Below are 288,358 nucleotides of genomic sequence, written 5' to 3'. Positions count from 1 at the left end.
GAAGTTTAGTGAGGCAATGCTTGCTATTTGATTTGAACCAAACATGTGCTCCCAACACCGATTTCAGCGTCAGCCCCGCGGGTCAGGCATTGGGAGTTGGAAAACACAATTCTGGAGCACCTGGGAACAATGCAAAGAAGGCTGCGGGGAGGCGGAAGATGCTCGGTGGGGGTGCCCTGGGAAGTGTACACACTTTGTGTGCTCAGCGCCTTTCTGAAACGCGTGCCCTCAGTCACTCCGGGGTAAATACTTCGAGCCAGGAACTCCTGAGGGCGGCGGGGGCAGCTGAAAGTTTGCCAAAGCCCTCGGAGGGGCCGGTCTCGGGGACATGATTGGCAGTCAGGAGAGAGAGGAGGGCTGGAAGCCGAGTGGAGGGAGAAGGCTCTCGGGCGGCGAGAGGTCCTGCCCAGCTGTTGGCGAGGAGTTTCCTGTTTCCCCCGCGGCGCCCGGGTGAAGTTGAGTGAGTCACTCGCGCGCACCGACCGAAGACACCCCCGCGCGCGCGCTCGCCAGGGGCAGGAGCCGGCCTCCTGCGCAGCTCCCCTCGGCCGCCGGGGGCCTCCCCGCGCCCGCCGGCCTCCAGGCCCCCCTCCCGGCTGGCGAGCGGCGCCACATCTGGCCCGCGCATCTGCCCGGCCGGCCGGCGCGGGGTCCCGAGAGGGCGCGGCGCGGAGGCGCAGCCGGGGCTCCGGGAGGCGCCGTCCGCTGCGCTCGGGGCTCGGTCTATGACGAGCGGCGGGGGCTGCCATGGGTCGGGGGCTGCTCAGGGGCCTGTGGCCGCTGCACATCGTCCTGTGGACGCGCATCGCCAGCACGATCCCGCCGCAAGTTCAGAAGTCGGGTGAGTGGCCCCCAGGCGGGCTCGGCGGGGCGCCGGGGGTCCCCCGCTGCGCTTGACAGTCGGCCCCGGGCGCCCAGCGCTCGGGCGGAAACGGGAAAGTTCCCTAGGCGGCACCCACGCAGCCCGGCTGCCCGAGGCGCCGGGGTGTGAGTTTCTCTTTCAAAAGAGGAGGAAAGTTACAGGGGAAGGGGCGCGGGGCACGTCGGGCCCCCTTTGTGCGGGCAGGAAAGGCGTTGTGCCGGCCGCGTTCGAGGCGAGCCCCCACCCCCGGAAAGGGAAGTTTGAGAAGTTGCTTGGGTATCTGAAGGAGGCTGGGGAGCCGCGGCCCGGAGCGGAGGCCGCCGAGGCCGCCACAGCAGCTGGCGCACCTGGGGTCGCCGCGGCCCGGGGCGATGCTGTGTGCCCACCCAGGTCTCGGCCAGCCAGCCCCTTCAGTGGCCGGTGATTCCAGCCTGGGCTCCGGGGAGGCGCCGCACGTTCCCCCAGGCCGGCTTCTTGGCCCGGAGTCGCTGTATGAAAGTTTCAAGCAACGAGGCAATTTCCAAAAGAAAGTTATCTGGCTCCACCGATGGCTGGGCGTGGGTGGGGAAGGAGCGGGGATTGTCAGGTGGCAGGCGGGGAATTATTAACTCGGTGCCTACTAGGTGCTGGGTGCTGGGTGCTGGAGATGTTGCCCGGAGCGAGACAGCCCTGCCTTCCCGGAGGTGATGGTTCTCTGCAAGTGTCCTTTGAGGGAAACGGAAAGGTTAAATTCGTAACTGTCCCTGAGCTCCCCATCTCTGGAGGTTTTCAGAGGTGAAAAATGCAGGAATTGAGTTCTTAATTATTTGTTATGGAAAGTACCAAACCCCTGAGACCTTCAAAGTTATTATTTTTTGGCAGCAGTGATCCACATAACTGAGTATCTGCAGCTGGGGTCTGGGTTAACTGAGCACTTGGACCTTGAGGGCCTCAGCTTCCTCATCTGTAAAATGGTAGGATTTGGACTTTACATCTCCTTCATCCGTCACATCTTGTCGCACTCTTCCCCCTTTGGTGACTTGGAGATGCCCTGATAGCCCACATCACCCTGAGGCAATTGCTTTATTTACCAAAGGCCATGGACAGGCTTACCTTTAGGTTTGCCTAGAAGAAATAAGCACCAGGTTCTAAATGGTACCTTTCAGAGTATTTTAGGGGGATTGAGACATTTTTTAAATGATGTTTCTTATTGAAAGTGGCATGGAGATGGGAGTTTTGAATGGAATGAGGAAGAAGCACTGTTGTAAACAAAAAATCCTAACACAAATTTGACTTTAATAAAGTCCTAGTGTCTCATTCTTGGATGTTTTCCTACGTTGCAGTACCAGCATGTTCAAGTGTCTCTGATTATACTCCAAACACTTAAAAACTGAGTTATATGTCGTTAATAAAGGTTTTAAATGGCACCCTTAATTTTCTGAGTATGTTAAAAAGTATTAAAACTTTTGTTTCAGGTTACGAAAGAAGGAAATCAGCAGACGCTGATTTCATTAGATTTTGTTTACAAGGATAAGATTTGTGAATTTTCGAATTCCAGACTCAGTAGTTCATGAGTCAGTTTCTTTTCATCTATATACACATTTCTAAACAATTAGCTTAAAAGCCTAGTGGCTTTTTATTTGGGCTTTTGAACAGCTTTTAAAAAACCCACAGATTTCATATTTTGATGGAATTCAAGTTTCCAAATTTGAACTAAGGAATCATTTTGGAATTTGCATTCATTTGAATTTAAATTTTCAAAGACACTAGAAGGTTGAAGGTAGCTATAATGGAAACGAGAAACCTACTTCCACTTCTATTTTAATTTTTCCGTGTAAGTAACTGGTTTCAGGATTTTTCTAAAATAACTGGTAAACCGTCAAGATATTTTTCAAAATATCTTCCTGTGTGATAAGATATGAGGAAATGAGATGGCTAACAGCGTCCTATTAGGCCCCTTAAAAAAGTCCGTCTTCTGTTCAGTAGATTGATAAGTGGGCAAAGGATTTCAGTATAAGAACAAACTTTACCAAGAAATGTACTTAAAGCCTTAAAAAAATTTTTGTTTTGTTTTGTTTTGTAGATCCCCCTTTCCTAAATGCCCCAAATTAAGTAATTACTCTTTAGGAGAAAATCTTAAATGTCAGAAAACTCTTGTCAGATCTGAAAAATGTGACTATTACTTTTCAAATACCTAACAAGAGATTTCTGTTGAGGACTCAGTGTTGGTAAAAGTGTCATACAGATAAACTTCTTTCCTAAAATCATATTAATGCTCTGCTTTTTTTTGTCAAGGTCAGAGACTAGAGATCACTAGGCCCAGAATTTGATCTTTGGTCTATTGCTTTTCAAAAAACACAATTTTACCTCCTCGGCCACTTCCTTTAATAACACCTTATTTTTCACCACTTATGGTCTATACAAAATACTCATCCTATTTTGGATTTATGGCCTTTTTTCATGGTAGCACCCATGGTGATGCGTCCTCGTTATTGTCTGTGAAGCTACCTTAAATGCTACATGGATTCCATTTTAGTTTGCCAGTCCTTAGTTATCAACACAATTTTAAAATTTTTCTTTATTTTTTTAACACCATTTTTCCAATTAAAAATGACACGCCATTGGCGTCATGGTAAAAAGCGGCCATTACTCATTCGTTCTTTTCAGCGTATTTATAGAGCATCTCCTACCAGGCAGGTAGCTCTGACCTGTAGACAATATCCCGAATGAATAAGACAGTTTAATGTATGGGAGGGTGTTAAAGGCAAAGACAAGGACACATAGTTTAACCCTGTGTACTTGGGGGCATAAATGAATACTGGGGGTTTATTTTCTAGACCCCCTTTTCAAAAGTGTCTTGGTTGTTGAATGTACTTAGAAGGGTGCAAGTTGAATGTTTTTTCTCTTGGGGCATTTTTCAGCCCTTCTGAATGTCTTTCTTTTCATTGATTTGTTCTTTTCTATGCCCACCATGATGTAGGCCCCCGCTTGGGCCACCCTAGTCCTTCTGTAGCCAGTGTAGTGGACCCAATGTGCCCCTCCAGTCTTTTGAGGAGAGGCTTCGAGATACAACCTTTGGAATGGAGGCCTTCTGGGTTCCAGATGCACCTTCCATTTTACTGGCTGTGTAAGGAGACTCGGTCCCCTTCCTTCTCTAACCCCCAAACCCATTTGTAAATAGGGATTATGGAGTTATGGTGAAGAGTAAATGAGATAATGCTTTCAAGTGCTTAACCCAGTGCCTGCAACATAGTAAGTGCTCAGTAAATACCAGCTTTCATTATTATTATTAACTCCTTAGTCAGGCCTCTATAGGGTCCTCCATGACCGGGTTGCCGTTTGATTCTGAGACTTCACATCCCACCAAGGCTTACACATTTCCGGTGTATCCTTGTCATCCTGCATACACATTCCCTGAGCAGGTTAGGCCTTTTAGTGCCTTTGTGCAAGCTGCTATCTGTCTGGAACTCCTCCTACCCGAATAGAATAATCTTTCCTTGTCTTTCAGACTTAACTCAAGTGTCATCTGCTTAAGGAAACCTGTTTGAATGCCTGGGGTTGAGCTAAACGTCCCCTCCTGGGGACAGGCCTCTCTCTTAGCTTGTAACAATAGCCAAAATTATATCTGTATATGACTCCCTTGCCAATCAAGCCTCTCAAAGGCAGGATGTGTATCTTATTAATTTCTCCATACCCACGGTCTCCGGAAGGACCTGACACATCACCTAGCACCCAGGAAAGGTTGAGCTGAGCTGCTGGTACCATCCAGGGCAAGCATTTTAACACCCAGGCAGTCCTCGTCCATTGGCAGTTTGCTCTGAATGGTAAAATCTTCCTTTTAGTTAGAATGGTCTTGGCTCTGATCTCAGTGGGCAGTTCGGCTGTTTTTATAGTATGTAATTGGTGGGTTTTTTTTATTATTACTCTGATGAGATATGGAAAAAGATGCTTCAACTTCTGAAAAACATGCTGGAAAGTTCTCATCCAGCCTTTTGGGCTATAGATTTTGAACTGGTATAAGGCATTCTAAGCCATTCCAAAACTTTAGGATTTCACCAAAGAAATTTTCCAGTAAATACTGAAGTCTCTCTCTCTCTCTCTCTCTCTCTCTCTTTTTTCTCTAGAAGGTTGTCAAAAGGAGACTTTCGTTAAAAATGAAGTGCTGAAATCTAAATTTAGCTTTTAAATTTCTTTTTTCATCAGGGTTTGATGTTTTGGTTTATAAGCGGTGAAGCAGAGTTGGTGGAAGGGAAGTGTAGGCCTGTAGCAGCTTCTGTCTGCCGCACAGCAGTGTGGACGTTATTTAGGTCTGATGCAAACCACCAAAACAGTTTAAAATAGGGTGCAGAGGAAACGTACTTCCTGGCTAGAGCATGGCATTATTTAGCCAATTTCCACATAAAAGCATAACTCTCTCACCTTGTTAGCTTCTGCCCTTCAGCTCCTCACGGGTAGCTTTGGCCGATTTAACACATGATTTTCAGTGGAACTGACTTAGCAGATAGGCATTCACAGGAAGAATGTTCGCGACTTATTCCGTGCTACCTCTTTTTCACGTCATATTTTGCTCCCCAGGTCCCTGTTGCTTCTGACTGAGGCAATACGGTGATTCTCCTTCCTTGCCTGGCATGTCAGAAGGGTTTAGCATGCCGAGCAGACACATGGGCTCATCTCAGGGAGAAGTGGGGAGAAGGGAAACTAACATTTGAAAATCTGCTCTGAGCCAGCTGCTTGACATTACTTATCTAATTTAATCTTCAGAAGAAGCCTGCAAGATACGTTTTATTATCTTTATTTATAAATGGGGAAGATGGGAGTCTGCTCAGGGTCACTTGAGGTTGGCCCGTGTTGTACGCGCGTGCGTGCGTGCGTTCTCAGCTTGCCCTGCTTGCATTCTGCTAGGCTCTGTTCCTTAGTAGATCTGTGAGTACATACGTTGAGATGAAAGTTACAGAGCGGGGTAAAGAGTCATCGTGTTTGAGAAGGGGAAACTTACCATCTGATACCATCAAGTCGGTGCTCCTGATTTCACGATTTGCTTTGCTTGCGTGATCTGCCTCCTTCCTGACTATCTCTGTACCATAGAAAATCAAGATAAGGCCGTCTCTTTACAAGGAAGCTCTACTCTTCCTAGTCTGATCACGGAGTCCTGGTGGTGGGACCCACCTCATGTGACCCGTGGTTCGACCACGTACGGCAGTTGGGCAAGCACCGTTCTCAAAGCTGTGTATTATACAGCTCAAGTTCCAGGCACGTAGCACCAGCCTCTGTATACAGACCTCCAGCAACTGCTGGTGAAGGCAAAAGAACGGAATTTACCCAACATAACAAAGGCGGATGATTTGACTTTTGAGGTTCCACTAATTTGAAAACTTGTGGGTGGCGAAGGTTCTTCTCATGATAGGATCTGGCCTTTCACTTGCTATGATCAGCGTTTTAGGTCTTGGCCCTCAACATGAAGCTACCGCCTCCTTAGATGTAGTCAACTCAGGATCTCCCCCTTAGGCTTCTAAGGGTTTCCTAGCATCTTTCTTTTGTGTACAGGGCTGAAGCTGAGGTCATTGGAATGGGTTTAGCTGCAGAGTAAGTGCCCAGGACTCCTGAGGATGTAGGTGGGAAAGGCTGTCTGCTGTCAAGACATGTAGCTCTCTTTCTCTCTCTTCCTTTCTTTCCTTTTCTTTCCTCCTTTTCTTCCCTTCCTTTCCTTCTTTTTCTTCCTTCCCTCCTTCTTTTTCTTTACTTTCTTCTTTTATGATGAGATTTCCCCCCCTCCCGCAATTTTTTCAGCTCAATTAAAATATAGGCCTAATATATGGGCAAAAGGGACCTCTTCCCTGGGTCTTAGAGAGCACTGCATTTGGTCTTCTCAAGTCAGACCCCTGTCCATGGGGTGAGAAGACTCTGGACCTCTGAGTCCAGACCCCTCCCTTTTGTAGATCACATTTCAGGTACCCGGGAACCACTCTTCACTGTCCAAATAGCCTTGGGTTAGCTTTTATATGGACCTTTGGGTACCTCTGTGAATCTAAGGGGTGGCTAAGGGGGAGCTGTGTATATGTGGGGTGTGTGCTGGGATGCGTTACAATGTAGTGTCCATGCATATCTTACAAGGCCCCACTTGATACAGGATGGAGCGGACAGTGGAAAGAGGAAGGCATTTTATTGGCCAGTCCTGGGACAGTGTTTACCCAAAACACCCCGTTCTAGAAAGGGACTTGAATAGTTCAAGAGTTTTGCAAGTATACTTGGTCTTCCAAAGTGTTATGAAGATACATTTGTCAATCAAGGTAGGACAAAACCTATTTTATGGAACAGTTTCTCTACTTGATTTATGACTTCCAGTATTTTGATCTATGGTACGTGGGCCTCCATTGGTCCTCACCTTGGGTCTTCCAGAGCCAGGGATGCATCTGGCATCAACGGCATTCCTTTGCAAAGGTGTGGGGCACCAGGTTAGGTTTTGTTGATTGCGTTGTGTTTTCCCTGGAGAGACTGGTCATTAATGAAAAAGCGAAGCCTCTGTAATCACAACGTTGTTCTCTTCTTTGTGAAATTCAGTTTTTCATAGTTTGTATTTTCTTGAAGGAAACCTTCATTCTATTAATTTGACTTGTTCTGTCTGCTTTTTCACTTACACATTTGTTTAAAGATCTCCCAGTGCTCTAGTGGCATTCCCTCCATGTATTAGGAACACTAGGGCAAGGTGAAACTTACCTGGATGTTTTTTTCTACTATTGTAAATATTTATTTGAGTGATCCATGGCCTTCTCAAGCCTCTGTAAGGAACACACGAACATTCCAACAGTGTTAAGAAGTAAAAAGCCCATGGGGCACCTGGGTGGCATAGTGTCTGCCTTCGGCTCAGGGCGTGATCCCGGCGTTCTGGGATCGAGCCCCACATCAGGCTCCTCCACCATGAGCCTGCTTCTTCCTCTCCCACTCCCCTGCTTGTGTTCCGTCTCTCGCTGGCTGTCTCTATCTCTGTCGAATAAATAAATAAAATCTTAAAAAAAAAAAAGAAGTAAAAAGCCCTTCTGATACTATAAAAGGTATAGGATTGTCAAAACTATGCATTTTAGAGAGCCAGGGAGTTGGCAGAACAAACATGATCGGAGGGAAATATGGCGTCAGGTGCATACTTTGAGCATGTGCCAGAGCAGGTCTTATCTGTGAAAGCTGTAAATCATTATAGAAGATCCACTGATGTTGGAGAAAACTCACTCTGCTGCTTTGTGGGTGACTACTGGTCACCCTAAAATTCTGTGAAACGTTGCCACGTAGGGAAATTGAACTGGCCTCATGATGCCTGCGAGTGGTGTCCTTCTCTTGAGGAAGCTTGATTCATGAGTCTTCACAGACAGGTTTCCCAGTAATATATGGAGCCCACTTATCGAGCTCTTGCTGCTGCCTGAATCATGCTGAGCACGGCATCTCTGTTCGTTAACCTTTATTTTTTTTTTTAAAGATTTTATTTATTTATTTATGTGACAGAGAGACAGCCAGCAAGAGAGGGAACACAAGCAGGGGAGAGGGAGAGGAAGAAGCAGGCTCTCACCCAAGGAGCCCGATGTGGGACTCGATCCCAACGCCAGGATCACGCCCTGAGCCGAAGGCAGACGCTTAAGGACTGCGCTACCCAGGCGCCCCTGTTCGTTAACCTTTAAAACAACTCCATCAGGTGGATTTTATAATGCTTATTTAAGTCCATTGGAGTTTAGAAAACTTAGCAAAGGCTACCCAGTTAGCACATGCTTATGCTGGGGTTGGAACCAAGATGTTCTGGTCTACGGACCTCACCTCTGATTGTTTTATTATATACTATACTGAGACAAGGCTGCCTTAATTGACATAAACCATTCTCTATTGTAGCATGGGTGGTGGGGGAACATAGGGGTCAAGAAAACTATTGGTAATATCCAACATATTTCTAATGCTTTAATGTTTTTCAATTATTATCCCATTTAATTTCTTTAGCTAAATAAAATAACGTTTGGTTCATACACCAAGTAATCAAACATCATGCCTGTCTTGTGTTGACCTCACTGGGAAAATGAAATGTATACATCAGTTGATGAATCGTGGAATATTTATGCCATCAAAGAGTTTTTAGGTATTCTGAGCAAAATCAGCCCTTTATTTGGAAGGACTGGGGGAATTCAAGGATGGGTAATTTTTTGTGGGGGATATATATGGTATGCCAAGGTAGATTCACCATGACGTGAATGGAATGTAACTTTCAAGGCTTATCCCTGGTATAGACCCATCTCCTGGGTCTGGAAGGGAGACTGGCAGTGTGGTTAGTGAGTGTCAGTCAAGTTCAAGAGTATCTAAGAAATTTTGCAGTGCCTTGAATATCATAGCTCACCATATAAAAGAAACTTGATAGAGGTTTTCCCAAATTTAGAGGCAACTCAGAACATTTATAGGATATCACTTAAAATGAAGGGTGAAGCTGAAACTTTTTCCAAGCTATTCACAAATAAGTTACAAATTCTGATCAACAATTCTAGAGGAAAGATTGAATTATTTTTCTGCTCTCTCTATAGAGAATATTACAAAATATCATTGGAAGAGGCAATCAAAGAGTATGAAATCAAAAAAGATAGTAAAAATATTTCAGAGGTACGTCAGGCAGTTAATTAATAAAAATAATTATTTCTTTTTAAATTTTATGTTTGTGGTATGTGTAGCTTTTTAAAATTTGCAGTGTTTAAGATGGCATTTTAAATTCAAATAATCACTTTCATACCTGAATTTCTATTCTTACTTTTATATTCTTTTTCTTAAAGAGTGCCCCTGAAATTTAAAAGCTTCAGCTTTCGCAAGACCCGACTCTATGCTTAATGGTAGGATTTGCTTGTTGGCCTAGAAAATAAATAAAAAGGCTTCTCCTCTAGCCCCACCCCCACACAGAGACTGAAGTCTGCATTGCTACGTCACCAAACCCAAACTTTTTTTTTCCAGGTCTAGCTAAACCCTTCATTATTTTCCTAGTTTAGAGGCCCCATGCCAAGTAGAGAAGAAGTTGCAAATATGTAATTATCACAGAACCTTGATCTTGAATGAAACCCAGATCCGACCCTTAGTTTGAGATGAGGACTTTGCCTGGGAGACAGGTGGTGAAGACAAAAACATGGTATACTGTCAACTGACGTGTCCAGGTGTTCTAGCCAAGGCCCTTGGCCCTACTAGTTCTCCTTTTTTATTCTAGGTGCAGTGGCAAGAATTGGACTAGAGGAGATTTTCAGTTTTTTTCTGTTCTGAAATGTTTCATTTTGTAGCTTAATGGAGGAAGCCATTGAAGCTGACTTAAAAACATAATCCTTAACTAATCGAAGTAGAAAACTCAAAAGTGGTAACAGGTGAGAACGGACACGTACCTCAAGCCTCCACTTGGAGTTTGTTGGAGATGATTACTATTGGAAAAAGAAAAAGAAACCATAGTTAGTTGGAAACTTTCCTGGTACAGGTGCCCAAGCACCCACCCTGACTAAATAGCATGTTTACTTGAGCTGGCAGTTCTTCCTTGCTGAAGCAAAGGCTTACTTGGTTTTGGTGGTAATACCATTTCTCTTCCGTTAATTATGGTGTTCTCATTCTCCCTTTCCTCCGAATTGGTTGAAGTGTCTGTGAAGGTTTTTTCCTGAGGAAGAGAATTATGAAATGCTTTGCTATGTCTAGGAAAAGCAAGTCCTAAAGGAGCTTCTGTGTTTTTTGGGAAAAGAAAGGAAACTCTCCTGAATATAATTAGTCTTCTCTTGCCTTTCAAAGATTTCTCCACCACTTCTTAAAATATTCTCAGAAAAGACAAAATTTTGGTACAGAGTGGCAGATTGCAGACTGCTTTTTTAGGCAGGGGACTAGCTATGAGCCCCATAATTGCATTTCTGTATGGCCTGCATACACCAGTTAGCACAGCGAAGAAATCTTCTAACTATTGCTTTGAATGATATCTTGTTACTACATATCACTTTCACGCTTTGTTCTCTAAAACCCATTGTATTGGGGGAAAACGATGATAAAATTTGACCTCAAATACGTGAAAAGGAAAACAACAACAGCTACAACGACGAGCAGTCACATTTTGCATTCACTATTCTGGAATCCCTAAAAATCACATTGTCGTAAAATAATTTCTGACAGTCTCAGCCCTTCCTGGGCACTCTTTTATTCTTACAGTTTCTATTATAATTAATAATATAATTTGTATTGCCTCTCTTATCACCTATTTATTTATTCCAAGGAGCCCCAAACCAGCCAGTCTTTTCCTTTTCGCTGTTTTCTGTTTTCTGTTATCTCCAGCAGGCCCTGCGTGTCCTACCGTCTTACCCTTTCACGAGCCTCATTTGACATCTACCTATCATGAGTTATATCATGAGCACCAAGGTTCAAATCTGGAACTCAAGCATTCTGACCCCCAACGATGCTTTTTTTTTTTTTTTAAAGATTTTATTTATTTATTTGACAGAGAGAGAGACAGCCAGCTAAAGAAGGAACACAGCAGGGGGAGTGGGAGAGGAAAAAGCAGGCTCCCAGTGGAGGAGCCTGATGTGGGGCTCGATCCCAGAACGCTGGGATCACACCCTGAGCTGAAGGCAGACGCTTAACGACTGAGCCACCCAGGCATCCCCCAAACGATGCTTTTATATCATCCTCTGGTAGCAGTAGCTGAGGATGTCCTACTACCTTGCTCCTCAAAAGGGGGTCCAGAGACCAGCAGCATCAGCATCACTGAGAATTACAGGAAAGGCAGAATGTCGGGCCTGCTCAGAATCAGCATTTTAACGGGATCCCCAGGTGATCCATGCACCTATGCCCTGACAATTGAGAAGTGCTGCAATAGCTCCCATAGCACTAAAGCATTTGCCACAGAGGAATCGAAGGCTCTGCCCTGGTGTTGGTGGATCAGATCAGACTTGTTTCCGTCGCCGAGGAACAGAAGGATTCCAGGGAGAGTAGCTTCTAGATTTACGAGGGTGTTTTGACTCCTCCCTAGCTCCCAGGCCCCCTTTTAACTGTATGTAACTAACACACTGAGGCCAGCAGAAGCAAACGCTCTGACAGCAAGTCAAGTCAATTAGTGAGTCAGTGTTATCCTGTCTGTTTACCCAAAACATCTTCCATGGCTCATTCCCTTGACCAACAGCAGTAGATCCTAGAGATCCGTTTCCCTGCATTTAACACGTTTACTCATTAGGCATTTAATCATTGGCCGCCTTGACATTTGTAGGCCTTAATTAAGAGCTATTATACCTTGGCATTTCTTCAAGTATGTAGCACTGCGCTGTACACAAAGTATGTACCCAATAAATGGATGAATGAATGTCAGGGTTTTTCAGGACATGGTTCAACTCTTCAGCATTAAAAAAAAACCAAAAAACAAAAAACCTTTTGCCTTGAGAAACTTATTTGGTTGATGCCGAGTGAGAACTCACTCAATTTTTCTTGACTCCGTCAACATGTATTTTAGTCTGTTCTGAGAATGCCACCAATGGCTTTTTTCAGTAATTGGCATTTATTCACCGTAAGGCAACTTTTTGCACCTCGGTTACTTTCGTCTTTAAGAATTATTGGTCTCTAGCACTTACAGCAATCAGTTCTCACACCTCTTTCTGATTTTTTTCAAATAATTTTATTTCCTAATTTTTTTTCCTTTTGACATTGTAACTGTACCCGGCAAAAAACAGAACAAACAAAAAATAGAAAAAAACTTTCCATAGAAACCTGTATCTCACGTTGCTGCCTTTTGCATCAAATCTCAACTTATTCATCAGAATAACTGTAAATCTTATTCGCTAGAATCTTGTAATCAGACACATTTTTACAAGAGGAACCTAGTTACATGAAATGCATAACCATTTGGTTTCGTTTTTACTCTTAAATCGTGCTACCACAACGCAAGTCTGGACTCGTGTTTTCTGTCCTCTGTGAGAAGCTCATTGGTTTCTGCCCGTGGATACCCTTCGTCCCTTTTCTCTTTAACACACATGCAGGGCCATCAGTTCAATCTTCGCCCCAGACGTCATGTTGAATAGGTGGCTTCTGGATCTTCTCTGTGGATCCTAGGTGATTGCTTACATGGCCCTTACTTTCTCTTTGAGGTCAGGGGCCATGTCAGTATCTTTGGTTCCTAAGAGGCACCGATGGGTTACAGGACTGGGTTGATGACTCCATGCGTGCGTGAGGCCAGGCCTCTCCCCTACTGCCCTTTCTGCTCTTGCGCATGCCTCGGGCCCTGGTTCCATTCGAACTAGGCATCCTCACACATCCTTTTGCTCTTCGATTTTCTAACTGGTGGCTGTTCTGCTTCTCCCAGTTTTCCCATTCTCTCTCCGTGCGCTAGGGTATCTCCACCATGCTGACGTAATGCCTGATCAAATGCCAGTTCCTTTCTTGGGTCTTCAGTTAGTTATCCCAGTCAGATTTCCCTTCTTTTTCTTGTTCACCAGCCTCACTAACAGGCCTGGCTCCCCCAACTCAGCTGGCTTTGGCCACCAGGCTACCTGCGGCTGTATATGTGTGCTCCTTATTATAATGAAAATTCTTGGAGGGAGAATCTTCTGTCTGGTTCTTCCCTAGCACTCACTGTGAATTCTCACTGAAATATTGTTGCCGTTTAGAATTCATTACTTTTAAAGGCCAGGGAAACTGCTTATAAATCCAAGATGGGATCATAGGAGACACACACACACACACACACACACACGCATATATATATATACTTATATATTTATATTGATGTATTCATATATAGATTTGTTTATGTATATATTTTTCTAGACTGTTTACCTTCTCACCACCAAGTGTGTCATCAGGGGGTTTGTCATTTATAATAAAGCCACCTTGAGGGAACCATGGGCTTGTGGGAAATTTCGAATGGTCTGAGACGTGTAAGTTGCTCTTTGCAGGGGAGGTTCCCTCTGCCTTCGTCTTTAGCTTCTGTGAGTTTGGGGGAGCTGCAGTATGTGGGTGTTAAGACCTGTTGCTTTTCCACCCGTCACAGACTGCCTTTGATTCATTTATCCTCTTGGGTGTGAATCTTTTGTAGAGGACCCAACGTGTTACGACTTCAGGCGCCAGGAAAAGTCATAAAGTAAATCCCATTATCTGACTCAGAACAATTTTTTTGCCACTCCTGCCTTTCATTTTTTATGCATTGTAGGCTATCTTCCATCATTGGGATAGTCGGAGAAGGGGCAGATGAACGAAGGGGTCTGGTGCAATGGAGAGAGTCTGAAGACACCCTTCTACCCGGCTGAGGGAAGACATCCCCTATTGCAAAGATGACTTCGGGTTTCGACAGCACAGCTTCCAGACATGGCTCCTTCCCCTCTTCCAGCCAGATTGTCACTGATGGAGCCCCTCCTCCTCCTTGGGGAGCTGCCCCTGACTTCATAACATTACTTAGGCACGGACTAACCATGCCCTACCTGCCCTACCTAGGGGAAAAGATGAAATAAGAACCATGTCTTAATGTTCTGTGGCTCTTGGGGGCAGTGGTTGAACTAGAATACTCTTCGTTGGATGTATTGTTGGTTAGCTTTCACAACGGCTGAAAACATTTCTCTTTCAAGATCTCGGTGATGCTGTCGGTGAGGATGTTTGTGGCCATTACGTAATCACTTACGTAGCCCTGGGCAAAGCATTTGGTCAAACTCAAGAGTGTCTCCTGTTACCAGTTTATTAATGAAATACTTATGGTATCTTCAGGGCCAAGGAAGGAACCTAGTTTCTTAATACTTCCATTTTCGCTTCTTGCCTAGCTGTTGGAACAGCAGTTACTTCTGCCCCAAGCTTACTGGCTTTGTTACTCCTCAAGGTATAACTCCTTCTTCAAAGCAATTGACTACCTGTTAGATGTCTGGCTTACTCATCTTCTGCCAGTCGAAACAGTTTTGTTCTTCTCTCTCTATTTTTAGTCAGACATTCATCTTTAAATTCTGGGGAAGGAATCTTAACCTTGACCTCTGATACAATGTACTGTTTTTATTACGATCAGCACTTTAATAAAATTTATGTTAAAGTGAGTCATGATGAGCATTTTATAATTACATAATTATCAAATCACTATGTTGTATACATGAAGCTAATATAATATTGTATGCCAAGGGTACTGCAATTAATAATAATAATAATAAAAGAGAGTCTTTAGAGGGAGCCCCTGAAAATCTTGGGAAAATCTGATTGACCCAATGTCACTTCTTCCCATGTTACACGAAGTGACCGTGGAGCCCACCTTGGTGCTTTGCTCTCTGAATGGAAGTGCCTTGAAGTTAAGACCAAATGAATGGGTCCGAGATGGTAGTTGATGGTCGTGCTGGCTGAAAGCAGCCACTTGTGTGCCCTTTATCAGCAGTGACCAGGGCTGCAGTGGAAGGTCGTGATTTTCGTGAACATTCCTGCCCACAGCCCTCTCTGGCACATATCTCCTGGGAACATATAAAATGTCCTTTGTTGTTAAAATGGCTGTTAAATGAATACGAAAAGCACAACAAACATCGTAAAAATAGTCATTTGCCGGCTTGTCCAGGCAGATAAAAAACTAGTGTCAGGAAAACAGAAAAGAGCAGGGATTTGAATAACTTTATTCTTTTTGAGGCTCATGGGGGAAAGAGCACCGGTGGGAAAAAAGTCTAGTGTGATAACTCTGAAGGAAACATGTTGACCATGTCTGGCTATAACAATTTTTTTAAATAATCCCTTACGTTCATAGAGTACTTTATGTAAAGCTGTTTCACTGGATGTCATATTTAACTTTGGAAACAATCCTCTGAGTGGCTCTAATTACCCTGTTTTACAGATAATTCAGAAACAGAAGCCCAGAAAGATGAAAGCATCTGAGACATTGTAAAGCATCACAAATTTGCGTTTCTGTCATTTTGCCATTTTTTGGTCTTCGTGCTCCCTTGCTGCTTAATTTTCTAAGTAAATGTAAGACGAACTCTATGGTCTCATCGTGTTTGTATATTTCCGTAGCTAACTTGTAGGAGAGGGGACGGTCGGGTTGATGTCAGAAGCCCTGTTCTTTGCCTCAGAAATCGGAAACCATATTTAGGACAGGAGAATTCCTTCCTTCAAGACACACTTCTCTGAGGGCTTTGTCCCCCAGTCTTACTAGAGTTCAAGCTATGTAATGAGTCATTTTTCTTTTTCTCCTTTTCTTGTGGGGCAGTTTTTCTTTTAAAACACTATGCGGTCGGCTTTCTTGAGGGTTCTGTCATTTTGCCAACGGACACAGGTTGCCATTTATAAAAGACTATGGCTGTTGCCATAGTCCTGTCGTTTTGCTCTGCTCCAGAGTTTCAAGGTCCTTCATATAATCAGGGAGAAGGGCATCTTTACACAGGAAGGGTGTGTTTTCGCCATGTAGGCCTGGAGGTCAAGTGTCGTCTTTGGCTTCCTTTCCCAGAACTTCCTAAAGATGAATGTCTGAATAAAGATACGGAGAAGAACAAGATTGTTTTGACTGGCAGAACACAAGAAACACAGGCATCTAGTATTTATTTAAATTACTTTTATATAAAAGAACTTGTATCTTGAGGAGCTGCAAAGCCTTCTTATTTGACTGACATTTTCCAAGGCTATGGTAAAGAATCACCTTGACGAGCAGAAATTGCATTGCTGTTTGTCAGCCACACAAAGCTGATACCCCTGCTTGCCTGCAAGTCGTTCAATAAAATGCCATTTCCCCAACGACATACAAAGAGAAGTTGAGTCATGGTATCGTTTACTTCATTTGGGTTAAGGAAACACGTTAAATCTGCTCCCATAGTATGTAGTATGGACTTCTTTCTCGTCTTTTCCAGCATCATTCATCAGGATGATTTTTCCAGTGGACTTGGGACTAACGATTATTGTGATCCTTCCGCCTCTGTGAAAATTTCCTAGAAGAGATCAGCTTCTTTAAGGAATGACTGGGTTCGTGAATTTATGTGAGAAGTGGAGAGATCTTCAAATTAGATTTCAGTGTTACCTTTTTACGTACTTCTTGTTTAAAAGGGATGCCAGAGTAAATCTTCTAGAAGACTACCTTTTATACAGTCCTTTAAAAAATGGTAATTTGTACATACCGTTCCCTGTTAAGGCAGATGTAATTATACTTAGAGAAATGTTCAAACTTTGAACATTTCAGAGATAGTCCTTCTTCAGATCTGGTACAGAAGTGGTGCTCAATATATATATCTGTTAAATGGAGTAAGAAAGAAAAAAAATCAGATGAGGAAGAGAAATTAAATTGTAGGACTATATTGGCTTAAAAGTTATTTTTTTGTGTTATATCTATTTAGCCTCGTGATTTTCTGAAGGAAAAGCTTATCCACAACTGTTAACGGTGATCCGAGGAACTATGTATCTTACTAATTTCATTGGTAGTTTATCTAAAGGGAGATACACTTTTTTACGTTGGACTTTTTTGAAGTCATTTTTCATTTTGCCATGTGGGGTCAAAGCCCTTTAAAAACTCAGCTTTCTCAGGAAACCTGCTTCTCAGGTCTTCATGCAGGTCTTCCTTCAAACTCATTGTGCCCTTGGAGATTGGCAAAGGATTTCCACCCTTGAAGAAGATGGGAATTTGTAAAACTTCTACTAAAAAATTAATCTAAAAATGACCTTCCAGGGAGAATTGGTACAATAGCAACCAAATGCCGTGGCGACAACTGTGTTGATGATCCCTGCCCCATCCCAAAGCATTATTAGAGTTTGAGTCACATAAGAAAATCATTGGGGGGGGGGCGCCACTGTGGCTCAGTCGGTTAAGTGTCTGCCTTCAGCTCAGGTCATGATCTCAGGGTCCTGGGATCGAGCCCCACGTCGGGCTCCCTGCTCAGCATGGAGTCTGCTTCTCCCTCTGCCTCTGCTTGTTGTGCTCCCTCTCTTTCTCTCAAATAAATAATAATAAAAAAAAACTCTTAAAAAAAAAAAAAGAAAATCACTTGGGTTGGGCTTCACCCTACCTGTATCCATTGATAAAAACGTTCTGTTATAACGCAGTTTGCGACTTTCCTAGCAGCCAGGCCAACTTGGGAAACATGGTCTGTAAGCCTGCCCTCCTCTCTCTGGGACTGCCCCCTATCTCTAACCCCTGAGTTTGTTCCTGTTTAGTTCTTTGCTCCATACAGAATAAATCCTTTCCTGAACTGTATTTATTTATTTTTTCCACTTCTGGCTACACATAAGAATCGTCTGGGGAGCTTTTAAAATCATCCAGTACCCCAGCCAAACCCCCGAAGTTCTGATTCATTCCCCCTGGGGCGGGGCTCTGGCATCAATATTATTTCAAAAGGTCCCCAGATGGTTCTGTTGTGGAACCCAGGTTGAGAAACGCTGATGGCTACAAATGGAGAATCTGAACAGAGAGGTCAGGGTATTCACTTAATGTCCTGCAGCGAAACAGTACCATTGATTAGGGTCAGACTGCCCCATATTCTGACTCTAAATCCAGTATAACAAATAAGAGCAAGGCTTTGTTATAGAACCATGGGAGAATCAAAATCCCTTTCCTTCTGGAAACTCACCAGCAGAGTGGGGCTAGCTACCATCGAAAACCCTGTCTCACAGTACAGGTGGTTGAAAATCAAGGCCAGAGAAACTGGAGCACGGTGGGGTGGATTGCAGGTGGGGGACTACCCATAGGAGCCAACAGTTGACCTGGCTTGGACAGGCTGGGCACCCCTCCATGGTACCATCCATTGTCCACGCGTCAGCAGCTGTGTCTCTGCACTTGCTTCAGGGAAACTGAGGCACAGCTGGGGAGATGCCTGCTTGGGAGGCACACCCACCAGCCACACAGAGGAGGTGTCCAGCTCTCCCAGGCCGCAGCCGACATGGACAGTCAGCACACTCACTGTCTTGGCCTCTCCTCATGGAAGATGGCAGACACCACATCCCTGGAGAAGCCATTTTCTGAGTCCCTCTCCAGCCAGAATAACGCCTACAGCTGCTGGCAGAGATACTGGGCTCTTTCTGAGGCCTGGGCAGACCGCCCTGGGGATGGGAGATCTTGTGGGGAGGTGGAATGCTGGGGGTGAGGAGGGCAGAAGGAGTTAACATACCATAGAGTTTCTGATAAGGGGTTGTTTGGCAGAAAGGTAATCAGACTATGGGGGCCTTAAATACCAGGCCGTGTTGTGTGGGCTTAATTCTCTGAGTCACTGGCAAATGGTAAGTAGGGACACGGCATAATAGAGCCATCGCAAGGCCAGGAGTTTGTGATGTGAAGACTGTGAATGCCTTTCTTCTTTGCCCCCAGTGCCTGCCTCTGCAGTTAGCAGAGGGCAGGGGCGCCCATCGCATCCTGCCTATGCACCCGGTCAGCGCCTGAGCCCTTCTGGCTTCTGATCCCACGTGAGGGCTAGGGGTCCACCGAGAGCACCTCATGATTTTTCAAAACAACTGTTCCTTCATTGTACCTCAAAAGATATATGGGGAAGCTCTTAAGTGTCCCAGAACTTCTAATATCTCCACTTTCTCTTAGGTTCTGTGCAGATCTCACTCCATACAAAGTTGTCTGCTGACTCCTCTGGAATGAGGTGTGAACAAACCAAACAAGGGCACAGATTCGTTAATTCCAAGGGGGTGCTTTCTTTTGCCGGGGCCTCGCTCGTAGACATTTTCCTGACATGTTCACACCCCAAGTATCTCCAACATATGCTCCATACTTTTAGAAATCTGAAGAATTTAGAGTTTCAGTTGGGTAGAGCCTCAATGGAATACTTTTATTATATCTAATGCCATTTTAATGGGCTTGAGACTAGGAAGGTTGGGTTGATTGGACAACATATATAAACCATTGCAAGGAATTTGCTAGAGTGGAGAACGATGCCAGTAGCCCAGAACTGTGGTATTTAGGGAGCTTTTTACTTTGTAATCACCATGACAACATCGGGACAAATTCTGTACCCTCTTAGAGAGCAGCACCGTTTACTAGAACTTTCTGCAGCGGTCACAGTATCTTCTATCTGTGCCGTCCACTGCGCTAACCATTTGTCACATGTGGCTTGCAACGTGGCAGGTGCAACTAAGGAACTGAGTTTAAAACATTATTTTTTTTTCAGTTACACTTAAATGTATATGGCCACACGTGGCTATTGGCTACCATACGGGACAGAGCAGTTATAGAAGATCCTTAAAATCCTCCTTCTCTTCAAGTCCTCTGAACGAGCACAGTCAGGTAATTTCTTAGCACCTGTAGTCCTAGTGGGACCGATGACATTATTTATATCTTTCCATCCCTGTACTTGAGGACTGTAGGCTGTTTCTGTCCCGGACACATGGTATTCTAATGTTTATGGAAATAGTCTTCAGTAGTACACTTTAATTATAATACTTTGTTCTGGGAGGATCCAGCCAGGCCTCTTTTATCATCTGTGTTTTTAGTTTTAATCTTAAAAGGGATGTAAAAATAGTATTGTCTTGCAAGAAAAAAAAATATGCCTAAAGTCGATGCCCATGGAGCACTAGGGATTATAAAACATTCAAACTTCTCCTGGAAATATTGGCTAAAGAGAAGTTAAAGAGGCAGGTAGAAGTCTCCAAGGAGAGAACTTGCCCTGGAGGAATGCTTTTAATTAGATTTAGCTTCTCTCAGAAGAGTCTAGCAAAGTGGCTTTCCCTGAGGGCATCGGGATTTTCCCCTGTGAATAAATTCTCTTCCCCATCGGTGGGTCATCTCTCTACTATGTTCTTCTAGAAACTCACCCTTACTTGACATGCCTTGACTTAAACCCTCCAGAAAATCTTGGAAGAGAAGCCAGTATTTTTTTCTAAAATGCTGATTTCCTTGCTTTAGGCTTATGTAGGCTTTGACTGGAAACTTAATCTGTGTGCCTCGGCTCTGCATTAGGTTTCAGTCATTGAAATGGGGCTTAATAAGAATTACTGGGTACCTTCGGAGTCAGATGAGCCTCACTTTTTTTTTTTTTTAAACAGTCTTTTATCTTCAGCACAGGGATTTGCAGTGCCAGCTGACTTGAGCCCCCACAGGTTTCAGCTTGTTGCAAACCGAGTTTGGTCCATTCTTCTCACTTCTGGAAACTTCTGTTGCTGCCACTCATGGTTTATGGGTTTACTGGGGAACTCTAGTCCTAGTCCCTAATTGTCTTCTGTCCCTACCTCAGCAATAAATACTACAGTCAGTTCCTACATCACGCATCCCTTAAGAAGTCAGGATGGAACGTTAATTACAAAGGCCATTCAAGCCAGTAGGCAAGTCTCTTTCCCATGGGACTTCTATTCTGGCTCTGTCCTATTTCTCCTTCCGTGTCCTTTCTAGCTTCTGATTTCAGAGCTCCCTGGAAGCTGAGGAGCCCAGGTCTTTTAGGATTTCTTCAGATCAGTGTTGCCCAATAGAACATTCTACTGTGACGGAAATGTTCTAAATCTCTTCTGGTGACACGTGGCTCCTAAGCACTTGAAAATGGCTAGTGTTACTTGAAACTGAATATGTGATTTTATTTTACTTTAGTTGTTTATGTTTACTAATTACGTTATTTAAATTTAGAAAGCCATGTGTACTTCTGGCTACCATATTACACATATTACATATTACACATATCACACAGTGCAGCGCCAGACCCTTGGCTTCAGAACAATGTGCCTTGACAGAAGCACCTTCTCTTGAGTGCCCCGTGTTCTTCTACCTTTGGGAACCAGCCCCTCTCAGGAAAGAAACTCTCCTCGCTTCTGAACTGACTTCTTTATACTGCTAATTTTGATTCACGGAAACTTGAGCTTTTTATTTTTATTTTGTTAGACGCTGCACAGACTGTTCACACTCTCCGCACCTGGGTTCAACATGCCTTTTTTTTTTTCTATTGTCCTATTTCCTCTGGGGGCATATCTTTATTCCTTGTCCAACAACTGCAAATATGCATTATTATTTGTTTTATTTGTTTTTTTTTGTTTGTTTTTTTTTTTAAGATTTTATTTATTTATTTGACAGAGAGAGAGACAGCCAGCGAGAGAGGGAACACAAGCAGAGGGAGTGGGAGAGGAAGAAGCAGGCTCCCAGCAGAGCAGGGAGCGCGATGCGGGGCTCGATCCCAGGACTCTGGGATCACGCCCTGAGCTGAAGGCAGATGCTTAACGACTGAGCCACCCAGGCGCCCCTATTATTTGTTTTTTTACAAGTAAGAATTTGTCAGAAAGGCAGACGTTTTCTCTAGGAACCTAACGAAGGGCTATGAAACTTGGCATCCCAGGACAGAGGGAAATGGAAAACTGGAAACAAGTGTTTATCGTGTGCCAACTAGCACGTGCCAGGCAACGTTGAAGATTCTAGAGTATAGTAGTGAGCTAAACAAAGTCCATTGTGCTCAAGCTAGCAAACAGGATTCTACTAATACGTAGGGGATGATAAGGGCAGGGTGAGGGGGCAGAGACTGATGATGAATGTAATTGTAGAAAGGGTTGTCATAATCTTATCTGGAGAAGGCATCTATCTGAGGTAAGAATATTCTAGTTGGAGGGAATAGCAAGTCCAAATGTCCTAAAACCAGAGTGTGCTTGTTACCTCTTCACACCCTCTCCACATCCCCATGGTCTCTCATCTTTACTTGTCTTTTTTTTTTTTACATTTATAGATACACATTTTTACATTGGACTCCTCAAGACACGGAGCCAGTCTGCAACCCCATTGCTGTTGGTAAAAAGGTTAGATTAAAATGGATGAGAGACCGTGCAATGTAGTCCAAATGTGCTTTCTTGGTCACCACAAGGGCCATGCAGCATTTTAACACGTCTCAGCTCTCACTCCAGCACTAGGTAGATTCCAGCACTGGGGAGATTGAATGAATCAGATTATTTGAGTGGGGGGGCAAATCCAAGGGGCAGAAGTTCTCTGCCTGTGAGAGTTTGTACAAAAAGTCTTCTGAAGAACTAGAAGGTATTGTCATTTTGACCTCCCAAAGACAATTCAGAACATTTCGAAGGTAGTTACTTATTCCTCACTTAGCCCTAGTAATGAATGTTATTTTCGTATGCAAATATGGCTGTTCCCAGAGATGGAAGGAGCCCACTGTATTCCAGTACTCAGTGGCTAGAACAAGGCAATGCAAGAGCTGTGGGTGTGGCTCATATTTTCTGTTTTGGAATGACTACTGGAGTCTATCTTGACTCATCCATGGCCTGTTGACAATGAAAGCACCATCCTCATGTAAATTCTCTCTTCTCACCAATTTCAGTGAGATTATCACGGCATGGAAGGCGGTTGACTTTTTACTCAGTGGAGGATAGCATCTCACAAATGGCAGCTCCTCTGCCTTACAAGAGCGCTTTCTGCTGTTTACTGCAAATAACATTAAGGTCATGACAGCGATGAGTAATGCCCAGGAAAGGCATAAATCCGCCTCACACTTTCTCATCCAACTGCGCTGTGAGAAAACAAGCAAAGTTGCCCAGTTTAAGGGCAGATTCTCAGATTTCATTTCAAATTTCCTACCCTTTGTTGTCCCTTCTTGAAGGCTTCACAATGCTTAAAAAGTGTTTCTTTTTTATTTCACTTCCTCTGCTTGAAAAACATGAAGGGGAGGTTTCAAAGTATTTGGTGTTATCTTAGAAACCAACGTGAATCTGAATGTGCCTTTTAGTTTTCTTATGCCAACTAGGCAAGGGTAGTTTGGCTGCTACTAGTCAGTTAAAAGTCTCCCCAAATTCTTTTAGAAGTAGATCGCAGTTTTAATATGCTAAAACTATACCAGGAGTGGTTTTTACTTTTATTTCCTTAAAATTGACTATTTCTTCGCCTTAATTTTTACTTCAGGGAAAATCAGCCTTAAATAGATGGCATCGTAGAAGGAGCTCGATTTTGAATTTTTGGCTTTTAATTCAACATTTATTGAGCCCCTATTTGGTACAGACCCTGGGCCGAGGCTATCCACCTTGGAACAAGACAGGTGATGGTCTTACAGCCTGCTGTCGGCCAACCTCAGCAAGTTATTTTAAACACTTCCCTCTTCTGTACAATGGAAGCAATAATGCTAATCTTCCACAGTTACTTGTCAGACATAATCAAGGTATAGATCAAGTAATAGGATGTTTTTGTACAATCATACATGTTATTATTACTTATCGTTCAAGCTGAGCCCAGAATTGGGTTCAGAGTAAACAGAGATGTTTCTAATGCTAGAGGTTGTTTTTTTTAAACTGCTAAAGTGAATGTCTGTGCTCTAAACCAGAATTTCCTCCACATCCCCCATAAAATTAGAGGAAATGCCTCCAAGGGCTGAGTGGAAAGTGATCCTTTGTCATCTGACATAATTTTCCTTCCTTCCAAACTCAGGATGCATGAATATTTGTTTCTTGCAAGATAGATCAGCGGCAGTGATCAGGTTCAAACCTGAGTGTTAACAGCGGATGTGAACCTCCCAAAGTTGCAAAGAGTGGGCTTCTCGATGAGTAGGGAAAACAACACTTAAATCAGACTGCTTGATAGTCCTGAAGCCATTTTTCTTATGAGCTGAGACATAGCATCTCATCCTGTTGAACCGGGGCTTCAAGGTCAATGCTAGGCATGTTTGGACAATTCCGCTCTCTTGACTTTTGGGGGTTGAATTGTGAGTATTTTCCAAAATGAAAGGGACTTGAAGATCGTCATGTTCAGCCCACCTGTTTGACTGGTCAGAGGATGGACACAGAGAGTGGTTGAGTAGCTTCCCGCAGAACCCCGAGGCAGCTCACGGTTCATCCAGAGCCTTCTCTGCTGTAGGCTGCTTCTTCTTTACCCAGCGTGAATTCTCCTCCAGTAGAAATTGTATGGCAATATCACATAATTAATTTTTACATGAGTAAATGGCTTCAAGGAGAAGAGATTAAGGAATATTGCTTTCCATATATCCGAATGGCACAGAACGCTTCTTAACTAGATCCTTAAAAATCTAGTCCAATTGTTGCTCAGATTCTTCTCCGACTTTCTCATCAGCTGCGAATCACATTGTACTGGTTTTATTTCCATGAGCAAGAAGGCCAAACATAACTTCATTTCAACATTTTAGAATTCCATAATCTTCAGGCGCCTCGGTGCCTCCCCATCTCTGCTTGTCAAACTCACTAATTTTATTAGCATGTTGCCAAATAACACACGAGGCGCCTCAAAGCCAAGGCGGATCAGCTCTCCCTGGTCAATGTTGTGCAAGAGTCAGCAGAAGATTCGAAAATCGAACTCGATCCTCAAGTTACTGCCTATTTGCAGACCTAAGCTGGTTATCAACAATATTTTAAGCCAGCTGATGTGGCTCTAGAAGGGTGTTTAAAGACCCCGGGCACTCTTGGGAACTTGAATATCATAGTGGTTGATTCCATTATATCTCTTTGAAAGCTTTGGAGTGTGGTGGTAACAGAAAGTTACTATATTTCAGTTCGCCTATTTACTCAAATTTCCTGAAATATTTTGTGGAAGTCATCAAACTGCTGCATTCTGTTGATGAGTAGGAATAGCTCTACCAAACTCTTAATTATCTTGTCATGCCTTTCCTATAATTTTCTTTTGTGAGAGAGCGTTGCATGCCATGTTACTTTTCTTTTTTTTTTTTTTTTAAGATTTTATTTATTCATTTGAGAGAGAGAGACAGCCAGAAAGGGAACATAAGCAGGGGGAGTGGGAGAGGAAGAAGCAGGCTCCCAGGGGAGGAGCCTGATGCGGGGCTCGATCCCAGAACGCCGGGATCACGCTCTGAGGCGAAGGCAGACGCTTAATGACTGAGCCACCCAGGCGCCACCCGTGTTCCTTTTCTAACCAGAGTACTTGTGTGGCACTTTTTATTGTCCAGATGATTTTCACATGAACTTCAAGCATGCTCTGTCTTCATCCTGACCCTAGAAAGTACCGTTTCAAAGATCAAGAAATGGGGCTTCCAAGAAATTAAGTGGTTTGCCTCAGGTCCCACGGCTCTAATTAACAGCAGAACATGAACTCCAAAGTCTTTGACTTTAAAACCGTTGGACTTCACCAAGCTACCTGCGCCCCAAATAAGTGAAATAATTACAAGGAACCAAAGCTCTTTTCTAAGAAACGTGCTGCTCCCCCGTCCCCACATGCCCCCCTCTCCCAACTCCTTCTGGCTACACTCCCGTGTCTTTGCCTCCTGTTGGAGGGAACATAAAGTTCTGCTGGGGAACCTTCACCGTGGGGATGGCTATGCACTGCTAGTATCAGGAGGGCTGAGGGTTTTCTTGTGACCCGTGGCTTTGTTTCTCATTAGCTGTCTCTCATTGACCTCGGTAGTTATTTCACCTCTTTGACCCTTAATTTCCCCATCGATAAAATGGCGATGACAAAATCACAGGGTGGTCATGATGAGTAAATGAAATGATCGTCACAACACTTGATATTGGACTAGGCATTTGGTCTGGATTCAATAAATGGTGTAGAAATAACTATTATTATTACTATTATTATTATCCCATGTAGATCTGATATCTAAGGTAGAAAATTTTCCTTTTCCTTGAACTGAAATGTGAGTGTCCACATTAGTGAATCAAATACATATTGGAAAATATCCATATTAGAGAGTTATACATGAATTTTTGCACTCCGGTTAAACTTCCAATACTGGAAGAGAGAACTGAATGGACATGTTAAAGAATCACTAATGGTAAAAATTCAGGTGGCCACAGGGGCCGGACAGGGGATAGGAGACGCGAGGGAGTAGCAGGGAGTGCAAACATACGGGTCCTTGTGTCGCCTGAAGGGCCCACCGCTCCTTGCCAGCAGACTGCAGACTGTTGTCAGGGGACCCTGTAGGCTAATGCTGCCACTTCTTTTTATTTTCTTAACTGAAGTTGGAAATCTAGCTTTTCATGTGAAATTTCCTCATTTCCAAACTTGGGTCACATGTTCAAAAGAAAAAAGTTTAGGCCAAACAGAGCACATCTGGGGACTGTACATGGCTCATGCAGTCCCTGTTCCAGTGTCTCCCAGCCTCGTCCCCTCCCAGGTTACTTAGTGGTCAGAAACCAAGCCTCTGGGACAATACCCCTTAAAGAAGTACTTCGCCTGAGTGCTCTTCTATTCCCCGCCTTTTTCCAGGGCGGGAATATGGGAATCATCTGCTTTGACCAGTATTTTCACATACTTAATACAACTGTAATTGAAAAACCTCTCGGGCACCAAGCATGCACCAGGATGCTGCAGCACATTGTGAAGAGAAGGGGAGAAAGCCTCTGCAGAGAAATTTCTAAATGAAAATCCCGATCTCGCAGGAAATTGATATGCAGGCCAAATGCCTTGCTTCGTGGAAGCAAACGGCTCATCTCAAGTGCCTATTTTTCTGATTCTCTAATATCTTTTACCTTAAAAAAAAAAAACAAAACTTCCCAGATTTTCTATTAGTTTTGGAATTTGGCATTACTTTGCCTCAGCACTGCGAGATAAAGTATTGTTTAAATCTTAAATGAATAACTTCATTAAAAAGCACATCTTCATGACGAGCCTCTCCGCTTCCAAGATTCTTTTGATAAAAATCATTTTTGTACATTTTTTTTTCTTTTGGTTCCCTGCAAGAGCGTCAGCATCTTGGGGAAAAAGGGTTACGTCTTATAGTATCCACCCTTGCCGTCACAGTTGAATGTGAGGCCACTCGCAGAGCAGACACGTAACGCATGTTGGTTTATGTCGGCTAATTTTTCTGGTAACAAATTATTTGAGCTGAATTGGAATGCGATAGCACTCCGTAAATCGTGTGCTCATTATCTTGCCTCTATCAGGCTATTTACCAGCGCTGTTTCAACTGCCACCAAGGAGTTAGTTAATCATATTTACTTGCAATAATCTCGGTCCTTTTGCTGGTTGCCACAGTATACCATTCAAGTTGTATCAACTCAGAATTGTTTTCTCAGTTACTTTTTTTGAGTTTACTCAATTATTTTACATAAAGTACCAACTTCAAGCATTTCCCAGCAGAAAAACAGTGATTATTTTGACAGTATGTGAAATAGTGCCAAATTGTACTTCTTAGCTTGGTGTAGTATCCCATTTGTATTGATGTGGCTAAATTTTTTCAACTTGTTTCCTCTTCTCCTCGGCTCCAGCCCCTGCATGCTCCCAGTGTTGGCTCATCTCGAAGTCTCTACAGTGAAGATTTGCCAGATAAACACACTGTGAAAATCAGCTCTCTCAATGATAAACTAAAATTGTCACGTACGGACGGTGGTATTTGTTGCCGACTGCTCACCCCTGCCCAGCTTTCTGAGGGCTGTTTTTGTACTAGATCCCTATTAAAGACGAAGGAGGGTAATTGAGAGAGCTAAAAGTGTTTCAGCTCTTTGAATATGGCAAAAATGCTAGTATTCTGAAATACTGCCTTTGGCAATAATATAGATATTTCCATCTGCAAGAGTCATTTCAAATGTTTGGGTTTTGTCACCTGATATGTGACCTGATTCTGGGACATATATCCCCAAAAACAGAAAGCAAATTCAGCAAGTGTTGGGAGAACTCAAGCTGCACTTCATCCTCAGCGATCCAAGAAATTCAGGGCTAAGCAAGAAAACAGAGTGTGCATATTGGGAGCTATTTGGAGCTCTAGGGGCTGGGGAGTGTTCAACTGAGAAGTTTGCAATTGAAACCCCAGCTCAGTTATTTTATGTTTGTCCCTAGAAAATGCCAATTACTTTTCCATTCAGCTACAGCTTGTTTTATTCTATATATGGCTTTTAAAAATTTCCTTGCGTATCAAATCTTAAAAATCCTCTTTTAAAGACACAGTCAAGTTTTCCATTTAAAGTACCCTTTTGGTTGAATCCCTTTGAAATGTACCTTAATCTTTTAACTTACTTGTTTGCTGAGTACAAATTTCTATGTTTGTTTACGCAGTTTCCTTAAAGCAATCCAGAGTAAGCAACTCAACTCATTTTAGCCAAAAAGGCTAAATTCCTCAGTTGAAGGAGTCAAAGACGGAGGAAACACACACACACACACACACACACACACACACACACACACACACACACACACACACCCCTCCTCTCCAATTCATTCACAGTTCCCTATGTTTGAGTGAAGTTTATTAGGATGGTTGACAGCTGTCCAGCATCATTAGTTTCTTTGCCAGCCCCCGACTTTTGAGTGTTTCAACCAGGCCTTGAGTTTATTCAGTCCATTTCTTGCGTAGAATATTTCTGTGATGAGAGTAGGCGGACAAAGTCTGAGATTCTGTTGTTGGCCCTTGTGCTTCTGCGGGGACTTAATCTCTGCCTTCTCAGCTCTCCTGGCCTTTTGTGCATCTCACTGGGGTCAAGGCAGTCGTACGACCAGCGTACACAGCAGAACACCCGTATGCCCCCAGCCTTCCCCCCTGTAAAATGCAAGAAGCCTATTTGTTGAGTGATTTTCTGTCTTCAGAGATCTCGTCTCTAGATCGTCTGCATGCCTCCTCTGCTCAGCCTCTCCTGGTCTGAGCAGTGTTCTCAGCTCAGAGTGCCCATTTTGTCCTCCCCCTGCCTCTCAAAGCCACCCATTCTTCAAGGACAGGCTCCTCCTTGAAGCTGGGTGTCCCTGTAGCAGCTCTCTCTCCTTTTCCTGACCTCTTGCTTGCATGTAAAGGCAAGTAGCTTGCATTTGATGATTCTGCTTCTCCGACTAGAATGTAAGCTGCAGGAGGGGCGGGGACCAAGCTGAGGTGTGTTTTAAATCTCTTACTCTGGGGAGAATATCCCAGACCCTTGACAAGTCCTTAACTGTTGCCCATGTGGCAGGCAATTTTGGTGTGAAAATATCTTTTCTATTAGGTTTTGACTGGAATGATTTTTCAGCCATTTCAAAAAGAGATTTTAGAGTATTGATTAGGTCATCCTTGGGAGGTTTTTCAAAAGTGTTATTATTACAGAACGTTTGCATGAAGAGAGGAATTGATGTGTTCAGGCTGCTTTTCTCTATTTCTCTCCTCCTCCTCTCTATTTCTCTCCCCCTGGTCTCCAAGTTAACTCTGTGATGGCTGCCCCAGAGATCATGTGGGACCCTCACTTGAAGGAAAGCCCACCTCCCCTGCTCTCAAGATGTTTGTAATTACTTAGACAATGAGGGTTCAAGCACTTTTAAAACTAAGAAAGAACGTACTACATTGTGTTAGAATTTCCAGGTATGCCATAGAGAAGAAAATATTCCTGAAGTATCTTTGACTTAATCGCGAGGTGTTTTTTGTTTGCTTATAGTAATTGGCCGAAGTATTTTACTCACTTGGAAATATCTTCCTTTCGTGAAGAATCATGAAGGGACTCCTCTGAGGCTGACTGACTTGCTGCTTTGTTCTGGAGGGGAGGACGTGTGTGACGGGCCCATACACTTGTCCCACCTGGTCTTGGGGGCCGTGGCGTGTTTGTTGCCAGCATCACAGACCATGGCGGCTGTCTGCCAGATGGTTGCCTCAGTGTCTGACTCTGAAATGCCAACTGCAATTAAAAACCTTCTTTCAGAGAACAAGTCTTTCAATTCTGGGCCCATATGGTGATCAGAGCCTCTGGGCCTGTGATCGTTTAAGAGGCCAGACTCAAGAGAAAAGCAGATGGAAAGAACTGTAAGATGAGACAGGCCTGTAAAAAAAGGTGAGGAATAGTATTTAATTTTGCTGGATCCAGCATGAGGGGAGAAAGGGAAATAATGGCCAGTCAAAAACTGGGGTCACCCCCGCCTTCCCACTTAACACATGAACCAGCAGCATGGACATCACCCGGGAATGGTCTCAACTCCTACCTGTACTGCTGTTTAATGAGGCCTTGGCCAGGTTACAGGGCCAAGTTCTTCCATCAAACATTAACCTGGGTGTTGCTGTGAAGGTCCTTTGCAGATGTGATTAACAATTGCAATCAGTTGACTTAAAGTAAAGGAAGTCACCCCCAGTGATGTGACTGGGCCTCTTCCAATCAGTTGGAAGGCCTTGGGAGCAGAAAGGTGCCCCCCCCCACCCCGAGAAGACATTTCTGTCCAACACTGCCACATTCATTCCTGCCCGAGTTTCCAGCCTGCTGGCCTGCCCTATAAATTTCAGACTGGCCAGCCCTCCCTATTGCATGAGCCAATACACTACCCCACACCTGTGAGTTAAATGTATTCCCAAAAGCTTTGTGTCCCTCTTAATATCTGAGAAGTACAGCTGAGAAACATACCGAGTTCTGTTCTCCAGTCACCATGGATTATTCTTTGAGATGCAGCACGTAGTTGTATCAATGTTCGTGGTCCTGCTCTGAAATATATAGCACGAAGCAAGACAGCCACAGGTGTTTGTAGAATAAATGAATTCTTAGGTGCCCCCCAAAACACAGCACTAAATCACAGTAGATAGATGCATGAACTCAAAGGTACGTGAATGCCTTTCTGGCAAAGTGTTTAAGATTATTTGTGGAGTCTTGAGATTTTTACCTAATAGTTCAGTTAATAGTTGATCTCATTCCAAAGATAACGGACTAAGAATGTGTATCCAAATTTCCTTATAGTTATCTGCAGTAAATCTAAGCCTTAGTAGGCTGCTCATCTCTGACCTTCAGAGACAGCAGTACTTTTCCAGAAATAGACACAGCTAAGCATTGACTTAATTCATATTCTCAGGACCTGGAACTTGTGTCTCCAGGCAATGAGTTTGGGGAAAATGTGCCCTAAAATGAGGAAGGCAGCATGCCCTAGTCTGAAGGGCTTGATATTACTCACGGGTTTGTTTGAAGAGAAGTGAAATATCATGTACCATGTGATCCCATCATATGCTGAAAGAAGCTGCCCGTGCTCACTTCCTTTAGTGAATGACTTTCTAGGTGAGAGACACTCTTAATAGAGCCTGTTTCTGGGGGACATTATGAATAGCTAATTGGCCCGTTATGGGTAGAAAATCCCCGAGGATGGTCAGCTGCGCACAGAGGGCCTAGAGACACTGAAATCACTGCCTTAATATGAGAACATATTAACTAAAGACGCGGGAGAGTAATTTAACCTGAATTGGAAGTAATTTTGAAGTTGGTTAGGGTTTATTCTGGGGTTAATTAGATGGCTTTTGTTGTGCTGTTTACGGTCATATCTTTGGCCCTGGCTATTCACATATATCCGTGAATATATTATTCTTCATGACTTAGGCTTCACGAACATTATTAAACATAAGATGTTTGATAGCCGAGGTCCCAATGGTAACTTCTTTTCCCGTGAATTGGAATGCATAGATGTAATCGTGCCTACAGTAAATAGCCATCACCGCCCTTCCTGCCCCCAGGAACCCTCCACCCCTACTCTGAGTAGTGGTATATACTTAGGGTGTCATCTGTGACCCTAGAGGACACTGGGTTACTTCCTGGATTCTTCAGTGGGGGCTTATGGGTCTTCAGGGAGTCTGTAAGTCAGCCCTCTGCAATTAGGAGCAAAACTTTGTATGTTATGTGTCTCGGCCCCTTCTCCCTAGTGTGACTCCATAGAGTTTTTTATCAAAATTAGGTGACCTCCAACAAGGCTTAAGGGTAGCTTTGCCCTTTACGCTTCACATTATCCTGCCAACACACGTATTCATAAGGGAGAATCCTGGCTTAAAGCAGAGGCTGACCACTGCTGACTGGCTTGTTGTCAAGTGAGTTGTCAAGGTGGGGCGCCTCCTGAGGTCAATTAGTTAGGGAGCGGCTGGCTGGGGAAGAGAGGGGGGAAAGGACAGTGAATATGCCCTAGGTAAAGGCTTTCACATTTTTCAAAAACAAAACAAAACAAAAAGCTGATCAAGCCGACCACTGCCAAGGTGGTCGCTTTTACCATATTAGAGAGAAAAATGAGGCCTCCTCACTGGGTACTTAGGACGTGATATGTGATAACTTGCATACTTTAACTGGCACACAGTAGGTGTTGAATGTGTATGAGCTCCCGCTGTATGCCGTCTCCTCCCCCACAGGCTTGTGACTCCAAGTGTGGAGTGAAGTTGGCTGTTTGCCTTTTTCCCAGAGTTCATTGCAAAGGTCTCCTCTTCCTGGGTCTGGCTGTAGGCAGCAGGCGTCATACACCTGCCCGTCTCCAGGGGCCCCATTTGCAGACTGCAGTCTGAGTGACGCCCCCAGAGCTGTGCAGCTTGGTGGCCCTTCTCTATTCTTTTCTTTTTTTTTTCTTTTTCGATGGCCCTCTTTTGTGTCTTCACTGTTGATTGTGTTTTGTAGGCATCAGATCTAAACCACTTATACTTGTCAACACGTCCGTGGCCGCCACTGTGGCTTCCAACAGCAGACTCACTGTTGGCACTTCTCTCCTCTCACTCCTAACTCCTCTAGCTTTTCTCACACTTCTTAACTTGTGTTAGAAAAGCATTGGCCAGGGGCGCCTGGGTGGCTCAGCCATTAAGAGTCTGCCTTCGGCTCAGGTCATGTTCCCAGGGTCCTGGGATCGAGCCCCGCATTGGGCTCCCTGCTTGGTGGGAAGCCTGCTTCTCCCTCTCCCACTCCCCCTGCTTGTGTTCCCTCTCTCGCTGTCTCTGTCTGTCAAATAAATAAATAAAAATCTTTAAAAAAGAAAGAAAGAAAGAAAGAAAGAAAGAAAGAAAGAAAGAAAGAAAGAAAGAAAGAAAGAAAGGCATTGGCCAGCCCAGCAAAGGACTTCTTTCCATCTGAGATGTAAAAGGGTTCATCACATGGCTTTCGGGCCCTGTTTTTCTCAAGGAAACTCCTTCTAGATTTATTGAAGGGCTGTTCCTTCACTGTCACAGAAATTGTGTGTGTGTGTGTGTGTGTGTGTGTGTGTGTGTGTGTGTGTGTGTTTTGTTTTCTAGCCAGTCCTGTTGTTTTTACCTCATTTCAGGTCAGTGTTCTCTGCCTTGGGTGCACGTTAGAATATCTGGGCAGCTTCAAAAAATTCTGATGCTCACGCTACCATCCAGAATAATTAAATGAGTGTATCTGGAAGTGGGACTCAGACCTCATTATTTTTTAAACCTCCCTAGGTGATTGATTCTAACATGCCCTCAAAGTTGGTAACTTCTAGTACAGGCTAAAATCCTAAAATGTGAGAAGGCTGAATTCCATTTCATGGAGGCTTGATTTTATATTTAAAATCAACAAAATCTTCCCAACCAGCAAATACATGTTTGTGTGAAACATACGCTATACCAAAAAAAAAAAAAAAAAAAAAGAAAGAAAGAAAGAAAGAAAGAAAGAAAGAAAGAAAGAAAGAAAGAAAGAAAGAAAAATTTACATAAACAAAACATGACCCAGATTTTTGTTGTTTTACCCATGTCTTTTAGAGAAACCTGAAGGGTTAAATTAGTTGCTTCACAAATAGTCCAAATCTAACTATTGTAGAAAAATATATATATTGATTCATTGTTGTGTTAGTCCCAGATTGAACACAAAGTTCAGAAAGCATTTTGGCCTGTATTTTTAGCTTAGCATTGAGCTCTTGGTCTGGGAGACAAATTTCAAAATAGTTTGTTGCCTAAAAATACACTTCCTGAAATGAACTTGAGGCCTGAGAGGGATGAATGGTTTTTTGTTTTTTTTTTTACCTTCTATATTTAATGTTACCACAAGAAAGCAAATCTCAAATTTATATGTGTTTGTATTTTTAGAGACCCAGGAAACAGGTGCTATGCCCAAGCGTCAAGGAGGGTTTCGTGGCAAAGTGTGGATGGCAGATATCAAAAATTCACAGGACGGGGAGAGACCGTGGGAGGGCATTGAAGTTGTTTGTCTGGCTTTAGTCAGGAGCGTACTTGACACAGGGAGATGAGGAGGCTGTCCTCAAGCCTTTCCAAGGGAGAAACACACCTCCCAGCTTCCTAATAGCCAGTGGCTGGCCCACTCCTACAGGTGGTCTACGTGCATCATCTTTCTTAGTCTAGCCTGTAAGTGTCTCTAAGCTCATGTTTGTGGACCAAATGCCTCATAGCCTTGTCATACTTCACTTGACTCTCCAAACTCATCCGTTCAATTTCCACTTTTGCCAATAAAAATGGATCTCTTGGAGGAAAAAGATGGGGAAGGCAGTGTTACACCTTTGTTAATGGTCTCTCAACACATAGCACATGTTTTGCTGAGAATGATCTGTCTTTAGTATGTTATGGTTGACTGTGAATGAATATTGCATTTCTAATCACCACCCTCCCCATCTGAGTGAAGAAGTTCTATATCCTTTCCCACTTGGTATAAAGAACCAAATGTGAACTTCTTATAGTCAGTCCTTGTGAATTCACTATTCGTACACTCATTCAACAAAGACTTTGGGGTACCTTCTATGGAGTGGGTCCTCTTCTTGGCACCAGAGACCTGGCATGTAAACAAGGCAGACAAAAGCTCGCGGAGCTTGCATTTTGGTGGATAGATTATAAGCAAGTAAGTGAGTGAGATAGTTGTGCAGGAGATCAAACAGAATCCTGTGGTAGTTACTTGTGGGCTGCTTTGGGTTGAGGAGGTGACATTAACGGGAAACCACAAAGGCGACCAAGGGAATAGCAAGTGAAAAGTTCTGGGGAGGAAGGAACTTGGCTTCTTCCAGGGAAGGCCCATGTGTCCCAAAAGGTAATGAGTAAGGAGTAAATGGGTTGGCGGTGGGGGATGACGTCAGAGAGGCGGCGGGGAGCAGACTCTCAGGGTGGAACTCAGCTTTTCCTCACCTGCAGGACTCCAGTGCGCTGAGCCTCGCCGATGTTTGGGATTCTGTCTCAGAGACACTGAGTGTTGGTTAATCACGTAATTTCCCTCAAGGCAATGGGGCGAAATTAGAACTAGTCTCTTGCAAAGAAGGCCCTTCGAGCTCTTCTGCATGTCAAGAGAATGAAGGCAGTGTCCTGCCTCGCCTAGTGTCTCCTCTGAGTTGGCCAACACCCTTCTGCACTGCACAGCTCCTCTCCATTGTGACCTGTCTCTGCCCCTTTGGGTGGTGACTCTTGTCAGGATCCCATATTCTCTGTGCTTCTCTCTATTTGGGTTACCCTACCCTCATCTGTTTCCTCATCTGTCTACTCAACTAAGTGATAATTTCCTTAAGGTAGCGTTCTCCGTGCTCCTAGCACCCAGCACTATGCAGTGGACCAAATCCGATGGATGTTTCTCAATTGAACAATTGTGTTTGGATTTAGAGTGCCTCACGGTAATCACTGACAAAAGCAAGAAGTTACTCAGACCTCCCCCCGCAACCCCAGCCACACCCCCCTGCAATGGCTTTCATTACCAATTGCCTACATGAAGGAAATTCTACTCTGAGGTGAAGGTATTATTTTGGTTGATTTGAAATTGCATAACATCATCAGGAATTCATCGGCAGGCTGCCTAGCAGGGAGATAACTGATTTAATGTCTTTCTTTTCCCTCCCCAGTTAATAATGACATGATGGTCACCGACAACAATGGTGTCATCAAATTTCCACAATTGTGTAAATTTTGCGATGTGAGATCTTCCACCTGTGACAATCAGAAATCCTGCGTGAGCAACTGCAGCATTACATCTATCTGTGAGAAGCCACATGAAGTCTGTCTGGCGGTCTGGTAAGGTGGCCTTTGAAAACCTCCCTTTTCCCCTTTTGTAGGTGATGCACGCTGTGGTCTACAGAGTCAAGGCTGTCTCCATGCCCTCTCACACATCCCTTTCCTTCAGGCCATCTCTCTTTCAATGATTACATGTAATTTCCAGAGATATTCTTAACGCTCAGATACACACACACGCGTGTGCATCTATATATATGTGCGTGTGACAGTGTATAAGATGACCTTTAATATTTACAATAAATTCGGGCCCCATCCTTGTATGAAGGAGAGAGACATTTGCCACTTGTTGTCTTAATTGACACCTGCTTGGTACCCCAGAGTGATACCAGGAGCCGTGTTCTTCTGAGCCATCTCAGTCTTGTTCTGTGGAAGGAGAGGAGAGGAGAGGAAAGGTGGGCTGTTGGAAGAGGAAAGTCTTTGTCAAAAAAAGGGAAGCTTTTTGGAGATCCAGAAAAACAACCCATTGTGCACTCAGAAGCCCTGGCCGGGTCACTCAGCACCACAGGCTGCATGCAACATCTTCTTGGGGCAATACTGCGCATTTCTCTTAGACCACATTCCCTCAATATTCCCTCTGTCTCTCTCTGTCTCTCTCCCTCCCTCCATATTACCTCCATATTCTCTCTCTCTCTCTCCTTCCCTCCCCCCATATTACCTCCATATTCTCTCTCTCTCTCCTTCCCTCCCTTTCCCTCTCCCTCTCATCCCCCCCACCGTAACAGACACACACACACACACACACACACGTACATGGTGTTCACAAATCCTTTGACTCCTTCACAGTTACAGACTGGGAGTATGAGCAAGAGATAAAAGGAAAATAGAGATTAAACGAGCCCCCATTTTATAAAAATGTGTAAATTCATTAATGAAATATAACATTTGCAGACTTATTCTGATGTTTTGAATTTATCAGCCAATTTTTTTTTTTAAGTAACCTATGTGTCTCCTGGCCAGTTGGCAAATGAGAATATAAACCCAAATCTCCCCCATCCCCCGCACTTTGGGAGAAAAAGTCTTTTGACCACATATAGTTAGCCTTGATGATAGATCTGGAAAGCTTGCGGATTTCCGTACGTACTGCGATGAACTAGTTTCTTAAGCACTAACAGACTGTTTACAGCAAAGAGCTTCGCGACACTTTGCCATACCTGCCAACTTCATTCAGGTCCAATTCTGAGCAATGCTTTTGCAAAAGGGATTTTGACAGAGATGGTGTCCAGAGGCAAAGGGGCCAGTATGATTGCAGGCTGAGAAAGTTTACGCTGTGAGGAATGACCAATGGAATCTGACACAGCGAGTCCAGTAGAGAGAAGATATGGATGGGTTCTGTTGAGAGATGCTGGAAGGGCTCTCAAGTGGAAAATATAATAAACTTGTTCTGTGTCATTCTGAAGGGCAGAAAGAGGATCTGTAAAATTTACCAGGGGACAGACTTCAGTATAAGTTTAAACATTTTCACAATCCTGGTTTCCTAACAGCAAAGCAGGCTTCCTCCTCTGAGGAGTCAAAGTTCAGGAGACGCTGGGGGACCACCCATCAAGTCTAGTGCAAGAAAGATTGAGACACCAGACTGGGTGACCTCAACGCTTCCTTCTTTGCTTCTGTTCTCTGCTGACCATCTTTGCTTGAATATGCACTGCGGCATGAGAGCTTACTTCTGCTAACCCAAACAGGCTCATCCAATAAAGACATTTTTTTCTTGACCCATCGTACAAACCCCAATGATTGAATGTGAATCAAGTCTCTCTGGGATTCCAATCTCTGGAATGAGGCGTTAGGTTACTCGCTGTCTCAGAAAATGTGAGCGTGTAGGGGAGAGGAAACCTCCCTGTCTCCTCACTGTTCCCACCAGGAAGAGTTAATACACTGAAAGTTGTTTTTACCTGTCTCGGCAAAGATAAGTACTCCTGTGGAGTGGAATGGCAGTACGGAGAAAGGGAAGTGAGAGGTGCCATGGCGCACCTCGCTGATGCCCCCTCAGCTCTTTGGTGCTCCCCCTCTCAGTAGCTGCTGAGGGATCACCGTGAGTCCCTCCAGGGGACTACGCCCCCTGCCCCCGCTGACTAGAGCTTCTTCCCTCTTTGGGCCCCTCCTGAAGTTTGCTCCCTCCATAGGCAGCCAGCATCCCATGACTGGTTGATGCCAGGGTCCAAAATGGCTGGCCACTTTACCTCCTTCAGGACAGCTCTGACTGGCCATCTTAGCTTCACGGCTTCCGAGGGATCAGTGAGTCGGTTGCTGTGATCTGCATTGTGGTTCCAGCCCCATGGTGTGGGGTGCTGCTTCCCTTACAGGGGCCTCTCCGAAAACTTTCTGCACATAAATCACACAGCCTTAAGGTCTGTTTCCAGGGAACCCAAACGAACAGCGAGATGAGGAAACTGAAAGACTCTACCCTGGTAGTACATTGCAATGCCTTTATTAGTCTTAGCATTCTTGTCATTCATTCACTGATTCGTTTGTTCATTTAAACCGATGGCAGCTGTGCACCCATGCCATGTCAAATGTGTAAGTTCTTTCCAAGGATTTGTGGAACCAATATTAATTTTATTATCGTGGTTCTTTTGTGAGTGGATGGTGACAAACCTCTTCAATGGCTCAGAGCAAATGTTTCAGGACAAAGAAAAAGTCTGTATTTGGTTCATTGTATTTTCCCTTCCTATGCGCAACCGTATCCAAAGATATTTTGCAAAGTTGGCCCTGCCTGCCATTGAGCTCTATTATAGGAGTGAGTGGAGAACGCAGGAAATTCTAACTGAATTTCCTCTCTGCAATTTTAGTCCTCTAAGCAGTGCGTGGGTGGAAGTCAAGAGGCTCTGGAAGAGCTGCCCAGTGGTTATAGAGCGGCTTTCCTCAGGGCTCACAGTTCCTTCCTCGTTCCATTCTTTGGCCTCTAGAAGCTTCATAAGGAAGAGACACCGTGCTTTTACCTGGGGACACCGAAGACTCAACATGCCTTCATTTTGTTACCCAAACCAGAAAACAACCCTCCTTGGGCAAACACACACACACACACACACACACACACACACACACCCCCCACTGTGGAGACAGGGAGGAAGGTGCTCTTGTTTCATGGCTGCCATTTTTGCCAAGACTTCCCAGGAGCTTTGTGGTTAAGGAGAAGTGAATTTTTAAACATACATAGTTTGTTGTGTCATCATGCCAAGTGTCACGCAGTTCCCTGCTAGCCACGCTGGAATAAGGATTCCGATTGTGGTGCTTCCTTTACCAGTAGAGACCTACTTAGCAAGGGCTTGCTCCTTTTGCACCCGCTGGAGTGTTAGTTCGAGAACCAGAACCCTTGAGCTCCTTCACCAAAGGCACGCATTTCTCTGCTGGAGCCAGCTCTGGGTTGCACGGACGTCAGCCACATTGACTCCATTCCTGGTTGGACTGTTCCATCTGCACCCTCGCTTCTGCTCTTCTTATCCCCTTGTTGACCTACTTGTCCTTTAGTGTCCGGAATGAAGCACTCCAGTGGCGGTGCCCTCAAAGGCACTCTTTCCCTGTGCATGGGGCCTCGCTTGTTTTCCAGGGGAAGGCTATGCTTTCCCTGCTTCTTGCTTCCAGCCTGCCTCCCATTTTGCATGCTGCAAACAGTGAACTTGGGGGGGGGGAGCGGCTGGTGAGTGTGAGCTGGCATGCGGGAGCCAATGGACCCTCGACTGCAGGCACTCAGAATCCTTCCCAGGGAAGATGATGTTCGCAAAACTGGCCGCCATTCAGGCCTGACTAGTCCTTCCCTAGACTCCCCTCCAGATGCGGAGAGGACCATTCAAGACAACAGGCATTTTGTATCTGAAAAGGTCAGAGATGGGAGGAGAGAGGTCAGACTAACTTTGGTGTTGGACAGAGTCATCCTAGATGGCAAGTTTACGAGAGAAGCAGACTGAAAGAGGCAGAGAATGATGCCCTTTTCCACGGATGCCAGCCTTTTGTTTTGGCTTTTGCAATTGTAATAGTGAGCATTTATCATGTCATTTTTAAACATATTCTAAACCTAGAGCCCACTGAGCACTTTCTACGGCCTCAGTGAAATGCCACATGAGAGCTTCTCGAGCCCTTAGCTGGGTTAGGCTTCAGACACATGCAGTGAAGGGATACTAAATGTAGAAGTAACTCGTTCGTGACAGCATAAAAGATTACACTGAACTGTAAATGAAGAAAACCTTGCAGTTCTTTCCCATGTGTTTTCATTTTCCCCCCTTCCGTTCCTTTCTGTGAGTCGGGGAAATTGCCAGTGCTTCGTCTAGGAAGTGTGTTCCGTTCTGTCCGCACAGCCAGCCGCTGACATGGCATGTGCCCCCACACGGAGCTCTCTGGGGCCCAGCAAACAGACTCGAGGAACTGCCACGACGCTCCCAGGAATGCTCTTGGAGCACAGTTTAGCTAGACATGACCCGGATCCTGTGAGATAAACTGGGGATGCCGTGTGAGCCTGGCAGGGTTTTCAGGATGGAAGGTTTAACCCTGAGGACCTCGCAGGCTCCGGTTTACCATGCCTTCCTGTCTCCTGGTTTAATTAAGACGTAATGTGTAAGGTTCTCCAGCCGGACAGCCCCCAGGGAAAGCCTTCATGTTTACACTCATAAGTGGGTTTTGAGAATACACAACAGAAAGAGCGGGATGAGTAGAAAAAGCACAGGAGACTAGAGGACAACCTGTTAACGTGGCAGAACAGGAACCAGCTGCCGTTGTTCGAACAGCTTTGGGAAGGAAAAGAGTCCAGATTGCTTTTCTGCCCAGGAGGCCGTATTTATCCATTCTCCTTTTTTTCTCTTCTCTCCCCTGCCATGAACCTCTGCACCCTAGGAGAAAGAATGATGAGAACATAACACTAGAGACGCTTTGCCATGACCCCAAGGACACCTACCACGGAATCGTTCTCGAAGATTCTGCTTCTCCAAAGTGTATTATGAAGGAAAAAAAGGTGTTGGGCGAGACTTTCTTTATGTGTTCCTGTAGCTCTGACGAGTGCAATGACTACATCATCTTCTCGGAAGGTGAGTTTTCTTCCCTGGAGGGTCAGGAGCCCAGCTTCCTCTGTGTCTGTCCGCGGACTCACGCTCCGGCTTCTGGGACTGGAGAGGCAGCTTACACCCTGTGGTTTAGGAACCCAGTCACCGGGCAGGACGAGGTGGTTCAGGAGTGACAGGGTTGGTTCTGGCCCACAGCCAGTCTGGCTTATAGGGCCCACGTTATTATTCGCCTTCAACCGACAGCGGTGGTTTTCCACGCAGTCCCTGGAGTAGCAGCAGCCGCACCCGAGAAATTGCCAGCAACGCAGAACCTGGGGCCCCAGGCCAGACTATGGAAGCAGAAACTCTGGGTGCAGGCCCTGCAGTCCGTGTTTGAGCAAGCCCTGCAGGTGATTCGGATGCTGCTCAATTTTGAGAACAGCTGGTCTGGAGATTGGAGGAGGCTGTTAGATATTGGAGGGAGACTTACTTTGAATGAACTCCAGTGGCTTTGTGTACTGTTCTTGGGATTTGTCTGAAGGGTACTTGTTCACGGTCCCATCTGAGAGAAGAGCAGAGGGCAAGTAACAAGCCAGGGTTTACCCATGGAGGCAGAGAAAAGCGAGGTTCGATGCTAGCCTCCGTCTTGGACGTGCAGGGATTCACTCAGCTTGAAAGGAGGGCACACACGACTCCTTCAGTTTAAGATGCTATTCAGTGATTTGCAGTTATAAAATAGTGTATGTCCCTTATCAAAAATCCAAACAGTCCAACAGTCTGTAAAAATGTTTAAATGGAAGTCCATGGACCTCAACCCCTCACTCCTGACCCAATAGATAATCAGTATGGATAGTTTATTGGGTGCATACTTGTCTCTATCATTCATTCATATTATCCCTCCTTACCTCCTCTCTTTCCCTGTTTCCTCCCTCTCTCCCTTCTTCCCTTCTTCAATCCACGTATCCATCCATCCATCTGTCCATCTGTCTGTCCGTCCATCTCATACACTCATCCACCTTTCGATGCAAATAGTTGATCATACAGTAAATATTATTTGACAATATTTTTTTCACCCAACCACTTTTACTCCTCCTTTTAAACAAGACAATGCCTGTGGATATACTACATGCCTCTTAATTATTGTCTAGAAATTCCATAGTTTGGATTATTTTCTCTGACTGATTTACCCATTCCCCTGTTGGTAGATTATTTAGTTGTCTCCATGTTTCCACCTAATGCTACGTTGGATACCTTTGTACAAATGTCTTGTACATTTGTGCTAATATTTCTGCAAAATAGGACTTGAATTTCATTTCTAGAAATGAAATTTTGAGCCCAAAGTTATACACATTTTAAATCTGAATAACCACTATTAAATTACTCTCCTCCCCACAAAGATAATCTGAGTGTATGGATTTCCATGTCCCTTCCTTAACACTGGAGATCATAAGCCTTTTAATTTTGCCAGTCAGATAGTGAAAATAATATTCTCTTGGTTTTAGGAATGTAAATTCAGAGTCGGGAAAGATTATTTTAGCCCAAAGTAGGTCTGAGTCAGTAAAAAGTTCTTTTAGAACACAAGCTCTGGGTTTACACACTGTCCCTGCTACTATGTATATCCCAACCGTGGAAAATGATGTCTCAGGCTTTGTGTTTGGTGCTCACCAGCACTGCTGACCTACCTTTTTCCCTCTCTGTGTCTTTTTTTTTTTTTTTAAGATTTTATTTATTTATTCAACAGAGATAGAGACAGCCAGTGAGAGAGGGAACAGAAGCCCGGGGAGTGGGAGAGGAAGAAGCAGACTCCCAGCGGAAGAGCCTGATGTGGGGCTTGATCCCATAAGGCTGGGATCACGCCCTGAGCCAAAGGCAGACGCTTAACTGCTGCGCCACCCAGGCGCCCCTCTCTGTGTCTTTCACCTACTGCCATTTCCCTGCTCTTCTTGTCCAGCCCCTTACCGATGCTAACTTCTCAGTGTACAAAGTCAGACATGTTCATCTTGTCAGCACAACACTTTCTAAAATCACTCCTCCCTCCTATTTTCTCATCCTAAATACTCCATTTCTTTCATTTTTCTTATGTAATTTGAGTTAGGAGGGAAGATGTAACTGTATTAAATCACACTAAAGCATGGTAACACCTGCTATGTTGACTTAACATGCTAACTTTCCCCAAGTAGTTCACCTTTTCAAATAACTCCCAGTTTAAGCCAAAGGAATTAATCTCTAATAGCAGAATATCCAAACAAGCTTATTACCATCCATGAAACTTTTCTCTCCTTCTGCATACTGGCTTATCCACAATGGAAGTTTATTTTGTCTAAGGGGACCAAAGTTAATAAATGGACTGCAAGTTGGAGATATATATATATATATATATATATATATATATATATATATATGCTCTTAAGATAGTCATGACTTCGACTTTCAGTGTATTTCAACTCAGGTGATAATCATGGGCCCGTGTCTATATTTTCCCTCTTATTCATTATCAGACTACTTCTTTCCTTATGAGGCAGGGTAATCAGCATAAAGTCCGTTTCTCATTGTACAGCTCAGGAACTCCAGCGCAGCTGACGCCTCGGTTGCCTGGATGACTTCAGAGTCTCCTAAAATGCTCCAGGGAATGTTTGTTTTTTCGACATCTCCCTTCACTGCAGTGGGATAATTGCCCCACCAAAACACCCCATAATTAGCAATATTTGGGGACCCACTTCCCCTCTTATTGCCACCCTCTCTCCCTTACACCGAGGAATGAAATCTCTTGAAGCAATTTTTATTTCTCCACTCCAAGTGAAATAAGATGTCAAGCACAACCCTCTAAAGTGTTTTATGCTGTATTTTTATTAATACAGTACTCTGTTCTTGTTGCCAGATTTCTGATCTGCAAACACAGTGAATGATAATTACTTACGTCTTCCATTTTTCTTAAACATTTAAGAGAAGGGGCGCCTGGGTGGCTTAGTCGCCTAAGCATCTGACTCTTGATCTCGGCTCAGGTCATCATCTCAGGGTCATGGAATTGAGCCCCGCATCGGGCTCCGTGCGGGGGGAGTCTGCTTGAGATGCTCTCTCTCCCTCCCCCTACCTCTCCCAATCTCAGTCTCTCTCTAAAATAATAAATAATTTTAAAAAAATTAAGGGAAAAAGATGAGCCATGAGATTTTCTTTTTAAATGTGGGTCTTAATTTTCGGTGCTATTATTCGTAATAGCTGACATTGAGAGAGAATGGATCCTCTCTCTTGCCAAAAGGCAGTGTGTAGAATTCTGAGAAGTCAGGGTCCGGACTCACCCAGACCTCAAGATTCCAGCTATAGGAGCGGGTATTTGTGTTAGTCCTTATTGACGGCCTAGTGACAGCTGTTCGTCAGAGGAGACCTGTCAGGCTCCAGAACTGAGCTTAGCATGCGGGAAGAGGGACCCCCGAGCCAACAGCTGCTCTGTTTACTTGCAGATGACATAGCCACTTTGCAAAGACATTATGCAGTTATTGATCTCCCCCTGAACCTTTAAGAATCAAACACAACCGCTCAGTTGTATTCATTCCATCAACGGTTTCCAAGGGTAGCAAAGACCCTTCCTTTGCAGAGCCTTGAGCAAGATGAGTTTTGCTGTTTCAGGAAAGAGAGAAACAGTCTCATGTAATCGGTCAAGAGTGAGAGCCCCAGATGGCTTTCCCCGCATTAAAGGCCCGCCCCGTTACTTACTAGCTTTGCCACCTTGGGCCAGTTACCCGCTGTCTCCCTGCTTCCATCCTCTCATGTGCGAAGTGTAAGTAAATGGGCAGGGTGGGGGTGTCGTGCCATTGTCAGGATTGACTAAATGGATGCATGCAGGGCATTTGCGTCCGTGCCCAGCCCAGCGTGAGGAGTCCCCGCTGGCTGCTAGTATTACGCAGGCTCTTTGTACAGGGCTTGGGACTTTTGTGTGAGCCGTGGACAGGACGGTGCAGCCTTGGTCTGCTCCGGCACTGAGCTCGTGTAGTTGAGTTTCGACCATGGTGTGCCGGCAGAGCATTCGGACCCCGCTGGGTGTCGGAGCCTCACCCTGCACACGCCTTCGCAGAGGCAAGGGGAGCATGTCGAGTCTAGGATTTCTAATCACAGCTAACCACATCCCTGACATCGCCGGATGATATGACAAATGAGGCACCTTGTTCCTGTTTTGACTCAGAATCACAGCAGGAGGCAGCTAAATAAAACTGGAAAGACTCACAAGTGCCTCTCAGATCAGCGATGAGGGCAATCACGCTGTCCTTGCTAGAGAGAGTCACTCCCTCTTCTTTTTCTCATCAGGAAGCTCGCCTCGGCCACGTGCCCCTCTCACTGAATGGCCGTGCCACTGTCGACCCCCTAGTGCTGAGAGTGGGACCTATGGCCCGGGCTGGCTGTGGGGGGCAGGGGTAAAGAAGGTGATGCTGGGAGAACCCGTCTCTGTAGCCAGCACACAGTAGGTGCCTTCTGTCTTACTCCTTCCTCCTTGGGGAAGGGGAGCACTGTGCTGAGGAGTTCAACTCTTCTGAATGCTGAAACCCTTTCATACCCAAAGTCTTGGCTCACCAGCAGTGGCAGCCTTACCAGGGAGCTTATAAGATGTATGCAGCCTCCTGGACCTATCACACCGGCATCTGCCCTAACAATGTCCTTGGTGATTTCTTTGCAGACTGAAGTATGAAAAGCTCTGGTGTGAACTCACCCAGCTGGGCATGGAACCGGAGATGGGTCTTGTTAAGTTCATGCTGCTGACTTGCTGAGCTGATCAGCCCAAGAGGCACACGTTTGGCCTTAAACCTGGTCATTTGGAAATGAGCTAACATTACCGTACCCAGTCCATTCATGTATTGCATAGCAGAACTCCCCAGTGAAATGTGGGTGTCTTCCAACAGTGATAGTAAAGGTCATTCTTTTATATACGCCACACACTTTCACTAGCAGATGCATGTAGATATCAAGCACCTTTTAGGTAACATTTCTTTGGTTTCCATGATAATGTTTATGTTAATTTGTCTGTGGGACTGTCCCCTAATATTTCCCGAAGCAAGAAGACATTTAGGAATGCTTTTAAGACGTGGTTCTGAATCGGGTCTACCGAGGAGCTGTTTGGCAGTCCTGGGCAGCCCCGGCCAAGTAATAGAGTAACATTAAAAAGAGTTTGCCTGAATCAGTTTGTCCCTTAGTTGTCTGTTATGATCATCTGGAGATGGGTATGTGGAAAGCGGGAAGGTGATGTATAGGAACTTCCAGCTCCCAGATGACTGGAACCCTGGCCATCCCACCTTTCCCCTTGACTTGGAGCTGAACTGCTCATTCCAGAAATCGAGAGGCACCATGGCTTGGCAAGAAAAGGGAAATAGCATTAAACTCAAGTCCTGAACTTTGAAAAGTCTGGTTTCAAGGCCAGAGACCCAGCCCCTTCCTTAACTGAAGAGCCAGCAAGCTGACACCTTGTCCAAGGCCCAGGCTGTGGAAATTCATAGAATAATTAGAACAGTAGCCGTGACGATCACTGCCCTTGGTGGAGAGTCTAAGTCGGATTGGTCACCTGTGCTAACCACTTGCAGATACGTTGTCTTGTTTCCTAGAGCTATATATATATTTATTTATTTATTTTTTAAGATTCATTCATTTATTTTAGAGAGGGGAGAGGGACAGAGAGAGAGAAAGAGAGAGAGAGAAAGAATCCAAAGCAGACTCCCCACCTAGTGTGGAGCCCCATGCAGGACTTGATCCTGCGACCCTGAGATCATGACCTGAGCTGAAATCAAGAGTTGGACACTTCACTGACTGAGCCACCAAGGTGCCCTTAGGGTTCTAGTTTTTTCGGACATCATGTTTTAGCTTTTTTTTTTTTTTAAGCTTTATTGAGGTATAATAGGCAAATACGATTGCAAGATGTTTGAAGTATAAACATCAGGGGCACCTGCGTGGCTCAATCAGTTAAGCACCTGCCTTTGGCTCAGGTCATGATCGCAGGGTGCTGGGATCGAGCCCCGCATTGGGCTCTCCCTGCTCAGTGGGAAGCCTGCTTCTCCCTCTCCTGCTCCCCCTGCTTGTGTTCTCTCTGTCAAGTAAACAAATAAAATCTTAAGAAAAAGTATGCACATACACTCTGAAGGGATTCCTCTCATCTAGTTAATGACATCGTCACCTCACATATTTATGTGCGTGTGTGAGAACATTTAAGCACATCTTAGCAAATTTTGATTATACAAGGCCATTGTCAACTACACTCACCATGTTTTACATTAGATCTTCTGACCTTATTCACCTTATAGCTGAACGTTTGTACCCTTTTGTCAACCTCTCTCTATTTTTCCCACCTTCCAGCCTCTGGCAACCACTTTTCTACTTTCTATGAGTTTGACTTTTTTTTTTTTTTTTTTAAAGAGTCCGCACATAAGTAATATCATGCCGTATTTATCTTTCTCTGTCTGGCTTAGTTGACTTAGCCTAATGCCCTCAAGGTCCATCCATGTTGTTGTGAATGGTAGGATTCTCTTCTTTCCCGTAGCTGAGTAGTACTCCATTGTGTGTGTGTGTGTGTGTGTGTGTGTGTGTGTGTGTGTGTGTGTGTATTCCATATCTTTTTTATCCAGTCACCCATTCAAGGACACTTAGGTTGTTTCTATATCTTGGCCGTTGTGGATACTGCTGCAGCGACTATGGGAGTGCAGATAGATCTTCGAGATCCTGTTTTTATTTCCTTTGGATATTTACTCTGAAGTGGGATTGCTGGATCCTATGGTAGTTCTATTTTTAATTTTTTGAGGAGCCGCCATACCCTTTTCCCCAGTGGCTGCACCAATGTACATCGGCACCAACAGTGCAAAAAATTTCCTTTGCTCTACCTCCTTGCCAACACTCGTTATCTCCTGCCTTTGGGGACTCATAATTTTTTTTTTTAAAGATTTTATTTATTTATTTGACAGAGATACAGCCGGCGAGAGAGGGAACACAAGCAGGGGGAGTGGGAGAGGAAGAAGCAGGCTCATAGCGGAGGAGCCTGATGTGGGGCTCGATCCCAGAACGCTGGGATCACGCCCTGAGCCGAAGGCAAACGCTTAACGACTGTGCCACCCAGGCGTCCCTGGAGACTCATAATTTTTTTAATGCTGAAGTGAGTCCCATGAAATAAGCTCATCTACACTTTTCATTTTACTTACAAAGAAATGGGTCTCCGGAGAGTGACATGAGTTTCCCAAGATCTCACCGTTGGTTCTTTACCTTTTGCCCACAGAGAAGCAGAGAATCTTGTGTCTTCTTCAGGGAATGCCCTCACCCTTCCACAGTCAGGTCGGGTGGGGGGTGTAGGCTCTTTGTCAGGCTTACACCCGTGGCGGTTTGCACCCCTCACCTCCGAGGCTGCCTGGTCTGTGGGCACAGGACTGGTCGCTGAACGACATGTAGTACAGACTCACCATTCTGCGAGTCCTTGGCAAGAAGTACCACCTTAGGCTGACATTCTTCAAGGGCTAGTGACAAATGATGCTTATACCGCAGAGGATGACCAGCAAAATGCTCATCTTCTGAGAAGCTCAGGGTCCCCCCCCCCAGGAAGATGATCTGAGTGCAAATCCCCACTAAGCCACTTATAAACTATCCCTGAGTGAACCACTTCACCTCAGGTTTCCCCTCTGAAAAGTAGGGATAGAAATCGTGCTTCTTCGGACAGGATTCTTGCGAGGATAAATGGCTTTTTTATTCATGGAGGGGACTTAGAGTGGTCCCTGGCCCAGGGCAAGTCTTCCATAAACCTTGGCTGTAAATAGTTACTATTGGTCCGCTAGATTCAAATGTCTTCTCGCTGGATTTAGCCAGATGAGCAAGGAGCTTTGAGAAGTGAAATCAGGGTGATATGTTCACTGTAAGGAATGCTGTTGGGGAAACGGTTGTATTGCCCTGTTCTATCCGTGAGGAAGCCAGGAGGAATTTCTCACAGCTGTTCCCCTTAGAAAGAGTGTTTCCCTCATGGGGTCCTGTTCGGGTCTGATCTTAAGGACACGCTGAAGCATATAGAGGTCAGCAAACTTCTTTACCAAAGGACCCGTTAGTAAATATTTTTTGCCTTTGCAGGCCCTAGAGCCTCTCCCTGTCCCAGCTACTCAGCTCTGCCGTGGAAGCAGGCAGAGACGGCGTATAAACAATTGGATGCAGCTGTGTTCCAATAACACTTCATTTACAAAAACAGACTTCAGCCCCTGACGTAGATCGGGCTTTTTGTGTATCCCCCTTCGGTACCAGCTCAGTCGTGCTTCTAGCGAGTACGTGCCTATGGACAACACCCCTGCTTGCCTTGTATCCCACATCGATCTTCTCGTTATCTTCCCTCCACCCCCCTTTCACTTTTCTTGTCTTCCTTCCCTACCGTACCTATCTCTTGGTTACACGAGATTGTTGTTGTTGTTGTTGTTCAACAGGACGGAACTATCAGTAAATACATCAATTATATGCAGTCAACTTAGACACGAGGACTCTAGAAACCACTTCTGACTCCGGGTTCAGCCCATGTGGTTACACAGAGAAGCCGGCCCTCCAAAGCAGGCTGCCGCCCAGTGTGCGTGCCCTGCTGACGTGCCGGCTACGCGCGGACTCCTGCACTTAGCACGCCCTTGAACCTGAGAGGCTGAGAGGCGAGAGGCAAGGGCTCCCAGTAGCCACAGAGTTTCATTCCTTCCTCTCTCATTGTAGAATTTCTTTTAAATGAAAACAGCCTCTTTGGTTTGCAGGCCTCGCTCTGGCAGGAAGACAAATGATTTTTTTACAGTATCAGACGCGCGGTTTCCTGTCTATGTTTAACTTGCTAGCAGAACATCTCAGCCAGCTGGTTCCCCCTGGACCTATTGTGACCTTAATCACATGGCCTCACGCCATCCAGCAAACCCACCCTGTGTATCGATCACATGCCTCGCCACACTCTATTGACTCGTATTGGTTTCGGAGTCAGAGACGACCCAGGAGCGTGGCCCCCTTTCTCTTAAATCCCGCTTTGTGCTGGTTCTGTCCCAGCATCCCAGAGCTGGCTTCCTGGGGGCAACGCTTAGCTCTTGCATGGAAGAAATGGGAAGAATAAGGTGCTTTGGCAGCTCTGGGGCTTCTGGGTGTGCTGCTTTCGAACTGTGCAGTCGCTACCCCAAAATAGCCGGCTCGTCAGCTGCGCGTTTTTGTTTTAGGAGAAACAAACCAGATTGACTTTCCGGTCGAAATGCAGAAGAAAAAAGTTAAGTGTGGAAAGAGGGTTGCGAGGAGTTGTTAGAAGAGGAAGAAAATTATGGATGGAAGTCCCTGGTTTCATTCCTGGGAAGAGAAATCAGTTATTTGAGGTGATGACTCAGGGCTGAAGGGGCCTTGGGTTGTGAATGAGCTAGGTTAGAAAGCATTCTCTAAATCTGTGCATGCGACCCATGTCTGGCCAAGGAAATAACAAAGGTCGTACATGCCAGAGGGCATCGTGACTCAGGCGAGTGAAGCTTAGAACGTAGTTGTAGCGTCTCCAGGCAAACCAACTTGCTTCTGTGGATTCTTTTTTTTTCCTAAGCTCCCCAGTAAGCAAAGATGCTCCGAGGCTACATGTGGTTGCCCGTTGTGACTCTTTGCACGCTGGAACCTCAGTTTAATGTGAATCATGGCAGAGTGGAATCCAGTAAGGGCGCGATCTGTCTGGAATCCCCACCACTGGATGGGAGTGACCAGTTAAACAGTTGGTCTGATAAGGGGGTACGTCTGCAGTCTCTCGTCACGCCCATGACCACCTCCTCGTGTTCTACAAACAACACACGGATGGGTGATGGTAAAAAGGGTCCACGGAGACCCTTTTGCTACTTTATAAGTGTCCCGGTGTCCCACCAGTGGAAAAACACCGGCGAGCTAGCTAACCACCATGAAATTGACTTTCATTTCCGCTCATACTAGACTCCAGAGGCCGTACTTACCACCACTTGGACGTCTGGCTGACATGCTTTTGTAAAACCTTTTCTGATCCTGAAATCACTCCTGCATGGTGCTAATTATGCAAAATATCAAATTTACCAACCATCATTATACAGTCATTAAGAAGGAACCATTTTGTTTATCTTTTGCTTTAGAGAACAGCATGAAAACCAGTAAGTGGATGGAGGGGAAGGCCACTTTGACTTAATTTAAAGAATAAATTGTTAAATATCCCAGTGTTGAGACCTTATCCTCATAGATCTACAGCTAGATTCTCTTGAGATTGGATTATGGAATGATTTACAGAGGAGTGGGGTCCCTCTGTTGTAACATTTCATTACTTCAAGGACATAATTCAAATTTTTACTTTAAAAAAATACACCTCGTGTTGCCTCATTAGGGTATAGCTAGTTCCAGGGTCAAGAACAATCGATCCTAAAAGTAGGCATTAAAATTCCTTCCATTGCTTCTTTTTTCAGGTCCCATCCTATTCAGAATACCTATTTCTCCCATCCAGCTGAAGTCATTGCTCTCTTCCTGGCTATGCTTTGGAAACACCTGAGAATCTTTAAAAACTACTTATTAACTGGGTCTTAGCCCTGCAGTTTCAGAATTAATTGGTCTGAGGCCTGGTATCAGGATTTAAAAAAAAAAAAAAAAAACTCCCCAAGATATTCTAATATGCAGCCAATGTTGGGAACCACTGAACTCAAGACAGTTTGTTCTGCCAAATATTTTTATATTTTTCATCATGTTCCCCGCATAACCTGGAAAAGGATGGTAACAATTAGAGAATGACAACCACCACAGGAAGTAGCTGAAATTCAGCCTCCTAGGTTAGAGGAGAAGAACAACCAAACAAAATAACTTTATTACCACATCCTTGAGGAATAGAGGATTCTTTAATACAGGATGATACTGTGCTGTCCATAACTTATAAGCAGTTACTTCCGAACAAGGCCAAGTGCCTCACTGGGTGGAGGCATCTGAGGCTGTAGAACTGATGAAATTATACATTCAGAGCAGGTGTATGTTAAGCCTCAAAGTGTGATTGGAAGGTTGGATGGCAAATTTGGGGTGTCACTGCTTTGGCAAAGACAAGCGAGGGGAGGTGGTGTGCATAATTATAGGAGGTGAAGATCCTCGGGTAGGAGGATCTGAAACAAGCTATGGTTCACGTGGAAGGCCGGAAGAGAAGTGAGGATGCATTTCAAGTGGCCGAAGGGGAATCAATAGTGGGAATAATTAACATGCTTTTCTAAAGTGGTCTGGTGTCTCTGTTGGAGAAGATACTGAAATACCTTACTATATCTCTGCTTTCAGATTTTGTGAGAGCATGAAGGGCCCCTAGACAGAGTAGAAGATGTCATCCAGACAGGCAGCCCAGAAAAGAATAGAAGACTCAGGGCAGGTAGGGGAGCCTAACAAAACCCAAGCTAAGTGGTCGGGCTGCAACTCTGTCGGTGGAGAAATAGGCATTCGTAAGACATGTAATCATTTCTTGGGCAAAGCCTGGCATGATTTAGGCTCTCTATTAATGTTGGTTGCCCTCCGAAAGCCATAGCAACAAAAGTAGCAAGAATCTCTATCCCAAGGAGGAACATGGAAGATGGTAAGTGCAACGAAGGGAGCGCCTACTACAGCAGAAATAGAATCAGGGTTTTAATTGCCTGGAATGACCAGTGATATGAAACTTAACAGATTCATGGAAAGTCAGGCATGTAGGTGCAGAAGCGTGGCTCATCAAGAGCTGGCTTGGCACATGTTCGTGTGATAAAGCCCCAGGGGTTTACAAGTGAGTTGAGGTCATTTTGAATTCAGGGTGATCTGGCCGAGAGTTTCAGAACAAAACAGAACCAACTGACCAACCAACAATAGTCTTCAACTGCACTCATCGGAAGGGGTGGTGAGAGTCCCAATGTAATCTTTGCTACACAGGTTGCATTCCAAGTATTGTGGCGAAACATGGAGAATCTGGAGTAGCAAGAGTGATTTCAGAGAATAGATCACTTTGCACTTAGGAAAGGGAACTGGCTTTTGGTGGGTGTCTGTGATATGCTGGGCAGGCAGACTTTAGAGTCATACATAAATCTTTTGAAGAGCGATTGAAGGAAACAGAGATGTGCAACCCGAAAAAGAAGTGATTTAGGGAAACAGATGAAATGCTCAGCAAGCGTTTAGGAGCTGTCATCCATCCCCTAGAAGAAGAGGCCATTTTGTTGTCTTTCACTTTAGAAAACAGATAAAAACCAGTAAGTAGATGAGCAGGAAGGCCACATTTGATTTAATATAAAGAGTAAATTTGTAAATATCCCAGTGTTTAGACTTTATCCTAATAGATCTATAACTAGATGTATTGGGATTAGATTAGGGGATGATTTACACAGAAGTGTGATCTCTCTGTTGTAACATTTCAACCAGAAGTTTGATCTCAGGGATATTCCAGAAGAGGTTGTCATACCAGACTGGACCACCTGTAAGGTACTTTTGTTGGGGAGGAGGGTAGGAAGGAAATAACATAAGGTGGGCAATGGAATAGAGTGCAAAGGCTAGGGAGTGGCTTAGTTTTGAAATATGTATAATTGCAACAAAGCAATCACAAGGGCAGGAGGGAAGACATCTTCCATCATTTTGGGAAAAATTATCCTCAAAGTCTGTCCAGAATGTCAAACAGTTCTGTCAATATTCTGGAAGCTAAATTCAATCCTGTATGCCCAGGGAGCTCCCTGTCCTTCTGTTGTTTAATTAAAATGATTTCTTATTGTTTGCCTGAATTTAGCTGTTTGCTTTTTGTTGAGACGGATGATGAATCGTATCTCATTTTGCACTCCTGCCGCAGTTGGTTTTGTAAATTCTCAGGGACCATTTTCTCATTGACTAGGACTGAATACAATTCTACTAGGGTTTTGCAGACAGGTCCCCTACGAATTTTCTATGTGAGAGGGAATCCTCTCTATGGCAGAGAACCAAGGAACTTGGTCCATGTTTGCTAAAGCCCTGCTTCTCAAACTCGACTGTGTAAATGAAGCAACTTGGGAACTTTGTAAAATGTAGGTTCTGATTCAGGAATTTAGGACAGGGCTGAGATTCTGCATTTCAAATAAGTACCCACGTAATGCCTGCTGAGGTTGTTGGTCTGGGGAACACACCTTGGTTTGTTGGTTTGTTGGGTTTTTTTTATTTCAGTATAGTTGATACACGATGTTACATTAGTTTCAGGCGTACAACTAGGGAGCACACTTTGAGCAGCAGGGTGCCAAGAGATTCTGTCTCTATCATGCCACCAACATTTTTACAGGACCCACGCTCTAGCCATTGAGCTGTGGAGCCTTCTCGCCACCAAAATTTTTAAAAATGCAGAAAATGTTGATAAGATATTAGAAATCCCGAGTTAGGGAGCATGTGTGTGTGTGTGTGTGTGTGTGTGTGTATGTGTAAAATATGGTGGCTTGGTGTGTCTGTATGCGTATGTGGTGGGACAAGATCAAAAGAAAACTGATAAGGATACGGGATATAACAGAATCAAGAGAGACAATTTGTTGTGCTTCTTATGAAAGCCTTTATCTCGCTGCCTGGGGATCCCAGCGCGTCCGTGCCTGAAGAGGGCTGTGGTTCTGTAATACTTGCTTTCCATGTGGAATGAACATACGTGAAACATATTCAGTAAATGTCTAGGAGATATCAGTATCTTTGGTTCACTTTCATCAGTTTCTTTCTTGTAACCGGGTCCAGCTTCATTAGGCATATGGTTCAACTGAGTTATGTCCCTGGAAGGACGACATCCACACCAAAAAGCACGTGCCTCCATTTCCCCAGGAGAGCCAGACGACCTCGTGACTTCCCTAAAGGAGCCTTCTACCTTCTAGTTGCTATTTCACTTCCAACTCTTAAAGTATATGCTATCTTAAACTTATTTCCGACAAGGTAAGATATTGCTTCCCTTTTTCAAGAAAGAGAATCTTGCAGCTCAGATAGTCACGGGAAAAATGGGTTTTCTGAAAGCAGCGTTATCATTGGACATGATACAGAAGAGGCCAAGCAAGGCTGCAATCAAACCACAAACCAGGATTTTTTCTTTCTGGGTGGAAATCTGAAATCTGTGAAATATGTTATTATTGAGAATTATTTTTTGTTAGGGTTTATCCCAAAATAATACAAACATTTCTTGAGTGTTTTCTACCATAGAGAGCTGGACAAATACTTAAGAGCTTGACAAATATCTCTTATAAGCCTGGTAAGAGCCCAGTGGGGTTGGTCCTGGGTTGTCTTCATTATGCAGATGAGGAAGGAGAAGGAAACAAAGCTAGATCTAAAAATCAGGGGCGCCCGGGTGGCTCAGTCGTTAAACGTCTGCCTTTGGCTCAGGGCGTGATCCCAGGGTCCTGGGATCGAGCCCCACATCGGGCTCCCTGCCCCACTGGGAGCCTGCTTCTTCCTCTCCCACTCCCCCCCCTCTTGTGTTCCCCTTCTCGCTGGCTGTCTCTCTCTCTGTCAAATAAATAAATAAATAAATAAATAAATAAATAAATAAATAAATAAATAAAATCTTTAAAAATCAGATTCCCAAGTGTTTTAAAAACCAAGTTATACTGCATAAATGTACAGAACATTTTCTGTAAATTTTTTGATCTCAGGGTCTACTTCGTTTTCGGAGCTTCATATTGCCTGGTAAAATGTTACTAGTTTGAATCTAGAGCTAGTGTTTTTTTTTTTTTTTTTTAATTTCCCTGCAAACTGCCAGAAAAGTCAGCTTTTTACTGTGCCTTGCAAAAGTCATGAAACTGGATCTCAGCACAATGTGGTGTCTAGAAATACTACGGTTGGGAGGTAAAGTAGCACGAAAGATACTAGTACCTCACTTAGTCCTGGAAGAATCGAGAAAATTCCCTTCCAAGAGCAGCAGGGACTTCAGGGTTTTAACTGTAGTGGCTGCTGCAGAATATACTGCTAAATAGTTTAAGGGAAGTAAAGAGACCTTAAATCCCAGGCAGCAAACAACACAGCATGGCAAAGAAAGATGACTCTGGGTTATATTGGGAGACTTGGGATAAAAATCCTGCAATAAGCTGTTTCACAAAATCTACTTAGTGTTGATCTGTTTGGAAATGATAGTGTCTACTGAAAATAAGAGTACTTTTAACAACATGAAGTTCTTGGCCTTCCCGATACCTATATCATCGCTTACAAATATATTATTTCATCAGAAAAGAAGCCACATGTCAGTGAATCTGGTTATATAGCAGATGAGGGACATCTGGAGACCAAGAGTCACTGAGACCAGGTGAAAAGACCTTCGCTAGAGGAAGCTGGAGAGTTATAAAATTCCTTATATCGTAATGCGGATTCCTCTGTTTTGTTTCACTAAGCTGGTTAGGATCTCCAATTCATGTTCAGCAGAGATAGCTACGGTTGGCATCCTGTTCCTGTTTTTATTTTATTTTATTTTATTTTATTTTATTTTATTCTATTTTTAAGATTTTATTTATTTATTCGACAGAGATAGAGACAGCCAGCGAGAGAGGGAACACAAGCAGGGGAGTGGGAGAGGAAGAAGCAGGCTCATAGCCGAGGAGCCTGATGTGGGGCTCGATCCCACAACGCTGGGATCACTCCCTGAGCCGAAGGCAGACGCTTAACCACTGTGCCACCCAGGCGCCCCCTGTTCCTGCTTTTAAAAGAAATGCACATGGGGTACCTGGGTGGCTCACTCGGTTAAGCTTCTGACTCTCGGTTTCAGGTCAGGTCATGATGTCAGAGTTGTGAGATCAAACCCCCATGTCGGGCTCTGTGCTTGGCGTGAAGTCGACTTGAGATTCTCTCTCTGCCTCTACCCCTCCCCCTGCTCTCTCTCCCTCTGGCTCTCAAATAAGTAAATAAATCTTTATAAAAATATGAAATGCCTCTAACATTTCCCCATTAGAATATGGTTTGTTGAAGATCATTGGTGTATATGCCTTATCAAGGTGTTTAGGGCATCATACACTTTCTCTGTGTCCACTGAATAGATCATATAGTTTTTCTCCTAAAATGTATTAATGTGGTAAATGGTAGTGGGTCATTTTGTTTGATTTAGTGCTAAGAGATGCTTTCCTGGTAATGTGGTCCTGCTGTCTTATCTTTGTTTTATGTCCTTTAATGGATTTGGCTACTATTTAGTTAGCATTATTTTTTTTAAATCGCTGTACATAAGTGAGATTGTTCAATAATGTTCTTTTCTCATACTCTCCTTATCTGCTTTTGATTGTACTTATTTTTGATTGTACTTATTTTCATAGAATGAATTGAGCCATGTTACATTTTTTTTCTATTCTCTGAAAGAGTTTGTGTAAAATTGAAACGACCTGTTCCTTGCAAGTTTGGTAGCTCTCAGCTTCGTCTGGGACTGGTATGGGTTTGGGGCTGTTGCTCAAATGTTTTGGGTTACTTTTTTCCCCACTTTTTTTATTTAAAAGCATTTTAAACGTGTAGAAAAGTCAAAAGGATCGTGCAGGGTACCATTGTATACCCTTTTCCCTTTCTCAATATTTAGCCTGTGTTAACACTTTACCGCACCCTTGCTTCTCTCTGAATACCTGTGTGTGTGTGTGTGTGTGTGTGTGTGTGTGTGTGCACGCACACGCATAGGCACACCTCTGTGTAAATTATGGTCAGTATTCAAATTTCCCCAAAGCTGTGGAGTTACTGTTGTTTAGATTCGGGATCCAGTCAAGCACTACCCACCATATGTGGTTGTTTTGCCTTATCTCTGTGTTTCTTGTTTTTCATGACATTGACTTGGAACAGGCCAGCTCGTGTATTTTATTTTGGATTTGTCTGAGGGTTCCTGCTTTAATGAAATTCTTTTTGCTTATTGTGATGTAATTGACGTATAACGTTACATTAGTTTCAGGCGTACAACATAACGATTCACTGTATGTATATATTGCAAAGTGATCGCTGTAACAAGTCTGTAACATCTGTCACCACACATGCTTACAAACATTTTTTTCTTGCGATGAGAACTTTAAGATTAACTCTCTTAGCAACTTTTAAAGATGCAATACAGGATTTTTAACCCGAGTCACGAGGCTGTACATTATATCCTCCAGACGTATTTTATAACTGGAAGTTTGTACCTTTCAACCCTGTTCACGGATTTCTCCTACCTCTTAACCCCCACTTCTGGCAACCACCAGGCTCCGAATCTATAAGTTTAATTTTTTGTTTTTTGAGATTCCACATATAACTTCCATGATAAAGTATTAGTCTTTCTCTGTGTGACTTATGTCACCTAGCATAATGCACTCAAGGTCCATCCATGTTGTCATAAACGGCAGGATTTCCTTCTTTTAATGGCTGAATAATAATCCTCTTGTGTATTTATATATTTATATATATATATATACACATCATATTTTCTTTGTCCATTCATCCATCGATGGATACTGAGGTTATTTCCATGTCTTGGCTACTGTAAATAATGCTACAATGAACATGGGGGTGCATCTCTTTCTTTGGAAATAGTGATTTCATTTCCTTCAGATTAATTAGATTCAGACTAAACGTTTTTGTAAGGATTCTCCCGGTGTTTTTATTGTAGGCAAGTTTGGGGAGAGGGATTGACAGTTCTGTAAAAATCAAATTCTGAGATGTGTATACAGACATGTTAATACCAAAGACACTAACTTGACAGTAAAAGGCTTAAAAAAGAGAGAGAAAGGGAGAGAAAGAAAAAATTAAGAAATTAGGAAAATGTTTACTCCTTCCATGTCTTTAATATTCATGAGCTTATTCACGTTTCATAGTTTTTCTTGGGTCAGTTTTGGTAAGTTACACATATCTATTTTTAGGACTTTGACCATTGTTGTATAAGTCTTTCAATTTATTAGCAAAGAGCTGGCCATGATCCTTTGACTCTGCTGTGCCTGTAACGATGCCCCCCGTGCCGTTGCTTTAGTGCCTTAACAATCTCGCAGAGGTTTATGTATCGTATGAGTCACACGGCCAACTTGGGGTGTTGTCGATCCCCCTCTTGTGTCTTAGTTTCCTATTTCCCCGATTTCAACTTTTATCTTTACTGTCTCTTTCCTTCTATTTTTCTTTGGCTCTCTAGTCTTGCCCTCTTTCCAGGGCTCTTTCCTCTTCTTTGTCCTCTGTTCTATGTTGAACCCTGTGCTGGCTGAAGGTCCCAATCGCCGCCATAATCATCCCTCTTCATGAAACTCCACGGCGCCGTCTATACCGCTACCTACCGCACAAGGCTCCTCCGCTTTCACCTCAGCTCGCTTCATGTACCTTTTCCCAGTTTCCATTTCTAGGGCATGGAAATAAATAATACCTATCTAGCAGGGTGGCTACCAGAGTTCAAAATGATCCATGCAAAACAGTGTTTGGCATGAAGGAGCTGCTCAGTAAAATGAGCGCTGTGCTTTTTAACGTTATAACGAACAGTAGGACTTGAGACAGGAAGTCCCCCCACCCCCACCCCCCACCCCAGCCTATCTCTCTTTAGCAGTTTCCTTCTTTGGATCTCTGCCAGTTGCGTATGTATCCTGTTGCTTTAGGTGGTATTGGCGTGTGAAAGCTTGGCGGTTAGACTGTCGCTGCCATCTTCAAGGATCTCTGGGTTGTCGTGCGGTGTTCACGAGTAGACCCACGCACCAAAGCGTGCGGGAACCAACCATCCCTGTCCCTTTCTATTGCTCGGATACATTATCATCTCGCTAAACTTGTGCCCCAGACTCCTTCCTTAAGTGGAAGAATTGCCAAAATGACTTCAAATACTAAAAGTAGGAGCCCATCTCTCAAATTCACCTACGGTGATTTGGCTTTTAATCAAGATGCATTAACTGACCCACCTGTGGTTTTTTTACTGTGTTGGCTTCATTCATTGTCTCTTTTACTGCCTGATTTTTTTTTTTTTTTTTTGAAACTGTGAATTATATAGGTTCGGTTTGAAGCTCCTTTTAACAACCGGTGTTGGATTTGGGCATAAGAAAGGACTTGGGAGAGGCTGGTAGCAACCTGTTTTCATCATCATTTGCGTGTGTGTGTGTGTGTGTGTGTGTGTGTTACTAGGCAACTTGTTTACTTTTAAATCACTCCAAAGGAGTGTATACCATGAAATCTCCCCTTGAGGCTTTTTGCCAGCTTGTATTTTTTTTTATGGCATACTAACATTTATCTTTGACCTTTGTCTTTAAAAAATATTTATTTATCAAGGCTCTGACATTTGCAAACAGTTCCTTATTTGCAACTCGGTCTGGCCTCTGTATGTGGGGCACATTTTGTTGGAGATTTTCAGAATTACTAAATAGACTTCCGAGTTCATTGCTAGGGAGACAACTTGGTGGCGTGGAAAGAACAAAGGCTTTGGGGTCACTCAAATTTGGGGAAAACAGGCTCCCCTATTTGCCCTTGAGTGATTTATCATAACTCTCAATTTCTCTTCCTTCCTCTCTCTTTCCTTCCCTGCTTCCCTTCCGTCTTTCCCTCCACATTCCAAGGTTTCTTGCAGCAGCATCGGGCCTCGAAAGGACCAATAGTGGTGCTTATATATTCAGACAAGGAAATTAATTTCTTAACCCCTAAGATGGGATGAACATCAAATGAGGTTACATATTTGATACATTTCTGGCACATAGTAGGGGCTCCAAAATACAGTTAGTTTTGTCTCCCCTTTCCTTTTCTCCCAAGAGCATCTGAAATAATATACTTAGCCCAGGAGCAAGGCGTGGCCTCCATAATTATTCTTCTGATTTCTCTCTTTTGGAAAAAAAACCAAAAAAAAAACCAAACAAAAAAAAAACCTCTTTTCATTCCAAAATAAAATACAAATACAGAAAAGCACATAAAACAAATGTCCTGCTTAGTGAATAATGCTAACATTTTTGTAACCCCTGCCAGTTCCAAAAAATATAACTTTGCCACATATCCCAGAAGTTGTTGCATGTTCCTCAACTCAATCACAAAACCCTCCTTCCCTCCAGAATTACCACTATTCTTTTATAATTTTCACTTCCTGTGTTTTCTTAAATGGCTGTATCATTCAAGTTTGCATCTGTAGGCACTCCCTTAGTCCTACCTATTATTATTATTGTTATTATTTTGGTAACTTGATATACCTACAGTTTGGGTTAATCTACTGCCCTCTCCACTTCCTTTTTCCCCCTTATAGCACGGCTGTGGAAGAACCCCTCTAACCTGTACTACTTTACAGACTGGATTTTGCCAATTGCTTTCATGGTGCAATTCGTTGCATTTCTCTGTCCCCTGTATTGTTTGCAAATTGGCAGCTGGCTCCCGAGGCTTCTTCAGACTCCGTTTAGATCTCTTTGGCAAGTCTATAGATTGGATTATGCTCCTCCATCGATGATAGTGATGTCTGACTATCTCTTGATTTGTGATAGGAGTTGGCATGGATGTTTGCTGCCTAGATTCGTTTAACTAATTAAGTGTTTAAAAAGGACCATCTATTTCTATCAACTCATTTTCATTTGTTAGCTGGAATCATTGCATAAGGAGATCCTTTCTTCAACTCTGCGGTTACCCAGTGCTATGGTTCTAATGAAAATGGCAGGATGCATGCTTGATGTTTCTCTGCATTTTATATTTTTCTATATAATGAGCTGACATCCTGTTATCCTCAGAAGTTGATAAATTTGTTTTTTAATCATTCTGATATCATAAGCTTAAGCGTACTTAATGGATCTCAGTGTGTTGCCTTTTTTAAATCTTCATTAAACTTCTCAGTGTCCTATCTTGGCCAGTGAGAATCTCTTCAAGATGGTTCTTGGGTCCTTTTGTCATGACCTTCGTCATCTTTCATCGCTTCCTGTTATGTGGTATAACAAAATATTCCAAGCTCATTATTTCCATCCCCAGACCTAGAATTGGCTATTTTGCCAAGAAGCTCTGGTTTCTAATATTGGAAGTGTTCCATTGATGAGATTTTTCCCCCCTCGGTGGGACCAAGAACCATAAACTTTCATAGGCAACTGAGTCTTAGTGAGGCTAAATGACTTGCCTCAGATTTCATGGTAATTAATGACTGATACAGGGATAGGATCTCAGTCACCTGGTTTCCAGTCTAGGGCTCCTTCCCTCACACCACATCCCAAGTACTCATGTTTACAGTGCCCACATGCTATATGCGGTGACAGGGAGACTGGCGTGTAGGAAGCATGCACTTACCAAGCAGAGGAAAGCCTGCTTGTCCGCGGAATTTGGCCTTTGGAGGAAAGCGGGTCAGCTCTGTACGATTATTCCTCCTCAGACTGATTCCTCAAATCGATTCATTCATTCACTCAACAAATTTGACTAGTCTCCTTATTTAGGTGCCAAGCTCTGAGCAATCCGATGGTGAGCAAAAACCTGTCTCTCTAACAACGACAATTCTACTTTGGCTGTGCCAGAGAAAATTGGCAGGAAAATTGATTCTAGGGACAACTTTGATTTCATTTCCTAAGTAAACTAAGTAAACAAGAATATTGTAGAATCCACCAAGGGTCAGTATCTTTCTCTGTAAAACAGGGCTACTAATAGAGCCCGACTTGGTTGTTAGAGAAATAAAGTGAGATGATGCTTCTAAAGTGAATTGCCCACTTCCATAAAGCACATTTTATGTTAGTTATCTTTATTATTGTTGGGATTTCAAAGGAGGGCTTCCCACCATTTTCCATGGCAGACCTCCCTTCATGCAGGACAGAAGGGACAGAAGCTCTGACAGAATTCAGAGTTGCCCCTGGGGGACAGAACACATCATGCCAGGAGGCTCTGTTATTGGCACAAGCTTCCTCCCTCAGTAACTTCCCAGAGACACAGCCGAATCTCCGAATCTCTGCTCTAGGAAATCCTGGCAGAGACTAGACTTCTAGTGCCTTCCCTCTGTCAGGAGTTCTTCGCTTTTTTTGTGCATGTGCCATGGACTTCTTGCAAGTCTGGTGAACCCCGTGGACCCCTTCTCAAAGGGATGTTTTTAAGTGCATAAAATATAATACTCGGGGTTTCAAAGAAAATTACTGAGACTGAAAAATAATTGTCAAATATTTAACAAATACATTTGTGATACAGTAATACGGCTTCCGTAGTCATGCTTGAAATGACAAGATCTAGCGTCAGATCTAAAATATTGAGATGTCTAAGTGATGAGTATAAATGATATACCAAGACATCTGCCACAAATGTAACATGGCATGAAAATATCTGTGGTTTCTACTGGTGACAAATCATAGCTACAGCTACTAATAGGACATGTTAAATTTTAGCTAATGGTTGGGGAAAATAAACAGATGTGATTTTTGCCCATTTACATTCACAGATCTACTGAGTTCCACCCATGGAGGTCAGGCTAATACCTTTTGCTGTAGAGCTTTACTTTTATGAATCTTAGAGAAACCCTACTCTTCTTTGTAATCCTCTCCTCCCAGAACTTTACAGGTGTGCCCCGCTATCCAAAAGGAGAGCTTTCCTGTGAAAGCTTTTCGCAAGCCAAAATGATGTAAAACAAAGAAGCAATTACCATGAATTTATTTGGAAACATTTTTGAGCATTCCCAGACACACACACACCCCCAATAACCGCTTTTAGCTTTCCTGATACTGGGGACACATCTTGCTAACAGATGCGCAAAATAAATCGAGATGTTCCCAGAGTGCAAAGCGATGGCGGCTGGATGCTGGGACGCAGCTCTCAGGGAAGGAGCTTGGCAGGGCCAGTCTGGCCGCTGGGGTGTGCGCTGCCTCTGTTACAGCTCCCTACAAAACCCTGACTGCTGTTTTCTCCTTTCGCTTCCTTTCATGGAAGCGACAATCCTCTTTGGCTCTCTTGCCGTTAGCAAAAACAGGTACTAAGGTCTTTTGTAAGAGCGAGTGACCTAGTAGAAACTTTTAACAAGTGGAGAATACCTGTGTCTGACTCGATGTGACGAAACAAGGGAGCACAACGTGAAGGTCAAGTCTTGAGCACTAGTGACCTGACATCTTAGGAAACCGTTGATGTCAAAATTTAGTGGTTCAGCAATTCTGTCTTGAGCCTCCTGTGCTGTAGGCCCTGGGATAGACTCTGACAAAAGAGATTTTAGGGTTCTTCCTCACGTAAAACTTTTCGTCTCAGGCACATATTTGTAGGGTCACTACTCAATAGTGGTTCTTAGTTAGTAACCAACGAGAATGGTCTGCACACCTAGAACATACCTTTTGGGGTGCATTAGCTAAGAATGGCCGGCATCACTTAGTCAATGGCCATAAAATCACCTAGCCTAGGCCCCAGTGAAGGCAACCAATTTAGCAAGTTGGGAGGTTTTATTTATTTATTTATTTATTTATTTATTTATTTATTTATTTAAGATTTTATTTATTTATTTGAAAGAGAGAGAGAGAGAACAAGTAGGCCGAGTGGCAGGCAGAGGGAGAAGCAGGCTCCCGGCTGAGCAGGGAGCCCACTGTGGGGCTCGATCCCAGGACCCTGGGATCATGACTCGAGCTGAAGGCAGACACTTAATGACTGAGCCACCCAGGCGCCCCAAATGGAGAGCTTATATAAAGTCTTTCTTAATTGGCTGTCACCAATGTGAAGTGTAGGGACGACATGGCATGGGATTAAGAGCAGGATGAATGGTCTGTCTCCAATCAGACAATTCATTTCTGTATGATTTGGGGAAATCATTGAATCTGTCCCACCCATCCGCTTCCCTATCTGTGGAATGGGGCCTGTAATCATAGTAATATCGACCTCATAGGGTTTTTCTGTTGAGCAAATACAAATATTATATAAAACTTGAGCACATAGCCAGGCTCATACTAAGTATTTGATTTCTGAGTTTTTGTGTAATTGGGGTTGTCCAAAAGAAATGCCTCCCATTAGTCTCTGAGTAAGGGAGATGCTAGCTTGTCCATATACCTACAGCTGTTGGTTTTTCTAGCAGCAGCCCAAGGGTTAATATTTCGAGAGGGTGTGGGTGGCTCCTGTTTAGATAAAACCACATCCCAAAGTTCCCTTTTAACCGGGTTTGCTATTGTTAGGGTTTTTCACCACCTCTTTGAAGTTTCAAGATTGACAGCTGTTATTCACTAATTCCCGCCCCCCCAAATTTTTACATGTAGGTTTTCAAAAAGAAATCACAGGAAATTTGAGGGGAAAGTAAAACTTTGGTTTCTGACATTGAACGGGGGGGATTTCTAGAATCTTCTTCACACATAAATTTCAGGGGATTTCTGTGTTTGTGTTTGCCTTAGCCTGAAAAAAAATAGAAGTTAGCTAGGAAGACCCTTTTCATCCATAGCCAGGAATTACAAAATAAAATTATCAGCGATAATTGAACAGTTCATTTGAACGTTTTGCTCTTTTTAACCCATTGAAGACACAGCCAAGTAATTATGCAATTAATATTTTTTATTTTCTGGTAGTGTTGTTGGCATATAATTGAAAAAGAATTTTCACACTGGACCAAAGTGAAGTCTCCCCCCATTCTGCCAATGCCTTAGAGGTTGTTAAAATAACATCTATACAAGAGGGGCCGGCAAACCTTGTCTATGAAGGGCCAGGTAGTAAATATTTTAGGCTTTCTGGGCCTGATATCATCTCTGCTGCACGAACTTCTTCGTTTCTTTCTTTTTCTAAACAACCCTTTAGGGGCGCCTGGGTGGCTCAGTCGTTAAGCGTCTGCCTTCGGCTCAGGGTGTGATCCCGGCGTTCTGGGATCGAGCCCCACAACAGGCTCCTATGCTGGGAGCCTTCTTCTTCCTCTCCCACTCCTCCTGCTTGTGTTCCCTCTCTCGCTGGCTGTCTCTCTCTCTGTGTCAAATAAATAAATAAAATCTTAAAATAAATAAATAAATAAATAAATAAATAAATAACCCTTTAAAACACAGACAAACATTTGTAGCATGTGGGGTGTACAGAATAGTCTCCGGGGCCATGTTTTGCCAACATGAACATAAAGAACATGAGAGGGCTCTTGTCCCGTGTACGTCATCACCCACTCAGCTTCTGTAACCAACATTTGCCGAATACTGTAGGTACCCCATCCTGAGCTAGGCGCTGGGGATAGCATGGTGATCAATACATGTAGATTTACCCTGTAGAGCTCGCTTTCTCTTGGGGGAAACAAGCTATGTGGGGATCAAACTGATTTGTGATTATAAGGCATCTTGTGTGGTTAGACAGGTGGGTGCTCAAAGCAGACACATTCATGAGATACTTCAGATACTAGAAGTGGGGTTAACTGGGAGGGAACCTTGTTTCCTGCTCCGACACCTCCTTCATCTGCCCCTTAACCTTGCTCTCCAGGCTCGAACTTTGCTGAACGATGGGGACAGTCCATACTTGTCCACATGAACTCTTTTGTTTTGCAGTTCCAGTCCCCTCTGTCATTGCCTTGTCCCATTGTCACTTCCACCCCCACTCTGACCACCTGTCCTTTGTCTCATTCACACCTCCCAGCGTGAGCAAGAATTTGGGTTTTCAAGAGTCAGTTACCATCTTGTTTCCTCTTTCCTATTCTTTTTAATGCACTCATAGATCTTTCCCCAAAATAGTGACTATTTTTCTTCTTGGTTGCTGAAACTCAGGTGTTTTTGAGTTTTTTAGTGCCAGCAAATAGACGTAAGAGCTAAGGTTTTCATCCAGAAGAGAGAGGCGGTGGAAGTTGGCATTTCCACTTAGAACTGACCTTAGGACCAGGCAGTACGTCGTGTTAAACCTGAATAACCCCTCAAAATAAAAACCCAAACACCCAGACTGACACAGCACGAGCTTCATTTCTGACTGTGCTTTGTTACGTGATGATATCAAGTATGATCTAGGTAATGGGTTCTCCTCAAGAGGTTGTGGCTCTCTCCCTTGCCACCTGCACTATATTCTTATCACTGTATTCTCATCGAACACCTAGAGTAAGTGAAAACTGCCAATTGAACAATTATAGATACTTTCTCTGACATGATGTCCAGGTCCAGGTCATCCACCCCAATTTGTCCTTTCTGTTCCCTTGTGTGGAGCTGGTGGTTTGGGAAAATTGCTCTTCCTCAAATAGATAATTTATTTGTAAGTTTTCACATAACATTCCCTTTTTTCCTTCTTCCATTGACCAACTCAAAGATAGTTCTTGCTGTTATGGTTCTCTGTTTCTTTAAGCTTTTCTACATTTCACCAACGCGTGTAGACTGTAGCACACATTCAGCACCTGTCCCAGATTGCCATATGTTACGATGTATCTGTGTACGTGTCCTAATCCTCTCCTTGGGTTACAACCTCTTTGAGGGCAGGGCCGTACCCATAGTAGGTACCCAGCAGTCTATGTTTAATGATCGAATCTAGCATCTGCTTGTTAATAGGTACCTTTGAGGGAAAATGAATGACGCATGAAAGCAGAAGAATTCTGGCATTCTTGCTCAGTGGAGAAGGGCTAGCCCAAAGCTCTCACTGAACCATAACTGCCTTTCACTGTCTCCTGCCGCTGACTGTGTCCGTCCATGTTTTTCTTCCCAAAAGGAAAACTTTAACCGGAGCCAGCCAAGGCCAGCACGTGAAGCAAAGTTAGACATACACGACGTGACGTGTGGTCAGATAGCTGGGGCTACGGACTCTCCTCCATCACCCCACAGGACCTGATTCAGCGGTTTAAATTAGAAACCTGGCTGCACTGCCTTCTTTGTACTCCTCTCACCCTTGTAGTAATAGTTCCACTGTTGTTAGTAAGATTTCCTGTTCTATGAAACTGCAAATCACACACACATTAAAAATGGGTGTTGGGCGCCTGGGTGGCTCAGTCAGTTAAGCGTCTGCTTTCAGCTAAGGTCATGATCCCAGAGTCCCAGGATCAAGTCCCACATCAGGCTCCCTGCTCATTGGAGAGCCTGCTTCTCCCTCTGACCCTCTCCCCTCTCCCCTCTCGTGCTTTCTTTCTCTCGCTCTCTCTCTCAAATAAAAAAATAAAACCTTTGGGGGAAGAAAAAGAGGGATATTGGGTGGATAGGAGGTGACTGACTTCCAAAGAGACCCTTTTGCACAGACTCCTACCCCACCCTCTCCCCACCACTTGCTTAAGGGTGGCCTGGATGTCGGTCAGAACAGGACAAGCTAGACTATAGAAAAGAACAAAGACAATGGTAGAACCGTGACCATCTCTTCATTTTTACCTGATACCATCTACACAAGCGTTTCGGAGGCAGGCACTGTCATTCTTACTTTATTCCCGAAGCCTCCCGTAATGCCTTGGGCTTAGCTAACACTCTGTAAATGCTTTGTCCATTTATTCAACACTTACTGAGGACCTGATGTGTGCTCAGCACTGTTTCCAGTAGTGAAAAAGAAAGACATGGCCCCTGCCGGCATGGAGTTGTCAGTCTGTTGAGGGTGGGGAAAGTAGGGAAAATAGGGAAAGACCCCATAACTGGAGTCATGGTGATTTAATTCAAATTGTGCCAAGTTGTCATGTAGGAAAAATGTAGAGTGTGATGAGAATATATAAAATAAAACACTTCCCCACATTTTCCTTGATCTCCTTTAGAGAGTAATATTGAAGCTGAAGTCTCAGGGATGAATAGGAGACATTGAATAGGTGGCCGGGGCAAGGAAGTCTAGACAAGTGCATCCATCCCTGGAATAAAAAGTCACAATTTATTATCCACGAAAACTCTGCAGGTGTTAAAAGCTCTAGATGCCTGAGGTGTGGACCCACTCTCTGACCCCACACACCCACTGATCCCAACTTCTTCTCTCCCTCCTTTTGTTTCCACATCAGAATATGCCACCAACAACCCTGACCTGTTGTTAGTCATATTTCAAGTGACAGGCGTCAGCCTCTTGCCACCACTGGGAATCGCCATAGCCGTCATTGTCACCTTCTACTGCTACCGGGTTCACCGGCAGCAGAAGCTGAGCCCGTCCTGGGAGACCAGCAAGCCACGGAAGCTCATGGAGTTCAGCGAGCACCTGGCCATCATTCTGGAAGACGACCGCTCCGACATCAGCTCTACCTGCGCCAACAACATCAACCACAACACAGAGCTGCTGCCCATTGAGCTGGACACCCTGGTGGGGAAAGGTCGCTTCGCCGAGGTCTACAAGGCCAAGCTGAAGCAGAACACTTCAGAACAGTTCGAGACCGTGGCGGTCAAGATCTTCCCTTATGAGGAGTACGCCTCCTGGAAGACAGAGAAGGACATCTTCTCAGACATCAACCTGAAGCATGAGAACATCCTGCAGTTCCTGACGGCCGAGGAGCGGAAGACAGAGCTGGGGAAGCAGTATTGGCTGATCACAGCCTTCCACGCCAAGGGCAACCTACAGGAGTACCTCACGCGGCACGTCATCAGCTGGGAGGACCTGCGCAAGCTGGGCAGCTCCCTCGCCCGGGGCATTGCTCACCTGCACAGTGACCATACCCTGTGCGGGAGGCCCAAGATGCCCATCGTGCACAGGGACCTCAAGAGCTCCAATATCCTCGTCAAGAACGACCTGACCTGCTGCCTGTGTGACTTTGGGCTTTCCCTGCGCCTCGACCCGACTCTGTCTGTGGATGACCTGGCCAACAGTGGGCAGGTAAGTTAGACCTGGATCCCCTTACTTGTGGGGGCCCACGCCACCTCTCCACCCATCTCTCATGTCTTTTGTCTCAAACAGCCCTACACTCTGAACACCTGTCGAGGGAATCTAGCCGAAGTCAAGGGTTGCCCCTGGGCATGGCCCACTCTCTCTCACCAGGGTGCTTTTCTAATGAACAACATTTCTCTTCCTGTTGCTGCCAAGCCCATCTAATTCAGGACATACAGTCTTCTCCTTGAGTTGGTCTTCATTTCTCTCCCATTTGCAAATTACTTTTCATTAATTCCAACACCATTCGTGCTTTGTCTCTCTCTTTTTCCTCTCTTATGCTTCTACGCAGGCCTCTTACTCTGAACTAGTGGTGGCTACCTTGTTTCTTTTTACCTTTCTAGAAGGCGATCTCCTTGTAGCCCAAATCCACATCCATTTGCTCACATCTAGCACAATGCCTTGAACAGCGAACGTGACCAATAAATATTTGAGTGAGTTGACAGACTGGGTGAATATACAATTCTGCAGTTCCGTTGAAGCATCTCACAGATGAAAATAGGAATCTGTTTGGATAAGGAGCTATTGGAAGGTCACTAGAAATTACCAAGCCATCCTTTATGAATGATGGCGGCCCATGTTTTCACGCACTGGGAGCTTGATGCGGATTACAGTAGAATCTGGAAAGCACCATTGTTACCTCTAAGCAGGTGGGGATATGTGCTTCTGAAGCATTTGGTTACTGCTCGATCTGGCCTCTTGGGTCAGGTCCAAGAGGTCCTGCACAGCCAATGTTCAGATAAACATATTGAGTGAAATATGGACAGATTAATATGGCAGGGAAATGAGTCAGGCACTGACTGACCTATTGAGAAGAAAATTTTCTTCTGACACGTACCATTAAGAAACATTCCTTGGGACAGTAATATCAATTCACCTGACCTTCCTTAGCTTCTTGAAAAGGTAGGACTCCACTGTTATTTAATGAAGCTATCCATGCTACAGGATCAAACATTTAGAAAGAAATAACTTTCTTCTTTTTCCTATGTATACCAGTGTTTTCACGTTTTCCGTCATTGTCCAAACAAAACTACATAGCATATCCATCGAAACTGTAAAATGATCTGGATTTGGGCTTCTACTGTAGAAATACTTTCATGCAGTTTAGTTTACTAGAGATTTTATGAAATGATACTACATTCTTGGCACACTAGAATGTACCATGGAGTAAACAAAGGAGACTGAGACAGTCCTTAAGTGACCGAAACTAATGGCAATGATTCTTATTTTCCTCCATAAATCTTGGTGTTTTGGGAATGAGAAAATAGTTAATTTGCGAAAGCAAAAATAAAGATCTGTGGTATCACAGATGTTGTCTCCCCGGTTATCTGTGAGGATGCTATTGTCTAATACAAAGGCATATATCATGAAGCTAGATAAAGCAGCTCTGGGGTTTGGCATTTCCTTATTGGTATGCTTTGTTTATATTTTTAAAAGTGTTTTCAGGGAGAGAAAGCCTATTTTTAAAAATAATTTCATAATCTGTACCTTTCTTGGCCAGTCTCGTGATTTAAAAGAGCACTGTGCTTTCCAGAGATCATCTGCATGTGTAGGGGACAAACAGCCGCGATATTTTTATAAAATAAAGATGCCACTGGGAATGACACGATGGGCCTCAATGTCTATTATTGCTTTAGGTGGGAACTGCAAGATACATGGCTCCAGAAGTCCTAGAGTCCAGGATGAATCTGGAGAACGTTGAATCCTTTAAGCAGACGGATGTCTACTCCATGGCTCTGGTACTCTGGGAAATGACATCTCGCTGCAATGCGGTGGGAGGTACGTATGGACCACCATCATGGTACAGGAGGTGACGCGCCTTCAAAATGATGTCATGTTGCTTGCCTCAGGCATGATTCCAGGGGTACAACAGAGTTAACCCCACAGTGAGAGCTAGTTGAGATCTGTTAGTACACAGCCATTCCAGAATGACTGGGAATCATGCTTAAAAAGCCTAGATTTTTAAGCTGAAAGCCATGTTTGGAGCATAGAGCTTTTGATCCCCCTTTTAGAAGTATAATTACTTTTCTCTTGACACATCTCGCCACTGATATTTAAATATCTGGCAAAAGATGAACACTGATACAATTTATAAGAATTTGTTGTACTTATCAAATGGAAAATATTACTTAGGAAAATATCTGATTTTGTTTGGTTTTCTATTTTAAGGTTTTTAAACCTTAAGAACTATAAGGTCCAGGTGCTGGATTTGGCTCAAAATTTATTTTCATGGAAATGACTTTCCTTTGTTGGGCAATACAAGTAGAACGATTTGATATATTTGTTTAGCTTTATAAAAATCTAGTAGAGAGGTTATTAAGGAATGCCATGGTAGTCTTCAGGGACGTAGGTGGGATGCCATTGTTTTAGACAGCGTTGTCCCCTGGTCTCCGTGGACATGAGAATGGCCCGGGTCTACATTTTTGCCCTTTTTTCATTCTTCTCAGTAGTTTCCATGACAGTCTTTGCTCTCACCTTAGAAATTTATGCATCTCAGCTTGGTCCTGGCTGGCTGTTAAGTCAAGCCAAGCCAACTCCAGTTTTATTTTTAACTCTTTGTTTTCTAATATTTTTAGACTTACAGAACAGTGACAAAAATAGTATAGGGAGTTCCCATATAGTCTTCACGCAGCTTCCCCTACCGTGAACACTTTACCTAAACCACAGCACAGCTATTGAAGACAGGCCATTCACATTGGCACGATACTCTTCCTTAGTCCATACAAGTTATTCATGTGTCCAAGTTCCCACTAATGTCCTTTTCTGGAGCAGATGCCAGCCCAGGATCCTATATTCCAGTAAACGTCCATGCCTCCTTAGTCTCCTTCACCTTGTGACAGTTCCTCAGTCTGTCTTTCATGACCTTGACACTCAGGAAGCAGTTAGACAAGGTATTTCATAGACGGTCTCTCACTTTGGGTTTCTCTGATGTTTTCTCATGGTTGGTTTGAAATTGTGCATTTGGGGCAAGAAGAGCACAGCATCATGATGCTGTGCTCTCCTCGGCAGCTCGTGGAGGGGGGCACAAGATGTCAGGGTGCCTGTTCAGCTTGTTCCCTGGGTTGGGGTGGTATCTACCAGGTTTCTCCCCTGTGAAGATGCTATTTTTTTCCATTTGTAATTAAAACATATCTTAGAAGAAGGTACCTTGACCTGTTTCTAAAGATACTAAACACCTGTTTCGTCAGGATATTAGGCCGGTTTCTTATCATAACTTTACCTGCTGATTTTAGGATCCATCCGTCACCCTTGTTGGCAGCAATTATCATTGTAATGTTTGCCTGTCAGTGATTTGCTATTTTCTTATCCTTTCTACATGTATTAGTAGGTCTTCTGCTGTAAGGGAGAGCTGTCTTTTCTCTCACCACCCCCGCTATTTATTCTTTTCTTTATGCATTTATATCAGTATGGAGCTGCGAATATTTATTTTATTCTATGGGTATCCAATATCATCAATATTTATCTTGTTGCTCAGATCGCCGCAGCTTCGGTCACTGGACCACACCACCCATGGGTAAAACATGGTGGATCAGCTTGGCACCACGCTGGCTCTGAGTCTTCATCCTGTTTAGAACTTAGAGCTTCCTTAGTGGACTCCCCAGGATGGGTCCAGGTCACTCCTTTCCACTGGAAACCTTAGTGTCCCATCACCTATTTGCTGGGGTTCCTACATGGGGATGGCACTTCCTATCTGACTGTCTTACCTGAGTTTCTTCCCCGCCAGCACTTCCAAAACTAACTTGACTTTTCCTTGCACAGTGAAATTTGTTTAACCAAGTTTCAGCCACCGAGAATAATTTTCTGCTTGAAAGCTTTGACAGTCCCAAGATGAATCCTTAGACGGGTATGAGTTGTGTAAGAGACGATGCTGTTGTCACTGTCGGAATAAATTTACCCAGATTTCGGTATCTTTTCTATCCTTTCAAACCCGTTATTCTATAAACATGAGCTGGAGATTGTGGGTCTGTCTTTCCCTCTGTCAGCGCAGCCAGCTTATTAAGGCCCTATGTGAGCTCCCTGCTTTCATTGTTATCAATGACTGAAGCCCTTTCCTGTTGATATTTGCTGAGTGTGGAAGAATTCGGGCTAATGGGGAAGAACTGAGTTCACCAACTTTTACAAGGTCTAAAAACAGATACAGTATAAACAAGTTTTCCCAAGGAAGGAACAGGATCTCATTTGCTCAGCTAGTCTCAAAAAACCTTTCATAACCTTTAGGATAAGAACAGACGGCTTTGGGGGAACCGGAAAGAGGCCATGCCGGTTCTCATTTTGTTTGATCTTAAGCCCACAGTCCTGTTTCTCCCATCTCCGCTCAGGCTGCAGAAACCCAAGTTATTTATCTGTGCTCATTTTGGTCCCACTGCAAGCCCTTCAGCTGATTTAGTGCGTGAGCTCACGTATTAAGCTCTTTCGTTAACCTGCTTTGGAAAGCATTGTTTTTTGGTTTAGGGATTTTTGGGTTGTTTTTCTTTTTTTTTTTTTTTTGTGGTTTTTTGAGGGGGAATCTATCTTAAAGACATTAAAGACAGATTCTTAGCCTAGTCTTCATTTCAGAGACTTTTCTTCTATATTTCAGGAGTCCCGTGGAAACCATATCAGGCCTGCAGATAAATGCTTTCCCTCCCAGCTGTTGTAGACACACGGCTAGAAGGTCAGGTTTTGCCCTCAGGAAGTTCGTCACCTACTGATGAGACAGACTTTTTTCTTTTTCTTTACCTTTTAAAAATGTACACATGCAGACACATTTCTTACCTTAAAAATAAAATGGATAAGAATTCCCTCCAGTTGACGTTAGGCTTTAATTTTGAAGATCTAAAACAGAGGACAGGATATAAAAAGGCTTTCTCCTTAGGCTTAAACCTTCTTTTCTGCAACCTGAAATATAACGTACAGAATTACTATTTTTCATTGACAGCCTTGTTTCAAAAAAGGAGATGATGGAATATGAAGCTTCACCTAGTCTGATGCTTGTAGATTGAGATTTTATTTTGCAACGTAGGTCAATTAATACTCCTTCGGGTTTTATTCTGGGAAGCAAAATACCGCACTGAATGCAGCAGAAGACTAAGCATCAGGGGACAGTCTTGCAGGGAATGAGAAACCCCAGCTTTCCTGCCTTTAAGTGACTCCATTCTGTTCTTGTGGTTGAGCCCAGACTCGTCACGTGGATGCTAAACCTGACCCCCGCTCGCCCTTCTGGGCTCGTCTCCACAGGCACTAATGTTCGACGCTGCAGGTCTTCTATGAATGTCTTTTAGGTCTCGACACTAGGCTGTGTCTCATGCCATTAACTGGGACTGGACTAGACTTTTGAACAGGCAAGTGCAATTCAGTTGTGACCAGTACGGCAGGAAGGTAAGGCAGGGGCGTGTGGCACTGCAGGCCCACGTCAGCTGAGGAGAGCTAGGCGGTAGGGTCAGGCACGGGGGGTTAGGTCAGCGCTGGAAGGAAGGGGAAGACTCGGGAGTGTCCTCGTGCGTTACTTCTTGATCAGCCTGTCCTCTGGGCGGAGTGGCTCAAGGGGAACAGAGAAAGATAGAGCGCTACACTGGAGAAGTCGCTCTTAGCAGATGAGAAAATGTGAACAGAGGATCACAGCGCTCTTCTGAAGCCAACTGGTACAGCGCCATTCGCTCCCAGAAGCTCAAGAGATGGGCTGTCATAAGTGAAGAGGGTGGTCGAAAAGGAAAGGCTTCCCGGTGGACGCAGGTGTGATAATGAAGAGAGCCACGAAGGAGGAGTAGCCCCCTTGACCACACGCTTGCTTCATGGGCCCGCTCCTCCAGTCTACCAAGGACCCTGAAGTAAGCACTGTTATTAGCCATATTTTACAGATGGGCGAACTAAGGTGTCAGGAGGTGGGTGAGCTGTGAGGCCAGGAATCAGAGCCCACTGTCTGACTCCAGCCCACTGACCCGAACGTTCCTAGGACACTGCCGGCCTGACCGGTGAAGGACATCTTAAGTAAAGAACAGCTTCCATCACTGTTATTATCATTATGATTAAGCAGCCGGTGCTACTTTGTGCATCCTGGCCTTTAATTCGATGCCTTTCCGGAAGTAGCTGGCAAGACAGTCACACGCTTGAGGAATGTTCGATGACGGCCTCACTCGTGAAAGTCTCCAGGGATTGACATGGCTGTCTCCCCTGGGTGCATCTCTGTTAGCCGAATGCCAAAGCTGTTCATTTCTGAGCATGTTACAGGCTCAGCGCCTTAAAGTCTGAGATAACTTTCTTACCCTTTTCTCTGAAGATCTATTTATTCATTCATTCCTTCCCTCAACAAATATTTATTGAGTACCAATTACATGGCAGGCATACTCAAAATGCTAGGGGCACAGCAGTGAAAAAATTAAAACAAACAAACAAAAAACTAGTCTCTGTCCTCAAGAGACAAGGAGTCTCTGAAGAGCTAATCTTCTAGAAAGAAAGGTAGTGAACTAACAGATACGTGATACACCACTGGGGGGTGGGAGGAGGCGCATATGATGAGTTTAGAAAGAAAAATAAAGAGTTAGGGACAGATTATGACAGAGGGCATTATTTCAGACACTTGGATCATCGGAAAGAACATGAAGGTCCAGAAAACAGGTCTCTCAGAGCTGTTCGAAGAAGGAGGTGATTAGTCTGTTGCTGTCTTGTAAAGAAGGAGGAAAGGCATGCAGTCGTCACTCAGCAAGGACAGATGCAGAGACCGGCTCTGTCTGACAAAGAAATCTCTGTCCGGCTTTCGGTTTGTTTCTTGTTCAGGCGAGTGTTTGTGGTGTGTGGGAGGCGGAGGAAGGCGGGGACCCTTTGAGGGCCCCCTTTGGCGAGCACAGCAGGCCCAATAGTCACATCCTCCCCAGCCAAACCCCAGCCAACACAGGCCCACAAGCAAGCCGACTTCCAAATCCCTGGCCATTTAGGCCTTTGACTAGAAGCTGACACACAGCCGCCAGCCGAGCAAGCGTTTAGCAAGACGAGAAGCATCGTCCCTGAGCGCCGACAGCTTGCCCCCGCCTGGCACAGCAGACAGAAGTGCGCACGAATCAAAAAGGAAGGAAAGAGAGACCAAAACAACAACAGCCACAACAACAACAGCAAAGAGGGGAGGGGGGAGAGGGGCAGAAGAGAGACAGGATAGAAGCGCTTCGTTTTCCTGGGCTTCGGGGAGGAAAATCGGGAAGCAGATCTAAAACTTCGGGGAGCCCCGTCAGCAGCAGTGCTGCCCTCTTCAGTTGGCACTGCGTCGAAACAACAGCTGCCTTCCAGATGCTGCCTTCCGGAGACAGCACTGCGTCCCAGAGCCTTGCCCTCTGCGCGTGCGGAGCTGGGGGGGCGGGGGGCGGGGGAGAGGCAAGCTCGGCTTCCCTTCAGAGCCTTCGACAGAAATTAAAAGAAGCTGCAAGGGTCTGGGAGGGCAGGCTGGCTGCCGTCACGGAAAGACTTTGGGGAAAGACTGCGGAAGGGGGGTTGGAAAGGACGAGCGAGTTGTTCCCAGTAAAGAAATTTCTTAGAAAAGAGGTTATTTGAGGCAGTCGGGGAGATCGGGAGGTGCTGGGCCTTGGTGCGCCTGGCCCGGGGAAGGCAGCTGGAGGGGGGGCAGGGACCGGGTTTGATTGAATAATTCTGTTGTGTGAGCGTCTGTCTTGGGTTGGGGGCCTCAGAGCCTGGAACAAGCATTGAGCCTAAGTGGTTTATTTGGGAAGTGATCTCAGGAAATGCCAGTAAGGGAACCGGGAAGTGAGTCAGGAAAGGGAAGGAGGCCAAGAAATGGCGTGTTATCAAGCAGGGCACCACTGCGGACAGCTGGAGCACGGTCCTGCCGGGGACCCCCGGGTGCAGAGTCAAACACACACCTCGGCATCACATCACCTGACTCACGAGGAAGCTGGGGGCTTACCTTCCAATCCCCATCCATCCTGGGTGGAAGGTAGCTCCCGGTTTAGTTTGGGAAGGGGGACACAAGCTGCCCAGCCTATTCCGCATGGCGTGGGGCCAGCAGGCATGGAAAGTTGTGTGGCCAGCTGTCTTCTAGGAGTAGACTGAGTAATGGTGGGGGAGCCTTCTCACCCCTCAATTTGCTTGCTCTAGAGTACTCCATAGAAGGGAGGCATTTGATCAAATGCACAAAGAGGACTCTAGAAAACTCTAGAAAACCATGCATGAACTCCATTGCCAACCCTGCCCTGATCTGGTGCTCGTGACCTAAGTTGTGACAGGCTCATTTTTCCCCACCCCCACCATCCCACTTGTTTCCCTAAACTCAAAATGGACGAATGTTTGGGTTTAATGTCGGTAAATAATAGTAGTTAAGGAGAGGGCTGCTCTTTGTAATCAGTGGGTTTTTGCATAACTCGTTTAGAAATTACAAACCATCACCATTCGATAGGTTCCGTAAGCTTCCCCTTCTCAGAGTCATGCAGCGCGGAGGGGCTGGCCAAGGCAGGGAGGAACACATTTGTCACATCTGTGACAGGCGTGTTCCCACCTGGGGCTGCCCCAGCTGGGCCTGTTCTGGTTGGGGGAGAAAGAGCTCACTGAAATGCTTGAGGAGAGAGGAGAAAGCATGTAGGCTTCCTAAAAAGGCAAAACCATCTTCAGAGTAACGGTAATTTAGCATGCGATTCTGAGTGTTCTTCCCGGAATCCAGGGCACTCTCTGGCCTCTCTTTTCTCAACTGTGAAATGAAGTGTTGGATCACGTCTTTCGAGACTCTTCTTCAACATTCTCTGTCTGACTCACTTGAAAGGCTTAAACTATGCTTAATAACTTGTATTCAGTTCCTCTGTCAAGACGCAACTCCTATTCCCTGCAAAACATTTACAGCAATGCTGCTCCACACGTGGTCTGTGGAAGGTGCTGGTCCTAGGGTGGGTTGTTCCAGATCTGTGATACGATGAGGACAGAGCGGCTGTTTTGTGACTTTAATAGCAATTCGGTGTTGCCCACGACACCCGAGTAGCATTCATTTCTCTTGTGATTTGTTTCTGCAGTGTTTTACTAAAGCTTCAGTCCCCTGTGAACTGGGGGGCAAAACACCTCATCTTTTATAAAAATATAGATTGAGAAGTGCTCATCATAAACAGTAAGGGGAAAATTTAAGTCACCTTTAATCCCAGCATTCAGCCGAAGCCACTTTTGTGCAACTAGGGATGAGGAGTAGGGAGAAAGATTTGCTTTTGCTGTATCCATTTGTTTAGTAATTTTGGGGTTTTAATCACATGCATTTTCTTTTTTTCTTTTTTTTTTTTAAGATTTTATTTATTTATTTGAGAGAGAGAGACAGAGATAGAGAGAGATACCACAAGCCAGGAAGAGAGGGAGAAACAGCCTCCCTGCTGAGCAGGGAGCCCAATTTGGGACTTGATCCCAGGACCCTGGGACGCTTAACCGAGTGAGCCACCCAGGCACTCCTCACGTGCGTTTTCTAAAATAAAAATACTTTAAGCACCAATGTAAAAAATAAGTAGATAAGGATAAAAGATAAATAGGGATAAAAGATATGTAATTTGGACCTAGCAGTTTTACCAGAGTGGATTTTGAAGTGTCTCAGCTTCTAGATGCCTGAAACCATGGGAGAAAGTTGGAGCTAAAACCAGCCCCGGGGTTGGCCAGTCACTACCTCTGCTCGATTCCCCAGGACCATCCGGGTGTCAGTGCTTGATATCCCGTCCCAGGGAGGACCACCGGGGCCCACCTGGCTGGCAGAGACCTCCTGCCCTCAACCACCTGCCCGGAGTTAAGGCCTCAACCCGGGCGTCTGTGGCCACCTCATTCTGCTCAGGCAAAGCAAATGTGCTCAGTATCCCGAGGGCCTCCAGGAGGAAACAGCCTCCAGCATAATGTCTGTCAGCAGTTGTCCTCTGCATTCTGGTGGAGGCCTGAGAGTGGCATTGCCTTAACAGCCACAAAAGGAAAAAAAAAAAAAAAAAAAAGTACTGCCTGACAGTGGTTTTCCTGACGGCCACCATCAGATATTAAAGCTCATGACTGAGAGGCGCTCCCAAACATGGGTCATCTTTACATTCTAGGGCATGACTAAAAAAATAGGTGGGGGTCGTATGTTTAAACTGACGGCGAAGAGCAAAGAAAGAAGAATTTAAAAAATCCGCAATAAGACAAAAAAGCCCACTTAGCTATGTTGGAAAACATATATTATATAAATATGACATCCACTGGGAGTTGAAGAAAGGTCAGCTTAAAACATGCATACACTTTTTTTTTTTTTTAATTTTTATATTTTTCTAGAGAGACAGCACAGGGGAGGGAGGGACCGAGGGAGAGAGAGAATCTTAAGCAGGCTCTATGCCCGGCACAGAGCCCAGGATGGGGCTCGATCTCAGGCCCCTGAGATCGTGACCTGAGCTGAAATCAAGAGTCAAACGCTTAACCAACTTGAACTACCCAGGTGCCCCACTTATTTTTTTTTAAACATGCATGCTTGTTAAATCTCATCTGGGTTCCTCACCTGAAAGACTACTTCAGTGTTAAGGGATTGGGGTGTGCCCGTTTGGGTCACATTAGGGTCGCCCAGACTTGTCTAATTTAACCTTAGAAGGAGACTCATAGATTCACACTCTCCCAGCTCGACTCAGGGCCAGCCGCTTTCAGCCTGTCCTTGACCTCCCATCCCTATGAAATCTCCCACAAGTCACAGACAGGAAGCAGGCCTCATACCCCTCAGGGATACTAGAGAATCTCACAACTTTCCAAGGTTTTAGGGAAAGTAGGAACTAACCCAGTTAAAATTTTATTTGCTCTGGGAAAGGACTATCGCCTTTGTCGTCCTTTCCAAAGGAGCATTCATTACTTTTCCTTTACGCAGAAAAACAAACCCGTGCGTGATGCCCTATGCCGTCCTCTCTGAGCTTTTCCTCATTCCCCATGGAAACCTGCTTTGGTCCCCACAGAACTTACAAAATTAGACACTGTGGTTTCTGTGACTTTGAAGATTAGGACTGGGAATGAAATAAATTGGTCCTGGGTTATAACCTCAACTATGGAGATTTTTTTCTTTGTTGTGTAGGAATCTCAGCCATGAGATCAACACCTGGGATTGATTCTGATCCCGCCATTTTCCTTCCCTGATGGTGGTCATCCCCTGCCCCTTTCTGAGCACTGGGCTATGGGAATTGTTGATGGGTTAGTACATCCCATTTCTCAAGAAGAGGCCGTATTAAGGCTTCCTCAGAGTGGCTTTGCAACTAGGGTCAGATAGGGCCACTTAGCTGAGAGATTGACCTAAAGAGAAAGCACTTCCTTGGCGGCTGTCTTAGGCCAACTTTACTAGAAGTAGTCTGACACAATGTGCAATGGTTTATTGAGGATAAGGTCACAGGAGAAGACAGTAAGCGAAGCAGGAAGGGGAGGAGCTCAGCAAAGCTGCAGTTTCAAGAGAGTTCTAGCCTTGGCCTGATCTCATGGGGAACTCTACAGGGTGAATTGCACCACAGTCAACTCCCTGCAGAGGCAATTTATCATGGGCTGCAGGCTGCCTCTCAGGTGAAGCTTTCTGGAAATCTCCAGGCCAGGCAGCTCTCATCAGCCAAGGGAAGTCCTCCAGAGAAGGGCAGTTGGGGTCTGGCTTGGTAAAGGGATCCGGGCAGGGAGCCAGTGACACCAGCCACGGCAGCCAAAACCAATGGAAATGGAGACTCTGTGGACTGATAGGATCTAAGGAGCACATTATATCATATACAAATCGTAACCCATTATATTGTATTAGAATATACATACCTCAAGTCATGGTGCTCAGAATGCATCATATTGTTCGATTAGATTAGATTACAGGATAAGCCTGGAGGGGAACAAGGAGGTCATCCAATTCAGCCCCTTCCATTGGTAGAAGAGAAGAGCTAGGTCAGAGTAAACTGTACTGAGAACCAGCTCCGATTGTCAGTCCTCTGCTTTAGTTTGAATTCAACACAACTCCTATTTAGTGAATGCCTTGCTATGTATATGGCACAATTTTAAACACTGAGCAGAGCATTGGAAGACACTAGACTCAGCATCTGCCTCAGACCTTAGGAATGTATAGTCTATAGAAGATAAGGGAATGGAAGAAAGAAATAAGACTATTATGCTGATTAAAGTTCAGATCTCACCCCTAGAACAGTAAGGGTTAAGTGTTACGGCACTCGAGGGCAAAAGCGGACACACAGGAGGATGGTTTTTGCTTGTCTCAATGTGATGGGAGGCCTTCATCACAAATCTCCTGAAAAAGACAATATCCGGGCCACTCTTCTGTTTCGAGGGTGCGGTAGCACAGAAGATGAAAATGCAAGTGGGGTTCTGGGAAAGGAGAGAAAACAAATAAACCAATAAGAATAGGCCATCTGTTTTCAAAATGTACCCTGAAAGCTTCTTCAGTTCTTAGCCTGGAAGGACAAATTATCGAAAGTTTTACTCATTGAACAAGATTATTTAGCTAAAGGCCAAAGGCCCTACTCTCTGTGAAGAAGAATGTTGGATCTAGCCCGTCGTCCCTTCCCAGCGCAGACATGGTTTAATACAGGAGTGTTTTCTATCTTTTAGGTGGTCCTGTGCCGTAGTGACATGTATGTTAATCCACCCACTTAAATTAGTGTCTTGTTTTAGTATTCACCTAGAGTTTAAGCATTGCCACTTTGGACCCGATCGAAGACTCATTCACACCTGCGTTCATTCCTCAACAAAGAATGTATTGAGAGCCTCTTGTATAGGAGGTCCTGTCGGGATGCTAGGGATACAAGAATGACAAAAGGGAGTCAGAACCTGCCCTCAGATGTTCGCAGTCTTGTTAGATGAGACAAATAAACATGTGATTATATCAAAATACGACACAGACTAAAATAGAGCTCTGCCCGGGACACCCAGCCGGGAACGGCTGGGGGATATTCAAGGAAGTTTCTGTAAAGAGATTGACCTTAGTTGAAACCCGAAGTCCTAAGGAAGGGGCATATCATCCTCTCTTCTCTTCTTTGCCCCACGTTACCTCTATATCTGTGGCCAACTGCTTTGCTGAATACCCTCCCCTCCTTTCTCCAGTTCTCAAAATCCACCCATCATTCAAGGCCTAATCTAAACATCATCTTTCGTTATCCTTTCCCTGACTTCTTTTTCTTAAATCTTACTGCATTTACTGCTACCACACAGTTTCACACTTACTTGCCCTACGTGTGCTAATTTTATTGCCCTTTCACCCATCCCCCACCCCCACTCCACCCCCACCAGAATGTAGTCACTAAAGGAAAATTACCTTTTTAAATTTTGCTTGTTGATGTGTTGTTAATCTCTCTCCTCCGTGATCCCAGTAAACAGCATTGTTCAACACTTATGCCATCATTGCTATGGTAAAGAGCCTTTATAGACCTCGTTTTCTTTGCCTTTCTTTTTTTTTAAGTAGGCTCCACACCCATCATGGGGCTTGAACTCACAACCCTGAGATCAAGAGTCACATGCTCTACCAACTGAGCCAGCCAGCCACCCCGACATTTTTTTTTTTTCTTAATCAGTACTCCACATCAATTTTTTTCCTTCGTGGAAAAATATACACAATCTAAAACTCACCCTTTCAGCCATTTTTAAGTGTAGAATTCACTAGCATTAAGTATATTCACAGTGTTGTGCAATCATCACCATTATCTATTTCCAGAACTTTCTCATCCCCCTATAATTGAAACTCTGTACCCATTAAACAACAACCCTCCATCTCTTCATCCCCCAGTCCCTGGCAACCACTATTCTACTTCCTGTCTCTATGGATTAGTCAATTTTAGGTACCTCATAAATGCAATCATGCAGTATTTGTCCTCTCGTGACTGCCTTATTTCACTTAACATAACATTCTTAAGGTTTATCCATGTTGTAACATGTCAAAATTTCATTCCTTTTGAGGCTGGGTATCCCCATGAAGTTTACCACCACATATTAAAGCTGCTTATGTACTGGGGACCTCTGTAGGGCTACCAACCATTGTAATACATAAGATTTTTCTGTCTCCCAAGAACCAGTTTTGCCCCCTTGGGCCAACATCACCCCACTGACAATGCCTGCATTAAAATGTAACCTAAGGGGGCGCCTGAGTGACTCAGTCGGTTGAACATCTGAGTCTTGATTTCGGCTCAGGTCGTGATCTCAGGGTCGTGGGATGGAGCGCTGGGCGGGCTCTGAGCTCAGCGCGGAGTCTGCTTGTCCCTCTCCTTCTGCTCCTCTCCCCACTCGTGCTCTTTCTTTCTCTATCTCTAAAATAATTAATCAATTAAAAAAATAAATAAAATGTAAGCTCAGTGACCTTGTGGGTCTTGTTCTTCATCTCCAGCTGTTAGCACAGGACCTAGCACATAGCAAGCCCTCAGTGATTATCTGTTGAATATTTCTCAAGCTCTTCCCACAACCACTCCTTCCTTCTTATTTTAATCCACTATTCTTTAAAATTGCTCTCGGAGTAATCACAGATATATTTTGACGCTTAGTCCCTCAGGCTGCTCAGCCAGACCTCACAACCTGCTCACACCCCCAGCTGCACGTGCCTTTCTCAATGCCCCGTGTTCACCTGCTCTCTTTAACAGAAGTGAAAGATTACGAGCCTCCATTTGGTTCCAAGGTGCGGGAGCATCCTTGTGTTGAGAGCATGAAGGACAACGTGCTGAGAGACCGAGGGCGACCAGAAATTCCCAGCTCCTGGCTCAACCACCAGGTAAGGAGTGGCTGCTTGGAGCAGAGAATAAGATTTATCCGAAGTAGCCTCCGAGGGTGGAGAGAATCTTAGGCTATTGGGCTTTAATCAGAGGGCAGGTCCCTTTGTGTTCTATGATCCTGTTAGGTTTTGTTTATAAAGAAAATTGCAGTCAAGTGGTGTGGACCTGTTGTTCTAAGTTCCAGCCAGCAGGTAGACACGCCATTCAAAGAGGGCTCTCAAAGAAGCATTTGAAGGGCATTTGTCCCACTAGGCAAGCCTGCTTGTTTCTGGGTTAAAATATTTTGTTTGCAGCCTCTGCCCCTCACCCCCAAGCCTTGACATAGAGTGTTTATGTTTTGTTTCCTTCTGGGTTCCAAATATTTTCTCCTGGGAATCTTCAGCTCTAGAAGGAAACACTTAGCAGAGTGAGAAGAAAGAAAGCCAAGAGGAATAGGAAAGTGCAAGTGAACAAATAAGAAATGTGTCTGTAGGGAACATCTTCACGGCTGCTGCTTTTTTTCCTCCGCAGAGATGGTAGGTAACGCCATCTATGGAAGGACAGCGGTTCTGGACTTAATAGGGTGAGGGAGAACTATTCAAAGTCTTTGTTTGGGGGCAGTTCGATGAGGGCAGTGGTCAGAGAAAAAGAAGAAAGTGGCGGGTGGCAGAGCCGTGAGGGAGGAAGGAGAGAGAACAGTGTACCCCTATCCCACTGACATAGCTGATCTTTCTCCGGAGTAAAGTGTTTTATTGCCTCCCTTGGAAGAATTCCCTTAGCCAGTGAAGGCTGGGGCTAAGTCATAGGTTTTCCTCAGGGCCAGGCAAATTGAGATAAGAAACAGAAACAACAAATCACGCACAATCAGGAAGACAGATGGAGCAGGAAGGCCGGTCTGTGCCAGTCCTGGCCTGGAGCCACTTGAGCAGACAGACCCTAATAAAGTCGGCGGAGAGAGCGTGAACCGGGCCACTGCAGCCCAGGGCTTCCCCCGGGTTTCGGGCAAAGCCTCTCTGACTGAAAATGCAAGACTGTTCTGTGTTAGCTCCGAACGCAGAAGGCCCTGGTGTTATTTCTCTCAGACTCTGTTGCCTCCTCCGCTGTACAGTTCTTGTAATGAAGCCATTATTCATGGTGATCAAATTCTGGAAAGAATTTGCATAATACATTTTTTCTCTTTAATGAGATTTGTTGCCCTATTGATTTCAAGTTAATGCTTAATATTTAATTTAATTTACTGCCTGTAATTACAGTGCCAGAGTAAAATAAATGTTACTTGTGTACCAACAATACCACTCCACTCTTAACAGGCCATCAATCAATACCGTCAATTAGGTGAATTATACAATTAATTCAACATCATGAATTCACTCACAGGTCGGGAAGGGAGGCAGAGGCTCCTAGGTGTGTTGGGCAAGTTATTGGTGGTAGATGTTGAACAGGAAAGTGCTGGGATCGATCCAGTCCACCTGGGCCACTTGTGAGAAGGATCACCAGTGACCACACAAGCCTCTCTAATTGCCAGGAGCATGCACTAGCTCTGCCCACCTGTTTAACCCCTGCCTGCCTTAGTGCCAAAAATGGGCTTGAAATGATAAAAATACTTGCAATGCAAAATAAAAATTACGGCTGTGAGAGAAGACCATGGCCACCATACTGGGCAGCATTTACTGGCTGGGCCTTTTGAATGGGGCCTTCACGGGGTTGGACTAAACCCTCTGACATAGCCTAGAGTCTAGCACAGCTGACCTACAAGACAGCGGCTTCTAGAGTGCAGCCTGATGTTGCTGGGGGGCAGTGGGGCCCAGGGGACCACCCTTGGCAGCTGCTGGAAGCTGTCCACAGAACCTGTGACTTTACGAGATGAAACCAGACTAAAGCCTAGACTTCACTCCGATCGTGGTGTTTAATGCTGTTGAGATAGAAATGTGTCTACAGTTCCGACTATAAGAGGCTACTCTAGAAAGGCAAACCCACAGAGACGGGAAGTTCTGTGGTCTCTAGGGGCTCAGGGAGGGAGGAAGAAGAAGAGGTGGTGGGGCACAGATGATTTTTAGGGCAGGAAACTTACTCTGTGGGGTACTATAATGGTGCGTACATGTCATTGTACATTTGTCAGAACCCCGAACATGTACCCCAATATAAACTGGGGACTTTGGTTGGTAGTGATGTGTCAGTGTTGGTTCATTGATTGAAACAAATACACCGCACGGATGCAAGATGTCCGTGATGGGGGAGGAGGTATATGGAAACCCTCTGTGCTTTCCGCTCAATTTTGCTAAAAATTGAACCCAAAACCACCCTAAACAAGAAAACCAAAAAGTGCCCTAAAAAAAAATAGGAAAGGGTGACAGGGCATTAGGGGCCAGTCTTCATGGGAATTTTCCAGTATTGGGGATGCTCCTGTACCCCAGAGGCCTACTGGAGGCGCCTTGTCGTGATCAAACGTGCTGGCTCTCCATTTTACGACCTGTCGTGATCAAATGGCGCCCGGGAGCAAATGGGTACGGCAGGCTTCCAGGACAGTGCACGCCCCTTCGTTCCACAGACAAGCGGCTGCCCCTCCCCCGCCCCAGTGGGTGCTCAGGCGCGACGTGGGCATGCGCAGGCTCCTGCGCACCCAGCCTGCACTGCAGGAGCAAGGTCAGTGGGCCCGCCTGCCGTCCGTGGAGCCCCGCAGAGCCGCAGCTCAGGGTGTCTGTGCCTTCTCTCCCACCTGCAGGGCATCCAGACGGTGTGCGAAACTCTGACCGAGTGCTGGGACCACGACCCGGAGGCCCGGCTCACGGCCCAGTGCGTGGCGGAGCGCTTCAGCGAACTGGAGCACCTGGACAGGCTCTCAGGGAGGAGCTGCTCCGAGGAGAAGATTCCCGAAGATGGCTCGCTGAACACTACCAAATAGCTCTTCTGGGGCAGGCTGGCCTACGTGGAAAGAGGCTGCCCCTGTCACCAAAGAACAGAGGCAGCAGGAGGCTGCCCCTTAACCCGAACCAATGCTTCCTGGAAGCCCAGGGGGTCACTGCCCTCCCTGTAAGCCGGTGGGGATGATCCACCAGCAGCAGGGAGTGGGTGACATGAAGCATTCTATGCCTTTGACGTTGTCATAGGATAAGCTGTGTTAGCTCTTCCTCAGGAATTGAGACTGATTTTTTACAATAGCAATAACATTTGCACTTTATTAATGCCTGTATATAAATATGGAATAGCTATGTTTTATATATATCTATATATGTCTATATCTATATATATACAGCCATACTTTGGAAAGAGACAAGGAAAATAAAATCAAATATCCCAGGAAACTGGTTTGTTTGGAGAGCTCCGGAACCAGGCGCAGAAGGAAGGGATCCGTGACAGCATTAGCACTTGACAATCAACACGTGCGCTGGTTTTCTGCCCGCACGAGGTGGGGGCTCTGCATTAGGAGAGGGGCTCCGAGTCTCTGAGCCTGCCGTGGCCACACTGCACTTGCTTTTGCAAAATAATTCCCTTGGGGGGGGGGGAGGGGGGGGCTTTTCTGGAGCCAATCATAGTCACACTGTTTGGGGACCGGATCCTGGGGCTCCTGTGTGCCACTGTGTCTGCTGGACTTTTCACTTGAGCTTCAAGCCCACCTCTGGTTTGTGAGCCAACTTCCTCAACCAGCTCAGAAACCCTGTCCTATCTCCAAGAGCTTAAAAGTTTAGAGCCCCATTTTTTACCTTTGCAGGCTTCACAGGCATAAAAATCGGGACACAAGTTTCCCCACTTATGAAATTGCCACGTATTCTACTAAGGAGAGATCATTCTTTCTTTTCTTTAATCGTCACCCCCTACCCCCCGGCCCCCAGAACTATGCTACTATACTCCCGTGCTACTTTAAAAATTTGTTCCCTTTCCTTAAAGGGAGCAAATCTCCCCTCCGGGTTCGTTGTGTTTGGTTTGTCATCAGGCTTGGTTTGGAATGTCTAGCTTTCTATGCAAACACCAGTGGGTTCCATCTGCCTGGGCTCCTGAATGCTCAGGTATAGTTTGACCTAGTCAGAAGGATTTGAGCTCACAGCATTGCCACGGTCAGAAGTGTTTCCTCAGGCACTCTGATCATGTGTTTTGCTTGGCCAGCATGGCGTTTGACAAAATTGAGTCACTTTTTAAATATTTGGAGATTTTGAAAAAAAAAAGAAAAAATCTGGATCCCACAAGTGAGGATAGATAGCTTTTCCCTCGTCCACATTATTCACAAAACAAAGGTGTGGACACACTTATAAAGCTGCTTTACTTCTTGATGTAAACATTTGCATTTTCCACTGCCCACCCCACCCCAGTCTGGGAATTAAACCCACCCCTAACCAGGCCTCTTGTAAGAAATGTACTTCCCATCAATCATTCTCTGGCGATATGAGTTCGAGTCCCTCCCTCTTCCTGGTCTGGTGTTAAGATTTGAAGTTGGTCTTTTTTGGGGCTGAAAGGGACCCCTTCTGAGTGGTCCCAGGTCAGCCAAATCTATTTTTGTCTATATATGAAGAGCTTTCCCCCCACCCCTGCATTAGGGAGGGGAGCTCTTACCTAGAAATTTTTGCCACAGTTATCTTTCTCTCCACCATACCAGCCTTCCCGCCCTTTGCAGGATTTGCCAGCAAGGACTTGAATGTGGGACACAAGAGTCCCATCTGCAGTTAGGAAGCCCGTGTCCACATGGGCAAGAACAAAGAATGAGCTTTAATACTCCATAGGAACTTGTTAATCCACAAACAACTGTTAATGCTGCAGAAAACGTCATTTTCTAAAATGTTTTTGAAGCTACCTATTTTCAGCCAAATAGGAATGTAAGAGAGGTCTGGCAGTGAGTACATCAGTTCCGTTTGGATTTTGGAAGATCACATCTCTTTGTGGTTTAGCAGATATGCTGAGATTTGGGATTCGGTGAACCTCGTAGGCAACCTGCTCAGTGGGGGTGGGCTGGGAGAGTTCGGGACAGCTTGCCAGCAGTACCTTGGAAGTGCCCAGAAATTCCATGCACCTTAGGGTTTGTCGATGCTGTCCCAATAGCTGTTGCTCATCGACCTCTAGTGGTGAATTTCTAGAATACTGGTCCATTAATGGGATTTTCCAAGATCGAAAGAGCTTTATCACTTCTGGGTGGTCATCAGCATAAACTGGAATGTAGTGTCAGATGATACAGTGGCTTGTTTTATTTCTTTTTTCTTTGTCAAGAAAAAGACCAAGGAATAACATTCTGTAGTTCCTAAAAATACTGATTTTTTTTTACTACTATACATAAAGGGTAAGTTTTATTCTTTTATGGAACACTTCAGCCGTACTCATGTATTAAAATAGGAATGTGAATGCTATATACTCTTCTTATATCAAATGTCTCAAGCACTTATTTTCATTCTATGCATTGTTTGTCTTTTATATAAATAAAATGTTTATTAGATGGAATAAAGCAAAAATACTCAGGTCAGCTTCCTGCCTCCTGATCCCATTCATTGCAGTTAAGCCATTTAACCTAAAAACTTGGTTACTCTACAGTTTATGCAGGAAAATTCACAAGACACATTCTCTCCAAATTTCCCATATCATCACCTTCAACTGACAGTCTCGAGTCCTTTAAAGAAAAAAAAAAGTAATCACAAAAACATCCATAATATGAGATATACCAGATGCCATTGGTGGTCTGGGCATGAAGTCTCTACATCCCCCGGCCGCCATCTTGCCTGTCCCAGGAACTGCCTCCATCCACATGCCTGCTTCTTCCATGGCTTGGCACAGCCAACGCCGCTGCTAAGAGCTCTTGTCTGTTTCTTCTATCTTCTTCCTTCACATAGCAGGTCGTTGACTATATCTTTTTGACTTCTGTTATGTGTCATGGTTCCTCCCTCTTCCTTTCTACTTAGCCACAGCATCCTACTTGGGGATTTTAATCAGTTTATCTGCATCACCAGATGAATGTGCCTTAGGCGGTTGGTTCCAGGTCATTGCTTGAAGGTTTTCTGGTAACTGTATAGGATTTGCTGTCCAAACTTTGGGCTACCTGTTTTGGAATCTGAGAGATTCTATGGTTTCTTCTAAGTTATCAGCTGAGTTCTAAATAGTTAAGATTCTAAATATCTAATGTAATAATGCTGAGGTTTAGAGACCTCAGCACTACTGATGCTCTGCATTGGATAATTCTTTGTTTGGGGCATGGACCTGTCCCGTGCACTGCAGGCAGTGTTCCTGGCACCCACCCCACAGCTGTGACAACCAAAAATGTCATCAAATATTGCCAAATGCCCCCTATGGGATGAAACTGCTCCCAGCTGAGAATCAGTGAACTAGATGATATCGTTCTATACTACGTGGGCATGAGTTATGGTCCTATCTTAACTAGTAGGTTGGCAATTTCAGTGGTTACCTGCTCCTCCATTTACCAGCTATGTGACCTGGGTAAATTACTTAACCTATCCATGCCTCAGTTTAATTATATGTAAAATAGGATTTTGCAGGCCTCATCTTATACAAGATACCGTTGTGATAGGAATACATGCAAAAGTTTTTGGAATTGTGTCTTGAACTTGGAAAGCCTGCGATGCGTATTGGCCAACATTAAGTTGATTTAGTACACCAATGGCGGCTTTCACAAAGAGGTAGATTTTGAGGTGGACCCTAGAAAGCATTCACAACACAGAAGAGATCTAGGCACATGCTACAGGCCTGTAGAACAGGAGTGTTTCTGTCCTGTGTATTGACAGTCTGAGGAGAACTCTCATTCACTAGCTGCTGTGTCATCACATTTAATCCCCCACTAGCCCCCTGAGGTAGATATTGTGCCCATTTTACAGATGAGAAGTCACGCCGAGAGAACTCAAGAAAGAAGCCTAGGGTCTCACAGATGTAGAATCCAAGTGCGAGGCCAAGTTGTCCCAGAATTTAGAATAATTTGAAATCATAATTTGGAATCATGCTTGGTCCTTTTCTCCACCTCACATTGTTTCCTGAGGGAATTGGCCTGCCCAGTGGAATGAGAGACCACAGCATGATGAAATGTTCTATTCCATCTACACAAGGCATGGTCATTGTTCTCGTCTCCCCACCATGGATCTGTTGGCTCAGTGGAGGCGAAGAAGGTGCTTCTTCAACTCTATTGTCCTCTAGCTCTCCACTCACATGATAAATGTTGTCTAAAGCCTTGATGAGAACGATTGAAAGATGAATATGTGTGGACAGCGTTATCTAATGTGGGAAATGTACCCTGTTTCTTCAGATGACTTCAGATCATGCCAACCCTTAAAAACATGGTTTTAGTGGGTCTATTTTTATTTTAACATGCAATGGGAAAAAAAAAAACTACCTTAAGCCTCAGATTTCACAAATATGAATCCATATTAATCATTAACATATATTGAGTATTCAGAAGCATCAACCGCTATTCTCTCTTTTACCTTCTTTATCTGCTTTAATCTTCACCACAAACCTTCGAGGTAGCCTTACCTCCATGTTAGCGATACACTGAGGCAGAGTGAGCCATTCCTAAGAGTTCCACAGTTAGTCATGGTGAGGCCAGCATTTGAACTGAAGCAATGAGATTCCAGAGCTCTCTCTCCCACCTTGAACACAAGATAAAGCTGGTGTAAGAGAGCATGGGGGGAGCCTCTGGCATGCTCCAGAGCCTGATTCGTTAGCCTAAAATATGGAAGAGGAAAATGCAGTTTGCACTGGAGGGGAGGGAGTTGGCCATAAGGGAGCCCAGGGAGAGAAAGTCATTCCTCAAAGGCACATGGACTCTGGGCTTCAGCCCAAGAGCTTCAGCCAAAACAGGAGCCAAGGTCTTCTGACCCCCTTCGCAGGCTCCGTTTTGCCGGGGCTATTTCCGTGCTGGCTACTGCAAGGTCAGGAGCATTCCCGGTAGGCAGTAAGTCTCCAAGTGCCCTCAGCAGGGACGCGGTCTCTTGCACCCGTGCCTAGCTTTTGAATGCCCAGCAGGTCCTGTTTTGTGGCGGTGGTTTTGTTGTAAGCTCTCTTTGCAGATGACGGTGCGGTCCTGAGAGAAATCCTTTCCCTAGGTGACATTCAGGAAACTTTTCCTTTGAACTGGTGTGTCCACCCTTGTTCACAAAAGTCGCCGCAATTGGCATCTGCTCATTCTGTTCATTTTCTTCCTGAAATAGGCCTTCTAATCGTCGCTTATCACATTTCCAATTACTTTTTTTTTTTTACTTGAGTAATTATAGCTCCAGACTATGGGTTTGGGGCCACAGCTCCCAGGCATTTTGCAAACTGTGCTGATAAAGACGAGATTGTGAACTTTCCCACATGACATGGCCTGCCAATCAGCCTCACACAGCGGAATTTCATTCTAGTACCCCTCCTGATCTTTGCTGCATTTAAAAATAACTTAATAGTCTTCCCATTCTAATTAAGCTAAAATTACATACACTGTGAAATGCTCGCTCTCTTTCACTCATTATGCACATGCGTGCGCGTGCGGGCGCGTGCGTGCGCGCGTGCGCGCGCGCGCACGCACACACACACACACACACACACACACACACACACAAGTGGTCCTTAAAAATCACTTCTGTATGCAGTCACATGGTAAACAACAGAATAACGATAGCCCGTATGCCATCGGGTCATCAAAAAAGATAAAATGCCTTTGAATTTTCATGTTTTGTCTATCAATTCATAACAAAATCATTAAAATCAGGACCTCTAGAGCCAGACTCCTTTGGTTCAAATCCCAGCTCTGCCACCAACTAGCTATGTGACTTTGTGCAAGCCTCTTAACTGTTTTATTCCTCTGGCTTCTTAATGCGTAAAATGGGGAAGTGATAGGAGGTACCTGGGGGAATGGTAAGAATTTTTACAAGAATAGGGTTCCTATTTTAAAAGCGGTTAGAACAGAGGTTGGTGCACATAAGCACTAGTTGTTAGGTTGATAATGATTATTTTTTCCATTCTACTCTAAAATGAAGCTCTGTTGTAATATTTTGCAGACATAGTGTTCCCCAAATTTGGGGGCAAAATGGACTCTTGAGAAAAATGAGTCCTATTTATCTGTAACTGTGAGCAGCCCGCCCCATATCCTGGAAGGGACTGTTTTCTTTTCTTTTCTTTTTTTTTAATAATTTTTTTTATTATATTATGTTAGTCACCATATAGTTCATCCTTGGTTTTTGATGTAAAGTTCCATGATTCATTAGTTGCGTATAACACCCAGTGCACCATGCAATACATGCCCTCCTTACTACCCATCACCAGCCTATCCCATTCCCCCACCCCCCTCCCCTCTGAAGCCCTCAGTTTGTTTCTCAGAGTCCATGGAAGGGACTGTTTTCGTTCAGTGTGCCTGGCGTGGCTGTGATGGTAAATACAGGGCTCTGCAAGCCAGGCAATCTTGGGGTTTAGTCTAGCTTCACCATCCATCACCTTGTTCTCCTGTAACTTCAGTCTTTCACTCTTGTGCCTCACCTGAGACCCCTCCGTGGCCTGCCTACATTAGGAAGCTGGAGAAAAATCAAATGACACGCTAAGTAAAAATACATGGGAAAAGTGCTAGATATCACTGATGCAAGATAGAATGTATTACCTTTTTTGGACATGGATAGATACACTGAAACTTTGCTAGAACATAAGATTCTTATTCATTAACATTATATATGTATATGGTCATGATCCTAGCAACCCTACGAGGTAGGGATTATTTTCCCCATTTCGCAGTTAAGGAAATTGCACAAGTTTACAGTTTGCACGCAGGGGCTCCCGGTACAATCCATCCACTCCTCCGAGCTGTTTTGTCCATATTTCTTTGCTTCATTCACCATATGGTAGCTGAAGGCAAAGCCGTGTACCTTCCGAAAGTCTGCCTGAGTCTTGAAAGCAAGAAAGATGTGTTACCCGGTATTTTATATCAGCAGCTGGCACAGAGTAGAGCACATCCCAATTGTTGAATAATTTCCACGGAGGGAAGAAAAAAAGGCTCTTCGCCTTTAGAAGTTCACAATCCGACTGAGGAGACAGACATACAAATAAACAGTACATGACCGGGATGTCCCCACTGGTAATGACTGTTGGAATGATAGAGCTGAGGCCAAAAATGCCTAGGTTTTGCAGAGAAATTCCAGTGAGAACCTGACTGCTGTCCCATACCTGGCCACGTGGAAGTAATGCTCCAGCCACCATGGTGACCCTTGATAGGATGGCCTTGCTTCTTCAATTCCTCTAGAACTCTCTCCCATGGGGATTATGTTTGTTTGTTCCCTAGGGCTGCTATAACATGTTACCGCAATCTGAACCAACAGAAACTCATTCCTCACAGTTCTGGAGTCTAGAAGTCCAAATTCAAGGTGTCAGCAAGACCTCAATCGCTCTTAAGTCTCTAGGGAATACTCAGGATTAGATCCCATTGGCTCCAGGTGTTTCTTGGCAGTTCTTAGCTTATAGCCACAACACTCCAATCTCCACCCCCATCTTCACATTACCTTTTTCTTTCCTTCTTTCTGTGTCTTATAAGGATGTTTGTCATTTGAGTTAGGGCCCACCTGGATAACCCAGGATGATCACATCTCGAGATGCTTAACTGAATTCCTTCTGCAAAGACCCGTTTTCCAAATAAGGTCACATTCATAGGTCTCGGGATCAGGACATGGCTATATCTTTTGGGGGATCATCATTCAACCTAATACAGAGAATTAGCCAATTCCTCTGTTATAAATTCTTTCAGGATGAAAAGATTTCAAGTCCAAGACTCTCTCCTTTGGTCACTTGAGGCATTCCCAAAGAGGACTTTAACAGATTCACAGATTTTATTTAGTTTCATTTTCTATCTTAACACATACACACACACACACACACACACACACACACACACACACATATGGTATGTTTATACTGTACAATAATTAAAATATCACTTAAGGATTACCATTTATCTCAATGACTTCACATTCTTTTCATACACCAATCATTTTTCCAGCAACATATTCCTACAGAAATATGGGATTGTGATAAAGTTGGCATATCTTTTCCCACTCACCATACCTTCCTTGGATGCCACACTGTGTTTAACAGCCCCTGATACCATGTAGGGAACAATTCATGGTACTCCAACAACATTATGGAATTTCACACCAGTGCCAAACTTAGAAATAAACTATGACTATGTGAAAATATACATATGTCTTATTCCAATGTCCCATCTCATTCCTTTGGAACCCAGAAAGGGTGAGAATGAGAAGTTAGGTTCTAGCCTAAGTCCTGTTTCTCAATCCCTTAGCTCCATGACCTTGGGGATTCTAGTTATTATTCTAACATAGCAAATGACCATAAAACCTAGAGGCTTAAAGCAACCATTTTACTTTCCTCAAATTTTGTGGGTCTGGAATTTGGGAAAGTCTTGGGCTGGACAGATCTCACTTGGGGTCTCTTCTGCCATTGAACTCCCATTTGACTGGGGTTAGAATCATCTAATGGCCCGGCTGAGCTGGACGTCCAAGATGGCTCACTTTGCAGTTAATGTTGGTTGTTGGCTGGGATCTTAGTTGGGACAATCTTCTAGAACACCAAGAACATCTACACATGGCCTTTCCAGCTTCCAGTGTCAGAGCAATAGAGTTCTTAATGGCAGCTGGCTTCTTCTAGGGTGGATGTGCCAAGAGAACCAGGCAGAAACTGCACGGACATTTATGACATTTTCTTGGAAGTCTTAGAACATCACTTCTCCCACACTCTTGAACCAAGCAGTTACAAGTCACCCAAATTCAAAGGAAGGAGACAGGGCTTCAGACCTCTCAATGGCAGAACTGATGAAGCATTTTAGGCAATGCCTAAAAACCACCACAGGTACTTTATAGTAAGTGGGTCTCAGTGTCTCATTTGTAAAATGGAATTACATTCTCCCTAAGACTCCTCTAATACTTAGAGCCTATGAAGTACTTTCCTTTCATTATCTCAATGTGCTAATATTAATATTTGTATTTCTTTTTTTATTAAAGAATTTCCTTATTTATTTGACAGAGAGAGAGGTAGTGAGAGAGAGAGAGAGAGCACAAGCAGAGGAAGCTTCAGGCAGAGGGAGAGGGAGAAGCAGGATCCCCGCTGAGCAGGGAGTCTGATGTGGGGCTCGATCCCAGGACCCTGGGATCATGATGTGAGCCCAAGACAGAGACTTAACTGACTGAGTCACTCAGGCGCCCCTAATATTTATATTTCATTTCCTTTCTTTTCTATTACAAAATAACCATATTACAGAAAATTAGGGGGAGGGGAGAGAAAAGTTTCCATTTCAATAGACTCCCTAGACTTGTAGTTATTTTTAGAGTTGTTTTCTACGTGGATGTTTTTGTGTCTGTGTGTGAGTGTGGGAAACTCACCTGTTCACCATTTTGGAATCTTTTTCTCAGGATTAAGCCAGAAGGACATTCTGGAATCTTATTTTTAAGAGGCACCAGATACCATTATAGTTAAACATGCTATGTAGCAGTAAAATTTAATATCCTAATTGAATTGTAGTGGTTAGTAACCTCAGATTACAAACTCAGGCCTGCAAGAAATGTCACATGTCTTATTTTTCTATAAATCTGCTTAATTTTGATTCTGAGCCCCCATCCGGCTGGACTGGTAGGAAATCCAGCCCTTATTCTGGCGGCTTATTTCCCCACTACCTCTTGAGGCTTTACCATTGTTTAGAGTTTCCTGCAGTAAGAACAAGGAGCAAGGTGTTGGATAGTTCTGGTTCCCTGATTTTCCCCGGGGCTGCCCATTATCCCATTTGCTAGGTTTATTCAGGTCTGCCTCCACTCCAGTCCCTTGCCTTGCTGGGGACTTGGTATTTTTCTTGGGAGAACTTGGGTGTCACGGGTCCAGATTTGCTTCCTGGTGTACCTGGGCCACTCCCTTAAAACCCACCATATCCTCAGGTCCCTCCCCAGGAGCAATACTTGTGGTCACAGTCTATGAAGTGTGACATTTAATTATACATGAATTAACCATCCCTGGAATATTTATTGAGATTCAAGCAGCTATCTATCTGAGGAATGTATATTAAAGTTATTTTATATAATATGTGTATCTCCAATGTAGGTGCTAAAATATTTGAAAGTAAAGTGCAGACTACAATTCACTGTCTGAGGTTCTTTGCGGGTAATCCCCTTTCAATTTCCCAGGGCACTCAGGAATCCTTCAAGTTCGAGTGTGGAGCACTGCGTACCTAGAAAGATAATGGTGGGGGTATTTAGCTGAAATCCTCCCAGCTGCTCAACCTCCACACTTGAACTTGCTTGGGACTGAATGGAATCAGCTGAAAATCTTCCAAAACCAGGCAGCAGTATATTTGCTTCAGCTTTTCCTGGTTGGGGGAAAGACCCTACTTCCGGAACAGAACTGGTTTGTCTAGAATGCCTCCTCACTCTACCTCCCCTCTGGACTATGCTGAGTCATGATTACTGGAAGGAATGTCTCTGCTGTTGGCACAAACAGGACAGGAAAAAGCTGTTAATGTAGGCAATACCTTGTGGTTTTGTTTTATGAGACAAGCATTTTGTTAACAATAAAGATACTGTGTTAGGAAATTAAATCATCACACACTAGCAGTGTGTGAAGACGTTAAATCATTCACAAGTTATACATCTTCAGGAACTGATACTAAAAGTGGTGTCTTAAAATGCTAATACTCAGTTTAAATTCAAACATTGAACATTCAAAAATTCAAAGGTCGGGGCGCCTGGGTGGCACAGCGGTTAAGTGTCTGCCTTCGGCTCAGGGCGTGATCCCGGCGTTATGGGATCGAGCCCCACATCAGGCTCCTCTGCTGTGAGCCTGCTTCTTCCTCTCCCACTCCCCCTGCTTGTGTTCCCTGTCTCGCTGGCTGTCTCTCTGTCGAATAAATAAATAAAATCTTAAAAAAAAAAAAATTCAACAGTCGATATTATAGAAGTGATTGAGTAAATCGCAGTCAGAGGATAATCATGTAGACAAATTATGAAGACTGCTGTGCATAACCTCATATAAAGTTGAGAAGAATCATGGAAAACAAGCAATTTTTATCCTGTTTTAAATTTTTTGTCTTTCACATGTACCTATGCTCATTCATTTAACATTCTGGCATTGATATCTATTACATTGTTCTCGTTTTCCATTTTCCAGGAGTGGGAATATTGGTGTGATGAACACCTTTGCATATGGTAATATTTATACGTTTTTCATTTCCTTAGGATAAATTACAAGAAGTTATGAATATTTTCATGGTTCTTGCCATCTCCGTCCAAATTATTTCCCAGAATAATTGTGTGTCTTTTTATTCCCATCAACAATACATGAGAACACCAGATTTACATATTACCCCTTTTTTCTTACTTTAATATTCTGTGATTATACATCATTGTTGGTATTATTTTCATTTCTTCCATAGAAGCTTGAACTTTTTTCATGTTTGTTTAGAGATTGTAGTTCTGTCACTGAGAATTATCTGTCATGTCCTTCACATGTTTGTCTTTACACCTAAATGATTTTATAAATTATAACAGTTGCCACACTTTCCCAGCTTTTATCTCCCTTGTCATTTTGCTAATGTGTATTTAATATATTCCAATTTATGTATGGAGCTAAATCACTCACTCTATTTCCTTATGAATTCTCCTGCATTCAGATTTAGAAAATAACTGTCTTTCCAAAAATCAAACAAATAACCAATGCTATTTTCTCAAAGATTTTCCATGGCACTCTCTTTTAATAATTATTTATTTTCTCTAGAATGTTTTTAGGCGTATGGCGTGGGCTAGAAGGAAAATCATTTGTATTTTTCTAATTGCCAAACAGATACCCCAACATCATGTAACGGGGGGATGCGGGTGAGAAACTCATTGATGATTGCTGTGTGTTAATGCCTTCAGGACACAGTAGATTTGTCCTTGTAATAGAAACTACTTCTGGACTATTTTGCTCCATTATCCAAATTTCAGCGCAAGGCTTCTATAGATAATGTCACTTCTAACTAATGTTTAGAGTTTCCAAGTCCCAGAATTTTCTTCAACACTATGGCTTGTTGTTTGTTGTTGTTGTTCATGCTTTTTGTTGTTGTTGTTGTTGTTCTCATTCATTTTTTATTAGGAGAAGATTAAAACTTCCGCACATACCCAGGCCTATACCATATAGAGAGACTTCATAAATGTGCTTCGTCATATTTGATTCAAACTTTAACCTTTCATTTAAAAAGAAATAAAATATAAATATATCACCACCATCTGGGTAACTATCCTTCGTTCCTAATCCCTGTTCCTACTGAGCTTCCCAGACCCCACCCTTATTATGGATTAAATGTCGATCCTTCCTGTCAACATGCGTACCTACAATCTGGAGTGATACCTTCTGTGCATGACTGTTTAAAATTTTTCTGTAAGTGTACCTCTATATGTATTGTTCTACCACCTTTTTTCCTTTACTTAATATTATGTTTTTGAAATCTATCTATGTTGATGTATGTCTTACTCATTTTAACTGCCATGTAGTGCTTCTCACATGTTAAAGTAATCAAACAAGAATGCAATTAAATTGAGGTGGCTTAATTGTCTTGGTAGCCTAGTAAGCGAACCAAAACTTAACCCAGAGTTAATTTCTATGAATGCTTCAAGGTTAAGAAGAACAACCAATCACAAACAGCAAGCTAGTCTTTCCCAAACAACGCAGTCACTTACGCTAAAGCAAATCAAATCATTTCTTTGCTCTGCTTCTGTGTCTTCTCTACCCCTTGCCCCTGTTAGTGGAATACTCCTAACAACTTTTTGCTTGGTGCTGCCCAGTTCAAAATGATAGTTGTTCAAATAAACTTCAAAATTTTATTTTTTTTCATAGTTTTATTTATTTTACCAACAAAGAAAGATAAAGAAAATATGTTAACAATAGTCAATCTGAAATGATGGAAACATGGCCATTTCTTTTTTTATTATAATAATATTTTATTATATTATGTTAGTCACCATATATGCTTCAGTTTAGCTTTTAATACACATGAGTATACCACAATCTTTCCATTTACTTTGCTCAGAAACACTGGGGTTGTTTCCATTTTTTTTTTCCTTTCTTTTCTTTCTTTTTTTTTTTTTTTACAATTACAAAGTGCTGAATAGACAGTGTTGATCAATTTTATTAGAAAAAGAAATGATCTCAAATTCAATTAAAAGAAGTAAAATAATTTAGATTATAAAATTCATCAGGAAGTATACGTCATCAGAAAGAATACAGACTGAGCATTACTAGTAAAGAGATAGAATAAGGAAAAATTGCATAATTATGACCCCATCCCCCAAAGTGAGAAAAGGTCTGCCAGTCTAAAGGCTAACAAAATATGTGTAGGATCTGTATGCTAAAAACTAGAATAAACTGATAAAAGGAATATGAAAGACTGTTGAGGAGGAAAACATTTTACTCTGTCCTTCAAAGTTCTTCTAGCTGGTCTAAGAATCAAATAGACATGAGACAGATTAACAAGTGAAAATCAAGCAAAAGTTTAATAACATGTATGTCTCCCTTATACATGGGAAAGACCCAGGAAAACTGAGTAACTCCCCAAAATGGCTGAAACAATCACCTTAAATACCATCTCCAGCTAGAGACAAAAGCTGGTAGTGGGGGTGGGGAGTCAGTATGGGAAGTCCCCAAGAAAAGCAAGGTAAACACAGGGAAAGTTGTTATGCAGGTTAAATCCTTGCTTTCTCCATAGTTAAAGTTTTTGAGATTCAGAGCCATCCCATTCTTCCTGGTACAGAGGGAGAAATTGAGATTTCCCTTATACCTATAATTGTCTCTTACAAAAGTTTAACTTCTGTTTGATTTTCAGAGCTTTGCTTGTGTCTACAGTTTCAAAAAAATGACCAGTTTAGGGGCACCTGGGTGGCTCAGTCAGTTAAGCATATCTGGTCATGATCTCAGGGTCCTGTGATCAAGCCCCAAGAGCCCCAGAGTAGGGCTCCCTACTTAGCGGGGAGTCTGCTTCTCCCTCTCCCTCTGCCCCTTCTCCCCCACCTTGTGCTCTCTCTCTCTGTCTCAAATAAATACATGAAATCTTAAATTTAAAAAAGCCAACTTAAAATAATCAATAGGTCAAAAAGGCATACCTTGAAATGGGCAAAATTTACTTCCACAAGACCAAAATAATTGGAGCACTATGATCATGAATTGGAAGACTCAGTGTTGTTAAGACATCATTATTCCCCAGTTTGAATTGGAGATTCAACACAATCCAATAAAAATCCTACACCCCATTTTTTGTGAATATCAGCAAGAAGATTCTAAAAGTTATATAGAAATGCTAAGGGGGCATCTGGGTAGCGCAGTCGTTAAAGCGTCTGCCTTCGGCTCAGGGCGTGATCCCGGCGTTCTGGGATCAAGTCCCACATCGGGCTCCTCTGCTGGGAGCCTGCTTCTTCCTCTCCCACTCCCCCTGCTTGTGTTCTCTCTCTCGCTGGCTGTCTCTATCTCTGTCAAATAAATAAAATCTTAAAAAAAAAAAAAAAAGAAATGCTAAGGAACAGGACAACTCAAACAATTCTGAAAACAAACTAAGTTGAAGGGCACACTATCTAGTTTGAAGACATACTACAAAGCAATAGTCATCAGAATAAACAGCCAAGAAATAGACTATACAAGTGTAGGTAACTGATTTTTTTTAATTTTATTTTTTAAGATTTCATTTATTTATTCGACAGAGATAGAGACAGCCAGCGAGAGAGGGAACATAAGCAGGGGGAGCGGGAGAGGAAGAAGCAGGCTCATAGCAGAGGAGCCTGATGTGGGGCTCGATCCCATAACACCGGGATCACGCCCTGAGCCGAAGGCAGACGCTTAACCGCTGTGCCACCCAGGCGCCCCAGTAACTGATTTTTGATAATTAATGAGAAAATCTAGTAATATAAATAAAATCTTTTACCAACCCATAAAAACTTTTCCACAAAGGTAGAAAAGAAAAAAAACAAAACCAAAACAGTTTTATTATTGAATAAACATTAAATCAGAATGTGAAGTACATCTAAAGAGATTATAAAGACAGAAAGAAATAACACCGTTTTATATAGCAAAGAAGATACAATCCATTACATACATGTTAATTGTTTTTATCAAAAAGGAAAAATAAATCTTCTCATATCTTTACAACAAACAGAAAGTTACAACTTGGAGTCAAACCGTGAAGCTAAAACTCCCACTGAGACAGAGAGACAAGGTCATCCTTCTTGACCTTTGCATTTCAAAGAGATAGCCCATCATTCTCAAGAAAGAAACCTCTGGAATGTAAAACTAGCAAGATGCTCATTTCGCTCTTAAAAGGACTAAAATGCATTAAAAAAAACAAAGCAAGAATTTAAATTTTCATATTTTCTAAAGAAAAAGGAGAGCACAAGTTCTCTTCCTCTCTTGGCATGAGGAAGAATTTATTTATATTTGTATTTGTCCTAACACAATGTACAAAGGCAATTCAATGGAGAAATGATAGTCCTTTCAACAAATGGCATTAGAAAAACTGGGAGTAGTTATGAAACATAAATGAACCTCAATATATAACACACACTTTATACACAAATTAACGCAAGATGTAGTGTTCTATGATTCACTGTTTGCATATAACACCCAGTGCTCATTGCAATACATGCCCTCCTTAATACCCTTTGTATTATCGTTGCAACTTTCTGTGAATCTATAATTATTTCAGAATAAAAGTTTAAAAAAAATAAAAAATAATAATGCAAAATGGATCATAAATATAAATGGAACACTGTAAAGCTTCTAGAAGAAATCAGGAGAAAAATCTGGGTGACTTTAAGTTTGACATCGAATTTCTTTAAACATGACACCAAAGGCATGACCCATAAAAGAATAATTGACAAACTGCAACTGGTCAGAATTTAAGCTTCTCTTTTGTGGAAGAGTTGGTAAGAGAATAAAATGATATATCAAGGGTTGGAAGAAAATATCTTTTATAAGGATTTTATTTATTTATTTATTTGGGAGAGAGAAAGAGAAAGAGCACAAGCACGGGGGGGGGGGGGGGGGGGGGCGGGGCAGAAAGAGAGGGAGAGAGAGTGAAAAGTAGCCTCAAGCCAATTCTGCATTCAGCACAGAGCCTGACTCGGGGCTCAATCTCGGGACCCTGAGATCATGACCTGACCTGAAACCAAGTTGGATGCTCAACTGACTGAGCCATCCAGACGCCCCTGGAAGAAACTATTTTTAAATCATATAATCGTATTTATGAGAGAGTACTTGTATTCAGAGTATATAAAGAACACTTAACACACAACAATAACAAAACAAAAATCTGTTCTAAAAAATGGGCAAAAGACTGAACAGGAAATTCACCAAATAAAATAAAGGGATGACAAATAAGCATATACAAATGCTCAACATTATCAGTCATTAGGGAAATGCAAATTAAAACCACAAAGACACGTCACTAAACAAGCAGTGGAATGGCTAATTGAAGAGATCAGAATATGCCACCCTAAAATATGCCACTTTGGCCTGAAGGTAATTTTGAGCCGAAGGCAAGTAAGAAATAACAAACACAGGAGGAACACTCTACCCTTTCCCTTTCAGCCAGAAGCAGGACATATGTTTCCCTTTCGTAAAGGACATATATCACATGAAATGATTCGAGTCAGTATTACAAACCTTACTGAAAAATCCTCACTCATTGTATATTTCCCACCACTAACCTTCCTCCCCCCAAAACCCAAACTCTCTTTTCCTTTGTCTAAACTCTTCCTCACACTTTATCACCCTTGGATAAAATGGTCTATAGGCCTCTGGGTCTAATGCTTCTTTGGGTTTTTACTTTTTTTCTATGAAGTCTCCATATGCATGCAAAATAAACCTTTCTCCTGTTAATCTGTCTTTTTTTCAATTAATTCACAGGTTCCAGTACTGAATACAAGAGGGTAGGGGAAATTTTTTTACCCCTTCATTATACACACACAAAAAACCTGACATCACTAAGTGCTAGTAAGAATATCGAGCAACGAAAAGTTGCATACATTGCTAGTGGGATGTGAAATGGTATAGTCATTTTGGACAACAATTTAGGAGTTTCTTGTAAAGCTAAATATATACTTACCGTACTACGTAGCAATCCCCTCCTAAGCATTTACTCGAGTGAGCTGAAAATTTATGTTCACACAAAAACCTATATACGAATATTTTTAAAAGCTTTATTCATAACTGCCCCAAACTGGAAATAACCCAGATATCTTTCAACAGATAAATGAATCAACAAACTACGGTATGTGCATTCAAAGGATTACTACTCAGCGATAAAAATGCAGGAACTATTGGTTAACGTAATAACATGGGTGAATCTGAGGTGCATTTTACCAAAAAAAGTTGCTAGACCTTAAATGCAACATTCATATGATTTCATTTATATGACATTGTGGAAAAGGGAATCATATGAGGTCCTTGGTTGCCAAGGCTTGAAGGTAGAGGAACTGATGACAAAGGGACCACACAAGGAAATTTTAAGGGTGATGGAATTCTTCTCTACTACAGTTTCAGATACCTGACTATAGTATTTTTTCAAAACCCACAGAAAAATACAGCACAAAGGGTGACTTTTACTGTATGCAAATTTTAAAAACTCAAGTAGGATGGCAGGGCAACATTAAAGAAAAAATTACTCTGGCCCTTGTTCAAATGGTAAGGAAGACTTTATTGAAGACTATGGCGATCAAGATACTTCAAAAGGGGAGAGATTAGGCTCCACTTTGATCCAGAGACAGCTGTGGATTTATAGCCAATGAGCAGAGTGAGGGAGGTCAGTGGATAGAAAATTACTAAGAGGCGCCATCAAGGGTAGCAGGTTTCTTGCCTAGCTGACTTGGCAAAATTCAGGCTAATGGCAAGTCAAGATAGACATCAAAGGTGGGGGATGGAGAACTTGGTCAGATATCAAGTCAGGGGAGTCTCTTTAAACCTACTTAGCGGATTCTTACTGAAATGAGACTCAGTAAGGATAAACACAGAAGTCCAAAGTCAAAGCCTAGTTGAGAAGAGGGCTCAGAAGGGTCTATCTAAAGTTTAGGCAAAGATAAATTCTTTGCCAGCAACCAGAAGAGAATGTAGACCATGAAAAATAAACCTAATAACGTTGCAAATAAGTGACATAACCTCACAAGGGGACGGCAGAAAAAGATAGTAACCTAAGTGACTTTGGAGAATAAAGTTTTGTCTGGATACTGTAAAGCTAGGGAAAAAAAGAACTGTTCATAAAAACCATACTCTAGTTGGTAAATTTGTTTCGTTCAGGGGCACCATAATTCAGGTTTGCAATTCTGAAATTAATTTATGCGTATAATGCAATTGAACAAATAACGAAATATATTATAACTAACGAGAGCCAGATTTCTTACTGTTCGAGAATGAAGTTATACATAAGCAGGGCAGGGAAGGCCTGAAAGAATGTTGGATTAGAATTGGTGATATCAGTATGATTTAATATTTATAAACACACTTATACACACGTACATGAAGCATTCACATTATATATGTGTGTGTGTATGTAATATATATAAAGTGTGTGTGTGTGTGTGTGTGTGTGTGTGTGTGTGTGTGTGTGAGTGTACTTGGGCTAGGATACATGCATATATTTCCTAGCTCTGTCTTCTGAGATGACCAAATGCAATAACACCCCAATTACAACCAGTACCCTTAGTGTCTACATATTGGCGTCTACCATTCTCCAATGAAAAGAGCCAGGGCTCCATGGGGAAATGGCTAACTCTAGAGCTGAGTAATGAAAGATGAGCCTGGAGTGTCTGGTTGTGCCAAAGGGTAGGAAGTGCTTTAAAGAGAGGGGGGACGCCTGGGTGGCTCAGTCCTTTTAGCATCTACCTTCGGCTCATGTCATGATTCCAGTGTCCTGAGATCGAGCCCCATGTCGGGATCCCTGCTCAGCGGGGAGTCTGCTGTTCCCTCTTCCTCTGCCCATCTTCTTGTGCTCTCTCAAGCGCTCACTTTCTCAAATAAATAAATAAAATCTTTTATAAAGAGAAAGATAGAGATAGGAACTTGTCAAAACCTGTAAAAGCTCCCAATGGTCAAAGCTGGGAAAGTTTGAGCATCAAGAAAAATAACAGTGGTGCCAGATTATGACTAAGAGAATAGAATGAATATCTGAGTCCAGACTGACCTAAGTACATGACTAAATAAACAAATGGGGGGGAAAGAGACAAACTTTTCTTACAAAAGAATTCCACCTAATAAATATAAAAGGCATGAGGGAAACAGAAAATCACTATTAGAACACCCAAGTAATAATTCTTGTAAGGCAACATGCACTGATGAATGATACAATCAGTGGGTAAAACTTCAAGGAGAAACAGGACATGTGCCTAAGACTTAATGTATCTCCCCCCAAATATTTAGCAATCACTATTGGTGATTTTAACATATGCTGACAAATTCTTTGACACTCTTTTCTCCAGAAAATGGAGTTTAATTCTCTTCTTTTTGAGTGTTGCCTGAATTTTAAGTAACTTACATTTAAGGAATAGTATATGAAAAGGAAGAAAAGAGTCAGTTAGCAGTGGGAAAGCCTGGTAGACACCACTGTAACCAAATAATTGAGGTTAATGTCACTCGGAATAAAGCAGGGAACAACCAGATGTCCAAATCTAGGACTAATTTTGTGCCCTTCTGAGTATTCTACTTGGTGTCTGATAGGAGGAGGCAGGCTCTGTGGAAGCACTGTTTCCTCTAAGCCTTTATAAGGGTTCTTTCTCCAGAGAGAGGTGGTTTCTTCACAGGCACATGCTGATCGGTACTCTGTCAAAATCCTCAAGGGAGAAATTTCGTGGATCATGGATCTCCAGAATTTTCTGAAGCTTTTTTCTATCCAATGTGTTTGACCCTTGAGCAACACAGGGGTTAGTGTTGCTGAACCCCACACAGTTGAAAATCCCCCTACTATTTCTCATTCACCAAAAACCTAACAACTAACAGCCTACTGTTGACCAATAGCCTTCCCCATAACATAAGCAGTCAACTAACATATTTCGTATATGTATTATAGACTGTCTTCTTACAATAAAGTAAGCTGGAGAAAAGAAAATGTTAAGAAAATCAGATGAGAAAATACGTTTATTGTACTAGACTGTGAAAAAAATCTGCATATGGAGTGTTCCCGGTGGTCGCATGGATCTGCCTCTTGCTTCAACTGTGTTTGGACAGTCGACTGATGAACGGATAAAGAAGATGTGAGATATATATATATATAAAATAGAATACTAATCAACCATCAAAAAATGAAATCTTGCCATTTGCAACAATATGGGTGGAGCTAGAGTATATTATGCTAATTAAAATAAGTCAATCAGAGAAAGACAAATACCATATGATCTCACTCATCTGTGGAATTTAAGGAAGAAAACAGATGAACATATAAGAAGGGGCAGAAAAAGGAGAGAGGGAAACAAACCATAAGAGACTCTTAACAACAGAGAACAAACTGAGAGTTGATGGAGAGGGGTGAGTGGGGGCTGGGCTAGATGGATGAAGGGTATTAGGAGGGCACTCGTTGTGATGAGCACTGGGTGTTGTGTATAAGTGACGAATCCCTGAATTCTACTCCAGAAACCAGTATTGCACTGTGCATTAACTAACTAAAATTTAAACAAAAAAAAAAAGAAAAGAAATCCTTCTGTATCTTGAAAACAAATAAATATTCTAATATTTTCTTCTAAAAAAAAAAGTGAGCAGAACAGATGCAGGGATGCCCCTCCTTCCAGCATCCGACCACTCTCCAGCCTCTTTTCCAGTCACAACCTCTGGAGACCATCTTCTGAGCCATCCTCTACCTTCTGGATCAGCCAACATAATTTTTGAGCTTAACTCTTTATTGCCAATCAACTCTGAGTTCCCACATTGCTCAGAATTAATGCGCTGAGGTCAAAGCCGCTTCTGTCAGCTACTTGGTCAACCTCCATCTGCATGTCTAGGAGCCTCTGAAGCCCAGTGGCCCCGGAGGGGTCCCTCTGGCCACCACCTGGTGTCAGGGCTTCTGTTGAGCCTCTCCCTGCAGCCACTAGGCACCTATCTAACCACCCTGGAACCTTCTCCCAACCCATGGACCAAATGGAAACAATAAAACTCTTTCAGAAAAAAAAAATCCCTTTATAAGTCGACCCCCATAGTGCAAACCCATGTTGCTCAAGGTCAGCTGTAGTCTGTCCCACCTTCTGGCTCCTCATTTCTCCCTTAACTAAGGAATTAGCCTCCTTAACTAAGGAGTTGGCTTAGCTAACTGAGCTCCACCTGGAATCCCCTACCTGGGCCGCACTGTAAAAACTCTCAGTAAGCTGTGGGTTCACCTCATTGGTTTCCTGTTTCACAGGAATCACTGTCCTTCATTGCCTGATGTCCAACGTCTTCAAAACTGTTGTTTCATATATTTCGTTCAGTTGTTTGGTTGTTCATACAGATGAGTCAGTCTGGTCCCTTGAACCATGTGAGCTCTTGAGGCCCCACTTCACCACTGAAACTCACAGGGATCAACTTTTCACCAAGTAGGAGACTGATATGTAATCTAACGCAATCTGGAATATGCTTGACTCCTTTCATCCAGAGCAACTGTGGCTGAGTGTTTGTTTAATTTTCAGGATTTAATGGTGATGTTAGATGAAAAAGACAGAGAAGGGATTTCAGGGACAATTACTCTTCAAATTAAGGAAAGTCATCAGCACTCAGTCAAGCTCACGATGGGGTCCAAAGTCATCAACACATACAGCTCTGAATTCAGGAAAACCTTTGATGAATATTCATTGGATCTTTTCTTATCTTGAAAATAAGAACCAAAGGCAACCCATGTAGCTATGATGCGACCCAAGACTGCAAGCCTTTCAATTATCATTACAGCCGACAGCGTCACACAACACTTGGCGTGGAATTTGAGATCGGCCACAGCTGTACAAATGCCAGTCCTTGGTTTCTAATTGCCAGGCACTTTTTAGAAGATGGGTTGGCACTGGGGCTGGTAACCCAGTTTTCCTTCAGTTTTCATAAATAATAGCAATTTCTGATTGTTAGCTTCTTTCCATTTTCTCAATTGTATCACATTGCTCTTCTTGCAAGCTATTTGCTTATCCCAAATCAGATTCACCCACTTTTTTTTGCCAAACTAGCTCCTCTTTAAATTTCTCTGGAAATAACAACTTTTTTTTTTCATTTACCCGGAATTGAAGACTTGCATCAATCTTTCACAAATACCTTCATTCATAGTAGTGCGCCCTGACTTCGGCCCTTTAGGATAGTACGACCTACACACACACACCACCTACATTAAACCACTGACTTGAAAAGGTGAAATTCAAACATCAGCTAGTATGATCTCATTTAGAAGTCAGGCCTTCACAACTCTAATTGTCAGGCTCTGTTAACTGCCTTCTTCCCCATTGTTGGTATCTGGATTTTGTTATTTAGGCTTGACCTCTCCAGGATTCAATCCATGCTTTTCCCAAAGTGAAGAGCGTGTTGATGCTACCAAATCACTGCATTCTAGTTAAAATCTCCTCTTCCCTTCCTGGCCTTAGAGAACCCAGACCTGCTGCCAGCACCTGACCAGCCAAGCCAGCCCCAGTCCTATAAGCACATGCCTTCAACCTATACCCGAGCCCTAGCCTATAACCACACACACACACACACACACACACACACACACACACACAGACTAGGAGTAGAGCCTTTGCCTTAAATACGCTATTGAGATCTCATTTCCATGTTCTTGTAACACCGACCAGTACAGGAAGGGGACACTATTGCTACCGCATAAATATGCAAGATTAGGCACATGAGCGTTTTTCCAGGGGTTTAGCTAGCCACGGGAAGGATGGAACAGACCCAAGTGCCACATAATCTTATGTGTAATCCCCACGATCTGTTCTACACCGTCGATTGTTCCCATGAGGAGATGCGATGCAGAAATTCCCACCTAGACTTTAGTATGTGGCTGCAACCATATTGGGCATCCAGAGCCTATAGATGGCGGAGAATCCCGAACGTATTTTTCCAATTCGTACACTAGATTAAGGGGAGCATGTGTGCTCTTGTCTGGCCTACCAGCAAGTCTCTACAATATGAATGGAAATCTCCCTAAAAGCCATGCAAGTTGGGTTGTGTAGTTCTTCCCAAAGGATGTGAGAAATACCAGAATTGCCCACAGACTCCAGGGCAACGGCTAGTAATCACTGAGTTGAGGCTGTTGGTCTCAAGTTAAGTAAGCTCCTCTCTAGTGGAGAGGACTAGTTGACCCAAGTCTGGGAGGCCTTAGGGAAACATGTGTTTGGGTTTCTGAACACTCGCCCTAATCCTTCAACCAAAAGCCCAACTCACGTGTTGATTTAGGGATGATATGAAAGATATATTTTTATACTTAGCATGGGGGTCTTCAGTGGGACATCAGGGTCCTGTTCTAAGAGCGGGGAGATGAGGAGGTCATGAAGTGCCTCCAAAACATGCACTGCTCATCTCCTTCTTCACCCAGTCTACTAGCGGCAGGGGACCCCACCTGCAGAGAGAGCAGCTGTGTTTCCATAATGGCGGCCTAACAACCTTCTGACCCCTTGCTCTCCCACAGAATGCGATCTGCCCCAGGAAACCTTAAGGCTTCCAAATAACAGAATAAAAATTATTTAGGACTCACCGTTCCCTTGAATGACAGGTAGTGGCTATTTGTGTTGTACAGTTATCCGCGATCAGGCAGAATTGCAGAATATTGCAAATGTGAGCTAGTATTAGGCAGTGTCAGTGAAATGTTAACCAAACCATAACTTGTGATGCCCTACGGTAGAAGTGATTTAGTCTCACCCTCTCAGGAGGAAATATTTCGAAATCAAAAATTGTAAATTATACTTATTCCAATAAGCACATTTGTCTGAGATAAGTCTAAAGTCATTTTTAAAAGGAAACTTTGCTCTTTCTCTGCAGGAGCCCATATACCAACATGAACACTTGACATTTCAGCTCGTGGCATGTGTTTTAAGATTAACGGTGACTTGAGAGTTTTCTCTCAGGCACAGGTTAGTTGTTCTACATTTATGTATCCAAATGTCCCCTAAATAAAAACCCTATCTCTGAAGGCGCATTAAAGCCCTAACTGGCCAACCTTCCTTACTGCCACAATTATTTATTGAGCAATAACTATGTCCTAAGCCCCCTGTGTATATCATAGTCTAATTTTTAAAGTGCACAGAGATATATAATTATAAATACACACAGTTTAAGAAAATTATAGGGAGGGGCGCCTGGGTGGCACAGCGGTTAAGTGTCTGCCTTCGGCTCAGTGCGTGATCCCGGCGTTATGGGATCGAGCCCCACATCAGGCTCCTCTGCTATGAGCCTGCTTCTTCCTCTCCCACTCCCCTTGCTTGTGTTCCCTCTCTCGCTGGCTGTCTCTATCTCTGTCAAATAAGTAAATTAAATCTTAAAAAAAAAATTATAGGGAGCTTATTTATATTCATGCAGATCCCTTTTTGGGGAGGCAGAGAAGGTATCCCTAAGAAACTGAGAATCAAGCTGAGATTTAATTGTAGGCAGGAATTTCCTTATTAGGAGAAGGGGGGAATAGCATTCTAGGAAGAGAAAGTACTACATCCAAAAGTTTTGACATGCAGAATGGGAAGAATACTGACTTTTCCAGCTCTCAGCGGAGGGGAGGTAACACAACATTAAGTTGAAACTGTACGGGAGTTGGAAGGAGGCAAAGCCTTGGCAGCCCCTGGCAGAATCTGATCTTTATCCTGAGAATTGAAATCACTTGCCTCTGTGTAGCTCATAACCACCAGGACGGAGAACGAAGATGACTGTTGTCAACGCGATTTCAATGTTCATTTCAGGAGATTCTCGCTCAGAAAGTTAAGGTTGTAAATCAGTGAAACTCTACTGTTTGCTTTAGGAAATTCCTGCCAACTAATTTATCCAGACAAACATTTGACTCATCTCTCCCATCGTGAACAAAGAGTGCTCACCTGCAGAAAGAGCTTGCTTATCACACAACAGTTTATTTATTAAGACTTACATCGAGACTCTCACCTTGCTGCGCCCAGGAGCCCTAAACTATTCCATGATGGACTGTGTCCCAATTGGTTTGCCTTGGAAGAGCCTTCTTTTTTTTTTTTTTTTAAAGATTTTATTTATTCATTCGACAGAGAAAGACAGCCAGCGAGAGAGGGAACACAAGCAGGGGGAGTGGGAGAGGAAGAAGCAGGCTCCCAGCGGAAGAGCCTGACGTGGGGCTCGATCCCAGAACGCCAGGATCACGCCCTGAGCCAGAGGCAGACGCTTAACGACTGCGTCACCCAGGCGCCCCTTGGAAGAGCCTTCTTAAGCCACCTGAGCACAGACTTGAAACCTGCAAATATCCTCCTCCAACACCCGCCTTCTGAGACACCAAGACTCTTTCAAGCCAGGGCTCCCTGTACTCAGTAGAGCTAAGAAACTTAGCTTTGCCTGACCAACAGGTTTTCTGAAGGTCTTTTTGCAGAGTTGGCAGTGGTCAATCCTAAGAGCAAACAGAAAGTGAGAGATAGGATCAGTTTCGTGTTCTAATCTGGCTGCAGTTTGGTTAAGTAGATCGGACAAAGCCCAGAGCCAATGTGTGGATGCAGCAAGGGGGTTATTGCTATAGTCCGGAGGAGAGGCAAAAGAAGTTTGGAATTTGGATGCAACAATGGGGTTGAGTTAAATGGGTGGATCAGAGACATGTCTTGGAGGTAAATCCAACAAGGTTTTCTAATAGATTGGACAGTGAGGGGGAGAGAGAGGGAGACAAGGTATCAGGCATGAATTATACGTTTTGGTTTGCTCACTAGATAGAAACTGACGTCATTCACTGACATGGAAACATAGGCAAAGAAACAGGTTTGAAGAGGAATGCAGGATCGGAGTAGGAAATCATGAGTCAGTTTTGGGCACGCGGAGTTTGAGTGAGACACCGAGTGGAGATGACGAGTCAACATTAACACAGTGGTCCTGGGACTCACAAAGGTCTGAAAACAAAGCAAGGACCAAATACTCAGAAAATACTTATTTTCACCTCCACTGTGGTCCCTGTAAAAATTTCTTAATATTTCTTAATATTCCAAGTCAAAAGGCCTTCTCTATAGCCCTCCAACTTCAAAGGCAAGAAGGAGACAGGAAAATTCCTGTATTCTGATCTGAGAAAGGCACCAAGACGGTATGATACAACGATAGCCCTCTGAGACCAAGCTGGTTCTTGATGCTTTTGTTTGCCAAGTAACTGGGATGCCAGGCACAGTCCGATTCCTAGGATTCATCCAAGAGGACTCTTTCCTCTCCGTTATAGCAAGAGCAAAATGAAGATGTTTATAGCCCGGGCTCTGGGGGGAGGTGGATTTATATTTGCCTGTTGGATGCTGCTCACTAGGTTGGTCATCTCGGAGAATTTTCTTACACTGTTTGAGTCCCGGGTTCCTTAAAGAAAATGCGCCTAATAATTCCCACCACGGTGGTGTTTCGATGAGGACCGTGTGAATGTGCTAGCTGGCCTAGCACTTGGCAGGTGGCATGGACTCAGCAAATGTTAGATGTTGTTGCAATCATCTTTGGTTCTCCATGTTAGAGGTTTCTCAAACTTGTGGAATCTGACCACGAGAAACACTACACCTGTAGGACTAAGAGGTTAAAGACATGAGACACTTACATTATTTTCTCTAATTTGGGCCTACTGCCCTCCACATACACCCCTCCATCCACAGGCCTTTATTTTCAGGGTCTGGGTATCCAATGTTTCATTTAACAAGTCTCATACCAGTAAAGAAGGAAGTAGAAAACAGAATGAAGATGGAGAGCCCTCATTTTTCCCCGCATGTGACCCCAGTTGAACCTGGGGTTGTCTTTTGTGCTCTTAGGTGATTTTTCTCTGAAAACTCTGGTCAAGTATTCCTTTACAGTAATGCTGCTATTTGAATAGGCTCCCTAAAGCCAGGAGCTTCCTGAAAAGGGAGGCTTTTTATGCATCCAGTTGGATTAAGCAAGAGTAATCCAATTTTTCTTGAACTAAACCATATAAAATAAATCTTAAACAAATTTGAAAAGATCAAACCATTTCTAATTTGTTGGAATGAATCCCCCCCAAAGATCAAGGTAGCTCAAATAGAATGTGATTGAGGTAGGGAGACATAAAATTGCTTCAGACTGGAATCAGGCCAGTTCTAATTATATTAGGTGAGTTCAGACTGGCTTAGGTTGAGAGAAATGAAGCTGGTCCTGAAGAGGTTAAATGGCATCTAAATATATATATATATATATTTTTTTTTTTCCCAACTCAAAATTGGCTCTAATTGAGTTAAGGGGATTAAGACATTTCAAGGGGATTAAGACATTTGCAGCAGGATTACATAACTGTGAATGGGGCAGAGCTGACTTGCTCAGCTTGAACCAGCCAGACCAGATTCCAGTGTAAATGGAATCAAACTTTATCAACTTAGGTTAATTTCTGAACTGTCTGGAAAAGTCATGCTTTCGGTCACTGGTGTCACTCAAGGCATGTGCTACAGTGGCAAAACTACAAGTTGCCTGCCAGTACCCATCCTCCTGCTTGTCTTTACCACTAACAGAACTACTTACATGGTTGTGGGCAGCAACGTAACCTGCTTTGAAAAAACCCACAAAAGGGGCGCCTGGGTGGCTCAGTCGGTTAAGCGTCTGCCTTCAGCTCAGGTCATGATCCCAGGGTCCAGGGATGGAGCCCCACTCTGGGCTCCCTGTTCAGCAGGGAGTCTTCTTCTCCCTCTGCCCACTGCTCATTCTCTCTCTCTCTCTATCTCTCTCAAATAAATAAATAAAATCTTTTTAAAAAATTTAAAAAAACAAACAAAAAAACAGACCAAAAAAATACTAAATTTCTCATTCTTCCCTGATGAGGAGGTGTGGCCAATGAAGGGGTGGTGGGTAGCTTCTGGGTAAGTTCCCTTCTATCTCTTGCTGCCTGAAATGTAGAGGAGATGGCTAGAGCCACAGTGCTCAGATGACACCCATGAGTAAAGCTTGATGATTGAATCCATCTCTAAGGATGGCAGAGTAAAATATGGAAGGCTCTGGGGTCTCTGACGACAGGGGGGAGGTACCATCCATCTGTTACAAAAGCTGTCAGTGCCCTTTCCAAATCTCCTCAACATTCACCAATCCTGGTCAAGGCTTTGGTCAGAAGCACCTGCATTCTCCGCTTGAAGACCTCCTAGGCTCTGCAAGCATGATTAAGGTGGTCAGGGAACTAATGCTCCTGGGATCAGCTCTCATCCAATTAATTCACCAATGCACTAAATACGCCTCCTCCCTCCCCCTCAGATGGGACATCTCTGAAGTACGGTCTACACTCTTTCCCAGAGGTCATGGGCAGGGTTAGGCCTCCTTGGCCACAGCATTAACTTGCTCACTAATGTTCACTATCCCGGTTTCCTTCCTTTCTGTCACTCCACTACCTTCTGAGCAGTGTTCCCTGGGATTACCAAGTGAACAGGCTGCTTGCTCTCAAATCCTTGTCCATGTCTGCTCACGGGCTAACCAAATGTAAGGCACCATCTGCAGATTATCTATGTTGAGACCTCTTTTGAACAGAGAAAAATAAACCCCTCCAGAGAAACCACAATTAATTGGGTTTTCTGTTATATGCTGCTATAGCTCCTCATCTTTGATCCAGTTAGCAATGAGATACATTTTTAACCTCAAATCCCTTTATGTTACTAGCTCTTTTACCAATGAAGAACCATTGTTAAAAATCAAAAGCCAAAAGAAGAATTTAAAAGTCTTTTGACTGAATAAAGTTCTGCTGACTGCTAGAAGAAATATTGAAAATTATGTTTTAAATGCCTAAATTTAGCAAATAAAATTTCAGTGAATAAATGGCCTCTACATTGGCAACTCGAAAGGAAATCTCAGTCTTCACTTGACCCATCCCCAGCATTTGATATAGTTGATCACTCCCTCCTTCCCCAAAAATGTTTCTTTACTGAGCCTGTGGGTGACCAATCTCTTGGTTCTTTCTCTGCCTCATTGGCTGATTCTTTTAAGACTTTATTGCTGGTCCTCTCCATCTTGAGCTGAAGTCCCAGGCCTCAGTCCTTGTCCTGCTTCTTCTTTATATCCATGGACACTCTCTGGATGATGTCATCCAATCCCGTAATTTGAAATAACATCCTATGTTGATGGCTATCAAATTAATAACTTTAGCTCCAAATTCCCCCTGAAATTGAGACTCAAAAGTAGTTACTTACATCTGATCTGGTTGGCTGGTGGAGACAATTCAAATTTTACATGACCAAAACCAGGTAAAACTACTTTTTGCAGTCCTTACCCCAACAGATGGAATTCCTTTCTTATAGTTGCCCAGGATGAAAGTATATGAAATTCTCCTGAATTCCTCATTTCTCCTGGAGCACTCGGCTTCATCGGTCAACCCTATCAACTCTGCATTTATTATTTTTTTTGTCTTGAAAGAGCGAGCGAGAGCATAAGCTGGGGCAGGGGGAGGAGATGGGCAGAGGGCAAGAGAGAGAGAGAGAACCCCAAGCAGGCTCCATTCTCAGCACGGAACCCAACATGGGGTTCCATCTCAGGACCCCAAGATCATGACCTGAGCTGAAATCAAGAGTCAGATGCCCAACTGACTGAGCCACCCAGGCACCCCTCAGCTCTACATTTAAATGCCTCTAGAATCTAGAACAGGACCTTTTTCGTCACTTCCCTCACTGGAACTCTAGTATAAACAAACTGTCATCATTTCTTGTTTGAACTGTTGCAGTTGCCTCCCATTTGGTCTCCCTGATTCCATGCTTGCCCATGGACACCCTATTCTCCAAACGGTAATCAAAGTGATTCTTCTAAGATATGAGTTCAATCACCAATACCGTGTTCAGATTCTCCAGTGTGTTTCTGTCTAAACCTAAGTCCCCACCCACAAGGCCCAGTGTACTGACTTCTGTGACTTTATCATCTGCCACTCACCTCGTGATTCCCTCTGCTCCAGCCTCACTTACCTCCATGTTGGTCCTTGAATATACCACAAATGCAGCTCCTCAAGCCTTTCACTTACCATACCGTCCATCAGGAATGCCCTTCCCCCAGATACCTACCTGGCTCCCTCCCTTGCTTCCTTAGTCTCCCTTCAAATGTCACCTTATTAGAGAGGTCCCACCCCAATCCACTTTTCTCCAATGGCCCACCCCTCTCTCCTTTCCATCCTCTTTCCCTTATTCTCCTTGATTTTTCTTCAAAATACTTATTACCCCCTGACTTGTTACATATTTACTTGTGGATTGTCTGCCTCAACTAGACTGAAAGCCTCCAAAGAGCAGGGACTTTGTCTGCCTCATTCATTGCACATCTCTGGCCCCTGGATAACTGCCTAAGACACCATAGGGACACCATCAATATGTTCACTGTGTGAATGAATTACAATTCACATTTTATCGAAAAACGATTCTTGACCATTCAGTCAAATACCTGATTGGGTGTGGAATATCCGAAGGAAAAAGAATGGAATCTTCAAAGTGTCTGTTAATAGTTGTTCTCTTCATTCATCAAAGAACTATCATCTCTCAAGAAGAGGCCCAATGGGAGCTATCCGGTTATGTGGCTATCCGGTTCCCAAGGCTTTGCCGCATGGAGGACGAAAAACTAAATATGAGGCAAATCCCACCTTTGTTAGAACTGCTTTTTCCATTTTATTCAAGGTGTTACCTCAAACACAGACAGCTTCCAACATGTTCCCCCGATTATTTAGCTAAAATGCCAGAGGAACTGAATTCACTTCTAAAATGTATTGAGACAACCCAGTAATGAGGAGATGACAGGAAAAGAAAAATCAGTGACAGGAAGTGTGTGCTAATGTTGCTTTTTATTTCATGAAACCAGAATTATTGCAAACATCAATTTCAGGCACATTTCATGTAGACATTAAAACAAAAAAGCCACAAGGTATGTAAAACATACACACACACACAAATAATTATCACCGGAGAAGAAAAAAATTCGGAGAAAAATTAAGATATTCTTTGACCAATGGAGATATTGAGAAACCACATATTCTAAAGCGAAAATATGGAATAAAAGCAAACAGTACACATCTGTTCTTTACTCTTCAAAATTTAATCAGCAAAAGTTAATGATATCGTATGAAAGGTTATCCAACTCGCTGTCTAATACTTAATCACTCTTCCATCTTCTTCCAAATCAGAGTTCTCATTAGATTCACAATCTTATCTTGTTGAACTCTGCACCCACACCTCTGAATTTTGTTTATTTCTTAGTCAAATAGAGTTCTCCTAGAAATCCATGACCAGGATCAGAGAGAGAATTATAAGCATCCACTCCCAGGAGAAATGGAGGAGGTGTTTGCACTGAAAGGCCTCTAATTCCCAGATTCTCTGCCTAATATGAACCACTTTATAGTCTACACCGACGTTTCAAAGCTTGAGAAAGGGAATGTTGTATAACCCTGGACTTCACTCTGGTTATTTCCTATAAGCAGAGAACAAGATAAGAAATGGGCCCTTCACGCTGAAACAGGTACACAGTAAGAGACATCTACCTCTAATGTCTACTACAAGCTATGACACAAGTGCTTTGGGAAGTGAATTAGGGCTATTGCTTTGATTGAAAGGGCCATCCTGCAAAGCGTTTGTCTTTATCCTTACCTCTAATTTAAGTAATTTAGAATAGATAATGGTTATTTTTAGCTTTTGAGAATAAACATTCAGCTGCATAAAAGATATATCTTTATAAAGTAAACATCTTAAATAGTCTCTCCTTTTAAAAATAGTTTTGATGTACTTCTGATGCCCCTAAGTATTAGTGCTACAGATGCCACAGCCATATTTTCAGACATTGGCTCAGGTCGCTGAAATATTAGGTATCTCTTTGCTGGAAAAATTATTATTGTTGTTGTTATTATTCGGTCTTTAGAAGGTTTCTAAACCACTGGTTCTCAGATTTTACCTTGCCTCAGAACCTTCTGGAAAGCCATTTAAAATATGCTGAGTTGCGCACCCAGAGTATCTGACTCAGTAGGTCTGGGGCGGTGCTGAGAATCCGTATTTTTAACAAGTTCCCAGGCAATGCTGATGCTGCTCATCTAGGGACCGCCATTTTGAGAACCACTGCTGTCAACTACTAATTTGTATGTTCTTTAAAGAGCAATGGAAGCTTAGAACGCAGGCCCTACGTGGTACTTACTAAATTCTCTTCAAGGCTGTGTCCTAAAGACAGGTCTTGAGAAAATCCCCTTTTCACTTCCTCCTTTACAGCAACAGTAGTGTCCAAGCAGCTAGAGTCCTTCCCACTATTTGCTTAGCATTTCCGTTTGGCCACGCCAGGCCAGGGCGTCTTTCCTATTTCTCCCCAGAAGGGCTGCAGTGTCTGCTGTGTCCCCAGATGCCCTGGATCTGGAAGCCTCCCCAGGACAGGACCCATGCCTCTGGGGAACCAAAAGCCACAGCTACATGTCTCTCCCCAGTCGGTCTATCTCATCCAGGAGGAAGTCCATGTCCTCCCGGCTCACTTGAGGGCTGATCACCACCTGGCGGAAGAAGTTGACCTTCCCCTGGTGGGGCTGGTAGCCCAGCATCAGGCTCCCTTTCTTCATCATCCTCTCCTTAATGGTCGGGGCCACCTGCACGGGGCGAGAGGAGGGAGGCAGTGAAAAGACCAGAGCACATTCCAGTGGCATTCCAGCCAGTCACGTGATACCCACTGCCACCCACTGTGGATCCCACCCCCTCGCACACATCAAGGTCGATGTTCATAATAATCTACTGACAACTCACAGCATATGAAGACTGGTCCAAGGGCTTTAGATAAATATAATTCATTTAATCTTCACAGTAACTTCACAAGGGAGATACAAATATCCCCACTTATGGATGAAGAAGATGAGGTGCAAAGAGATTAGGCAGTCTGAGTTCCCACGTTGGGAAAAAGTGAGTGAAAGAGCAGCAGCCTCCAGTCCAGCACACACTTTGAAACCTACATCATTATGCGGGGCTGTCTCTTTCAAAACAAATCAGGCTTAAAAGTGTCAAATGGTACATTCCCAACTTTGAACTAAAAAATGCTCCAGCTCAGGAATTTTAAATAAAGAAAATTAGTCTTGGTTGGGGAAAAACACATACACAAAATAACAGCCTTGCATTGATAGTTTACCAAGGAAAACACTAATACGGATATTATGCGCAGTTCTGTTTTGAAGACTAATAGTTTATTAGTTTATTAATAGGATATGTGACACACAAACACCTTATTAAGAGGTGTAAAGGTAGGAATAAAATAGGAAGCCCTATTTTTTTAAAGTTTTTATTTATTTATTTGACAGAGAGAGAGACAGCCAGCGAGAGAGGGAACACAAGCAGGGGGAGTGGGAGAGGAAGAAGCAGGCTCCCGGTGGAGGAGCCTGATGCAAGGCTCGATCCCGTAACTCCAGGATCACGCCCTGAGCTGAATGCAGACGCTTAATGACTGAGCCACCCAGGCGCCCCAGGAAGCCCTATTTTAAAGATTTGCAAGTAATATGGGGAGAAGGGGACCTGATAATCCAAATGCACAAATTTTCCTAAAAGTTGAATGTTTGAGGAAATTAGTCCAATTTAAGAACCACCTGGGAACATCAGTCTGTTTTCATGTCGGTAGTATGACCACCCAAGAACTAGGTTACAAACTTAAAATAGTGAAGCCGATCTTTGAAACACCAAGTTAAAAAAATTAAGAGTGAGCTCTTCCTGGCTTGGAAAGGCAAGCAAAGGTTTTCCATTTTCCTTTTAACTCTTTCAAAATTTCTGAATTACACGTGAACATATAATGAGAATAGAATGAGTTTCTGTCCTCATCTTCCCAGAAAGATGAGACTTAGTTAATCCAGAAGGGAAGAATACATACATAAGTGACACCAGCCGTGGTGTGCTTTGAAATTCCTTAGGTGAAGGGCATGCATCCCAGTTCCCACCAGCCCGTCTTGGGTGCGATCATCCCAGTTCCCACCAGCCCATCTTGGGTGCGATCATCCCAGTTCCCACCAGCCCGTCTTGGGTGCGATCATCCCAGTTCCCACCAGCCCGTTTTGGGTGCGATCATCCCAGTTCCCACCAGCCCATCTTGGGTGCGATCATCCCAGTTCCCACCAGCCCGTCTTGGGTGCGATCATCCCAGTTCCCACCAGCCCGTCTTGGGGTGTCTTCATCCCACACCTCTCTAGCTTTTAAACATACCTATGTTTTGCGAGATACCCCCCTAAAAACAAGCCAAACTACTTCATCTGACACTCAACATAATCTTATCTGCTGCAAAGCTTATGGAAAAACTGGGTGTTTTCGACCTCTAGAGGTACTCTATGCCACAGAGCCATCTCAAGGGACGTGCGAGGATAATTTTAACTAAGTACTTTTTCCCCTTATGTACTAATTTTAGAACCTAAATCTTGCATAACATGGACTCCACTATGCCTACAACAGCAAAAACAAACATCCATTAAGCACAACCACATTGCCATTCTAGCAAAATACTGGCATTCTCTCACCGCATAATGAGACATAGAAAGGAAAATCTATGAGCACAAAAGAAAAAAAATGTAGAAAAAGAAGATGAAATTAGAAGTCAAGTTAATGAAAAAATATAGACCATCAAGTTCTATCGATTTCTGGAAACATGTTACAAATTTTATTCTGAGCTCTTCAGAGCTCCATGCTTATCTGTCTGAAACTCTTACATTTGAATGTTCCAAGCATCTGCTAAGTTCCAAAGCTCTTTATTCAGGTATCATTTATTACTGGATTCATAAAAATCAAGTGAAATGATACGTGCGCAAATGAAAGGTGAGTGCAAAAAGAGAGTGCTTTCCATAAAAACTAAGTTGAATTCTTTGGAAAGTCTGGATAAAGGAAGGACTGCTAAACATCACCGCAGGTTAGGTGTGGGAGGAGAATTGGAAAAGCCTTCAAGCGGATTCTAGAGTCCAGACTGGTTCTGCACACAGATGGCCATACGGGTGCCAAGCCCTCACTCTGCTTACAGAAACTCCAGGCTGGAAGGGGCAGATGATTCCTGAAGAGTGTAGTTACCGCAAGAAGAGTAGAGGCCCTTTGATCATCAGACCTCTACCCAAGAAAAGCCTCACGTACTTTTGGAAAGCATTTAGAAGTCCTCACTTGCTGAGAAAAAACAAACAAACAATAGCAACTTTCCACCTAAAGATGGGGAAACGAATGCACATAGATATAGTTTAAGTTAAAATGTTTCATCATGTGTGCATCACATTTTTTTCTAGGATTATTGGCTTTAACTGACCGCTCCTCACCCCCGTGGGTAGGAGGGGTTCTGGTGCGAACATGGATGTGAAGGGCGCACGTGCACATATGTGCGTGCGTATGCTCTGTGTACGCACTATCACATGGAATTTAAACTCTCAACCCACCGTTCCTCATGCACTGCTCTTGAAATCTTCCTACTTTGTCACAAAGCAACATGGAACCATGGTGTGACACAGGCTCATGACAAAGGCACTTTTAATTCAGAGAACGAGTGGGCTCTTGAAGGTAAACTGAAGGTCTGAGAGAAAAACACAAGAGTGCCATTCCTTTTTTTTTTTTTTAATATTTTATTTATTTATTTGACAGAGACAGCCAGCGAGAGAGGGGACACAAGCAGGGGGAGTGGGAGAGGAAGAAGCAGGCTCCCAGCGGAGGAGCCTGATGTGGGGCTCGATCCCAGAACGCCGGGATCACGCCCTGAGCCGAAGGCAGACGCTTAACAACTGAGCCACCCAGGCGCCCCAAGAGTGCCATTCCTGATACGTATAGGAAGCCCCGGTTCACATAAGACAAATGTCTGGCCAGGAGAGTCACAGACTACCCATTGTAGAGTGCACGAAGTGCGGTTCTGCAAACTTTTATTTTTTTAAATAAAAATCCCTTTTCATATTCATCTCCATCTTCCTCTAGGTACCCAGGGTATAACCGGCTCTGGATTATAGTCAATTTTAAATTTAAAACAGGCATGTGCTTGGCTCAAGCCTAATTTGCATTGTCTATTCCCGTTTACTTTTCAATAACCCTATTTCCCCCTCCCCAAATGATATTTTCTGCCTTACCTTTGGAGACCATTAGAATTTCGATTCCAGCTCATAAAGTGTCAGAGGCTCACATGAGGCAATTATCAAAATGAATCCGTCAGGTTTGCATTTCTTGTAAGCAAACCAAAAATATTTTCTAATGGGAGCAAGAAAGATAAAAGAGGACCCCTCGAACACTGTAATATAAAGATTGTTTGATCTTTAAAATTCTTGCTGTTGCAGAATGTGCTTCCATGGGGAGACACATGGCATGGGAACCAAACTCCTAAGGCAAATTTTGCCCCCGACTTTCAAAAATTATAAATACATGACTACACATCTATGTGACTCAGAGAACAAGGTAAGCAAGAGTTTAGCATGACAACACATATTTTATTTACCCATGAATATATGATTCATTCATAGAGGTGCTTACTCCCAGGCAAGGCGGGAAGAGCTCTTTAATCTATGAATCCTTCATGGGAAAAGCAAGCCATAAGCCACACCAGGACTGATATTCATTAAATCCCTATCACAAATTACAATTGTGGTAGTACTATCGGTTCTTCTTGTTGTTAACAAATATTTTACCAACGCTTTACAATTTGCAATGAGCTTTCACATATCTGATTCCCATGAACTCAGATTAAAGCTTGTTTGAAAGAGGGGCGCCTGGGTGGCACAGCGGTTAAGCGTCTGCCTTCGGCTCAGGGTGTGATCCCGGCGTTGTGGGATCGAGCCCCACATCAGGCTCCTCCGCTATGAGCCTGCTTCTTCCTCTCCCACTCCCCCTGCTTGTGTTCCCTCTCTCGCTGGCTGTCTCTCTCTCTGTCAAATAAATAAATAAAATCTTTAAAAAAAAAAAAAAAAAAAGCTTGTTTGAAAGAAAGCCACGTTTACAATTTAGGGACCCAGAACGTTCTCATTAACAGTCTAACAGCCCGCTTATCACATTTGCTCCTAAATAATCAACCATTTTCTATTTCTAAAACTCCAGGCACAATCCAGTGCTGGGTAACCTGGATATTCTCTTTTGCTGATCGAAGCAGAGAAACAGTCCTAATCCGACAGGATGGAATATTCACAGGGGAAAGAAAATATGCACAAACTAAATGTAAGTATCTGAATATCGCCCCTAAATGGAGCATGCATGGAGGAAAGCAATTTGGCAGGAGTGAGATTGCTTTCCAGCTCTCAATTATTTTACTGCTGGTTTTCCTTCAAATTGTAAATCAAATTCTTTTCACATGCCTCAGTGCCCTGGTCCCTGCATCTTAAGTGGGGGAAGATCCTGACATTTCTATTTGGTTGCACAGAAACGTAATCGACACGTTTCTGTAGGATTGCTGCCTCCCCCCTTAAATTATGTTCCAGCAATGATTTAGTCATTTAAACAGAATTTTGTTGTCACACTCTTGCAGCATAAAATAGCATTTGATACTTAAAAGTTGCTTAAACTGAAGGGAAAAAAAACCAAAACAAAACTCTCCCATTCTGGCCAAGTACAGTGATTTGATACCAAGTAACTGACCGGACACCAGCACAGCCTTTTATGAAAATAAAATTTTGATGTCCATAAAATGGTATTTCTTCTGAAATACGTGTAACATATTTAAGGTTGACAACAACACATTCGTTTTCAATATGCAGAGTGTTTCTCAAACCTCTGTGAGGAAATATTTTTTCCAGTGCATTACAGAAATATTTTTGTGAACTATGATAAAAGTGAACTATTGGTTGAAAATGAATTACTAAATAAAAATGAAATTAAAAAGAATAATTACAACAAGCTCATTTAAAAAAAATTAAATTCAACAGCAAAGTTAATCTGTTAAATTGTCAAAGAAGTTTCTGAACGGTAGCCCTCGGGTTCCATATTTTTCTTATTGCAGACTGGTAATACTCAGTTTATGGATCTGCCTGGGGCTGGAGACCACATTTTGAGGACTGCTGCTCTGTTTTAACTCCCTTGGCTTCTTGTGGGTGTATATAATTTTAATTATAAATCTTGATATTATCTTGCTTATTTATTTATGCTTATCGCCATGGTCTCCATACCCCTTTGAATGTAATCCATCATACCACGATGCCTTAGTTTCCTAAGTCATTTCCCCATTGTTAAATCTTGGACCTGCTTCAGTTACAATGGCATTTCAGTGAAACCATGGACCCAATCATGAAAACTCTAAATCAGTCCTTTAAAAGTTAGTCCAGAGATGATAATAGTAAGTGGTTCAAAATGGTCTAGACTTGAAGATCTAGATAACTTTCCCCATTATTTGCTGTGCAGGTGAAATCAAGTCACATTTTTTCACTGTCGAATACAGAGCATTGCAACACCTAGGGTGTCTGCGAGGACAAACCCATAATTAAAAGAGGGGATCCTTTTGCAACAAATTTGAGAGACAGACCCTAGATAAGCTTCTACTCTGACTCTAGTCAACAGTACCATTCAGAGCTTCTAATAAATCCAGACAGAGTTGTGTTTTGCTAAATTCTCCCATAAACCATGAACAAATCAATGCTCCTCAAACTCCAGGTTTTAGAGCTATCGTCTCAATTTAATTAATGTACATTTCGTTTTCCCCAAAGAAGAAAAGATTCTTTAGGGGTAGGTGGCTAAACTCATAATAATTTGCAGATATTGTGGGTAGAGCATAAGGTGGGCAGGCTAATAAGCTGAAGAGTAAATTATGAGAGTTGTATTGTAATTAAAATCTTGTTCTAAGATTATCTTGCCTAAAGAAATTTCTATTGAATGCAGAAAATGACCTACAATAATTTTCTCTATATAAAAAGTCACTTGGAAAGAGTTTTAAATTTCCCTATATCTACACTCCGCTCATACCAAGGCTACACAGTTCCATGGATGGTTAAGCAAATAAACACTGAGAAAGGAATAAAATGGGGGCTCAATGCAGCTGCTATATTTTACTGTTATTTTAGATATGAAGGGCAAACTACTCTTCTTTAAAGGGTCAGATAATAACTATTTCACATTTTGTAAGCCATACAATCTCTGTTTCCAATACCCAACTCTTTCATCTTAGCACGAAAACAGCCCCGGACAATACGTACACAAACGAGCAAGGCTGTGTTCTAATAAAACTTTATTTAAAGACAATGACATTTAATATATGATTTTCACATATCGAGAAATACTAAGCTGCTCTTGATTATTTTTCAACCATTGCAAAATGTTAAACCTGTTCAAAGCTCCTAGACTATACATAAATAGGTAATAAGCTAGATTTGGTTTGGGGCATATGTATGGACTCCCTGGTCCAAGTAGAAAGATACATTACGATATGTAAAATCTACCCCTTCAAAGAAAAAAGCACATAGAAAGTTATGTTTATTGGGTTTTTTCAGAAATTCTACAGTGAGTCAGGAAATGCTAACAGTTTCCTTGACCCTCCTTCTCCAGCCGAGCATGAAACCAGTACACAGATTGGTAGACGGTCACCGCGACTTTCTTCCAGAACTTATTTTCGAGCAATCACAAAAAATAATTTGCTTTGTATCTTCTTCCTAAATAATCTGGGTTCCCAGTAATTTGGGTTCAAATATAAAGCCTTCTCAGTACGAATAGTATGCACTTACCAAAACTCAGAACTATATACCTTAAGAGGTGAATTTTACCTGTGTGTAAATTTTGAAATGAATAAATCAATTCATTGAAAAAATAAAAGCCAGTCTAAGAGGATAGGTAGCTACGTGAGATCAGGCAAATAATTTTTGATTCCAGAGCCCCAGTCTCCTCATCTCCAGGCAGGAGATGATAATAGTATAGTACTCCTTCATACAACTGATAAAATATGGAATATGATATTACAGATTCAGCATGTAATGCTGTGAACAGATAGTACACAATGGAGATAAATATTCTTATTCAAGAAAAGTCAAGAGCACAAACTCCGCAAAGGAAATGGAGCTCGAAATTGGGATGTCTCCTTCCAGTTCTCCCACTCACTTCATGTCCTTAAGTAAATCACTTAATGTCTCTGTAGGCCTGAAATGAGAAGGGTCACGGTAACCACTTCTAGGTGCAAAAGATGTAAAGCTATTTTGGACATAGTGGCACTTGTAGTTTTTCTTCATGGTGAGGCTTTTTTTGAGGTTCTAAAGCACATTGGATCAAACATTTAAATGTCCCCACCATGCTTGGGGCACCTGGGTGGCACAGTCGGTTGAGCATCTGACTCTTGGTTTCAGCTCAGGTCATGATCTCAGGGTCCTGGGATCCAGCCCCTAGTCAGCTCTAGTCTGCTGGGGCATTCTCTCTGTGTCTGCCCCTCCCCCAGCTGGTGCACGCTCTCTCTCTCTCTCTCTAATAAGTAAATAAATCTTAAAAAAATAAAATAAATGTACCCATCATGCTTATTAAATGCAATTCACATACGATTATGGATGATTTCAGGTGAGTTGTGGTTGACTAAGCTAACATCATCTCTTGGGTTTGTACTTTTTCTTTTGCATTTTGAGGCTGTTTTTATATGGCCACCAAATATTTTTATATGTCCCTATTCAATTCGTCTGTCCCCCCATGCTAATTTTGCCTGATGGCTAAATAAACTAGCTCTGTTTATGAGAGTAAGCAATTATCCAGCTTCCTTACAACAGATCAGTTTATACCTGTAATTATCAATAGCATCCCTTCCATTGTTATGAGTGAGTCTAGATGCTAAGTCACAGGTTTAGGATGACCATACAGAGACCAACAAACTAGTTTAGACTGACCTGAGACCCAATTCGTGAAATTCTATGTGACTTCGAACAAATATTTAACTCCTCTGGGACTTACATTCTTCTATCAATAATCCCTTGTAGGATTGTTACGTGGACTAAATGAGATAATACATATGAATGCGCCAAGCATAGAATTTGGCGTCTACTAGACACTCAATAATACGAACTCATCTTATTAATATCTTACAATGAATTTGTTTGTCATCAATTTATATTCATACCTGGTCTTTTATTACACTATTTCATTACTATCTCATGAGAGAGGAGCATTTGAAAGTTCTGTGAAAACATGATTTGTAATTTATTCTTTCTCCCCAAAGCAACTAAACTGTATTTAAATAATTCTTAGAGGTTGTGAGTTAGCAGGTTTAGAAATTAAATCTTCTATCTCATGTATGCCACTTCTATATTAATTTTCTATCTAAGTTCCAGGTTTTTTCCAACATGGGCAAAGTAAGCTCTTTTTTCCTTTAAAAAGTAAGACAGTGGTTGGTCGTCTTAGTGGTTTGGTGGGGGAACGGGGAGGGGGGCAGGAGGCAAAGAAGCTTTCCATTGAAATGTATTGTGGGTAAGGATGAGTTCCTATTGTATGCTAGCAATTTCTCTGTGTTGTATAAGTATTTTGCAGAAAACAGATATTTTCCAAGCAAAAATTTACTTCTTCTTTGGACACATGAAAAGGTCATATACTGAAAAGGTCATTTGTCCCCACATTCATGAGCTTGTGTCCAAAATTGTACAGTCTCCTCATACTGTCCCACCGCTTATATTTTCATCAAGGAAGACTGAAGAGTAGTATTAGGAGCTCCCCCAAATATACCTGAATATACAAATTACCTGGATTGGGCCGGGCGGGGCAGGGGGGCACCAGTCCAGAGCAACTGGTTTTGAATCTCAATGGGTTAGACCTGACGGTCTTTACATTTACCAGGCACTTCAAATGCTTGCTATCACTATGCAAGTTTGGGAACATGGTAAATGACAGTCCTTTTAGCAGGACCTCAGGTGAAGCAAAGGTAGGGTGAGAGGTGAGCGATGTTTTGGACTGGAAAGACAATTTTGAGTGAGGAGGGGAGAGGAGATGAGGAATCTTCCCCTTCTTGAATTTCTTATGTCAATTTTGTAATAAAGACTTCGCCGATGATGAAAAATGAAAAATAAAAAATAAACCGGTGACCTTCAAAGAAATTGCTGGCCAACTTTTCTATTAATCAGAAAACCTGATTAAGTGTTGAAAATACTGAACCATGGCCCAGGAAACAATAAAGCTCTTTCTTTTGATTGCTGGAGAATCAGTTTGCCTCTTTCTATATATTCCCTGGCATTCCTTACCTGTCCAATTCTCTTCTTACTTCTGTGCACAATGCTCACTCATTCCCTTGGTATCTGCCCCCCTACAAGTTGAGCTGAGCTGCATTGGTTTGTCTCCTGAGCTTAAATTATGTAAAATTGGTGGTCTGTAGCCCATGAAATCAGAGGAATCATTTCAGCTTGGCAGAACTTGGAGAAAGAGGCCACACTTAGACTGGACATACCTCTTTTCAAATATGGATTTTTTTATCCTTCTTTTCCTCCAGAGTATCTCTCAAAAATCATACATGCACAAAATAAAAAAGTGTCTCAACTTCAAAGAACTGTCCAGTTTATGCCCTTTCCGATATGGAGGAGCTAAGCTGCAGAAACAGAGGTTAGCATCCTGGAAAGACTGAAGAACACAGTCAGCTTCACACTTGGTGTTTACAACGTGGAAACGACAATGACAACAATTCCAATAAACCTAATGTCAGTCATATATTCAAGGCAGCCGAAATGACCAGTCATAAAAATAAACCAAACTGAACTGAAAGCATTAGCTGAAGAATGGACACAATAAACGTTTTACACACTCTATAAAGCAAAAACTTAATCCTCGATGTATCCCCGCAGCCGTCTGAGCTAATAGCTTCTCAGTAACTGTTGTGGGCCAACTCTGGAGTTTTCGCCCATTTGGGGAGATCCCTATATTGTTCCTTAATTTGACAAGCTATTCAGCAATTCTTTCCTTAAAATGACAACTGCCCTGGGGTGGTCCCACCTCGCTAGGGGCATCCATGTCCAATGTTTTAGATTGTTGCAAAGACTCTTTTCATTTAATGTCAGAAGGTCAAGGGTGCTGAACGCTTCTCAATGCTTGAATTAGACCTGCTCAAGGGAGAGACACGGTGCCCAAAATGCCAATGATGCCTCTGCTGAGAAACTTGGATCACGAGCCCCATGTGCTCCAGGGATCCCTCCCACTCTCTTTCTTGACACCTGGGTCCTTTCAGTTTCTCTCAAGAGCTAGGAACCTTGCTTTGGTCCAGAACAGAGGACCGCAGTTGATGGGTCAGCAAAGTGAATGAGATCTTCGGAAGCCAGCAGTCCCTTCTGTTGCTGCCCCTTAGATTCTTTTCTTTTTGTTTTCATTTCTTCCGGCTTGATCGAGGTACAATAGACAACTAAAAATTGTGGATAATTACAGTGTGCCATGTGGTATCTTGATACACACATACATTGTGAAGTGATGATTCACAGATTCTTTACATATTCCAGAAGCATCACTCCACATGAGAGGAGAAAACAAGTCACAGTCCAGGATTCTCTCGGGGACCTCTGGGCAGTGGTTGCTATTTTTAAATACTGCATCTGGCTGTCTGAGCAGGGACACAGCTTGGAGATTGCCTTCAATGACAGGTGGCTCACACTCCCTGGGTTTTAGCCACACGGAGGCACGTTCATATCTCTCCCACACACTCAGGTGAGGTAAGGTGAGGTAAGGAGCACTGGATAAGCAAAGCCGATGAGAGACTGATTCCCTTTCCCACGGGTTTTCCCCAGGGTAACTTTCCCTGAGAATTCTTTTCCCTTTAGATATTTGGCAATGGGCAATTAGCAGCTGAAATTCTGTCTTTTGATTCCGCCATGCCAACGAGACACAGCCAATGGGGCTGTCTGGGGCATAAATGCCAAAGCCCTACCTGGGGGTCCAGGCACACATGTGGGAGGTGGTCCTCTGCGGGCACAGCAATAATTTTAAGGTGCAGAACCTGCGTGTAGGCTTGGAGGGCTTAGCTTCCTGAGTAGCAGAATTCTTGGTTTTTCTAGTAGATTCTGGGGGACCTCTTACTCTGCCCAGACTGCCAGTGCATCCGAATTAAGCCTCAGTGAGGTGCCCACCGGCCTGAATCACCCACCTGCAGCCACTCTGGTTTCACCCACGCTGCAGCCTTATCTGGTTCATAGATTTGGGGGTTTTTTTGGTGTGTTTTGTTTTTGTTTTGCATTGGTATTTGTTTCTGGAGTAAACTGAAGTCCAAATTGTCTTTTTGATCTTTTTTTAGTCTGGTGGAATACAAATGGCCATTGTCCTCCCTGAAGTTAGCTGTACACACGAGCTGCACTCCTCCCTCTTCGCATGGCTTTTCCTTGCAAGTCTGTTTATCAGTGCTTTTCACATCATTTACTGCACTTTATTAATTGAGCTCCAGTGCACCCTAAAATGCCTGGTGTTTCAACCTCAGAGGCAAAACCTGAACTTTTAAAGACAGATGTTTCATGTACCTTACTTTTCTTTCTTTCTTTCCTTCTTTCTTTCTTTCTCTCTCTTTTTTTTTTTACTAAATCAAAGAGAGGTGCCATGAGGATATTTAAAAATAATTATCGTTCCTGTATTACTCATAAAAATATTGAGAAAATAAGTATTCGGTGTTCCTCACTGAAATCTTTATAAATGCTCCTAAAGGATTTTTTTTTTATAATTAATGCTGTAAATATTAAGCAACAGCTTTTCACAGCAACCCAGACAGTTTTCTTAGGGAACAAAATGCTCTAGGTTTGCACATGTTGTGCACATTAACAGAAGTGATTATCCATTCTTCCTTATGGAGCTCACTGAACACTCTTCATCCAGTGGTTGACATTGGAAGTCGTTTTTTCCTCAAAGTCATGGTGGTCCAGGTGGTTGTCGGGGGCTCCAGACTACAGAGTAATGCAGAGGGGAAGTGGGGCTGCCCCAGGGGCTAGAAGGAGGCTGAGCAGACAGGCCCTTCATGGCCTAAACCAACCGCCACTTGACATGTCTTCTATATTGGAGTTTTGTGCAAGAATTTGACAAAAAAAAAAGGCCCTTCATTTAAAAAGATCCAAGTTTGAATTTGACTGGCAATGTATTTATGATTATTATTCAAGATCAATCATTTTGAGATATCTGAAAAATACTCCCTTGGGATGTTGGCTAAGGGGATGCTTCCTATATGCTGAGTTTAAGGGGAGAGGGGAGTTCTTGGTCTGACATTCTTGACCAAGTTGGGGAAGCTGAGGGAAGTCACAGAGAAGCATGTCGCTTTGCTAAAACCAAGTTTCTTTTGCTTGAGAGTTGAGGTTAAGTCATATGTTGCCCAGCTATGTTAGACTAGAACCACGTGCATAGTAACTAGTCATTTCTCATAAGCGAACCTTAAGTATGTCCTAGTCCAGCTGCATAGCAAAGCTGTATCACCTTCCCACCCGAGGGCTGTTTTGCTTCGCGCAGATGATCATTATTCCATGCCTGTGTTTTTATTCTCCCATAATCCCCCCGGAGTTTCAACGTATCCACTTGCCATTTGAATGGCTTCCTTTCGTAAACTGCTTGTTTCGTGTTCCTTGACCATTTTGGATAATCATCTTTCTCTGGCTGACTTAGAAGAACGCTTTATTACAAAGAACATTAACTATCTGATTGCTTTACGTGTTGCAAGTTATGTATGCATATATTGTTATGATTTGTATAATCAGACCTATCAGCTATCTATATATTTATTCCAACTTTGGCTTTGTACTTAGCCTTTTACGCCAGTTAAATAAGTATTTCTTTCTGATTTGATTTCAATGCTTAAAACCTTTAATTCATTTGAACTTTCCATTTGTACCTTGCACAAATTAGAGATACACTCCCTGTGTTTAACCAGGCGTCTCCACACCACTGATGGAATAGGTCTGCCTTTCCCCAGCTTGTATTGGGAACGCATATGATGAATATTCCTCTGAATACTTGGGTCTGAGCTTTCTCTTCTGTGAGATTGATATGTCTATTCTTAGAATAATCAAGCTGTTTTATTTATTGCAGTCTATAAAATATCGAACTCCCCTTTCAGTATTCACCCTTCTTCTTACCTATTACTACCCACTTGGTCTCCTAGATGATACCGAAAAATACTGTGACAAGTTAAAATAAAAAAAAAAAAACCTTTCCATTAACATGATTAGAATTATATTCATCTTGCATATTAATTGGGGAAGATTAATCTTCTTTAGAATTTTGGTGTTTTTCAGTTTCTAAATGAGGTGGTTTTGAAAAATATGGCTGCATCGTCTTTGGCATTCCTCCCAAAGAGATTTCCTGAATTGGAAAGGATCTGTGGCAAGCCAGTTACCGATAGGATGCAGCAGGTGCTGTGTGGCCTCCAAGGTGAGCTTAGAAGAGGTGGCCCAGTATCCAGCTGGTTCTCAAGGACACTCACTTCTTGAAGTCCAACTATCTGGAGCCCACCACCCTATGATGAATCCCGGGCCACCTGGACAGGCCTCAGGTAGGTGCTCTGGTGGAGAGCCCAAACGAGGTCCCAGCCAAGGGCCAGCACTGGCCGTCAAATATGTGAGTGAAGATGCTTCCAGAATATTCCAGCTCCAGCCATGGAATCACCCTCAGCTATTTTAGTCTTCCCAGATGAGACTCCAGACATCCCACTCCCTCTGTGCTCTGTCTGAATTCTTAACCCACAAAAGCTATGAGCCTAATAAAATGGCTGTTTGAAGCTGCTACATTTGCAATAATTTGTAAAACAGAAATTGTTACTGGAACGTTAAGGTTTTGGGGGGGGGTCCTTAAAGTTTTATAGTTTTACAGTTTTCTTCTATAGGTCCTGTAATTTATTTAACTCTTAGTTATTTAATGCACTTTCTACTATTGTGGTTGATAAAATTATTCTGACTAAAATGCTGCCTTCTGGGGACCCCTGGGTGGCTCAGTCGGTTAAGCGTCTGCCTTCCACTCAGATCATGATCCCAGAGTCCCCGGATAGAGCCCCGCATCAGGCTCCCTTCTCAGAGGGGAGTCTGCTTCTCCCTCTCCCTCTGCCCCCCACGTCACTCTCTTACACTCTCTTTCCCAAATAAATAAAATAAAATATTTTCAAAAAGAATAAAATTAGATAAAATGCTTTCTTCTGATATAAATCTCAATTTTCCAGCTCCTAGATAATAAAAAGCTTTTTGATACTCAACTTTGTACATCTACTATGGCCAATTTCTAAAAGCTTTTTATGTGATGCTCTTGGGTTTTGTAGAGACATAATCACACAATCTAAAATGAACACATCTGGGGCTTGTCCTCTGCCATATTTTAAAGCCCATGTCTCTTTCTGGTCATCGCACTGGTTAGCACTCCCAGAACAACATTAACGTACAACAGTGAGGGCAGGTGTTCCTAATTCGTTACTGAGTTTAATGAGAAGGCTTTTCATGTTGATTTCTGAGGATTTTTTCCCTGCTTCGTTTTAAGTGGGAGAAATAATTTTGGAATACTTTCTTGATTTACTAGTCCAGAGATAGGTAGAAAATGATGAAATTGCTTTTTTAAAGCCTGCTTTTGCTTAGCTTTGGAAATAATGGAGTTCTGCTGAACGGAGCAGTAAAAAACGGTAGGCGCGCGGCAACGCGGCGCGCGACGCTGGCTGGCTTAATCCATCTCCTCCGACAGTTTTTGGGGATCCAAAAAACACGACATAAATTAAGTTTTTCAACCTGTGCGAGTGGATTATTGTGTAGCTCCCTGAACTAATCCTCTCATCTTTTAACACTGTTCTGACCCAGTTTGGGGAAGTATCTTTAATATCTTGTTCTATTTCGCTGACCTCCAGGCAGAAGAGCCAGAAATATCTGCATTTAACAGGCAACTTTCATCTTCAGGCTCACAAAAGGGTCAGCTTTCTTTAAAAAAGGAAATTGAAACTTATATCACGAGGCAGCTTTTTGGGTGATTTTACTTTCTCTTTTATAACCCCGACAAATAGAAGGCAAGGCTTCGGAATAACGGAGGTGCCTCAGAATAGCGCGCACCTACCCGTGGAAGGAAATCGCAGTCTGTTGACGGCATCTGCTTCTACCTCACCATTGATTATTTGTCAAGTCACGGGCACTCACCCCAGAAAGCAAAGCGGAAACACACGTGGGGAAGATGCGATAAAGCTGGGTTGCTAGAACAAAACCCAGAACAATAACCCACCCAGATGAGGAGTGGGAGAGTGAAGGGCTCGCAGGAGGCAATAACTCCGAGATTTCACAGCGCACTCTGGTTACCCAAGTGATGGCTGGGAGAATGGACGTGTTCTGGTGGGCAGATGGGGGATTGATTGGTGGGGTCTGTGGTAGATTTTATTATTGTTCTTAATTATTCATAGGTCCTGCCTGCTCTGAGAATAGGCGTCCTTGTCTGGAAACCTGCAGTGTCTCCCTATAGCAGGAGTACTGGTTGCCGTTCCATTATTACGTGGTCAAGTCTGAGCTGAAACTTTAAGAGCCCGTTGTGTGTGTTTCCACCAGCCTTTGCCTCCTTTCCCTTCGCTGTGAGGATGGCATGTTCCAGAAGGGAGCTCCTTTTTCAGCGTGGGTGCAAGGATCAAGACCATGGGGCAGAACGAAACTGCCACTGACCCACAGCAGACACAGCATGTGATCGAGAAATGAATCTTAGTTACTGTGAACCACTGAGATTGGGCGTGGGGGGCAGGGGGCTCGTTTGTTGCAGTTGTATAACTAAGTGAAATCTAACTAACACAGCTCAAGCTAAGATGTGTTAGGCTAGATCCAGGATGAACCCTACTTTAGAGGAAGCTACGTAACTCTTGTTTGGCTCTAGTTTTCCCTGCATTGGACACGGCTGACCTAAAGCCCTCAAACCCTAAGGATACCACACACTTAGATTTCCATAGGCAAAGTCAAGGCAACAACTGGATGATTCTACTATTTTTGTAGGATTTATTTACGATGACATATAAAGTGCCAGTGAGTAGGCACTCAATGAATTTCAGTTTCTTTCATCTTTCATTTCATTTTTTCATCTTTGTCCATCAGAGTGGATTCTCACTGAAGGCCTATTTAATGCATGCCAAGTTAACGAATGAGGTCAAACAGTAAGGAGGTGAAGAAAGAATCTTTAAGTCAACATCTGCCGAGTAATTGGTTTGATAAGATAAACTTATGATAACCAAGAGTAGATATTAATATATGCCATGATTTACATGTCCATTAATTAGACTTCTAATGATATTGACCTGACATGGAAATGCTTTCTTCTCAATTCAGGGATATATTTAGAATGACAGATAATAATTCTGTGTTTTACACCAAAGCCATACAATTCCTGAAGTCTTGCATTAGAGCTCTGTCCTGCATGGACAAGGGTAGAAAACAAAATCTCAGTGTTATCTGCTCAATTAAACACGAGTCAATTTTGTGATTTCTTGAACTCAGACTAGGAGGTCAAGTTTTCTTTTAAAAAACAATGAATCTTGGGGCCCCTGGGTGGCTCAGTGGGTTAAAGCATTGAACTTTTGATTTCGGCTCAGGTCATGTTCTCAGGATTGTGAGAAAATCATCTGAGGGGCGAAGAGTTTCACACTGGCCATGGAGCCTGTTCAAGATTTTCTCTCTCCTTCTCCCTCTGACCCTCCCCCCTCTAAAATAAAGAGTAATGAATCTTAATATGTTGCTCTATGATCAGTTAAATGTCTTTGATCATAAATAATCAGGGTCAAATGTGCTCAGGAGCCCATGACCAATATCCACCACCTTTGGCACATGTGATACAATGACAACTGTTGAGACAGTTGAACCACCTTTTTAACTCCCTGTAAATTTAAATGCCATCAGAGGAAAGCATATTAATTTTTCCAATACATTTTCTGCCTGACTTCACATTTTAAATTTATCTTCCAATCCTCCTCTTGGAGTTCGCCTTGTTTCCAAATAAAGTCCCCTCTCCTACATTCTTTGCACCTCTTCTACTGCCAAAATAATGACCGATATCATGAACAACTACAGTGTCTGTCCTACCCATGAGGTGGATAATCTGACATGCCTCATACCTATCACAGCTCCCTCCCAAGACACTAAGGCAGGTATGAACACCTTCCTTCTGAAATGACATAAAAAGAAAAGTGGAAATATTATTCTGTAAAATGTGAGTATCTGCTTAAGGAGACTTCTACCTTATTCGTCAAGGAGATTTTTAAGGTAAGTGAAATTCCTCTGAACTGACAGTACAATTCTGTGCTTGAGTAAACATGGGGAAGGGAGTATAGTACAAGAAATGACTTGGTACTCATTTACTCCTGATGTTAACATGAATCAAGTACAGTGGTGGGTGGAGACAGTAACACCTGCACCACGCCTTACCTCACCCTGCCTCGTATGTCTAGAATGTGCAAAAATTTCCTTAGAATCATCTGGAGATGCTTGTTAAAAATACAGATTTTAGGGTACCACTCCCTGTAGACCTTGTAAACCTCCATTCTTTAAGAAATTGAGCCTGGAAAATTGACTTTTACCAAAACTTCGCTATGATTTCCATATAAAGCCAAGTAAAGGAGCACGTAGATCGTGAGAAATGTCATCACCATCAGTATTTACATGGAGGCACAGAAAAGAGCACCGGGGCATTTCCCATTGGGCGATAAGGTGAAGGGTGGGTTATCGTTCCCGGTGAGAAGCTTCTTTCTCTTCCTACTTTGTACTCTCAGCTGACAACAATATCAGATCCTGTGTCACCGGTCATCTCACACTGAGAAACATCAACAAATAAAACTGAGGTCTAATTCAGGGACACAAGACATAAAAGTGTCATCCAAATAATTGTTAATAAAAACCGCCATTGGAGTATTTGAAAAAAAAAATGAGTCAGCTCTACGTGGGGACAAAAATCATCTTCTACAAATTGAGTGTTGTGTTTCGGTGTTTCTGTGGGCCAGCGATGCAGAGGAGTAAAATTGAAATAGTGTGAGTTTGAGCAGTTAAGGGCAGAAGGGTTCTGAAAATTCCCTCAGTGAAAAAAAGCAATTTAGGGCAGGAATTCTCTCCATCCTTCATCCTCACAGGTCCTTTCTGGTTCCTCTCTGGTGACAGTATAGCAGCTCTGTAGGGATGTCTCTACAACATGGCACCTTTCAGGTTCTGGTACTGTTCTCTTTGCCCGTCAGGTGATTTTCATTACCATTGGCCTGGGCCAAGCCTTCCACATGAAGCATATCATCAGACCAGTCTGTTAGAATCCGGCTCTGCTCTGTTTATGTTGACAGTCGAATGATCAGAAGTGGAGCCCGGCCATTGTTCCCCCCCAGGGATTTCAGCATCCAATCCACTGGCTTGTCTAAAAGTTCTTTTTTTCCACAGATCTCGCTCCAGACTTCAAAACATATGAAAAAATTCAGTCTCCTTGACTACTGACAATAATAAATCAACTGCCTATCTGCTGTCGAAGTGATGGTGTGTTTAGCTATCTGAATAATCAAGCAGGGAGAGAAGAGGGAGGAGGAGCTGTGGAACTAAGTAGAGTCTGAAACAAAACACGCTTAATAATTCTGGAAAAGGATGGATTCATATCTATGAATACAGCCTATTGGACAGTTTTGACAGAATCCTCAAATCCAGTTTCTTTTTAAAAGATAGTCCCCACTATCTTTAAGAATCAAATGAATGTCTCAGTATTTAAAAAAAAGAAACAACAGTAATTTATCATTTCCTTTGAAGTGAATACTCTAGATGCGTCCATATCTAAGGGAACATGGACTGGAGACTTACATGCGAGGGCACAGGGATTATGCATTTCCACTGGCCTATCGTAGTCTGTATTTTCTCTTCATTACCCATCTGTCCACCCACTCACCACACTTGGATTTCAGCTCTGTCACGACTGTGGCCTGCGGTTTGAACTGTCTTCACCAGGGAGTTTAAATGAGTTTGTTCCTGATACGTAGCACCAGCTGGATCCCTGGGGCCCCTAATGATGGATCCAGCAAAGCTTCCTGCCAATCACACAAAATCCTGTCAGAACCACGCCCAAAATACTGACAGGTGTGGCCTGCAAAAGGATCTCACCACTACTCAGATAGTGGGGAAAGGTCCAGTCCTTCTTGAAGTCAGAGGACGGCAGTTAGGTCAGTTCCAGAAGGCTCTGTGTACTTGCCCTTCTTCCGGGACCAAAGCAACAGTGTCGAGAGATTATGGATTGATTTGGGACACCATCTAGTGAAGGATTCGAGGAAGTGCATGAACGCAGAAAGAAAAATACCCAAGCCAAATTATGTTTCAATTGCTTAAATGCTTTCTTTCAGACTATTTTAAATGGTTCCAAACTGAACGATGGTGTGATTTTTTTTTTTCTAAGTGAGGGCAAAAGCAAACAGAATGACCAGTGACTCAGGTGTAGATCAAATTCGGCTGATTAACCCACCTGCCTCTTGAGAGAGAATGGACAGTATCCCCTCTTAGCACTTTCCCATTGTCCATGGTAAGGACATAAGAAATGCCCCCACGGAATCAGTTCAATCAGTAGTCTACGTCTGCCGGAAAGTCAGCATCTGGGAATGGCAGCAGAGGGTCTGGGAAGAATGATGCCAGGGCACCGGGTTTTCAAGCATGCCTCTATCCGCTGCCGTGTTTTTCGGTTAAACAGTGTATATGTCAGAGGCTTGAGCTACCAAAAAATTAATTTTTTTCTAGAACTCAATAGCTTTTATCGCCAGAAAATCAGTACCAACAGTACCTATTTCACAGTGCGCTGCACACCAAAAGCTCTCCATAAATATAACATTGTTCAATAACTGAAATTGGCAGCCAGGATTTTTAACTGGGGAAGAAGGCTGAATATAATTCAACTATTACATTCTGAATTCTTCTATATAAAAAACCGTGCTCTTGGCATGGAATAAATGATCTGTGATGGCCTCTACACTTCCCGTGGGGGTGGGGAAGGAAAAATAAAGCAAAACAACAACAAAATTCCCGAGCTCAATATTGCGATACTTTTACTATAACCAGGGATCATTTCTAACGAATCCTCGTTCATCTTACTCTGCCTTTCAGAAAACCTCCCTTTACCATTCTCGATTGGAAGCATGCTCTGTCATTTTTCTAGCTGTTGCTCTGAAGCTCCGTGGTCAGATTGCCACCAGGACATCACCGTTTCTACGAGTAACCAACTCCAGCTACTCTCCGTGGAAACAAATGCTGTATTTGTGTTGCTCATGTTGCTGGGTTTTCCTTTTTAGCTGAAGAAAGTAAGCCTCCGAGAGGTCTCCCAGCACTCAATGAGAGGCCACTGGGAAGATGCCCACCCTCCCTCAGAACCTTGGTCTTGGTCTTCTCTCTTTAATCAGAAGAAAAGAAGACTGTCCCGAATGCTGGATGGCTCTCTCACTTTTCCCTTTCCACACCTTCCACTGTTTGACAAATGGCTAAGTAGCTGTTAGTATCCGAATGCAGCCATGTACCACCTAACCCATGTTTCTTTTTAGCAACAGGTGACTCTTGGGACATTTCTTCAAGAAGCCCACATTTGCAGCCAATTGGACTTAACTTTGAACTTAGAGAATAGAGGAGTTTTTTTTAACATTTCCACTGTGCTTCCCTTTTCTTTATTTGTGGTCCTTTAACTAGTAGGGAGGGAGCATTTTTTGTGGTTTTTTTTTTTTTTTCCACCTGGCAATAAATTCTCAATCTGCAAGACAATACCAGAAAAGCACCTGGGGGCAGGCAGAATGGGGGAGACACTTGCTCAGTGGTTGAGAACTACAGGGCTCCCTAGCACTGGGTACAGGTCAGCACCCCACACAGACAAACCACTGAGGGACTCTTACAAGGAATGGCCATCTCAGGGAAGGGTCAGAAAACATGCAAACGACTATCATGCAAAACAAAATGGGTTAAATATCATGAGTTGTGATGGAGAGTTAAGTCAAGGTGTTTCCTATCCAGCGATCAAGGATGATGGAGGATAAGGCTTTGGGTAGGAGATTTTTGTACTTTTGACAAAGGTCCAGAGCTATTACTGGCACTCAGTCAGCTGGGTGATGTGTGGGCAACTTAATCGGGAGTCAGTGGAGAGCATTTCAGATTATCCGCATATACCATGCCTCTCACTCCTGCTCTGACATGCTTTCATGAATGAGAAAGGGGTGAAAATTACAATCAAAAGAGCACGTAACTAGGGATGCTGGTTTGCTCAGAGGAGTCCTGATTTATGCATGTTCTCTCTGGTATAATTATTAATAGCATCCACTTCACTTTCAAAAGTGTCCTGAGTTGGGCAATGCATGCTCTGGTCACCAGACACATACCAACAGTCTATCTCATAAAAACTACCTAAGTGGATGGAGGGGCCCAAGCGGGCGTGATACATTATCAGCGTGCCCTGGCACCAGGAGCACCGCCTGTCTCCCTCTGCTTAGGCTTCCAAAATGCCATGACTACCGAGATACCAGAATGACATTCCAAAGGTGAGGCTACAAGAGATGTCATAGTGACCACTGAAAGCTTCCCAATGTATTTCCAAATGATGGAATTGCCTACTGGAGAAAAATTCCCATCTCTCCCTCCCTGATTCCCCTGATGCCAATTGTTGGCCACAATTGCTACAACCAGTGGCCAATATTAGCAACACACACTATACACATGCATATTTGTAATTCATTCTGTGGTTTCTTCTTGCTTGATTTAAATTAGTATCTTCAAACGAATTTATTTTCAGCTGCGTCAAAATAAGTGCAATTAATTCATTTGCTTAACTTAGAAGGTCATTTTTTTTTTTAATTTATAATAAGCATCAGGACCTGATAAAGCCTATAGTACACAGGACATTATATAATTGATGTATTTTTGGAAGGACAGGACATCATCCCCAAAACAAGGTGGAGATGTAAAAGGACATGTATTTGGTAGAGAAAGAAGTAAAAAGCTCTTTCTTAGGCAAACTGAATATACCAAGCAGAACAGGAAAAAAAAAAAAATCCCTCCAGATTTGCAATGGAGATATCTATGGAAAATAGGCTAATAGGAAAATGTAAAAAGAAATGATATAGAGGATTATCTTCTTCCCCTCCCCAATCTATTTTATTACAATTGTGTCCCGTAGACATTGAGACGGTGGATTTCTGCTGCACTGGCGCCCCCCAATGGTCTTACCATTTCACCGTTCACAGTTTTAGAGGCCCGCCCCATGGAGACTGTTCACAGGTTTTTGTCAAAGGCTGGAGGAGGATTAAGAGGCTAGGCTAAATCCAGCTTTCCTCTTTATCCCCAACCAATTTCGTTCCCCTTTCTTTCCAACAAGTGAATGGCAAAGGGTAATGAGGCCAAGGATGAAAAGAGGGGAAAAAAAGGAGGCTTGCCGATGGCCGTCGGAATAAGAGAGGCTGAGATTCTGAAATTAAACCCAGCAGGCAGAACGATTTCCAAAGGCCGCCCAGCCCGTCCGCTGAAACCCATTTCATTAAAGCGCTGTTGTGGTTTCTCACTCGACACACAGAAAGGGACCTGACTGAGCACTTCACTGAGAAGCTTGAGCAAAGATGCGACACGGAGGTGGCGCTGCCCACCGGGCTTTCTCGGGTAATTTCGGGGTTATTACCGATAGCTTTTTTCCTCTTTTCCATTTCATGGAGGCACATTCACCAACCGAGTACTAGCCCAGGCTGGCATGAGACAAAGTGTCACTTTCTTTCATTCCAGACACTGTGGGGCCCACCTCTGCCTAGCTGACAGTCACCAGCTGCAGTTTGAGCACAAAATCCATTCAAGTGTGGAGGTGGAGAAATTTATGGTAAAAGATGACGGGAATAGCAGTGGAGTCTGTGTCACAGCCAACCTCAGCGTTTAGATAATGCCCTGCATCTAACAGCTACAAGAGCTACCATAAATTTACCCTAGCCCTGGAGATGAGGACGACACGGAACGCTATTTGCTTTTTTAAATCACCAGAACCACTCAGAAACCCAGTCTCAAGGAGTCATAAGTGACTCTTTCCCTGTCTCTGTCTCTCTCAACCTCTTCCCCCGAAACATCTGACACCTGCAGGGAAGCGATCCTTGGAGCCCACTCCACAGCAGAACGACAGAAGTGAAAGGGCAGCGTGGACTGTTCTAGAAGAAACTTCCCCCACCTCTCAGTTCATTTGTGGGCTTCTAGAGAGTATTGGAGTCCAAAGATGGGTTTGCAAATGCTTCAAAGATGTTAATTATGAAGGGGAGCAGAATTTGTCACCCCGAAATATGCCTCTTTGGCATAGGAATTAGTTTAGACTGAATATTAAACAAAACAAAATAAAACAAAACAAAAAACAGCAGACATAGGAAGAGCTCTGAGAAGGCGTAGGCAGTTAGAAGTTACCTCTTGTAAAAGATATTTAAGCTTAAAGGGGAATCTCCATTTGTAAGGATGTCTCCCTCTCTGCAGCAGGAAAAGAAAGGTGACTCTAAATCTCTAGAATTCTTATCAATAGAGAAGCAAGGACTTAAATCTGTGTTGCAACCTTACCCTTGTTTACTGTGGTTTTCCTGGTAATCTCCCATAACTGGCCTCCCTACACCCCAAACATCTTTGGTCTTTAGCCAAAGATGGTATTTAAGATGATGGCTTGGGCCATTTCAGGGAATTACTGAGTTTGGGGCCTCTCTCATATACACAGGAAGTATACATGTTATTATAGTTCTACTTGTTTTTGTCCTATTAATATCTTTACATCAAGGGTGTCTCAGCCAAGAACCCAGAAAGGTAGGGGGAAAATTATTTTTCCTTCACAATGATATTTACAATGATCCAAAGATTTGGAGATTAGTCTTTGTTCTATTTAACTTTTAATAGGATAATTATTTCTTAAAGTATCAAAACAAATAACCATTTAAAAAGGTAGATGGAAGTCAAACCATTATAAGTGGGTGAGGACAAACTGAGAGGAACTCCTAGTTTGAACTGAACTTGAACTCAGGTGAGAGCTAAGAATCTTCATTCTCACCAACTTCAATCAGATAAGAATGCTCCATATCAGTATGTATTAATTAAGTATTAGATTTTATGTATATTCGGATTTCTAAAGGAAAGCATGATAGACATCTTCTAAAACCAACTTCCCTTTAAAAACAACTGTCACTGCCAACAGGCAAATGCAATGTTTTCTCTTATTGGTGAGACAGCAATTTACTGCCTCTGTGATATCAATCTGCTAAGTTACTTTGTGAAATATTAATCACATTCCAAAGACCCCACCCATGACTGCATGCAAGCAGAAGAAAATTGCCTTCAGATTGCGTGAATGGAGACAGTCCAGTTTACGTTACACGCTCTATACACAATAGCATTTCTTCCTCTGACATTCATTCCTTCGATTCAGAAGTCCTTCCTCAAAAGCAGCCTTTCCAGTTCCAAATACATCTTTAAAAACACCAATGACAGGTTTGCATATAGTATTTTGCATATTTATCTTGGTTAGTTGGGAGGTTTTGCTTATTGTTTATTTTTAACTATTCTTAATTTTAATTTTTAGGGGAAAAAGAATATAATACTCTCTCGGGTTACTCTCTCATTTTTGCAAAGAAACAAAACAACTTCTATTAAGGAAGGATGGTTTTTTATAGAAGGGCGATTAACTGGAGACCCTTTTGCTCACCCACCACCACTGAGCTTGTCCAACAGAACAACCAAAGACCAACAGACCTTAAAGGACAACATGTTTGTCCTTTTCCTTGGCAACACTTAAATGCACCCTGTTAACCTTATATTTACCTGTGGGATGAGGTTTAACAAAAAGTCCCAACTGACATGTGGGTAATAATATGAGGAAACCAATGTGAATCTAGCAGCCAAAATATAAACCACCACTCATTTGCTTCTTAACAATCAAACCTGTAAGGGCTTTAGCTAATTCAGCAATTGGAAGAAAACAAGGCTAGTTTCCTTATACATTTTAATCCACTTATGAGGTTCGTCACTCAGCAACTAATTTTAGTGGGGCCCATGAAAACTGTAACTAGAACCTTCACTAATTAGTGAAGAGAGAGCAATTGTTTAAAATGACATTATTATTCTGTTAAGAGCACAGTAAAAGTCATGGCCACCTGCGGAATTTCTCCAGGGGAACTGAGGGACATTTGCATCACTAATTTTATTCTATACCTTACACCTTCAAGTAACAAACTCGATTATTGACACAGAGCTTCCTATGAACAACCATCAGGTTGATATATGGACTTCAGAGAGGTAAACATCCTTTTTTTTTTTTTTAAAGAAGATTTTATTTATTAATTTGACAGAGAGAGAGAGAGTACAAGCAGGGGGAGCAGGAGAGGGAGAAGCAGACTCCCCACCAAGCAAGGAGCCTGATGCGGGGCTTGATCCCAGAACCCTGGGATCATGAACCGAGCCAAAGGCAGCCATTTTAACTGACTGAGCCACCCAGGTGCCCCAGTAAAAATCCTTTTGATAAAAAGAGAAAAGAAGGTATGCTGGTTTGCTTTTAAAGGATGACGTCACCTTTTTTTTTTTTTTTTTTTTTTGCTTTCTCCATGGGTGACAATTTCAGTATAGTGTAATGGGCAGGAAGTCCACCATTTATTTTTATCAAGACAGGTAAAGAGGGACCTACATGCAAGCCTCTTGGGGTACAAAGGATAATTTTGTCCAACTGATGAAAGAGAAGATACCAAGTAATATTATCTGACAGATTCCTTTAGGAAAGAAAAATGGATTAAGTTGTGACTCTATTTTGGGAATAAATTCAGCCGCAATGAGAAGCATAATAAAGCTGAAATCCTAGAGGGATATGGAAAAGGATAGCTCCAAAGGAATGCCAATGACAAACTTTCGATTCTACAGGCGCCTGGGAGCATCAAGAATATAAAGTCCAGATTCCACAGCTAAGCTGACAGATGATAAAGAGTGTATTACCTCAACGGCTAAATATTTAAGCTTCATGGAGTGGAAGATATTTGACTGTAAATGAGCCAAGAATACAAAATTAGGTGTGGGGGGGGGGACCTGCCTGTGAAATTATACTGCAGACATAAAATCTCCACTTCCTGAGAGCTCCCGTTTTTTTAAAAGCCGTGGTTGACAGAGCAAATTAAGCAGTGAGATGTTTACTATGTTTAACAGAGATAAACCGGCAAATGTAAGAGATGTAATTACCCGCATGTTTTTCTAAAAATGCATCTTCACTCTGTGCTGTGAGGGGGCAAGAGTGCGGGACACTGGGTTCTTTTTCTTTTCTTTCTTTTTCTCGTTTTTCCCTAAAAACAAGAAGTTTCTCCCATGCTTGGGAAGAATTTTTTAAAAAATGTTTTCAGTAGCTAGTAAGATGGTCAAATATCAAAAAGCCCAGGGAAAGCAGACAAAAGGGGAGCGGCTTCCACATTCCGGCACCTCTGAAGGGTTTTCCGGCGGGAAGAATACCCTTTGATCTGTCAGGAGAGCTCGAGGATTCGCAGTGATACCAAGAAGGAACCCTCACCTTACTGTAAATTGTGTCCCAACACGATTTGTCTTATATAGAATAGGAGATAATAATTATTTATTGACCCGAAAGCAGTAGACAGAGATGTTCCCATGCTGAAACCGCCAGCCTGATTTATTAAAGAATCTGGACGTTTCTTCTTGTTATTAAATAGTAACAACAAAAGAGGACAGTCCCAATCCAGCCCTTGGAAGAAGATAACCACTATAAATAATTCTATGGAGTAAAACTTTTAATAAGTCAAAAATGTCTCTAAGCCACCACTGGAATAAACACAAAGATGATTATTCATGCATTAAAAAAATATATTAAGCTAAAGGATAGGTTAAGATTCTTGCTCGCCTTAGGGCAATTCTTGGGCCTGTCCTAGGAGGGCTATCTCCTTACCGATGCTGGTAGGCCAGACATTGTCTGGGATTTTCTTTTTGTTAGGGTGTGGCAGTTACCGAGAATATATACCAGTTAAATTGTGGATGTAGAAACACTTGTCAAGCCTTAAGACACCCTGTAATGTATGTTATAGAGAAGAGTATCTTTGTAGATGATGTCAGATAGACTACTCATTCTCTGTACCTCTACAAGTCTTTGTCATGTGACTTTGAAGTTCCTCTCGTCCAGAGTCTAAACCTCCACCATGCCTCCAGTCTAGCTGGTCTTGCAACTTGCTCTGGCCTATAAGAAACAGCAGAAGGGATGGTGTGCTAGTTCTGAGCCTAGGCCTCAAGGAGTCTTGCACACTTTTCTTTGGTGTCTTGGAACCCCTAGCCCTGCCAGGAGAAATGAGCCCAGAATAGCCTGGTGGAGGACTGGAGACCATGTAGAACGGTGCTCAGTTGTCCCACCGGGGCTACCCCAGTCTAGCTTATGGCAGCAAACACAACCATGATCACCAGAGCGGCCTACCTGACCCAAAGCTGACTGCAGGTATTAGACTGAGCTCAGCCAGGATGAGCAGAGCCACCCAGAAAATCTGTAGATTCATGAGGAGTGATAAAAAAATTAATATCTTACAGCACTGGCTTTAGGGGTGGTTTGTTATGTAGCGATAGCTGACTGACACAGCATAATAGCCTCCTACTGGAGTCCTTGGGGAAATGTCCAGAAAGAAGACCTAACGTAACAAGGCACTATGAGGTCTTGCAAATCAGTGACCATTCTATCTTTCAGCTTTTCCCTTCAGCTTCCTTAGTAGTTTTAACCCCTTTTCCAAGGTAGTTTTAACCACAATTCCTAGCTGACTTCAGGACTAAGGCTGAGCTTCTGCTTTCAGCAAAAAGACTGTCCTTAATTCACAGAACACGACGTGAATAGCTGTGCTTCTGCTTCCAAGACATGATCTAAAAAGAAAGTAAGAAATGGCTTCCTGGCTCCTATCAAATCCCCCTCTAAGTATGCCACCCCAATAAAGAGCCAAATACACAGGCAGGTTTCTTTTTAAATATAGCTTCTGAAATCAACCTACCCAACCTGACATTTAAAAATCAGCTGATACAGGAGAGCAGGAAGGGATTAGTTAGCAAAAGTGGAAAAGGGAACAGATCAGAGGCTAGATCAGCAGAAGTCTGTAAAAACCATAAATGCTCAGGACAAAATTGCATGGGAAGCAGAAAAATAATTTACAAAGAAATGAAAAGGTAACCCATCAAAGTCTTCTTTGTGCCCAAGTAGACCTTGCTCCCAGAGCTCTCCATGTACAGCTAAGACTATGTTATACCACTACTGAATACTCTGAGGGTAATTAAATGGCCCGTGGATTAATGTTTCCCTTTATGTCTGCTTTGTTGTTTGCATTTTGTATATTTCTCAGGGCTTAAACCCTCCCACAGAGTGTGTATAAGCAAAGGGTGAAGCTCTTGAACTCCAATCATCCAAATATTTCTCATGATGAATAGATCAGATTCACAACATTATGAGAATTTGAAAGAATTCACAACTCCTACGAATATATTCCCACCCTTGCTGAAAGGGCTCTCTGTTTATACTATGCCTTCTGGATGCCCAGCCTTCTTCTTCCCTCCTATTAACAGAATACACCAGCAGCAAAGCTGCCCAAGCTATCAGCAGATCAGCAGAAGCCAAGAAAAAGCATCTGAGTTTAAGATGGGAAGGCCCAGTACCCATCCACAACGACCGCAGTAACGTTTATCGAGCGCTTAATTCCATACCGGGCACCCTGGCGTTCATTCATTATCTCAAATTTGTCCTCTCAACAATTCCATGAGCCAGGTGTTACGGAACCCACTCTGCACTTGAGGTTGGGCAGGATGCAGGAATTTGTCCCCAAAGCTAGTCATGGCTAGCTATTGGCAGAGCCAGGAGCAACACCAAGTCTGGATAATACCAAAGAACTTCCATCTCCACAACCATCGGAACCCTGCGCTTTGGCTCCACCCCCACAGTCTTTGCTTTTGAAGCTAATGCTTGCACAACATGTCACAATCTGCCGAGTGTTGTCACACATACAGTTGCATGAACTAGATGTCTCTCACCTTCCTAAGTCCCTTTTCTTGGCAGGGCTTGGTCTGCCTCTCTGTGGCCCCTTTTAGGCTGACGATGTTTCTCCTGGCCACTCTCTGCAGCCTGTCCCAGCTCTGCCTTTCGTCAGCTCTCCATTACCTACACTCTTCCTTTCCTCCTTTCTCCTTCCTTCCCCTTACGGGGAACCACAATGCCTGGGCTTAAGAACTTCCGCATCAGACTGGCTCTGCCACTAACTGACTAGCTAATTAACATGAGATGTTGGGCAACTAAGTTACCCTCTCTGAGGGTAATGATAGAATCTGCTTCGTAGAGAGAACTAAATAAGATTGTGTATGTACTGGGCTGAGTACAGCATAAGGTAATAGAGTAAATGCTCAAAACGTTTTACGAGAAAATAAATACAGCCCCTTCCATGAACATACAGATTTGGTGAAGGGAGAAAGTTGAAATTATTCAGAGATTCTCATTACTGTGGAAAAGGTCTCCACGATGACCCCAGTCAGGAGGACTCCATCACATGTCCACAGAGCAAGCCTTCTTTATATTTGTGTCCTGCTTTACGATTTATAAAGCACTTTCATAAGCAGAATCCTATGCCGTCCTTGCCCTAAGGCAGCACGTTCTTTCTTTCTTTTTTTTCTTTTTTCCAAGATTTATTTATTTATTTTGAGAAAGAGAGAAAGAGAGAGCATGCAGTGGGGAGGGGAAGAGGGAGAGAATCTCCAGCAGACTCCTCGCTGAGCACAGAGCCCAATGTGGGGCTCCATCTCAAGACCCTGAGATCATGATCTGAGCCAAAATCAAGTGTCAGATGCTCAAAGGACTGAACCACCCAGGCGCCCCGAAGGCAGCACATTCTAAGACCTGGCGCAAATGCCTGCCTCTCAATGGAAGTCTTCCCCAAGCTTCCTGTAGACGACAGTAGGGATTGAATCGGCATCGATCCGACCCTTCTAAATAAAGTCCCTTCCTACACTGCAGAGGCTAATGCATTTCCAAGGCTCCCTTGCAGCTAAGGTGTCTGATGTGACTGAAAGTTAGCCAGTCAGATGCACCTCTATGAGTTACGATTTCAGGCCTGAGTTCAGTGGGAGAAGAGGTGTAGTGACAGGAATCCCTTTTCGCCGGGCGGCTCGTGGTAGAGGCTGCCGGTTTTAGTGTGGACAGCTCCTATGGCAGATTCACGATCAAACAAGCTTCTTCAGCCAGGGGCAGGGGCCGGAGCACCCTGGGCAGCCTGGTCCTGAGGAACGGCTTTAAAACATTTGTCTTTTTAGCCTTCCAATGACTATGTAAGTCTTTAATTCTCTATAAATCCCTTTCTTCTTAAATTGGCCACAGTATATTCTGTGTCCTCCACTTGACCCCTAAGCAGTCTTGGAAGAGGAATTCTTCCTGCCCTACTTTCTCTACCCAAGGTACTTTGTCCTGCCCATAATTCTTGTTATACTTGACTTTTCATTATAGTAACTTTTAGATGTTTCTCTCTTCTTCAAATTGAAAGCTGCTGGATAGAAGATGTGATGTCATTTTCATCTTTGATTTTTCCCACAGTGCTTTGCAAAATATGTGCTGAATTGAACTGAGACAGTTCCCATAGTAACACTGTGGCAGGTGAAAGACTGACTTTGAATTATCCCTGGATTTTGTTATCCCATATTCTCTCTGTTGTTACAGTACATCTAAATAGCTGGACTCCAAATAACCATCAGTGTTTGTGATAGATTAGGTAACTTGTCAGAAATATTTATTCTCACCTCCTCACTTCCATAGGAGTCATATAGTTCCCTGCCCCACTGATACTGATGTTAGCCATATGGCTTGGTTGGGATTTGCAACCGGTTGGAGGATAGTCTCCACCATTTTTAACATTGGGTTCAGTTATGTGATTTTCTTTGGCCAATCCTATGTTAGCAAACATGGTGTGACAGACACTCCTGAAATGTTCTTGTACGCTTGGGCTTGTGCTCTTGGGTCCTTGCCATAAGAACATGCCCCAGATAATCCACTGGTGAAAGGAAGAGAATAAAAGACTCCTGGAGCAGAGCCAACCCTAGCTGAGTATAGTCTAAATTAGCCACCCAACATGTCCCCCTTCCCCTGATTTGCAGATGTATGAGCAGTAAATGCCTACTGTTTGATATCACTGAGGTTTGTGAGTAGTTATACAGTACTAGTGTAGCAATAAAGCATGTCCCTGGAAAGGCAAAAAGGAAATCCTCCCTTTCAAAGAAGATTGGATATATGAGAAAAAGAAGGTGCATGTTGCATGAAGTTTAATACCTCCCTGGAACACATCCCCTCCCCCTCGCAGCCCTCCTTGAGGCTCCTCTCCTTCATTTCCATAGCAATACACATTGCTAGGGCTCTAGCTACTTTCTGACTACACCTTGACACCCCCACTCTCCTTGTGTCTTATCAATAGACGTTAGTCAAAATGGTGCTTCTCTTCATGAAGTCCTCTTCTCTCCTGTAAGTATCATTTTCAGGGATTTGTATCACTCTCTGTGGAAAACCACACTGTATCCCCGACCCTGAGATTTTCCTTGGGTCATAGCCACTGAGTTCTAGCTGCCCATGGACTGTGTCCAGTGGGCATGTCCCAAATACCTCTCACACAGGACTCCCAAAACCATGACCAGCAATGTCTTCAAACTTACTCTGCTGTTTCTTCTTTCTTTTCTGGACCATCTTCTGGGCCATCCGAACTCAAAACTCTCAGGCTTAAATAATTATCTTTCCCTTATCAAAGCACACTCCAGATTTAATAATGTCAAATACTTGCAGGTGAAATAGATATGTTGTACATGTACATGGATAAGCACTCAAAGAGAGTTATTTAGGCTCTTGGAGGGTCTATGTTAAAGGGATACTATTTGGAATAATTTTGTGAAGCAAAGTGATTTTGGTAATGTGACTTTGCCCTGAATGTGTTCCCTAATTTCAGATTTTGTTTTAAAGATTTTATTTATTTATTTATTTATTTATTTATTTATTTATTTATTTATTTATTTTAGAGCACGTGAGTGGGGCGGGTGCAGAGGGAGAGAGAGAATCTCAAGCCGACTTCCTGCTGAGCGCAGAGTCCCTCTCGGAGCTCGATCTCACAACCCTGAGATCGTGACCTGGGCCAAAATCAAGAGTCGGTCGCTTAACCAACTAAGCCACCTGGGAGCCCCCCTAATTTCAGAATATTTATTATACATATATTTCTTGAATTGGGAGCCGGGTGTAGATGGACAGAAGATGGAGCCTCAGCTACACAAAGACTGAGGGAATCAGTGAGGGTTTTGGTGGGGGAGAAAGCACAATGGAAAACTGTAGCCATTCCCGTTTTGATTATCAAAATTAAAGGCTGTCTGCTATCATGTGCTACCATTCAAAAATCAATGACTAATAAAAAATGTACGCAGTATCAATGCACACTGGCAAAACAAGGATTAAAATTTACCATGCAGGACACGGCCCATAAAATTTTTGCAACTAGATTTCTTTTTCTCTTTAAAAAGGGCATGACACTACCAGTTTTCACACAGGCATTTAATGGAGGCCCTGTGAAGAGACCCTGAGTGTCGGTCTTGTATTGTGTGATTGACTTACTCATTTAATAAAATTCCAGGTTTCCTTCAAATTGGGCTGAATTTCTGTCACGTTGTACATTATTGAGAAGTGTTCTATCATGGATAACAATGAGAATTCTGAGCACAGCCTCCAGGGAGAAGGCAACTAGAACCTATCAGAGCCCCTTATCGAGTTGCGGAGTTAAATTTGACTCAGAGAATATTTATTTGGTAAATTTTAGGAGTGAGTGACGACTCTGTTTACAGAGTCTGTGTGTGTGTGGGGGGGTTTATTGACAGAACAAGTGGCTAAGGCTTCTTCCAGGCACCCAGTGTCGGCAGCGCACACACATCTTCACATTCCATTAACTGCGGAATCTGGGGTTTTATATGTTTATTTTTACTGCGTGGTATATTTTAGCTCCTATGCTAGCCAAGTCTTTTGTGCAAATGGAAATTGGTTCAGCTTTCTTCCTGACTTTTTTCCCAACTAGTTGCCCCTAGTTCATTACATAAAAAGTCTTCGAGTCTAGACCAAACTTTATTTATTCAAACATATCAATATTTATCTGACTACAATGATGGGGAATAGTAGGAGATTTTCAGAAGTGTGTATGGGGTTTGGGGGAATGGGAAGAGGGAAGATGACTTGACTGGAGTAGCATTAAGTCGAAAAATCGTATTGGAACTGTTACTCCGTACTCCACCCATAATACAGCACCTTCTCTCATGTACCAGCTGGGGTCAGACCTAAGGTTAATATTTTTAAGACAGTATTGAAACTGGTAATCACACCAATATCTTGTATTTTACATCATATATAATATGGAATTTATACATGGGGATATACACACACATATAGATGTTTACCTATGTAATATTGGGGAAGGCGGAGCCATGGGGAGAGAAGAGATCCTCAGAAAAGAGAGCATCTGGAATTAAGATCCACGAGAGAGATGAGACTGAGCATAGGGCTCTTGGGATCTGAAGGAAGCTCCAACGGCCTGGACACTTGAGAAGTGTGGGTGCAGAAGGAGGCACAGCCCACGTCGCCCAGTGCCTTGACTATCCTGCTTAGGAACCGGCATTTTGTAGAGAAGGTAGTGGGAAGCTCTTTACATGGTGGAACAAAATGACTCAAGGGCTGTTTCTATGTGGCCCTCAAACGTGTGAAGAGAAAGGCTAGGTGTAGGCACGATGCTAGAAACAAGCGGACCAGTCTGAGACATCTGCGGCCAGCATCTAGGTAAGAAAAGGTGAGGACACACACTTCAAACAGCTTCCTTTTCCAAGAAATAATTAGTGTTGGCGATGATGTCGTAAAAAAGGAGCCCTTAGGCACCGCTGGTGGGAATGCAACGTGGTAAAGCCGCTGTGGACAACAGTACGGAGATTCCTCAAAAAGTTAAAAATGGAGGGGCGCCTGGGTGGCACAGCGGTTAAGCGTCTGCCTTCGGCTCAGGGCGTGATCCCGGCGTTGTGGGATCGAGCCCCACATCAGGCTCCTCCACTATGAGCCTGCTTCTTCCTCTCCCACTCCCCCTGCTTGTGTTCCCTCTCTTGCTGGCTGTCTCTATCTCTGTCGAATGAATAAATAAATAAAATCTTTAAAAAAAATAAAAAAAGTTAAAAATGGAATTACCATATGATCCAGAAATTCCACTCTGGGTGTTTACCCAAAGAATATGAAAACACTTGGGGAAAATACATGCACCCTTTTGTTTACTGCATACTGACAATAGCCAAGTTATGGAAACAACCCAAGTTGCATTCATCAACAGATGAATGGATGAAGAAGACGTGGTGTACGCACACAGTGGACTATTACTCAGCCATGAAAAGGAGATCTTGCCATTTGTGACAGCATGGATGGGAATTACGCTAAGTGAAATAAGTCAGGCAGAGAAAGACAAATACCATACGATTTGACTTACAGGTGGAATCTAAAAAACAAAACAAACAAACAAAAAGCAGAAAGGAACCAATAAATACAGAGAACAAACTAGCGGTTACCAGTGAGAAGAGGATGGGGGGTGGTCAAAACGGGTGAGGGGGAGTAGGAGGTATAGGAAAGAAAGGTGGAGAACAGGGAATCTAGTCAATGGTATTGTAATCGTGCTGTATGGGGACAGATGGGAGCTGCACTTGTGCTGAGCATAACATATAGACTTGTGGAATTACTATGTTGTATACCGAAAACTAAAGTAACATTGTATGCCAACTGACTGGTTGATTGTTTAAATAGAGGGAAAAAATACAATGTACCACTTCCAGTTTTATTTTTTTCCCTTGTGATTTAAATATATTTAAGATTAAAAAAAAAAATAGCTTCCTTTTCTACCCAGTATTTCAAGACAAGTTTCCTTCGGAAAGCTATATTCAAAGTTTTCATGTGATTTTTCTGACTTGCCATTACATAAAAAAATATACGAAGCATACGGGAGTCCTTTCTAACCTCTGACTTACTTTAAAAAAATCTCCCTATATATGGGGGTGTATGTATACATGTGTGTATATACATTCAAATTATATATATGTGTGTATGTTTGCATAGATGTCTATGTGTGTTTATATGTGTATATACATATAAGATCTTTAATCAGCTTTTGACCAGAAATTTTTAAATTATGTAATAAAAGTTAATATACCTATGAAATGAAGAAAAGGGCAATATTAGAAAATACCGGTTTTGAAATGATGTAGAATGTGGCTATCTATTTGGAAAATACAGCTCCACAAATAAGTTCAATAATATCAAAGAAAGTATCTTTCCATTGGTTTTTTTTTTTTTTTGGTTGTAAAAAGAACCAAAATTTTATAAAGCATTCCTATTAAATTAACTTTAAACCCCTGAATGAGGGTAGTAGGCAATAAAATATTTTACTCGATATTACTTTTATGATAATAGCAGAGACAATTTTATTATACAAAATATCTTACAAAGATGGAAATTTCTATATAACATATGAATTTACATTTCATATGTATATTTAATATATTCGTATTTTTCTTTAATAAAATAATTAGCAAAACCATCTTATACTTAAACTTCATAACAAAAAAATAAATAAATAATAAACTACTTGGAGAAATTCTCAGAATTTAGCTCTCTTAAATAATAACTGAGGATATGAAGGGGGGGAATCTCTTAATAGTGTTATAGATGAGATTTGAGATCCAAGGCATTTTCTCTGTTCAAACTGGAAGAAGATACAGAGTAGAAGCTAGTTGCCAAGACATAGTCTGATAGATTCTGGTGTTTAGAGTACAACAGAAATCATAACTCAGTTTTGCAACATTTCTGTTAGATTACACTTACAACGTATGAGCGTAAGAAAAATAAAACCGCGGGACCACAGCACTGCAGACTAAAGACCAGGTAGAGCTTTCTTCTGTACAAACTGAGGAGTGCTTCCCTATTAGTCATTGTTCCAATCTTGCCCATTCTCTTCCATAAAAACCTCAGTCTCTAGTTATCATTTTTCTAAGCCCCTTGATCAACACATTAATTCGGGAAACGAAAGGGAAGGACCCTGAGCACCCAGATGAGTGTTGAGCACAAAGTAGGTGCTCCATATACAGTTTTGAATGAAGGAGCAGATTCGAATGAGAATGCTAACTCCCCGATTGTCGTTTTATACTCCAGCTTGGTTAACGTACGTGGAAGACATGATCAGGACCCAATTCTCTGACTACGCTATTCTGGTCCACCTGGCAATCGGCTCCCCCAGGGTTGCAGATGGAACGACTGTCTCCATTCGGAGTTAGGCAGGTGATATCACAATCCACGGAAGCCAGCTCTGCTGCTCTACTTCCAGCATTTGAATGATCCCTGCTCCCCCCTCCCTGCCCGAAACAGTGGGGTGCTATCATTTCTATGACATCCTAGACACTTTCATAAGAAGCAGAGCATGAGTCAGAGATAAACAGTAGGAAAAGTCGAAATGAAAATCAAGACAGGCTTCGCCTTCTGAAGTCAGACCTCTAAACGTTGACTTAAAATTTTTTTTTTCTGCATTCTGCACTGATGATCATTTGGCCAGCAGAACACAACCAGACAGCAACTGGCAACACCAGCTCTGCTAGACTTACCCAGAGACAGAGGAGCTGGCCTTCTCCAGGACAAAATTAGAAAAGCAATTAAAATGTTCATCTTCCCTAAAATGTCTTCCTTATCAAGCTGCCTTTGTCCTGGGAAGACCGCCCACAGATCACCACTCATGGGATGGGACGGCTCTCCGTCCCTCCTGCACATCAGAAGTCAGATAAGAAAGATGATCCCAGGGCACCTGGGTGGCTCAGTCGGTGAGGCGTCTGCCTTTGGCTCAGGTCATGATCCCAGGGTCCTGGGATTGAGTCCCACATGGAGCTCCCTGCCCAGTGGGGAGCCTGCTTCTCCCTCTCACTCTGACCCCCCCTCCCCTGCTTATGCCGTGTGTGTGTGTGTGTGTGTGTGTGTGTGTGTGTCTCGCTCTCTCTCTCTCTCTCTCTCACAGAAATAAGTAAAATCTTAAAAAAAACAACAACAAAAAAGGTGTCTGGACATCACTCCAGACAAGCCCAATCAGACTCTCAGGAAAAGCAGTATTTAAAAAAACTTCTGTGGGCACACTGATGGACAAAGAAGGTAAGAACAATTCTGTCTCTAGGAAACCACTGTGAGTGTGGAGGTGAGTCACCCAATAGGGTGACACATTCGTTCATGCCTTTATTCACTGATCCAGTCATTCGGCAAACATTTATTGTGCATCTACCATGTGATAGTAGCAATGTGAGAAGATGCAAAGAAGTAAGAATATTAACAATCGCTTCCCTTACTAAGCACTCGGTAGAGTACCAGGGCAGGCTTGATGGGTGTGCAACCTGTGCAACTGCACAGGGCCCTGAGCTTAGAAGAGCCTCACATTTGACTTTATATTCTGCCATCACTACCTTGAAATTCTTAATAATTTTTGAAGAAGGGGTTGCTTATCATTTTTATTTTGTACTGAGCTCTCGACTAGCCAGGCCCGGGATATCGAAGCTCAAATATGACTGACCCCAGTGGGACACACTGCCCCACTTCCTGCTTCTCCCCTTCCAGCAACAGCATCATTAACACAAGACAGGGAATCTTAGTTGATAATGGGGGGTTTCAATGCATCAACCCTGTGCTAAAATTCATCAGCTATTTCTTCGTATGGGTAACTTCTCATCACCCCCTCCTCTCCTCCCAAGCTTGACACCATCTTTTCCACCCTCAAAAAAGTTGCTATCTTGTAGTAATGGCCAAGACAGGGTAGCAAAGATGTCATAGGAGTATTTGGGAAGGGTTCTTATACTCAAGTGTCAGGAAATGCTTCCAGGTCAAGCTGAGGGGCTGACAGCCTAATTTTAAGATGGGTTCATATGCAAAAATTCCCTATATCCTAGGAGGAGAGCTAGCAGGGGCCTAGAGAAGACTAGATCATAGTCATATTCCTTCAAAGGAGGAAACAAGCACATACCCCTGGCACTTCCGGGAGGTAAGCCACAGAAGCGGAAGGACGTAGAAGCAACACACCAGAGACAAAGGGAGAAGTATGAGAAAATGCAAGGAGATCAGAATACTAATGTTCATCTCCATTATCAAACACGGAGTCCTGGGGCTGGCTTCAAAAGATCACATAGGGCCCCACACGTGAGAAGGGCCTCATACTTAGCTTAATGCTCTACTGTCACTGTCTTGAAACTCTTGATAGTTTCTGAACAAAGGGGCCCCATCATTCCATTTTGCACTGGGCTCTGAAAATGATGTAGTCAGTCCTACTCAGCGCTGTGCAAAATGGCTTGCCCATGCTTTCTCACTTAATCCATGCAAATCCATGATATATCATTCTAGTGTGATTCTCGAAAGCAGGCCACATGAGAAAGATGAGCAGAAGATAGACCAAGAGGTTGGAATAAATTGGACCACCCAAGTCCCTGAATGATTATGGACTCCTTCCCTTTGGGACACAGAAAACACGAAGGAGTGACATGACGATCAAGGTTGTATTTTAGAACATATTTATTTATTTATTTATTTATTTATTTATTTATTTTTAAAAGATTTTATTTATTTATTTGATAGAGAGATACAGCCAGCGAGAGAGGAAACATAAGCAGTGCGAGTGGGAGAGAAAGAAGCCGGCTCCCAGCAGAGCATGGAGCCTGATGTGGGGCTCGATCCCCAGGACCCTGGGATCATGTCCTGAGCCAAAGGCAGATGCTTAACAACTGAGCCACCCAGGTGCCCCTAGAACACTTATTATTGTAACAGTGCATAAGGTAATCTGGAGAGGGGCAAATAGAAAGGCATCAAGATGACATTTGAGGCTCATACTTCAAATATGGGGGAACAGGATTAATCACAAAAATCAATGTTTCACAAGCACTTACCCTGCCAGACACCATACCTGGATTATAATATCCAATCCCTATCAAAACCCTTTAAGGTAGATATTTGTATTATCCCTATGCCATTGATGAAAAAGAAGAGGCAAGGGGACAAGGGACTTTCAGTAACTTGTCCATAGACACACAGCCAATGAGCAGCAAAGGTATTATTTACTTAGTCCAGATCTAGTGACGTATGTGCCAATAAAAATCCTAACCAAAATATCTTTTTAACTTCTAAAAAAAAGTTCTGAAATACATCTGAAAAAAATTTAAAATATAGTATTAAAGAATGCTGTTTTAAACAAGAATCTAAAGGGGGGCGTTTTAGCAACTTTGGGGGCCCATTATGAAGAAACCCTCTTAAAAACCTTTGTTCCTGGCTCAAAAACAGAAACACAGGTCAATACAACAGATTGGAAAAATCCAGAAGTAGAAGAAAGTGTTTTAACACATGACAACATGAGCTTTCCGTAATAAAAAGTGGTAAGAAGAATTACTTAATAAATCAAACTGGAAGAACTATATAATTCGGGGAACTGTCCAGGTTAGACTCATAGTTTATACTGTATACAAAAATAACTTCCACCTGGTTTAAGGAGTTAAATACAAAAAAAAAAAAAATTGAATGACAGAAAAACCAGCAGGAGATGGAATAGAATATTTATCAGATTTGTGAAAGACAGTAACTTCAGCTTTGAAGCAGTGGAATAAATCATGAAGGAAAAGACTGACAGATTTGAATACATAAAAAATTTAAAACTTCTGTACAATGAAAAAAACAGCAAGACTAAAATAAAAAGGACATTATACCGAAGACAATATTTGCATTCTATCTGACAAAAAGGGCCTTAAAACTCAAACTATATATACCCTCATTCAAATTCATAAGGAAAACATCAGACCTCAAAATATAAATATGGAAAATATGGGGGGGAAAACAATAAATACACAGAGAAGCAGAATCAGTAAGGAAAAAAATAGAACATCGTTCAGCCCACCAACAATTAATACAATAAAAGGTAAAGCAAACTTAAGATAACGATGTTTCAGTTCTCTGAATAGCATTCCCCCACCCACCCTGGCAACACCCAGTGTTGCCCCAGCTAGCCGCAAGCCTATGAACTCATCCCTTGCTGGTGGCCTTGTAAATGGTTACAACCTTCTTAAAAGTCAGTATCACAACAACACAGCCAGGGTCAGGCTGAAAACCACATCGATTTTCATCAGCAGCAATGACGTACTGAGCACTCTGTCCTCTGACATAATAAAAGCAAGAGTGAGTATGGACACGTTCAACCATTACCATTCACGATGGCAAAACACTGTAAGCAACCTGAATGCCCCAAATTATGGGAATGGTTTTATAAACTGTGACACAGGGTGTTACCCAGGGTAAGACCCTTTAAGCTTTTCTTCTCAGAAGTTTAGTCCAGAGGGATGGAGCAAGAGACAGGAAGTCGTGTGAGGGGAAGTGATGCTAAATGAAAATCAGGAAATGATTTTCTTCAAGGTTGTTGGAGGCTGGACGTGTTCATTGATTGAGGGCAGCATTATCTTAGAGAAAACGAAAGAATGCAAATCTAAGAAGGAGGAGGGGGGTAGAAGGGAAGGAAAGTAGAGGGGTAGAGAGACTGCCCACGGGATGAAGTCCCGGATGTGAGACCCAAAGGTGAACAGGGAAGAGTTTGCTGTGGAAATAGAAACTCTGTCCTTTGGAGTAAAGATGAAGAGAGACGAGCAGAAAAACATTTGAAGTGAAGACAAGGATCAGTTTGATCCATTGAGAATTTCTTACTCAGGTGAGCCTTTCCGGATCTGGCAGAATCCAGTAGCCCGGACAGCACTGAGGCTGAAATTCTAGCCCATGTTGCGACAGCATGTCTTAGGTCAGTGCTCACTGTGGCACTTCTCAGCTTGCAATGGAAAAATGAGCAAAAGTGCCACCAGGGGGCAGGTTTGGTTCTGGCAAAGGGACTTCAAAGATCTTTTGGAAAAAAAAAAAATTTTTTTTTTTTCTTCCAGCTTCGGGTCCACTCTTTGTTTTGCAACAATAAATACTGCATCGAGTCCTGAGCAATTTCCTTAATGGTTGTGTTGTGGGTATGAATTTTGCTCCATAAACTCAGGTGTGCACAAAATGTCACAGTACTTTATATCCTTTGAGTAAAATTAAATCCAACCTCAAGCCAAGGGCCTACCAGGCCAGACTGAAAGTCAATCTCTGCCGTTATTCCGGCTCCCACAGTCCCCAGGGGTCCCGCAGAGGTTCAGGACCAGCATTTAGGTGACTGGTCCAGTACATGAAATGCTTACAATCTGAACCAACATGATCCCTTGATCCGTAATTGCTGCGCCACGTCCTTACCTGTTAGGAATGAGCAGACATTCCAACATCTGGAACACACACACACACTCACACACACACACACCGCTCCTTAGGGCGCTCACAGAAGGGAGTGGGGAGTCATCCCTATCTGGGGAACTCTTACCCCCAGCACCCCTCCTTCAGCCCCTTGCTCTCCTGGGCCTGCCTCTGTTTCCAAACTCCTTGCCTTCCTCGCTGGGTATCTTCACTGGCCAGCTGAGGCTTTCAGAAAACCTAGTAAGACTGATGTCCTTAGGGCTACACAAGTCTCAAGAGAGGCATGGAGCCCAGAGACCCCATCCAGTTCTCAGGATGGGGAATGGAGAACAGAATTCACCCATATATCTTAAGTGTGCCGCCACGTTTGCCTCAAGATTCCCATACTGAAAACCCTCTTGGTTACAAGTCTGACAGCACGTGACCGTGAGATTTCTTCTTCTGGTAGATGACACAGAACTTGGGCATCCCTCCTAGTCCATGGCGGGCTGAGGACTGACCATCGCACTAGCTGCCATGAAAGAACAAAGCCCAAGAAGGGACAGGCCCTCACCCCAAGGAGCTTCCAGTGACACTTGCACGGAAACAGGTAGTTAAGGCCCGACGAATGCAGGTAAGAGTTGCAACCAAAAGCCAAAAGGCCAGATCCCACTGACAGATGTATGTTGCAAATTTTTTAATCATTTGCCAATACGCAAAACATCAAAAGCAAAGGACAGTTCACGTAAGTGTCTGTGTAGCTGGCGTCTCTTGAACAGTAAGACGTGGAGCCCACCTCTGCATTCCTGCCGGTCGGTCATCATTAGAAGCTGAGTAGAGGCTGCCCCCTTTAGTGGAGGCCGCTGCTCTCTGCTGTCTCACACATTCCCTGTCGTATTATGGCCAGTCTACCTCCCTTACTTATGCTGCTTGTCTAGCTTCCATGGGTGCTTGAGTTGGTCACCTCTGCCCGAGTAAAGGAAATAAAATTATTCTCATGACGCAGTAATGTGTTCTGAGCTGATTGAGACTAAGCTTCTGTCTTTTCTCAATGCGCACCCTGACATTTTCAGGAATTTGGAATTATTTCAGCTGGCCTTCGGATTTGAGCAGAGTCTAAAAAAACTGGCGTATTTCAAGTACCAACTTGGTTCACAGGCAATTGCAATGGACAAGGCCGGTGCTACTCCCGGTATACAACAGACTATACCCACGCTTATGTGCTAAACAGTAAACCCACGGTACAAAAGGATGTTTGTGAAATGCAGCTTTAACTCCTATGTTTGGCTTCAGTTTCCATCACGGCTATCGAGAGTACCCAGTGGATTGGCCAGTCCCAAGGAGCAAGTGTACACGGGTGTGAGCAGGCCGCAAGAAGCCACACACACACCCATTGCTCTTTCAGAACCTGTCTTGTCCTGACCTCAGGCCCATGAGCTCAGCCTCCGCCTGCAGAGACACCCAGCTTCATTTTGCTTAATTTTAATTTTCAACAGATAGACCAAGCTCTGAGCTTCTTCCACGAGAAAGAGAAGAGCCCATGAGAAGAAGAGTAATACAGAAAAGATAAGAAGAGAGGGGAGCCTCGTAAACTGAGGAGAGAAAACTAAAGGGAAAGAAAAAATAATTTTTTAATGAGGACATCTGTACTTGTTTGGCTTTCCTGGGGAGTTTAGGTCACTAGCCTCGAAAACGCCTCTGTATGCATCTGAAAATAATGCTTAAAGCCCCAAAGACCAAAGAGCAATATAAGTAAATAAATTAATAAGAACAACAAGCTAAAAAATGTGTTCTGTGTGTTGAAAGATGTTATGGAATACAAAGGAGAGCTCGCTGGGAACTCGCCCATTGCTCATCCATGCATATCCAACAAGAATGTTGTTAGGATCTTTTGTTGGTTGAAATTGTACAAATACAATGGAGTATAGCTATCTAGAAAGACTATGACTTACACTAGGGAAGAGCAATGAGCATAAACCCATGAAACATTCAGAGTAACATGTCCTTTAGCAGGAGGGACACCCCAGCTTCCCCAGGTGATTTCTGAAGAAGGGCATACTTCCAGGGGGTGCACCTTGACCCTGAGCTGTAGAATGACACACGCAATAACAAACTGACTACAGCTAATTGGCTATCTGACCAATTGTAGATAAACAGCTCTACCCGAGAGGATACTTGAAAGAACAGCATTTCATCTCAGTCCTAATAGTTTGGGGAAAGAAAATACAGTATCTACAAGGCCTGGGAAATTCATTAGTTAAGCATTTTCAAAATCGACATCCCACCACTATCAGAACGACAGTCTCTCAAGTCACATTCAGAAATACTTCATGTAAAGGGCACGTCTATATTAGATTCTCCTTAAATATAAATGTTAAAGAAAGCACAGCTTTGAAATGAGTTCCATCCACGAGGAAAAGGGATTTCTGATGAATATATCATAAATATTGTATCACATTGTTAAAAGAGAGAGTCATCCTTGAAAATTAAAAACAAAACACTGTTGCATCTTTTTAAAAAAAGGCTGTTTTTAGTTCGTAATCCAAAAATGAGTGATTGGCTGTACCAATGTCACAGATGGTGATGGAAAGAAAATTAGAATCAGAATCCTCAAAAATACACAGACGCTCTCAAAATGTGTATGAACTCTTACGCACAGACATGAACACACGGGCAGGAATAAATGGAGCACAGCAGTGGGGCACTGAAGCCCCGCCCACACACTCAGGAAGTGGCCTTTTGGATGTCTTCCCTGGGAGGCTTCCACCCCACCCACATTATGCAATCTCATCTTCAAGTGCTGTTAATCAGAAACCTGCCAGGGAGAATAGTAAATTCCCTCTAAAGATATCTGGAATAGCATATCAAGCTATATTACCAAATAAGCAATAAAACAACACACCCATCAAGTAGGTTCTACAAGATTTATTTTTCTTCTACTGCTGTGGAGAAAGGAGCTTGTAATAAATGACTAACCTTAGTCACAAATCTGCAGATCAGCAAACAACCACAACAAAAAAGGTTAGAATGACCACACGTGAGTACAAAAAGGCAACTTGTTAATTACTTTTAAGAATGTAAATTCGGTTGGTGCGATGCAGAATTATTTATGAAATGTTGACCAAAGAGGAAATCTGCATCAGAACATTGAGTAATGATGAGACACAGCAAACTGATGGAATTTTCAAGCACATTCTCTGGGTCTTACGCTTCCTGGTTTATCGCCACAGAATCTCCCCTAACTCCCTCACCTTCCGTATCTAATCACTGGCATGAGGCTTCTGAAGAAACACACCGACAGAAACTTATTTGGGGCAGTCGCTTTAGAGAGCAAAGCGTAACTCTACCCCGATGCTGAGAGCCCTGGAAATCCTATTGAAGACCTCAACAGAGACCACCAGTGGCAGTGCCTGGGAGCCTAAAATCAATGCAGATAGTGTGGGTGTTTTCGTAAGCAGAGCGAAAGAGCGAGATTGGAAGGGAAGACAAATTATATGCTACATCTGGGAACAAGTCATGAGAGAAAATAGTTTGCAAAGTAATTGATTGAAATATGGTATAATCATGACCTCCAAACAAGACAATCCCCTGGGGTGTAAGACGAAGAGATTGGAACATCTCTAAATAATTAAAATTTTAAAATTCATCCTTAAAAGTGATTATGTGCATTTTTAAATGTACATGTTATATTTAAAAGTAATACATGTAGATAATTTCAAAACAATAAACACATATTGGGGTGAATGCTCAATTTATTTTTTTATTATTTTTTTTAACTGTTAGCAGATTGTGGTCAGCACCTGGATAGCCTTTGCATAGGTAAGCACTCAAGGATCCCGATGGTTTCATAAGGTCAATTACTCTGTACTTCGGTTTATTATTATTGTCATTGCTGTTATAACTGTTTTCATGAAAGCAATACATGTTAGTTGCAGGAAGTGAAGACACTGCGGAAGAATACTAAAGAAAAGAAAAGTCACCTATAACTCTATCTCTAAGATATTTTGGTGCCTGTTGTCTGCCCCTTATGTAAGCATATAAGCAATAATATGTAAGCATCCGTGCACATATAAATACAAGATTTTTTTAAATTGGTATTATACTATAGTGGCTGTTAGTATAACTCATTTTTTTCAATTAATAATGAATTATGAATATGTTATTTTGGAACAGAATTTTAATTGTCTATGCACTAGAAATTTGCATATAAATTAGTACAAAAATTTAACCAATTCCCTATAGTTGAATACTTAGATTTTTTTCAATGTCTTGCTATTTTAATACTTGATGATCAGACACGAAGGCCCTTGGATGCCAAGCAGAATGGACTGGATTTTATCCTGCGGACCAGTCACCTTCCAGAGAACTGTACTATCCCTCTAGGGAATATGTTGGAACTCTGGGCAGATGCTTTCGTTTTCAAGATGTGAGGGGACAGCTACTGGTGTTTAGTGCAGACTAGAGATGTCACCTGCCCTGCAATGTATAGAACAGTCCTGAGCAATTAAGCCTTGTCCCGCATCTTGCCCAACTTTTGAATGTCCTACTGGAAATGTATGAGGTGAGAATTAACCGTTTACTGATTTACCGTTATCCGAGCCCATATTCTAACCCTGTTTTACGTACACACGCAAAATATTCTGTACCCATTTTTAACAAGCACTAAGTTTTCTACTACCATATAAATCAAAGAGAAAAATGTTTCTTCAAAGCTTTATCAAGAGCTGTGCGCCACTTTTGAACATGATATCGCTAATAACCACGCCACGCCTGTCGTTTGCATCAGCAAGAGCACCTGCTTACAAAAGTCTGCGTCTGCAGGTGGCTTATGCTTACTGCGATTCTAAGAGCATGGGTGAGAATCTTACCACTCACTTCCTCATGTCTCCCAGTGCTGCCATGCCCCATGCATGCTGTAGAGAAACACGTATCTGTATGACAAAGATCAGCTCTCCTCCATGTTATATGCCAGGACTTGTGTCGCCTTTTACAAAATTAGGTGGTGGTAGGTCACATTTGAGGAGCGTAAAGGAACGTCAACGCTATGTATTATAAACAGTGGTTATTGGGTGTATGGGGTTGAAAACTGATAGTGTAAAGAGCAGGAAGCCATCAGAGGCTTCCAGCAGGAAATCAATGTGGGGAAGCAGAGCTGGAGGTATGGAAATGCAGAGAGCAAAGAAAACAAATGGGAGAATAGAGACAACACGAGGCAAAGAAATCAGAAAGGAGGGAAACACAATCTGGGCAGGGAAGGAATGCAGAGAATATCTCGATGCCTGTGAGCATCAGAAGGAAGAGCATTTTCCGGAGGCCATCTTAGAAAAAGAAGTGACTGGAACTCAGTGATTGAATGTAGTGTCATCGAATAACTACAGAGGGGCCATGGTCGCAAAAGCAGTCTCACACATGGGCACACACATTCGTCAGCTCACACACAGACACACACCTTCATGCTCTGAAGCTCCACGTTTGTTACCAAGTAATCCCTCTCCCCTCCGGCTGCCAAAGGGAAGACTTATCACACAACTGATCCTGCCATCTGACAGCCTAAGCTGACGCTAGCCTGGATTGGAGGGGCAAAGCCTTATTCGGTTTATTTATTTGTTTGTGATTCTCCATCCAAGATAAACCTCGAAATAAATTTTAAGTGTGCTTCCAGTACTTTCTAGGTTATAAATCATATACTTGCATTCCCATACTACAGTAAGCAGAAAACCACAAGGGTCAACAGCATATATATATATATATATATATATATATATATATATATATATATCCCCACACTTCCTTCCTTGTCAAATGCATGTACACACACACACACACACACAAAGAGATACAATAAAAGGAAACTAAGAATCTGTGAACCGATGAATATGTGTCAGCAACATACATGCTTACTAATCAGAAGCCACCCTAACAATTAAAATAGTATGACATTAGACAGGGCAAGAAAACCATGGCTCTAAATGACACTGATACATTCCAAAATGAAGGAATAGAGAGTCAAGGATATTAACCATTAGAGAATCAATGCTGGAAAATACTGGGGATAGAAGAGAATGTCCCTGTCAATTTCCAGTTAGGATTAAAAGTGCGTTATCTGCTTAATTATCTGATTTTAGCATGTATATCCGTCCTCGATTTCAAATTTTGTTGAGAATGGATAATATAACTATTTTTTTAAATAAAGTGAGAGTGAGCCAAAAAGATCCCCAAATATAAGGGGACTATTTAGTTTTCCTGATCCATGTCCATGCAACAGTACTGAGTCAGTAAAACACAAATAACACATTCTTGATTGCTTTTTTTAACAATGGAAAAGTGAGAAGAATGGCAACCAGATCTTTCTCACCCCTGAGCAATTATTCCCCCACGTCACCAAAAAAAAAAAAAAAAAAAAAAAAAATCAGTTGTATTCCCCTTAAAGTATACAATGTCCCTAGAAGTCTCTCTATTAAATTTTCACATTGTCCATTTTTTTTCTTTTATGGGTTACTTACCATCTCAAATGCATTCTTTAGCACTGTTCTATTTGCTTTGTGTGACAAAAATGCAAGACAAAGCCCAAGGACTCTGTTAACTGCCTGAAACGGGTAATGAAGGGTTTTTCTGGGCAACGGAACGGGTACCAGCATCTCCCTCTCCCCACCTCTGTCGCCAGATCTCAGGTTTGACAAGGGGTAGAATATGTGTATATTGGGTATATATTACGCTACGGTGTAGGAGGCTTAATGAGCCATGAAGAAACAGAAAATGACTTGAAGCTAAGAGGAGAGTCTGCAGGTGAGGTTAGAGCGGGTTATGGCTTAAAGGCCATGGTCTTCCCTTTTCCTCTTAATTAGCCACAAATTCCAAGCTCCTTGTCATGAAGGACAAGGACCCCGTGACTGCCCCCCTGCACCCCTATGATCTTTGAATCCCACCCTCTCCACATCTGTCACTTCACGGGCTTCTCCTGACTGTTCAAGACTCAGCTCGAGCGAGTCACACAGGGAAGTAGAGAACCTTTCTCTCTGAAATTAGTGCAAACAGGGTTCACCTCCATCCAGGCTCTTACAAGGTACCTCGTGATTGTCCCCTTACTCATGTGTCTCCTGACTTACGAGCTTCTCGAGGGCAGGGGCTGAGTCTTTTTGACGTCTGTATCTCCAGCGCAAAGCATCGTGAGTGCTCAGTAAAGGTTTGTTGCTCGCCTCACTGGGAAGTAGACGTGCTGCTATTGTCTCTAAAAACTATTAATGGTACCTCTGATTTTCCCACAGAGGATGGGGAAGAGGTTTGCAAGTCAGAGCTTTGACTAACCAGGCCCATGGAGGTAGTTGAGCTTGAGAGGGAAGACGCAAGGGGTAGGGCATCACTCGACTTTGATGGTTCTAACCCATCATGAATTCCCACTCTCCATGCCATGGCCCCAGAATCGTCAGGGCAAACTTCCGCTGGTTCACTTCATATCTATGATCCATGTAGCAGGGGACTGGGAGCAAGTAATGTTGGCTCATGAGACTTCCCAGTACTTGGAGATCTGGTTTAGAGGCGGGGATTTAACTGGCAGGACTATGCTAGGAGAGGTGCAGGGGGGAGACACAAGGAGTCCCAGAGCCTGGGGCTTCTCCTCACTCAGGACCGTCAGCCCTCACCAGCCGTGTGTGGAGAGACTTTCAAGCACATTTGGTTCTATGATCAGTTGAAACCCACTCCCGGCATCTCTTTTCTTTCTTTCTTCCTTTTTTTTTAATCACATAAGCCCCTTGGGCAGAAGAGGATTTTGTTGGTAGGAAGAACAGAAGGGCTCACACTCACAAAGGGTACCGGATTTAGACTTTTAACATTATCTCCAAGAGAAGGGATGCAAGTAGTCACAGACACGCCCTGGCAGAGTTGGAAAAAAGAAGCCATTCACCATGGAACTTTAACCTTTCGTCCTGTTCTCAGATCAGATCATACTTTCGGAAGTACACTGGGAATTAGAAGTTCGAATGCATCCTGTAACTATCTTGCGAACAGCACCATTATTTGGAATTCAGGTGTGGACCAAGTAAGTCACATTGTTTAAACGTAAACCGTGTTGACAACGGTTTGGCACATCATTACCTTTCAGTACACTAGGAGCCACTTCCCGAGATCTTCAAGAGGTCTTACAAGTACAGAATTATTCATAGGATCAGTAGACAATTGGAACTGAATCATTTCATCAAAAGGAAAAATGCGATTTACTTATTACTTACCAAATTAAGTTTTGCCCAGAATTCAGGTCCTTCTTCCATCTCTCTAAGGCTCGGTGGAATGTACCAAAAGCAAATATTGGCATATTCAGGCTAAGGATTAAAAAAATTTGAGAGTTGTTTTGTTAACCTAGGATTTATCGTAGAATGTAATTAAGCTCTTAGCTACTTTCTTTAAGAGTTGTCATGTGTGTATTACGTTGATAACAAATCACAACCTGATAGAGTTAGACAGTCATTCTGCTTCACTTCTGATAACGGCCTATTGGGAAATTTTCTTCTCAGGTGGGTACACCTTGAAGGTGCTCTTTCCTCCAGGTAACGGATGAAGACAAGATTGGGAATAAACATAATAAAGTCTGAAGCTGCCTCAACCAAGCTCTGACCATTAGTTAGCACCTGATACCCATACACCCAGAGATGCCCTGGGTCCTCACTCTTCAACCCTGATCCTTAACTTATTTCTTACATCTTACCTTCCAATAATTCCTTGTCTACTTAAGGTAGCCGAAGGTGTCTTCCATTGTCTGCTATACCTGACTAATGGAAAACCCCAGTTATCTATGAGTTGATAACATACGCCATACTTGGTAATTCACTTCACCAGCCCTGCTGTGACCCTAGCCAATACTCTTTCGGGAGAAAGAACATCACCTTGACTCTTGGCTCTCAAGTTCAGTGTCAGTCTCAAGTATCGGTAAGGATGTGAAATATCTAGGAGGCTTGCTCAGAATGTCCAGAGTCTGATGTAGTCCGTCATAGAAAAGGCTGGACAACTGGCATTTTACGAAGCCTCTGAGGTGATTCTGAAATAAGTAGTGCATGGTATACGTTCGAGAAACTCTGATGTAAAGTGGCTGTAGCCCAATCATCATCTCCAGTAATCTGTTTCGGTTAAACATGGGAGAAACCTTCCAGAACAGGCTTTAGTCTAGCTGTTGTCACAGAGACAAAATTTTCTACACTACACACTTCATCCTCACTGTATAAAAACATAGGCATGTCATAGGCAATCACAGGGCTTGTATTCAGTGACCAGGTGACTTGGGAAATTATGGTGGGGGCTTACAAATTGGATGAAGATAAGGAAAGATAAGTTATTTAGGAAAGATTGTAGGTCATGCCTACCCGCTCAGTAGTTTCCTCGTTTGAATCTTAGCAGTGACAGTACTTGAAATAAATTCCATTTTTCCACACAAACACAGTTTGTAAGTAATAACCAATGTTATAATAGTTCTCAGTAGCCATCGGAATCATACTCTGATATCACTATAAAGTTTCCAAGTATTTCAGAAAGATGAAACAGCTATCATCTTCTATCTTAAAATCAAGACCAGTACTACATAGAGTTCTGATTCTAGTGGATTTTAAATCACAAGCGAATGCCCCGCAACACTCCCAGCTCAACAAGATAAGTCCTTTAACCTTTGAAATTTGGAACATGCTTATTGGATTTGACACACACACACACAAAAAAGGAAAAAGAGCCCAAAATCTTCCAAATACAGAGTAGTTCAAAACAGAGTACTATTTAATTCAACTCAATTTCTGCAAACATTTATCATGACACTACAATAGTCTGTACAAATCCACAAAATTTATACATGGATTTCTGATATAATTGATTTGGTTTCTCTAGGAAAGAAATGTACTGGGCTTTGAAATTCTTTACTCGTTTAATGTGAATAAATCCTTTCAAAAAAGTAACTAGGGTTGATTAGGAAGTAGAAGATAAATATAGTTATTATCTGTCACTGGGTTCTAGGAATTCATGTCTTTATATCAACGATTTTGCTCCAGATCGCATTTATGTTAGTTATCAATTTACTGCTGCTTGGTTCAAATCCACACTTTGTATCCTATCAGAATGGAAGTGTACTGTATGGTGACTAACATAATATAATAAAAAATTATTATTAAATAAATGGAAGTGGACTCTATAAATATTTCTCCTTGCCATCTGGTCCACTCTTAGACTTTATCAGCAGAGGGTGCTGGAGGGACACTGAGAAGGAAGAGGTATCTCTTCCAAGAGCCAGTGTGCTAACCTCATGGATCTCCTCCAGTGTGGGGGGGTTGTCAGCAGCACTGCTGCCCAGCCAAACGTGGACCCCTGATAGCTTCCCCCCACAGCACCCCCTCAGATGGCCTCACAGCAGACTGGCAGGTGCCCTAAGTGTTTTCTTCAGGACACTCCCTTCAAGTGGTTTCAAAGGGGAGTGCTACCAGAGTGGCACCTTGCTTCGATGGCTTCTCTGGCACCCCCTGTGTGTAGCTTGAGTGAGTTTCAAGGTTGCATCTCTGAAAATGGCTTCCTCTAGCACTCTGGGAGGTGGGTTCCTGGCAAATCCTAGCAGTGGGACGTCTGCGTGAATTCTCTGCCACCCAGGGAGCCACCCTGTGCCCTCTCTAACTAGGAAGATCTCAGCCCTGGGAGGGAGTGGCCTCTTGCCTGGGTGCTCTGTCCCAGTTCTAGAAGTGGTGGTTGTTTTCTACATCTGCTATTTCTGTATTTTTTAGGGTTCTCATTTTCCCTTATGAGGCAATCCCCTGTTAATAATAATAGTTTTTTTTTTTTTAACTATGAAATGCCTTACAAATCTGTGTGTTACCCTTGCACAGGAGCCATGCTAATTGTCTCTGTATCATCCCAATTTCAGTATATGTGCTGCTGAAGCAAGCACAATAATTCTTTATACTGCACTTTCCCCACTTCAAATTACTGTGCAGTTTTTGTCTTCTTATTGGACCCTGACATCATTAACTCATTACTTTTCATTTGCGTGGCAACATCATAAATCATTTTGCAGTAGTTTTTACCTGCTACCAGATCTGCTCTATATTTCGTAAGTTAGGACCTAGACCTTTTAAATCACCTTTTAAATTTGTTTTCTTTAGTTTCTGTTTTGATATTTTTGAAGTGACATATCTATGATTTCTTTTGCTCAGTCTCTTTGAGAATGGTATGGCTTCCGTGCTGTGGCATTCGAAAACTGGCGGAGTCCTTTTGTTTTTGTTTTTAAGAATCAAGGTTTGTTTATCTGACAGAAAGAGAGTCCACAAGCAGAGGTAGCAGCAGTCGGACAGGGAGAAGCAGGCTCCCCATTGAGCAGGGAGCCTAACAAGGGCTCAATCCCAGGACGCTGGGATCATGACCTGAGCCCCCCAGGCCCCCCGGTGCAGTCCTTTTGACACTTCATCTGATGGGAAGAAACTTGATCTCCATTTGGTGGAATATCTTTACTGTCATTATTTCCAAAATTATTAAGATTTGGAAAGAATATCCCTTTGAATATTCACAAGGAACATATTTGAGTTTCCCTGTCTCTTAGCCTGAGTAGCTTGCATCTGATACAGTGACTTTCTTCAAGAGCCTTCAAAGCACTAATGAGTATTTTCAGAGAAGAACCACTCACATGCCATTTCACTCTCCCTGTATAGGAAAGCCTGACCTCTTGGGTGTTTGAGGAACACATTAGTCAATGTACTCTAACACTGTAAGATTGAGAAGGCGTAAAAAGGAATCCAAGTGTCTAGAGAAAACAAATGATAATGAAGGGTACCAAAACACTGGTAGCAGTGAAAGCATTGTCATCATCCTTAAAAATTCATGGACAAGTACAGAAGTGTCACTAAAGAGAAGATGGATACATTCTATCCTGATTTTCAAAGAGAAGAAAAAATAGATATAGTCTAAGAAATAAAGCAGATAACTTTGATGTCAATTCCAGCAGGGATTATTAAACAAATGGTACAAGACCCCTTGGGGAAATAGGTCAAAGGTCAACAAGATGTTGTAGCTGGCATTCTCTAAAACCGAGTCACGTCAAAAGAAATTCATCTCCTTTGCTTACAACGTCCTTCAATCATCATCATCATCATCATCATCATCATAATAATATGCACCCCAATGTTCTTAGCAGCTTTGTCCACGATAGCTAAATCGTGGAAGGAGCCGAGATGCCCTTCAACAGATGACTAGATTAAGAAGTTGTGGTCCATATATACAATGGAATATTACTTAGCTATCAGAAAGAACGATTTCTCAACATTTGCTGCAACATGGACAGCACTGGAGGAGATAATGCTAAGTGAAATAAGTCAAGCAGAGAAAGACAATTATCATATGGTTTCTCTCATCTATGGAACATAAGAACTAGGATGATTGGTAGGGGAAGAAAGGGAAGAAGAAAGGGGGGGTAAACAGAAGGGGGAATGAACCATAAGAGACTATGGACTCTGGGAAACAAACTGAGGGCTTCAGAGGGGAGGGGGGTGGGGGAATGGGATAGGCTGGTGATGGGTAGTAAGGAGGGCACATATTGCATGGTGCACTGGGTGTTATACGCAACTAATGAATCATCGAATTTTACATCGAGAACCAGGGATGTACTGTATGGTGACTAACATAATATAATAAAAAAACCATAAAAAAAACCAATAATAATAATAAAAGACAAAGCTAGCACTAAGCATTTTAATAAGTAGAAATGTAGAATCTAGCAGATAGAGTAAAATAATCATGTAAGTATAGAATGGAGAAAGGGGGCATGGTGGATTTTAACTGACTTCAAGCTTTCTGATTTTAAATATCTGATTAGACTACTAAAAAATTTCAAAGGCAGCTCAGAGTAGCACAAAAAGCCTGGTCTTAGAGTCACTGGGATGGGGTTTGCATCCCAACTTCACCAGGTGTTTGCTTGGACAAGTGTTGAACACTTTAATCTTCGGCTTCCTAATCTATTAAAGGGAGATCATACTGTCTACCCCACAGAGGTGGTTTGATGAGCACAGAGATTATCTCCAATATTTACTACTGTAGCTGGCATACAGCGGGCACTCTATTAGCGTAGTGACTATTATCTGGAGCTATTTTGGTAGAAAGAGATGTCCTTTTCAAGTGGATGAATAGCCCCATTAAAATCTGTACTAGGTGAGACACATCGCTATTTTTGCATACAGTATTTGAGGGGGAATGATAAAGAATTATAGCCTGCCCAGAGAAGGGTAACTGAAATGTTCAATTCAGCAGAATTTTCTATGTTCTAGATACTGGACCAGACATTAAGATGAGAAAAATGACTTACACTGTATGCTTATCTCTGGGAACTCAGCGACTAGTAATGGAACTAAGTGTAGGCAATTAAACTGCAATGGAATGAGAACTACAAAAGAAGAAATTTCTCGTAATACAAGAAACATTTCTGGCGACGGGAATAGTGCACACGTAGAAGCCCATGTATTCAGGGGGATGGCAAGAACTTGGAATGAATAGAGGACAAGGGGAAGAGAGGAGAAGCTGGACATGGGAATGAGAGTCACTATACGAAGGGCTTCCTCATCTGCCATGCTTGGGAGCTTGGGCTTGATTCTAGAGGCAATGTGGAATCACGGGAGAATTTCAATCTAGGGAGCAGATTTCACTTTAGAAAGGCCACAGTGTGGCTGCCATGTGGAGATGGTTTGGAAGGCCATCTGAGACTGGAAGGGGATGAGTTACGAGACAGGGCCAACCTGAGGAGTGACAGGAGCCTGACCTGAGGCAGTGGCTTCAGGAGTGGAGAAAAGTGCCCAAGATACATTTAAGAGAAGGGAAAGGGAGATAGTGAAGACAACATCAAGATTTCTGTTTGGATGGATCAACATTTGTTTGGATGACCAAAAGAAGAACGTAGAATTTGGGAAAAGAGAATGGTTACACTTCAGCTTTAGGAATGTTGAATTTGAGGGGCACCTGGATGGCAGAGCCAGTTGAGTGTCTCACTCTTGGTTACTGCTCAGGTCATGAGATGGAGCCCCATGTTGGGCCGTGCTGAGTGCAGAGCCTGCTTGAGATTCTTTCTCTCCCCTTGGCCCTTCATCCCCACTGCCAAAATAAATGAATAAATCTGAAAGAAAGAAAGAAAGAAAGAAAGAAAGAAAGAAAGAAAGAAAGAAAGAAAGAAAGAAGGAAAGAAAGAAAGAAAAGAAAGAAAGAAAGAAAGAAAGAAAGAAAGAAAGAAAGAAAGAAAGAAAGAAAAGTACTGAATTTAAGGTACCTGTGGGAGTCTAACTGAAAATTTCAGAACATACCTATATACAAAGGACTAGAGTTTAGGAGACCAGACAAGGATAGAGACATTATTGAAGTCAATGATAACAAAGTTTAGAAATGGATTAAACATTTCAGAGGGTATATGTGGACACAATGAAGAACTAAAGGCAGAAGAGTGGAAAATAATATCTAATGGGGTACCCAGATGAAGAGACCTCCTTCACATAGAGACTGAGGGGAAAAAGTCACGTGGAAAGGAGAAAAACTGGGTGAGAAATTCAAAGAAACCAAAACAGAAGAGCATTTCAAGAGGGAGGGAGTGGATAATGGTATAAAATGCTACAGAAGTCCAACACGATGATGACTTCAGATGTGCATTGGATTTTGCAATTAAAAGGGTGCTGCCATCTAATGAAACTAGATAAAAAGAAAACTATAAATTGCAATATGCTTGATACATTTTAACAGTAGGGGTCAATAAGTAATAGAATATGAGTAATTAGAGCTCCAGGGAAGAGGACTGAGCTGTGAACTATCTGACACAGGAAGTGTTCAGGAAGAGGTTGACTTCCTGTTACGGTTACTTGTCAAGAGAGGTTTCCTGCCTTGAGCAGGAAGGTGACTAGACGTCTTTGAAGATCCTTGATAATCTGGCAAGTCTATGAAACTTCAATAACTCTTCTTAATGTGGAACTCAGGAAGAGAAAAACAAAAAGTTGAATAATAGGACTCTCCCAAGAGATCAAAATTAAATATGTGAACGATAGGATACGAATGAGTGTACCTCAAGGAAAACATCTATTAGATCTTAGTTCCCACACAGAAAAACAGAGAGATGATTTTCAGGGGCCTATGAATAATGCAGAATTCATTTGAAATGATAACTTTCAATCATCTTCAAGAAGATATGCATTATTTTTGCTCTTTTCAGGAAAAGATATTCAAGTACTGGATACTCTGTTTTGTTGTGTTCGTTTTCAATATTCCACTTAACATTCTATCTGCTAAAAAGTGAGTGAATATATATATTCTTTATATATATAATAGAAATAAAATTTCATATGTACAAATTATATATATATATAATTATAGGCTTTCATTTTTCCTAAACTGAAAGATTCAGTTTCAGTCTATACTCTAATCAAATCTCTCTTCTCTTAAGTATGCATTAGGGTTATATTTAATCAATCCAAAGTAAGCATTTGTTAACAAAAAGGATAATTGCCTTGACACTTATATGTGAGACTCAAGGTCTAAATTTACATTATTTCTCCAAATGGAGCGCAGAGAAGAGAGGCAAATGCAGATCACATACAAAACCCCTGGTAAGGAGGAATTCTGGAGCGCCATTGAGAAAGCCACGTTCACTGCTTTGGGGCCATCTGGCTCCCATAGATAAAATATCCAGGACAGAAGGCTGCCTAAAGTTGAAAACCCACCTTAGCTTGCATTACAAGGATGTGAATGTTTGCAATTCCCTAAAAATGATAGTGCGAGTTCCCTCCCTTCACTTTTAAGCCTTTAGAAAGAATATATAAATAACTTCTAAAACAGTTCACCTTTTTCTCAGCACTTTTTCTTTCAGCTCTATCAAAAGTTTGCAGTTCCAAAGTGTACAGCACTTTGCATAAGCACCATGGCTCCCTCCACCAGAGAAATGAAGAAGGCAATTCAAACATGTAAAAATAGAGGGCAACTCTTTTTCAGAGAAATAAAGAAGGCAACTCAAACTCAAGAAAACTTAAAAAGTCACTCAGACTCAAACTCCAGGCAATCCTATAGCTGTTGTTTTACCCCATGTGCTTAAGTGTTCATCTCTTAAAAATACACACGTTTTCTTAAGTAGGCATAATGCCACTGTCATACCTAACAAAATTATCAGTAATTCCTTGGTATTATCCAGTTTCACATTAGAAATTTCCCAACTGTTTCAAAATCTACTTTTTGCAATCATTCAAACTAGGATTCCAACAGCTCCACGTGCTGCCTGAGGTTAGGGGGCCTCTTCTGTCTCTTTGAACCCAGAGTGATCCTGGCTTCCTGGGAAGTGACCCATCACTCCCTCCTCCTTAATTTTTCTTCACGCCACTGACCTGTTGAAGAAACCAGGTCAGCTGTCCTGGAGAATGTCCCACACTCTAAGTTCGCCTTTTTGCTTCTTTGGTGGTATTCTCAGAAAGTCATTTAAAAATGGATTATCTTGTTATCTTTGCAGGTTCCTTCAGGTTCCTATTTTTCAGGAACTTTGGACTCTTTTGTAGATAGTGGTGGAAGGACCGTCATCATACCTCGCCTGGGCCTCTGCAACAGCATCTCAATTTGTCTGATTTACACTTTCCTTGGCCTCCCTTCACGTCCTCCTACCCCATTCCTCTCTTCCCAGGACATTCAGCATGATCTTTTAAAATGGAATTCAGAGGGTCCTCGGGTGGCTCGGTCAGTTAAGCATCCGACTCTTGAGTTCCAATCAGGTCATGATCTCAGGATCCTGAGACCAAGGCCCGTGTCGGGCTCCACTCTCTCTGCCCCTCCTCTCTCTCTCTCTCTCTCTCTCTCTCTCTCCCCCTCTTAAACAAATAAAATAAAATAAAGTTTAAAAAAATAAATAAATAAAATGGAATTCAAACTTCTGTCTGCATAAAACTTCTCCCATGATTACACTTGGAATAAAAGCCAAAACCAGGACCTACCTGACTCCATCTGCTCTGGTCTCTGCCCACCTCTCCACCCACATCACCACCTGCACCCCTGCCCCTTGCTTAATATACCTGCTTCTGTTTCTTCAACCACATAGAACTCTTTTCAGCTGAAAGGCTTTGTAGTTGTTTATTGATTCTATCTAGAATGCCTTTCCCTCAGATATCCACATGGCGTGCTGTTTACCATCAATCAGGTTTCAGTTCAAAGACAACCCCAGAGGGCCCTACCTGAGTGACCCAAATGAAACAGGCCACCCCACCACCCACATCATCATTCCAGCATTCCACCCTCATTTCTATTATAGAACTTGCCACATTTTTAACTCTGTCTTTACTTGTGTACTAAATTCTCTCTCATGAACCTGCTTATTGTTTTCTTAACACATCTAACTACCTGATGTTTGCTAGATATTAATTTGCTTGTTTATCGCTTGTCACTTGTCCTTTGAGTATAAGCACTACCAGAGCAGGGAATTTCCCTGCCTCATACCTGCAGTGCCTAGAACTGTGCCTGGCACAAAAAATCGCTCAATAAATCTTGCTGAATAAATGAATGCCAAAAGTTAGCCAGATTGCTTACATATGAAAATGTTTCCAGGCTGGAATCTCTAGGTGATTTTTACATTAGGTTAAAAATTGCTGTATAATATATGCTCTAAGAAGATCTAAGAGAACATTCCACACTTCATATTTCTTAAAAACCAGAATTAAGTAAGATTCTTCATAATTTCTAACCATATATTTTGGAAAAAATCCAGCATTCTCTATCTTTGCAACCATTTTATTTCTTATACATAGCAAATAGTCCAACCACGAAATGACTTATTTTCCCATTGCTCCGAAGCTTACATGCTCTCGTTATTTTATAAAGAGAAAACTATATGCATTATTGTACATTCACTTAATTGATTTTTCACATGCAGGCACCACTATAGCACAGTTGAATATTCACAGTACAATCATCATGCAATTTATATATTTATTCAGTATTATCCTTGGTAATTATTATTGAGCACTTTAATTTTCAATACTTAAAGGCAAGTGTGTTCTTTGCGAATCCAACAAAGGCAAAATACTCCCTAATAGAGTAAATTAACATAATGGACTCCATGAATTAAGCTAATGACTTGTTTCTAAGGCTGTAACACAAAAACCAATGAAATATAACAGATTAGAAAATTGCCACCTTCGTCGCTGTTGACTGACAAAATCACGCGCACAATTCCATAATCACTTACTTCCAGCAATAATTTGAATCCTTCTCTTTTCTTGATTTCTTCTACCAGGTACCTAAAAATGAAAGACACAATAATATTTATAATCCGGCATCTAACAATTCCATGAGCACGAGTGACACACAAACACTGTTATTTCAGAATGCAGAGACAAGGCTTGGAAATACAAGGAAGGGCAGGGGGACAGGGATGAACATGGATTTAGACAGATACCCCTGGGGTCCGAGGAAAAAGATCCATCTTTTGGAGGAGGTGACGTTTATCTCTCATGTTAGCATCAGACTGTAACCCCAGGATGAAAACCACCTAAAGTAGACTGGAGATACATCTCCGACCATGTGGGTTTCACATCCATGGTCTAGCTAGGGATTTCGCACAGGTACTTAAATTACCTAGCTGGCTTTTGGATAGTCCCACCTATAAGCTCATTTAAGATCAAGGAAGCTCAACATTGTCTTTTCCAGGGCCGGGACAGAGGGAAAAAGGACTGATCATTAGTTTCACGTTAAAAGTAAGTGGGCTGTAGCCATTGACAGAATGTCTATGAAATCATCTCCAATGTCAGGGAAAAAAGAACTATCATGCCATAAGCAAAGGGCATGGATACAGGAGATGCAGAATTTGACCAAAAAAAGGTGAAAATGACTTTGAGAACATAGAGTAAATCAACATGGATACCTCTCCCTTGGGCTTGGTTACTGTCTATATAAAAAGAGGAGCCTTTTGAAATAATTGGCCTTTAAAATAGTGATTACATCATGAGCCTTGAAAAGTTCCCAGCCCTTGAATCAGTATTTCAGATTTGGGGGGGAAATGTAAGGAAAAGATCAAGGGCATTGACAAAAATGTACTCATCAGAATATTTATTGTGATTTTATATGTAACAGCAAAACAAACAAACACAAAACGCAAAACCCAGGAATGAGGACTGGCTTTGAAAATTATGGTCCATTCATCATATGGAATTATGGTATAATTATCTGGAAGGGGCGCCTGGGTGGCTCAGTTGGTTGAGCATCTGAGTCTTGATTATAGCTCAGGTCATGATCTAAGGGTCACAGGATCGAGCCCTGCTCCACGCTCCGCACTCAGCACAGAGCGTATTTGAGATCTCTTTCTCTCTGTCTCCCTCTGCCCCTCCCTTCCCCTAAAAAAATAAATAAAAATAAATCTTTAAAAAAACCCAATTATATGGACTATGATCATGTCACTAAATTACATAGATTAATGTTTAAGAACAATAAAAATATTTTTCTTGGCCTCAATTCTAAGGAAATTGACATAACACAATCTGCTTTTCTAATCTCAAACGTTGTTTCAAAAAAATTAAGTAAAATCATGCATATATGTAATTTTACCTAAGTCTATGCCTACATATGTGTGCATGTATTTCATACAAAATAACCAGAAACAAGATTAAAATCCAGAAATTGGAAAATGGTGAAATAAAATGTATTATAGCAACGCAACATAATATGACACATCTATTAAAAGCAATGAATTACATCTACTTCAATTAAACCACAGGGATGCTCGCGATGTGTTAGCAAGAGACAAAAGCAAGGTACTGAGAAATGTCAATAATATGATTTTGCTTTTTTAAGAAATTATCAAAAAAATGCAGAAATAATTCCTATCCCTATATCCATATATATACAGAGAGAGTAAAGAATGGAAGGGTACACAATAAATTGTTAGTGTTTACCTGGGGGAGGAACAAACAGAATACAATGGGGTAGTTTCTCTCTTTTTATATTTCTTTGCAAAGTTTCATAGATGTGGTTACTTGCGTAATTTTTGAAAGGAACTTAAAAAAGAAAAATGTAAAACGCAAACATAATAGACAGACATATACAATCTCTATCAATGCAAGGAAAGCTTGTGAATCGTACTTTTTCAGTTTCTCAGACACAAACGTATATAGGCAATCTGTGAACACCAGAGCAATACCACACTTCATCCTAAGGAAGCCTACACTAATCCTGGACACGACGAGGCTATGGAAAAGCTTTGCATCTCCAGAAATCCTGGAACTGACTCTAGAAGATTCTAATTGTGCAGCTCATCAACTTGGTGACTCTAGGCAAATTCCTTAGCTTCCCTGAGCCTGCCTCAGTTTCCTCCTGTATGCATTGGAGATGTGGAGTAGGTGGGTAAAACCCTTCCCGAACAGGTGATGACTGTAGGAAACGTACACAAAAGTCTCAATTTAAGCTATTTCTGCCAAACTGGCTAACGCTGCTCCCAGGAGAAAGGGATCCTAAAACAGAGCTACATCATTTCAGTTAAAACCCTGCTTTTTGGGGGCGCCTGGGTGGCACAGTCGTTAAGCGTCTGCCTTTGGCTCGGGGCATGATCCCCGGCGTTATGGGATCGAGCCCCACATCGGCTCCTCCGCTATGAGCCTGCTTCTTCCTCTCCCACTCCCCCTGCTTGTGTTCCCTCTCTCGCTGGCTGTCTCTATCTCTGTCAAATAAATAAATAAAATCTTAAAAAAAAAAAAACAAACCTGCTTTTTGCTAACCATGGGGACCTGGGCTTTGTGTCAGGGCCACTGTCCCTACTGCAGCCACTCTCAGAGCCCAGAGTGTAACAGTCCAACTGAGTTGAGAGTAGAGGTGATTCAGGTGAAGGGTTGCTATTATAACCATAATAAAAGGCTTACACAGGAGTCCCCCAACTATGCTCCCTGCCAACCCAGGTTCATAGGTCTCCCACATAAACGAGTTCAATTGCCAAATAAATGTAAGCAATGCTGGGCATGCCAGTTAGATTACTTGTGTCCACAATTAGAAGGGTACTTGGCTTCATTCATAAGGACATTTATTGAGCTGGTTGAATGGTTCAATACTGTCATCAAGAACCAGGCATTTCCCATCATCTCAGCCTGCCTTGCTCGGAGTCCTTATGAATTGTCTCATGTTCTCAAGATGGGTGCCGTACTCCATGCATCGCAGCCTTCCACGAGTATCCAAGAAGGAAGGGAGGAGGCGGGAGCAAAAACATTTCCTTTCCCTTTCTCTCTACTGAGGTAAGAATATTTTCCCCAGAAGCCTTCAAAGAATTCATCCTCCATCTTTCTGACCGAGGCTGAGTCATAGATTTAACCCTAAACTCATTACAGGTGCTGGAGGTTGGCTTAGACCAATGTTCCCAGCTACACTATTGCTACCTAAATAAAATCAAGGTTCTCTTAGCAAGAAAAAGAGGGAGAATGATTGTTGGGTGAACAATATACAGTGTCTGCATGTTAAAAATGTTAAAAACAAAGTTAAAAATGTTTCCATATTACGGGACACTGTATCACTCAGGAACACTGTATCTCTGAGAAATAACATACTAGTTATTAACACTTTCCAAACATATTTGGTCATGGAAACATTTTTTGGAAGAACATTCATTAAGATCTTCTGGAAGTCTATTATCCCACAGAGGGCAGTTTCAGAGAAGCTAGTTGAGAAGTGCTTCTTCAATAGGGTCCCTTCCCCTCTTCTTAAATAAAAGTTTAAGTGAAAGGAGTTTGGGGGAGGGAATCCAAATAAGGTTTGAGTCACTACTGCCTACATTCATAGGGATGATTTGTTCCTCACAATTTTTCTTTTCAATACATGGAAACAGACTAAAGATAAAATACATTTCAGGCAAAAAACAAAAACAAAGAAAATCCAGCTCTTCTTATCTGATGCGAACCAGAAAAAGATGTACATTGAGTATGGGGATATAATGCAGGAACCAGAAACTACTTCTACCAGAGGGCATCCAGTTAAATGGGTTCAAAAAACAACAATAGCTTATAAAACTCATCACCATGCTTCCTGCTAAGCTTAGCAAAAAGAGAGAAGCGAGGGGAGAAGAAATTACACATTAGCAAAAATTTTCACCAATCCTACCGGGTAAAAAAACTCATCATATGAAGCTTCTGGCTTGATTTTGAAGCAGACATTAATGATAATCCTGTGCCCAAACTACTTCCCCTTCCTTTGCTCACGGATACGCTTCCAACCCTGAAGACCTTCAATTCTCCGATTTGTTAAATGATTATATCTGGTGTTTTTGCCTTTCACTTGTCCTTTTGCAGGACATCCTTTCCTTTCTGGAAGCCGTCTTTCCAGTCCCTTTCTCAGCTACTCAGAGTCTCCTTGGAACACGCTGGACCAACTTTCTCTCCCAGTCTCATGTCCCCATTTGAAATATTTTTCTGATGCACGGAACCTCCCAGAATTCCTGAGAGGTTTCTCCATCTGCTTTCTGTATGCTCTGCATATATGAGAACATGCTGTATGACTTGTGTGATTCATCACAAACACCTACATGCTACGTTCTCCTGCAATTGTGATTTTTGAGAAATTACCAATATCGAGAAAAAAATGAAAACCCTGGCCCTTCCTTAGGCCTGTAGACTCCCCGCCTCTGTCACCTAGAGAAATGCACTAGCACGGAAGTGCCGTTGGGTAACTGCTCACCTTTACTACTCTGAAAACAATCAATCCCTCAGTATTCATGCAAGTCGGTGAAATGAATGCCATCTGAGAGATTACAGAGATTGTGTGTCAAGGGACTAGATAAATGATACACTGGAGAGCCAACAAAGTAGCCGAATGGGAATTCTTGAGCTGTTTGTTGTTGTTGAAAAGATTTACACACATGCCTTTCTTGGCTTGCTTTAAAAATTACCTCTTACTGAATATCCATTTAACCCGAGGGCCATAGCAGGGGCCTAGAAGGTGCCCCCGGCAACAGGTAGCCCTGGGTGTTGGGAAACATGTTCAACTTCCCTAGGCGGATATCAGGGACACACAGTCACCTGCCTGGTGTCCGAGGTGGTGGTTTTAAACCCCAGCCCTCTGCGGTTCAGTTATGCTTCATAATCTCACACTGTTTTAGGTTCCTGATGTCACCGTTTTTCAAACAACCCAAGGAGAAAGCCAGTTTTTAGTCATTAATATTTCTCGAGATAAGATTTCTCTTGCTGATTGGAATGACGAGGGTCAAATGGAAATTAGTAAAGGCCTTAGAGATCTTCCAGGCACTAATTTTTCCCTTTTTCCTAGATCCTGACAACTCATTAAACAGGAATCTTTGTCCTCTAATGTCTGCTCTGGCTTTCCCAAGGGAAGAGAGAGAAAGCTATCTGATCAGGGGGAGGGCAACCCATTGCTCCATCAAACTCCCGTCCTTCAATCTTAAGGTCAATATACAAATTTCAAAACCAAGCTCCATTTAGATTCAGGAACATGGCAATATTGTTTCTGTGAAGTCAGAGCAATCTTTCCTGCAATGTCAGGGGGAAAAGAGTTGCCCAGCCTTTCCAGTATTCGAGAGATCTAACAGAGGGTCTTGGGAAATGGGTGCGTTGGCTACATCAGGCTCCTGGTTATAGGCGTGCACCCCAATTAGGAACACAGCCCTCATTTGCAGCTTTACTTCGCTAATTCTTATCTACTGAAGGAAATGATTCTCCTTGGAAACAAAACAACATTAATTCTGAAATTATAGACATTATGCCAGGTAGAGCCCTCTGGACATGGATGAGAATCATTTTTATTAGGTAAACTCTAAAGTCAGTGGCCTAGGGTCAGTGAGCTTGATGAGAAATGGAGTTTGAACTCTCAAGAGTCAGTGGTTTGAACTGATTATCCTGGCTCACTTAATCAATGGTGTTCTGGAGCCATTATGGACTGGCTAGCAAGAGCCCATTGTTAAATACTTAGGAATTTTGCAAATCACAACTGTTGACAGCTTGTAATTTTACACAATGGGAATATTTACGCAATGGGGACTGACAGACATTACAAACTGCGGTTTTTGTTTCTTCCTCCTGAGAGCCAGTCTACTAGGACACTACTGTACGTGGGCTCAAACAGAATAGATCCCAGCTCTAAGAAAAATTTCTCCTTTCCTGAAGAGCAGAACTACAAACCAATTAGCCAATATGAAAATAAATAAAATCATAAAAATAAAGACTTATATTGCCAACCTGATATAGTTCTTAATCCTAGAGAAACTTTCTTCAAGTTTATAATTTCATATTTATTCCAAGTGACATGTCTAAAAGGGCTCAACCAAAAATAAAATAAAAATTGCAGCACCTGGGTGGCTCAGTTGGTTAAGCATCTGACTCTAGATTTTGGCTCATGACATGCTCTCAGGGTTGTGAGATTGAGCCCCGCATCAGACTCCTCACTGGGCATGAAGTCTGCTTAAAATTCTCTCACCCTTTCCCTCTACACTTCCCCTCCTGCTCTCTGTCTGTTTATTTCTAAAAAAGAAAGAAGAAGGAAGGAAGGAAGGGAGGAAGGAAGGAAGGAAGGAAGGAAAGAAAAAGAAAGAAAGAAAGAAAGAAAGAAAGAAAGAAAGAAAGAGAAGAAAAGGGAAAAGAAAAAAAAGAAAAGAAAGAAAAATAAAGAACTCAGCATTTGCTTGGCGCTGGGGGTAGGAGAACAGGATGACTTTTGCCCACCCCAGGAAGAGAGGGTTGGATATATGAAAACTGTGGAAAGTTAAGGCAAAAAAAAAAAAAAACCTATGATGAGTAACAGCATGAAAGAGGAGGGATTATTTTTCAAATATTTAGATACAGGTCACAGAGTCTGCAGTGATGCTCGCTGAAATGTTAATTCAATTCAATTCAACTTGACAAACATTTACAAACAATAAGTGTTTGTTGAATTGAATTGAAGTGTTAACATTTATCCTCCTGTGATATTTCTCTGCAAAAATTAGAAAGTATCCTTAGACTATAAATTAAATTCTACCCTGAGGTGAATGTTAACTTTATAACAAATATGATCATCGAATATTTATATCTAGCCTTCTTTCAAGACACCTGTCAATGAATTACTTAGCAGCTTAGATAAAATAATGCAGAGATTCTACCACACTTAAATAGTATGAGAAAATACAAAAAAAGGCAACAGAGCTTTCTGAACTTTTATTTTAATTGAACAGAAACTATGAATAATTATGGTAGACAGGGTTCTTTTTCTTTTTTCCCCCCACCATTGAGTAGTAATCTCCCTAATTCTGATGGAGGTACATTAACTCTACTTCTAATAAAGGCATATTCCTCACCTAGTTTCAGCATATATTCTATAGGAAGAATTGACATTGCCCAATGCCAAGGAAGGGCAAGTGACTCAGCATGACCAGTGAGAGCATCACATTTCCCTGGCAACAGTGACTGATGACAGCTGGACATTCGCTTCATTCAGATATGAAAACTTTCTTCAGGATTGTTGAGAGAGGAGCACACTCTTATTTGAACCTTGAACTTGAACCTGGGACAACAGAGGATAGAAATCTAACATTCCTGGCAGCCATTTTCCCCCACAGGAATAAACCAACATAAAAGAGAGCAACCCTGAGAGAAACACAGGCCTGGTGATATTGTTTAAGCCCTTAGATTAAGTCACTCCAGCAGTCATCATTATACTAGCTTATAAGGAACTTGGGATAATAAATTACCTTTTCTTGTTTATAGTATCTTGAATTATGGTTTCTGTTGCTTGCCACCTAAACAGTCCTAAATGATACAATATTTATAGATTTTTTTTAAAACTACTTCTTAAGCCATAATCGCTAGAATTGCTGATTTCTAACAATTTTCTGAAAGTGCCAAAGCCATCTCTTTACCTGTCCTTATATCCAAGCCATTATAAAAAAGAATAAAGGAAACCTCATTTGAAATGGACTTAAGAAGCCCTGAAGATGGAGCTTTTGTGCCCTACAAACTCGACATGGATTGCAGACCTCAACGGGAAGAAGCTACCTTGCATTTTTCAACAGGAAGAAGTCTTTTTAACTAGGTTTTAGGGGGGCGCCTGGGTGGCACAGCGGTTAAGCGTCTGCCTTCGGCTCAGAGCGTGATCCCGGCGATCCGGGATCGAGCCCCACATCAGGCTCTTCCGCTATGAGCCTGCTTCTTCCTCTCCCACTCCCCCTGCTTGTGTTCTCTCTCTCGCTGGCTGTCTCTATCTCTGTTGAATAAATAAATAAAATCTTTAAAAAAAAAAAAAAAAAACTAGGTTTTAACAAGGAGATTTTCTCCTTGTCTAGCAAAAACCCCAGCCAGTGAGGAGCCATACTACCTGCCAATGAGAAGCCATCCTCTCTGCCTCGTCCAATGGACTCATGTCTAAAGCAACCCCTCCCAGTTTCCTCCTTTCCTCTACATAAGCAAATTCCTCTCCTTTGTTCTCCAGACTTGCTTATGGTTTGCCATAGTTTGCATGTCCCGAATTGCAATTCGACTGCCAGTCCCAAATAACCCCATTTTGCTGGTAAAAAAACTGGCTGTTTGATTTTCAAAGTCAAAACCATGTAACTTTGCCATTCTTCCTGCTAAAAAGCCCATTGTATTCCCTGCCTCTTGACACTGAGGTTGGCCATGTGATTTGCTTTGGCCATTGGAATGCCGATAAGTATGATACAATCAGAACTCCAAAGTCGGCTGGCATAATGGGGCTTGCCTTCCTGGTCTTCTGGCATCTCCATCACAAGAACACACTCTGGCTCACCTGCTAATCCAAGGAAGATGCAAAGCATGCAGGGAGTAGATGCGGGACCCTCCACCAACCCCTACAGCCACCATAGTATGCAATAAAGCCACTCCAGCCCACTTGTAGATGTCTGGGAATAAATAATTGCTGTTCTAAGACACTGAGTTTTCAGACAGGTGTTGCACAGAGCACCCATACAGCTCACAGTCTGGAAAGAGAAAACAGTCTTAAATCTCTAAGGAGAGACTTCAGGATTTTGCAAGTGAAATGTGAACAGGAAGTATGAAGGAGAGAGACTCCAAAGCAGAGATCATAGTGGTCAAGCCTATAGTGGCCAAGCAGGTAAGAATAACCAAAACTCATACAGCATGTAGCACAGGCCAGGCACTGTTCTAAGTGTCTTACATATATCAATTCATTTAATCCTCATAACAGCTATTTGAACGACATACCATTTTATCTCCATTTTACTGGGATGAAAGTGAGGTACAGGGAGGTTCAGAAACTTGCCCCAGTCCCCTAGTTTATAAATGGTAGAGTCCAGGTTGTCTGGGAAAAACAGGAGGAAGTATGGGGAGTGTGGTTCTCTAGACAGGCGTCAACACGTTCAGTGGTTTGTCACCATGGGGGATTGAGAGCATTCTGATCCTTCAAGAGAAGCCAAAAATCCAGACTTTTTGACAAATCTCCCTATTTTTAAGTATTTTACATCTTTAAATGTTTCAATTTTTTTTTTAACACTGAGAAGATTAAGCCTATGCTTCAGGCTCAACAAATCACATTTAAAATTAAATCTGGCTGTGACCTGCTCATGGGCACTCGCTGATCCACGCTTAGCAGAAGAGTCTGGTTTGGTTGGCAAGTGTCTACCACCTGTATCTTCTTAAGGGCTTTTCTAATGTCTTGGAAAGCGGCTTCAAAAGCTTGTCTCTGATGTTACAATGAGACAAGTAACCATAGCACATCCACGTTACCTTTACCTCCGTGTCTTCGTTCCAGCCCCACATTGGCACAGACCTGCTTTTCAGGTCTTTAAAGTCACCATGATTTGGGCTTGGTGCTCCCTCTGCCTGCACCATTCTTCTCCCGTTTTTTCCCTGGGTCTTAGCTGAATGTCACTTCCTCCAGGGCTTCTGCGAATGCCCCTCAAGAACACTAGGGAAACCCCCTGAGTGCTCATGGAGCACCAGGTACCCACCCTTCCCCAAAAGTAGGTTCACTTGTATTTTATCAGCTTTGTCTTACTGGTCTGGGATCCCAGATGGCAGGCGTAGGACTGCTGGATCCTCATAATTCCTAACACATAGTAGGTACCGAGAAAATGGTCATTCGATGAAAGGAGAAATGCATAAAAGAAAGAATACATACAGACTTTGCAAATGTTATTTTCATCAAGTCTTTCTGTTACAGACGTACACACACACACACACACACACACACACACACACATACACATACAGGTAAGTACCTAGATAAAGCGAGTGCACGATTAACTCTTTCTTCAAGGCCTAATGTGCCCAGGGCCTTCCAAGTCATCCAGAACTTGAATGCATCCGGTCTCCTGCTGCATTGGATGGACTTGTCTCCTGTGTCGTAGCTGACGTCATAGAATTTATCCTGCTGGAAGAGGTAAGATGCCTTGGCAGAGTAGCATTTCTTAAGAAGGTCCTTTTGAAAAGAAAGAAAGAAAGAAAGAAAGAAAGAAAGAAAGAAAGAAAGAAAGAAAGAAAGAAAGAAAGAAAGAAAGAAAGAAAGGCTGTAAGACTCTCCATTTTTAGAATACACTTGATTTCAAAAACACACACTCACAAACAAAACCTGTAGGACGTTCTACTGCCTTGTGCCAAAGCACCTCCTCTCACTCTGACTGCCCTGCATGGGACGCAATACGTGTGTATTAATTTTGAGACACAGGTTACCTATGTTGTTTGGGAAAAAAAAAACAACAACAACAACACAACCCTCCGAGTTGAGAGTGCCAAGCACGTCTTCACAATCTCACCGATGAGTATTTGGAAGCTTGGAGGTGACCATGTCATCACCTGCACAATATCAAGGTGGGTCAATTTCTCAAGATGAAAAACAACCTGTCTCTAACTCTCTCAAGGCTCCCTATTGGGAAAAAAAATACCTAACATATTGTACATACTTTGTATAATTTCATAGGCAAAAAACTCGGCATTTATAGCTGCTCCTTTTTAAGTCCTATTCATATTGACAAGGCCAGAAGTGATAATAACCCAGGGATAAAAGCACTGAAGGCAGAGCCGTGGAAGAGCTCAGCGAGAACCAGCAAGTTATGACCTCCACAAACATCAGCTGCAACTCCAAAGGGTTTTTTGGGTTGGTTTGGCATGGGTTTTATTGGCACCCAAATTCAATTCGCATTTACTGACTGGTTACTTCTCTCTAAGCACTCGGTAACAATTTACCCTGTTTATTACCATTCTAGATTCTTCACCTTGACCTCAAATTTTTAGAGTTTAAACCCTGTTGCCTTCAGAGTCTTCTGGTATCTACAGAATGCCAGATTTCCCATCTCAAGTTATGCTTTCCCTTCAGCTTCTTTCCTGCCCATCCCATCGGACTCACTTCTTCCTTTCATATTTGGCTGCGTTTGCTGGCTTCGTTCCTGTGCTGCCCCTATTCAATATGCAGTCCTCATAGATTCTCTCTTTGTGTGGCCGAGCAAGTTCCTGAGGGCAGGAATCATTTCCTATTCATGTCCGGATCCATAGAGCTTAACACTGTGCTGGGCACAGAGGACCCTCCCTAAGCAATTAGGGTGATGATGCCATGTCCCATATTCCACACTTCCCTCACATTCCCTGACACGTAGTATGAACAGAAGAAACACAGATATATGAACTTCTCATTTGGCCCATCTTCTAAATCTTAATACGAACGGTTCAGTGCTGGTACAGGAAGCCACAGAGAAGCTCCCCAGTGGTCACAGAGGACCTAGAGAGCGATCTCTTCAGCACAGAGAAGGTATTCATTTGACTAATCAACTTGGTACATTCCAAACGAAAGCATGCATTGGCTGTCTTAATAGTAACATTGTCTTGTGTGGACACTAATCTGGATATACCATGTGCCATTACCAGAGAGCATGTTTGTATGCTATGTAAAAAATTACAGACCATCTACAATCAAGAACTCCAAAACACCACTCATCCAGGCTCCAAAATAAGTAGTATAAAAATAACAACTAAGGGGCGCCTGGGTGGCACAGCGGTTAAGCATCTGCCTTTGGCTCAGGGCGTGATCCCAGCGTTGTGGGATCGAGTCCCACATCAGGCTCCTCCGCTATGAGCCTGCTTCTTCCTCTCCCACTCCCCCCGCTTGTGTTCCCTCTCTCGCTGGCTGTCTCTATCTCTGTCAAATAAATAAATAAAATCTTTAAAAAATAATAATAACTAAAAGAATACTAGTAGGCCTTCAGTCTCACTCTGACGGATATCGTTGGTAGTAGACACAGGGGAAGAATAGATTGCTCCGATCTGAGCATTAAGGTATAAAGAGCCCCTTACTCTTTAATCTTTACTTTCATCCTAGCAGCAATCCTCAGCTCTGATCACAGCTGCCACCACTGCATCTCCCTACCCTCAAAGGTCAGACAATTTGGTTATTGTTTCCATAGCAACTGCAGCCTGGCCATATATTACAACATTAAAGGCCACTGCATACATTTTAAGGACAAAGCACGCACACACACACTCTTGTACTTGCATCATGACTATAAATTTACTTTTATCAACCATGAAAGACTCAAAAAAAAAAAAAAATCCCCGAAGCAGATGAACTTTGGACATGTCTTGGGCAAGTTTCAGTGCCTCACGCTAGTGATTGAAAGGGAGAGGAAGCCCATCCATTATCAGGAGACAAATTGCATCATCATAGGCAAATGGAGAAGAGAAGAGCCAAAAAAGCATAGAGCGGAATGAGTGATTGTCCTGCAGTCATGACACCATTAATTTCACTACACTGAAAAATCCTCCTGCCTTGGGAAGGTTTCATAAAGAACAACCAGAGGCTTGGGATTTACTTTATCGAAAATAAATGAAAACTTTCGTCACCAAGTTCCTGCTTTGCATTTGAGTTTATACCCTTGTATTAAAATGGATGAGCTGTCTTTAGTTTTAAGATACGCTTCTACTGAGAGAAGATGTTCAGATCTCCAGAGAAAAGAACATTTTGGAATAAGTAGAGTAAAAGTTAATGTTTTTGAAAACAATTCGTCATTATTGTACCATCAGAGAGAAGAACCCTGTTTATCTTGCTCCATCTTTATAATCTTAATGCTAGCGGGACAATAAATACTGGTTATAGGATTTCCAGAGACATGGATGCAATGAGAATACCAATTGCTTTATATTGTGATATCATCTCAAATGGTTCTCAGGAATTAGTAGATATCATACCAGTGCTCACACAGTGGCAAGTGAAAGAAAAGCAATCAAAGTAGCTTAAGCAAAAAGGGGAATTTCTTATAGGCTCATAGAGTTACAACTCCAGTCATAGATCATCTTCAGGCACAGGTGGACCCAGGATCAAATCTGGACTCTGTCTTTTTCCTCTTGTTCCCTTTCGTATTGGCCTCCACCCCAAGCAGAAAGCTGGTCAGAAGCCTGGGAACTGGGGCTTTCCAGTGGGACCTGGGAGCCCCCAGGGCAGCCTGTTTGGAGAGAGAAGGGGAATGGAGCCTCTGCTGGTGACGTCTCTGAAGCAGACAGGGCCTCTTGGACTCCCAATCTCAATCTCTTGTCTGAACGTCCTGTTGCCCGAACTTAAAACAGAGCCAACTGGCAAGGGAGCCTAGGAAATATGGTTTGCGGGAGTTGGGCCCCTTTCAGAGCCAAGCAGAGGAAGGTTGGAGAACGAATTACATGGTCAAGAGAAACAAGCAAATGGCAACCACACTGCATGAGTACAGAAACCACAACTTTCCTTTTCACTGTTGTGTTCACAGCGCCTAACCTAGTACGTAATAGTAATGACCAGAGTGAGCATTAATGAAGTTCTTACTGTGTGCCAGGCACTGGATATGCGTAAACTCATTTAAATCTCAGAACAGCCCAATGAGGTACGTTCTGTTATTTTTGTCAAGGCCATCGTACATGTGACAAAACTCCAATATGGCGAGATTCAGTTAATTACCCAAGATCGTGTAACTACTAGGTGGTGGGGCTGGGTTTCAAACCAAGGCTGCTGAGATGAAGGGTCTGAACTCTGTATCCATGACACTTTAGTCTTTCTACAACACATGCTTAAATACACGTGGCTACGCACGCTTAAGTACACGTGGCTGAGAGTGCTCCAGACCCGCTCATTAAGAGTCCTCGGAGAGCCGGGTGAAATGGAAGATGGCCCATCAAGAACACAGGGAACTGGAGATCAAAACAACTCCAGTCCTGTTGCAGACCCTTAGTCTGTTCCCATAAACATGACTTCTGTCCTACCAGTGGTGGCATCTTGTCTATAAAGCATTTTGATATTTTTCTAAATATTTGTGATTTTGGTGAGATTTAGGGGCAACATTGCAAATACATAATGAGCCAGTAGGTTACATATTTTTCTTGTCATGATGAGTCAAGGTTTCGGGGGTTTTGTTGGTGGTGGTTTTTGTTTGTTTGTTTGTTTGTTTTCATTTACACAGGCTAGATCAAATTCTGCTGTCTCTTTCCCAGGAGTTACTGACTACATGGGCCTCCTCTAAGTCATCACTCCTTGCAATCATGTTTTTCAGCTTAGCAAAAGAAAGCTACCCCAAATTCTTCCCATATGGCTCTTTCCATAGTCTGTCTCATATCATCATTATTTACATGCAAGACATTGTCTAAACGTCTTAGGAAATTGGTGAACTAATCATCTTTGTACTAAGTAATTCATTACTAAATTATGTACCGAGGACCTATTATATAACAAGCACTATGAGAAGCCTGGGCATACAACCCCATCAAGGTACTAAGTATCTTGGCTAACATTTGTTGACTGAATGCACAAAACTAAATTTAGGCTATCAACAGCAGAAAGGCTTTGTAATCTAAAATGTAAAAGTCAATTTAAAAAAAACGATCATACCTTCTGATCTTGGCTTTATTGATTGATTGAATTAACACTTGAGAGGCTTAGTATATGCCAAAAGCTCTGCTTGGCACTGGCATGTAATGCTAAGTAAGAAAATCACTATCCCTAAGAAGTTTAAGACGGATATAAGGATAGAAAAACAGGCAGTTACAGAACGGTGCTAGACGAGGGATAAGAACGAAGTCTACGGAGCACAAAGAAGGGTCAACTTTCACTGACTTGGAGACATTAGGTAGGGCTCTTTGGGAGAAGAAATATGTCAGAGAGAGCAGAAAGATGGGGAGCAGCTGGGGAGCAGAGAAGATGGAATGAATTCAGTATGCCTGGAGCTCATTAACGGGCAAGGGCAGAGCTAGGAAGACTGGGAAGGTAGAGTGGGCAGGTCACCACAGTCTTAAGCGCCACAGTAAGAATGACTGATCAGAGAATTTTCACAGGCTTGTAAGATACTTCAACTTAAACTTCATTATTGATCCGGCAGTATAAAGTGAGAATCAGCAGATGTGGTGTCCACTTTTGATTCAGTCCCCTGGTGTCAGAGCTCAAAGCAAGTCACTTAACATCTCGGGCTTCATTTTTCTTATCAACGTCATGGAGATAGTTCTTGTTCTGCCCATCTTACAGGAACACTGTGAAAATCTAATGAAATAACGTCACCCGGGAACACCTCTCACTCTTTGGCCAAAATCCCGCTCATCACTCCCTTCCTCCTACATATCCCCACGCCCCCAATCCTCCCGGCTGTCACCACCCATTCTTCCTTTGATTTACTTCTCTCCCCCAAGCAAGCCGAAGAACAGCATGCGAGCTCAAGACATCCTCGCTGTTTATGAAATGAGCACATTCTACCTTTCACGCACCTCCCCTTTTTAATGGTATGTGTCTGCCAGTAGCTAGAGCAGACCAAGTTAACAGATGATGTTAAGGCTATCACAAGATATCTTAGAGTAATAGGAAGAATGCTCCAGTCCTCCAAAGGGAGGTAAGCCTGACCTTGCCTAAGCTCTCACACTTGATGGCTTTCCTTGATGCTGTGGATCTAAAGGGTTGGGGTCGGGGAAAAGGAAGGAAGGGGAAAAGAATAACATACGGATACCGTTTCAAGCCTTAAAGTACAGGTCAGCCCCAGTTATCTGTTTATATCGGTGTGTGTGAAACCTGTGGAACCCAGACCATTCAGTTTCTCCTCCAAAGCACTGAGGTCTTGCCCTAGCGCACCGCCTTCAGGAATTTTTGACATTTTTGTCTAAATAGCTCTTGATCTACAAAGTAGGAAAGGGAGAAGATAACCCTTCCTCTTCACTTCTTTCAAGGCAATGTCTATCCACGACTTCTGACTTTCTTTGTTTTTTCTTCAGTCCCACATATGTTCCCTTTCTGACTTTCGAAGGTATAGAACGTTTTGCAAATCCTTATGGGAGGAATGAGATCTCATCGAGATCACCTGCAACAGGAAAATCTTGGCATTGGCCTTCACCGGAGCCCTGACTCTGTCCCTCTGGGTACCTTCCACCTGATTCCCCTAGTCTCGTGCAGTTTCTGACTGACGGTGGAGTATGGGTTTCATACACTCAACTCTGCTGTAAGATCCGCTCATTGTAGGGACTTGGCCTTGAACTTTAATCAGCGAGGCCTCAACTTCCTGGGCTTCTGCACACACTATTTCCGCATGTCACACCAGTCACGTTTATCTATAATCCAAAGCAGTACCGCTTCGTTTGCAGAGTCTTTGGGTAGACATCTTTCACTTTTCTCATGGTCCCTCTCTTTTGGACTGATTTATTTAATTCATTTTCCTTTCTGTTGCATGAAGCTTTTTCACTGGCTGTCAGAGCAGAAAATTGTCAAAAATCATCTGGTGTTACATCCCGCTTGAGAGAAAGCTTATTATTTTTAATGAACGGCCACAGTTTTGTTTTTTTTCCAAACTCCCCACCAGATCAGAGTTATTTGCCTTTTCCTTTGCCATCTGAAGGCGAGTTTCAGACACGTTGTGCTTCACTGGCCACCTCAGTATCTACAGAAGGTTCACATCCAAACTTAGAGGCTTCTGTTAGCAACTCTGACACATTTTTTGATCAATTGATTCAGCCCTCCTTCTTAGCTCATTGAAGCATTTTCCAGACATTAGTATCGCCCCTACATCAACCCTTGCCTAGGTCTTCAGTGAATTCTCCAATTCTCACTCCCCTCTGTCAAATATATTTTCTAGAAGATGTTAGGTATGGAAGTTTGCTCACATTTAAGATGCTTGTGGGGGCACCTGGGTGGCTCAGTCGTTAAGCGTCTGCCTTCGGCTCAGGGCGTGATCCTGGAGTCCTGGGATCGAGCCCCACATCAGGCTCCTCTGCTGGGAGCCTGCCTCTTCCTCTCCCACTCCCCCTGTCTGTGTTCCCTCTTTCGCTGGCTGTCTCTTTCTCCGTCAAATAAATAAATAAAATCTTTAAATTTTTTTTAAAAAAATAAGATGCTTGTACTTGAATTCTAGAAGAATTGGTGAACAACCTCCTCTCTTCTGCCATGTGGTGAAACATTTGAGCCTGTTGTCCCGCTGACCACAAAGAGGGAGGAGTGGTCCCCAGTCCCAGGGGTGGGGCCAGTGAGGCCAGAAACTCCCCAGTTTTCTTGATAGTGTTTCTACATTTCCATCCTGTGAACCATTAAAAGATCGGCAGGGCCTAATCACTTAGACAACATCTGAGAAAACCACTCATTATCCTGGAATATCTGGGCACTTAGTGTTAATACCAAAACTCCACTTCTTCCAGAAAGCCTCCTAGAAGATTCCAGAAAGTTTTGTTAAAGGGCTAGGCCTACAGGTCTGACGGGAATTTTCAGAGAACTGATAGAGTACTTTAGTGCCAGCCTGGAGATCCTGTATTTGCTAACGAAGTGTAACTCTCCCATAAATATCCCTACCTAAGGGTCAGAATGAGCCGATTTAAAAACGAGGAGACTGAGCTAAAAGATTTTTTTTTAAGAAATACAACTTCATAATTTTAAGCAGCGAGGGTGACTACGGGAGAGCAGAAAACGGGCTCAGTGTCTTCGAGAATGTGTAAGTGCTTCTATAAATAGGTAAGAAACATTTGATAGTGCAGAGATCACTTGGCAACACCTCGGCATGCCCTACAAGCATTTAAAAATAGTGCAATTGGGCTTCTCTCTTAGGCCAGATGAAGATTTCCTGATTTTCCCTGGGCAGCTATCAACATACTTTCTCTGTTAAAGATAATCTAAAGCAGTGTTTTTCGAACTTTGAATACAGCCCACAGTAAGAAATTCGTTTTAAATAGTGACGGTATCCACCCTAATATACATGAAACGAAGCAGGAATTTCATGGACTCGTACCCATCATTACCACATGAACAGCACACTGATATTTGCTATTCTATTCTGACTATATTTTAAAAAGGAAAATAAACCGAGGTGACTTACAATCAACTATATAACTCAAAACCAATTAGTATGGCGGTTCTCAAGCCTAGCTAATCTTAGGATTATGTGAAGAGGTTTTTTGGGTTTTTTGTTGTTGTTGTTGTTGTTGTTGTTTGTTGTTTTGTTTTTAATTATCAATTTAAAGTGTCTTGACTCCAGATCAAAAATCAGAATCTTTGGTGTGGGTAAGGGCAATGACATATTTTTTTCAGCTTCTCAGATGGTCCTAATATGCAGCCAGGATTGAAAACCATTGTTCTGATGGGTCTTGAGCTTATGTTGAAAATTCTTGATCTGGAAGTTTCAGTCAACAGTACACTTATAATGAGTTCAGAGAACCCCGAAGTGTTTTTACAAGGGCATAGAAATCCAGGTGATCATCTGATTACTTTGTGAGCCATTTGTGCCCATTATCAAAGTTTTATTTCTGTGTGAATACAAGTGAAGAGTAACTTTATTCTAGGCACTTAAATAAAGAAAATATGGGTTGATGTGAATAATGCTGGACTCTTAATCAAGGAGGGGGAGGTACATATTCCAAGATATGAAACATATGTCCACGGATTGTAGCTTGAATGGGATGTGCAAAACCATACCCCCACAACCTTAATCTATTCAACTTTTTGATTTGCTATGCTTTTGTGATATGGAGCAGAGAACTATTGGAGGTGGTTAATCATATCAACATGGCTGTATGGAAATTTTGCTTAATCATATCAACATGGCTGTATGGAAATTTTGCTTAATCATATCAACATGGCTGTATGGAAATTTTGCTTAATCATATCAACATGGCTGTATGGAAATTTTGCTCACTCAGCTCTGGTAGGAAGACCTGTGATCCTTGCTCTTCTTCCATACTTCCAGCTATGAGTTTCTGTGATTCTCTCTGCTATATATTTACTTATGCCTTGCTTTGTTGCCAAAGAGATTTGGCACAATAGGGTAGGATAAGGAGAAAAAAGGAAGAAGGTGAGAAAAGTGAGATGAGGGAGGTGGGCTAGGGAAAGGAGGAGGAGGGATGAGATCAAGGCCAGGGAAAGGCCATGGGGAAACACAGTGCAACTGGAGTGATATTTGTTCACAGAAGTCGGGCTGGAAGGAGGGTGAAGGGCATAGGCTATTTGCCAGTTTCTTGGCACACCTGGGAATGTGCGCACAGCAAAAGCATCCAGTAGTCATTCGCTGCTTCTGCGCTCTGAGTATTTACTATAACTGTCAAGTACCTCACTTTGCTCCATCATATCACATTTTCATTCATCTGTAAATTGAGGATAATGACACTGCAAGGCAGCCCACCTCCTGGGGGTAAGTATTTGTGCCGTAACGTTTAAGCGACACGTCTGGAAAAAGACATGTATTAACACAAGACTTACTGCTTCAGTCTAGATGGCTTACTTGCATCTCTCCAAAATAGGTGGACAGGTACGTATAGAAATGGTGTCCTTTATCTTGGACAAAATGGACACAAAGCAAGAGTGTTTCCCTGGACTGAGGCTAGAAAAGTGATTCCACACCAGGAGCACGATATTTAACAAAATCAACCAAGGTCTCCTGCTGATTGTGATGCCGTGAACGAGGACCTGGTTCCTTCTCAAATGGAATTTTACGCGTTCAGCAGCAAGGCCGCCGGCTTACATTTCTTGGAGTTGGAACATCCTCTAGAGGCCTGGCCTCCAAGGCCTGGAGTACAGGTAAGAGATTGATTTTATACAGGGAAAAATGCTGTGCAGCATGGCAATTTCTGAAACGCAAGTTCCCTGCTCTTCATTGCATAAATCCCATTAAAGAGTTGATGGAAATCATTGATAATTACCATGACCATGGCAATCCTACTTAAAACTGGCCTTAAATAATAGTTTCAAATGAATCAGGAAATACTTGGTAAAACCCTCGAATAGGACCTGAGGTGTAGTGGACAAAAGCATTTTTTTTCCCCAAAGACTCGTGATAAAATATGGAAGTGTGCTAAAATGACAAAGAATTTTTCCACTAAACAAATAGACGTTTGTCCAGATGGAAGAATCCATGCGTTCACCTGTAGCTCACTCCTCAATTTGGACATAACAAGGGAAAAAATTGTGTTCGCTAAGTGTCCACTATACGGCTGGCAACACACTGCACACTTCGGAACATTGTCCCATTTACAGGCATAGTAGTTCTTCACTATAAAAAGTGTCTTCATTTTACAGTTAAGTTTCGGAAAAGTTAAGCAATTTGTCAATGGCATGCAGGGTATTCCCAAACAAAGGCAGAATTTGAACATAGGTCTTATTGGGCTTCAAGGTCCATGAGTGGATTTTCCCACTGACCAATCATATTTAATCCTAGAATTTCCTAGTTCCAACTGTGGTCTCTGACACTGAGGAAGGCAAAGCCCTCTCCTGTGGGTGTTCTGAAATAGACACGGACAAACAATTTCTGTAAAGGACCAGAGAGTAAGTATTCTCAGCTTCCTTAGTCATACGGTCTCTGTCCACACCTGCTTAGCTCTGTGGTTGTTGCACGGAGGCAGCCATATAAGATGCGGAATGAATGGGTATGGTGGGCCAATAAAACTTTATTTATAAAAACAAGTGTCAAGCTGGATTTAGTCTAGGTGCCATAATTTTCAGACCCTTGTTTTAAGACATACCCAATGAGGACACATACTAAATAAGACAATCATTTCCAAATCCGTAGAGGTAAGAAAAGTTAAACATTTTTATGAAGACTCCGACCCATTGTCTTTCATTTTCATTGAGGCAAGTTTTTAATCCCTTTTACAACAATCAGTAAATATGTTGCTCAAAAAAAAAAAAAGAATATTTAATTTAAAATAAATTAGAATACAATTATCACAGTTTATTTTTCTTTTTGGTTTGGAGAAATATTTTATGCAGTTTCCACAGGGAATGGCATTTGACTCTACAGACGCATACCAGCTTATAATTTCTAATTTCCTTTGTTTCCCTAACACCCCAAGAAGAAAAGAGAAGTATTCTGTGATAAAATTGGTTGAGTCTGGATTTGTTTCCTGTTTTCTTTTAAGATTGTATTTTGAAAACAGTGGAAGGTCCCTTAAAAAGTTAAAAATGGAGCTACCCTATGATCCAGCAATTGCACTACTGGGTATTTACCCCAGAGATACAGACGTAGTGAAGAGAAGGGCCATACGCACCCCAATGTTCATAGCAGCATTGTCTACAATAGCTAAATCGTGTAAAGAGCCGAGATGCCCTTCAACAGATGAATGGATTAAGATGTGGTCCACATATACAATGGAATATTACTCAGCCATCAGAAAGAACAGTTACCCAACATTTGCAGCAACATGGACGGGACTGGAGGAGATTATGCTAAGTGAAGTAAGTCAAGCAGAGAAAGACAATTATCATATGGTTTCACTCATTTATGGAACATAAGAAATAGCTGGAAGATCGGTAGGAGAAGGAAGGGAAGAAGGAAGGGGGTGTAAACAGAAGGGGGAATGAACCACGAGAGACAATGGACTCTGGGAAACAGACTGAGGGCTTCAGAGGGGAGGGGGTGGGGGATTGGGATAGGCCAGTGATGGGTATTAAGGAGGGCACACATTGCATGGTGCACTGGGTGTTATATGCAAATAATGAATCATGGAACACTACATCAAAAACTAATGATGTACTGTATGGTGACTAACATAATATAATAAAAAATTATTATTAAAGAAAAAGATTGTATTTTGACATTTATGATAGGTCTTTGCTGAAATAATGCTGCAGGAAGAGCTATGAATATCAAAGTGGAAGCTCATATGCAAACAGCAAGGAGAAGCTACCATTGATCAAAAAGCAAGGAAGGAGGGAGGGATGGAAGACAGAGAGAAGGACTCTCCAGTGGGTCAGAAGCAGGGAGATGAGACAACTTCTAGGATTCTCTGGCTCAACTGGTCTCTAGGAATGAGAACTGTATTTTCTAAACCAAACCCTTGTTTGCTGAACTGCAAGAGTCTTGAAGGGAACTATTGGACCAGGGTATTTAGAACAGCCTTGACTGCAAATCCTAGGGAACGGGTCTCTATCTACAGAATTATAGGGTGGAAAAAAAATGAGAAAAACCTACACGCCAGGTCTGGGCACCAAATAGAGGTAGGAAGAGATTTGCAGGTCAATCTAACCAGCCTGGCTGGGTATGCGAAAAGTGTTAGAATAAGCAAAATCATTAGCAATAGTATTTCACTTTGTATTCATTCTAAGAGGATTAAACACTCAAATCGTATCCTCCCAAATCAATATTTTCTATTTCTGTACCTCATTGTGGCTTTAGAATTTAGTTTCAGGTAGGATATGAGGTTGATCCATTACCTGTCATTTCGATTTAGGGACATAGAAGCTGTGTGATTAAAGTCATGGAAACCTCACTGGTCGTGAATCCCAGGGCCATCCCTTACCAGCCTGGGAGCCTTGGGCATGTTATTTATGCTTTCTGTACTGTTTCCTCCTCTGACCAATGGTCAGAATGATAGTCCCTACCTCATTGGATTGATATGGGGATGAAATGGGTTAGTAAATTGATCCCCTCATCTATCGGTCCATCACACTCACCCAAGACTGTATTGGGCATGAGAACAGTTAAGGAGCCTCTCGTTAGGTATGGGCGACAGGCTAACGGTTCATTAGATCACAGAGGACTTTGCAATACGTGCTGCACAAGTGCTTGGATAGAGAAGAGACCTGTGAAGTAGCCAGGAAAGCCAGAAGCCTCCCTGGGAAAGTCAATGCTCGGGCAGGACACTGTGAGAGAAGAAACAGGACTCAGGGTGGCATAGAAGTGTCTGCTTCCCACACAGAGAGAACCACTTGCCTGCCAGAAAAATGAATGTGTTCTTAACATGATGTCCAAAGCCCTCCAAACCTGAGATCGTTCCCTAGCTCCCTCTCTCAGCACGTCCCTCCCCAGGCCCAGATGCCTGGCCCACGTCACTGCCTGCACATTGCCTGGCTCTACCCCAGACCACAAATTCTCCATTTCCAACTGTTCAGGGAATAACGGTGCTATAGAGCATCACGGGGTGAAGGCTTCACCCCTGCCCCTGCCCCATATGCTGTCACAGCCCTCCAACCTCACAGCGCTCGGTGTACCCTCTAGAAAGACACTGTTGGCCGGCAGGGACTGTGCCCTACATCCACAATGACCGAAAATGAACCACGGCTATGTTCCTTCTCTCCTGCTTCTCAAAATCCGTAAAATTGGCACAATGACAACGAGAGACAATATGTCTTCCCTATGAGCTCATCTAGCCTGGCACTGACGAATGTCATTTTTGATTCTAGACAATTATGATAAACGCCTTGCATATGAGGCGTGAGCTTTCTGAAGAATGCCTGAAGCACCAGAGGCATTGGGGAGGGGGGAAGCCCACATAGGGAAAGCTCAACCCCATGGGTTCACATGAATTCATTGTTGAACTGTAAAACCAATATCAGGCTCTAGAGTGCATGTAAGACTCACGGCTCCATGAAATTAACCTCACCACCAATCACGAGTGAGTCATTTCCCCAGTCACAATCTTGTGAAATGAAGGAAACAGATAAAGAACTCCACTCCCCTGGAGATTTTCCTCTTGGATTTCAACTGAACCCCTTCAGTGAAGGGGGCCCTATAACTTTCATAATTGGGAAATAAAACCTCTTAGAGAGACTAACCTTCTAATGCTTGCCGTGACTACCTCACAGGCAGAAAACAATCTTTTCCTTGTTATATATAAATTCCCGGTTCTCACTAGCTCTGGAAAAAGCTATGTATTTCATTGCATTTCACCACATCTCTTGCAAGTTGGGTACTGAAAGGGCACAGAGATTCTGACAGCACTCTAAATGAATGCATCGGTATTTCTGTAACTGGATGTCGAGGGTTTAATCCACACTATGGTGCTGTCTAAAACTGGTAATAAAACAGAGAAATAGTATGTCAAGATAAGATCCAGAGGACATATAATAGTGACATGTGCTACTCCATGACAAGCGCATAATGAAATGTACTGGGAAGAGAGTAGCCTTATAAAAAAGAAGCCATGAACTTTTTTCTGACAACTGGTCCGGAGCCAGAAATGGGAAAGATAACAATCCATCTTCCTCGTTTCTTTTCAGTTTCTGGACCAAGTTTAAAGCTCAAGAATCCATTAGTAAGTTGTCACAGCAAGAGATGGAAGACATTTATAGTACACACAATTCAGACTCTTTGCCTGGTCCATCATGACCCCTTACCTCTCTTCTTACCCATAGAGCACATGACACGACTCCCACCCTAGTCCTAGCTGATTGGACCAGAGATGGAGGAGACTAGGAATGTGGAATAACACTGAGAGATCTTAATTTAGCTCGTGCTGGTCTTTCGGACAGAGATATAAACATCATACTGTGACGTACCATATTTTACCTGTCACATGAACTTAAAAACAAATAACATTGTTATGAATTTCAATGCATAACAATTGGATCACTTTGGAGGTACGAAATGACAATTTATTTTTCTTTAACTGAAAATGTTTCTGATTTGGTACTACATTTATTTCTAATGCAAAATATTTAATCCGGTCCTTTCCAGAAAACCTCAAAACTCCAAGTGGTATCAAGATTTTCCCTCCAAGAGTTTTCTTCTTCTTGCTCTTTGTGTAACACTGTTGGGATATTTACAAATGCCACTGAGGAGGGCTGCCAGATAAGATAGAAAACTTCCTACTAAATTTGAATTATGTAAAAATTTCACATAAAGTCATAACAACCAAAATTTTTAGTAAAAGCATATCCCATGCCAAATTTGGGATATACTTATCCTAAAATATTATCTGCTGTTTATCTGATATTCAAACTTGACTGAGCATCCTGTATTTTCCTTTGCTTAATCTGGCAACCCTATCCTGAAGTTGGGGAGTGAACATCTCTTTCGTCAGTGTGGTCACTGCTGTCTTTGTGCTGACCACCTGCCCTATCCCTAGCTCAACCCCAGCTAATCTTTCCATCTTCCTGCTTATATCTAAAGACCTGGCACAGCCTCCAGGCTGTCAGATCACAGCCATGCTCCTTGCTTCTTGCCCTTATTTCCAGACTCCCTTTGTGTCTTCTTGTTCATTTTGAATCACTTTTGGATGAACTAGCTCCCTGCCAGCCCCTCGGAAACTTATTGGGGGCTATCTCAGGCACTTCATACTTTAATACACCCCCCACCATATCTATTTAATTTCTACTTTCCAAACTGACATGAGGAATAGGGGAGAGAAGAGGCTTCCCAACTCTCTGAGCGTCACCTAGAACTTGAGCCAAGAGAGGAAAGAACTTATATATCCTGTATTTACAGGGAAATTCTATCCTTCCTTGGTTCTTTTGGGCTTGCACACTCACATTTGATACTTGGTTCCTCTTCAAACACTTTTCTCCCCACCCCAAATGCTTAGGACTGTTTATCTATTTGGGAAAGAAAGTACAAACTAAAAATGGATTCTGGATGATAAGACATCCTTTCAAGAGCAACTTTTGAGTTGAAAAGGTAAAAATTTGTCACTCTTGATCTCTCCTTTAATTTTGATCATTATCTGACTACAATAAAACACATCAGAATTTCATAACATATCTGAAGCATTCAGGAGATTAAAATCTCTTTTATAAATCATTCTTGACTAGAAGAGGAAATCAGCACTGTTATTATGGATTAATTGGAAAATAATTTAAATGAGAACACTCCAAAACAAAACTTAAAAAACCAAACCAAAACGGCCCTCAAACATAAAATAACATTCCTACGGAACAAAAATGTGAAGAAGCAGGAGAAAATGAAAAATAATTAAACTTAATATATATGTGAATTGAAAAATAGACGTAATTAGTCATTCCTTATGGAGAAAAGATAAACTAGATCAGGAAAAAATATTTAAAAAATTAAGATTTTAGGCAAGAATATAAAGCAAAAATTAAATGAAAATGATAGAGGGGTAGTATATATTCTGCTAACATTTGAAAATCTCAGTAAAATGTATTAAATATTTAAGAAAGTGTCAGTTCTTGAAATTGATCAGTAGAGTGGGAAATTCTTAATACTTCAACAAAAATGGGAAAAATAAACACTAGATCAAAGAATTATCTTCCTCAAAATTTCTGAGCATTTTTATGATTGGCTTTTCTGAAGATTCCTAAAAACTGATGATCTCTGTGTCATTGCAATTATCCTAGAATGAAGACAGTTGAAAATGCACTCAAAAATACAATCCAACCAAGATCACCCCCACACACATACACACAGTAGATCAATCATATGTAGACAGAAGCAAAAATCGAAATACGCAAATCCATCGTACATTAAATTACTGCAATAAAATGAGGTAAGTCAGTAACGCAGAAAATCTATCACAGCACAGTTAACTTTGTTCAAGGACTAAAATGATACAACTGCCTTATCAGATAATAAAAAAGAATAGGGTAAAATGTAATACTCATTTCTAGATTATTTCTCAAGAGGATTTATAAAGAATGTATATCTTAAGGTGCCTTTAATAAAATCACAAAGAAGACAAAAACACCTTCTTTTTACTGTTTTTACTGAATATATTTTTGGAAATTCTATCAGCACATTATAATTGCCAATAACTGATAACGAAGCTTACATATCAGAAAGAAAATAAAATTACAGTTGTATATTGATCTAATTCTATATTTAGAAAATATAAGAGAATAACTTTAAATCTCTCAGAATAATTAGAAATCTGGTGAAGTAGTTATATATAAATACTTTAAAGTTTTCCTTTATAGCAAAAGTTGCAGTTAGAAGATTTTTTTAAAAGATTCTATCTGTGATAATAACAATATAAAAATTTATAAATAACCTTAATAGTAAAGCATTTTTGAGTCCTCTACGAAAAAAACATCAAAATTCTGTGATATAAAATCTGTGTCGTTGTTGTTGTTTTCCCAATCAGACAGGAAAGAGTAGGAAGAGGTGGGTATGTAACTAGGTGAAGTGCTCATTGAAGTCATGAGATCAGTACATAGGCATTCATGTATATGTTTGAAATTTCCCATAATAAAAATTCAAAAAAGAATCTTTGTGTTAAATAAAAGAAATCTGAATAAATGGAGAGACATAGCACATTCCTAGGTGGAAAGGCTAACATTTTGCAAAGATGTTAAATCTCAGATGAATCCATAGGTTTAATATAATCCTAAATAAAATCCCAGGGCAAGGATTTTATATTAAAGAAAAATGTTTCCAAAGTTCACTTGGAAGAATAAACAGACAAGAACAGGTCTTTTTGTCAGAGAGTGGGTGAAGACCTGCTCCACTAGATGAAACATATTTTGAAGCTATAATTATTATATTATTACATATAACTTGCCAACTATTATACAGTTTGCCAATGCAGATTTGGCAAACAACCAACAGCCGTTGGCTTCCTCCAAAAATGGAATCAAGTTAGATCCTTGTCTCATCCTATCTTTCAGACCCTTAATTAACATTTGCTACCTTGTCTCCTCCAGTTTATGAACTGATAGAATACTGCAATTCCTTACTTTTTAAAGACTTTGTTTTCACCTGAGACAATTTCCCATTTCCCCTAGTTGATATTTAGTCTTTGTGCCACATTGGGTCTCGTCTGGTGTTTCCAGTGGGATAACTTGCTGTTATGAAAGTCTGGTTTCATTTGAAAACCTTTTTCTGTCGATGAATAGCCATGGTGTGTCATGAAAAGTTGTCAATGAATGGAAAAGAATAGATAGCTGAATGAGATTTGCAAATACCAATATCACCCAGAAGAAGAAGATGGTAACACCCGCAAGTTTGGCTTCCCTGTCTTTCCAACAAAGTCACTGATAACGTAAGCAGTTTTGATTATAAGAGGTGTCTGGATGGGATAAGGGGAAGAGATAGTGTATATTCGGCAATGGAAGAGAATCTACTTAAAACATACATAGAACTTCATCGATGCACACTTCTGAGCTGGACTTAAGATGCTGAATTTTCAGCTTCTGTGATGATGGTAACCATCATTAAAGAAATAAGTATTCTTAAGACTCTGTAAGCCTAACTCTCTCTGTTTCTTATATCAAAGAAAGGGATAAGAATAGACAAAGAAAGGAAGATGCTGGTTATAGAAGCAAAATAGATTAATCTATATCAGCATAGATATAGTAATACGTAATATTCATCTAATAAAAAATTTTAAATGATTTAACTTTGGCTAGTGAGTTACAAGCAGTTTTCACGTTCCCCGTTGCACTTGACTGTGCTATCATGATCATATATTTCTTTAAAAATGGAAAGAGGGGAGCCTGGATGGATCAGTCAGTTAAGCAGCTGCCTTCAGCTTAGATCATGACCCCAGAGTCCCAGGATCGAGCCCCACATCTGGCTCCCTGCTCAGTGAGGAGTCTGCTTCTCCCTCTCCCTCTGCTCATCCCCCCACTTGTACTCTCTCTCACTCTCTCTCTCACTCTCTCAAATGAATAAATAAAACCTTTAAAAAACAAAAATAAATAAATACAAATGGAAAGAGAATATGAATAACTATTATTTTAAGTCAGCTTTGCTGCAACTAGCTTTTCTAGACCAGCCTTTTCATCAGGGTTCTACTCTTAACTGATCTGCACTCCCTAAACCCCTGCTTTTTACTCCATTACATAACTCTATGACATACATTGCATATCATATTTTAATTATTTGCTTGAAATCTGTTTCCCTTACTAGCTTTGAGTTCACTTAGGGCAGGGATCATGTCTTACTCATCTAACACACAGGAGGCTGCACATATCTGCAGGTTGAATGAAAGAATGAATAAACTAACAAATGCTTATCTCTGCTGGGCAGCACTGAATAGCAGCTGATTATTAAAAAGTTAAAGCCTGGGGGCACCTGGGTGGGTCAGCCGGTTAAGCATCCGACTCTTGGTTTTTCGGCTCAGGTCACAATCTCAGGGTCATGGGTTCGAGCCCCACGTGTAGCTCACTCAGCACAGAGTCTGCTTGTCCCTCTGCCTCTGCTCCTCCCCCCACTCACACACCCTCTATCTCTCTCTCTAAAAAATAAATAAACAACGTCTTTTAAAAACTAAAAAAATTAAAAGTAAAGCCTAGTATATATCAGTTCTAGTAATAAAGGACTAGATAAATTGGAAATGCTCCTGCTGTAGAAAACAGAATATATTTGAAACAGAACAACAAAAAAATTGCATCTAATGAAAAGCATCACAGACCTGCCCAAGACAGGAATAAACTACTGAGAGGTCCAAGGAGAGGAATGGAGCTTCAAAAGGTCAGCCAGAAATGTCTCTACCCCAGGGACATTTTTAGCCTGAGGGAGAAGAGCTAAAGCAGGAGCCGGAAGGGTGAGAAGTAAGGGAACAGAGACTGTGGCCACCACATGTGGGGACCTGTTGTATCACCATCCCGTCTCACCAACAGACACTCCAAGTACTTCAGGAAACAGAATTCAAAGGTGCTCAGGGTCACTAAGGGCCATAAAGCAATCCTTTCTCTTGTTCAGGATTCAAAGGTCTCCACCCTGAAATGGTCTGCAGGGTATACTCTGGAGATCCAGAAAAAACGTCAAGCCTTCATCCTAGACTGCTAATTGTCCCAGATGGCCAGAATGAAAATAAAATCCTCTCTCAAGGAAGGTAACTCCACTCTATGTTTTAAAATTATTCCTAAAAGTAATTTCTCAAACAAAATATTCAGTAAACCATCAAAAATCATAAGGTGTCTCTCTAGACAATATGAGAGCTAGGAACCATAGATGCAAGAATCAATAGGAATAGCACTCAAGGGAATTTAGATACGGAGTTAGCAGAGGTAGATTGTGAATCTATGTTTACAATGTTCATGGAGACAAAGGCTGACCTTACAAATGTCAACAAGAACCTAGAGGCATTATATACATGAAAAAAACTCAATTAAAATAATAGAACTGGAAAGACAATAACAAGGTAAATGCTGAAGGAATGGCTTTAACAGCAGGTTAGATAGAGCTGAAGGCAGAATTCATGAATTTCAAGATAGGTCATCAAAATTATCCATAACAAAACACGAAGACACAAAATTAGGAAACGTACAAAATACAGTGAGAAACAGAAGAAACAGGAACTCCTGGCTGGCTTAGTCAGTGGAGCCCGTGACTCTTGATCTCAGAGTTGTGGGTTCAAGCCCACACTGGGAGAGATTACTTAAAATAAAATCTTTAAAAAAAATAAAGAAACACAAGAAACAGCAAGAAGGTCTAATATACATTTAATTGGAGTGCCAGAAAAAGAGAGAGAAAAGGAGGCAGAGTTAATAATTAAGTGGATAGTTTTCAAAACTTAGGAAACCTCTCAATCCACAAATTTAACAAGCCCAATAAAGCCAAAGCAAGACAATCCCAATAAAATACATGTTTACAATACCATAGATAAATGGCTGCAACCTAAAGAAAGTTTGAAAATCTTAAAGGAAGGCAAAATAAAAAGTAATTTTGTCATTAAAACAATGATAGGATAGCCTGGCTGGCTCAGTCGGAAGAGCATGCAACTCTTGATCTCTGGGTCATGAGTTTAAGCCCCACATGTGGTGTAGAGATGACTTAAATAAACAAATAAAGTGAAAAAAAAATGACAGCTAACTATGTAACACACAAAGGGGGGGGGAGGACAAAAAGGAAAAAAATAATTAAGTGTAAAAGAAAATTACCGACAGAGCTCTACCTCCAGCAAAAATGAAATAAAGACGTTTTCAAAGAAACCAAGTCTAACAGCATATGCCACCTTTTGATCCACTAAGAAATTCCTAAATATGGTCTTCAAGAAAAAGGACAATTTGAATAGATGGAACCTCAGAGATATGGTGAGCAATGAAGATATGTGCAGAAAAAAGGTTCATGGCCAGTTTTTGTAAAATTGCCAAATGAGAATAACCCAAATGTCCATCAACCGTAAAGAGGAAAAATCAATTGTGCTATAATCATATGGAATACTATAAAACAGAGAAAACAAGTAATGATCAGATTGTACCAAAACATAGATGAATCTTAACAAACATGAGGTAGGGGCGCCTGGGTGGCACAGCGGTTAAGCGTCTGCCTTCGGCTCAGGGCGTGATCCCGGTGTTACGGGATCGAGCCCCACATCAGGCTCCTCCGCTAGGAGCCTGCTTCTTCCTCTCCCACTCCCCCTGCTTGTGCTCCCTCTCTCTTTGGCTGTCTCTCTCTCTGTCAAATAAATAAATAAATAATATTTTTTTAAAAAATGAGGTAAATCTGAGCAAAAACAACAAAGTCAAACCAAAAATACATATAGACTGCACGATTCCTTCAGAAAGGTAAAAGGAAACTCTGTTATCTGAAGACCCACACTGCAGAGTACACTGAAAAGAAAAGTAAGAAAGTCAACAACAGAAAGGAGCCCATGGGGGATTTCTGGGTTTCTGGCTATGTTCTTTGTTTGAATCTGTATGGGAACTACTTGATTATTCTTTTTATAACAATAAACGAAGCTGTTTATTTACATCTTATGAATGTTTTCATATTTTTCTTATATTTCATAACCATTCATTGAAAAAAAGACCAACATCTTCCAAACTCCCAAAAAAGCCCTCAGAACGAACTACCAGAGAAGGTATTGAGTTCTTTTTGCAATTAACAAAACTCTCTAAGTTATAATTTCCCATCAGTTTCATAATGGCTTAAGGGCGATATGTTTGCTGTGTGAATATATACGCATAAGTATATATAGAAGTCATATACACCTTGAATTTAAAAATATGGTGACTATTCACAGAGTTTCCATTTTTCTATTCAGCCTACAATTGATTTCTTTATTATATGCCGTTAACAATTTTCCTACAACTTAGGGTTTAAGTACAATTATTAAAAGCCTATATAAAATAAATTTACATTTACCACTGCTGAGTTTCTACAAAGTCAGAATAATTCCTTTCACTTGGACTCATATTGACACTTTGAATTGTCATGGAAGAAAACCCCAGAAAAAAAATTAACTCCCTGAAAGTTTTTGTCCTTGAAACAACAAAGCTGGAAAGCCTAATTAGGAATGTCAGGTATGTTTTTAGATATCTTCCTTGGAAAACAACATATATGACAACTAGAATTGTACAAAGGAAAACAAATAGAACAATTTATTCCAAGAAGTCAAAAGGGCCTCCAGCATCATACCAGGGAATGGAAATAGAAGAGAAATCCTGTTGCAATGAGTTCATAGTAAAATAAAGGGGGGAAAATGGCAGATGCTTGGAATCCTTTAAAAATGCGAAAACCAACTTTTATCCACCTGAGGCAGGTAGCACACTAATTATGGCAAGAATTTTTCCATTAGCTTCATTCCATGTTTCCTTTTATGCCCTTACCTTTTATGTTGCTTGATTTTCTTAGATTTTAGCTTATGTAATTCTCCTATATTATGAGACCCTAATCAGTTTTTTGTTTTAAGGTGAGACAGAAAAAAATTCAATCTGAAAATAGAATCCTCTTTCTGGGGTATTTTCAGCTGCTAAGCCACAAAGGTAGAATTTCATTTTTTTCCCCTTTTTCATCATTTCTTTGCAGATCTGAAGTCTTCTGTGTTGATTGGCAGAGAGGCAAATGTTGGGGTCCCCTACTGAAATGGGCGGGCTGCCATGAAGAATGCATTCTTTACCTGGAAGGCTATCAGAGAGATTCTCACACTCGTAGGGTTCTCCAGAAATAGATGGGCAGAAGATATTACATCCCAGAATGGGCAACACCCCAACTCATCTAAGTCAAACTGACGAAATTAATGTAGCTTAATCAGTGGGACCAGGTGGCAGTCACCCAAAGGTTTGAAGGAACTCAAGGATGAAATTGGGAAGCTGTTGGCCAAGATACTGGATCCAGCATTACAAACAGCCAACATTACAAACAGCCAGATTGTGAATGTCATTCTGTCCATTAGAAAGGGTCAAGAGAGGACCCAGGGAACCTTAGAAAAGCAAGGCTCTCTTCCGCTTGTCCAGTCGCCAATAAAGAACAGCATCATTAGACACTAAAACGAAAATAAGTCCTAAGGGAAAGACAATATGGTTTCTGAAAAAGGAAAGCATGAGTCACTGATTTATTACTGGTCTCTGAGGCATGTAGATAAAAGGCCAAATGTTGGCACAGTTAGAGTAAAGACTTTTTTTAAGAGCCAACATGAAATGGCATGTGAGGAGGTAATGGGTATGTCAAACCATATGGATAAGACAGACAATTTCTACACCCCGACAAAATTCCAAGGTACTGGCAGGAAGGACACTTTTTAAGACTTGAAAGAGATCAGGCTGTGATGATAGAGGGCATGCTACTTCATACTGCAGGTAACAGGCTTAAAACACATGACCATTGATGGTTTTGGAAAAAGACACAAAGTAAGTTGACTCTGGGAAACACTTCACTGAGCACTGAGTGTCAGGCTTTGTACTGAGTAGTGGGACTATGCAATGAATAAGACCCCGTCTTCCCTCCAGGAGCTCAGTCTGCTATATACACGAGTCCAAGAACCATGGAATAGGTTCTGCATGGGGACTTAGGCCCATTTACGACAAGTTGGTAACTACTGATTGAAATCAGCTAGTACGACCACCTTAGGCAGTAACTCATCCCTTGGAACCACAGTTCACAGAGGAATTAAGATATTAGGCTATATGGAGCATAGATCTAAAACAAAGTGCAACTCCTTTGTTAAAATTAATGACAATTTCAGTACCAACACAGAAACCCTAAAACCCAACACTACTGGTCTGTTTGGTGGAGAAAGACATAATGGATTTTGAATATGTGCAACTCTAACATTAATTATTATATCCCTTGACCTCCCGGAGAGGGAAAGTAGACAAGATAACGGTGCTTGTCATGACTGATAACACCACGTGAAGGGTTTTTGTTTTTGATGGGACACACACATCCGTACACGCATATGCACACATTTCCAAAAGCCTCGTGAAAAGAAAATCCACTTTGGTTTCTTGCAATTAAAAAAAAAAAAAAAAAGCACCAAGAATTTAAAAGGGAGAGGGCTATTTGCCAACCATGAATTCGATGAATTCTGCCAGTTTTATGCAATCTCAACCTTGCTGAAAAGTCTAAAACTTTTCTCCGTTCACGCAAGAACATCCAAGACACAGAGAATAATTCTGGCAGCATCAAGCACAAGAGATTGATGTCTCTCCTACAAGTGAAATGCTTTTTTTTTTCTAATCAGTTTTAAACACCTACCTTCCCCTTTTCTGCCACATTACCTAGAAGCTGTCATTCCACAGAAACTTATAATATGGGTGTATAAGGGAAGTGTGAGTGTTCTCCCGTATGAAAAAAAAAAAAAAGAATTTCTTTGATGATCAGATTGCTCAGTATTTTCAAACCATCTAATGGCACTTCCGTAGAAACTCCACGAAGAAAAACAAGAATTAAAAAAGAAATCCTCACAAAAGCAGGCACAGTGTGTTCTCATTTCTCTGATAAATCTACTTTCCCTTCTCTCTTTTCTTGCACAGTTTAAAAAAAAATGGCCTACAATAATTGTCACTTGCAATATCAGTTACCACTCAGAATAAAAATATAAATGGGGCTGAAAACTCTCTGCCTTCTCCTGGGGGACCATATTGGGAGATAATATTAGGCTCCCTTTTCTCGTTTTCACTTTGCATCACAGGGCCTGGCCCGTAGTATACTTTCAGTGAGCGTGTGGAATGAATTTCCTATCCTCTTCTTCTGACTACTCCTTCTCCTAAAGAATAATTGGGACTACATTCTTATCCTCCTCTAGAATGAAGGAAAGAATTGCAAGCTTATTGGCCTCACGTTTGAAAGCTAGCCCAGAGTCTCATGTCAATCCCTCTGTCTAAAAAAGATCCCTCAGAAGGAGCTATGTCAATAGATAAAATTAGAAAATGTTTATGTGTGTGTCTGTACATGTGGGTGTACAGATGTCTTGCCTACTAAACTGACAAAGCTAAAAACCCCTGTGATGTCAAAGATTAACCCACACACATACTCTGCTAATGAGAAGGTAAACAGTATTTTAAGATTTACTTCTTTATGTAAGAGAGAGAGAGGGAGAGAGTGAGCAGGGAGAGGGGCAGAGGGAGAGGGGGGAGAGAATCCCAAGCAGAGTCCTCACTGAGCATGGATCCCGACGTGGGGCTCAATCTCATGACCCTGAGATCATGACCTGAGCTGAAGTCAAGAGTCAGATGCTTAACCCACTGAGTCACCCAGGTACCCCACGTAAGAGATATTTTAGAAGGAAAATCAAGAAATAAGTATAAAAAACCATCATGAAAGATGATCGTGGCTCTTCTATGTCTAGGAATTTATTATAAGGAAAGAATATAGGATATACATGAAGATTTAGCCTCAAAGATGGCCGCCAAATCTCTAATGGCCAAATAGTAAAAGGACCTAATTGAGTGCTTGCTTCGGCAGCACATATCCTAAAACAATCTAATGGGTCAGCAATAACAAGATGGTCAAGATCATTACAATACGTCAAAATGATAAACTACTACACAGCAACTAAAAATGTATAGAGGGGCGCCTGGCTGGCTCAGTCGGTTAAGCGTCTGCCTTCGTCATGATCTCAGGGTCCTGGGATAGATTCCCACATTGAGCTCCTTGCTCAGCGGGCAGCCTGCTTCTCCCTCTGTCTCTCCCCCCTACTCGTGCTCTCTCTCTCTCATCCTTTCTCCCTCTCTCGCTCAAACAAATAAATAAATATTTCAAAAAAAATGTATAGAATGGGACGCCTAGGTGGTTCAGTTGGTTAAGCATCTGCCTTCGGCTCAGGTCATGATCCCAGAGTCCTGGGACTGAGTCTCGCATCAGGCTCCTTGCTCAGGGGAAGCCTGCTTCTCCCTCTGCCTTCCTCTCCCCCTGCTTGTGCTCTCTTTCTCTGACAAATACATAAATAAAATATTTAATAAATGGATAGAATGCATATTGGTTCAACAAAAAGCATTTGGTTAAACAAAAATACCATCCTAAAAGCAAAATATCTTATAATTTTTTTTAGATTAGGTATGTGCGTATGTATACACTTAAATGTATATGTGCAGGGGAAAATACATAAAAGGGCATCTTCAAGTATCTGTATTCTGTCACTTTTTCTTCATTTTTCTCCATATCTGAATTTTCTGATTCAGATGCATCTAATCTACAATGCATCTGAGTTACTTCTGAAACAAACATACAAAAATAGACATAATAAAAAAATCATAGCATCAACATAGTCTTTCCTAAAAAAAAAAAAATTGTTCAGTGACATTGTTCAGTGAAACTGGAAGTGCCTGTGAGTTAATATCGGGTGATAATGGTCGGTAGAAACGGAGAGGAAAAATCTATACTCAGAAAGTCATCCGATTAGCATGTTTCTCATTCTCATATATCTGTTAGTTTTTTTTTAACTAAAAAGTCCTCCTAATAAACACTAAAAAATCAAAAAACCAATATTGAGATTTTCCCCTATCTATGCACTGATTCTTAGACTATATTGCCTTTTCTTTTAGATCAAAGCATCAAAATTGTCTTTGATCCACAACAGCCATGTAGTGCCAGCATTTACATCTGAAGTCAACCTACTTATAATCACAGTTTTTTTTTTAAATGTCTGATTTTCTTTTCATCCCTGTGCTGCAGAGATGGTTAGTGATAGTATAACTCTGAGAGCAGCAGCTTTGCTTTGTTTTGGACGTAGTCTTCTCTACTAATACAGGGCATTAAAAATGCAACCACCACAGCTAGTCAATCAGGAGAACAGCATTGTGAATGTCAGGGCTTTGAGGGTACAAATTAGGGAATTAGTTTTTCCCTTAACAGAAGTATATTCACTAAGTAATTTGCTTTCTTTTAACTAGAGTTATTCCCTTCCATTAACTGGAGAAGTAAGTCCAAATTAAAACCACTATTCATCAATTACCGCTGGAGGCAGGCTCAAGCCTTGTGTTAGGACCGAGGCAATAAAACTCATCAATTGCAATTTTCATCATTGTTATCTCAGAGCTCTCAGAAGGAATAATTTGGGGTAGGGGAAAAACTGGCAACTCCTAGTTATTGCTGACACGATGGCAAATATTTCTGAGGCTTTTTTCATTGATTTAAGCATTAAATTTTTCAGTGAATTTTAATCTTGCCCTTGTTCAGTGAATCCTTGCTAAGCACTGCGGATGTAGCGGCAAATATGATAGCGTAGTCCCTCTCCCCATACAGCTTGTGTTCTAGAGGGAGGGGAAGTTAATACAGGAGAAATCGTAATGATGAGCTCTTTGTTTTGGACGTAGTCATGATTCAACAACCATGATGAGCTCTTATAGAAAGGGCACAGGGTCTGCGAAAGAACAGTGCGGAGATGCCAGTCCACCTGGCAAGTCTGGGATCTCTTCCTTAAGGAACTGACATGTCAGCTTCAACACGAAGGGCGACAGTCATGCACACTCCTAATAATAATCATCCCTCGAAGAGTATTTCATTAGTGACACTCTTTCCTGATCTTCCTCCTATGTCCCCGGCTGTTCTGACCTCAGCTTTCACAGACTCTAAAGCTCCTAAGTTCTATACCCTCTTCTCTTCTCACTCCCAAGGTCCTCCCAAGGCAATCCATTCCACTTCTAGGACCTTGAGGATCGGCTACATGTTAGCCACTCCCAATAAACTTTTCCAGCCCAGACCCCTTTTCCTAGGTCTGGATCTACGTGTCAAGTGCCTACATGAAACCTTCCCTTGAAAACTTCATAGGAATCCCAAATTTAACGTAGCCAGTGCTAAAATCAAGATAGTTCCTTCCCAAACCTTCTCCTCCTCCAGCAATCGCCATCTGCCTACACACGAACATTCACTCAGTTGCCGTATTGCTAGGCAGGGAGTCAACTATGACACTTGCTTCTTCCTCATGTCCCACATGTAACTGGTAGTTCAGCCCTGTCTAGGGGATTGCTAAAGTAGATCTTGAATTTCATCTCATTCTTCCATCTCCCCTGCCATCAACTCTTCTGCTTCCTCTTCTTGCCTCCATTCTTGCCCACCTCCAGTTCTTTGTCTTAAATGAAAATCTTTTCAGATTACTCCCTGGCTTTAAAATTCTTTCTTTGCTCTGAAGATCAAGTCCAAAATCATTAAAATGATTGAAGACTCTGCAAGTTCCATCCACTGCTTCGTCTCATGTCAATCTTAGCACTATTCTCCGTGCTTCAGCTACAATGGACTTTTTTCAGTTTCTAAAATGAAAAGGATCTTCCCGGGGCCCCTGGGTGTCTGAGTCAATTAAGTGTCTGACTTCGGTGCAGGTCATGATCTCAGGGTCCTGGGCTTGAGCCCCGTGTCAGGCTCCACCCTGAGTGGAGAGTCTCCTTGTCCCCCTGCCTTTCACCTCTGATCGTGAGCTCAATCTCTCTCTCAAATAAATAAATAAAATCTTTAAAAAAGATTAAAATGAAATGAAAAGGACCTTCCTTTCTTAAAAGCTGTGTGTGTGCTGTTTCTTCTGCCCGAAACATCCCAGGTCTCACTGCTCTGTATTCTCTGAGTACCACACTCTTTTCTGTATCAGATAGGAGTGCATTTGGCTGCAAGAGACAGATCACCCAATGGACATGCTTTCAGCAATAATGACCTTTAATGACCTCATACTACAAAATGTTTGCAAGTAATCACTTCAAGGATTTGTGCAACATTTCAGAATTATTATTCAAGACCACAACTTGTCCCCTTTCTGCTCTGTCATCCTGTGCACGTTCCCCTTTTGATTTAGGGATGTCGTCTTGTGGTTGCTGGGTGGCTAGCAGAGTTCCATGCATCATGTTCTGGTACAACTGCATTCAAGGTAGAAGTAAGGGAAAGGATGCTCTCCTCTTGGGTGTATCACTCCTAGCTGCAAGTAAAACCTTTCTCAAGAGCCTCATCACATTTCCTCTATAACACACTGACCATAACTGTGCCCCCATACGGTGGCTCCCAGTGCAGGGAGCCTGGTTAGATGGGTATCAGGAGGGAGAAGGGAAGGAGGTTGGAATAGCTGCAGAATATATGATCAACAGCATCAGACACATTCCTCGGACCACTTATCAAAATAATAAAGAATTAAATAGGAACAGTTTATTCATTGTCTCCCCTGTAAGATTATGAGCTCTTTGACTACAGGAAATGTGTCTGTTTCATAAGCCCAGAATTAGGACAGCACCTGGCCTACACAGGAAGTCAGTTAGCGTTGCTTGAATGATGAATGAATGAGTATGAAAGAGAACAGAGGCAGAAAATAGGTACAAAAGAGACAGAAAATTGCCAACACAAACCTTCTTAAGCTGATTGTCATATCTCATCTCTCATGGTTCAGCTCTCCATTCCAGTTAATTTAAAAACAATCTTTTATTTTAAAAAACGGTAACTTTTAAAAGTGTTCAATCCTTTGCACAATGCATGCAATTTTCCTAACTTCTTAATTCCTTCCATGTGAAATGACGTGGGTATTGTTTTTATTGAGATCCAGGAAGGAATTCTTTAAAAAAATAAAATAGGGCGCCTGGGTGGCACAGCGGTTAAGCGTCTGCCTTCGGCTCAGGTCGTGATCCCGGCGTTCTGGGATCGAGCCCCACATCAGGCTCCTCTGCTATGAGCCTGCTTCTTCCTCTCCCACTCCCCCTGCCTGTGTTCCCTCTCTCGCTGGCTGTCTCTATATCTGTTGAATAAATAAATAAAATCTTAAAATAAAATAAAATAAAATAAAATAAAATAAAATAAAATAAAATAAAATAAAATAAAATAAAATAAATCACCCCTGTAATGGTGTTAGATGATCCAGAAAATTTTGAATTGCCTCAAGTACATAAATGTAAATCAATTCTTGGTGAAATCACTCAAATATCATTTGACAAGAAAAATGTATAAAAGCTAGAACTTTATTTAAAAGACTAGTCATAAAATTTGGGGTCTGAATTTTCCACTCCTGAGAGCATCACACCAACAGATAAGGATATCATTCAGATCAGCAGACTGGGGAGAAGGCAGATGTAGGGTGCCTGGCACATAAGCGATGCTTACCATATTTTTGTTCTTATATCTAGATCAAGGGAAAACCTGGGTATATTCCTGACTCTGTCATGTCCTAAATACGCTAAGTATGGGTAAGCTGAAGTTGTTCCTTGGTTCACAAATGATATGGTAATCTTAAACTACCTTTCCATTACAAAATGCCGTCATAACTTCAGGAGTTAAATGCAGAAAAGCAAAACGGTGTAGAATATAGCCAACAGTAACCAACCTCATAAAATATTAGGCCATCAATTCGTATTGCCAAAAGTGTCTCTATCTCTAAGTGCAGATTCTGTTCATAGTTTCTGATGGATCTTGAAGGGGAGGAAGAAATTTTTCTTTATCCTAGGTTCCTCTAGCTGAACTAAGAATTAAATTTACATGAAGACAGATTAACAGGGAAAAAAAAGTTTTATGATGTGCACATGGAGGCCAAATAATGAGCTTGAGACCCAAACAAATGACCAAGGCTGTTTTTATACATTTCAGACAGTGAGACAATAAATTTGTGAGGAATGGACAGGATAAAGAAAACAGATGCTTGAGAGTTTTAATTAGTAAGGTATTCTTTTTTTTTTTTAAGATTTAATTTTATTTATTTGACAGAGATAGAGACAGCCAGCGAGAGAGGGAACACAAGCAGGGGGAGTGGGAGAGGAAGAAGCAGGATCCTAGTGGAGGAGCCTGATGTGGGGCTTGATCCCAGAACGCGGGGATCACGCTCTGAGCCGAAGGCAGACGCTTAACGACTGCGCCACTCAGGTGCCCCATAATTAGTAAGGTATTCTAAGTGGAATTCGGGCTGAGGCAGCAGATTAGTAAAAAAGGAACAGGTTTGTTTCTACAGCTCTCTTGGCTTTCAAGTTTCTGTCTCTGGTGGTAGGATGTCTTCTTACTTCTTACTACAGGGAGGGTCCCTTTCTTACGGGACATTTGTTTGCCGCTTTCAGAGGACAGAGGGGGCCCAAATGTCGTCACCCTGGCTAATTTCCAAGTACCTCCCATTAAAAATAATCAATATGCCGTCGGGGTGCTCTTTGGGAGGCCTGCCCTTGGCCCCTACCGTATTCCATTTAGACACCTCAAAACACAAAGGGCTCTGACATACAAATGTCACAATTCGTTTTTAAAGAGAGTTGTAACTATCTGCACATGCAAGACTAGGTTTTAATTTTAAATACGGCTTTCATTTGAAATAAAATTCCTTAAAAAGAGAAAATGACTTTAGCATTGGCAAAGGGAGTCCCCTAAGAAAAAAATGTAAACAGATGGCTGAGAAAGATCACCCACATGCCGCACACATATCTTGAGGAGCATTTCTAAGAATGCAGTGGCACTTCCCAGCCTGGGCCACTTCCCACAAGGATCCTTATTTTACCCAGAAAAAAAACACGGGCTTTATACCTGTGGCCAGGAGGAAACTCAGCAACTCTTCCCCACTTGCCCCACCGTGGTTCAGACTAGCTTCCAAACTCCCCCCAATGTTTCCAAAGAAGCTAATAAGTGCGTGGTCGGTGATCAGCCCTGAACTAGCATCTTCCTGTATCAATGCGCTGCTAAGCCCTAGCTAAGCATGTCAGGCATTCAAGTTAATGTCTGACACACATCTGTTCCACTTTCTCAGCAAGCAGAAGTTTCAAGATGACTTAAATCCCAGACTTAATCAAGGAGAACAAAAACTTGGCAATGTTTAAAACTGAGGTTTAGGGGCGCCTGGGTGGCACAGCGGTTAAGCGTCTGCCTTCGGCTCAGGGCGTGATCCCGGCGTTATGGGATCGAGCCCCACATCGGGCTCCTCCGCTATGAGCCTGCTTCTTCCTCTCCCACTCCCCCTGCTTGTGTTCCCTGTCTCGCTGGCTGTCTCTCTCTCTGTCAAATAAATAAATAAAATCTTTTAAAAAAAAAAACTGAGGTTTAAAATATAATACAAATGAGGGCAAGAGAGACCATTTTGCTGTAACAAACGAGATTATATAATACCAAAATCGAATACACGAGATCACCTGAGCAGAAACACTAAATTTTTTTTTTTTTATCTGAGGCTATTTATTTTTCCTTTCCGTGCCACCAACATTTACCAAAGACCTTCATCTATCTGGGTTCCAAAGCACCAAAATGTAAGCGAAAATGAGTCCTCCGCAAACACAGTAGTTTAACCCCCTTCGAAGCCCAAAGGCCAGAAGAGGAAAACTTACAGATTTATCTTTTACGAGGAGAGCACAGCACTGAATCCCAGCCATCAGCATCTTGTGGGGGTTCCAGGCCACGGAGTCAGCTCTGTGATGCAAAAGAAAAAGGACAAAGGAAGGAGGGAACTTAATTAGCTTCTACTGGTGGAAAGAACCGTTTCATTAGCAGCACAAGGATTCAAGGGCTCAATGGTTTCAGTCCTTTGGGGAGACTGGAGTTTTCAAGTAAAAGAGTTACTTCGCCTCTTGTTTTCGGTGTGTGTTGTGTAAGTGTGCAAGATCCAGAGAGGTTCCCTTGTCTAAATAAGAGGTGCTGGGCCCCAAAGCAGTACTTACCTGTGGATCCCATGCAGAAGCTGGCGGTGCTTCCTGGACATCAAGGCCGAGCCACCCCAAGAAGCCTGTCGAGATAGTTACAAAGTCACAACAGTGTTACTGCAATGTTCTGTGTTCGCCAGTCCTTTGTCATAGAAAACTCAGAGTGACAACCCTGGTACTTTGTTTTAAGCCAATGTTATTTCACCCGCCCCCCAACCCCCCCCGCCCCCACCTGTGTGAAAACCACCAGTCTGTTCTCTGTATTTAATAGTAAAATAGACAATATCTTTGACAAGCCCGGCATTCTCCCAGCCCCAGTGTGCAAATGCTAATAATGAGACGTGGGCTGAGGGCTGGCCTTCTGCATAATAAATGTGGCACATGCTTGAGAGGGTGGATAGAGGGGTTCACAGGAACTCGTGGCCAACGAGGAAGGGCTAAGTGGATCCTATTAATTAGATCTTTTCAGCCAAATTGCTTTCAGTAATATCTGCAAATCAAAAATCTAAGAGTGAGAGAAAGGAAGCCCGGGACTTAGGAAAGATGTCCACTGGAGACTTACGCATTATGAACAAAGAACAAGATGGCTGAGAATAAGAAATGGAAGGAAACCCCACAGTCAGGAAGTCTGGAGGAAAGGGAGGGGGAATCAATGTGAGCAATAAGGAAGTCAGTCTGGTCCTTGCAATTGAGCAGACTTCTAAGTCTTAATCTGTAGGGCGAGGAGGGGTGAAGGCTGTGAGGGAATATGAGGGGACCAGCTTGGGCTGTGTTGAATGCCTCCACGGCTATCGAAACCATACAACTTTGCATTGGCAATGGAGTCGTTATTACGTCAAATTTTTAGTAGAAAAACTAAGGTTCAGAGGTGGGAGGTGACTTGTCCCAGGTCTCACAGGCATTTAGTATTACATCTGGCAGCCTCTAGAGCCCCTGACTTTAAATACAGTGTTTACTACCTCTCCTGGGACTTGGAATGAAGAGTGGTTGAGACACGTCATGATGCTCTTCTGGGAGCGAGTGCCAAGCTTTGCGGCAGCCACAGCCTCTGCCTCAGAGAAGAGCCGGACCAGCTGGAATGTTCTAGTCTGAGGCAGAGGCTGAAGTAACATTTGCCCTCCTGGAGAAAAAGAAAACTAAAGTTTTCCTTATGCAGTTGTGTAAAGATGCCTTGTAATTAACCAAATATAAGACATTATCCAATGTAAGAGTCACCATTTTTTGTGTACCACAAAAAAAGAAAAAAAAATGGCATCAACATACCAACTTCAGCTCTGTTAAAAGTAAACAAAATCAGTGTATCTTAGAATAGGTAAAATATGTTACGTATGCAGGGCAACTCGATTTTATGAAACGCCCAGGAGGATAAGCAACCATAATTACATTTAACAAAAATAAAGTAGACGTCACTTTTTAATATTTTAAAGGATTTTAAAAATATTTTATAGAAAATTTCAAACAGAGGCACCTGGGTGGCTCAGTGTCAGTTAAACGTCTGCGTTCGCCTCAGGTCATGATCCCAGGGTCCTGAGATCGAGTCCCACATAGGCTCCCTGCTCAGTGGGGAGCCTGCTTCTCCCTCTCCCTCTGCCGCTCTCCCTGCTTATTCTCAGTCTCTCTCTCTCTTAAACAAATACATAAAATCTTTAAAAAAAAAATTTCACACAAGCCAAGGTAACTACTGCAATGTGGCTGATTTTTATCTTTAAAGTTAATAAACTATACATGGTGTATGAAGTTTCTTCAAGATAAGCTACATAGTCCTTTATCAAACTTTGTCAACAGATTCAATATTATTATAATAACAATATAATGTGATATCACCTTATATCTAGCCTGTAGTATTAAAGCAAGAGTGAATATTGTCTCAATGTGAGCGCTAATTTCTTTACCAGGTCAGATATAACGGTTGTCGAATTCTGTCTACTGCTACTACATGCCTACTGTGTGCAAATCGAATAATTTGTATGGCTTCAACATTTCCTTATAAAAGTGTTCCCTTCAAAAAGTCAACCTTCAGGTTTTTTTTCTTTTTTCTGGAAAATCTAGGGAGGTTTTCATTCATACTTTTAAGTCACAATTCTCTCTGAGCCTCTCTTAAGTCTCTTAATCTCACTCCCAATTTAGAAACTGCTGTTCTTGCTCTGCTTTGCATAAACTATATAATCCATATTTGATGTTTCTTTTATGAGAATGGAATTTTTAAGTATAACTGCTGATAGATTTGATTTTTCCCCCTTATTTCCACAGTCACAAAGTACTCACTTCATATTATCTTTTAGGACATAATGTATTATTATGCTCCGAAGTCTATAAAAATCAATAAGATAAAAGTTGAAATGTGAACGGATACAAATGAGACAATCCCATTTAAAGTCACAAATAATCTACCTGAAGGAGTGCCACTGGCATACTAATAGAGGCTGTAACTTGAGTGAGCTTTATATCATGGATGCTTTTACCGGGTATTAGCATATGTTTAATGAAAGCCATGAGTTGCTGAAAAATTCTCTCTGGAACGCAGACACGTTACTTTGAAAGCATAAGATCATACGAACTATAAAAGTATGTGTAGGTATATCCCCCAAATGCTGTTACCTTCCGTTCAAAAAGTCAAAAATAGTGCTCTTTCTTCTTCTGCTAAGGAGGCTATGAATCACTTATTTACCAGAAGAAAGTTCCCTACCGTGTCATCAGCACTTTCAACCGTCCCTCTATTGGGTTGAGTCAAACTAATTAACTGCTAGTTTTACAAAAAGAAAAAAGAAAACCCAAAAAGCTCAACAAGCATTCATAACGTCTGAATGCAAATTTTTAACCCTGAAGGAGTAGAATTTGAAGAGTTACCTTTAATTAAGGAAAAATTTATTATGAACAACCCCAGGACTAACAAAATTAATTAGGAAAAAAAAGCTAATTCTTTAAGTCAGAAAATTATGAAGAATGTAAATTATCCGGATCCTTCTCAAATAATTATCTATGATGGATCCAGATAAAACCTGCTTTAATTATAGCATGCAATTATGTAATGTAGCTGTTTGCATTTTCCAGCTGATTGGAATCATGTAATGTCAGAGCTGGCAGATACTTTACAGACCACATCAGCCACTTCCTTCTTTATAAATGAAACTGAAGCCCGAACAGCTAAGGTTGCAATGAAGAAGAGGCTGATTGGAACCCAGAGTCAAACTCTCTTGATTTTCTAGTTCAAGGGGTCCCTCATACCGTGCTGCCTCTGTGACAGTAAATGCAAGGGACCAAAGAGAATGGTTCATGGGAGAAGAGGAAATATAATGGAACCTGGAAAACAAAACCAAAATTTACCTCAAGTCTTGGCATCTTCGTCTTTATTATCTTATGGAAAATAGCAAATTTATTTCCCTTCATTAGAAAGACACGCTTTAAAAAAGTAGCCGGGGACCTCATGTCTGGTGTCTGAGAACACAAAGGACTTCCCACCAAAGCTGCAAATAGACTAGAAAGTTAAAGTGATGCGTATATACAAATGCACTTACGTCCACATGGAGCCAGAGGCCATGCCTCTCACAGATGTCTGCTATTTCATCCAGGGGATCAAAGGCTCCCAACACAGTGGTACCAGACGTGGCACAGACGAGAAACGGAGCTGCTCCCTGTGAGGAGGACCCACACACAAGAACCGTCACCATCACCGCTAAGTCTGTCCTATAGTAGGTTGGTAAAAGCATAAAGGCTATACACCCAGAAATGTATCTGGTTCCTTTGGAGGTAACCATTCAGACAGAGTGTTTTTCAGCTTCTCCACAACGTGGCCGCTTGTCCTTTCCAAGAGATCAAGGAAACTGAAACAATCCTATGATGGCAAGAGTCCTTTGTCCCAACTCCACATGCACCGCTTTTACTCTCCTTTTCTTTCTTTTTGAAGTGTTTTCTGTTCCTTAGATTTCCCACATACAAAGTGAGTAACCTCCACTGCAATGGCAAAATGGCCTTCTGTGTGATTCCTACCTCCTTTTGGGTGGGATTCACCGGGGGCTGAGTGTCAGCATTGTTATGCCTCTAAGAGATAAAAACAAGGATGGTGGGAAAATAACAGTCAGCTCCAGGTGCAAACCACGGAGGCCTGTCTGCCTGTCTCCTTGTCAAGTGCAGTTACAAAACAAAGAGTGTGATCAGGTACAAATTGGCATCAGAGGGGGTAGAGTAACCTCATTCGGATACGCTTTCTAAAATGGGTGCCCCAACAGAGAAATCCATTAGAATGTTCTAGAAAAAAGAACCTGCATCACTCCTACCATGGTTCTGCCTCTTCATACAGCTGATGGCTGCATCTTGTAGAGTGAACAGGTGCCAGAGGGCAAGGGAGGTGGGTGAGGGGGAGAAGGGAGACTATGGGAACACACGGAACGATGGAGGGTAATTCCGGCCAAGCTAGCCAAGCACCTTGGCCCCATAAGGAGCTTCGTAACAGCCAGGTATGAGGAAGTACGTGATGTTGTTCTTCCACAGATGCACCCCAGCATGTCAGCAAAGATGCATTGCTCACTGTGGAAGTGCCTTGGAGGGACAATTGCACACAAGGGGGGGGGGGATGAGAATCTTAAGACTCTAGAGCACTTGAGGACTAAGTGACAAGAACGTTCCCTGCCTATAAAAGCCATTTTACCTCCATTTAGGATGGAGTCATTTTGTTCTCTTGGTTTTAACTTAAAGCGCAGTTGTTTTTGCAATATATTTTTATGTCCCATTTAATGTCAGGAGTTATTTCTTTTGAACCAGACTCCTTCCAATTTAGCTGACCTTTGACAGAAAGAAGTTACTTCTCAAGGGAAAGTGGGGCAGAGCAAAGACACTTGGGCCACATCTTTAAATTGAGATGCACAGGAAACAAAGCAACGGTACCCAATGAATCCATTTGCCATCTGGGGAGACGGTTGTGACACATGGAATTCAGCCCACTGGAATCTGGTAGAGCAGGGCTAGTGGATGATAGAGCCCCTAGGGAGCCACCTGCTTTGGGAACACTTCCCTGTGCTCAACTATCCACAGATTCCGTCTTTATCATGTCAGTGACCGAAAAAAAATGAGACTGGATTTACAATAATCATTAAAAGTAAGAGAAAAAAGCAATTTCCGAAAAACACGGAAGGTGTCTTTAATGTTTGGACTGGTTCCTCGTAAACTATGTGACACCCTGGCAGTTGTGAGAAAATACTTTTGCAAGCTATGATAGCCTATTAATGAGTTCTCCTCACCTTTTTAACAATCTAGCCATAAATATCAGGCCCCAGAAATCAAACTTATGAAATCTGGATTTAACCTTCCAATTTTTGTCCTTTCTCGTATCTCCTGCTGTGAATGAGAAAATTCAGTGGAAACAGTATTGATTGTGTGCTGCTGATGAGCTGTATTCCCTAAGAAAGTTTGTCATTTGAAACACTCATACACAAAAATACTTTCAAATATTCCGTGGTTATACGCGTCTGATCGTGAGGACTTTAGAACCTCCGACGCTCCTGTGGTTTTCACCGTCTTTGGAGTGGCATCAAGTAAAGGTCACTGCTCAACAGATTTTTAAAGGATTGTGGTGGGCCACGGAACTGAATCCCAGCAGAAAAAAATATTAATGTACTCTCCCCACATCTGTAACAATACGAGTTCAAAGCGTGAAACAAAAGAGCTAGGTCTGAAGCTACTGCAAAAAATAATAATAAGTAAGCTAATCACTGGGTATTATCTCAAAATGGATACAAGGTTAGTCCTTGGTGAATCCGGGCTCGAGTTTTAACTAACTTGAAAGAAAACTGAGGAGACATACCAACTCTCACACCATGGCCCTACTTTTAAATGTGCCTAAAGCAATTTTCACTTTTTCAAAACTTCTCTTTTCAAGTTCTCAACTTCACGATATGTCAGTTTCATGTCCTTTCATTGTCGAAACTAACAAAAATTTGAACAATGAAAATAACAATGACTGCAGTGGAATGAAACCCATAAAATATGCTAGATGATCCCTAATGATTCTAAAAAAGAAAAATCATTTTGGCTATCTTTAGGAAATGCTAGGCAACTCACTCACTCTTCTGAAAACTGGTACACAAGGGGGAAGAATCAAACATTTATCCTACCTTGGTTGTGCAAATGGTTTCCTTAGGGAAACCAAATGAGAATGAGGGAAGGTTTTCCTCTATGGTAGTAAGCCTACTAATAAATGAAGGGGGAACGAGGAGAACAAATTAGAACATCACTTAATGAAATAATGAGTCTAGACAATGATCATCAATGGCAGCAAAATTCAGGAGGTGAGAGGCTGATACTCAGCTCTGTAATACATGTGCCCACAATACCAGAAGCCACCGATCCAACATTAGCACAAAAAGAGACAGGAGATGTGTCCTGACCGAAGGACAAAACGCCACCTGTGAAGCTTTCCCGGTAAAAGTTCCAATCTGAATCCCACTGAGTCTCAAGACCCCACTGCCAAATTACAGGAACTATAGAGACCAGATGGGCTGTAGGTGGGGGGTGGAGCACTGAGATTCTCAAATTCTTGATGCAATCTACAAAATCCACAATATGGAAAACTCTACAGCATAAAGGACTTGGTTTTTTCAACAGATCAATTGCAGGGAGAGAAAAAAAGGAGGAGAGAAAAAAAGAAGCTGCAGATTAGAAAAGATTTGTGTGATGAATCAACCAAATGCAACATATGGACCTTGAGTCCTTATTCAAACAAGCCAACTACTTAAGAAATGCAATAGGAAAAATTTTAATATAGAATGAAAATTTGATGATACTAAGAATTTATTTCTTGTAATGGTGTGTGTGGGTTTTTTTTTTTAATAAAGAGAGAGTACGTACCTTTTTACAGATATACTGAACTATTTATAGATCAAATGGTATGATGTGTGAGATTTGCTTCGAACTAATCTAGTGGTGGTGGGAGGGGATGGGTAGAGACAGAACAGAGCAGAAGCTCACAGTTATTGAAATTGCACGATGGGTATATAAGCTCATTATATTAGTTTTCATATATTTGAAATTTTCCATAATGAAAAGTTTACAATTCAAGAAGGAAAGAAAGAGAGAAAAAGAGACGGGGGAGAGAGGAGGGGAGGAATCGTATGAACCATACAGAAAGCACAGTCAATACTTCCCTCCCCCTCTCACCCCGCCAACAAGCACTAATGACATAAGCAAAGTTCTCTTTGTTATCTGTAGAGGCTAAAACTAGAAAAAAAAAGATAAAATTAGAACACAATATCCGTGGCTCACAGCAGAACCAACAGATTGTAATATAGAATTTTACCCAAGAGTGAATGAAATCTGATAATCTGTCTCACCAGACAGCTTTCAAGTCCTCTTGTCATTGGAATGTTAAAAAAAGAGAGAGAGAGAGAGAGAGAGATAAATATAGATCTAAGGACACACAACTGAAGCCAGTACACCTGTAATAAAGGCAGAATTTTTAAGTACAGAGAATTTAATGGAAAATTTAAAAAATGTGAAGAGTAAAATAACAGAAATGTATTAAAACAAAAAATAAAAATAAAAGAGCTTATCTTTCTTACAGTGTGGAATCCTGTAAGGAGAGATATACTTCTGGGCACCTGGGTGGCTCAGTTGGTTAAGCATCTGCCTTCAGCTCAGATCATGATCCCAGGGCCCTGGGATCGACCCCAGCAACGGGTTGGTTTCCCTGCTCAGTGGGCAGCCTGCTTCTCCCTCTGTCCCTCTCCTTGCTCGTCCTCTCTCTCTCTCTCTCTCACTCACTCTCTCTTGAATAAATAAATAAAATCTTTAAAAACAAAAAAAAAGAGAGCTATACTTCTATCCCATCTCAAAACTGGGCTTTTCAGTTTTCGGAAGTTTTAGCAGTTTCACACCCGACTCTGTTGCTACCTGCTTGTGGGGGAATAGTCGGAAGCTCCGAAAGCAGTGAGCACTGTGGTGGGATGGGAGGGAAGCAGAGAAGCAGGTGCACCTAATCCAGTGGGCTTTTGGTCCAAGAAGCAAGATGGCTGTCACCAAGGCCGCCGCGCACCACAAAGCAGGTGTCAGGGCACAGGCTTGGTTGGAGTACGCCAGGTGAGCAGGGCAAGGCCCTGCCTCCCCCACCAACGGACATGTCAGCTTTAATACACTGTGGCAGCTAAGGAAGAGCGGATGTGTTACCAGAGCTGACCCAAGAGAGGGTGATGGTTTCTGTGATGGGGCTTTGGGTGGAAGCAATCTGGAGCACAGATTGTTCGAGGAATCGAAATCATTCTGAATGCAATCCAGAGATGATTGGCCTGGCCTCCAGAACTCTCAGGCCGTAGTTAGGTAGGAGAGTGGCTGCAGGGACCCTGCTGGAGAGGCTGGGCTCATCACTTAAAGCTAATTCTAGGCAAGAATCGGGAATATGGTGATGTCAGTGTTTTAATAGGCTTCAGCCACCTGGGAATGAGAACATCTGAGAAACTGCACAGAACATAGAGAGCCAAGCACCTGGAAATAGAACATCTGTAAATGAGTTTCCTTATTTTAATTCTAACAAGCTCCCTTCTCTCTCCCACACACAGAATCGGGTCTGGCTGCTTGCAAACCCTCCCTCATACCCAGACAAATGCCTCTGTTTTCTGCCCCTCTCTTTCTCCCCTCTCACCTCTTTGCTGGCTTGCCAAATTTGCTTCTCCAGTTCCGCAGGTATCATTTTACCTCTAGGAGACACAGATTTGAGGCACTCAGTTATGTTTAGTCGTGAACAGACCCTGGTACTGCTTTTTAAAAAGTATGAATTCCCCCTCCGCCCACCAGGCTTCCAGATCCTGTCCCCATTACCTTCCATCTGTTTCCACAAAGCAAACATTCTCTGTCCCAATCCCAAGAAAGGAGGCTGCTTTCTTCATAGAGTAATGACACTAAATTAAAAGGGACAAGGGGGAAAAGGAAAACATGAATACCTAGCATGAAAAAACGACTCCTTATTATCTAAAGTCGTATGGCTGAGCCCAATCTTTGGAACGTTATTGCATAAAAGAGAAAGAAAATAACTCAAACGAGCTCCTTAATATAGCAGTTGAAAACGTTGACTTTGGTTGGGATCAGAGAAACCAGGAGTTCATTTCAAGTTTTCTCAGTTACAGCTATGGAATCTTGAGAAAATAATGTACCCTCTCCAAGCCTCAATTTGATAATTTAAGGTGGATGCGTCAGTGCCTAATTCAACTGCTTTTCATAGAATTAAATGGGTGAGCCTGGCCTAGGGAACAAACTTGGTCACTAGAGGCTGTTGTTTTCCCCTAACATTGAGAGAAGCTTCTCTTGATGCTGCTAATAAGACTTAACATTAATGGAAACAGAATCTAGTCCATTGCTGACTCAAAACCCTCTGAGGAGGGAGCGAGACTCTGTCTCAAAAATTGCAGTCCCCAACCACAGAAGAATTTAATTATTTTCAAGAGTGAACAATGGGTTATAAATGCTGATCAGACACTTGACCAGTCTTATTTAATATTAAATGTAAGACTGAAATTAGACACAGAGGAATGTAGCTAAAAGCATAATAACAAAAGTAATAATAATTTATGGACACCTTACTTTATGCAGCCCTGGCATGAATAGGAGGCTAATAGGAGGCTGTGGAATTAGGCCTGGTCTAGTTCTTACTGGAAACGGTAGTATATGCCTTAGATTATTGGGCCTTTTCTTCCCTACTACATAAAGCCTATAAAATAATTAGCATTCAAACACTGGAGATGTCACTCTTTATACATTAGTGTGGACAGGTGGTCCATTAATTCTTTCTCGTGCCAGAAAAATGAAGGTGCTAAAGGACATTATTGTACCAAAAACCCTTAGTAATTTAATTTGTAGGTATGAATACATTAAAAGAGTAGTCATGCCTTCACACTTAACTTGATATATTCCCTCAAATGTGGTAATTTTTTTTCTTCTTTTGTCAAGAGAGTTTTATTGGAAGCTCTTTTTTTTTTAACTCTGTAAAAATAAATGCAGAAGTAACACCATTAGGAAAAATGAAACCATCCTAAATAATTAATTTCCAAGTATCAAATAGGACATGGCCAAATGCCTGTAGGATGCATTCATTTCAAGTTGTTACAAGAACATACGCATATTGAAGAGTAATAATGTACATGAAAATGTAATTAATTCCCTTCTTGCTACATCAGCCCACCATTGCTAGGGTGACATAGCCAAGGTGAATTATTTCTCAGCAGAGACTTGGACTCTGGCAACCAACTATTGATCTTGTAATGATAAATCATAGCCTATCCCACTGGCATCTGCCAGTAAGGAAAATCACGTTGCTTTGCCCTGAGAAACAGCAAAGTGTCCCCAACCAATGGGTCTGCTGAATTAAAAAACTAGTAATCTGACCAAGAGTAGCTTCAGTCAAGCTATCTTTGGCTACCTCAGGGCAAAGGAGAGTCCAGTGTCAATCTCAAATGGATAGGGACAGATTAAAAAAAAAAAAATGTCTGCAAAACTGAAGTCTAGACACCTAAAGACATCAGAGGAAGAAAAGAGTCCTGGAAGCGGAAACAAAAAGAAGAAAAGAAAGGAAGAAGGCAATGCTTCAGACGTGCGGAGTAGTTTCAAGGAAAGGAAAATCCTAGAAGGCCGGAGTTCAGAAGTAGCAGCTGCCTTTAGAAACAAATGGTGTTTGCTCCCATCTCTGGCAAAAGATAAGTCAGTCGTTCGTTCTAAGACCCAGTCTCCCCTCAGAAGACTCAAACATCTCTGTGGGCATTTATTCCTATAACGATAAAACAGCAATGGGCCTCTATGAAAGACAGAAGGGCACTGACATTTTCCTTTCTGGTTCCAGCAAGGAATTTTTCTGTGACCTTGGGTTTCCCAAGGTACCGTGGCTTTCCCCTCGCATAGATGGTGAGCTGGGCACTTGGACTCCTTCTAGTGCTGACTAGTCTGATGCTCAAATGAGCTCCAGGTGGTGCGAAAACCGGGATCTGTGAATGTCCTAGGTTGGGGAATAAAGAAAAGGAACGAAGAAATGTAGGATAGGGACCTCTCCAAGAGCACACTCGTTCAGTTCCTAAAGCAGAGTCAGAATTCAGACGGGCTACTCTGTGCTTGGCCTGACGTCCTAAGAAACACCTGCTCGCGGGTGGAGAATGCCAGCACTAGCATCCAAACTCCACTCAGACTGGCCTAGACAGAAGGGCCACGAATAGGGTGAGTGAATGAGGTATGTGAGGAGGCATGACCTTGAGAAGTGCACCCTGGTCTCTCTCGCCCCATCCCAGCCTCCGTCCCGCTAGAGAGGAACTAGGCCATTTGCTGGCTGGCCTGGGAGGTAAGGGTTTCTCTTCTCCCCTTGATTTTTAGTAGCGGACAATGATCATTACTTATGCTGATTCCCAAAAGGACTTGAATTATGAACCTACAATTTCTTTAAATTCAAGGAATTCATATCTAACTGCTAATTGAGTCAGAGATTTATTCCTTTTATTATTTTTCTCCAAAAGTCTCTTCTCTTTGGTTCCTATTCAGCCTGGGGAGGCTACTGTGGATACATTGACAGTGCAGGGGGCTCTGCCATGATGTTCCAGGTCTTGGTCAACAGTGAAATTACAATGAAGACTTCAAGTAGGCAAATACACCTTCAGTGGTGAGTTCATATATTCTGCATTTGATGGTGCAAGACAGGGATGGAGTAGTTACCCCGGAGGCCACAGAAAAACAGGAAAAAGAAGGCAACCCAATAAACAGTACTGGAAAATAACCACGGGGCCATGGCCAACACCTAAAAGCAAACGAGGGAGGTATAGCATAAAACCTAACATAGGTTTTAAGACCATTGCAAAAACACAACCTTCTTTAATTCTTTTTTTTTTAAACGATGAATTGATTTGTTGTAATAAGTGATGAAGTTGATGGCCAATGTATGAATTAAAATCATGCAAATATTATGACCTCAGTCTCTTCGGCAGAGCAGGGAGGGGAATGAGCAACAAGGTAGGGTCTGGATGAATGGGGTAAAAATCTGTATTTGGAGCAATAGTGTGTTCGAAGCTATGGAGTTTTTCTGTGGAATTCTCATTGCTACGAGCTGAACGCTTGTGTCCCCTCAAAATTCATGCGTTTAATCCCTAACGCCCAATGTGGTGGGATTAGGTTGGGAAGAGGTTATGAGCGTGAGGCTCTCATAAGGGATAACTGCTATAGGGAGAGAAGACAGGGACCTCTCCCTCTGTGTCTTAGCACGAGCTGAGGAAAGGCCACGTGAGCACACGGTGGTCCCCAAACCAGGAAGCAGGCTCTCACCAGCTACCAACTCTACCACCACTTTGAACTTGGACTTCCCAGCCTCCAGAACGGTGAGGAATAAAGGTCAGTTGTTCAAGCCAGCTGCTCCATGATATTTTGTCATAGCAGCCCAGGTAAACTAAGATGTGCATGTAGTTCTTGGTTTTCTGGTTCCATCTTCTGCTGCCATGTTAGCCAGGGCAGATCGTTTCCCTCTTTTTGCATATCTATCTCCACTGGAGAGTAAAAAAATAATACTATTTCTGCTTTCCCAACTGCATGAGGTTTCTATTTCTTTGCACTCCCAATCTGCCAGCTACACCGGTGTCCCTGATCTCTTCCAGGCATAATCTTTATGCTAGGCTTCCATAGAATTCCTTCCCCTCTTCCAGAGCAATTTATTCCAGAAAAGACCTTTAGTAAGTTTTAAACCAATGAACGAAAAAGGCAAGAGTAAAAGCACTGAGCTGATAGCAGGAGCCCTATTGAATCAGCTTTCACAGGCACGGGAGCAACGATACAAAAGAAGGGACTTTGCATTTCGGATATGCTGGCTTCCTCCAACTGAAAAGCCCAAGTTTGGAACCCAGAAGGGGAAACTCGACACCATAATAATCCCAAAGGACCAAGTGTTTTCCCCAGATGTCTGCATTCCCAAACAGTTCTTTGCTTGCTCCAGAAGCAGCTTTCACGAAAAAGGGCCTCGGGTGGCTGGCTGAGTTAAGAATCTCAGATTAGATGATTCCTTCCAGAAGCTTCCCCACACTCAGCGCCCACTTTGCACTTGGCACTGAACTAACCAGAGCAAAAGTCAACCAGAGCAGGTGGAAAACATGCGGCACGGCCAGGTTTCTTCCACTGCCCACCTCTCTTCACACACAATTTACCCTTTGGCAATAATAAAAGAAATCGTGCTCTTAAAAGAAAATGACAGATAGAGGAAAGCCCAGCTGGAAATAACAGAGAACTTTTAGAATTTGCCCGCCTCGTGTGTTTCACGGGAGACCTTGGATTATCACGGAAGGTACAGAAGCTATACTCTTCCTGCCAGGGACGGCGGGGAGGAAGCAGTAGTGGGATGCACAGAGGCACCCACTGGAATGGCACAGGAAGGGAAAAGGGAAAAAGAATCTCTTTCAGATCAGACTGCCCTTCAATGTGCTCTCCATTCTACCCACATTACGACAGCTAGGTAATTCTCCTCCTCCTCAGAAAACTAGCTCACATTTCTGTGTATCTATAATGTGCCAGATGCTCCTTGCCATGCATTAGCTCATTCAGTCTCTGCAACAACCCACTTAGCCGTGACTACTAAGCTTGTGTGGCTGGCTGCTGGCTGCTGGGATGGCCCCAAATGGTTCCCTTCTCCCTGTACCCATGCCCTTTGCCAGGGGACTTTGCAGAAAGTCCACCAATGAGATAGAGTCTGTTTTCCCACCTCTTGGATCTGGGCTCGTCGACATCACCTGCTTCACCGAGAACATGAGGTAGAATGGGCTAGACTCAAGAGGCCTGGTGGGTGTCCATGCTGTTTTTCCCCCTGAACCGCCACCATGACTATACACCTAGACTAGCTTGCTGCAGGATGAGAGACGCATGGAACAGAGACAGCTCACTGGCGTCACCCCTGCAAGGCCCACTCCGAACTCAGCCATCGGGTAGCCAACCCCCAGATATGTAAGGGAGCCCTGCTAAAAGCTGCAGAACAGTCCTGGCTATCTCAAGACTCAGAAGCCATGATATCTTGCTCTAGTTCTACACAACTGGGCTTTGGGGTAATTTGTTAGAGACAACAGCTAACTGATACTTCTTTTAACAAATTAGGAAAGTGAGGCACAGAGGAGTTAACCAACTTACCCAAGGTCACCCAGATAGTTAGTAGTGGACACAAGAATTGAATTCAGGCAGCCTAGCTCAAAGCCAATGTACTTACCCATAATCAGACCTCCTACTTCGGTGGGGAGTAAAAGGACATAGGGGATTGTGGCAACATGCAATGAGGGGGTGGGGGGGTGGGTGTGTGACGTTCACTGTTTCGGAATATCTCTCTTTCCTCTTGAAAAGCCTTTGCGTTAGCCATTCAGAGCAATCCGTTTTTACAAGGAAATGTGAGTGTTCTGACAGTGCTGAGCGATCATCTAAGTTCTAATAAATAAGGCACTCAAAGAAGAGATTCACGGAAAGAGATAGCACTTTCAAATTGAATGTTCTCTTTTCTCAAAGAAAAATGTGATAGACTCTAAATTTTAAATAAAGGTGATGTACAAAATTGAGTGGCCAGGGGTTACAATATCAGTCCCATCAGAATTTCCTTTGGAATGAAATATGACGTTCTACTTACTCATATTAGTCACACACGGGTAGGAGAAAAGCGTATCAGAAGCCCCAAAGAAACAAACCCCCTTAAGTAATGCATTCTCAGAAAATCTGTATCTGATATCAAAGATAATTTTTTACCTCGGCAGATGTGAAAAGGATTAATCTTGGCAACCCAGACAGCCCCTTTTCCTTAATATCAGGACAATATTTGTATCTAGCTAAATTCATTGCATACATATTGGACACCGAACCACCTGCAAAAAACGACATTGAAATGGCATATTTATAGCATCAAATTATAGCTCCCTAAGAGCCGACCACAGGGGAAGACATGAATGGCTATGGCTGTTCTAGTCTAAGGACAGATCCCCGCAAGAGTCATCTGAGCACCATGCCCCGCCCCTGACTCTTACCCACTTCCTAACCCCCAATTACAGCAATTTCCAATCTCAGCAAAGACTGAACTTTTGGTCTCTTCTCTCATTCCAGAGTTTTTCCAAACTAAAAGTTTCAATCTGCGGACGAGGGCCAGTACCCAAGTCTTCATAGTTAACGATATTCTGTCTGTCACCTGGCCAATAAAATGATCATATGTGCTCCTCGTTGGTCCCAAGAAAGGACTGGAGGATGAACAACTTGCGATTCAGAAACCTTCTCAAGTAAAATTGATTGAAAAACTTATAGCCCTTCCAAATTCCCAGCAACAGATAATTTCATTTATAAGATCTAAATCCTAAATTGTGGACATCTCCTTGGTTTAACATTTATGCCAATTGTTTAGCATTTATGCAAAATGTTGCCACTCCGGAGAAAAGAACAAGCTAGACTCTCAGCAAGTAGCATCACTCCTACCCAAGGTTTTGGAATGTGTAAATCTTCAAGGAGCTGTTCCTCAGATAACACATGAATACATGTTTAGGTGTTTGCAGTGGGAGACGGCAGTAACTAGCTGTACTTACCTGGGTTAAATATTCCATCCCCTTCTTGCCAGCCAATAAATTCAATCATTTTCTTCAGAACCGCTTCTTCCACTAACAGAAACACTGGGGACACCTCATACGTATAACTAGATAGATATAAAAAACACTTCACTTCTATGACTAGAGTCAAACCATCCCTTCGGTGTCCCAAGAAAAATGCACATAGAGTTCTATTCAACCAAGTGGCTATGGAAGTGCAGGTAGAGTCTTTGGAAATTTATCCAATTGGAAGTAGAGAAATGTGCTGTCGGGGATAGTGCTAGTCATGGTGTGACAGATGCCAATAGCTGAGGGCCTTAGGGATACGCAAGCTACTTCAGTGTAATTTACAGGAACCCTTCAGGTCCACTGGGAGCGATAAAGGCAGTGCATCTAGAATTTTTGCATTAGCCATGAGCTGTGGCCATTTCACTCTTTGGATGCTGCTTTGGATGCTGATTAGAGAAAAACCATTGTCAGGTGCCTGGGTGGCTCAGCTGGTTAAGAGTCTGCCTTCCGCTTGGGTCAGGACCTCGGAGTCATGGGATCGAGCCCCCCACTGGGCTCCCTGCTCAGCAGGAGATCTGCTGCTCCCTCTCCCTCTTCCCCTCCCCCCAGCTTGTACTTGCTCTTTCTCTCTCTCAAATAAATAAATACATTCTTAAAAAGAAAAAAAAAAGAAAAGAAAAGAAAAGAAAAACTATTATCATGGTAACCAGGTTTTATTAGGTTCCTATCATGAGTACCCTTAACAGTCAGCTTTAGCGATTCTATGGGGAAACTACTCATCCTGAACTAGGGTTTTCTCCACTACATTCCTGTGCTGGCACAAATGGGAAGTGCTCTGTGGGGCCTCTCTTATTATGTGATGATTTTATTGCAAAGCACTGCCCACATCCCCTGTCATGGAAGGTTTTGTTTCTCCGTCTGGACCGCTGCTGTGGGAGAACACTAATTTAGTCCCTTGGGGAATTGCCTTGGTGGCAGGGAGCCACCTTTCTCAAGGCCACAACCAGGTATAAAGGCCTGGCCATAAGGGCCCAACTCTAGACCACTCTGAAGGGCTGCGATAGCTCCAGAGAGCTCCATGGAGTCAGCCGAGATTGCCATTGAGCCCGCGTGACCCCGTGACTTCTGGCTCTGCCCACTCCTGCTGCCTTCCCCTCCCATCACCCATGTGGATCCCAAGGGCGTTCCTTAATAAACACCCTGCTCACTAAACTCCATCTAGAGCAGCTTCCCAGGGAACCCCACCTGGGAGGGTTACCATGCCTTGTTTCATAATATTTGAGTCACGTCTTTCTCAAGATAACTTAGGGAGGGTGACTAAATTATCTATAATCTCCTTCTCTAACAATGAGGCCATTACATTAAAGTGTATCTGAATTAATGGGTACTCCAAATATGTAAGCCCGGCAGACACACTTAGCTTTGCAGTCACAGAATTGAATGTGAATATTTTAACACCCAGAAGGGAAAAGTTTGGAAAGGAGGCAAAACAAGAACAAAAACACAAAATGAAACAACAACAACAAAAATACCAGAACACCTACTATGTGTCACCTCCCTACCTCCCTACATGCCAAGTGCTCTATAGACATCATGTCATTTTGCAAACAATCGAGGTTCTACTTTCAACCATGCTAGAAAACCAGAGTACACTTATCAAAAGTGTGGGGAAAAGGTCTATGTGTTTATGTGCACCTGCAAATATAAGTGAAATTATTGTTCACTTTAAAAAAATTAATATCAAGCCTGCCTTCGAAAGCTGGCTCAACTGTAAACCTGGGGACAGACATGGAGGTGAAGGAGAGGATGGTATAGAATGCTCTCGTGGCTTGCTCACATTTTGAGTGGATTGTTGGGCTTGGCAACAATTTAATACTTTGCCAACCACTCCATGTTTTGGCTAAAAGAACCAGGACAAGAAATCAGAAAACCCAGGACATAGGAGAAAAAGGTCAGAGAGTTGGGTAATTTTACTGTCTCTTCTGGCCCACCTACCACTTCACTCTTCTACTCACTGTAAACTGGTATCGCCTCGCATCACCCCACCAAGACTTCTCTAACTGAAGTCACCAATGACATCCTTGTTGCCAATTCAAGGGACAATTTTTAGTCTCTGTCTTAGTTAAATACTCAACAGCGTACGATTCTAGACACACCCTCCTCCATGGTTTCCATGCTTTCCTGCTTGATTTTCTCCTTCTCCTCTGTCTCTCCATTGTAGGCTGGTCTTCCTCCTCCTAACCATGAGATATTACTAGAAATCCTCAAGGCCCAGTCCTATGCTTCTGTCCTCACTCTGTACTATATTCTGTCTTGTAGACACTGCTTTTCCATCTCCTGGTTTGTTTTTGTTCAAAGTGTCTTCATCCTGCTCATCAAAATCATTTGTCTGGCTTTGAAAATATATCAGTGCTTGGGACATAGCCACAGAAATTCATATTTAATTGGTCTGGGTTAGAACCTAGGCCTCAATATATTTTTTGGAAATGTCCCAGGTTGATTCTGATGAAGAGGAAGAGTTGAGCTTCACTGACTTAAGGAATCTCCTCTATGCCCACCTTTTTAATTACCATCATTCCCCAGTAACTCCTAAATTGATATCTTTCATAGAGATATTGGATTCCAGGCCCTTATATCTCTTGGCTTGGCTGATATGTACTCTTGAATAGCTCAGAGTCACTGCAAACTCAAATACTCGCAATTGATAATTAAATTCTTGCTCTTGCCTTTTTCATCATATCCCTGAAAACTGGTCCCCTCTTCTGATGCTTCTTGTATCAGTGAATGACATGACCATCAACCCAGCTACAAAAACCAGAAACCCAAGCATCGTTGTATAAATTTCCTTCTTGTCCTCGTTCCCAAGGTCCAATATATTATCCACACCTTTCTGTTTTAGCCTCTAAACACATGTTTTCTCTCTCTCTTCCTACCATTTCTGTCTAAGTTCAAGCTACTGCCATCTCTCACCTAAGATAATGCCCTCCTGATCAGTCCCCTCCAATCCACTCTCCATATTTCCAGTGATGTTTTTAATAACCAAATGACATCTAATGATTTAGAAACCTATGAAAGTTTCCTTTGTACTTAGAATAAGTCATAAACATGGCCCGCTGAGTCTTGCATATCTGGTTCCTATCCATTTCTCCAATCATATCCTCCATTATACTCCCCATAGCTTTCTGAGCTATACCCTCACTGACCTTTCAGTTCACAAGGTACACCATTCTGCCTCCTGCCACAGGGCCTTTGTGCATGCTGTTCTCTCAGTTTGAAACTCATCTCTCCTCTTTTCACCTAGTTAACTCTTACTCATCCTTCAGCTCTTAGTTGTCACTTCCTCAGAGAAGACTTTCCTGAGCTCCCAACTAGGAAAAATTGTCCCATTTATATTTATATTATCATGTACTTCTTCATATGCAAATTAAAATTTTACATTAATATGTTTGGATAATTTTGATGAATTTTCATGGAGCATCTCTATCTCTCTAGACTTTTTGTTTCATGAAGGCCATATTAAGGTTTGCTTCTATTCAAAGTATCTCTCTGGCACTTAGCAGAGACATGACTTTTCATGAAGAAATGAGTGACAAGTTGTTTAATCAATTTTCTCATCTGTTAAGTGGAGATAACCATGCCTGCATTAACCATCTCACAGTACCACTATCAAATCAAATAACTCTTTAAAATACTAAGTGTCATTCCACTATTTATGATGACACTGTACAAATGAAACCATGAAATAGAAATTCATGAAATAAAACTTTGTCTACTTAAAAAACATCTCTAATGCATGCTCTATGTAAGAGTCCAGTAAAATGGTACTTACACACTTGGGTTTAATGCTTCTGTCATAAATCGGGCCACCAAGGAGTAATAATCAAGTCCAGCATACAACTGGTTGAAAAATCGTGGATGGTCTGTAAATTTAAGCAGAGCATTCATCTACACGGCAATAAAAACAAAAAAGACTCTCCATAAAGCAGTAACATAAATTAATCTTTCAGACAGTGAATGCAGCCAGATACAAAAGAGTATATATTGAATGAATCCACTTATATGGCATTCAATATGAGGCAAAGCTGATCAATGGAGACCAAGGTTAGAATTCTGGGTACCTTTGGGAGGGCGATATTGACTAGGAAGGGGCTCAAGGAAGGCTCTGGTGTGGTGGGAAAGGTCAACATCTTGATCTGAGTGATGGTTACTCACGCACAGCTCTGTGCAAATTCATTGAGCACTTGAGATCCATCCACTCTACTGGCTGCAAATTACATCTCAGTTTTAAAAAGAATTCAAAATCTAATCATGTGCAATGGGAACAAATGTTGAAGAGCCACCTCCTAACCCTCTCTATTCAACAATAATATGTTTCCAAGCAACACTTGAGCAGTCTCTTAGGAACTCTGGTTTATCTGCTCCCTTTTTTCTACAACCCAGATCCAAACCAGAACCCTTGAGAACTGGATTACTGGAACTATTTGTCCAGGCATCAAAGTCTGCTACCTTTATCTTCAGAAGATATTGATCTTAACTTCCCTATCTTTAAATGCATTTCACTCACCAACAGGGTTCACTTCGGGCTACTGGCAGTGAGTGGCCTTTTCATTTTTCAGATTGGGCCATTTTTCATAGTGCAACTGACATTATGTAGATGGGAGTAAGATGTGACTCATCATGGGGCTTACATAAACTTTCTAATTCAACTTACTTCAAAGGCAGTAGCCTTTAAGACTCAACTTCAGTTCCAACTTTCTATTTTTTTTCCCCCTCCTATAAAAGGTCTCATAAAGGTTCTTGGCTTTCCACAGTGTGAATATTCACACCAAACACCAGGCTAACTGACTTGACATTCTCAATCATAGGAAGCCCAGCATGACAAAGAACAAGGAGGCAGGAGGTCTGTTTCTAAATTTGAGTATTTGGGAACCTTTTTAGTTAGTGACTTCTCATCACAATGCATAGCATTTGGTTCTAGGGCTTTTTCTCTTTAAACTAAGGGTTCAATTAAAAAAAAGCCCAAGAAAATGTTTTTTAAATAAAATATGGAAAACTTCCTCTAATCTGGCAAAGGAAACCAGACATTGCTGCAAGTAATTTTAATAAGATTTTTTTTTTTAGTTCCGTGTTAATTTATGATTGATTTCCATGGTAACATTATGGAAAATATCCAGTAAACTGAAAAATCTACTGCATTAAATGTCATTCTACACTTCTGACATGCACTATAATAATAAGATATGTATCTCTGCTTTTGAAATGCTAACTGGGTTTTTGATACATACACCAGACTTTCCCAAGGGAATATAAACCAATTATTTTTAGCCAGGATTTTATTATGTTCTTTCCACTAAATTTAGTTCAGTGTCAGAATTCACAAAGCATAATGCCTGTATGGTCTTAAGCACTAGATTACCTTGACAGCACACTGCCAAATGCATATTTTGGAAAGCTACTTCCTTACTTCTGGAACTTGTTCACTGGGCGTATGGGATATTAACAGTTGGACTAGTACGTCAGCTTAAGACCGATACCATGCTACTGCACTGACAAAAGATCATAGTGGTTAAGCATTAGGGCCAGCTATCACAGCAGAAACTTACCATGTATTCATTTTTTTTTTACACTTTCCTAAAGGTTATTTTTGATCCTGCTAGATTTGATCAAATAATTTGGCAATTACCAACTGCCAAGACTTCATCAGTATCTTCCCAATCTATTCCTGTTTATAGTAAAGACACCCTCCTGACCTTTTTTTTTTTTTTTTTGCATATTCTGGTCCATCAAGATTAAAAATCCCTTTACAAATTTTATAATCAAACTGTGCTTTGCCAGTTTGAACCAACGTAAGAAATGATAAGTAGCAGTCGTCATATATAGTCTTGATTATAAATGGAGGATGGGGATTGCCAAGGAGGAGATGATATTTCTGTATGACCACTAACAGCAACAGTTTTCCTATCCATTAACCTTTGGCCTTGACAAAATATCTGCATTATGGATTAAGTGCCCTGTTGTAAAAATAACAGAACCACTATTTTCTGATCCAGCTTTCTTATCCCATAAACATTGTCATACTCAGCTCTACTATGAGGTAAATACATGCTTAAGAAAATACAAGAACTTGTTAGGGATACAGATCAAGGGGACAAATGAAAGGTCTTACTAGTTTTGACGCTGTAGCGTATGACATCCTGGCAGAGCTCCAGCAGCCTGTGGTGTGGCTCTCCCGTGTCCCTCAACTCCAAATCAAGAAGTTGTTTCAGTTGTTCAGGGGGCCGCCACTCACAAACCTGGACAGTCAGCAATGGCAGTTAATTGAGCTCCCACTGGAGCCAGGTTTTGAGAGGATGTTAGCATCATGAGCCCTACCCTCAAGAAGCTTCCAGACAAGTGAGAGACAGCCTGAGACTTCAATGTACAGCCCTAGTCAAGGGTGAAAAAGCTGGGATGGTGACCCGGGTGTCATTGGAACGGCCCCATCTTCCATTTGGAAGGTCAAAGATTTCCTGGAGGAACTGATTTCTAACCAAGGAAAGATTAGGGGATGGGGGAAGGCAAGAGGGCACTCTAGGGGGAAGGAGCAGAGGTTGTAAAGGATGAAATACAAGGGCACGTCTAAAGAATGGAGTTAGTATGATGTGGCTAGAACATGGGGCTGGAGGAAGGAGGGGTTGTAGGGAAGCTGGAATGCCAAAATAGCTTCCTCACTAGTCTCTCTGCTTATACTCTTACCCTTGACCCATGCAGTCTATCAACCTGGCAGCCAGAATCCAGAACGATCTTCTTAAATCTAAGCCACAGCTATTCTTCTGCTAAAATATCTCAGTGGCTCACTTCCTTCAAAGTAAAGCCAACGTCCTCACAATGACTTCAAATGATCCTGTCTCATCTGCTTCCCTTCGTGGCATTTCCTCTTGAGTCTAGCATGGCTTTCCTGCTGGCTGACTCTGCCCCGCCACCCTGACCTCCTTGCTCTTCCTTAAACACACCAGGCACTCTCCCTGCCTTAGGGTCTTCACACTGGCTGCGCCCTCTGCCTGGATAGTCCTGCCCCAAATATCCTCACGGCTAACGTCCTGAGTTCTTTCAAAGCTTTGCTCAAAAGTCACTTTCTCAATGACAGCAAGCCTGATTCCCTTATTTAAAGTCACAAGCTTCACATTACCCCAGCCCTACCAGCCCCTTAACTTTTCTAGCTCTTCCTTTTTCCATCTCACTTCTCATCTTTCAACATACCATGTAATTCATTTATTTTGTCCCACACAGTCTCCATGAGATTGGAGATGTCCATCTGTTTGCTCACTGTTCCCAAGTAACTGACACAGTGCCTACCACACAAGGGGTGCTCCATAATGATGTGGTGAATGAAAGGATGAATGAATGAATGAAATGGGACTCAGATCACGACAGATTTTCTGTGGCATGTTACAGAGTTTGAACTTGGCTATAAGGCAGCCATTGAAATGTTTTGGACAGGGGAATGATATGAACATATTTGTGGTTTGGCCAATAGCGTTAGTTGCTACGTGGAGATTCCAAGTAAAATCGGAAATAAGTGGTGATTGTAATAAACCAGACAAGAGAAGGTGGTGTTCTGGGTGAGGTAGATGCTATTGGAATGACATATTTCCAGAGATATTTACAATGCAGAAACAACAGAACTCAGAAATCAATTACACAGCAAAGATGAGGGAGAGGAATGAGCCGAGGACAACCCTGAATTCTGTAGCTTCCACGCATGGGTTGATGGTGGTGATGAGGAAAAGAATCTCATTTGGCGTAGGGTGGGGAGAATGAGTTTTGGGCATATGTAGTCTGAGGTCTCTCAGGACATCCAAAAGGGGTGCAGCAGTTGGTCTGAAGCTCTTGTAAAAGACTGAGAACAGAGTTCCAGACATCCACCATGATAATACAACATGGGGGACACACTCAGAGAGATTCTACCACTAAGAGGAAAGGCATGGGATCTCCCCTGGGCACCACCACCACTTAAGATATGGGCAAAGGGAGAGGACCTCTCTTGTGAGCTAGAGGACAAGCCAGGGAATCAAGGACGATCTGAGAAGAGTTCAGTGCTACTAAAACAAAGAAAACAGAATGTTTTAAGAAGATGGTCATCACTATGAAATCCTGTTGAGAAGCCCAATTTGATAAAGACTGAGAAGTGCTCATGGGATTTATCAACAAGGAGGTGTTCTTGGCAAGAGCCGTTTGACTTAGAGAGGTGGGAGTGGAGGCCAGATTGCCATGGAGCGAGGGTGTGGGAGGTGAGGAAAGAGAAGGAGGGAGGGAGCATAGATAATCTTTAAAAAGTTCAGCTGTGGAGGGGAGGAGAGAGACAGGGGAGTAGCCAGGAAGTCAGGAGACTAGGAGGTGGGAGGTTGAGGAAAGCAGGAAGAAATACTGAGTTGTACAAGAGGTATGAAATTAAACTCTGATGTGAGAACCATAATAAGCAGAGGTAAATCAAAAGTGACTGAGACAATCCAAAGGAACAACTGCTGATTCAAGCGTATCTCAGAGACACTGCAGGTTTGGTTCAGACCGCCTCAATAAAGAGAATATCGAAATAAAGTGGGTCAAACAAAGATTTTGGTTTCCCAGTGCATATAAAAGTTATGTTTACAGTGGTCCGTCTACTCTATTAAAGGTGCAATAGCATTGTGCCTAAAAAATGTACATCCCTGAATTAAAAAGTACTTGCTGGGGGAGGTCCTCAAGAAGAGGTGGCTGGCCACCCAATGACCCACAAGCTGGGCCTGGGCCCTCAGAGGCTCCTTGTCCCCTCCTAAGTCTTCGGAATGTGGGTTCACTTGTGTCTCCTGTTCCCAGAGGCTGCTCCAAGAACACAGCCTTGACATAATGATGTGGTGTTGAGAACAGTTGCATAGTGTATTTGAATAAACCCAGTTAAGGCCTCTATCTATCTATCTATCTATCTATCTATCTATCTATCTATCTATCAAAACTTTTAAGGTTTGGCGGACAGGTGTGGGGATCCACTCATCTTGCTGCTGCCCAAGACAGCTCCTACATAAGTTCCCTTTCCTTATTAAAACTGCTTCCTGCCAACCTGGAGGGGCCTATTTCTTTCTTTGGTCTCTCCCTGCTCTCTGTCAGGAGCCAGTTTCAGATTTCACCCAGGAAACTCCTGAGGGGATTATGAACCAACACTATTTTATTGCTAAAAAATGCAAACCATCATCTGAGCTCTCAGTGAGTTGTAATCTTGTTGCTGGTGGAGGGTCTTGCCTCCATGTTGATGGCTGCGGACGGATGGCTGCTGTAGGTTGGGGTGGCTGCGGCAATTTCTTAAAATAAATACAGTTTGCTGCATTTATTGACTCTTCCTTTCATGAACAATTTCTCTGTAGCATGTGATGCTGAAATGCTATCATAGCATTTCACCTACAGTAGGACTTCTTTCAAAATCGAAGTCGGTCTTCTCAAAACCTGCTGCCTCTTTGTCAACTAAGTTGGTGTACTATCCTAAATCTTTGTTGTCATTTCAACAGTTTTCATGGCATCTCTATCAGGAGTAGTTTCCATCTCAAGAAACCACTTTCTTGGCTCATCCATCAGAAGCAGCTCCTCATCCTTTCAAGTTTGAGCATGAGATGCAGCAATGCAATCCCATCTTCAGGCTCCACTTCTAAGTCTAGTTCTCTCGTTTCCACCACACCTGCAGTGACTTCCTCCACCAAGGTCTTGAACCCTCAAAGTCATCCATGACAGCTGGAATCAACTTCTTCCAAACTCCTCTCGATGTTCATATTTTGACTTCTCATGTATCACAAATGCTATTTATGGCATCTGGAATGGCGAATCCTTTCCAGAATGTTTTCAATTTACCTTGCCCAGACCTTCAGAAGAATAACTATCTATGGCAGCTGTAAACTTACAAAATGTATTTCTTAAACGATAAGACCTGAGAGTTGAAATTATTCCTTGATCCACGGGCTACAGAATGGATGTTACGTTAGCAACCATGGAATCATTAATTCTGTACCTCTCTACAGAGCTCTTGGGTGACAACGTGCATTGTCAATAAGCAGTAATATTTTGAACGGAATCTTTTTCCTGAGTAGGAGTTCTCAACTATGGGCTTGAAATGTTCAGCAAACCGTGTCACAAACAGATGTACCGTCACCCAGGCTTTGTTGTTCCATTTGCAGAGCACAGGCAGACTAGACTGAGCTCATCTAAAAGGCCCTGAGTTTTCAGAAGAGTCAATGAGCACTGGCTTCGGCTTCAAGTCAGCAGCTGCATTAGCCCCTAACAAGAGAGTCGGACTGTCGGAGTTTTGAAGCCAGGCATGGGCCTCCCCTCTCTAGCTTTGAAAGTTCTAGATGGCACCTTCTTCCAACAGAAGGTTGTGTCATCCACCCTGGAACACCGATGTCTAGTGTAGGTCTTCTGAGTCACTTTCTGCAGCTTCTGCATCGGCCCTTGCTGCTTCACTCTGAGCTTGCACGTTACAGGGATGGTTTCTTCCCTTAAACCTCGTGAACCCCCCTCTGCTAGCTTCAAACTTTCTTCTGCAGCTTCCTCACCTCTCTCAGGCTTCCTAGTCTGGAGGAGAATGAGGACTTTGCTCTGGAGGAGGCTTTGGCTTAAGGGAATGTTGTGGCTGGTTTGACCTTCTATCCAGACCACCAAACCTTTCTCCAGATCAACAGTAAGGTTGTTTTACTTTCCTATCATTCACGTGTTCACTGGAGTAGCACTTTTAATTTCCTTCGAGAACTTTTTCTTTTGTAGGCACAATGGGGCTAACTGTTTGGGGCAAAACGCATAGTTTTGAGCCGATCTTGGCTTTCCAAGTGCCTTCCTCACTAAGCTGCATCATTCCTGCTTTTGATTTAAATGGAGAGATGCGCAACTCTTCCATCTTGCAGAGGAACACCTAGGGGCCATTGCCGGGTTATTCACTGGCCTTATTTCATCAATCTTGTTGTGTCTCAGAATAGGGAGACTCAAGGAGAGGGAGAGAGACAGGAGAACTGCCAGTGGGTAGAAAAGTCAGAACACACACAACATTATCAGTAAGTTCACTGTCTTCTATGGTTGCCCTTTGTGGCCCCTCAAAGCAATTATACTAGTAACATCAGAGATCCCTGATTATAACAAAGTATAAAAAATTTGTTGTATTTCATAATATGATGTTATAACATATATGTTTTCTAATATGTTATAATATATAACAAGTACAAAATAATGAAAAAGTTTGAAATATCATGAGAATTATCAGAAAGATGACACAGAGACACAACGTGAGCAAATGCTGTTGGAAAAATGGCACCGATAGACTTGCTGGGTGCAAGGATGCCACAAACCTCCGAATTGTAAAAAACATACTATTTGCTAAGTGCAAGAAAGTGAAATGCAGTAAAATGAAGTATCCTTATCTACACAACAACATGATGAAATTTCAAATGCATTTTGAGGAGGGAAAATTGCAAAACTCAAAAGCCCTCTTGTGATAGGACTCCACCTGTCTGACACTCTGGAAAAGGCAAAAAATAGGCACAGAAGACGAATCAGCGGCTGTCAAGGATTAAGGTAAGGGGCAGGGCTTGACTCTGGAGGGGCACAGGGAAATTTTGGGGTGATGGAACTGCTCTGTATCTTGATTGTGGTGTATTTACATGGCTTAGCGAACTCCTATAACTTCACACCAAAAAAGGAGCAAATTTTCCCAGATGTAAATTATAACTCTTTTTTCAAAAAGTGGCTGAGAAGGAATATCTACAAGAGAAGGTACTAGAAGTAATCGTCTCATAGAGTGTGAGGATGTATCTGAAGGTCACCTTTTAATGGCGCCCTGTTGGATCTCTGACAAAGCTAGACTAAGTTAGTAGCATGAAAACTCCACCTCCTTCCCCCAACCGCAACATAGTGTTTAACCCAAATTCAGGTGGCTAGCCTGCAGGGCTACTATATTGCCATCTGCATGGGGTTCCTTCGTTGATGACTTAGGATCTTAGGCCCCCCTTCTTCTCTTATCTCCCATTAGTCACCTGTCTGAGCCCTTCTTTCTAGGCAGAAAGTTCCCTTTTGCAATGCTCTTTCCATTCTTTACCTTCCTGCTTTCCTCAACACACATGGGTCGACTTCTCCCTGCCCATCAAAATCTTACTTGACCTTCACATCCCATATCAGAGCTCAGAGCACCCACTCCTCTATGAAATCCCCAAAGTCTGCCCCCATTACACACATTTATCATATTCTTAACTGGGACCCCCTGTTCTCTTTTCCAATGAAAACCTATCCTTCCAATTAGACTGTAAATTCTGTTCAAAGCTGAGCCTTTATCTTATTTGTCTTTATATCCCCCAGGGCCAAATATAATGGCTTACCCGTAGCTAACACTCAGTTAATATTTAATGACTGAAAAAAGGCCAATTAAAAAAGAAAAAAAGCTTACCAGAAAAGCAGTGTGCTCCAAAGTAAAGCGGGTCCAAAATATTTCCCAAGTACAGATAAGACCAGAAAATAGGCAATCATAAATATGTAATCAAAAAACACCATCAGTGATTTTGCCTTGAATATAGCTATTCTAAGTTCACAGGACACTTCGATCTATTTTCCTATCAATTTTCCCAAATATATGTGATCAAAAATTCAGAATAAATACCACTTCACATTCAAAATCTGTTTTTTAAATGACATTTATTTTCGACTAACAGAATTAGGATAAAAATCCTTCCTCTACCTCTGTTTGTTGATAATTCCGTTTCAATACGAAAGATAATCAATGTGATAAAGAATAAGAGACATACAGAGAAGTTAAAGACCCAGACTGAAGCCAGACTGCCTAGATTTGAGTGCCAGCTCTGATACTAACATGTGATCTTGGGCAAAGTGCTTGACCTCCTTGTGCCTCACTTCTTTCCTCGTCCTTAAAATAGGGTTAACATATAGCCCCTGCTTCTTGGTGTTTTTGTAAGAATTAAATACACAGATTGATACGGAGTAGTCCTGAGCACATCACCTGGCACATAGCAAGTACTCTTAAGAGTAGAAGTCATTAGCAATAATTGCAATATCAGTTTGAATCTGAACTTAAGCCTGAATTTGAGACCTAGAACCAGCAATTGGTGCCAATCAGAAGTCAGACTTAACAATCCAAGATTTCCAGTCTAAGCACAGACCAACTCCTGGGAAGGAGCCTCAGATAAATTTAAAATCTTTTCATACTCTTTTCCATATTCTGCTTGTTTTTTCCTAGTAACAAAAAGAAGGTGCCCAAGAAAATGGAGAGCAGAGTATGTTTCAGAGCATGTAACGTCGAGGTCGTCTGGTTATTCATCATCTATATTGCTATAGGGCAGGAGGCTTCATCCCTGTGTTTCATGCCCTCAAAGCCTGGGGTCTCAGCCAGTCTCCCAACAAATGATGGCTGGCAAAGTTAACAGCCAACGCCTCCAGGAAAGCAGATACTAGGTGGGATCCCACTTGGGTAGCTGGGATCCTCTTGAAACAAAGATAGCATGAGCTTCCTATTTCCCTTACATCTAACCCTCAGATTTGGAAAGAACCTATCTTTCCCATTCCAGGGATTTCTAATAGATATCTTTTATTTTTACCTTCTCGCTGACATCTGTAGCCTTCAAAACCACCTCTTCCATGATTAGCCTGCAGGCCTCTTGAACAAACTTTTCTCCTGCTCTTGCATCTGTCGTGGGACCATTGAGTACAACCCCATCCACAAGAACAGCGCTCTTCTTGCTGGGAATCATCTCTTGTTGATGCGTATCTCCTGGAAGCACACAAGCAAGTCATGTTTGAGACATAATCTCATTAGATAACAACAAAGCACAAGGGGAAACATGGACCACTATCCCAGCCTCAAATGACATATCTTCTTTTGGGGCATCGAAGCGGACAGTTGTTGATGGTTTCCGATGCATCATAGAGGTAAGGAAAGAAAGTTCTATTTTCCATTCCTGCAGTATCTTGTTTGGCATCAGGGAGTGTGAAGGAGCTCAAGAAATGTAAATTCAACCCATTTTACTGACTCTTGTGAACACCTTTCAAACACATGCACAGAAAGATCGTTGTAGACACGAGCCCATGTCTATTTTGTGCACACGTGCTCTTTTGTAATTTGTTAAGCACTGCCATCTATCCCCTTTATAGGAATAAGTCATTCCTAAAGAAGAAAAAACTATTGACGTATCACCTCTCTTAAGTTTACATTTTAAGCCCATGTTTAAATGACCCTTTATATCAAAGACAGCCCTTTGTCCCTGAGAGCCCCTCCATCCATGTACTCAGCCACTCTCTTATGAATGAAGAATAAAAGAAAGGGAGTCACGTGATGGTTGGTGTTAATCCACGTTTGATGCCCTCAACTTTTCAAACTTGCAGTCTGGGCACAGGCAGAAGGATGGAATGGAACGTCTTCGGGACTGTAGAATTGCCAGTCAGTGACTAAATGTTAAAAGTCAACATGGAAATCTATATCTGAGAAGAAAGGTTACTGCCTACCCAAAATAGCCCTCCCCAAAAATAATTCTGGCAACTGAATCCAAATATTCCACCAATACCTGCCACAAGCTTGGATTCACAATTCTTGGATTCTTTCTGGAATCAGTGTCTTTCTTTCCTCCCTGTAAGGTATATACATGTCCATTGAGTTGTGGAAATTTACAGAAACAGCTTTTAAAAACTTTCAGCACCACACCCAGGACAGTGCCTTACTTATTTTCGGTAAATCTGCGTTAAATATGCTGATGGTCCATAGGTATTTCAAATATTCTTATGCTTACTGAGCCTCTAGCAGTATTAACATTTATTATGCCCTAAGTCTGTCTTTTCCTCAAAGGAATATGTTTTGGTAAAATTCTGTGGCTTAATAAACCCTTCACTCCTATTACTGGTGAACTCAAATACTGGTGTCCATGGAGGCAGATAAATATGGCGCCGGCTGATTCCTCAATTTGGGCAAGACGGGGTCTGCTGCGAAGGATCAATCTTTTATCCTCACCCTGAAGGCTGAACCATCCAGAGCTCCAGTGATGAATTTTAGTTCCGTCCTTCACTTTTACTTATCTTTCACTTGAAAGGATGCATTCAACATGGTTTACGGCCAAATGGTGAAGACTTGGAATTGAGGTTTTAGATGGAAAAGCTGTACGCCTAAAGGCACTTTCCTCCCCCAAATTTTAATCCTAAAAATAAACTGGAAAAAGAGGGCGATTATTCAGGGAACCCTGATTATGTCAGTAGGCAGTGCTATTATTAGGTGCACAGAAAAAGTTAGGTTTCTTAACCTCATTAGTAGAATTTCAGGTTTTTATTGTTCAGGGAATAGCAGCCACTGTATAGCTTTCTCAGAATCAATCTCTCCCTCTCACACACACACACACATACAGACACACTAAAAAATGTCAAACACCCACTTGCAGCCAGAAAAGCAGTGAAATTGAAATTTAAGTCATCTTTGTCTCCACAGCAATCAATTTAAGAAATCCCCATATTTCATGCAATTATCTATGAGAAAATGCAATAGAAAAAAACTGTGAAGAATTAGGTATAGGTGATGCCTCTTGTCTTGATAGATACATTGTATTTCTATTGCCAGATGTGATAATGTGCCTCTTCCACCCCCTGCCTTTTTCCAGGTTGGAAAATATCCTCTGAAGATTGTATAGTAGGCCAAACTGTGACCTTCTGAGATGCATACCCAGGACTTCCAATCTAACTATTGGAGTATATGGTGGTTAAGAATGAAGTTTTTCAATGGGAAGAATCTTCCATGAAGGATGGGTCCAGAATCTGACTGTTTTGCATGACCCACTCCCCTACCGCCTTAGTCCAAACTACCATTAAATGCTTGGATTAGTGCAGTAGCCTCCCAACGAACCTCCCCACCAAGCAAACACAACCAGCTCCCACCCTTGTCCTGCAGGCTGTATGGACCATGCTCAACATCATAGCTCCCATGTTCCTCTGAAGAGATAAGTCGGTTCACAGGATGACTTAAACCATCCAATGGTTCTTTATCTCATCAAACAAAAAGTCAAAGTCATAATGAGCTCTAAGGCCATAAATGATCCCCTGTCCCCATCATCTATTAGACTTCAAATATCTCTTATTACTGTCCTCCAGGCTCACCAAGTTCCATCCACTTTGGCCTCTTCTCTATTCTTCACTCTTTCTTAAACATGAGCTTCTCAAAGAGGCCTTCCTTGACGACCTTCTTTCAAACTGTAACCCCTTCTCACCCCCACCTTCTTTCTCTGCTTTATTTGACTCAAAACCAGTGACCACCATGTGACACATAATATATACGTATTCATTTATTTGTCTGAGCGTCTCTTTCTCCAGTGGAGGTTTGGCTCTCTAAGAGTGTAAGCTTGTCTCTGTTGGTTTCATTTTTGTTTCTGTAGCACCCAGAAAATGCCTAGCAGTTTATAGGAATGTGATAAAAAATTTGTTGGTTACTAAATAAAAGAAGCCCTCCCTGGTCCTTCAACCAACCAGTGATAATGTCCCCCTTTCCTGAGATGCCATTGCAGGTTAGCTGACCTAACTGAGGAGGAGACACCTTTGGCTGGGGATGGGCTAGATGTAGCATACAATTCATTCAATTCATGGCCGAGGGAGACACAGTAGGGACCAGAAGAACCAGGGAACCGGGTCAACAGGCAAAGCTGAGTTGTGGTCTCTGGACTGTGAAAGGAAACTGTAAATAAAGACTCTCCTGTTCCTCTCCTCTCTATCCTTTTTGCTGCAGCCACTTTCTTTCTATGCTCTCTCCTTCCCTTTCTTATAGGCATTTGACTTCTGAGAGTCAGCCCATCAAGCCTCACCGTAGGAACCACACTTCCAAATGCGAAAGGCAGTTAACCTCTAAACTCTCTGACTTCTGAGTTTCCAACCAGCTCCTTAACCCCATGTCTTCCAAATCTCTGTATAAGCTCAGCTTTTGCTTTGCTCAAAGAGATGTACGGATTTCCTTGTTGAACAAACAATAAATTCAACTTCAAATACTGTTTCAGATATTGAGCAGTGGCCTCTTCCTTTGACACAGGATTAAGTGAATTAACACAGACAAAGACTTAAAGCAGTGCCTCCTACATAGTGGGCATTCAATAAATGTCATTCATATTAGCTAACTCAATAAATTTTAGTTACCAATAACAGGCAGCCAGTACTACTTATTAAATACTTAAGTACATAGAGCATAAGTGAAACTCCATGTGATAGGAAGCTATGACAGTAGAAAGGGAGGTATTCTCAGAGTCATCAAACGACCCGGGTAACGAACTCTAGACCAAGGGGCCAGTGAGTTACCCCCTGGGGAAGAGTAGAAAGAGGGGCCACAGTGTAGAGGATTGCCCCTGTGAAGAGAGAAAAACTTCCTGCCACAATGTTCAGGACACAAGATGGGGGCCACTCAGTTGAACCCCCACTGGGTGCACAGTTTTCCGGACCTCCTTCCCTGTCACTTTCCACCTTGTACTGTGGTTTCTGCGCAGAGGTCTTATTTCTTGCACCAGACTGTAAAGTCCTACAGGAAAACAATGCATGTCTCATTTTTCTGGGCATCCCAGAAACCTGTTTGGCAGCTGGCATGGATAGACACTCAACAATTCCGAGGACCGCCTGGCTAATGACAGAGGTACCTGGGAAGTCATCTTATCCAACCCCTTCACACAATCCAAAGATCTCCTACACATCCCAGTGGCCTACATGTCAGGTGAGCTGAGTTCTAGTCTCAGTTGATCTCTCCCAAGCTCTCGGATCCTGGGATAATACAACCTCTCTGTGCCTCAGTTTCCTTATCCATAAAATAGGAGACAATCGAAAGAAAGTGCTGGGCTGGCTGCCAGAAAACCCCTAGGAAAGCCAAGTAAGATTCAGATTCCTGAGTTGCTACTCGAAAGATTTTGTTCCAGGTTGGGGTCCAGAATCTGGAAATTAGCATGTGCTCTAACTTATACCAACGGTCCCGAAATACACTGACATGGCCTTGGACTTAGGAGTCACTGTTCTTGGTAGCCCCCTAAGGTCCTCCCAAACTCTAACATCTTCAGTTGTTAAGGCTTTCCCTCACCCTTTCATACTTAGGCATTCATTTCAACAAGCCTATAGCAATCACCTACTGTGTGCCATACGTCAGTTTAGGGGCCAAACACATGAAGTGGGTCATCCCCTCAAGGATCTCAAAGTCTCATTGGGGAGTTAGGGCCTCAAAATTTACAGCAACACAAGACATGTCCCCATGGCTGGGGAAACTGAGACACAGAGGAAGGGACTGGCTTGCCCGATGTCTAGAGCTAGTAGGTAGTGAAACCAGGTAAATAACATTAAAGTTCTCAGAAGGAGCAGTAAGATGGTGCTTTGAGGGCATCTATAGTTTGTAAGGCCATATAAGGGAGGTAATAATGGCCTCAAGATGAAGTAGACTCAATTCCTGTCCTTAGTAATGGACAGCCTCAGAGGACTGAATAACCACACTAGAAGACAGCAGGCGCCAAGTGCCATGAGAAGGACGCTAATAAGACATTTGGAACATAAACAGTGCAGACACTTGGGGTTCAGGCTTAGGGTCATAGGAGAAGTTGAGGTATGACGGAAAACGTCTGAATTAGAAGACTTATCTTCTCTTTGAATATCTGCAGTAATGAATAATAATAATTTTAAAACTTCATTGCTTAACGTAGCAGGTCATTGACAGCTGGAATGGTCACAAAAATTCCTTATAGTGACTTCAAGTATGCATTTGTGTCATTTCCACAGGCTTTTACAGTATGTGGGTAGACAAAGCAAGTCTAATTTCTCTTCTACAGGACTCTAGGTCAAATATGGGAAGACTTCTATCAACTCTCATCTAAATCCCTCTCTCTATCTCTCTTTTTTTCTTATTTCCTAGTTTGAACTCCAGTTTCTTCAGTGGTTTGTGATTAGGCCATGGTCACTACTCTAGGTCCATTTATTTCTATCTTTTAAAATGAGTCCCAGCACAAAATTCCAGGTGTGGTACCCCCAGCTCTAAATAGAAGGAACTCATATTTCCCATGTTCTGGTCACCACGATTCCATTCATAAGGCTTCCAGTAGTGCCCTAATTGATCTCAAAGCTTAAGCTTTGAAGCCAGGCAGATCCTGGCCCAACTTCTAATTGTGCTTCTGTGATTTCATCCATGTTATTCAAGTTCCATGTATTGAGTCATTGGAAGCGTTAAATGTTGCAAAGCATGCAAGCTGCTGAGCAAAGTGCCACGAACAGAGTAAAAAGCACAATAAATAGTAACTATTAATATAACTGAGTCTATAGGAACTCTTTTTTGGCACCCACATTATACTGTTGGCTCAGGTAAAAGTTAAAATTAATAGCCTTAGGTCTTTATCAGAAAGTCTACCAGTGAAAGCCAAGTGTCCCATCCAAGACTCTTCAATTGTGAGGAGAAAATTAGCGATAGGAAAATAATGCTCGCTTCCAAAGGATAAGAAGGAGGAACAACAGATCAAAAAATGAATCCAGCCATCTAGGTGGGAACCAAGGTACTCTTCAGAAAACTTATGCAAAAGACATTGAAGACCAAGGGAGTGATGCGGGTCAGGACCTGGGAAGCCCAGTAAGCCAGTCCAAGATAGGCATGACAATCAAAGCCTGAAAAAGAGGATAGCATTAATTAATAAATTAATAAGGGGCTATTATGGGCCAAGCACCCAACCTGGTGCCTCAGGATATAAATATAAACAACACAGAGTCTCTGTTGTCAAGTTGCTAAACATCTAGAAAGAGAATATTTAGGGAGACAGAGTGAAGGAAAATACAGCTGAAAGTGAAAGTTGAAGAGACACCCCTCTGTTCTGGAGTTTTCTATGTCAGGTGTCTCTTCTAATCTCAAAAGAACGGATGCCTAATTTAGTTGAATACCTGGCTGGTACTACCAGGCTCATTACTTGTTTGCATACCTTTCAAATTTCACACCATTTTTAAGCCATTTGGCTGTCTTAAAACAACATATCAATGAGAGGGTAACTATAGACAACCTATAAGGAAGAAGACTATAGGAAATAAACAAAGATTAGGAAATAACAACAATATAAGGCAGTGGCCAGAAAACCTCTGAAGATTTGGGTAATAACAAATGCAGGGGTTTAGTTTCTGAAACTACCTCTGTGATTCCGTAGAATCATAAAGCCTACTTAGAGATTGAACAATTTCCATGGTGCAACCCACAAATATGAAGTCGTAAGAGTGAAAGGCAAAACTATGCTTCAATTTTAGTCAGCTAAAGATGGGTACCCATAGACAAAAAGGAAGGAAGGAAGGAAGGAAGGAAGGAAGGAAGGAAGGAAGGAAGGAAAGAAGGAAGGAAGGGAGGAGAGAGAGAAAGAGAAAGAAGAAAGAAAGAGAGAGAGAGAGAAAGAAAGAAAGAAAGAAAGAAAGAAAGAAAGAAAGAAAGAAAGAAAGAAAGAAAGAGAGAAAGAGGGTGGGAGGGAGAGAAGAAGGGGAAAAAGAAAAGGAAAAATAATTGAAATAATTGGTTTAGTCTCATTTTGGGGTTAAGTTCTCCTTAGTTGAAATCCATAGTGAGTTGATACTTCTTCGATTTATACTTTCTGAAGTATTTATTGAAAACTGTGTGCAAGACATTGATGAAGACAAGATGAATCAGGCACACAGACGGTGACCTCAAAATCTAGTAAGGAAAATTAGACATGTTTATGAATACCTGGAATCCCATCCAGAAGGTATAAAGTGTGACACTTGAGGTCAGACAAAACACACCGAAATTCCAGAGAAGAGCTTCTGAATGTGAGAAGAAGAAAGTCCTCCTGGATTGGATAGTAGTTAGGATGGCCCTTCGTTCAATCATTCAGCAAATACTTACTTAGTGCCTGTCACGCACAGGATGAACAGGAAGACACAAATTCACATTTACTTGGGTAAATGAGAGACGTAGTCAATAAAAAAGCAAACAGATAGCTAATTAAAATAATTGCAGACTCTAATAAATGCTTTAAAGGAAATTAACTGAATGACTTAATAAAATAAGGAGAAGGAGCTATTTTAGATCTGGTCATGGGGAACTATTTCTGAGGAAGAGACATTTGTATTGACATGTGAAAAAAGAGAAGGAGCCAGATGTAAAAAGATGTGGAAAGAGAACAGCCTAGTAGGAAGGAACGGAAAAGGCAAATAATCTGTAAATTGGCCTCTGAAAGAAATAGAAAAAGATCCTGCAGCCCAAGTGTGAGGAAAAGGGGAAGGAAGGAATAAAACGAGCTCTGGAAAGACTGATGGGGCAGATCAGGGAAGGGATTTTATTCTAAAAACAACAGGAAACCATTTAAGGGTTTTAAACAGAGGGGTAACATGATCTGATTTACATTTATAAGCGATTAATCTGGTTCCATGCAGAGGCCCATGTGGAAATAGGGAGATTACTGAGGAAGCTCGGGAGAAGTCCAGGCAACAGATAATGGCGGCTTTGGTGTGGGGGTAGCAGTGATGATGTAGCGAAGTGTTACAACATGGGAGACGTTTTGGTGGTAAAGCCAAAAGGACTTGCTAATGAATTGGATGTAGGGGGTGAAGAAAGCAACAGAATCTAAGAGGTGTCTCTTGGGTTTGGCACCTGAGCCACCAGGTAAATGGTGGAGCTCTACCCTACCTAATATGGGGGCTACTGGAAAACAGCCAGTTAGGCAAGAGTATGGTGGGGCAGGCATGGAGAATCAAGATATCTGACTGATAAGTAGGGACTGGTTATGATGGGGTAGAAACAAAGGTCGTGGCCAAAACATTCATGACAAAAAAAAAAAAAAAGCAACATCAACTAGGCAAAAAAATGAATGTGTATGTTGGTGATCAGGAAATCTCAAGAATTTGTTTGTCCAAGGGGCAGGGGTCTGTAAATGGGAGAAGTGAGTGTTGGGGGGGTGGGAGGATAGGGACGGATCTTGCAGGAACTTGAATAGAAAGTAAAAAATTCGGTGTTACTTGGAGGACAATAGGAAGCCATTGTGAATGTCAAATGGTATAAGAAGAGGGCTTTAGAAAGATTTAGGGGATACAGGTGTAGAGGTCAGAAGGGAGATCAAGAGTTGGAGGTGGGGAGATCTGATGGTGGTAATCCAGGCCAGAGAGAGAGAAGACATGAACCAGACAGTGGACAGGATGGTAGGTTTGTATTTATTTTAACCTCTCCCCTACAGTTGTTTTGCTGCAAACTTGAAGCCAGGAATCCTGTGTCTTTCTAATGAGCCCTACAGCTGTCCAAAGATAGGATAGTTTCCTATTCTCCAGCAAGTCTATGCTCTAATCATCTTTGGATGAAAAGGTGACAGAATAAGACAGGAAAAAATCATTTGTGCATCCATGCATCAGCTCCTGTCTTGCAAAACAGTGGCGACCATATAACATTTCTTGGAGGTGACATTTTCCCATCACCTAGGATTTTGTTTTATGAGATCCTGTGTGTTAGCGTCTGGGATGCTAGTCAAATGATTCAGACTCTGCTGAGACACCAAGACACCCCCTTCAATAAAAGAGGTGGGTCCTTAAACACCATCCATTTTCTGAGGTGACAGGTTCCTCACAAGGGAGTCTCTAAAGCAGCCAAAAAAAAAAAAAAAATAGCTCTCAGAGCCCTGCCAATGGCCAATAGATGCATGGTGTGCCACAAACCCTATCTATCATCTATCCATCTATCATCTATCTATCTATCTATCTATCTATCTATCTATCTATCATCTATCTATCATTTTTTTTTTCTGGACAGAGATATAAATGGTCCTCTTTAAAATGTGCAGTGTACAACCCACACAACTGTAAGCATCAGCCCAGGTTGTTCTGCAGTTCAGACAGGCCTTGGCTGTTGTCAATTTTTTGTTTGTTTGTTTTCTTTTTGCCTTTTGACACACTTCATCCATTTCTCCCACCCTGACTCCTCATCTCTGGCAACTACCAATCTATTCTCTGCTTCTACGAACCTGGTTTTGTGTGTGTGTGTGTGTGTGTGTGTGTGTGTGTGTGTGTGTGTTTAGATTCTATATATAACAGAAATCAGACAATATTTGTCTCTCTCTGTCTGACTTATTTCACTTAGCATAATGCTCTTGAGTCCATCCATGTTGCTTCAAATGCAAGATTTCATCCTTTTTTATGGCTGAATGATGTTCCACTACATATATATGTGTATGACATATATATACCCCAATTTCTTTAAACATTCATCCATTGATGAATATTAGGGCTGCTCCCATATCTTGGCTACTGTAAATATTGTTGCAATAAACATAGGGATGCACATATGTTTTTCCCCCAAGACACTGGTTTCACTTCCTTCAAATAAGTACCCCAAAGTGGAACTGTTGGATCATATGATAGTTCTATTTTTAATTTTTGAAGGTATCCCCATACTGTTTTCCAAGTGGCTGCACCAATTGACACTTCCCACCAACAGGGCACAAACATTCCTTTTTCTTCACATTGTCACCAACATTTGTTATTTCTAGTCTTTTTGAGACTAGCCATTCTAACAAGTGTGAAGCGATATCTCACTGAGATTTTGATTTGCTCTGATGATTACTGATGTTGACGTTCTTTTCATCCACTTGTTGGCCATCTATATGTCTTCTTTGGAAAAATGTCTATTCAGATCTTCTGCTCATTTTTTAATTAGATTGCTTCTTTGCTATTGAGTTGTATGTGTTCTTTACATATTTTGGATATTAGCTCCTTATGAGACATACAATTTGCAAATATTTTCTCATGTTCAGTGGGTTACTCTTTCATTTTGCTGATGATTTCCTTTGCCATGCAGAAGCTTTTCAGTCTGATGTAGTCCCACTTATTTATATTTGCCTTTGTTGCTCTTGGTTTTTGGTTTCAGATGATTTAAAAAGATCATCTCCAAGACTTGTGTCAAGGAGCTTACTGCCTTTGTTTTCTTCTAGGAGTTTTATGGTTTCAGGCCTTACGTTCAAGTTTGTAATCCATTTTCAGTTGATTTTTGTCTATGGTGTAAGATGGTAGTTGAGTTTCATTCTTTTGCATGTGATTATTTAGTTTTCCCAACACAATTTATTCAAGAGACTGTCCTTTCCCCATTGTATATTCTTGGCTCCTTTGTCATAAATTAATTGACTATATATGTGTGGGTTTATTTCTGGGCTCTATTCTGTTCCATTGATCCATGTGTCTGTTTTATTTATTTTTTTTAATTTTATTTATTTATTTGAGAAAGAGAGAGAAAGCACAAGCAAGCAGAGTAGCAGGCAGAGGGAGAGGGAGAAGCAGGCTCCCTGCTGAGCAGAGAGCCTGACATGGAGCTCAATCCCAGGATCCCAGGATCATGACCTAAGCTGAAGGCAGATGCTTAACCAACTGAGTGACCAGGTGTTCCTATGTGTGGTTTAATGCCAATAGTGTACTGTTTTGATTACTATAGCATTGTAATATAGTTTGAAATCATGGAGCAAGATGCTTCTAGCTTTGTTCTTCTTTCTCAAAGTTGCTTTGGCTTTTGGGGTTGTGTGTGTGTGTGCGTGTGTGCGCGTGTGGTTCCATACAAATTTTATGATTATTTGTTCTATTTCTTTGGAAATAAGCCATTGGAATTTTGATAGTAATTGCACTGAGTCTGTACATTGTTTTGGGTAGTACGGACATTTTAACAATATTAATTCTTCCAATCCGTGAACATGGAGTATCTTTCCATTTATTTGTGTCTTCTTCAATTTCTTTTCTTAATGTCTTACAGTTTTCAATACACACGTCTTTCACTCGCTTGGTCAAATTTATCCCTAGGTATTTTATTCTTTTTTGATGAAATTATAAATGGAATTGTTTTATTTCTCTTTCTGATGGTTTGTTATTATTGTATAGAAATGCAGCAGATTTTTGTGTATTGATTTTGTATCCTGCAACTTTACTAAACTTGTTTATTAGTTCTGCTAACTTTTTGATGAAATCTTTAGGGTTTTCTCCTCATATTATCATGTCATCTGTAAATAGTGACAGTTTTACTTCTCCTTTTTCAATTTAGATGCCTTTAATTTCTTTTTCTTGCCTAACTGCTCTGGCTAGGAACTCCAGTGCTATGTTAAATAAAAGTGGTGAGAATGGGCATCCTTGTCTTGTTCCTGATCTTAGAAGAAATGTTTTCTACCACTGAGGATGATATTACCTGTGGGCTTGTCATTTATGGCTTTTATGATGTTGAGGTTTATGACCTTTATATGCACTTTGTTGATATTGAATATTGGATAATGGATATTGATATTTATTTTCATTTCAAAAAGGATTCCCTTTCACTGGACACTAGGCGAGGAATTGGGTAACCTTCTGATATTTTCAGGAGAGTAGGTTTTCCCGAGTTATTTCTATTGTTTGAGTAAACATTACTTGATAAGCTATACAGGCTGCTCTTGTATGGCTTAGCTTGTCATATTGATAAACAGCTCTTGAAACCACCCCCACCCACTCACCATCCCACCTCTAAACCTTATGAACTTTTCTGATGGGTACAACTTTACCTTGCAAAGACTTGACGCTCTATGAGAACACTGAATTTGTCATATCCATATAGTAAATTTCAGCCCAATCCTTCAGCCCCAGGCTGGAGAACTTGGCTAAGGAAGATACCCTGTCATTGGCTCACTGGGAGCTAAGCACCAAGGTGCAATCTATTCCCCAGGAACTGTACTCACTGTGTGCCCCTCTCCTTCATTAGCCACTGCCACCCTAGTCACAGTTCGTCCTGTCATTTTTCCCCTGTGCCACCTTGGCTCCTGTCCTCTCTGACTCTTCATCTTGCTTCTTGTCTACATATATTTATGAAACATCAGATTTAACTCACTGCTGTGTCAATGACTCTTATGTTTTCTGAGATAAGGCTGAGTAGGGAGAATACCCATTTTTAGTTTGTTTGTTTGCTTAGGGCATTTTGGGGCTAACCAGCATCCCAACTGGGACCACCCTTCCCCCCCGACACAGTCTTGACATGACTGTCAATTAAGGGTATGCTCCTTTGTGGGTATCTCAAGCACCTAAAGTACCAGGTATTTTGGATACCCAGAGTTACCTGGGTTCCTGTCTTTTTGAAGGCCTAATTATTTACCTCTCTCTCCAATTCTGTGAGTTCCAAGATCCTTTCAATAAACTCTAAAAGTGGGCAAGAGTCCTTCTGTGTTCTGTGAAACCAGAGAGCCATAACTCAAACTCTAACCTAGTTTCTATAGCCATTTGCAAGTAAGGAAAGCTGAAATCAATAGACACACCTTACTCAGTATACTCTTTGCACCTTCAGAATTCCCCATCTCTTTTTATTGTTCTCTAAAACTTGGAGATCACCCAGTTACTGTCAGAAAATAAATATGGTGGGTTTTTTTCTCTTTTTAAAAATATTCTTCTTAAGTCCAAGTCTGGATGATTGGGGTCAATGAGTAGAGTACTGTCTTAGCAAAACGAGTTTAGTACAACACTGCCAAAAAGAAATATAATGCAAGCCACAGATGAAGCCACCTGTGTGATTTTCTCTTTTCTAGTAGTAGATACCATAACGCACTTATAAAATAATAACAGTAGTTAACTTCCATTGGATATTTACAATGGACCAGGTACTGAGCTAGGTACCTTGTACAAATTACTTCATTTAAGCCTCATAATAACCCTATGAGGAAAATATCTTTATTAACTCCATTTAACAGATAGAGTAACTGAGGCCAGAGAGATTAAGAAAACTGCCCAAATCAGACAGCTAATGAGTGGTAGAAGCAGAATTCAAAGCCAGATACCCTGAGTTCAGACATCATGTTGATAATTACCACCATCAACCTTTTTTCAAAAAAAGACAAACAAGAAGATACTGCTTCTTGTGTCTCATCAACCATACAGAACTATTTGGACATATATTTTGTACTCCTAAAGCAAAAAGCAATTATCTTGGAACTATGCATTAAATTGCAATGTGCTGCAATTTAATATATAGTTTTAAAACCAATTTGCTCAAGTGTTGACTTCAGAATTTTAAATGTATTCCATTTAACCAGCAATTTAAATGAAAATTTAAATAAATGCTATAAATGGGTGCCTCATTTGCATGATCTGTTGATTAACTCTGATATGAAGTTCATCTGTGCCCAGGGTTCTGCCTCCTAGCTTAGGTCTTTGGCAGATCGTTTTCTAGATGACTAGAGGACAATAACTCTCAGCCCCTTACCACCTCAACACACATGTTGTGACATTCACATGAAGCCGACCTCAAATGCAGGAAACCTTACTTACCAAAACTCTTATTGAGTTTATGACATGTGATTATAAAGAATATACTGGGAAGCTGCTTAGAATGGCAGTAAGACCTTTCCAAGAAGCATCTTAAAGTAAAAATGGTTGGTCTAAACTGCCTTCTATGGAGGGAGGGCTCTGTCACTTGCAGGGCAAATGCATTGCTGAGCGGAGTATGCAAATTTAGGAACAGAGATGAACTGCTCAGTGAAGTATGAATGAAGGTGAGGCTGCCACCAACATCTTCCTTCCCATCCTTTATGTTACACAGAATCAGCCTCGCCCCCATATAAAATCAGAGCAAATATTCTAAGCAGTTTAACCTACCTGGGAGCCAGCACAGTCACATAAACTACATTATAGATGGTATCCTTGGAGTGGTAAACGTGGTTGCTCTGGGGGATACCCACACAGCTCATTGCTACTCTGATGTTGATAAATGACGTACTCAGAGAACTGCATAACAGATCATAAAGACATTGGCATGGGTTAATCCACACCTGAGACCCACTGAGGCATGAATTTGGATTCATCTAGAATATGGGCCAAGGTTGGTTTGGGGCCAATTTTGTGTAGGAACACAGGATCTTAGAGCTTGACAATCACAGATAATTTAGCAAATGTCCTCATTTGGAATTGGAGAAAACTGGGATTTAGTGGCACACAGATTGTTTCAAGGTCATGTACCCCCTTCTATAATTCTACCAGAGCCTCTAAGAGCTGTCCATACTCATCTTTCATAAGCATCTGGAACTTATTTAATAGTACTCATATAATACTCATATAATAGTAGCTAGCATTTATCTAACACTTACTATGGGCCAGGTTTTTGGTAAGTCCTTTATAAATAATAGTATATTTATCCCACACAGCAACCCTGGGAAGATACAAACAACTAAAACTCACTCTGGTTAAGTTAAGCATAAAAATGATTTCTTGGGCGGATGTATCAGTTAGCTACAGTTGTGTAACAAATGACCCCAAAACTTAGTAGTTTGAAACAACAATGATACATTGTTTCTCAAGATTCTGTGGCTTGGGTGGGTGATTCTGCCGGTCTTGCCTGGGCTCACTCACACAACTGCATCAGCTTGTGCATTGGCTGGGAGCTGAGCTCATCTGGAAAGATTGGGATAGCTGGACCTCGCTCTCCACATAGGGTTTCATTTTCAAAGAGAATAGACTGATCTTCCTCATAAGGCAACAACAGGTTTGAAGACAGTGAAGGTAAAAGCTGCAAAGCCTCTTGAGGCCTTGGAGTGTATGTCACATAACATCACCTCTGCCATACTCTGTTGATCAAAGCAAGTCACAAGAACAATTGGATTCAAAGAAATTTTTTTAAAAAGCCCACCTCTTGAAGACCAAAGGTAATGTCACATTGCAAAGTGGTATGCATACTAGGAAGGAATTGAGGTCTTTGAAGTCATTTTTTTCTAATCTACTAGAATCCACCCTCTTACCAAAAATTATTCATATTTCTTCTACTCACAAAATATGCTTATTTCCATCCCCAAACCTCCCAAATATCATCCTGTTATAGAAACAAGTCTGTAGTCCAGGGTCTCATGATTTGTATAAGCATACAAGGCTATTCAGTTGCAGCTGCTCTTGGTTCAGGGACGCATAAACTAAAAGCAAAGTATCAGACACCACACTCAACATGAGATAGTGAGAAGGACAGGATTACTGCCATAGACACTCCCAGGAAAGAACGGAAGGCACAGGGCCAGTCACTGGTCCATAGCAGTTCTGAAATCTAGCCAAGGACATATTGCACATATTGAATGGGGTCTGTTTCTGCCCTCTGGGATGGTTTCCTAATCTATTATTCTCTGTTACTCTTGGATCTGCACTCAGACAGAAGTGAAGCAGTGACCCAGCCTCTCTGACAGTCTTTGATATCAGATGCAATGATGAGTAGTTGCAGACATGCCAGCACATATTGGCTTGTCCTTATCTCTTCTCTCATCGAATGCATGGTTCTTGATTCTCAGAGATGAAAGCTACAAAGAGAAATAGCTTTCTTTCTCCACCTCTGCTCATGGTCACACTTTGGCAACTGTACCTGCCTGCATTTCCAGATTCTTCTATAATCTCCAACTGACCCATTCTTGCCCATGTTTCAAGAGGGCTAGTTAATGACTTTTCCCTGTTTCCAACTCCTCTTTATGGAATTTTCCTTCCTTAGCCTCTCCCACAATTATATAAGGTTATTTTCTATAATATGAAACTTATTCCAGAGTACCCCTTACGTACAATATGTTATTGCATTTCATCTTCACCACAGCTGTACAAGTTACATACATACCCATTTTACAGATGAGGACACTGAGGCCCACAGAAGTTAGGTAACCTGTCCATAGTTACCCAGCTAAAAAGTGTCAGAGCTTAGATTTGAACTCAGGTCTATCTGATTCCTGAGCCTACGCATATAACTCCTGTTCTCCATCTAATAGGAGAAGAGGGATGAAGACAGTGGTGTGCTAGTAAACTGGTTTCTGATTGGTAGCACTTGTCTATATTTATGGTATAAAAACTCCCAATCAGCTAATTTCAAGATACTAACAGTTTAATAATCGGCTTACAACATTCCTGAATACTTAACACTCTCTTGAGCTGGTATGAAGTGGTTTTAGCACACCACGGTATAGGAACTTAGGAAAACAAAAGTTCTTCAGTAGGGAAATGTGATAATAGTCAACAAAAATGGAGTCAAGCAGTTCTTCATGTGTCTATCTATGCTCAAGCCATCTGATTTCCAAGTCAATCGTCCTCATCTCTTTGCCTGCAGCCTTTCTAATTTGGCAAAACCTGCTCTACCCACTTATATGGCAAGTCTGAAGTTCTGAAAAATTAATACTCATATCTCAGCATCCTTCAACCAGTCACTGATAGAAATTAATGTATAAATATCCAGCTCTTTTGTTTTTCATGTGGGATAACTCTGAGGTGTGTATTCTTCACTAACACCCTGAGTTCTCTAGCAGAATTAAGCTGCAATTGCCCATAGTGATACCTTGCTTTATAATGTGTTCTCAATTGGCTATCTCTGAAACCACCTTCTAAAGTAACTACTTAAAAGCTCTAATCCTTGACTTAACGTCTGCTTCTGGAAAACTCAGATCAAGACAAATGATTACCATTCTTTGAATGCCTGTGGCCAGGAAAGACACTGTACTAGACGCTTACATGTTTTTATGCAACTCTTTGTGACATCTTATGCAACGAGTATCATTCCCAATTCTACAAATATGAAAATGAGGATCAGAGAAGTTAATTAACTTCGTGGAGGTCACATAGCTGGTACAGTAACTAGCAGAGCTGATATTCAAACTATGATTGATTGCAGTGTCTCTTGTCTTTTCACTAAACCATGCTGCCTCACTCACCGGGGAGACCAGACAAACACATGTGAAACAATAAAGGAAAATTAACTGCTAAACTGACATATTGTACTGAACACTTCTGGGTAAAACTGTCATCATACGTATGTTCCACAATTACTTTCTGAAATTCTCTTTTGTTGTGTCATCAACTTGAAAAATAAGGCCATGGACAAATATCAGGAAATTCAATTTTTCATAGATTTTCCTTCTCCTCTATCACTGCTTCACACAAATTAGGTACTGAAATAAAACTGAGCTGATGGCATAACAGCATATACCATGATGAAAATGCATATGAAGAAAATATGTTCCCTGGATGTGTTTTTTGGCCTGCATAGCATTTGAAAGAACAGATAAGATATGTCATAAAATACCAACTAAGTCTCTATTGATTTTGAAAGTCGATGCAGAGCATTAGGAGATCAAACAACACAACATCCAGAGTGCTGAATTGGGAACAGTCTTATCAGCAAGAAACTCAAACAAAAGAAGGACTTAGCAATATATTTAATAGGCAAAAATTGAAGTGTGGAAATTTAAAATTTGTCAATGCTGCAGCTAAATCACCAAAACGGATTTTAATATTTAACAATGGCGTGCTGACATCAAGTAATTTAGATAGGTGCTCTGTAATATTTCCCATTAAAAAGCTCCTGAATTTTAAATTCTTAGCCCTGCACCTCAGATGCTCGTGGAAACAAACATAAAATTTAACTCTGATGTAACAGTATTTCACAATGTTGATTTCTTACTTTTAATTATCTCCTCTGACAATATGCACAAAAAGAACATTCTGGAATTTGGGATGGGGTAGTTCTAGTCCCAACTGTAGCCCTACATAGTTCTGTGACTGCAAGTAGTACTTTACTCTGGTTAAATGACGCTGTCAGTTAAATGTTGCTTTACAAGACGGCTTGCCACTCTACCTGTCAATGATCCCATGGCTAAAGCCATTTTTCAGTTAAAATCCTATTCATGTAACGAACACAGATCGCATCCTAGCATTTCTAAAAGAGGTCCTCATCAATGTTCTGCACTACTGTGAATTCCTAAAATGTTTCAGGACTGCCATGGTGGTGGTTCATGGGAGGAAATGATGAAGAAGGTGGTCTTTAGGTCCCCCGGGACTACTTCAGGCACAGCAAAGCTGTTTTATGGCAAAATCCTCTCTATATAATTCTGCCTTGAAGAGACTGTAGGCATGAATGAATGAAGTAATACTTTAGCTTCAAATTGCAGTGGGACTTGACTGACATTTGATACCCATTGCTTTTCTCTCTTTCAAAAACAAATAACTTTTCTGCTAAGGCTCACTCACCATGGGAGCTTCATCGGGAGACCTGAGGCCCATCTTGGTGCTTATTTACCCTTGGCAACTGCACTCCCCAAAGACAGTGCCCATGTCAATGGCAGTGGCTGAAGCAGCCAGTTTCATTTGTCTCAAGCTTGTCTGTGACATCATTACCTTATGACACACAGGTATACCAAGAACATTGAAGTATTTTTATTTTGGCCTCTAATTAATCTTTTCTTCTGCATGAGACCCCATTTATAAATAACAAAATTTACCTCACTTAGTGCAATCTGGTTAAAATTTGGTCAAATATAATGAATTAAGCAGTCTCTTTAGACAATGCTCATTTTTACTGTGTAAAAGTGCTTGCTCTCCTAGATTCCCATTTCCTCTTCTCCTCATACTCTTCTTGATGACTTCTAGGTACATGGATAAAAAAGAAAGTTACTCAACTTCAAGATGGCGGGAAGAGTGTTAGGATCCTTGGATCAGCATAGTGTCTACTGGCACCTTTGCTTCTGGGCAATCTCACTTTCTACATCCTTTCCCACCTAGCCATCATGGCTGAGGCATATTCATGGTCTCTTTTCCCTCACCTTGGTCACAGACTGGGGGTGCTCCATGACTAAGGTGACCTCACCTTTGCTGTTAATAATGGTATAGATCCTCCGGGCTTACACCACATCCTTCATCACCTCCCCAGGAGAGCAGGTCCATCCCATGATTTCTGCCTTCAACTTCATCAGAGAGGGACCCTTGGGAGGATCAAGGGTATTTGGTCCAACCATCTTCCTCAGAAAGAGCCACCTCCACACTTTAAAAGGCTAAATCCAGCTTCTCCCTCCTTATCCAACTGCAGTGAGCCATCCCTTTTGCTTTGAAGAGATTGCAAGATGGCCTCCCCCAAGAGAAGCTGGTAAAGATCACTGTTGTTGCCTTCAATGTTTCTATAAACCTGCCATATAAATGATGTACGCCCCTCCCTGCCCATGGGCTTTGATCCCAAGGAATGAGAAATAGATACCATGTCTTTCAACACTTGCCTCCCTTGCTTCAATCTCTTTTTTCCTCCCCATTATCACCTCATGTCAGGAATGGAGATTTTTCATTGACTTTTCTTACATTAAATATTCCCCCTTTCATCTTAGCTTTAAAGGTGCACAAAGGTTATCTTCTCTGTACTATGGACAAACTCCACAATTTTGTCTTCCAGGCCCAGTAGGTTATGTTAAAGGGGAAATGCAAGAATTTAGAGAGCCCTATCTCAGGGCAATAGCCTGACTTGTAAAACTATTGTTTTCCTTTGACATTCTTATTTTAACCACTGGAATCTAACTAGTAATTATCTTTCCCTTTGCAGTCTACCTGTAAGGATCATCATCCCTCTTACGCAGACAGCTATTTGCAGAGAAGAGCAAGTACTCAGACATAGCCGGAAAAAAGCATGGTAATATTTTTTTTTTGAAATACCATATGCATGAAATGCTCTAAAATTGGATTGTGCTGAGAGTTGCACCACTCTGTAAATTTACTAAAAATTGAGTTGCACATTCAAACAGGTGAATTTTATGATATGTAAATCATACCTCAATAAAGCTCTTTAAAAACCTTGTGCAGTATAGAAGAGTGAGCCCCATTGCTCAGCCTCCTGTAGGCTGTGCTATGGACCTCTTAGCGGCACTGCGGATGAAAGCAATAGAAACAAAGCAAGCAAGGAGAAGCACATGCAGGCATTGTCCCTTCCATAAGGGTTAGGGACCCTTATGGGTCCAATCATACTCCCAAGACAGTTCAGCAAGTAGAAAGCTATAATTTTCCTTTAAACTGGGATGTACTCACCAAATCTGTTTACATGACTACTCTCCAGCAATAAAATGTTAGTTTCTTCAAATCGTGAGCATGAACTGTAATTATGCATGCATGTGTTTACATAAAAATATTTTTTCACTGGCATATGCTCTATATGGAAGCTTCTCATCTGGCAATATCTAATATCCAGACCATACACAAAAATACAAAAGAACACAAAAGAACACAAAAGAACAATGTCGGGGTAATAGATACCTATACACTCTTCTTACATAGACCTATTCACATTTCATTCAGAGGCAATCTATTTCACTTCACATACAATTCCAACCTTTTGTGGGCTAGAAAACCAAGAATATGAGACAATAACCAAGCTTGTTAAAAGCAATAAATTGAAGGAAGTGTGGCAAGTGGTGACTAAAGATACTTTTAGGATTTATGAGAAGAAAGAAATAACAGCTGATGCTCATGGGAGAGCGTGACGAGGGAGACAGAAACAGTATAAAAGAAGCTACAGGAATTCAAAAACAGCAAACTGCCCATCATTCAATGAAGGGACAAACAGCTGGATACATCTTAACTCCTAGAAATGTTATGTTATTCAGTGTGCACAATGGCAACGCCAAAATATACAAAAGAGGGTTAAATTTGCTGAGTGAGGCAAATAGGTTTTACGATTATTTTACAAATTACTCTATTCTTAAAAGCCTGTTTTCATTATTTTTAAATTAGGTATCCTTTTTATTGTGGTAAAAAAGCACATAAGATAAAATTTACCATGTTAATGATTTTTAAGTTTATAGTTCACTATCTTGAAGTATATTCACATTGTGAAACAGATCTCCAAGACTTTTTCATCTTGTCAAACTGAAACTCTGTAACCACTAAATACTTCCCCTTTCCCCTTATTCTCCTACCCTCTGGTAACCACCATTCTACTTTATGTTTCTATGAATTTGATTGGTTTAGTTATCTCCTTTAAGTATCATACAGCATTCACCTGATCATATGATTTGATGTCTGCCTTATTTCATTTAACATGATGTCCTCAAGGTTCATCCATGGGGCAGCACGTGACAGGATTTCTATCCTTTTTAAGGTTGAATAACACTCCATTGTATATATAAACCACATTTTGTTTATCTGTTCATCCACTGATGTACATTTGGGTTGCTTCCACCTCTTGGCTGTTGTGAATAGTGCTGCTATGAACATGGGTGTGCAAATATCTTTTCCAGAACTTGTTTTCAATTATTTTGGATATTTATCCAGAAATGGGATTTCTGGATAATATGGTAGTTCTATTTTTTTTTTATTATTATTATTTTTTACACGTAACCTTCATGCCCAGCATAGGGCTAAGCATGGGACTTGAACTCATGGCCCTGAGATCAAGACCTGGGCTGAGATCAAGAGTCAGATGCTTAACCGCTGAACCACCCAGGTGCCCCCAATTTTTAGTTTTTTGAGGAACCTCTATACTGTTTTTCATAGCAGTTGTACCATTTCACAAGCCCACCGATCATCTGTAGGAGTTCCAATTTCTCCACATCCTCCTCAACACCTCTTATTTTCTGTTCATTTCTTTAATAGTAGTCATTCTAGTGAGTGTGAGGATCAGTGATGTTGAGCACCTTTTCATTTACTGTTTAGTCATTTGCATATCATCTTTGAAGAAATATTTGTCCAAGTCTTTGCCTAATTTTTAATGGGGTTATTTGATTTTTTGTAATTGAGTTGTAGGAGTTCTTTAGATAGTCTGGATATTAACTCCGTATCAGATATATGATTTGCAAATATTTTCTTCCATTTCACAGGTTGCCTTTTCATTCTGTTGGTTGTGTCCTTTGATGCACAAAAACATTTTAGATTGATGAAGTCTCAGGTGTCTATTTTTGTTTTGTCTCCTAGGCTTTTTGTGTCATACTGAAGAAACCATTGTCAAATCAGATGTCATGAAGATTTCCGCTAGGTTTTCTCCTAGGAATTTTGTAGCTTAGGGTCTTAAGTTTCGGCCTTTAATCCATTTTTCCATTATTTTATATACTGTATAAAATAAGGGTCCAGTTTTATTCTTTCACATGTGGATATCCAGTTTTCTCAACATCATTTGTTAAGGAGACTACGTTCTCCATTGAGTGGTCTTACATAGGAAATCACTTGACTGCATACTTGAGGGTTTATCTCTTGACGCTCTATTCTATTCCATTGGTCTCTTCATCTGTCTTTATGCCAGTACCACACTGTTTCTATTACTGTAGCTGTGCAATATGTTTTGAAATCAGGAAGTGTGAGTCTTCCATGTTTGTTATTTTTCAAAATTGTTTTGACTATTCAGGGTCCCGAGATTCCATATGAATTTTAAGGTGAGCTTTTCTATTTCTGCCAAAAATGCTCTTGGAATTTTGATAAGGATTGTACTGAATCTGTAGTTCACTTTGGGTCGTACAGACATCTTAACCATTTTAAGTCTTCCAATCAATGAACATGAGACGTCTTTTCATTTATTTGTGTCTTCTTTAATGTCTTTCAGTAATGTTTGCAATTTTCAGTGTAGAAACTTCTCATCTCTCTGGTTAGGTTGTCTGTAAGTATTCTTTTTGATGCTATTATAAATCTTAAAAGTTTTTTTTTTTTTAATACAAACTTAAGTGTTTGCCTTTTAAAGAGATTATCAGTGAGACAGCCAGATGTAGAACAGACAGCTGGTATCCTATTGGTCTAAATCCTTCAACTCTAAATATCCTATTTTCTCAACCAAATGCACATGTTTTCAAGTCTTAGTCTACAAAATTTAGCCATTCCACCACCAATAAGAATCAGGAAAGGAACAGCAAAGATGCATCCCATGGTGTCCTCTTGAGTCCTGGGCACCAACACTTGTTGGGACTCATCCCTAACTGAAAGGGCCCCTACACAGAAGCCACATACTTAAGTAAAGTATTTAAACCACATCTGGAAACTTGCAATTAAGCACAGCTAAGACAGGAAAATTACTGCTCTATAATAACTCCATTGCACGAAAACTTTCTGCTGTATTATTCATAAAAGGAGTGAAAACCCACACTGGAGGTTTCTGTGATTCATTTTGCATTCAAATCTGCAACTTCTATTGAAGGGATGGTCTTTAAGGCAGTGATAGCAAAGAAAGCAGACCAACTTCAGCTCCCTAAATCCACCAGAGAAAGGCTTTGACCTTGCACGGATCCAGGAAAATGTTGAGCTCAACCATCAAAATATAATCAGTAGCAAAAACAAAAACAAAAAACAAAAACCTATATCCCATGCTATATTTTTCTATTATATTCTCTATGTATGCTGTTTTAGTTCTGTCTAGCAAGACTATTAAAAATCACTGTCTCCCACAAAAAAAAGAAAAGAAAAGAAAAAAGAAAAAAGCCACTGTTCCTTTTTCAATCACTCTATTAAGAGTGATAGAGGTCAAAGGTCTCCTTCCTCATATTACAATCCATTTGCTATTTGCTTTGAAGGTTCTATTTAAACTAAGTCTTCTTTTAAAACATACTCCCCATAGAGTTCCATGCATATTTATCCATTTAATTCAATGTGGTAAATATTTATTGAGGGCGGAAGGTAGGACATAGTAATCTTCAATGGGCCAGGTACTTTACATACATTCTCACAAAACCCAGGAGGTTCGTAATGTTATCTGCTATCATCTCCATTGTACCGGGGAGTGAACGGATGCTCAGAAAGGGGCCTCACTGTTGTTTGAGTCAGAAACTGAGCTTTGGTCTATAAAAAGCAAAGCTCAAACCCTGTTCTTCCCCAGAACTGCCTTGACCAAGTACAAATTGGTCAGGATGACCATTTGTCAAAAAAACAAATATTTCTGGTCACTGGATCATTGGATTTTCAAGAATTGGTAATCCTGATGCACTCTTATGCAAATTTTCATCTCTATATTATGCCTTAAAATATTGCTAACCCTTTTTTGGATTTGTAAGTTTCTCTCTGTCTTTGTTTGTTTGTTTGTTTGTTTCTATACATATATATTTTTTAAGATTTTATTTATTTATTCGACAGAGATAGAGACAGCCAGCAAGAGAGGGAACACAAGCAGGGGGAGTGGGAGAGGAAGAAGCAGGCTCATAGCAGAGGAGCCTGATGTGGGGCTCGATCCCACAACGCCGGGATCACGCCCTGAGCCGAAGGCAGACGCTTAACCGTTGTGCCATCCAGGCGTCCCTGTTTGTTTCTATATTTTTAATTAATTTTCAGCCAATTATTTCTCTTCTCTTATTTGTGATAAAAAAAATGTTGAAACAACTTGACTATTCAGCAATGGGGGGATTAATAAGAACACATTTGGATTCCAATACAAGGATTTGTTTGAACAATAGAAATGACATTCATGTTTGTGTAAGAAAATAGAAAACAAACCAAATGAATACAACTGGAAAGCCTGGCCTAAAATGAATGAGAAAAACATTTAAGCAAAACAAAACCCCCATCCCCAACTGTTCCTTACCAAATCAATTTTTTTTTCTTTTTTTCTGTCAGAAGCAATGCAGACGTACTACAGAAAATACAGACAAGCAGAAGAACGCAAGGAAAAATCCATTATCCACCTGTGCATATACAACTGCTTTTAATCCCCAAATATAAGTTCCTTCTGTTCCAGTTCCACATGTATGAATGATTATTTTTCAGCAAAATGGACTCTTACTGCAGAAACTATCTTGCAATCTACAATTTGAGTAATTCAACATAGACATTTTTCAAACTAAACCATATTGCTTAACATTTAAAGCCCTCCCACATTTTACTCTAACCAATGATAGAAGAAATAATTGCCTGAATATTAATTACAAGACCAAAAATAGCAGAGAAGAAAATGTGAACAATTCTGAAAATAGATCACAAAACGACTTATAATATAAAAGTTTGCAAAACTGCCCATAGTACTCCCAACTCACTAGTATTTGAAATAATTAGTAAATGAGAGCATCAATTTTCAATCAACTTATTAAAATGCTTAATGAAATTAATGTAAGAATTGAGGGCTCAATATGAGAAGCTCAATAAAATCCTCTATTGCCTAATAGATAAAATGACATCATGGTTGTTCCTAGAAGCCAAGGATTAAACTAGGAAATGTAAGTTAACCAAGAGAATGAAGAAGGAGGAAGGACTGGGGTGGTATAAAGGAGCTCAAAAGAAGATGATCTTCAAGGAAAACATTGAACTGTGAGCACAGAAGCAGCAAAATCCAGATCGTGGAGAGTTCTATAGGCCAAATAACCCAGGCTCTTAAACAGATAAATTATAAGAATAAAAAAGGACAGGAGGGTAAATCTATAAATTAAAAGACATATCACAGGTTCTTCTTAATGGGTAACACTAAATTGCTATGTCTAGGAATGCATAATTAGATGGTTAAACTATAAAAAAATACAAGAAAGTAATTACTACCCAAGTCAGTCAGGGTAGTGATCACTTATGGGGGAAGGATGGGGCTACTGCTGAAAGGGGACACATAGGACATGTGCCCCCAGGATGACAGCAAAATTATATTTCTTCACCTGTGTGGTGTTTGCAAGGGTATAAAATAATAGCTAGATATTTTACATAATCAATCCCTCATAATCCAAAAAGAAGTTTAATGAACACAGAACCAATCCCCATGGAGATCTGGTCTCTCAGTGATCATCAGAAACTCAAGGTGAAAGGAAAATGGGGAGGGGATAGAAAGGGGCTGTGCCAGAATCCATGAGTGGGTCAGGAACAAATTTGATAGGGAGGGATTCTATTTTTATGATATTATTTTCTTTGAGGTGTTTTCGCATTTCCATATCCATTCTACCACAGTGCCATGGAACAAGGTTACCACCCTCGAATCAAGAGATTCTGACTTCTAGAGAAGGAGTATGGCGGGGCTGACTAGCCGGAGGGGATGGGGTCACAGGGACACTCGGTGAGGTTACCAGGGTGCCTAGGAGGGAAAATCTCAAAAAATGAGATCAGGATTTCCTTCGGAAACAAAAAGGAATTTCCCACTTGGAAGAGAAAGGTGGTGCTGTTGGCAGACCCTGGAAAAAGAGGCCCAGGATCCCACTTCTCAGTTAGAAAACTGAGGAAGCAGCTAGAAATTAAAAAGAAAACAGTATCATGGTGTTCCCAGGAATGGTGTTGAAACAAGATTATAATTTCTGCAAAGTATATAAATATATCAGATTAAAGGTTACTCATTCACCCTTCCATTCCCAAAGAATGGTGATTTTTAAAAAGGGTGCAATTTGGGGAGGGGAGGTTTTACAAAGGTTCACAAAGGTTCTTGTTCCTGGAATTAACTCTGCAAACAAAAGATAAACAAAAGATACTCAACTTCCACCTCAAGTGTATAATGCAAACCAATTAGGGAACACTTACAAATTAGGTATTCATCAACTGTCATAACATCTTTATATAACAAAGCACGGAAAGCCAAGGGCAGAAGGGAGATCAAAAGTTAGCTTAACTATGATTTGCAACAAAGCAGTGTACTCAACATGACAACATGTTGGAAAATTAGTATCTTTCGTCACTGTCTTTGAGTCATAAAGACAGCACTACACAAATTGCTGAAAAATTTTGTTCCTGGATATCATAGTTTCAATTTCATTCCAATATACCAGACTTATAATAGTATTCTAAGGTCAGCTTTTCAAGAGAAAACATATCTACAACCCTCTCCCATTAAAACTTGAAATTTGCTTCCATTTTAAAAGTGTTTCAGTAAGAATCAAAGCTGAATAAAATAAAAAGAATGAATTTGCCGGCTGATTTATGTGGAAGGTTTGTGGGTTTGTGTTATTATTTCAAACCACAAGGGGAAATATTGTTTGAGTCCAAAGAACTCTTAATTTTTAATGGAATTAAAATTTCAATCTGATGTAATTAATTGCCTAAACTTCTCTTGGGTGTACTATGGCAAGATGATAAACTGTATTCAAGCATGAACAATTCTGTATCTGCAACAAGATACCCTATGATGTTCTTCCATAATGTATAGGTCTGTAATAGATAGCCAACAAGAGTTTAACACAGGCATATCGTTTAACATATTCATCAAATGTCACCTTGCACGATCTGGTCATACATACTTAGAAATTTACTACGTCTGACAAATATGTATTCTGTGCTCTTTTAAGGTGTCATAGCCAACATTTGGCACAATTAGTTGTTATCAGACATGTTATCGCCTTATCACCTGCTCAAGGATGACCAGACACACAGCCTAAGACTTCCGGTATTCTCTGGAATTCAAATTTAAGGTTAAACTTTGCCCTTCACTGTTCAAACACTGCAACTACTGAAGTCATCACAAGATGTGTCCAGTGACAAGGATGCATGTTTAATTTTGGAAGAATAGATACTTTTTTTTTTAAGTTCCTATCAGAGTTCTAAAGGGTGTATGGCTTTGAAACAAGAATTAAGATTAAAAACAAAAAACCAACCCAACAAAACAGTGCAGGGCTCAGGTAGTCAGATACAATTATCCTGCTCATCCTTGCCTTGCCATAGTATCAGGAATTTTTAAAATCAGCGGTCTGCTTTATACTTCTCAATCAGTTCTCAACTAGCCAGATGTCTTAAACGACAGTGTGTGCTGACCCCGAAATGCAAAAGTAATAGTTGTAAAGCAGTTTAAAGTGCTAGGTTTTTATACCATATAATGAAACAGTAAAAATGCAACTTGAAAAAAAAATTTTTTTTTTCAATAGGATCCGGGGCAATTCTGCTGGGAACTTTTGGGGGGCGATAAAAGGAACAAACGAAAAATGTTTCTTGTAAGTACCATGGTTCTTGTCTTGCCAACTACTAGGCAAAAGGCCCCGCCCTGAAAATGATCTTCGGGGAACACAAGCCAGGGTACCTGACTCACCTGGTGAGCCCAAGCCCCCAGAGAGCTTCAACTTAACACAGCTTCATTAAGTCGCGTTCAGTAGGACCCAAAAGGGTATTGATGCAAAGAGGAGTTATTCCTGGAGGAGCACTCCTCCTAAAAGGTCAACAACTAACTAGTTAGTGAAAATGCCTAAATAGCAATAGTAATGACCTTTCAAAGCAGGGGCTCTTCGCCAGCGGGGGTAGGCGAGGGCAGGTAAGGGGTCTAGCTTGAAATCGTCAGCGAACATCCAAACGTTTATGTATGGGTGAGTTTTCACGGATACCGGGGAGAGTATTTCAATCACACGTTCAAAGCAATCTAAGCCGTTTCCCTCACTAAAGCTCGTAACCATCATATTACAGTAGAACTCAATGTCATCCGCGTTATAGAATCAGTTTGAGGAATTCTGCTGCACAGCGCTTTCTTTAAACACCATCCAGTCCCCCACCCGCAGGCTCCCTTCCGAAGCACATCTGGGCATCACTCTCTGTAAGATCAAGGCAGCCTCTTTTAACACCTATTTGGTAGAGGAGCACGGTGGAGAGGGGAGGGGTGATGCTGCGCTTGTCCCAAAGTAAAAGCAAAATCAGCTTTCTTTCAGGAAGGGCACTTCCACGGGGTCTAAGGATACCCGCAGCAGCGCGCCAAGCAGTAAAACCCCGACATGCACTTCATTTAACAAACCCGCACGATGCCCATTCCGTTGCAAGCGCGGTTCTCCGCGCTCTATGGAAGTTAACTTGTTTAATTCTAAAAATAACCCCCAAAGGTGCAGAAAGGGATGCAAAAAATCCATGAAGATTGGGGACTTCCTACCCACCCCAGCCGCCTTACAGAGAAATAACCCTCCTCCTCGATCCCCCAGGTCAACCAGCATCCGCGAGATAAAAACCCGCATGGGGAGCGAGTAATGGCTACAATCGCAGCCGCGCGGAGGCCAGTCGTTACCGTCCAGCGGGCACTCGCGGTCCGGGTGGCTACTCATCGCTGCTCCCCGACTCCGGGCTGTCCCCCGCGCGGCTCGCTCGGTCTAGGCGGCGGCTGCAGTTGCTGAGGCAGCGCCCCCCTTGGGGCCCCGCAGGTGCGCCCGGCAGCAGCTGGGCGCGCGCCACTGCAGAGGGAGAGACGAGGACACACGCCTGGCGCTCCTTTCACTTTGCAACCCGAGGCTCCGGTGCCAGTCTCCTGCAGCCCAAGGCTCTCTATTAATACTTGGTGTGCGGCTGGCTGCGTGCCAGCGCCTTGACCCAGGGCCAGGGTTCCTTTGACCTCGCTGGGAAGGGTGGGGAACGGTGTGTGCGAGCCTAGGTGATTTGACTGGGTGGGAGGAGGCAGAGAACACCCCCAGCAGTTCTCCCATGCAAGGCAGGTGAGGGAGTCTTGGCTTCTGACTTTCCCGGAGTCCAGCGTTTTGGAGTAACTATCTCGCGGCGTCCGATCTGGCCCCAGAAGCCCTCAGCTGAATCTGATGCCTGCTCCAGGCCACCAGCTCAGGGAACCTATTTTAGGGCCGCTGCCGTGAGCAGGATCCGCTACCCATTCATTCAGTACCGCCTTGACATTTCAGAGCTCTACAAGCGAATCCCTTCTCCCCTATCCGATTTCAGCCTCTCTTGCCTCTGCAAAATTCCAGGTTGGAGAAGGGAAAGGCCGGGGGCTAGCGAGCAAAAAGAGGTGGTGAGTTAGAAAGGCCCAATATTTATTTGATCTTCAGACTAAAACGTTCTCAACACTGTATTTCTTCCAGCAAGCCCGTGGAAGCTGGGTTGCAGCCACGTTCCTATTGTAAATTTAAATTTAATCAGCGAATGCTGCTTTTTTGTCATTCCCCTAACAAGCTTTATGTTTAAAGTTAAATTCCCTTGGGAGCTTTTAACTTAGGCTGTTGATAGGATAGGAGCAATCAGTTAATGCCATTTCAAAGCACGTTTATGACAACTACATTAGGCAACTGCACTTGTAATCTAGATCTTTCAACAGGCTTAAAAAAAATTCCTGGTTTATTTTTGCACAGAGCCCAGTATGGCTCCTTAGCAGATGAATTCTTTCCTCTGCTTTCCCAGCCTATATAGTTTAACTTTTCTTCCTTTCCTAACATAGTTTACGTCCTTATCAGTGAAGACAGGGCAGACCTTTGCTCTCAAGTAAAAATTGATTATTCCTAATATACCTACAGCTAGAGTTATTAAAAATAGAAAAGTTATGACCCCACGGACAAATTTTATGAAGTTTCTGAGACCCCTCCCCCATTTACTTTCTTGTATATGGTTTCAGCAGATAAAGGACTGAGATCTAGTGATGAGAACATGAACGAGAACTTTAGGAGCTAACCTTCGGTAACTCAACTTTTAAAATATTGAGAGAAATATATGCCCCGGCAAGTTTTTCTTTTTCTTTTTAGCATTCTAATAAGTGAACCCTCTCTACTCCCGCTCTGAACAGTGACCAGTGTTACCACTGCTGAATGATATATCTCTCTGTGGGAGACAAACCAGAACCATCTGGGTCACAGTAGATTGCAGAAATGTCCATTTACACACCTGGACAGGGGAGCCCTCCCAAACTCTCCTCTTCCTTGCTCCCACAAGGGAGTATACCATTCAGAATTTCTTAGACTGAAAACCGGAAATTGTGCAATGAGCTTACCTGGCTTATCTCAGCTCTCATATTTATTCTTATAACAAAAGCATTGTTATATTGTCATATTCAATGTTATGTCAGTATTCAATGTTGTATTGTTATATTGTCATATTCTTTCGTTCTTTTATTCTTCAGTTACTGAGCACTTCCCCTTGTGCCAGTTACTAGTAATTTCAGGAAAAATCCTGCCCTCGGAATACTTTACTGTAGGTAAGACAGGCTTAGAGCCAGCTAAACTTTCTTGGATATTCTGTGTTCTCTGAAAGATATGGGACATCAAGGAGCCACTGCCAAGGAGATGGCTAATTCTCCTTGAAGGATTAAGAAATGTTTCTAACCAGAAATGAGTATTTTCACTAATGGCAAATGCTATCATCTTTAAGCACGCACTGTGAACTAGGCACTCTGCTGAAAGCTTTTCATACATCCCCTCCTATAATCCTAATAAGAACGGGAATTATTATCGTGCCCTTTGTACAGATGGACAAGCGGAGGCTCAGCTTAAGTAACTTTTGGGCAGGTACAGAGGTGAAGTGTTTCAGAACCGTGATTGGAATGTAGCTTCTATGATTACAGAGCCTCTGCCCAATTTCTTCACTGGACTGCATTAGTTAGCAAAAACCCTTTCCACAATCTGTAATAAGAGCTTTTCACCAAAACCTTTCAGAAAAAAATGGGTCCTTCGAGAGTACAAAGATAGGTCAGTTGGTGTTGTAGGAACCAGACTGTGCCTAGGCAGTCCGGATTCCTTCACAAAGAAGCTTCTACTTTTCATATCAAGGCAGGACACAAAAGATGGCCCTTAAGAAAGACCTTGGGAGGGGCACCTGGTTGGCGCAGTCATTAAGCGTCTGCCTTAGGCTTAGGGCATGATCCCAGCCTTTTTGGACCAAGCCCCACATCAGGCTCCTCTGCTAGGAGCCTGCTTCTTCCTCTCCCACTGCCCCTGCTTGTATTCCCTCTCTAGCTGGCTGTCTCTCTCTGTCAAATAAATAAAATCTTAAAAAAAAAAAAAAAAAAAGAAAGAAAGAAAGACCTTGGGAATCAGTGTCCCACTGCTGTGAGAACAGCATTCATTAATTCATAAATCCATTCAACTTTTATTGAGCACTTACTAGGTTACGCACACTTTACTGGAAGCTGATTTCATCTCAACAACCAATTCCTCTAGGAATGCTCCAAGGAATTGTAAATTTACATTCAGAGAAAAGAAAGGAACATCTCTTCCATGCAAAGTTGGCCATTGGACCAATTCAGCTGAAGGTGAAAAACATGCTTTTGCTGGACAGGACCTGAAAGAGAAGAAAGAACATCCTGAGGATCTATTCCAATACAAACATTTCCAGAAGTCACACCTACCCAAGAAGGTCCACAAATTGCATTGGTCTAAAATTCTACTGGCATGCTCAACTCAGAGACAGTAAAATGTAATGATCACGTATCCCATCTTTGTTATCAAACACTGCTTTCAAATGCTGATTCATGGGATACTGGGTCAATCCAATACTGTCCAATGAATGAGTAACTCAGGCAAGTTACACAACTAGCTAGCCTAAGTCTTCGCATCCTGTAAAATGGACAAAAGAACAAGCCCTATAGGGGTTTTGCATGATTATCCATGGATTGGTAAAGGAGTGTTTTCATTTACTAGTAGCAGAGACCCAAATTAGCAAAAATTTAAATAAATTAGATTTTTTTTTTTCTCACTTAACATTAAGATAGTTGAGGTAGATGGTCTAGAGCTGGTACTGCAGCTCCACGTTTCATCAGTGACCCAACAGTCTTCTCATTTTCACTCCAGCATCCTTAATATAGGCTGTCAGCTTTAGGACTTCCTTATGGTCACAAAATGGCTGGCAGAACTCTGGACTGACTCATGTTTGAACAAGGAGAAAGAAGGGGGAAAGGGCAAAAGTAGCACCTTGCAGCTGAGTCAGGTCCCTTAAAATAACTCTCTTGGAAGCCTTATCCAACAACTTCCATGTAAAATTCAGTAGACACTCCCTCTTCAAGAGAAGCTCGGATGTGTGTGTATTGTTGAGGCACAGGGAGAGAATGGATAATGGGTGGGCAGCCAGCAATCTCTGCCACAGTTAGAAAAACATTTGACACAGTGCCTGACACAAATACCTACCCACCCACCCCCCAAAAAAGAGAGAGAGAAGTAGCTATGTGAGAGAGTCAAGAAAACCACAAATAAATATACAAATAACAGGACTGGTATAATTGTGTGTGCATTTTTGGGGAGGGGAAAAGAGAAGATTTTGAGTCAAGAGGGTACTGTTTATAAAAGAATATTCATTCATGTAATAAGTTTCAAGCAGAGCTCAGGAAACACCATTTAGTTTATAAACAGTACACTTTGGTGCGAAAAACTTGAGAAGGAACCTGATTTAGATACTTCACGGAAGAATTCTAGGCCAAGAGAAACGGAGTATGCAGCAATTCATAGAAACAAAAATGGAGAGGTGGGAGAGAAAAAAATGAGTGAGGGATCTAAAATTTATTGTTTTCAAGCAACCTAAATGGCATCTGGCTGTCTTAAAAAAATTTTATAAGCCCTTGATTAAGAGGATACCAAGGGCACACAGACTTGAGTTGGAGGTTGGAAAATTAGATTTGAAGGTCAAGCAAGAACCAAGCCAGTTTGGGAAGTTCAATAAGTAACGAGCCCAGCAAGCATTCTTTTGCAGGGACAAGTCTGGCCAAAGATGTCCCGTCTCCCTGAAAGTCCCATTGCCACCATCCGACCCTACTTCAGGTACCCCAAGAGAATACAGTTTCTTATCTTTGTGTCAATTAATCCTATCAATCACGTGTGTGCACCTGATTGGTCTGCCTGGATCCAATGGTGGAGAAAGACTGACCTCCTTTCTTTGGCTTCCCCAGGTGCTAAAGTGCCCCCACCATTACCATATTCACCTAGAGGACCCCCCCACACACAGGAAGGAGGGATAGATGCAGGACAGCCAAAAAAAGAGATAAATGCCAACTACTGTGTCCCAAAGAGCCAGGCTGTGCTGAACACTTGGCACGTCATCTTCACAGCAATCCTGAGAAGCAATTATTACTACTTTCATTGTGTAAATTTAAAATTAGTTGTTTGTCCAAGGCTACAATAGTAGGCAACAGAGCTGAGATTCAAACTTGGGGATTCCAAAAGTTCTTCCTTTCTGCAGCATGTGGCACAACTTCCATATTTTATTTTATCTGGATTTGGCATTGTAAGAAACATCGGCCTCACTGGGTCTAGGGAAGGTCTTGGAGGATGACATGGAGAAATTAAAAGCCTTTTGACATTGAACACGATGCTTGCAGCTAGCAAACAGTGAAGACACCTGACATCAGTCATTCACTTAAATAACTCTTTTCAAGGGATTCTTTGTGTTTTGTCTTTAATTTTCTAAATTCAAGAAAGTTAAGAGATCAGGAGGAGAAGGAAGGGAAGAACGAAGGGGGGGTAAACAGAAGGGGGAATGAGCCATGAGAGACTACGGACTCTGGGAAACAAACTGAAGGCTTCAGAGGGGAGGGGAGGGGGGAAATGGGATAGGCTGGTGTTGGGTATTAAGGAGGGCACGTATTGCATGGTGCACTGGGTGTTATACGCAAGTAATGGATCATGGAACACTACATCAGAAACTAAGGATATACTGTATGGTGACTAACATAACATAATAAAAAATTATTATAAAAAAAAAAAGAATACCATTCTATTTCTCCCCATGTACACAGGGCTTAAACAAGAAAGTTTCAGCTATACCTGACCCAATAGTGTCTAAAAAGACAGAGACTCTTCCTCAGCTCTGCCTCTGTCCCCAAACAGGATGATATGTTATCTGAAAAGTACCATTACGGAAGTTGATGAATTTACAATCTTAGATTTATTTTTAACCACCTGCTATTAGGACCCCTAGATTGTACACTAAGTTTTCTGGAAATCCCACTGTTGGCTTATGCTTTGGGCTTGGTCAGAAAGGCATTAGCAATGCTACTTCTTGGAGTATGATCTATAGACCAGTGCCAGTCAGGGAAGTGCTCATAACTGGTCCACAAAAAGGTAAATGCAGAGAATGAAAGAGTCATTTAGTAACTATAATAGAAACGACCTTGGCATTGTTGACTCTTTTTTTTTTTTTTTTTTTTTAAGTAGGCTCCATGCCCAGCATGGAACCCAACATGGAGATTGAACGCACCACCCTGAGATCAAGACCTGAGATCAGGAGTTGGATGGTCACAGGTCCAGCCAGCAGGCACCCCTGCCCTATTGACTTCTTAGGCCTGGGTGCTTCTGGGCATTCTAGGATGTGTAGCAGCGTCTCTGGCATCTACCCATTGGATTCCAGTAGCTCCCTCCTCCCAGTTTCGATAGCCAAAACATCTCCAGACATTGGCAAATGTCCCCATGAGACAAATGCTCCTGGTTGAGAGCCACTGCCTTATGGCAATTCAACAGATTAATTTTGTGTCTGTTGTATCTAATAACATAAAATTGGAGCTTTGCACTGTATATGTCTTTTTATTTCACTTTTCCTAGTAATTTGTTATTATCATATTTTACTATGAATTCATGACAGATTTTAAAAAATGGGAAAGCTTAAGAGAGCTTAAAACGCACTGATACAGAAGGTTACTGTTCAAATACAGAACTGGTCCTCGGAAGAAAGGGGACAACTTTGGGCTATTGTTCATCTCTCTGCCATAATAAGCAAATATTACAAAGCAACTTATTAAGGTATTAAACACCTTTGTTTTTTTATGTGCTCACTCCTGGAGCCCACCATGGAAAAGTCTATAGTGTACCCACCATTGCCAGAAAGGGAGAAGCTGCCAACCCTGGGTCCTACAACTTGCAGAGTAAGCAGTTCTCTTATGTTTCCCAGGGCAGAAGAACATTTGTTAGGAGGGGAGGGCTACCATAGAGACGAACCCTAAAATTCTTATGACAGAAAGGCCTGGATCACAGGTCACAAAATGCCCAGCCACCAGCTGAATCTGGCCTACAAACAAGTTTTATTTGGCTCCCACAATGATGTTTTTAAAAAGAAACTACCACATTATTTCTCACAAAAATCCCATTCCCAGTGTCTCTCAACAAATTAGAAAGAGCCCTTTGGCCACGGTGGGCGGTCCTCCCTCATGTTGTCAATCAGCCGCAACTGATTAGCCCCCTTCTTCTGTTCCCTAACCTGGCCCACTTCCTGGTGCCCTTGGGCATGTAAGTTGTTGGTGCCTGGGCTAGGCCTACTGAGCAATTAATCTTGATTTTTGGAGAAACAAAGAGGACAGAGAATTTGACCCTTGAGGGTAGAAGGAGGTGAGGTTGAGGACTCCCCAGGGCAGGTCAAGGGTTCAAATGCTTATAGTAACTAGGTCTTAGCCTAGGTCAAGGGCCTTGGAGATAGACAGGCTTCAGAAGAAGTTGGCTGGGTAGACACCTCTATGGATGGGTATAGATTGTGTGGGCCTAATCTTCCTGACTGTTCCATTGCAAGTGCAGCCATGACTCTAGTCTCCTGGGCAATGATGACCCTCACCAGCCCATTGTCAATTACTTGGTTTTGTAAGGCTCAAAATTGCCCTGCACAAGATTTCCACTGGCGAGTGAGTGCTCGAGCCAAACTTAATGGAGCTTAGGAAGATAAGTAACTGTGACATTGATTGCCCTCTGAATTCCAGGGAGCAATTGCCATCTGTTAGAATAACACTTAGTGAGTATCCACTGTGTTCAGGCTCTGAGGCTACAGAGACCGATCCGACAGATCAGTGGTCTTTCCCTGAGATGCTCTCAGCTGAGGGATGAGGACAGATGTGTGAGAAAGTAATTCAGATGCATTGGGTAAATCAAATCCTGGAGCAACCAGAGTGTGAGTAACTTGGTCTCTGCTTGGAGAGATGGGGGCTTTGCAGGCAAGATGGCATTCAACTGAGTTTAGAAAATAAGGCAGAGTTTAACCAAATGAAGAAATCAAAAAAGGCATCAGAGGAGTCGGCTTGTGCAAATCAAGAACGTGGAGGCTCGCGGAAGTAAGCAGCAGTGGAGGGTGGCAGGAGCAGAGTGGGAGTGGAAGGAGTGGGAAGGGTCTTGAAGGCACTGGCATGAGGTCATATCTTCAAGTCAAGGGGTTCAGACTTAAGCTTTCGGTTGAATGTCGGTGCAACAGAGATGTATTATCAACTTTGTTTCTTTGGGAGTAAAATCTGGTGACAATTAAAGATAGACTAGGCAGGAAGAACTGGAGACAGACCAGTTCTGAAGTCATTTGTCAACTTGAACTAAAGCAGCAGGGAGACA

The 288,358-nt window shown here is 42.2% G+C and overlaps 2 protein-coding genes and 1 non-coding gene across 6 annotated transcripts; 1 reads left to right on the top strand and 2 right to left on the bottom strand.

Annotated features, from left to right (window-relative positions):
* The first annotated feature begins 468 nt into the window (after positions 1–468).
* Positions 469–89,807, top strand: TGFBR2 (transforming growth factor beta receptor 2). The gene is made up of 7 exons (XM_045774488.2): positions 469–841; positions 36,087–36,255; positions 41,074–41,264; positions 68,869–69,668; positions 71,357–71,498; positions 84,257–84,384; positions 87,087–89,807. Exons 1-7 carry the CDS (start codon positions 748–750, stop codon positions 87,264–87,266), a joined length of 1,704 nt encoding a protein of 567 aa, XP_045630444.1. The 5' UTR covers positions 469–747; the 3' UTR covers positions 87,267–89,807.
* Positions 89,808–118,212: 28,405 nt separating this feature from the next.
* GADL1 (GAD like acidic amino acid decarboxylase 1) lies at positions 118,213–280,615 on the bottom strand. 4 transcript variants are annotated; one of them, XM_087870141.1, is made up of 17 exons: positions 280,372–280,615; positions 252,772–252,966; positions 252,332–252,394; positions 251,369–251,541; positions 243,943–244,069; positions 241,606–241,696; positions 237,768–237,874; positions 236,947–237,062; positions 231,037–231,116; positions 230,861–230,915; positions 225,750–225,866; positions 222,253–222,317; positions 221,923–222,004; positions 189,656–189,855; positions 179,693–179,744; positions 169,725–169,814; positions 118,213–119,984 (listed from the first exon to the last, which is right to left on the bottom strand). In XM_087870141.1, the coding sequence occupies exons 4-17, from the start codon at positions 251,519–251,521 to the stop codon at positions 119,811–119,813; spliced, it is 1,509 nt and encodes a 502-aa protein (XP_087726267.1). In that variant the 5' UTR covers positions 251,522–251,541; positions 252,332–252,394; positions 252,772–252,966; positions 280,372–280,615; the 3' UTR covers positions 118,213–119,810. The 4 variants fall into 4 exon arrangements, with proteins under 4 accessions (XP_087726267.1, XP_087726266.1, XP_087726268.1 ...); XM_087870140.1 differs by lacking the exon at positions 252,332–252,394; XM_087870142.1 differs by lacking the exon at positions 252,772–252,966.
* On the bottom strand, positions 172,299–172,405 carry LOC123777688 (U6 spliceosomal RNA). The gene has a single exon (XR_006775708.2). It is a non-coding gene; the product is annotated as a U6 spliceosomal RNA (small nuclear RNA).
* Positions 280,616–288,358: the final 7,743 nt, after the last annotated feature.

Source organism: Ursus americanus, chromosome 20 (genome assembly GCF_024610735.1).
Source record: "Ursus americanus isolate L20-20 chromosome 20, mUrsAme1.1.p, whole genome shotgun sequence".
NCBI lineage: Eukaryota > Metazoa > Chordata > Mammalia > Carnivora > Ursidae > Ursus > Ursus americanus.
The sequence above is the reverse complement of the archived record's forward strand: the minus strand, read 5'-3'. Positions and strand labels throughout refer to the sequence as shown.

What these genes read in the sequence shown, in the direction of transcription:
- TGFBR2 (XM_045774488.2), top strand. Translation starts at nt 748, where the DNA reads ATGGGTCGGGGGCTGCTCAGGGGCCTGTGGCCGCTGCACATCGTCCTG. An exon ending in GAAGTCTGTCTGGCGGTCTG is followed by an intron (nt 36,256 to 41,073) that starts GTAAGGTGGCCT and finishes TCTGCACCCTAG; the next exon opens with GAGAAAGAATGATGAGAACA. An exon ending in CTACATCATCTTCTCGGAAG is followed by an intron (nt 41,265 to 68,868) that starts GTGAGTTTTCTT and finishes TTTCCACATCAG; the next exon opens with AATATGCCACCAACAACCCT.
- GADL1 (XM_045774472.2), bottom strand. Translation starts at nt 280,408, where the DNA reads ATGAGTAGCCACCCGGACCGCGAGTGCCCGCTGGACG. An exon ending in CTACAGATGTCAGCGAGAAG is followed by an intron (nt 244,070 to 251,368) that starts GTAAAAATAAAA and finishes CTGACTGTCCAG; the next exon opens with GTTTGTGAGTGGCGGCCCCC. An exon ending in TTTGTGGAAACAGATGGAAG is followed by an intron (nt 230,916 to 231,036) that starts GTAATGGGGACA and finishes TGTGTCTCCTAG; the next exon opens with AGGTAAAATGATACCTGCGG.